Genomic DNA, 288358 nt, shown 5'->3' on the forward strand with positions numbered 1-288358 from the left:
ATGCAGTCATGTTCATACAGAGCGATGTGTGCATCCAAGTAAAGCATGAGCAAATCTGAAGAACTTTGGGCTTCAGAGGTTTGTCATTTTCTGGCCATCGGGAAGCCCTTTTGGGGGGCCTTTTCAAATGAAAATGTGAACAGTTGGAGGAAGGAGTCTAGACATGAGGAAAAGGACCCAGGTAGCTGGTCCACATGTTGGAACTATGTGCAAGACATTAATACCAAACAGCATTATCTGCATTCTTGACTAGACAGCCATAAAATATTTATGGATCCAGGAAACAGGTCCATTAACAGAAGTTGAATATGTGGTCGTGACAGGGCATTTGCTTAGATGCTTTCATAGTAGTTGTCTCTAAATCTGTCAACAATAACCTGGAAAGACACTGAGCACTCCTGCTGGGTACCTTCTTTTTCTTCAAAAGTATTAAGACATCATGCCTGAACAAGCCAGGATTGGACCTTAGATTTCTGTCTGTTGAGAATAGCTTGCACTGCCATCAATATTGTTGTGTGGTGAGAAACAGCCTGCAAGTATTCCAACTGAAACTAAAAAAAAAAAAAAAAATAAGGCTAGGTCCCTCAATATTATTTGGTGAAAGATTTTAAGACACAAATAGGGAAAAATCTACCAGTGCTGCGTCATAGCATTTTTACCAGAGCCCTTGTAAATCAAGCCTTGATTATTCTTTCATTTTATACTGAAGGGCGCTGCCACTTGGACATTAGCCATACTTTTCACTTCAACAACTTGTCTGTGGCTGAATTACTGTCAAAACCTTAAATGTGCCAAAGGACTTTTCTCCCCATCAGTTTTCTTTACGAGATCTTCCACAGTCTGTGTAGAAAGCCTTTGCCCAGCAGATGCAATGACAACCTTGAACCCAGCAACAAATAGTCAGTGTGGTGTTTTCACTTACAAACGTCCCAGAATATGTGTGGCCAGGATGATAGAAAAGGGCAGGATCATCCTAGCTTCCCCAAGCCCCAGAAGGAGGCAGAGTCCTGCTTATGGTGGAGAAAGAAAGGCTAGGGCCTACATTCCCAAATGGAAGGAACTGCAGCAAGCCCATGGCAGGCAGCACCTTTTCAGGACAAGAGAAGTCTTGCTAGATGTGCAAGTCCTGTCCATGGCCGGTGTACAGTCCTCAGTCACTTTGTTTGTGAGAGATCAGGGTGTGCTACTGTACCGACTCTCTCCCAGTAGCTCCAGGACCGTACTCCGTAGTGTTGTGACGGTGGTTCTTTTATTTGGGTGTTGATACCTTACAGGCAGGTCAGCGCACCTGAATTGACCTTCCCACGGTCAAAATATGGATTTTCTGGAGGGTATCAGTTTGAACTAGAAACAACTGTGAACTCAAGGGACACATAATGACTAAATGGTTGATATTCTGTCCGTTGGACCCTAGGAAAAAACCCAACAGCCTGGGCTGGAGCAGCACTGAAGATGATATGCCGGACACAAAGTGTGGTAATTGCGGCATTGTCAAGACAGCCTCCACTCCAGACTGGCTCCTGTGGAGCGACAGATCACTCATTAAAATGACTTGCATCTCTACTGAATTTTAATTAACAAAAGTGTGAGGAGCAGATGTTAACTTCTTTTACAGACTCATTATAGTCCCTCAGGACTCCCTAGGCACAGTTAGATATAGTTACCGAACGTTTAGAAGTTCCTGATTTTGACCCTTTTTGTCTCATTTACAGACTTGTATTTGTAGCAGGTATTTATTCATATTAATTTAAAGGATATTGCTTTGATGCCAGGCATTCAAACCCCAGGAGCTGCAGAACAAGTCCATCAACAGGACTTCAGTGGGGAAGGATGCTGTTTCTGTCTGCAGCTAACTTTTGGAGAGATTGATAGCTCCATCCCTCCTCCAGCTCAGCATTTGCCTTTCCCCTCTATGTCTTTAGGGATGCTACCATTCACCTACTGGCATAGCTGCTATCTAGCAGCTGCCCAACCCAAACCATCTGAAATTGCCCAGGTTAGTATACACACTTTAATTAACAGAGGTCTCTTCTAGCCTGTATTGTTTTGAATGAAATGATTTAGAGATCAAATACGTGAGCAGCTATAAACCACAAAGTAACAGGGCAGTAATGTCAGGGGCGGTTTTGTGTGCGTGATGCGTGGAGAGATGCTCAGAGCAGTAAATTCTTCATAGAGCCAAAATAGGGTATGTGACTGTATTGGGTCTGCCTGAGATGGAGTTAATACTCCCCACAGCAGCCCTCATAGCACTGTGCCCTGCATCAGTAGCTAGAAAGGTGTTGATAGCACACCAGTGTTTTGGCTACTGCTGAGCAGTGCTGGCACAGCATCAAGGCTGTCTCCCCAACATTTTTGCCCTCCCCTCAATGTCAGGCTGGGGCAGGGCAAGATCTTGGGAGGGGACACAATCAGGACAGCTGACCTAAACTAACCAAACAGATATTCCATACCATATGACGTCAGCTCAGATATAAAAGCTAAGTAAAGGGAGACCGGGGGGGGGGGGCATTTTGTCTTCCAGAGCAACCACTACGCGTACTGAAGCCCTGCTTCCCGAGAAGCGGCTAGACATCGCCTGCTGATGGGAAGTAGAGAATAACATCATTTGTTTTTTTTCTTTGCTTTTGCGCGCGCAACCTTTGCTATCACTGTATTAAACTGTCCTTATCTTGACCCACGAGCCTTTTGTTATATTTTCTCCCCCCCAGCTGAGGAGGGGGAGTGATAGAGCGGCTTTGGTGGGCACCTGGCATCCAACCAGGGTCAATCCACCACAGTGACCAAGGTGTTTGGCTCAGTTTTTTAACACTTATTCGATGCTTTCACTGCATAGTAAAGTTAGCAGCCCCTAAATTACTTAGGCTTGCCATCCACTTCTAGTACAGGCATAAGTGCTAGAAGCTGGCGCTCTCAGGTACCAGCCAGGTACCTATCTCTGATCTGGCTTCTAAACCTGAAAGAGAATCTCTATTATTTTCTAGAGTTAAGTGCCTGTCAGCTTGGCCTTTCTCACAGAAAGACAGACATTCACCTAGACCACTTGTAAAACCGTAAATGGAGGTTTGTTCTTCATTTTTCCAAAGGAAGGGTCTTGAACTGGCATATCCCGTACTACCATCACATGTTCTGGTCACCAGGTTACCTGCAGGGCTGACTTTCCTCTGACCCAGCGCACTGTTAAACAATCAAGGAGCTCCAGGAGCAGATGTTGAGAACGTACCACCCTAGGTCGTGCTGGGGAGCATGTCCTCGTGGTGGTGGTGGTGGTGGTGGTGGTGGGCTTGTGATCAAGTTCCTGGCCTAGATGGGCAGAGTGGGGATGTGAAAACATCTTCTACCTGCACAGTGAATCCCACAGCCACTCTTCTGTTGAGCTGACATTCATCTCTCAAAACTTTGGCACCTATCAGACGATTCTGAGAATTACTTCAGGTTCCATGTACACTAAGCAATATTGTAGATGTAATAGACACCTTTAGAGAATAATTCAGATCTTGGTCTTTCTGTGATGAGTACAAAGAAGCCTAGTGTGACCACACTCATAATTAAAATGCCTCAGTTAAATATCTAGTGTTAAGGAGAAATTCAGGTTCTGGTGCCTGAAAATAGATAGTCTCTAGAAGTTGTCATCCTTGACTTCCAGACTGAACTTGACCCAACAGGCATGTTTTGAGTAGGTCTGCAGGCTCTGTTGTATGCATTTCATAGCTGAAGGAGTACTATTTTGATAGCTCCATCAGGGCTTCAGTGCTGAACTGTTCTAGAGACCAGGGAGCCATGCAGACAGCCAGCATTACGGGGTTACTAGACCCGGACTCCTTGTTACTGCACAGAAATGACGCAATGTGGAATTTAGGGACCAGTAATGGGTGGAGCAGTAAGACCTGTTATGATTTAACCTTTTACCATGAGCAGTAAATCCCCTTGTATGTATGTATTTTATAATGACTGGGCAGGACACAGTGCACAAAAGATGTTGAAACAGGGTTTTACAGTAGCTAATAGATACCATTTGCTGTAAAGAGAGCTCAACAAAGGCCCTGAGATGAAAAAACCCACCCATCAATCCACACAAATCATGTTCAAATTGTAATCACTCCAGCAAAAACTTTAGTAGGAGACAACATCACATTATTATATATGAAGATATGACTGTGATTCTCTATTTTAAAGGAAGCCAGTTCTGGGCTAGACCATGCTGGGTGCTGCATTGTTTAATGACTTGCAAGGTCAAGTTTTCAGGTTTAAAGTGTGTTTTCCGTCCTATTAGGATAAATAGGGATCAGCAGGTTTCTTCGAATACATTGGAAGCATTAAATCTATTATAACTAAAGCCATTGACGATTAACTGTAAACATACAGAATCCTTGCAGCTGGCATGTAGAAGGAAAAAACCCTGCAGAAATAGTAAAACTTCTCTGATCTATAAGACAATTTGATTACCATCTGGGGAGGCTGCACAGTCATTATCAGGCAGAGCAGAAATATTACTTTAAGCTCCTTAATCCCAGAGAATCATAATGGAAATATGGAAGTTGATAATGACAAGTACAAAAGAAAAGATAAAAGCCGTTTTCAGAACATGGCAAGTGAGAAACTCTGCCAAGTACAGATCTGGCCTTCAAAACCTGGCAATATCGCACAAAATTTACTGACTTTAAAGGGCTCCTGATGACTTTAATTTTGCCCACTTGATCTGTAGTGAGCTCTTCAGAACTGCCCTGACTTTGCCAAAAGGTGTCTAAAGCCTTTTGATTCTTCACTCAAGGATTTTAGTTCTGCAGTCTTGTCTTCACCCAGAAGCCAGCAGCACTGGGGCAGGCGGTGCTGGCAGACACTGAGCCAGGCACTGGCTGTTTTAACTGCATTGCCTCTCACTGCTCAAGTCAGATAAAAAAAAAAATCACAATATTGAACACACCATCTGCCATAGAAATTTTGTCCCCATAATGAGGTATATGAAAGAAATGCCTACTGCAGTGACTGTGTGAATACAGTTCATTTCACTCTGTTAGGCGGGAGCATGCAGAGAAGATCCCTCCCTTTATTTCATGCAAGCAAGCAGTGGGGAAAAAGTTTGTCACAAGTTGAGAAAAACCCCCATTATCTGAGATTCAGATGAAAGGGACTGAATTCTGCTCCTCATTAGAGCAGTTCAATTCTAGAGGAAATCAAGGAGGTGCTGGGTAGGTGCTGTGTTTCACCAAGATCTCAGTTCAGATTTTATTTAAACATACACTTTCTCTTCAGTTCAGTGCTACTTAACAGGGTATACCGTGCCAAGGCTGTTGAACATGTTTGAGGGACTGCAAGAAGGGCTGCCCACAGCTGCTGAGGAGCTGGCCAAGCAGCCAGATGAAGGAACGTAGAAAAGGGAGAAGCCCATCACAGTAGAAACTGGTGCTGCCGGAGCCCCTGTTGTGACCCTGCGGGCCCATCTTGCCCATTCAAGTTAATGACTTGAGCAGTTTCCGAGGTCACTTGGTTCTAGGTCCTGGCCTAGGCTGACACATGTAACACCATTTCTAGTACCACCAAACCACAGGTGAGTAAGGCTAAAATGCATAGCATCTTTCTACTGTGTAGTCAGGTCTTTTTTGTTCCATAGATAGTGTGAAGGTACCAATAAATACTGCAGGATATGTACCAGCACCAATACATAGGTATGCCTGCATTATACACTGACTGTTCTGGTGTTTTGAAGATTTACACAGGCAAAGATGGCAGCGGAGTTTGAAAGATGGAGTTTGGCTCAGTAAAGGCAAGCTCCATGAAGAGCTAAGTGCTAGTGCACGCTAAGTACTTATCATAACATGGCTGTTTTAAATGCGTCAGAGAAAATCACTGCCCTAGAGAAGAGCCTTGCTCTACCCCTGCTGCAATCAGTAGATCTTTTGCTGTTGGAATTGACAAAAACATTAAGATAATAACATTGATATTTTGAAGATTCAGCCTGAATGTGGAACAAACATCTCTCACATTTCCAAAAGTTGCTTCTACGATGAAACAGAAACTTCTCAGGTCACCTGAAAGAAAGGCTGATGTGGAGTAGAGCAGGTACAGATAGTCATAACAGTGAGGTAAAACAACCCAGATGCAAGGCTAGCAGGCAAACAAAAAGGTAAGACTATATTTTTCATGTGAGTCTACAGAGGCTTGTTTAGCAGTTTGACTCGATGCCAAATAGCTCACTGCACCTCTAAAAAATTGCTTTACTCTAAAAAAGTAATCTGAAAGATCCCTGGACTGCAGTCAACTTAATATCACACATATCTGCATCTTCAAAGCATTCTCTTTGGCTCAGCATAGCAACAGAAGCATAACTGTTAGTGGTTATTTCAAACTTTAGGTAATTGGATGCCCCACTACCCCACCCACTAAGCAAATAAATTGACTTTGATGTCCCTTTAATATGTCACAGAAGAGAAAAATAAAGGCCTTATATTTAACCCTGTGAAAGATATTATTCTGAAGATTAACATTTTCAAATGAATACTAAGTGTAAAAATAGTATTCGTAGTCCATTCTTTCAGCTCCTTGCTATATTTGTAATATAGCATCTCTGATGACAAAGCTGATTTGTCAAGGCATTTCCCTACAAACAGGGAAATCTTTTTTATTATAGCCAATTATTCCAAAGATACTCACTGAGATGGACTTGATCATGGTGGCCATCTACCCTGCAAGGCTCAAACCTGAATCAGTGTTCAACATCTGTGGAGTTAGACGAGAGACGAGGAGTTATAACTCATTGGCCACTGGTACATCATACTGCAGCTTCACCTAAAGGTTAAAGGGATGCAATAATAGCTGACATTACTGCTCTGTATGTCAGAGTATTTATTTTTTTGCAGCACAGTTCCAGTCTCTCTACCTGTAGCTTAAAGTAGCTTAAAGTATACCCTGGCTCCACTCTAAACTCCATGTGCTGCTGGGCAGACTTGAGCAGGAAACAACACTTCTCGCTGTACTTGTTCCCCAGCCTGATTATTTCAATCCTACCACCAATTCCGGGGCCATTCATGTCTGTATTAGGAGGTGGAAGTCACCTCAACAATTAGGTCCTTTGCTATTTTAATGGTAAGTAATGGGACTAAAGTAAATATATGGGGGTAAAAAGTCCTACATTATGAATCAACCTTAATGTAGTAGGAACACTTCAATGCTTATTCAGGCAAAATGTCACAGCTGATGTGATAATTCTAGAGTAAACCATTGACTGCAACATGTGCTCTCACTGGAATTCAAACATGGTAATTCTTTTATTGTCATAATCTGTAAATGTTAATGTGTATAAGCAAGCGATGCTTCCATGTCAATCTCAACTCTCTTCTTTCACATACCTAGAGATGCTAGATATATCTTAAATAATGAAAAATGTACCTTGGTACCTGTTTTAGTCTGCATTCCCCTTGTTTTTTCCCAAGATTACATGGATTGTATATGGTGTTAGAAAAAACTTATTCAAATAACTCATTTAAATAAAGATCAATTTGCAAATTGTACCAATGACATTGTACAGACATATGTGTGTACATGAACATGTAAAAAGTAGAAAACACGCAAGAAAATTTCCACTCAATACATTTGAAAAATATTAAGATTTGGAAAACATTAAGACATCTGGGTGTACAGCACATGTAAACCATTTTGTGGTGAAACCAGAAGTGATGAATTGCACATTTGCTGGTATCAGTACAGTATAACAAAGTCAGCTCTTTCCTTTTCATCAATATAGCTGATGCTTCAGTAATAGGCTTTGATTAAAAAAAACCCCAAACATAAAAACCCAGTTCATGCCTTAAAAACATTTGTGTACAGAACAATAACAGTAACAGCATGTGGATTTAAATGAGCTACAAAAAAAATCTTAACAGAAGCAGAGTTGTAATACACCGATCATTGATCATCTTAATACCAAAGACATCTGGCTGCATTTTGCATCTACTAATATTAATGATGTGATTTAAAATCCTTCAGCTTTAAGGTTGTGCAGCCCTGGAATTCCAGACCCAAGATTATATATTATATCATTTACATACAATTATATTCCTTAGATAATAATTTTGCTCAAAACCAAATGCTGACATTTTCAGTATTTATGTACAGCTCCTGACCCGTCTTTCATGTAAAGCTCCATGCCAGGAAAAACCTTACACAGAAATTCAGGGACATTGACTGTAAGAACAGCAGCAGCATATTATACAGTAACAGATAATCACACTGTCTCACTAAATGTAATGTCATTGTCTAAATTAGGAGCTTTGCCAATATACTGAAAAGTCTCCTAAATTAGATACACCAGATCTTCTTTTTGAGGATCCTCTTACCATCTACAGAAGCCAAACTCCATACTGAGTGACAATTTCCCATCATACCTCTACATATCTTATCTGAAGGAGCAAGAATTCACAAAACTTTAGCTGGGGATACAGACTGTGTTGAGTTTAAAGATCTTTGGCAAATCCTAAATGTGGTGCCATGAATTTCTAGCCCTACTTCTTTATAGGGCAGCCCCTCTGTGTGCTACTAAAGCCAGTAAGATGGTGATTAGTTCTGTGCTATAATTCATTTACTCCCTGACATTCCTTGCATCTTCCTTTCCCAAAGGCAGTAGAAGCTAGTGGAGGATTATATGTAAAATTGTGAAGGGGGAAGCATGCCACAGAGCTCGGCGGATCCTTTGTTAGGCTCGTACTTACCTGGTTCTGACTCCCTTCTCTAGTGCGTGGTGGGAGAGAGTGGTGCCTTGCTTGCCTGCTCCATGACTGGATTTGTAAAAATCCTTATCTGGATAATTTGTAGGGAGAACAGTCTTATGGGGTGCCATCAACCCATTACCCAGCTGCTAAGCCTGGACCGTGCTTGGTTTCCCACCAAGGCACCGCAACTGTGAACGAGTGTGCTGCCAGCGCTGTGGCAGGGGATCAGCGGACTGTGGTGGTAAAGCCTCTCCCTGGGGTTCCGCCCAGAGTCGGTCTGCAAACATCGGTGATGTAGCTGGGCTACAGCATGAAACTGGCATTCAGAGAAGGTCTTGTCTCTGCCAAGCATGAGATGCAGGCAGTATATCCTGCTCCCATCACATCACATGCGCCCCATGACAAATTAAAAACCAGATCCCAAAGTTCTTATGCATGCTTGCAAAGGGGATTTTTCTTCTGTTTGTGGTACTGGCTTCACACATGGGAAAGTATTTTACAAAAAAATCATAAAAGAAATGGCACTTCCATGCAGGAAGAATACTTGTTTGGCTTACAGGTCAAGGTAGACACTGAAGTACATATCTAAGCAGTCTTCCTGCATATGGCCAGTCTCCTAAACTGGGACCATAAATAAGGTTATGTTAACATATTCACTATATTTACATGTTACATCAAGACAGTTATAATCAGTCTCAAGTCTAAGTAATCTATCCCTATATTAGCTTTAGAACATGCAAAAAATAGAGTAGACATCTGTTCCATCTAAGATACAAAGAAGGGGTGTGTTTTCACTAAAAACACTAGAGTTCAAAACTTGACATCATCAGTAAAATGCTAATAGACGTTTTCAAGTTGTATAAACCAAGTGTCTAAATAGAAAAGGTTTGACATTGAAGGGGAACCCATCCACATAAAATAAAACTCTTTAAAATGGAATGTAGCCAGTTTCTAAATACATTCAAATATTACAGTGTCTCTATAAATAGAAAACTAGATAGTGCTGAAGAGCTAAAGCAGTCCTTTCCAAATCATTCAAGTGTATATATTTCTCTCTCTTCACTATCATTAATACCCAGTTGCTTGAGCTACAGCTGTTCTACCCTTTGGCAACAGTTCAAGTAACTTCCCCTCTTCTCTCCTTTGCAACCCTACATCTTCCATTTTGACACCACAGAGTTGCCAAGGCATATCTTGATTTCATAAAGTTTTAGGAAAAATGCCACGTCCCAGACTCTGTTGGGGTGTGTGTAGCCAACCGAAGAAGCATGTCATAAATTCACCATGGTCCTTCAATTGTCACTCAGGTAGTGGCACATCTCTAGGCCCAGCATGATATCCAAGAGAGGCTATGTGCTGACAAGCTCCCTCTTACTTGCACAGAGCCTGCTGAGAAGGATTTCAGAATAAACTTGATTTATTGGGCCTCGGACATGATATGGGGACTGAGAATTTGTTGCATAGTCCTGCAGTTGTGATGGCTTGCTTTGACTGCCAAGATATTTCCCCAGTGTATAGTGCCTTGATAACGTCATTGTTATGTGCTGACTTTCTTCAGAGGGATTGGATTTCACCACCTGCAAAAGAAGTGACATATGTGAGTGCTTTCTGCCTGCACCTAGAAAGACACAGAGCTGTGTGTACAAAAATGCTGAGACACTTCTCCACAAAGCAGGTCCTGATACTCTTACGTTGAGCTGCAAGTTGCTCGCAAACAGTATTTTAGTGGGCCAACTTGCTATGTTACATACTAATTGAAATGCAAGATCTTATTCACTTAAGCCTTGAAATCTAAATGTACAGGCCCATTACACTCAGTTGGCTGATTCTGTAATGCCTTTGTATATTAGACTTTGTTATCTTCATTAAGGGCAATTTATCTGAATGACAAAATTCATACTTAACAGCTCGTCTGTATTTTTGCCATGGGAAAAAATAAACTCAGGACAGCCCTGACTTGCAGGAAGGTTTAAATCCTGCTCTGATCCCAAGCACTTGAGGAACATGATGTGTCTCAGCTGTGAGCCCTGCAAGAATGTCTCACTCTCAGGTCTTGATGCAAACCTGGCCCAGCTCCACACCGAGATGAAAACACTCATGTGTCATGTTTCTCCAAGAAGGGAATTAAGGTGCAATTTAGCATCTCTCTCCCTGGGGCATCACACTGACATAACCACAATGTGGTTCAGCAACTTAGTGCAGAAGAATGCTCTTCCTTGGCCCCCCAAATATGTCTAAAGCTCTGGGATTATCAGGTTTAATTTGTATGGAATAAACAAATACCCATGGACTAACGAGAGAGAAAGTGAAAGGTTGTCGGAGCCTAATGACTGGTGGGGTGGTCTCCTGTGAGATGCTGAAGGTCTCGTCTCAGTGAACACACAGTCACTGATGAATAATGAAGCAACTTCAAGAGAGACAAAACCTCAAAACCTTGTGCAGATGCAGGACAGAGGACCCCAACCCAGGTGCTGGCAAACCCAGACAAAGCAGAAAAGGGGCCAAGTGGTTAACTTATTTTTAAAAGAGTAAATACATGCTGACTTGATAGCTCTGATACCCATCACTTTTCCTGCTATATCAATCACAGCAGACACTTGAAAAAGCAGACTTCATTTATTAATGCTTATATTTATGCAGAAGCATATTAGCTTTTCAAAAATATAATGTATATTTACTGTCACTGAACAGCCAATCAGAAACAATGTTTATACATAGTGCAGCTCATAATGAAGCAGCTCATACAAAATTAAATGTAGAGTGAAGGAATAACATGTGCAAAGGCTTGAAAGACTGGGCAGAGAAGCTATGAGGGAGCTGGCTGAACTAAAAAAAGACCAGGAATTATCCATGTAGAAAATTAATATATCCTCTGATCAATTTGATACAGCTAAGCCAAGGGCTGTTATTTGTTTTCAGGCAATTACTGGAGGTTCATTTTTCTAAATTAGTGCCTTAGATCTTACAACTATTTCAAAACGATGCCACCTTGAACCAGTCACCCAAACTGCATTCCTGTTAGGCATAATCTCCCAGGAATGCAATCTAATGTTCATCCAGCAGCCAGCCACTGATTAAGATACCAAAATCCCAAGGTTGCTAGTTTTTATGTTGTGACCATGATTTCATTGCCATTAAACTAGGAAATAAATCTGAATTAAAAAATAGGTTCCATAAAGGTCTTTATAACTGCTGGCCAATCTACATCTCCATAAGCATTTGTGAAGAATGACATAATTGAAAAATCAAGTTCGCATGTGTGCATAGAACTAGAAGTATGTTTGGGCAGAAAGTGCCAGAGTTATGCAAGATTTTTTATCCCAGATCAATATATTCCCTTTGTGAGTCCAGATCCCCTGGCAATCTGACAGAAGATTGTAGGGTCTACAGAGCTGTGGACTTCTATGCTATCCGGGAGACCCGAGGCCCTCTGATGTGCATTGGTGGGAATTCAAATAATATATCAGAACAATCAGGGGAAATAGCTTTCTGTTTGGCCAGCTAGTGAGAACTAAATGCGAACTGCTGAATGTATTTCAGTTCTTGTTTTCTGACTGCACAGAATGGCCAGCCCTCTGTTCTCGCATGGCCGTGCTTTAGCTCAGGTGGCATTTACAGAGGGATGCTGTCTTCCTGGAGTTTAGGAGGTCATTTTTTAAGAGAAAGAAAGTGAAAGTACAAAGCAGTAGATTTAATCCATCTCATCTGTTTTCTTAAAACATGAAAAGCGCTGGGGTTTTACACAGTGTTCTTGGCTTCGACCTTGGAGGCAAAATGCCATTTTCCTAGCACAAACTGCTTCAGCACCTGATGAAACTCCATTTGCCAGGTTGCAGAAATAAACTGATGATGAAACTGTTAAAACTAACGAGGTATCAAAAGCATTCAAGGACTTTCTTTTTGCTTTCCTCAAGGATCAGGTCTGGTTTTTGGTGGCTGATAGATTGTCCTGGGCACATCTATGCCTCTTTCAGGTGCAACGACCTCTTAAGCCTCATTAACAAGAGCTTTGTGAGCCTCGTTCTCCCCTGATCCTCCCTAGAAACACATACTCTCTGTTGAGAGTCCTCTGGCAGAGAAACAAGGCCAAATCTGCACATGAGCTCATACAAAATGATGGAGGAGTGCATGAAAAATGCTGATGACCGATCGCACCCTGCTGTTTTCCACCCAATTCCATACCAAGCATCTGAAATATTTCACTTTGAAGCTCTCTGTTTCGCTCAAAAGCTCTGTGGAAATGGTGAGCATCAGCAATGACCCACGAAGACACCAACATCTGGGTTCTAGACAGAAAAGGGTCAATATAGCCGTTTGGGTGAAATGGGGGGAGGCATTTACTCCATGGGACTATTTATCCATCGCATAAATATCTGCTCTGTGACCTACTCCCTCTTTTCCAGCTCCATTTGGACTCAGCTGCGTTCGTGCCTCTCTCATGTACTGAGCAGAGTAGATTAAAGGATCGGTTAACTAACCACGCCTGCTGTGTTTGGTCCCAAAGCAGGACAGAGGCCATGGCAATGGGCCGAAAACATGTGAGCTGCTGAGGAGCCTGACGTGGAAACCAGCTGTGAGGTTGACACACAGCACGTGAGGTCAGACGGCTCTGACAATGCTCCCAAACCTCTGCTCAGTCCCAGTGAGCCTCATACTGGAGCAGAAGCCCAACCAGTGGCAGGTGATTGCCTCCCCACTCTCTCTTGGGAATGCATTTGTTGTCCGGCAGACTGTCTCTGATATTATATCTCTGTGATATTTAAGGAGAAAAATCAAAGCCTTACAGTTATTCTGGTTTTTATTCTGCTTTATGCAAAGGTGACTGCTGTGGCTGAAAGAATTAAATATAATCCACTGGCTACAAGAAAAAAGTTAGGCTTGCTATGCTAGTCCTTGGCCAGCAGACACTGCAAGGACATGCCAGAGCCTATGCTTGAATTCTACTGTCATCACCACTGAATTTCAGTTTGTTTGTTTTAAACTACTCCTAGGTTTAATTAGCCACAGTATATTTTGTTTTCCAGTGTATACTGTGGGTGTCTGATGAAGGAAACCTTATTTTTAGATCTTTGCTTCTTTCGGATCTTTAAGAAAAATATATCATAGCTATCCTGACATTTCTTCACAGCAAGAGTTAGTGCTTCCACTTTATTCCTGGTGTCATGGCCCACCTTTGCACCTGTGAAGCTCTATGGAGCTCCTGTGTTAACCCTGCACACGTCCAGGTCCTGGGAACAGGTCTGGCCAAGAGTGAGGCTTACAGAAAAATAGGCATGACTTGGCAAAACAAGCAAAGGGATTTTATCCTTCTCTTGAGAGGTTCAGAAAACATTTGGTGGTCTCTCTTATTTGAAGTAATTTGTTTTGGCAGAAAACATATTCCTAAGGGTGATAGTCTTTTTTAATATTCGTGCACTTTTGATAACGGCAAGAAAAAAGTTCTAGGGTTTTCGCCATAAGAATTAACTTGTGGAGTTGTGTCTTCTAAATGATACAAATTGCTTGTGTCGTTATTCTAGTCATTAACCAAACTCCTGAGATTTCTTCCAACTAGTAGCTTTTTACTGGCTCAAAGCCTCTAGCTGACTGTGAAACAGCATAAATTCATTAACTCTTGGTTTCAAAGAGACTTATTTCATTGCATCCTTTTTTTTCCTCCAGTTTTAACTTTTTGGTAACAATTTCTTCTCATTCTATATTACGTTCTGTGAAAGAACTTACATGTGTCCTCTCTCTTTTGATCACTCAGAGGAAATGCAATGTTCCTGAAAGATATGACAGTTCAAGTTTTATGGTCCTAAATAGATTTTAATGGAATAAATTGTGGTAGTTTCCTAGTCTTTTGTTAAACAGACAACCCAGATTCAGTTCATAAGAATGAAGATCCTTGTAGCATCACATGCAATTTCTTACTGTGCTAAACATGACTTTATCTATAGAGGTAGCAGAAGGCTTCTCTGCCCTTACATCCAGCAGTGAATTGAGGCATGGGGTTACTGATGATGTCTGAGTGCACGATTCCAGTTCTCACTGAAGAAATATTTTTTACTGGGAATCAGGAGCTAAGCACCTGGAAAGATAGGAGCCTACTTTATTCCTTAAAGCTTTTTCTGGTTTCCAAAGGGAGTAATGTAATATTCATGGGTCTTCTTTAGGGCAATGAATGACGCGTTTGGATTCTCAGCAGACTGACCACTCATAACAGGAACCTAGGAACTGGCCTTTTATACCAACAAGTTGGTGGCATGGGTATGAGGAAGGACTTGGTTGGAAGCTACAGGAATAGTCTGGTGGTGAGTGTTCTTTAACTTTCACATGCAAAATTACTGTCATCAGCCTTATGGCAGAGGGTACCTGCTTACTTGGCTACTCAGAAATTATACTCTGTTTTCATTCAGGGTTGCCTGCACCAAACCAGGGGTGCACTTCTTCATTTGCTATACATAAGGTACAAGAAATCCCAAACTAAAACAGATCCTTCCTTTGCTGATGGGGAATAGCACTCACTATAAAAAGACACACCACATACTCAAAATACATCTTAAAGGAAACCAGAAATACTTTAAATATCGTGTTTTTCAAACTCTTTACTTTCACTGGTTTGGCAGCATCTGGGCTGATTTTGTGCCTAGATATAATAATGTGTTTGCTTATTCGTTTTTTATTTAATCCATGGACTCCTCTCATTTGTAATATATTTTGAAGATTCCTTGCCAGAACTTTGAAAGAACAGAAGAATATGTTCTCAGCTGCCCTACTCACATATTTTACCATGTCCCCGTTTCACCAGTCCAGTAGTTAGAAAACAGAAGACAGAATTTCTATAGATTTCAGACAAAAAAGAAAGCAGAATTATGGGTGTGAGTGAGAACAAGAGACTTACACTTCTGTTTGTATAGTTGGTCACTGTAACTACCCCAGATAACTCTCTCTCAGACATGCAACAACATATACAGCAGTAAGGTTGGTCTTTAAATTTTAAGCTCCATTTTAAATGTACCTATGGTTCGATGGGATTCTGCTGAGCTGCTCAGTTAGGAATGCTTCACACAAAAACCTGTGAGACTGAGGTATGGCAAAAAGATAAACTGACTCCATGCGGAAGCAGTAGGGATATGTAACGCACAGCAAATAACATAAGAACCTGGAAACGGTGCAACATCCTTTTATAGGGGTTACCTTTGCAGAAGAGCATGCTTGTTTTTATTTCAAGGAATCACCACTACAGCAGTTCGGTCTGTCTTCGGGCAGCGTTGCACTCTGAGCGGCGAGGGAGAAGTGCCACCATACAAACTGCTGTCTCCATGGATTTTATTCAGGCCTAACTTTGAGTCACATATGTGAACCTTGTTGCATACCTTCTAAGCACCCGACAGTTAAAATCTCTCTTAAATACCTGGGAATGATACAAGTGTAAACTATTACCTCATGGAAATGGCAGCCACACTTCCCTTGCAGGAATTCTTTGTAACGTCCCATGGTGATGACAAAGGTGTCAACAACTTCATAGCCGAAATTTTTTGCTGTATCCAGAATAATCAAGTTTTCATTCCATAAGTTTTGCACTTCTGCCTGCATTCCAGATAAAATATTGCAATGTCTTGTCAGAAGGACTGTTTAAAGGTTATTGTATGGAAATGAATAGCAAAACTGCATTTTGAATAAAGCAATTATGTTACACTCCAGACATGAATTACTATAAATTCAATCTTGAAAATAGCTATTGCTCCAAGACTGTTGTAGACTTCTGCAGAACTTATAATTAATTTTCAGTAGTTGTGCAGCTTCCTTCATAGGAAGATTTCAGTGTTGTTTAAAATATAATTACTGGGTAACTTTTTAATATGTATTTAGCCTATATGAGGTGTAATTCAGAAAAAAAAAATCTATTATAAAGTTGTCTGCAACAAATGGTGAAATTGTTCCTGTAAAGAAAAATTCAGCTTCAAATCAAAGTCATTGAGACTGTTGATTAAAAAGGAGTATAGGGCTATGGGTATCTTAGAAATGGTTATACTGAAGAACAGATTATTATTTCTCAGGATACTGCAGGAAGGCCAGGAATAAAAAAAGGTTAGCCATAAATTTGGTAAGGCGGTGGATTTGATACTGCAGACAGAAGGGCTTTAAGAGTAGCTGGGGTAATCCAGAAGTCCAGAGCACCCAAACCACATGGGTAATTTGGCATATGATTCCAATATTGAAAGGGAAAAGAATGTCAGTTATGCACTGTAGTTGATTTCTGGAGTTTTATAAATTTACTGGATGAGAAACAGAAAAAAGTAGTCCTGGGAAGCCTTTAATACTCTTTCTATGCTTTCCCCACCTACCTTCGATCAAAGTTCTGCTGCTTCGTGCTAGGACTAAACTCTGCTGAAAGCTATGGCAGGAGCTACAACAACTCATACTGATGGCATCATATTGATGCCAACGATTTCCCTACTGTATCCTAATTTGGTCATCTGGATAAATTAAGGAAATGGTTGGAATCAGTAAGAAGACATTCAGTAGAGACAAAGCAGATAGTACTAACTTAGAAAAAATGGGCAAAATCTGACAGGGCAGCCTCCACAGTGAAAAGAAGGGTGCGAGCAGCAGTAAGTCACACACTGAATACAGCAGTGTATTATGGCTGCAAAAAGACGTTGGCGCCAGTCCCCAGTGTGATAGGAGTGCTGTACGTAAACTGTGAAAGCTAATAATTTTCTCTTTTCAACACCTGTGAATAGCTGGAGCGCTGGTAGGCATCATTTACTCCATTCTGCCCTCCGGTGCTTCCCAGCCCCGTCTCATCCGCGCATTTTATATGTGTTCAATAGAGAACTACCGCCCAAATTGTAAATAAAAATATTGAATTGAATGAGTTACAGAGCACATTGAAGTGAGCCCATCTGTTACTCTGAGAGTCTTGGATATGATTTAAAATGACTGTAACATCCGATTAATATACAAATAACAGGCTGGATTCACCGGTCCATTCCAGCTGCGCTGTAATGTTCTGGCTTCATCGGTTGGTTTAGACAGATTTATGGAGAGCCGTGCAACGCAGCCAGACCAGTGAATCTGATCCGGCAGTAACCATGGAGGAAGCCTGGGGAGGGCCTGTGCTCGACGTGGTACACGGAGCAATCTGCCTATCCCCAGCTCGATTTCTCAACTTTGGCAGCAGGCTTAATATTGGAGCTTCTTCTGGTTCTTGGGATGGCTGATTGAGCGCGGCGTCTTGAGCAGTGCTCTGATTGTAGTGGAATCCACAAAATAAGGCAAATTAGTTTGAATCCGTATTAGCAAGCAGTATGAGCAAAGGCAAACACTAATTTTTCTTTGATCCACCTAAAGCTTGCTCAGCAGAGGTTGTAACATATTTTGACCAGACAGCAAAATTATTGCTGAAATGACAAGTCTTCCGTGAAAATGCATTCTAAATGTACTGTAGCTTACCTGTGACAGAGAATGTATTCCGTCCACTGGGAGGTGAAAGCCCATCCCTATGGATTTGATAATTACCAGGATATTTGATAGATTTTCCCTGTTTAGTGAATGAAAAAAAAAAGGACACACATTTTACTTATCAGACACATCAAAAGACATCGCATTTTTATTTTTTCAAAGTCACTTAAGTGCACACCCATGAGAAAACAAATGAAATGTTTGTGTTTAAAAATTTTTGTCAAGTTGTTTCTCATAATTTATCATATCAAGATTTGGAATAACACCAAGTACATAACATTACCTGTTCAACACCTTTTGGATAATTTGCAGGTGATTGGAATTAAGCCACTGAACGCCACCTACAATTAATACGGTCTGGTCTGTGTTCTCCAGGGGACGTGATCTGAAACCCAGAAAGGAAAAACAACACATGTTGCCTTAAAACAGATGGCAAACATTTTAACTGCACTGCACTGCATTTCAGTGAACTGTATCTGGCATCCTGATCAGAGGCCTGATGTAATTTTCTACTATTTTTCAACCACACAATACGGTCTGCACACGTTATGTTTAATTGTTTATGGACTTTAATTGTAAAATGTGTTAAACACATTTGTGAATAGAATGAGAATACAAACAAGCCAGCAATAGAGTTTGTACGGTACCTCTGCAGCAGTTGTTCCAGTGCTTTTTCAAAAGTCGGTCTCTGGTTTGCGTTCATCCAAAACTGGGGATAGTAGGAGTAACTGATAAATGTTTTCCCCTCATTGATATTATGATAACATTTAACATCATGAGTCTTTTGCCATTCCTGAAGAGTCTTATTCACCCTTTCTATTAGATAGTACATCATCCCTCTGTTAGTTGAGTCACCTATAAAAAGAATCTTTGGATGGAAAAAAAGGTATGACTTAGAAGTTGTACATTCCAAAAACCAAAAGTGAGGAAAAGAATACAGCTACTTTGCAGGTTTTTAAACACTTCTTATAATGTTCAAGAAAGATCTCTGTGAGCTGCCAGTTCTCCAGCCCTGACATCTCAATACTAAAGTTCTGCTTCAGCAAAATCTGTGTGATCTGATTAACAAAAAGCTACATGTTTCAAAGACAAAAAGTACAGGTTACAGATGGCTATAGCTGCACAGTTAGCCCTGCATTTTCATCCTTGTTGATAATTTCTTTTGCTTATGTTTATATTTACTTCCAATTGCTAGTACAGAGCCTCTTGTGATTGCTTGCAGTTTCCTGCTTTCGTTCCTCCAGTTTTTCATGTGGCTTGCTCCTACACAGCACATCTTGGTTAATGTCTGTCTTCCATAAATGTGATTCATTAGAATTTACACCAAAGTAACACACACACACACACACACACACACACACACACACACATATCAATGGATGCAGCTGCTGCCTTATTTGTAGAGAGATGGTCTTTCTGCAGTTTCAGAGGGGAAAAAAAGGGGAGTTATTTTGGTGGAAGATAATCTGAATAGAGTCCTGGCATGTGTGATGTGACCACCAGGAAGCATTGTGGCCTGAAGGGAGTTAGAAGTGCTGCCAGGATGACAGAAGTACTTCAAATATCAGCAGTCTTTGCTGGGCTACTCTGAACTTGCAAATGAACAAAGAAGTAAGATTTGGGCTTGCTCCTACTTATTCTGTAGAATCCCCTGACAAATCAAGCATCTCTGTATGTGGAGACCACGAAACTTAACGTGGGTTTTTTTTAATGTAATTGCCCTATTTTTAGTGGATAGGACTAGCATTTCCTCCTGCAGAAGAGGACGTGTAAGCAATGACAAGAGTCCGAAGGGGAAGAGAACTCAGGTTCACTGTCATTTGCCAATGAAACTGTGTGCATAGTCGGTTATTACCACAGTCACCTCAGCCAGAAATCCACATAGAGGAGCATAAATGTAAAACTGGGAGTCAGAAACCCCATAGATCCATAACACAGTAACAGCCCAGTTCTCTGCACAGGGTTTCTCCTACCTCCTCTGGTACCCACCCTCTAAGTTGGGTTTTTGTTGTTTGCTTTCTTAATTTGATTTGGGGTTTGATGCTTTACCACTTCCACCTTGAATATTTGGTTATGCAAATAGAATTCAGACTGCACAAGATTACATGTTCAAGAATACATTTCCAAAGCTTCTCTTAGAGATTTTATGTGGCAAAAGCATCTTGGACTCCTCTCATCTATCACATCTCTATTTATCTGTTCCCTTCAGGAATGACACAGTTTTAGGAACTGATTCCAGTTCCCACTGTGAACCTACTGTGATTAAAAATAAGCCACACAACAGTGTACCAATGATGGTTCCCACAGAACAGAAGCAGTTTCAGGTGAACATAACCTATCTGGTGGCAGAGCCAAGAATAGGCATGACAATGACTTGAACTTCCCATGCCTTGCCCATCATGGACTGCAGAGAAGCCCTTGATAGATTATGAATAGTAGCAAAGAAATTAAAACAAGCACTGAGCACATAGAGGCTCTTTTACCTCCTGTCCTGGACCTCTCAAAGCTGCTTCATAGAGTAAATTCTTAAACAGCTGCTGTTCATGCTTGTACTGCACAAGCACTTCTCTCACATGCAAGGGGATTTCCAACTCTTTTTACATCATGTCAGAAGAAACCTCTTTAAACCAAGCATAACATGACTCACAGAAGTCAAGGATCCTTCGGTCCTTGGAAGGCCTGGTTGGATATTCTTTCTTTCCCTCTTCTGACAGACTCAAACATGCACAATTAGGAAGACAGTCCATGCTTACAATATGTCCTAATTTTAAAGTAGGTTAACTTGAGGTTTTAAACAATTCTTTTAACTTGCAAAATCTGTTAATCTCTCCAGTCTGTCTATATCCATGTATCTTTAATCTCCATTTCATAAGTCCATCACTGTAGTATCTAGATGTGTATCTATTTAAAAAGCAGTTCTCAGATATTAGCAGGCAAGGATATCATTAACTTGCAATGCGGGTGAGAACATTTCTGTAAAAATACAACATATCATTAGCAGAATAACAAACAGGCTCTACCAGGTTATACACATAGAGCAGTTGGTAGTACATGCTAGATTGTTTCTCTTCTAATAACATACAATACCATTTTGTTATCACTGCACATAGGGACTTCTAATTGCAAAGGAGCATATTCAGCTATTAATTACACTGATTTGGCAGATGTGGCATTTTTAATTCACTCTTCATTCTACTGTGACTAAGATTCAGATAATTATTTTCTCCTTCTAACTGTATTTGGTCTAATCTCATCTACCACTGATTTCAAACAGCAGAACAACACCCTTCATGGAAAAAAAGGAGAGAAGAACCATGGTGAAGGCCAATGAACATGATACACGAATGTCTTGCTTTGCCGACATTGTGTATTCTCTAGCAATTTAAGTGTGAAGTGTCATTCTAAATATTCCCAAAGTCTCAAACATTGCAGAGCATCAAAGACTGAGATTGACTCCTCAGTCTCCTTCCCATCTTTTTGTTATGTCAAAATTAGAGCAAATCATACACCACCACCACCCCACCCCAGCCCCCCACCCCCATTTACATGATTAAATACTTTAGCATTGTAGGGCTTTACCGTTTCTACACCTACACACACACACAGACACACAAGCGGTGGATCCATGAATGAGTTTTCAAGGCTGTGCTGGGGTACCTAGCTGGCCAGGTCTGCGGATGGGAGGGCACTATGTGCAGTCATTTAGAAAACCAGTACCAAGAGAGACAAGTTAGGGACGATCACCTCTTAAAAGTGGCAGTTCTAGTCTGTAAATGGCATGATGCTGGGCACCATAGGAAAATATCAGGTGGGCCTTAGAATAGTACTGTTGTTGTCCTGATGTTTTGAGAACATGAAGGGGGTGACAGGAGTCAGAGCAGATTCCTTTAGAGTAGTCAGTATAACTGTACGAAACAGATAACTGTTAGGGCCCAGACATACTTCTAAAAAAATTATCACAAGACTGATGAGACTGCACACAGCCCATCTCGGAAGGAGTGAGTTCTGCGCCTCAGAATATCTCCATTTTCACTCTTAAGTGAGCTTCTTATGAGGAGGTAAAGCAGAAGCTCAGGAGATCAGATCAGACAGCTAATGCTATTGAGTGTCTGAGTGTCCATGTAGGAATGTACACTCGTTCCTAGAAGAAGGTGTGGCTGAGCCGGATGAGTCAGGAGTGAGACAGATGGCAACATCACATTGGTGAGGAATACAAGTTGTTTCACTAGGGAAATTAACCTGAACACTCAGAAACAGGTCTGCTAAGAGGACAGTCAAGACTTGATGTAAGTGGGGAAGAGAGAAATGAGCCAAAGTAGACTTGTGGTTGTACGGAAAGCCAGACCAAAAGTGTAGGTCATCCTCAAAGATGTCAGTCAATTATAGCAAACCATGTTGGCTTTCAGTCAAGAAGCCTTTGACTGTTCAGGTAAGTATGAGCCATACCAGGACTGTATCTCTGGAATCAAGCAAATCTGTTTAACTCCAGCTACGTCTTTCACAGTGAAATCACAGCATTGTTGAAAGATATGTCATTAAAGCCAGGACTGCATTATGTGAAACCTATAGTCCCTGCCCTCCAGTCCTGATGGAGAGCTCTGAAGTCTGTTTGCAGTCTTCATGGGAAGGTATCAGCAGTCTGGGGATTTTGAAAGGAATGCTCTCCCGTAAGTCCAGAGAAGATGTCAGATAGAATGATATGCATCCCTTGTAATCCAGTGTATCCCAGACTGGTGGATGCACAGCACATTACCAGCAAATCTGCACACAAAGCATCCATTCATTAAGACCATGTCTGCATCCAACAATCTGCTTCTAACTATTGGATCAACCATGCTATGAGACACGTAAATCCTGGAAAAGTAAACAAACTCTTCTTTTTCTTTTCCCTAAAAAAAAAATTGAAGTTGAAGAAGAGGACATCCTACCTGCTTTTCAAACTGCCCTTGTGTGAGCGGGCCAAGCACATTTTGTTGGGGTATGCAGGCCATCAGAAAGCACCTTTCAAAGTCCACCTTTTGCAAGTCAGCTTCATTTTCAGCAAAGGCTTGGAAGATGCAAAGGCTAAAATAAGCAATGCTTAGCCCCAGCAAGCAAATTTATGTCCTTAACTAACCCAAGAGCTTCAATGAATTCCAATAATCACTTAGTGTAATTGAATGTGTGGTAGATATGGCCACATTTATTTCTATAGGGTTGCATGAACTTACTGTAGTTGTGTGTGTCATGTGGTATTTCATATAATTTGAACCAAGGGCTCTAGGGATGATTCTGTATTTAGCTCTATGACGATAATGAGCAAAATGATGGCTCAGGTGTGTAGAATATGCCATATCTCATTTTCCTTACAGTCTGGCACAAGGCTTAGTCATGTACTGTTCAGGTCAATGGGGCATTTGTCTACAGGATGACTAAAGGATCAGACATACATAAGGTTATAATTTTACCAGACAAAAACCAACGCTTTCACACAGACAGATGTTTTCAGTGTCTTCTGTTGCAAATGTTTTGTGTGAAAAATTCCATTATAGCTTAAAGGCTTTAAAAGATTGTGTAAGCATAGTGGAATTCACTTCTTAACCAGACCTATCATTATAAATTAACCACACTTAGGAAATTTAAACACCTGTAAGTCCAAAACACTACTTAACTCTAAAATATTATTAAGAAATTTTAAGTTAAAATTCCTGTTTTAACAGCTGAATTTTAAGTACTTCAGCAAATATTGCCTTTTCATATTTCCTGTTCTTAATTACACATGACTCAATGGTACTTTATTATAAGACTGAACTCTGAGTAGTATTTCTGAATGATAAACAAAATACATATCCCTTCTGCTATTGAGGCCAGCTTTCTATACGCTGCTAATTGGATAAATAATTACCTGTTAGAACCCCTTTTCCTTCACCCATTTTTTAAAGTTCTTGCACAAAAATCAAAGCATCATGTCTTAATAGAATTGTATAAATCTTACAGCAAAAACTCATTAACCACAGTTACAGAGGATTTTGTTGAGCCAATATAATACAGATATAATATTTTTATTATGATTGCTTATTTCTTTGATTCAGTTAGGACATACATGTGGACTTCCCTAAGAACAACACAGCCTGCATCTCGTTAGCCTTAGTAAGAGTTTAAAATGGAGGAGAAAAAAGACTGCAGATATTAAAAGTGGACTGAATGAAAATCTACTCAGCCAGAATCACCTTAGCCTCAACACTTCAAAATTTTCCTGTTTACTGTGTCTGAAATGCAAACATATGTCTGACTAGTCTTGCTAACACATCGTAAAGCAAAATAAGGCCTCATAAACTGTTTTTGTGGATGTATATCCTTTCTCATGTCTCAAACAATCTGAGTGTTATTGTTTCGCTACAGGTGGTCTTATGTTTTTATGAAACAGAGACAACTTAGCTCAAACACAGACAAAACCAAACTAATTTTGCACACAACTAATATGCACACAAACTAAAACAGCAGTTAATGATGATGTGAAATCAACTGGAAGTCATAGCCAGGGAAAATGGATTTCTGTCATAGAGAAAGGAGATGACAATTTTAGAGATAAGCTCTGAAAAGCAAATCAATTTTAACATAAGACATGAAAGCAGCCTGGAGTTAGAAAACAAATTAGAAAGCATTTTTTTAAGGCTTATTTATGATGCAGATAGGAAAGAAAGGCTCTGTTTGGGTGACCATAAACATATTTCAGAAACACTGAAAATTTCATAAAAGAAATAAATAAGCAAGAGACACATCTGAATGCTGCATTTTACTGTTGTTCTATGAAACATGAGAAAAACAGAATGATTGCACTTAAAGGTACATGTGCTGCATTTCAGCCAAAAAGAGCATTCCCTTTACATATTATTTCATCAGTTGCTGAAGCGCACCCAGATCATGGACACAGCACAGCAATGGTTAAGTCATTGCATGCTTCCCTTCACATTCATTAAAAGTAGAAAGACAAGTAGGATTTTTCTTTTTTTCATACAAAACTAATAGGGGAGCATAAGAAAACAGCCTGCAGTAATCATAGTTGGAATTTGACAGCGGCATAAAGATTAACACCTCCTTTTTAGAAGAAAAGACATAATCACAGACACTTATGTTGTTTATAATGTCTTGTCATGATGTTTTTAATTGTAAGAAGTAAAGCCAGTGGATCAGAATAGTGAAACTGAATTATATTTTTTCCAGGACAAAAATCAGAGACTTCAGCCTAGTGGATCACAGATGTCTTGCTTTACCTGTAATTCCTGGTGAAATCTTGCATGACTCGGAATTTTTTATGAAGGTATTCAGAAGTGAAATTCAGTCCCAGAGGACTGTTAGTGTTGTGATGGAAGGTATGATGTCATTTGACCCAAAGATGCTACAGATATACATGTCTCTGCTTTCCTGAGGAAGGATTGGTAATTATGTGGGGTGTATGGAGGTCTTACTGCCTTAGTTCAGAATAAACTTTGAGCAAGAATCCAGACGTAGATCATGATACATGACTCCTTTGTAAAGGATTTTAAACTCCAGAGACCAAAGTTACACAAGCTGAATATTCAAAGTGTGGTGGCATACTAAAAAAACCCAGAATACAGAGGCACATAGGTTAGTTGAGCCCATTTTGAGAAGTGGACACATGAGTGAGTTCTGTTGTTCTTAGCTAACTTCAACAAATGACAATATAAATCAAACAGCATTCTAGATCATCTCAGCGTCCTCACTTGGGTTGATGATTTTTGCCCTTACGTTTTGCACTCATGCTTTTTTTGCAGTCTGCTTACATTTCTAGTGTTGAAACCTTCCACTTATTTTATTATGGAAACTATGATGTCATTAGTTTGAGAAGTCAGTGATCTCTGTAGTGCTCAAAGACAAGGTATATAATGGTTTGAAACTAATAGCACACATTAGGAAATATAAATATTTATAGATGGTTACTGAAATCTCTTGTGTACTAAAAATGTATTTGTTAACAAGAATTGTATCTTGCTGGCTACTCAATAGCCCCCTTATAAAAGAACCAGGTTGCTTGAACATATATAATAGCATACAATGCAACTGACAGGCAAAAGCCTCTTTCACTGAGCACCTGAAAAAAAAATACTTCTTCTACTACATTGCTTAGACTATGTAAAGTAATTCTAAAGTTTGTCTTAATCACAGGCAGAATCAGGACCTTATCACCCAAGCAGAGGACAAGTTTTAGTCATCTGACTTAGGTATGAAGAAAGTCTTTCTTAGTCCTTAAGTTCTACTGACATGAGGGAGTTGGTCCAGGCTCTACATTTATTCTTTTGGTGAAGGAAACAAAAATGCTATTGCAAAATGCCACACAACACCACTGCAAAGTGATGACAAAAATAACATCAGAGGGAAAGATATAGGAGAAATATACCAAAAGGGGAACATGCACTAGAGTGATGACGTTAAAAGAATAAACCAGTTACATAGACATCTGTGCAAAGGTAACAGGAATGACTCAGCAGATTTCTACAGAGCAGTGAAGGTTATCAGACAATGACGGAAGACTTTTGCAGAAGGTGCAGAATGGGAAACAACTGCAATTAGTTTTACAGAGATTTTTCTTGCATGGCGTTAGTGTAGATCACATAGGATCTGGCTCTCATCTGACACTAGAATAGATCAGTGATCTCACAGAGTCAGAATATAGTGGAATTTGAATTAAGAAATCAAGCTCACAAACATTTCATATACTTGATTTTAACGGACCCTTAACAAACGCTGTCCTGTTTTTGACACTGGTGAATGGGAGTGGTCGGATTCAGGAGGCAGGAACCTCAGCATAATCCTCCCAGCAATACCCTGGCAATCCACTTCCTTAGCGGCATATTGTTCTTCTGCTATCCTTCAATTGTCTGACCAAAGGGTGTTTGCTTATTGAAACAGCCCGATGTCTATGGAAATTAAAGACCAAAGCAAAGCTATCAAATTCTTCTATATTTTTTGCTGTGGTCAATCCAGAAGTGCTTGTTTTGTACATGAGGAGCAAATCAGGCTTCTCCTCTGTCATATAAACCTATGTTTTTTTAGAAAAATATGTTAGGAGAAACCCACAGCCCTACAGTAATGGAGAAAACCACAGGCAGGAATAAAGCCAAATGGCAATGAAGGACTTTATGCAGGACAAGAAATTCCCAGAAAAGAAGGAGGAAATGTTAATTGAAAGACTATTATTTTTGTATTTGTCTATACAGAAATGCTCTTGGATTTTATCAAAATGCCACTTTTACTTACTACTTTCTTACCTGAACAATACACTATAAAAATCTTGATAACAATTAATTACTTACTTTCTGGATACTTGTATCCTCAGTAAGGTACCTGAGCCTCAGATCAGAGCTCTCTCTCAACAGTTTTACAGTCATAGCATGCTTATTAAGGAGACCTTGTATTTCCAAGCAATCACCTTAGAAGCTTCACTACAAGAAAAGAATGTGCAAGAAGACTTGGTAAGATTAGTGTGCACAAGCAATGCCATGCATTAGGTATGCAGCAGAAGAAACCCAACTTGCATGTCAAGTGTGAGACAAACTGTGACAACAGTGCAAATCCATCCTCCATTTACGGTCCTTATATACTCACTGCAGGTCTACCTGGTAACCACATACACCGTAGGTCTTGAAACTCCGCTGGTGAGACCTAAGCTCCTATGTGAAATGGCAGCAGACAACTGTGTCTGCATATGAGGCTAAATTATGGATAACGGTTGGTTTTCGTCCCTGTGGATTTTCCATCCGAATCTTTTTCCAGTTATAATAAAAAGGGATTTTTCTTACACATCAATCATAAAATTGTTTTTAAAGCTTCAGGACACTAAACCTCCAGGTAAAAAAAAATGAATTTAAATGTAAAATCTGTTACGTACCCTTCTGCCCTCCACACAGCGCTGGAGCTCGGGCTTGGCTAGCACCGAGTACCGGCAGCCGTGGGGCTGCCACGTTATTTCTCTCCAGTCGCAGGTCCTGTTGTCAGAGCAGCTGAGGCAAGGGACAATCCACTGCCCTGGAAAACAGCAACAGGATGTCAGTACCTCCCTGTATTTTTGTGAGTAGCTTTATTATACAGCAAGTGAGATATTTTTTGAGTATTTTGTCATGGGAGTTTTCCCTATGTTAAATGCCCCCCAACCCTTTGAAGAGACTATTTCTTCCTCTGTGTTACGCCCTTTTCATTTAGCTATGGTGGGAGTTTTTCCTTTCCCTGAAAGAGCTGCAAACACTCAAATTTGACAGTTGTTTGTGGGTTTGTTTCCCAGTTCCTGTTGCCTTTCTCATAGCAGCTTGTCCTTTGTCCACAGAAGGGATATGAGGAAGGGAAAGGGGGCGAGGAGGGTGAATGCAAAAAGAAAATATTTACATTCAGAAGGGTCTAAAGACAAGATTCATTCTTATCTACAACTAAACATCTAAAAGTTGGGTCGCTGGTTGAAGCTAGACTTTGAGAGCCCCTTGATAGAAAAATGAAGCAAGAGAGGCTGACTTCCCCTCAAAAATACTTATTTCTTTAACTTGTGAGAATTCAGAGGACTGTCCCAGGTTACACATATACATTTCGAAGGTGAAAGTAAGGTGAGATGAATAACCTATGTGATTTATTAGAGCCTGATCCCTATTTTCAAAAATGATTTTGCAGATCAGGAGCATAAAGTGGGATTACCAAAAGTCAGTGGGTTTTAGGCATTTCTTACCTAAGGTTGAATGGTTTTGTTAGTTTGGTTTTCTAAAGCTGTTCATTTCCAAAATCCTACAGGAAGTCTGAGGGATTTAACTTCTGAAGGAAGACAGAAAACTTTTCAGTTGCCTTTATATTCAGATCAATGCAAGAAACATTTTTTCTAGCCCACAAAGGTGTACCATCCTGACAATATTTCCCAATGTCTGTTTAGCTCTGCTAGCAAAACCTGCGTTTGCTCTGATTAAAGGCATTACACGAGGAACACCACAGAGGCCCCCAGGTCCTTGTGTCAATGCTATCAGGCCTTGCTAGCACAGCGGGGTTTCTCACCACAGCCCAGCAAACAGCTCCAAAAGCAAATGTTTGCAGAGTAGACCTGGCCTTAGAGTTCGTGACTGTCACTGCTACCAGACAGCAGCTCCGCAGCCAGCTGGGTGTGCTTCGCTCTGTGTGATAGATTGCTGCTGCACAAGAAGCCAGAGCAAAAAACCAAGGCTGCTGCCTATCGACTTTTATCAGGCTGGGGACCGAGTGGGAGGCTGACCGAAGCAATCCTGCAGATCCCAGCAGCCTTGGGAGAGTCAGCTGCTACCTCAGGAGCAAGGGAATTTCCAGGGAGGCAGCCTGCGCTCGCACTGAGCAAGTCCCAAGCGAGTATGTTTTGGCAAGTAGCAGGGTGAGTTGTTTTAGCAGATAAAGAAGTCCTAAATAAAAGCACCAAGAATTGTTTGTACGAGAGCCCGTGCTAGTACGTCTAAGGGCAGAATATATCCCACCGCAGCTCCATCTGCTGCGTAGCCTGCAGAGCTGCCGCTGCTTCTGCCCTGCGCAGAACACGCTCATCCCACCCTCAGCTCCCCTTGCAGATGATGTGCAGCAAATAATGGCAGACGGAACCTAAATAAAAGCTTGGACCCTGACTTTGCCACGCTGTGGGTCAGTAAGCATAACCCAGCTCCCCCGGTTCCCATGGGCACAGGTGCCTCCTGAAGGCTGCCGCTGGGCAAGCAGCCCGGTTCAGCGTGGAGGAAGGCGGGGAAGGAGGGATGCTCAGGACCATGGTGGTAGGGTGCAAGCAGGGAGACGGAGCTGCCCAGTGACCCTGGCTCAGAGGAATTTCAAACTTGCATTGTCTGTGTCCTAATCACCCAACTGTTTGTCCTTAAGGACAACGCTCCCCGCTCTTTTTATCAGCTGAGGACCACTTTAAAATTCAAAATTCATTAGGACAGGAAAACAGCGTGATTGTAGCCTGGTAATTTGGGGCGGGAGAAGAGAGACCTGAACTTTGGTCCCTGGGCAGGATCCTATGTAGACTTTTTATCTAGGGGTTAAAGTGAATCTTTATCTAAAGGTACACAGTGGATAACCAGGTTCTGGAGCAGGGAGTGCTTTTCCAGTTGAATATCCTGCTCAGCTGGGAAACTGAAGGCTGAATTTAGACAATTCCTCTTTCTTGCAGCCTCCAATGCTGGCCATTGTGAATCCCTTCCTCACACTGGCCCTCCCTTGCCTTTGAGGTCCCTTGCTCGAGGTTGTGGCCTCCTGGCCACCACTGGGGCCAGGCTTGCTTTGACCCCCCCAGATTTCTGTTGTCACTTGTGGATCTTGCCCTCAGCTCCCTCTGCACCTGCTTTGCAATCCATGGGTAAAGGACCATTCCCAGCTTCGTAGCAGTTGTACGAAGAGACAGAAAAGTGCAAGGTCTCAGATAACGCAGCAATGGGTGCCATGCAAATACCTTTTATTGCTTTGTGCCTTTTCAGTAACAGAGCAGGGACAGAATGGTTGGTTGGTTTGAGGTCTGGACTCTGAGACTACCACTACTGTAGCGTTCTTCATAAATGATCTGAAAGTTGGTTTGGGCAGTGGTTCACATTTAAAAATTATATGAAAACTGGGCAGGTTTTTTCCTGACGTTGTAATTTTTCTTTCAAACCAAATACATAAAAGTTCTGGCAATGTCTACAACATCTGAGATCCCTCATTTTATGGAATTTTCTTCTTAACATCCCACACATTTATGAGCTGATCTGGTTTTAGGTAATAAACGAGAAAAGTAGAACTATATAAAATGAATATTGAGAAGCTGAGACATCTGAACAATAAAAGTTTAAACTTTGGCAACAGAAAGTGATAAGTACCTTTTGAAAAGCTTCCTTCAAATAGTTTGTTTGATTTATATTCAATAGCTCTCTAGGTATATTAAGAAAAAAATAGATCCATTTTTGCCATATGCTAAAGGTTAGTGGCAAGTGTAAAAAAATTAGAGATTAAGGATATACGAAGATAAACTCATGTTTATAGGATGCACTGACATTTAATGCTAACAGAATAGTTGTAGTTTTTATATTTACATAGATTTTTTAAATGAGGCATGTAAATTTACACATTTTTAATCCAATTATTATGAACTTTTCCTATTGTAACTTCACAACAGTTAGTCAATGCATTCCTAACCTTCAAAAATAAGACTGTGTTAAAAGATAAAATGAATCTCATATGTAAAAGAATACAACAATTAACAGTGAAAAATTGCAAACAATCAATATTAGTTTGGAAATTAAGCTTATTTTCTATTGCAATTATAAGTTGCTTTTTCCCCATTTATATAAGGTAGCAGCACACAATGCAGCTTTCAACACCATTTCCATCAGCCTGCATTTTGTGGTGCTTCAGCTAAAAGAGTTATCATTGGCTCTACCAGGCAAGGGAAAGTTTACCTACAATTCAATGAAAGAGCAGGAAAGAGAGAGCTGCTGTTAGTTTATTCAGAAATTAAAAATTGGTAAGAACAAAGTTTTATGAAAGCCTGTAAGTAGGAGGTTTCCACAGGAAGAATGAAAGTAAACTGGATTTTTGGCTCATTAGAGCAATTTATCAGTCGCATACATAAATCTTCTGCTTAAGATATGAGATTAAACATTGCCAGTACTCCCAAAGACTGCTCTCCTAAAATGGCATGAAAAGAAATATACTTTTAAAATAATTTGTTAGGACTGTTTACTTTGTATTTAAAACATATTAGCCTAAGGTTAAAAGTTTTAACCAATAAAGGCTGTACACTTAATTTGATAGTTTTGTTTCTTCTTTCAGCCTCTTTTATTTTTATTCAACCCTTCCCATTGTCATAGCCACAAAACCACATATTTTGCTTTCAAGATCAAAATCAAAGTTTTTCTCTAGTGCTGAACAATTATCCATATAAAAAGAAAAGAATATTCTAAACTGACAGCTCAAAATTTAAATATTTAACCTAAACTGCTGCTAAAGATAGTTTGTTGATTTATGACTAGTTTACTTTTACATTTGGTATCTATTTGGCACCCTAACACTTTTAAAAAACTTCTTCTCCTTGAATAGGCTATAGAAATATTTTTTCTTTTTCTTTTAGCTGCATTTATGAAAAGTAAAACTAAAATTATTTTTAAAAGGACACAATTTTGATGCTACAGAATAAATAGCCTTAGACCTACAGACTTATATCCAAACTGAAATTTACTGTTTGTAACCAAAGGAGACACTCATTTGGTTGAACATCAGTTTATGTCTCTGCTGGACCCAAATCCAGATAGCTGTCGAATGCAAAGAGAGAGCTTGTACAGAATTATGTTAAACTGGATACAGTTGTAGAAAGTGTGGAAAGTGGGATACAACTAAAACGTGCATGTCACAGCCATGAGGCAGAACATTAGAAGTTAAGCTGTGATCTCTTACCCACCAGATTTTGTAACTGTCTGCAAACCAAATTTCCACAGACTGCAGTAGCCGATTCACCTGCAGGAATTTAGCACAACTTGGGGTCCTCATGGTCTCTATCAAATTCTCTCTCTCTCTGAAGAGCCAAACACATGGTTAATGCTTGCTGACTTCTGTATTATTGATAACACAGCCATACTGAAGAAAGACCTAATTTTCCTGTGATAGCCTCGTTCAAACACCATTGAATCAAAGGGGATTTTCTGAAGGGAAAAGGATTTTTGTTGCTATGAAAACTGTAATTTCATTCCACGATCTAAAAAAGATGGAAAGAGAGAAACTTCCCTGGTTGAATATTCCAATTTGCATTTATTGATTTTTAAAAAAAGAGAGAGAGAAAGAAATCGTGTAAATTAAGTGCATATTTGGTAAAATGCTGAGCTTTCTCCAAAGAGTAGTGCCATGGTGACTGGGACAGGAGGAGGCCAGTTCTGCCTTTTGGTTAGACCCTGAACTACTGTCTCTGCACTGCATCAAAGGACTAGAAGTGAGGCGTGAAATCTTGGTTGTACTGAACTGCAAAGCAGACTTCTAAGTTCTACCATTAATGTCAGAGGAACTAAGGTTTCATCTCTCTCTCTGCCGCTCTGCCTCAGCCTCTGCCTACATATGCACAAACACCAGCATCTGCCAGCACAGATCCATTTTGCTGTGATAGTACGTCAGTATCCCTGTACCACTAAGATGCTCCCTGGCGTAAGAACAGTGCATGACGCTGCCTTACTTCTGCAGAAGTTTTGAGTTTTCTTCTGAGAGGAAATGATGCTGCTTGGCTTCTCTGAAAATTTAACTTACTTAAGTAGAAATGTTGCTGCTTTAGCTGGGAATTTGCAATTGCTCCCATACGTGTTAGGAAAATGTTCACCGCCAGGATTGGGATATCATTCGGTTGTTACAAATTTGGAATGATTTTCCACAAAAAGCCACGCTTTCCAGTTCCAGTTGGAAGTTGTGACATACATTAAAACTATACAGCCACTTGTTGCCAGATACTGCAAACCCCAGTTCTAGGGTCATTAGACACCTCTTGGCAATCTTCACTTTATAAGCAGAATTTTTTCTTCCCTGTTTAATACATTCGTCCTTTGAGACTACATCTCCTGAAGTTTGTTTCCATTTTGATTGTGTATATTATTCACAATAAGGCTGTAAAAGATATTTTATATTCAGCTTCACTTAGCTAGATGCAGTATTCAGAGGAAGCATGTTATGTATCAGGAGAAACAGACTGTCTGCCCCAGAAGGACTCTTCTGCGGATTTGGTTTGGGCTTTTTAGTCAGGAACTTTATGTCCTGATATAGTAACATAGGATAGGTTGTGCTTCTTTATGATTCACAACTTGCTGTGTGATTAAAATACACTGCTAGGTACAACAGTGTCTCCTTTGTGTGTTCCCTTCATATAACACAAAATTAACATATGCCTCTGTTTCACATGAAGTGATGCATTCAGGCAGTTCCCACATTCCTTTTACTTTGTATTGATTATTCCATGAGTTTGTGCAAATTGTGCTGTGAGAAGCTGCTCCTATCTATGGCAAGATAAAAAATACAGTTCTGTTAGTAGACCATACAGGAGCGTGGGGTTTTTTTCATTTGTCTAATGAAGAATTGAACAAAATTACTTATTGTCTAATCCAGCAACAATTTAGGCTATGATTAAGACTGCATACCTGAGCAGTCCTGGGGATTACTCAGATTTGTTAAAGTACACTTGCATAAACCTCCATGCAGCTGTGACCTAAACATGAATACCTGTCCAACAATCTGTTGTAATCTGCGTTCTCAGTAAACCAGAGAGATGTCTTGATAGTATTAGTTATTGTATAATGTTTGATTTGTCCATCTTGTTTTTTAAGGTATCAAGATATGTAAAAACATACACTTTACTGTTTGTTTTTTCAATATGGAAGTGGAAATATAAAATTCAAATGGATGAAAATGTTGTGTTCTTTTTCTAAAGCTAATTTTCATTTTGAGTAGATAATCCCTTCCATTTAGAATAAAGCACTTCTATTTTAAATGGTTTTGATGGAAATATTTCAATGCATTTTAAAGCCTACATGACAATAACAGAAGCAGTGGTGGATCACTGATTAGAAACTTATTAAACAAAAAATTGTTACATAAACTAACTAACCTGATTTTAAAAATCTATTAATATTAAAAGTGATTAGTTAAATTTAGTGTGCGTAGGTTAGTGCATGTCCATAGAAAAGAGGAAACATTTCTAGTTTTACTTTGATGAGGTGCATGAGTTAATTCTCAGAAGAAAGAGGATTAAGTACAAACCTTTTGTGTCTCCAGCTTCACAGGTTTTAAACACCGTCTGTGAAATTGCTGAGAGGTATTCAGGAGACAGAGGCTGCAAGCCACAGGACTCCTCTGGACGAATTCGAGAACCACAGTCCTGAAAGAAAACGAAATCTGTGAAAAATGACAGCACTGCACCAATCCATATGACTTTGAAATCCTCTTCAAGGACATTTAAAGAGGAAAAAAGTTATTTGGGGTTGGTTCTGCAATTCATTCACCCTTTGCTCTTCAATATATATTTTTAACATGAAATTTAGAATCCTTTTTCCATTCAGACAATGGTTTTGTAATAAATTATCCCAATCCCCAGTAAATGTACAAGATACTACATTTGCTAAAGATATAAGAAAATTTATCAGGGCAAATATATATAACACCCATGTAACATCACATTGTCTCTACTTATTGTACAATCTCTACCTATTTGCCCTTAGCAATTTTGTATGCATATCTGCAGTCATATGGAATACATTTCTTTGATGACATGCCCCAAATTGGCTTCAGGAGATAGAGGTACATAAAGGAAAAGAAAGAAAAAAGAAAAATTTCAAGGGGAAAATGTTTGAGCTAGTAGAATGGTTACAAAAACTTATTAGGGGTACTGAAGGAAAGGATTTAATAGAACTATGAATATGATCTCCTTGTGGGTCTTCATGTGAGGTGTAATCCATAGTAAACCTCAGACACTACCATAAGGGTAACATAAACAATGGACATATATATGTTTAAAAACATTCACCTTTTAATTAATTTTCTTCATAGAAAAAAATCTGGCCTTTTTTCACGTTCTAGTTAAAGAAAGAGTTCACTAAGACCCACAATTAACACAGAAATATTTTATCTATATTTATGCTTGGATACAGAAATGTGGACTATTATTAAATCAACAGAATGTAGTAAAGAACTAGAGACCGCGAATGCAATGGCATACACTGTAAACACACTTCATAAGGAGCTGAGTTGCTCACATTTTGGTAATTTCTGATAAATTTTATAGGCATTAACAGAAACATACAGGAGAATTAATTAATGCCAGATGCCTACAAAATTAGCAGTAACAACCTGGAACACCAATCAATCAATTTGAAATAACTTTCTTAAAATTTGCAAGTGAAAAGTGTTATTGGCTTTTAGAAAACCTGATGGTTATTCTTTATGGAAGGCCAGAGGTGCCGTCAGCTCCCCAAAATTTCACACGCAATAACCAGATAAATAGTGATTCCTTCCCATAAGTTTTAGCACATGTGGGTTCTTATATTTTAAGTAATGGGTTATTTCAACTTTGTGCCTTATAGTTATAATGTTCAAGCATCCACTGACATGATATAAATGACATTGCAGCATTTGTGACATCTGGCAATTCTTTCGGTAATTTTAGGCATCTACAGCATCTATGGCTGCATGAGTTGCTCATTCTAGTTTTCCTTTATCATTTCTGCAGAGAAATTGCATTGCTAGGACACATCTTTAATCTGTTTTAGATGTGCACTTCAGGAAAAAATGAATCACATCCTAAAAATGCCTTTCTCCCTCAGCTGTAACAAGAGTTTAGAACAATTCAGAGGCATATATCTACATTAGTTCAGATGAATTTCTCTTCAAATTACTTTGTAAAAATACTCATCCTCCACACTGCATTGCCCAAACTGGTGCTATTGCCAGTTGTTCCATCAGAAGATAGGAGCATTCTGGGGTCAGTGTTAGCCTTAGAAGTAGTGTCTACTATCTCATATTTCGTTGTCTCACCCACACTTCTGCATTCTCATAAGCTTGCCAGAACACAATGAGGGTTCTTTTCACTAAAACCAAAAAGCTATAAAACTGGGACTTAAAATAGTGAAAAAGATCATTTTGTGACAAAGGAGAAAATATTATAAAAATTTAACCATGGCAATCATTATTTAATGTGCTTTTATTTTTAAATACTGTATGAAAAATGCAGTTGTGGCCCTTTCTGGCTAAATGGAATAATAGTCATGGTAATGTTCAATAATTCAGAATTTGCCTTTTTAAAGAATTGCATATGCTTAGTACTACTAATTAGTTACAAACAAACTACACAAATAGAAACACCTTTTTACTGGAGCGTCTTCATTTCCAGAAGGAGTATTCTTGAAACCAAAAAGAATAGTAAAATGTAATTTCTCCAAAAAGTAAAAAATATTTCATTGGTCTTTTCTTCACTGAAGTATGTGGATTTCTATTTTTATTTTCTAAAATGATATTAAAATTGGTTCAGCAGCTGTCATGCAAATACTTTCACTGTATCCATGAAATTATGCTACATCTAGGATGCTATGCCTAAATTGGACCAATGAGCAAATGACAATTATGTCCTAATATTGTCAAGGTGAAACTTGGTAGTTAGTAGGATATGTGCCACTGATACAGATGGACATAAGAATCCATGCTGGAATTTAGTAAATACAGGTGGCTTTTGATTATGCAATCAAAACCCAAAGTGAAATAGTTGTCTCACCATTATTCTGATCTCAATTATTCTGACCTCATTAAATTCCATGGTGGAAAAAAAAATTACTTCAAAGGTTTAAGGTCATTTTTGTCCACAAAAAGTCAGAGAAATGGTAGAAATGTGTGGGTTCTTTTGTACAGTTGTCCTGTTCTCTTCTTAATGCTCTATAACTAGCGAAAGCTGTTACGACAAAATGAATGGTACGCTATCTTCTAGTGTTAAACTGTGATGTTGTCTTGGAGCCTCTGGGTCTGGACACACTGTACAGCTATTTGACAGTACTACTTCAACTAACATTAACATCAGAAAGCTTCTACCTTGCAGTAAAACAATTTGCACAGGACTTCACAAGAAAGCCTGAAATTCCTGAATGTGCTGCCATTGCTCTCAACATAGTGCTGTAAAATAACTTAACAGGGATTTTCTTGTTCATACCTCTGCACAGGGTATGTGTTTAAATAAACAAAAATTTATTTTAATTGCATTCCTTGGACAATATCATTAACAACAGTTTCATGTGGCTGATTTATTACTAATCACCATCAATACGCAGGTCAAACTACATCACTGATTCCCTTTGACTTCATTGTGTTTTCAAAGTATGCAAACCATGAATTTTAAAGGACACCGCTTGTGTTTAATATGTAATTCACATCTAAAACTATACAGTTATGAGAGATTGTGAATCACTGAACAAGCCTTATTTGTTTCATCTTTACTTTTGTGGGACACCAATCCTTTATCATTATTGACATATTTAATATGATGTGCAAAATGAATCTGTGACAGCTTGAGATTTACCACAGCCCCACCAATGTACGGCACATTAAGGGCTTTTCTAACTGCATGCAGATTTCTTAATGTTTTCTTCAGGTACTGCAGTGACATGACATCCTTATTGCCTTGCCCAAAGATGAAACATCTTGTGATCTTAAGTATGTTTACAGAAGATCACTCATGGCAAAGATGAGAGCCAGACATGTAAACTTAAAAGATAGCTCTTGCTCTGGTCTGCTCTCCCTGCAAACCTTCATTTTTAGAAGGCAGACATAAAAAGGCCCTTGAAATGTCTGGACTAGAATCAAAAGAAAAATTCCCCTGCGTTACATACTTCAGTGCACAGTTAGAATCAACTCTTTATAAGACTGGTTTGGCGTTTTACTAATAAACTATCTTTTATCTTTACGGAAGATTTTCTGGACACTAGCAAATAAAAAAGGAATAAAGCTTTCCTCTGTACATCTAGATAGCTTTCAGTCAACATCAGTTGATACTTAGAGAGTGAAGATTTCTGGAGTCCATCTGCTGTGTGAAATGAGAATTGTTTCTGTTCAGACTACACTACAGTGAACTTGATTCTTCATAGTTTTAGCCTTTAAGAGATCACACAGATTTTTGACTCTGCTACTTTACACTTTTCTCTAATTATTAATTTGGAGCTATTAATGCATATGTTATTTCACTTATTTATAGTCTAGGTGTCTGATTTAATAAGAATTTTGTTTGTTTAGCTCAGCTTTCAATAACTGCACTATATTTCCTCTCAATTATATACTTATGCATATGCATATACATATACAAACATAGTTTCACTCAGGTGTACATAAATATTAAAAAAAAAATACCAGTTTTAAAATCATACAGATGTGTGAGAGAGAGAGAGAGACATAACCAAAGCAGCATAAAGATGATCCACACTGATGCAGCTAATATCACAGAATGAATGTCATATAGAAAATACCATTGTAGTTGCAGTTATGCTTTAGATTAAGAAATCTAACTTAACTATTAATGGATTTTTAATTGCTATTGTACCTTTTTCCCACCTCCACCCTAAGAATGATTACTCTGAAATTGCAGTAATTGCCTACAGATTAACCCAATAAGCTTCCACCAAACTGGAGGCAGTTAAAAAGAGAGAAGGTAAGAAGGCCATGATTTTCCTGGGAAAAGTCATATCGAGTAGGGATAAATTGTTCATCTGTGTTCGTCTGAATGGTCAGTGCTCCAGCAGTGACAGGGCACCACATTACAAAAATAAAGTTACTTTTAGCATCTACAGCTGCTGCTACCTGTCAGCTTAAAAAGGCATTTAACATAGGAAGGTAGGATTTTCAGAATTTTTCTGGAATAACCCAACTCTGTCCATTCAAAGCTGTTGCTACAACTATCATTTCCAGTGGAAGTAGACTTATGTTAATGAATTGAACGCTCTGGAAACTCCCACCCGGGGGGCCTGTATCTAGGCTTTACACTCAGCTTTCTCAGTAAAAGTCCTTCTTGCATTTGCATTAAACCCCATAGCGATCAATGGGAATCGTGGGCTCAACCCTTCGAGAAACAGGTAATTTCTGCTTCGGTACTCATGTCTGAAATTGCACCAGCCCAAATCATTGAAGACTACCCCCACCAGACTAATAAAGGATCAGCATATCAGAATGTTTTAAACTAAACAACAAGAGAAATATAACTAAGCTCACAGGAATTCATTACAGCATTGCATACAACCAACATGTAGCCAACATCCTGCATCTTTTTAACATCCAGAGCCCACACGTGTCTGGGAACACGTGTCTTGGCAAGGAAGGGAGGAGACCGCTCCATCCACCAAGCTCTGACCCTGCAGTCCTTCGGGCAGCGCTGCCCATGAGCCTGGCAGATCACCCAGCCACCTCCCCTGGGGCACCGCAGCCCTGCCTCATCTTATGATGCTGCCAGGGCCGCCTTATTTCTTTTGACTGTTTACATTTTAGACGTGACAGAACAAAGCTTCCTGCGAAAGAGGTAATTTTGAACGCTTTTCTATTGGCCTTTGTAGGCTCGCTGACTTAACTTTATTTGATCTGGTTCTATTTAAGCTGACCCGAGTTTCTCATGAAATCCTTTCATGTCTCTTTAGTCCATCTTTTTCTAGTATTTTACACATAACTAAAACTGGATGAAAAGTGATTAAAAATGATGCTATGGAAGGAATTCTAATAAAATTAGTCAAAGAGTGAGCTCATGAAATAGTGAAATTGTATCTTATTGCTAGGGAATAAATTGTGAGCAGATGGATTAGTTCCACTCTATCAACTTTATTAATATGGCAGTAATAAATGAAGGAACAGTTGGCATATTGACTACTATTCAACCGTCTCCCTCTGTTCGGCTGCATTATTCAGTGATAGATGAACCTCCAAAGATTCAGAGGTTCAGGCTGGTTCAGCTCAATACCCAAATTAACTAGATTGAACTGAAACTCCTGGGTGTACAAAACAGGTCTAGAAAGCTCTCACAAGGAGAGAGGCAGTCTCCCAAGAAATTCCAGTTCACTACTGCTTTTGGCTGGAAAACAATGACTATTATTATTCATCAAGCACTGTTTAAGACATAGATGAAGACATTGCCTACATCAAAAGACACACAAATCCATTAAGCAGAGAATATAGGATTAATGGGTTGAACTGATGCAGTAATACATCTGTGTGTTGCAACTATGTTTTAATGGAAAGAAACTGCCACCACTGTGTTTTTTAAGGAACCTAATGTGTTCCATCTGCAAAAATGGGATAATATTTCCCCAATGACCCCAAAGGCATTGTCACAAAAAACACATTAAAAGACTATGTGATGCTCAGCTCCACACGGATCTGGTAGGGGCCATAAAAAACACTTTAGAAAAGGAGCCTGGGCACTCCCAGGGCTGGAACATGCAGTGCACAGATATCAGTAGGAGACTGGGAACGATAGGAAAAACTGAGATACTGGCCATATTGTCAAGGCATGGTGGAGACATCAGAGAACAGTTTGAAATGTGGACGAAGTGCAGCCATCAGTCTAAATTGCTTTCAAGTTCTTACTAGTGCTATTCATGTTGTTGCTATAATTCTTATTACTTTGTCTTAAGAATACAAGCATACCATGAATTGCAGGATTTTTCTCTCTCAGTCACAAACTTCTGCATAGAATTTTTTTTTTGTGAATAATGTCACATGCTTTAACCAGTGACGGAAGAATGTCATATCTACACAGTATCTTTACTATCTGCTAAAGAGCTTTTGAAAATCCCAGTAGGTGCCTCTCTACAGAGATGACTGCCTCAAAGCACATACAGATTATATAGACAAATAAATTTCATCTTGACACTACAGCAGATGCAAAGTGGCTTCCTCTGCACTGAGAATGCTAACCTCACAGAAAGCTAAGAAACTGTTCTGAGAAATAAGCACTACTTAGAAAGAGAAAATATTGCAAGTTTCATATCACTATTTTAGTATCTTTTATGTGTGTGGAGAACATAAAAGAATTCTTTCAAGCTATGAGGGATTTTGATTCAAATTCATTTTACATCATGTTTAACACTGCACACGATGTCAGTTAGACTCCCTATCTGTCTTTCTGTTCCCAAATAGTCAATAGTTCAAAGTTCTGCATTTGTGAACCATAGAACAGAAATACTCACGAGGGCTAAAAAGCATGACTCTTAATCTAGCCGGGACTTGTGAATTATGATTCTGAACAGCTCAGAGATGCAGAAGAATTAGTTAAATTAACTAACTTTGATAGTGCAAGAAGCAAATATTTTGTGTGATAACAAAAGGAATTATTAGGTATTTATGGTTCTCTCTCAATAAAGTGTTGATATGGCCCTGACTGTTTTCCCTGCTAATTAGGTAAAAAATGTACTATATTAGCTGGGCTTGTGGCTATTTTTAAGGAGCATTCTCTTCTACCCTCCCATGTTCAGGGTATATGGCATTCACAGTTCACACTGCAGAGAGATCTATGCTCTACACCTTCCTATGTGCAAGAGGCACTTGAGCTCTAGCCTTGTCCCTTTGATTTTAGACTAAGACCTTTATACCACAGCCATGATGAACACAGCAGAACTTCTCAGACTGAACAGCTATCACTACGTTCAGAAAGTAAGGTATGAGAAAAAGAATGAGTTGAAAAGCATTACTCTTCATTCATGAATTCTGAAATTGAGATACTCTGACAATGAATGCAATGCATTGAAAAACATATGTTAGCCAAGGACTCAGTCCAGTAAGCTACACATCTGCTAAAGCTACTGTTAAAGCTGCTTTTCGCAGTAAGCAAGGCTTGTGGATTTGAACTCAGTGTTTCAGGGTGTACTGTACCAAAAGTACTTCTTTCATACTTCTGGCACAAAATCCTGTAGACCTTGCAAGAACATCTACTAACTGTACTTAGGGCTTGGGGCATACTTAGCTTAAGATTCCAAGGAGAGATTTCATAGAATCATAGAATAGTTTGTGTTGGAAGGGACCTTAAAGATCATCTAGTCCAACCGCCTTGCCATGGGCAGGGACACCTTCCACTAGACCAGGTTGCTCAAAGCCCCATCCAACCTGGCCTGAACACTTCCAGGGATGGGGCATCCACAACCTCTCTGGGGAACCTGCTCCAGTGCCTCACCGCCCTCACAGTAAAGAACTTCTTCCTTACATCTAATCTAAATCTACCCTCTTTCAGTTTAAAGCCATTACCCCTTGTCCTATCACTACATGCCCTTGTAAAAAAGTCTCTCTCTGGCTTTCTTATAAGCCCCCTTTAAGTACTGGAAGGCTGCTGTAAGATCTCCCCGGAGCCTTCTCTTCTCCAGGCTGAACAACCCCAACTCTCTCAGCCTGTCTTCATAGGAGAGGTGCTCCAGCCCCCTGATCATCTTAGTGGCCCTCCTCTGGACCCGCTCCAATGGGTCCATGTCCTTCTTATGTTGGGGGCCCCAGAGCTGAACACAGTACTCCAGGTGGGGTCTCATGAGAACAGAGTAGAGGGGGAGAATCACCTCCCTCGACCTACTGGCCACACTTCTTTTGATGCAGCCCAGGGTATGATTGGCTTTCTGGGCTGCAAACACACATTGAAAGATCATGCTGAGTTTCTTGTCAACCAACGCTCCTGTCCTTCTCCACAGGGCTGCTCTCAATCCACTCATCGCCCAGCCTGTATTTGTGCTTGGGATTGGCCTAACCCATGTGCAGGGCCTTGCACTTGGCCTTGTTGAACTTCATGAGGTTCACATGGGCCCACCTCTCAAGCCTGTCAAGGTCGCTCTGGATGACAACCCTTCCTTCTAGCATGCTGACCGCACCACACAGCTTGGTGTCATTGGCAAACTTGCTGAGGGTGCGCTCAATCCCACTGTCCATGTTGCCAACAAAGATGTTAAACAGCACTGGTCCCCATACCAACCTCTGAGGAACACCACTTGTCACTGGTCTCCACTTGGACATCAAGCTATTGACCACAACCCTCTGAGTGTAACCATCTAGCCAATTCCTTATGCACTGAGTGGTCCATCCATCAAATCTGTGTCTCTCCAATTTAGAGACAAGGATGTTGTGTGGGACAGTGTCAAACATTTAGGATGTTTGGGTCCAATTCACAACGCTGCCTCTCATTTTCTGTATCAGCTTGGGCAGATGACTTGGAGCTCCATCCAACGCCACTCCCACCTGTAATGTATCATCTCAAAACTCAGTTGCCACCATCCTCCTAAGTGCCTAAGTTTCTCCTAGTGGGCATAGGCAAAACCAGCAGAGCTATGTAAGTCAGCCCCTTTAGCCCTAACAGAGTTCAAAACCACCTTTGCCAACAGTGTTTGATTTGATAGGTGTCCTCAGGACATGCCACTGGGAGTGTGAGGTGCACAAAGCATTAACTGGTATTTCCCTGGTAGAACATTTCCCTGTGATACAGCAAACACAGTTTAAACTGCCTCTTCTAACTGATTTCTAGCAGAGATTTCAGTTCAAGCTCCCAATGTCTTTCTTCCAGTCAGTGGGCTATAGGCTTTTCTGGGCAGTTCTGTCTCAGTCTCTCCCAAGGAAGCTGTTTGCATTTGCTTTACACATACAATTAAATCTTGACTTGTAAGGAGCCTTGAACCTGCTTCACCCGCAGGCTAGATGTGTGTAAAAAATGTACGGTGAAACTGGACGGAGGGAGCACCACCAGGCTCCCTGCTAACTGTTATGTAAAAAAGGACCAACTGAAGTATGTACTTAGCTCCCTGAGAGAGCACGTGGCAATTCAAAGTGGAGGACAGGCTCTCCTGTAACCCAAGACTGGATGTGTAACTCCCAGAGAAAGCTACACTTAGGATGCATTCCTGTCTGTACGATTTTCTGCATGGCAATACATCTGACTCCCTAATCACTGTGCTGGCTCATGTAGAATCTTATTTCTACAAGCTGAAGTTTTCTATTTCAAATTTTAAAAATGGTTGTACTCAGACACTTTTCTGAGTGTGCTTTCTTCCCCCAGTTGTATCAGATATTCTACTACAAAAAAAAAATTAAACCTTTCTCTGCAAGCTTTACCTCACTAACACTCCCTACACAATGCATAAGGAGCCTAGTTACACTGCTTGGACATGGTGTTTATCCCTAGGCCTCAGGATGCTTAAATCTCTCCCTTCCCAACTGATTGCCCTGGATTCTCCTGCACATCCCCTGAACATGAGAAAGGGAATGTAATACTGCCTTTTTTTCAACAAAATATTCACGATGAATAGCAAGCTGGTGACTGCCAAACAGGATGCAAAAGAACTAAGTTCTGCAAGTCCAGTTCAATAGCAGTACTGATTTTGCTTGGTTTTTTGCCTTCTCATTTAAAAAAAAAAATAAATTGGAATATTGGGATTTCCTTTCTTAATCTAAATTGAGCTTAAATTGGCCTAAAGGATTGAAAAGGTAATAGTGAGCTGTGGATGGACTGACAGCAATATTTCAAGAACTGTGTTACATTGGGCAAGTAGACAAAAACAAAGCTAAGGAAATAATAAATAAATTGACTAAATACAATCATTAAAAAAGCCAGAAAAGCTTATTACTTTATTTATGTTATGTTGGCTGCAGGGTGAATTGAAATGGTTTTTGTTTAAGGAATTAGTGCACACGCTGTTTTATATAGAAATTGTTCTCCGTGGCATACTAGGTCTTGGAATACACATCAGAGCCATGCATGGACTGGGGAACATTGAGGAAGCCACTAATATAGGCTCAGAAACACCGAGTGGAAGACTTCTGAAACTGTTTTGCCAGACAATGCCAAAAACCCCAGCGAGTTCCTGCCTTTCATGTAAAGACAGAGTCTACATATGTGTGGAGGCTTCACTGTAATGGAAAGCACACTTGTATCTGGTGGACAACAGGAGGTATTTCCCTTTGCATATTTACAGTCTGCACTGACGCACATGTTTGAAGAGCCCGAGCACATGGCCAGCTTCGTGCAGCCATGCGCTTTGATGTTGGCTCTCTTTAATGGTGTCCCAAGGAACACACAGGGCCAGATCCTGCAGGCAGCTGTGTTGAACACCCGAGTCATTCAAGTCAACTCCCAAGAGTCGAACTCCCTCCTCTTCAAAAAGCAATACCCCTGGCAAAAGGACCTATGCTTGCTCTCCAGTGAGAGTGGTACAAATGGTTTGTCTGCTCAATACCCAATCTGCACTGAAAAATATCACCCAGGCATAGATGGTCAGAGGGACACAGGGGTGTGCCATGGGGCCAGACCTGAGCCTGGGGATGTCCATTTTGTGGACATCCATTTTGTTCCCCACCTGGGTGACTACTGCTCCTCACCTGAAAGGTGCCAGGAAGAAAAGAGGCATGTGAAAGAGAGGTGCGCTGGTTGCAATGCCCCCATTCTGGGCAGGGATGATCCCGAACACCTTGCGCTTTCCCAGCAGCTCCGTGGGAGGCAGGTCATAGCAGCTGGCAGCCCCACAAGCAGCAGCCTGACCCTTCTGTATTTGGCTCTGGTTTTAAAGTGGCCTTCGATGAAGGGCCCATCTCTGATGGAGGGTCCATCTCTGAGGCTTTTCTGCCAAATTTCAGACCCTTCTCTTATTAAGACATTAGGCTCTTTGTTTAAGTGAGTCAAGAGACAGGTTCAAAGATCGTGAGAGGGTATATTTTTAGAAAGAGAGCATTTACACAAATCTTTCTAACTGTAACCAGCAAATACTTTATGAAAAATCTATTACTGATGTAACGTTTAGAGCCTTGTTGCATACACAAAGAAATGTGAGGGCTAAAGCTAAGAATGTGTAAATGACACTGAAGAAAGTCTCTGTGCAAATGTCCAGGACAGATAGACAGTGCATGGATAGGTCTCCATTACACTACCCATAACTCAGATTGAAGCTACTTATATTCAGAAGGTGCTGTACAAACCTACAGTAGTGCAGAACAGGAGACTATGACTTTTACTCTCTATATATGAAAGAGAGTGAGAGAATGTGAAGATTTAAAAAACGGTGGGTTTTTTTCTCCTTTCTTCCTCTTCAGTTAAAAGCTTCAGTAAAAATACAATACTTAAAAGGAAATCAGTCAACATCAGTCGAGATTAAAGTTTCTTGGACAATGCACACAATGAAGACTGTATGAAAACAGAAAAGACAAATGTATTTATAGACGGTATCTGGTTATCATTTATACTTCCCTTTTACCACACTGTGGCTTACCATGAAAAGAATGAAGTAATGAAGGACTGATTTGCCTTTGAAAATAAATACATATTTCATTCAAAAGAACCTTTGAGTCAGAATATTTTCCTTGCTGTCTAATAGCTATGTCCAGCACTAAATTTTACATATCCCCAGATACTCATTTAATATACACAGCTGGGAGACAGGAGTAAGACAGGCAAATTTGTTTTCCTAGAACACCTACAAATCTGGCCATGTAGTAATTTATTTTCTAAACTATAATGGGGTCAAAATTGATTCTAATGAATTTGCAGCACACTTGCTGCTATAATCACAGAAGTGAATTTCACGGATTTTTATTAATCATGATCTTTTTCAAAAGACACTGATTAAAGGTTTGCCTTCTGGTGTATAGCAGACTGAAAATGCAGTCTCCTTACAGCCTGATGGCTTACCAAACAGCAGACTGCATGCAGGTAGCTTTCACACATGGACAGAAACAGATTGCATGCAGTTAGTGCCAAATGAGCAGACTGAAGTTAGAATTCTCCCCGCTTTCCCCAACAGCCTGCTTGCAGTAATTTACTACTGCATGTCCTTTTCATTCAGCTAAAGTAATCAAGCAGCCACTAGTTGAACAAGGCCCCCCTCACAAAAACCAACTAATTACTTCTGAAAACTGAATAATGTGCTTAGTGATGATGTTTATTACACTGCACAAGGCATGATAAGTGATGCTGAGCTGAAGCCTTGCTTTGGTCAATACTGAGATCACATTAGCACAGAGATGGAGCACAGTGGAAATAGAAAAAAACCTTAAAAATCAAAATTTAGTCGCCCTCAACAATGTATTAAGGCAGTTAATTACAGCTTATTCATCACCTAAGTTCCCCTGACCTACACAAATAGTTTTATACAGCAATTTACTCTCCCTAATAGACAGACATCCGGAAGATTTCTGTGATTCACTTCAGGTCTGGGGAGTAATGAGGAGGCAGAGAATGCAGCCAGGACGGCACTACAAACATGACTGAATCAAAGTGACTCAGGTTGCTCCTCCTGAAATATCAGAAACATGGTAACTACTGTTTTTCTTGCAAGGACAGAGGCTACACTTGGATCTGGACAACGTTGCAGGCCCAGGCAGTGACCCAACATACAGCACTTCAAAGAAATAACTCGGTATAGACCTAAGGACTCTGCCACCTTTCGTAGGTATTTTGAGTCAGCCAGCCTATGAGGTGTTTTGTGTTTAACTTTCTTGTGACCACTAGTAAAAATAATTGCTGTATATTCAGGCTTCTGGACATGTGGAACAAGTTTTTCCTTCAGCAAAGTAGGCATGGATACATTCATATCCCATGGCAAACCTTCCCGCATTATAACGCACATTGTTTTTCTCACTGATATTTGATTACAGGCAATGCCCCCTGAGAAGCTCTGGAACCATGGATTGAACATTATCTTATTGTTTCAATATTTTTGCCTAGACAGATGAACAGTCCAGCTGATGGACTGCTCTTAGCCTGCCCATACTCCTAGCCATTAACCAGCTCTTTTTCATCTTCCTACTCTTCCTCATTACAATATCGGATATCTTGCAACAGGAATTTTACTCAAGAGTGTTTGCCCAGTAGTAAGTCAGCAAAACCCCTACAACTCTTGAACCAAACACACAGCCCAGATTCACTCCAGTGTGCGCTCTCTTCCATGTGGCGAAGGGCTGCCAGAACTTACTGGGGACACGGAGACCCTGGCCTTGAAGCAGACTTGGCTGTTGCAGAAAACGAGAACATTTCCAGTTGGAATCAGAATTAGAGGATGTACTACAGACAAAAGGACTGAGATAACAGAAGGGATCTATTCCAGCAAATATTAGATTACAGTGTATTATGATATAGCATATATTAGATACCATTATATACTGTATACTGTAATCTGTATTAGATACATGGCAATAATTTAACAAAGGTTAAATTAAGTATTAGTGCAAGGATGTTGTAATCTTGCTTTTACTTCTTTTTAATTCCCTCCTTCCACATCCTTTTTACAGCCTTTTTATCATTTGACAACAGTAGAGATTGTATAAACTTTACAGTCTTTTTTTATAGAAATACACAGATGTGGAGTAATCTTGCGGTGCTGATTCTACCATACTGATCTTTACCCTTCAGCTGCTAATACCCCTTTCTCTCATAAAAATGGCAGTTCTGCATGACTGAATTGGGGGACGATACTTGTAGAAAAGTATTCATGTTTGATAACTTCTCATTTCTTTTCAATTATTTTTTCATATTGCCAACATGAGAAAGACAGTAAGAAAGCTTCAGGGAAGGTCAGAAAGGGGAAAGGGAAAAGAGAAGGATATGGGTTAAATGAACAGTAAATTGTTTTCTTAGGGCACACGGCTGTCTAGATGTGCCGTGTTACAACAACTGAATAGAATTGCTTAAATAATTGCTTGCAGTTGCTAAAAAATATTTGGAAATACTTTGAAATGCCTCTATTTTGCAATATTAAACCTGCCTTCTATTGTGTTGAAAGAATAACATAGAAGGAAACAACATTGGCTGCTAGTCTGAAAGCACTGCATTACTATTTTCATATAGAGTGAACTAAAAAGAAAACATGTAGTAGACAAACTCTAGCTTACCATTTTGCACTGCAAAACGTCCATACAAAGGCTGATCTTAATAGACCACCACACAGAGATGATGGTGATTAAAGAACCTTCTTCTAGGCTGATGAACTTCAGCGTCTAGGATACTGGGGAATGAAAAGGTACGCAGGTCCAACAAATGACCTCAATGCAGCTATGAAAACCCAGACACACAGAGGCTCCAAATGGCCTTCACACTGCCAAGTTCAATGGCTTGGGGATGACTCTGCTTTCTCCTGGTAAAACAGTATATAGCCCTTCACTGTATCAGAGTGCAAAATCAAAGCTTCATGTAAATGAGACTTCGATGTGCTGCAAGGCACTTCTTGTAAAGCAAAAAAGGTGTCTCAGTCCTCTTCTGCCTTTCTCGCCCTCCAGTAACTGACTGAAGTTGTGAAGTTAGTTCTGAGTTAAAGCCAGACGAAAGAGGTGCTATCATTATTTATGAGTGCTGGTGGTCCACTGGCAGTGTGCCGTTAATAACCAGTTTTTACAAGAAGTTGGACATTTCCCAAGATATTTTTCTCCTGTCTTCTGACTGACCTCAGTGGCAGCTGTTGAGTGCAATTATCTCAAAGGTCCACAAGGCTAACGAGTACCTCTCCACAGCAAATACAGTGAGTTCCAAAAGCAATCTCTATCCTTTCACAATGCTTAATAGTGAATACCTCAAATGCCAGGAGCTAACGCAAGGTGTAAGTTCTCTGAACACTCATTTTTGTACCCATCCAGATACAGTTCACATACATAAGTTTTTTTCCAACAGAACAACTCTTCACATCTGCTTGTCCTTCTTTTCTGAAGTACAAGCTCCTTATCCAAAGCTTTCCTCACACAGACAGTAATGGTATCAAAAAAAATACCATGTCAAATCATGATACATTGTCAGAAAAGTGACAAATGGAGTGAAAGCATGCTGATCATAACTTTATAGCGATTTTATCTGGAATAACTTTCTGCTTGCAACATCTACATGTGCAGTGTTTAAGGGGTTGTCTGACCACATGTTTTTGCTCCACATCTGTCAACTAAGGGCAGAGATCTGTTTGCACAGTGTAGCGCTCTGGAACATAAGGATACTCCCACAAGTATTTCTGGCTTATAAAGCAAGAAACGGGTTACCTTGAGGCTGTGGTATGTTCATCTGGGTTTTATATGTTACAGTTGTAACACTCTTCATATTTTGTAAATTATATTAGTTACTTCAGATGTCAGATGACAGAATTTCAAAATGAAAAGGCACTTCTAATCATTAATGTAAAATAACATATATAGATTTCAATCTTCCACATCATAACAATTTGCCACAGTCAAAGAGCACATATGATTTGTTTTATACCTTTTGAAAATGTGCTGCTTCTTCCATACAGTTCACAGAATCACTGCGTCACAAAATTATTCCAGTTGGAAAGAACCTCAGGGGGTGTCTAACCTAACCTCTTGCTCCACGCAGACTCAGCTATGAGATCAGACCAGGTCATTCAGGTTGCTTTGACTATTCTGGTCTTGAAAACCTCCAAGGATGGAGCCTGCACAACCCTCCTCTGCAGTCTGCACCACTTGACTGTCCTCAAAAGTGAGAAATGCTCTCTTACAGGTTCCCAGCCAGAAGCTGCTCTGTTTCAATTCGTGACCGTCGGCTTTTGTTCTGCTGTGCACCTCTTTCATAAAGAGCCTGGCTCCCTCTTCTTGGCAACCTCCTCTTAGATAGGAAGACCCCTATTAACTCGCCCTGGAACCTTCTGCGCTCCGGGTTAAAAAAGACCATTTCCCTCAGTCTCCTCAGAAGGAAAGTGCTGCAGGCCAATTGCACCCTAAGGGCTTTTTATGCTGTAGCTTGTCATGCACACAACCACCTAAAACCTAACAGTGTTGAGATTCAATTTTGTCAGCAGAGGCTGATTAGTAAATATTCTGGAAATTCATATGCCAGACTAAGCCCAGTGGAAAACACAGCTAAGAGATCTCTGTAATCTCTAAGAGCCTAATGAGTAGTGCTGAAATGTAGAAGATGCAAGTTCAAATCCTTTATGTACTGATTGATGGGAGTTCAGTTAGTGGTTTAAGTAAAAAATCTCCAGTGGAATAAGCAGAGACTAACTCTAAAGTAGGGGTTTGTCTGGTATGGGGATTCTGCTCCACTGTAGGCAACTGTTTCATAGATTTAAAAAACCCAGACAATAAAAATCTTTTTACTCTGAGCTGTAAATATAATTCCGAATTTAACCAGCTGCACTGTACTTGTTGTAATTAAGTTTTATTTGAATGACTGCAAGTTTGACAAGTCCTCTATTTGATGTTACTAGTATTTTAACTCCTACTTAGATAATCTGCAGCTTCAACTAAACAAGGCACTGTAATTCAGCACTTACTTGGAGTTTACTATTAAGTCTAGTTATCAGTCATAGTTCTAGTCTATAAAGACAAGATATTTTTAGCAATACAGAACTCAAAATATGTATTAAGTTACATCAGCTTCTCTCTGCTTCATTAGGAGAATGGACATGGTAGATCCATTTGCAGAAGAACCTTTACAAATATTTCATAGTAGTTTTCTGAGTTGTGTAGTATGACACCAAATGCAATTTATTGGAGACTAGCAATAGCACGAACCATTACAAAAACACGGATTAAGAAAAATCTATTGCAAACATATCTGCAGTTACAGCAAAGGGCTTAGCCATCAGTCACTACAACCAAAGTGTCCTAAATAATAAGAGTATCGAACAAAAATGTCTCTTCCCATCTTAAAACATGCCCCCGTAAATTAATCAATAGTCTGCGCACGGAAAGCTACATGTGGCAGCTGTGCAGATAACAGAGGGGTAGGCTCTTGGACTGTCTTTTTACTCCAAGAATTGCTTGCTCCAGATAATCGTCTCTTTCTTATAAGGAGTAACTGAATAACAGTATTTCTGTGGTTTAATAGATGTGATTCCCTTAGGAGGATGGAGAGATGAGATGTGACAAAAATTCCCAGTTCTGTGGCAGAAGATGGAGCAAGCTGGCAGGGTAACATCCTATTCTCACTAAGCACATGCATACTCCCCATTCACATCTTCCTGCTTTAGGTTTACATGTTTAAGGTTAAGCACTTGTATCAGTACTTTGCTGAGTCAAGAACAAAATACTCAGCATTGCACAGGAACAACCACTTCAATTCCTGCAACTGCTGGTGCTACAGGCACAGAGCCTTCTTTCTGTAGCATCTTTATTGTAAGAGCCCCCTTCCACAGCTAATAGCCAGGAAACTCACAGGTCTTTTCTGAAGCTGCAAGACAGCATGCAAAAATTGTGGAAAGGCAGAGTGCAAGCTCAACGAATGTCTTTTTTCTTACCATCACTTAAACTATACTTCTGGTTTTAAAAGTGATCATGATCTCTGAATTTGAGAAGGGAAAGAATAGAGTTGCTATCGACTTTGAGAAGAGCTGCCTTCTGTAATGTCTGGATGGCATGGGTTAGGCTCTCCAACTCACTCCCTGGAGGACTGCCTTTCTCCATTCACTTTACTGAGGACTCTGAGAGACTAATGCTCCAGCTTAGGCATCTGAGAGAGATGCTCAGATTTGGACAGGGATGAATGCCTCTCTCCATTTTGTTCAGGGGATCTTCAAACATACTACAGACATAGGGAATTAAGATAAATATGGATGTATTTAGGATGACTATGAAATCCAAAGTTGTCTTAAATTGTTTTAACTATAACATTTTATGACAGAGACTAGCTATTGACACAAGAGTATTGTATCATTTGTATCTTGGTATGTAAATTGATGCTTCGTCCCATATTCCTGTTTAAAGGTGTCCTGTAAGTTATGAGACAGCAGCTGAAGCAGTCTTTAGTCAAAGGATGGAGACCAGCAGCTCCAGAAGTTGATTTGGATCACACCAAAGTTAATAGCCTTCTGGAGAAACCAGAATGATTTCCCACAGAGGGAACTTACTGTAAGAATCCCCCTAACACAGATGCCCCCATTAAGTGTTAATGCAAAGTCAATGCTGTTATCAAGAGGAACGGAATTAATCCATGTCCTTATCACAAGAAATTAAGTTTCCAACCTTCTTAAAGTCCAGCACTTGCTCAGCAAATGAGAGGGTCAAATCCACATCCAAAATTAAGTGTATGATGTGCTCTTTCCATCTTGACAGACACCTACCCCTAAGACTTAGACACCATTCATTTCTTTCTTCTTTCCAGGAAGAAGATTTTTCCAGATGGTCCTTACTTCCTTTCAAGCTTGGTATTTCTGGGTTAAGGAACACTTCTGAAAGAGCCCAGAGTGGCAGGCTGGGAATTGAGAGCTCAAAAGAATGAAAAAAACCAAACCAAAGTGCATTTTTGAACCTCTATGCTGTATGTTAATTTGCTGTGCTGTTCATATTATTCTACTATAAAATAATAAAAGCAAATAATAATATTTGCAGGTCAGCTTTTATATTTCAACTGTTTTTGAACAAGTTATGATGTGTTTCACACCTAAAGATAGCGAACAGTCACAAAAATATGTGACTGGAGCAAAGCTTTATGACTTCATAAGGTGAGGGGTGAACACTTTGAATTTTTATTTCACAGAGACTAAAGACAGTCTTATCCCTCGTGGGTTTATTTCTCTATTGTTTATTTAAATTATAAATTGCATTCCTAACAGATGATAAAACCCTGGATGAAGGGTAAAGCCTCAAGGCATATAAAGAAAAAGTGAAAAAAACCCACAAATTTATACTTTCAAATAAAATTATTATGGGAAAAGTGGTTTTGCTGTTCGATTTCCTTCATCATCAGTCATCTTTTTTCCCCTTTTCTCCTCTTTCACTTCCTTTTCCAAAACAAACCTTTATGCAAAAATCACATTACCTCTATAATGACTTGACCCTGTATCGGTAAGAGTTTTAGGAATTTTCAGTGGGTAGAGGGTCAGATCTAACACAGGTCAAATCATTTAACATCATATGCTGAAATATATGTATACAGAATGTCCAGCACCCTACAAGTCTTTAACTTCTGAACATCATATCCATCTTCAGATACTCAGTAGTCACAAAGTGGCACCACAGTTAGGAGAGCAGGTTTGAACTACATGTATCTCGTGTGCCAGTGGATGCAATCAACATCCAGCTAAAGAAGTTTGCAACCACATTCCCTACCTTCTGTGATCACAAGACTCATGTAACTTTGCATGCATGATTGTCACACGTATTTTATCAGGATTGCTCAGGATGCAAGTTACACGAGATAGATTTCATCTGATCAAATATTAACAGCTGAAACACAGACACTACATCTTTATAGCTAAGCCATTCAGAGAACTAAAATAGATATTCAAAACAGATCAGCTGAACTGTGCCTTAAAACTGCCAGGTTTTCCCAGTTGATTGTAAAGGCATCCAATGGAACAAGCTCAGCTGTAGAGGTCTACGTTGTTGAAAACAAAAGTCAGGTAAGATGGATCCCATCCACAGTGTACAGACTGAGAAAACTAATCAGGTCACAGAAGGCTTCCCTTCCATCCCACCACCATATTTTCATTTTTGCAGAGAGTGGGGACCAAGCAAAATATTTGGGACAGAGGCTCAACATAAGCTGTCAATTACCAGAGCACCCTTTAGAAATGCACATGGTAGCTCTTCAAGTACCATGTCAGCTCTCTGGCAACTCATTGTCAAACGAATTTCTTCTAAGCCTGCTACAAAGCACAGAAGGAATCCACACTACTGTTCTACTGTCAAAAGAGTAGACAGCAGAAGATACTGTTAATATTTTTTCTACAACAAACCAAATATAAAACTTAACAGGCCATACTATACAGCAATTTCTTTCACAATCTGCAGCAGAAGCAAAGAACATATGAACTTCGAATGGGCTTTGGAAACAGTTAATTGTGGGGAATAAGCCACAATAATGAAAAACAGGGCTTTGAGGCTAAACTGAAAACTGTACTATTTTCAATATCTCGCTTTCAAAGGGAACAACAAAATGCATTCTGAAGAGATTATACTCTTTCACATTTCTTTTTTTTTGGGGGGGGATTTACATATTTTTCTGGGCTCCTGTCTAAAGCTGATGATTATTAATTTAATTTATTGTAAAACAGAAAAGAAATAATCAAATACCTATTGAGTGTGGTATACCTTTAATCCATGACACAGTTTTCTGTATGTTCTTTGCTGAAAACAGCCACAAAATACAGAATTAGTGAAGTAAAACAAAACAACTACAATGCTCCATTTTCTTTTTCTGAAACACTGTTCTTTCTAGCAGAGGTCTCTGTCTTTATTAATGAACCTTTCAGACAGAGCTTGGTCTATAATGCCTCACCTTAATTTGGCCTGTCAGGCATTCAAACTCAGTCAAACCTACAGAACAGGGAATAAAGAGTTTCTATCTCAACCTAAGCTCTGGTGGAAAGAATTATTAAAGAAGGTGTGGATGATGTATTGACTCTGCTTTTCTGGGTCTGTGCCTGGAAGAGGTCTCTGAAAATGTCCCTTGGCTAAGGACATCACAACTTCACCCATCTGGACGAAACACCAAAGTTGCATAATAAAGCCTACTGCTATTTTGGCCTTCCAACGCTTTTGCCAGCAGGATCTTCCCATACAGAAGGACCAAGTTGAAATTTTTAGATTTCTATGGTTATTTTTGAAGTCTTATCTAGGCTTAAAATATGATACACAATAATTTTGATCATTAAAATCAACATTTTTGATGGCTAGACCAAACATAGTCTCAATAATTGAGACTGTTTGATCTTCTACTTATTACAAATAAGGAAGCCTTGAGCCTTCTTTCACTGGATTAAAGCATCAGTAAGGCAGCATAGAGTGTGTGTAGGTAAAATCTGTAACACAGTGTTACAAGAGGAAAACGGGCAGCCTAACATACTCTTGCTTAATGATGCACAAGTGTGTATGCAACCACAGCCCAAATTTTATTTTCAGAAACAACCAGACAGACTCTGCTTCTAATAAATTAACAAGCATCTTGACAAGATATGTTCAGCTCTTCTGGTACCTATGTGTTAATACACATTCTGAGATGAGGAATGTAGCATCATTAAAATTGAAAAAAGTAATCATTTCAGTATTGGCATGTAATCACAGGTATTCTTTTTGCAGCTGCTGTTTTACTGTTTCCTTTCTGTCCTATTTCTGTTCTGTTGTTTCAAAAGAACAGAGCTTTACATACTCTGGCTTTGTTCAGCACACTAGAGCTTAGTATAACTTTAACATATGTGACATAGCTGATGTTAATAGATATAAATGTCCCCTAAAGTAGTTTTCCATATTTATTTTGGAACAGATGTTTTACCTCTTTTTGTGTCCTTGGACACTGGCCATTCCATAGGACTCTAACTGCGATACAATTGGAGCTGTGTGGCTAAAACATGTTTTGTTCAGCAAATGTATCTTCCTTTAAGTTGGAATTACAACCAATGTGAGAGGAAAGATTTTATCTAAACAGGAAAAATATTAATAACTTACTTTCATTGTGCACAATTGACCAGAAATGCAGAAAAAGTGTTAAATGCTTCCTATGACTATGCTGTAAAAAAGAAATTATATTAGAACTTTACCTTTTGTGCAATATATAGCTTCTCATACTTTTACACAGCAATTATCCTCAGATAGACAAGGGCACTTCAAATAAAATGCTTTTGTCTATCATCTCAATTTGGTGTTATGAACCTGATGTAGAAAAAGATTTCTAGAAAATTTATTGATTATTGATTAAGCTGAACTTCTGGAAAAGCATTAGAGCAGCAGTATATAGTTGGAGATCACTTTGCTAGCAAGTAAAATATGTTGTTTGAAAATGTCTTTGTTTTCTACTACATCACAATTCATTAATTTAAACTAGGTAGACATAATAGCTCGCTTTGAACAATGGATTAAAGTAATTGCTTTCTTTGTTTTTATACTTTTAGGTAGATCATAACACCACAGTTCTGTTGACCTCCAACAACCTCATAATTCTTCAGTAATCATAAATGAAGCCTTTATTCTTGAGCCCAGCTTCATTTTGAGTTAAAATCTGTATCACGAGTTTGTCTTCAATTCAGTGACTTCCTTTTTCAAATTCTGCCTTCATTTCCCTAATGTCCGTATGTATGGTTACATGGCTCCGTAACAGAATGTTTACTGGATCAAAAACAAGGGAAAAATCTCATTGTTCTAATGATGGCATCCATCCCAAACCGTATTAGCTACAAATAATTGCTTCCTAAATTGCTCAGCTGGCAAGGAACATCCTGGTTTAAAACCCTCTTGACCTTTATCTTTACAGAGCAAAGCATTTGTGAGCAAGATTTCTGGCAATAAGAAGTATTTAAATTATAATTCTCTTGTTTCACTGCTTAAAAACTGAATGGAAAGAAAAGAAGTTCTTAAGCTCAGATATGTGAAATAGAGATAGAGCAAATCATTACCAGTTCCATTTTATTTCTAGTTTAGGCTAAACTAAATGCAGCATGGCACAGCTTTTTACAAAAAGAGTCCAAGTTGTGAGAATCACAGACACGCAGAACAGGAAAGAAACCCATGAGTAAAGAAACCCTTGAGGTCATGTAGTTCCATACTGAGGCACGATCAAGTTTACCAGCAGTTTTACTAATCTCACTTAAAGTCTTCCATTGAAGGGCATTCCACAACATAGCTAAAATGTCGAGAGAAACCACATAATCTATTACTCATGAAATGCTAAGAAACAGTGATGGGTGAAAGGAACGAGCAATAATGTTCTTTGCCAAATATCTGTTTTCCATTTATTATTTCTTCTTTATAGGACCTTTCTTTGTTTCATAAATGGACCTATAACTAACCATTATTAGAAAGGAATTAATTCACAGGGCAAAAAGCAATTCTCTACAGATCTGCAACTATAAAGTTAATTAAAACCAGTGCAATAGAGAAGAGGCACTAGCATGAATGAGTTTTCCTCCAAGCACAAGAAGGATTCAGAAAAAATTGAATCCAGAATTTTTAACCAAAAAGGAAATTTAAACAGAAGACCTGATAACAGAAAAGTCCAGATTATTCATGCTCATTTCAATTAAAAACAATAAAAAATATAAATTCATATAAGATTCTGATTACTAATCCCAGTTACTTTTACATTAATATGACTGAGTCAAATTCTTCTGAGTGGAGTTTTTGATTAAATGTGATATGAAAGAGTATATGGTATCCTTTGGACCTTAATGAATTCTTTCCTTCAAAATGTCAGAGTAATGGTAGAGAAGCAAGAAGAGTTTTTTATTTGAATGTGATGGAAATAAACAGTAGTTTACAAAACTGTAAATAAGAATGTTAAAGAAATAAAATGTATAAGAATAGAAAAACAATATTACTGAATGTGCTCACTCTTCCCTGCTGAACTAACCTGTAAGAGAGTACTAGGATATATCTTGTCTCATATTTAGCTTCACATTAAGGCAAACTTGGCACAGCTTCTAGCTTGGTGAGTGGGGAGTTGCAGTCTGCCTCGGCAGACGATGCTCCTGCCTTACAGTGCCAAAGGTCTAGAGGTTGAAACCTAGCTGCAGTCATGTGTAGGATACATACACAGCAAGTCCAATCCCCAGCTAGAATTAGGGTCCCTACTAATTGGTTATATCCACTTGTGTGTCTGAGTGCCAGCTGGCAGGCACAAAGTATTATTTGTGGTATTAAACAAAGTGGAAGTGCTACAGTCAACTCAGATCTTCAAAGACAGGTGAAATTCTGCTAGACGCAGTGAAAGTACTCACTGCTCTGCACCGTGGGGCATACATACAAAGGAGGTGAGAAAAGCTGTGGTCACAGAAATGACAGAAAAACTAATATATTACAGGATGGATTCTGGCTTGAAAAGTGTCCAATGTCCTTCACTGAACTGTGGGGTGATCCACGTAGCTGAGGTATTCTCAACAGCCTTTGCACTTAACTAAGTTTCATGGACTCTAGACCTGTGGACTCAGAATAATTTAGGTTGGAATGCACTTTAGGAGTCTCCAAGCAGGCAGAGATGTGATAACTCACTTTTTGAGAGCTCCCAAGTAATTTAAATTCCAGATACTGCAGTCTAGAAAATTTGTTTAATTTTATTTTGAAATCATCTACATGCATTTATACAAGAAGAGACTGCACCTCTGCTGAAGAGCCAGTAGCAAACAGCTGACCAGCAGCAACTGAAACCAACATAGCTGGGAACTGGTGCATTCACTGTTTGGTTAACACACCTCTAGTCAAAGGTGTCCCAGTGAAAGGTTTGAACCTCTTCTGGAATGAACAAGCTGCAGAACCTTCTCAGTAATCCAGTTTTGTCTGATGTTCCTTCTTGAAGCCTCCATCTGCGATCAATGTCATAGAATCATAGAATCAAACATAGAATACCAGGTTGGAAGGAACTTCAAGGAGCATCTGATCCAACCTTTCTTGGCAAAAGCACAGTCTAGACAAAATGGCCCAGCACCCTGTCCAGCTGAATCTTAAAAAGTCCAATGTTGGGGAATCCACCACTTCCCTGAGGAGATTATTCCGATGGCCGATTGTTCTCATTGGGAAAAATTTTCCCCTTGTGTCCAATCGGAATCTCACCAAGAGTAACTTGTACCCATTACCCCTCGTATTTTCCATGTGACTCCTTGTAAAAAGGGAGTCTCCATCTTCTTTGTAGCCAGCCTTTAAATACTGGAACAGGGTGATAAGGTCTCCCATAAGCTTTTCTCAAGGCTGAACAAACCTGTCTCTCAGCCTTTCCTCATATGGCAGGCTTCCCAGTCTTTTGACCATCTTTGTGGCCCTCCTCTGGACCCTCTCCAGCCTGCCCACATCTTTTTTTATAGCGGGGATGAAAACTGAACACAGTATTCCAGGTGTGGCCTGACAAGTGCCGAGTGGGATAATGACTTCTTTATCTCTGCTGCTGATGCCCTTCTTGATGCAACCCAGCATCCTGTTGGCTTTCTTTGCACACTGCTTGCTCATATTGAGCTTGGTGTCCACCAGGACCCCCAGGTCCCTTTCCACACAGCTGCTCCCCAGCCGGGTAGAACCCAGCCTGTGCTGCACTCAGTAGTTTTATGTTTTATTATGTTTTCCCTGGTGCAAGACCTTACACTTGTCCTTGTTGAACTTCATAAGGTTTTTGTTAGCCCGTTCTTCCAGCCTATCCTGGTCTTCCTGCAGGGTGGATCTCCCTTCCAAAGTCTCCACCTCCCCACTCAGTTTGGTATCACTGGCAAACTTCATCAGGGTACACTTGATCCCATCATCCAGATCACTTACGAAGATATTGAACAGCGTTGGGCTCAGTATCAATCCCTGAGGGACCCCACTTGTGACAGGTTGCCAGTTTGAAAATGAGCTATATACCACCACCCTTCAAAAAAAGTCTCTTTGGACATCCAGTAGCCAAATTAGGGGTAGAAAAACTGAAAGCCTGAACAGAAAATGAATCAGTATTTCTGAACTTACTTTTCACATGCATCAACTAATTTCCAAAGGAATTATTCCAGTTTTATTGTAGAACTTGCCAAGGTGATAATAGAAGTGTTTTATGCCTTCCATTGAGCCCCTATTTTGCTTTAGTTCATGTTTGTTTTAATAGAATATTTAGTTATATACAATAATTCAAATGTGAAATTTGGTGGAGTATTTCTGCAAATCCAAGTACTAAAAAATACCTATCAAATAAAAATAAATGGTCCTGTCTTAGACCTAGGGTTAACACTGCAAACACTCAAAGCAGCAAATATCTGTTAAGTTTCTTTATACTCCTAAAGACAGCCAGAGGTATGAAAAAGTTATTCAACTTGTTTCATTCCATTTTTCTGGTGTGCTCATTTCAAATGGGAATTCTGAGGTTCCCAGGCAAATTATATTATTAAGGGGAGTATCTCAGTCTTTCAGTCAGTGAATGAATGGTTCAGTCCTTCATGATTTTTTCTGATTTGAGGTCAGGTGTGTTATGCCCTCAGTCCTGTTCTGGAAGTTGACTTGAATGCCTGAACTACTTATGTAATGTTCGTCATACTCAAGCACTACATTCAAAGTCTAACAAATACATTTTACCTGGTCTTCAATATAACACCCTTACCCCAGCTAGCAACAAACAAAAGTTAGAGACAGAAATATATTAGTTCCCAGAGGTTTGAATTTAAAAGACTGCTGCTAAGAAAATGGGATATTATATGTCATAAAATCATCACATAATCAAAGCAATAACAATGAATTATGGTTTTGGCTGTGATCCACCAAAGTTTCCAGATGCTTTGCAAAATGCACAAAACTACAGTCTGTACTCAGTTACAATAGCTTCAGTTACTTCAGTGGGGTTACACCAGACTGGCACAGCAATAGCTGAATGCAAGCTCAGTCCTCATTTGCAACAATAAAATATAAAAAAATATAAAACAGCTTAAAAAAATGCAAGTTTTTTCTGATTTTTACTGATTACAGTGAACTGCTTCATAATGTCAACATAAAATATGCAATATATCTGAAAAGAAATGCATGAATATAAGTAAAATAGAGACAATAAACTGTGCCAAGCCCTTCTTGTGTTGCCATCCTCCTAAAACTTTCCCCTCTTCGACATGCAACTTCTGTGTTGGAAGTTTCAAGGCCCCATGTCTCACAGTCTGAATTTGCCTTCATGTCATTTGGAATATGTGCTAGCCATCACACATATTTCTGAAAGACTTCTGGATGTTTATTACTGCTTTTGAAAATGCATCCTAGTCATGTGCCCAAATCTCCTTGAAATCTGTGGCCAAAGCTGAGTGCAGAATTGAAATCAGTACATGCAGAAGTGTATTTTTCAAAGGGACTGAAGAGGGTTCGGGTTTTGTAAGCCAAGCACCTTCTCATACCTCAGCACAAACTCTTTCCAAACTAAAAAAAACGGGGCATTTTATCGTGCCCACTGCAAGTTAAGAACTGCCAATAGCGATACATAATGCAAGTTTCTCCTGGTGTGATCTACAATGCTTTGCTTGCTGTTTAGCTGATGCCTTCAACATGGACGTCTTTCACATTTTCCTCTTAAAGGTTTTTTGGTGGGTAGCATTGCCTTGTAACACCAGCTGCTTTCTGTCTGTATGTGAGAGTAAGTAATACTGGGATCTGCCTATTTCTAAAAGCTTATGGTGCATTTTCTCTATCTTTATCAGGAGAGAGTGGGCGTGGGACAAAATGCCCAGTCTTAGCACCCTCATAAACAGTGGAGACTCCCTGGGCTCAGGTGCAAGGAGGCAGAACAGCTCCCTCTGTCCAAGTACTTTCTGCACCATCCAGCGAACTGGACAACTAATGCATCTGCCCAGCCAAGGACTCACAGACAACAGCCTTACATCCCAGCTCGCAAAGTCCTTGGTACGCACTTCACCAACAGCCCCTAAAGTGCTCAGTGATTTGCAGTATTTAAGAGGGCAGTAACCAGGGGAAAAGGACTTCAGTGCAGGTGTTCACTCTATTCTGGGTTTCACCACCTAGATGACCTTACAGTCTTTTGTACTCATCTTCCAGTTCTGCTTGGGACATACCCAATTTTTTTGCAAGTTTGAAAGTTTTCCTGACATCCACTTTCCTCTTACAACCGTGGAACTGGAAGGTTTGTGAGAGTGCAACCTGTGTGTGAACTTTCCCAGTGCCTGAGCTGATGAATGTTGTACTTGCTTCCTAAGGGGAGGTGGATGACTGGGAGCATCAGCTTGTTCAGTGCAAATTGCAACCTCATTCCCTCAACCTATATACAACCTCCTAACAAGATACAGCAGAATTCTCAAAGGAAATGAGAATAGCGAGAAAGTTGAAAGGAAAAAGGAAGGAGAAAGATAGAAAAAAAATTTAAGTACCATAAAACTTCAGGCAGGAGAAACGAAGTACCATAATCTTGTACTGTTATTAATTTTATTTTAGTTTTTCTCTGAACATGAGTTTTAGTTTCTCCAGCCCTCTGTAGCAGTCAAAATATTACAGTGGAAGACTGAATGCACAAATGAATAGGGAGCAGCAGTGGCAGAGGTTATCACAGACAAGAAGCTTTGAATACCAGAAATAAAATACTGAAATACCAGTATAAGTGCACCTGCCAGGGACTGAGATCTACTGCTGTAAATGTTGTTCTCGCATGGCTATTCTGTTCAGTGAATATGCTGCTTGTAGAGACAACTGTAGTACTTTCATTTGGTCACTGTAACCCATCTAGAGTATTTTCATCTCAAGGTTACTGAAACACAAATAAATTCTTGTCATATGTTCCTGCCATTTGTTTAGTGGAATACAGTATGCATACTGCAGGGACCTATCTTGTACATCCATAGGCAGGGACTCTGCTCATGACTGGCCCTGCCTATAGCTTTCATTTAGATTTTAAGTTTTCAGCCACAAGATTTGAATTTTAGCTTAAAAAAACCCCTCCTCTAAACCACTCCACACCCTTTAAAGAATGGAAAAGTCACATCCTAAGATTTTAATGCAAAGATTAAAAGACAGTCCTGCATCGTGTATCTGCACTTTTTTGATGCTCTCCTAAGATCAACTACAAATACAGAATTCTTGCTACATATTTTTTCTCAAATTATCTTGTGGGATTTCCAGATCCTCACGAAGACCTCAGTTTAGCCTCTGCTCTCATTGCACAATCAGCTAGAGGATTCCAGGTGTTGTGTTTACTCCTAGGCTAGGCTTATCAACTCATGCAGTGCAAAGAATACAAAGGTTTGGCAGAGGGAAAACTTAAAAGTATTTAATTGCAAACAAAAAGAAACAGTAAGAAGCATAGTTGATTTGCTAACAAAAATTAGTATCTTGCAGATTTCTGACAAACAGAAGATCTGTGTTGATCAATGAACTTAGGAAAGGAAGAACATAAAATCATATTTGCCAAAATACGTAATGTGCACCGTGTAATATTTTAAGGCATTTCACTATTAAAAATAAAAAAAAAATCTTCAGTTATCACTTGATCAGGTAAAGCTTTCATTGAATATACTTTTTTGTCTTGAGTAAAACAGCTACAAAACACTTGAAAGCATTTGATTTAATATTGCTGGTAAAGTATTTTTAGGGAGAAATTTTAAAGGTACATGCAAGGTAACTATAGCTAGTTTAGCACTTTGTTACTCTGTTCATACATGAGTGGAAAAGATATTCACAACCTGAGGTCTGAACAGTTACCCAGGTATGATGCTTACAAGGTAAAAGCTCAGTCATTCCAGCACAAAACATAAAAATTCAATTTTCTCTCTGTTCTTTGATTATTTGTCCTACCTACCAAGACTCTGGCCCAGTGGGAATTGAGGACACACACATTGTAAAGCCACTAGACGTACTTTCTGAAATTACATGTCTTTGACCTGTTTTCCCCAAAAACATTTGCTTAAACTTTATTACTTTACCAGCCAATGAAGACTAGCATTTTTTTCACTGTGAAATGGACATCAATGGTGGGCCTAACAGACATTTTCCACAAACATTTGCCCAAACAAAGCAACCAAAAGTTACTGATTGACATACAGACAGAAAGAAAGACAGAAAGACAAAAAGAAAGAAGGAAGAGGATATATTCTTTTGTTGTTAGTTCCAATTATTCTAGCAGATTATTATGTTCCATCAATTTGTAAAGACTTCAGGAAATCCCAGTGTAAAACTAGTTCAGAAGAGAGGATTCAGGCCCCATATATGTATAAGCAACTCCTTGATATTTATCAACAGCTCTGTGTAATCAACGAATCTGCTTCTCTGAATTACTAATGTAATAATTCACATAAAACTGAAATAGAGCATTTATTTTTTCCTATCTAAAGAACGGGGTCATTTTTCATAAATATCAAAGCATGTCATAATGAAAAAGAGCAAAAAGAATTAGAAGACAAAAGTCATGAGCATTGACAGGCACCACAAATATGTTTCTGTTTTAGGAATATATAAGTACTGACTGTCCTGTTTTAGCACTGGACAAATGTGAACATGGATACAATTATACACATCCCAGATTTAATAAATTCTGCTTAAGACTTTGGGCCTGCAAAGATGGAGACATATGGTATTATTCAGAACAAGTTATCCCACTGACTTCAGTGGAAATGTCCACAGTGTGTGAAGTTAAGCGTGCATACCTCTTTGCAGAAAAATGCACTAAATCTTCATGTTTTCCCTCTGAAACCTCATCAAGCCATGGGGATTAGAGCTATCCTCAAGTATTTTCTGTGTCTTTTTGCTGTCACCATATTGTTGTTCAGTTTCTGCATTCTATTAGCGTTCCCTTTTGCCTAGAATTTACTTGGCAGCTCTTAGAGATTTTGGTAACATCATAACCCATTTCCATCACATCCACCCTCTCTCACAATAAAATTCTGAAGTGTCAAACGTCTGTCTCAAAAAAAAAGCAGCAGCAACCACTAAACAAAAATTGTGCAACCTTTTTGTCAAGCATTGCATCTATTGATAATGCTATTATGGCAAACTACATAATAATTTACTTAGGAATGTTTTAATGAAAAGAAGATAAATCCTCAAGCAATTTTTTTCCTTTTCTTCATTTTCATCTGTAACTTAATACCATGAAAACCACTAGGCTGTTGGACCAGGAAAGGTATAGCACAATGGAGACAGATATCAGGAGTATTAGTAGGGTTTTTGAGTTGTGACAACATACTTCATAGAAGAAATTCATATAGCAACAACAGGTCATGGGAATTACCTTAACCTATCAGGTGACCAGCCAAAAACATTCAGGGTGTGGTACAGGTACTGAAACACAGGTAGTGCCACTTGGGTGCATTAAGGTGTAAAATGACATTCAGCATACTAAGCACTTACACAGAACTGGCATGTATGCACAGTCCTAGTCTCTCTGGGATCAGCAGCTTGGGGTGAAGATGTGATACTGAGTCTTCGATGCAACGAGAAGTGCATATCGAGGCAACTGATCCCTGTTCCCTTTCCCTTCGGCTCTGTACCACATGGCAGTTCCTAGTAGGTTCCTTGATCTTTTTCTAAAGTGATTTCATTGCTAAAGCAGCAATAGTCGGGAACTTCCCTGCTGAAGCATTTCCTTTCCTTGGAGGAACTTAGGCTAAGAGGTCTGAGTGACTGGAAGCAGTCCTAAACCCTTCTCCCAGCAGAGCATAATATAGCCAGGAAATGGCTTGTGCCTTTGTATCCCATTGAGGTCAATAAACAGAGAGCTGACTAAGGAGTAGGGCCCACCTTAAGATACCAGGATAGCCACTTCTTTAAAATTTTAACTCCTTTTGGGGTCCTTGTAAGATTTTTTTTTCTGTTATACTTGCCATTCACACTGAAAACATAGTCACATAGGAAATGTGTGAAGGAAGAAGAAAATAATGGGACAAAACTGAATAGAAAAAAATCCCGAAAACATGAGTGATAGTTCCATAGGAAAGCACAGGCACTATTTGTGTTCCAACCTATCACTGGTAAGAACTGCGGGATGTTGCAGCTGTCTCCAAGTATTTTATAAATCAGGGCATCCTGCAGGACATAGGAGGGGTAGGCATAAATAAAACAGATAATTCTAATGAAAAATAAGCCAGTTTCTCACACCCGGAACAGGGATACGCTGAAGGGTGTGATTTATTTTGAGATATTCTCAAAGTAAAAATGCTAGCCCGAATACTGGCCACAGGTTAAGTGAATTACACAGATTCACAGACCCTTTAAGACAAAAGGCCTAGAGAAGACAATCTATCTTCAGTGGGTACTTCAATGTGTGTAAGTGAAGGCTGTATTCTTCACTCTTTGAGAAGAAATTTCCCCCTTTTTCAGAGGGTTAGACAGAGGGGGCAATGCTCATTTAGAGGCAAAGGAATAACAGAATGACAGGGTGAGACATCAGCCCACCTGTACCACATATTATTCAAATTCTTTACTGAAGCCCAGAGGACTTCTGTGTATGGTGGCTCATTGTCATGGCTGTTTCACTTTTCATGCCACGGTCAGACATTAAGCCACTCACAACTGGTCCTTCTTAAATAAACTCCAGAAGCCTTTGATCTGTTTTCTACAAGGCTTCCCAGCAGATATTGGCATCTACTTTATTTTTCAGACAACACCAATGGAATGAGGTACATGAATAACTTCTGTCCTCTGAAGCAGTCCGGTTGTAAGCAGCTGAGCACATGCCACTCAATGGAAGACTCAGGATCAGCAATAGAAGTTTGTTTCCTTCCCAAAAATTTGGGGAAACTATATTTTTCAAGGTGAGAACCACTGCCAGTGTGGTCAACACATGAAGGCTAACAGTTTCAGACTAAAGTTCCCAGCTGTGGTTGACACTAATGTTGAATACTTTTAACCAGCTTAAGGTGCAAGGCAGCTTCAGTATGATGCTTACAGTGGAATTTTATTCCAAAGTACAGGCATCAGCTTCAACACAGAGAGTATCTGAGTTTCCAGTATCAGCCGCAAAAAAAATCACTAAAAAGCTTGGAAAAAAAAGTCTCAATTTCTAAAATTAATTGCCCCAGCACTGAATACTGTTCTATTTTGTCCCCACTAGCATATTGCTGTCTCTCTCATACAGAGTTGTGCATGTAAATGAAAGGAGTCTGAGATGTACAGAGACTCCACCTGGAAAATATGCTTGATTCAACACAATAAAATGAGAAACAGAACTATATTTAATCGTAACTATATCAACAAATATCACATAAATAAATAAATGTACCAAAAGTATTGCAAAGTAGACCACAATAATTCTTTATAAAGACATCTCATACTGCAAAACCTAGAGATCCAGACATAGCACTAGTGAAACGGATTTGTGTTCTTTGAAATGCAGTGAAATATGCCCCAACCAATGTTTTTCAGCAACTGAAAATGTTGATGGTGTCCTTAGCAAAAGGGCAAGGATTCATTCCAAAGGTGATAGTATATGCAAGAGTAGGTAAATGACCTTTAGACTCCACTTAAAGTTCAAGCTCATTTTCTTCCAGTAACTAGTCAGACCCCTGGGACACCCTTACTAAGGTACTTGTGTATTCCATTCTGGTTTCTGCAATGAATCCCACCTTTTCTCTACAAATTTAGTTTTATCCAGTCACCATTTTTATTGCAACACCCTGTGACTAATTTATGTAAACCATTATAAATGTTTATATTTATTTCAATTTGACTAACTAAAAAACAGATTCACTGGATAAGCTTTTCATTGATAATCTTTAAGTTCACAAGCACCTGTAATGGCTGGAGGTTCATACCCTAAAGGGAACAAGGCTGGCCTTGATTCTGACCTGACTGCGACTACTCTGATGTGACTGATTTAAATTAAGTGCTTCCTTGTTTATATCTACACACTGTAGCCCTGAGTGAAATCAGAAACATCATTCATCAGTCGTTGCATGCTCTTCTATATGTTGCATTATGTTCTGTAAACAACTAACTTGACAACATTTATCACACAGGTAGCACATTTTATTTGTGCAGCTAAACAAAATAGGTTGAAAGCACACACAAAAAGTATTAAATGGCCTGAATTCCAGATGGTTCACTTGCTCCATAAAGTAACAGTATCTGCTGAGATGACCGTGGTACTGTAGTTCTTTCTCCTCACCAAATACATGCAGTAGGAAGTTTTCCTCTGCTCTTTTGTCATCTTCTTTACTGCTCTCTTATTTCATGACCTCTGAGTTAATCCTTCTATTCTTCCTATTAGCAAGTTTAAGCAGGCAAACTTCAAACAGACTAGCAATGGGTCACAAGGTTTAATGGGCATGTAGATAATCATCTAAATTACATTTCTGGAGCTGATGGGCCAGACAGGCTTAGAGAGTAACTTTACCAGCTTTCACTGTTAATCAGCAAGGATTGTGTGTCTCAGTACGTATCTGCCTTTGCCTGCCTCCCCAAGGGGCTGGGTCATACTGACTGATTAGCAAAGGCAGCTGCATTAGCTTTCTTCTCCCACAAAGTGTGTCATGGAGGCCCAAATGACTTGAAAGGCAAATGTGACCACAGCTCAAACACCAAGCACTCTCTTCTCATCACTGTGGAATTGCTGGCTGTCCTCTTGCAGATTATGATACTCGGCACAACAGTTGTTGCCAATTTTCATGATCTGTTAACACTTAGGAAGTCTTATGCTGAAGGCTCTTCTTTCACATCTATTGTGGTATCATCAAGGGGGAAAATTCAACAGGCTATTTCACATTTTCTGATGAATTTGAGAACAGTGTACGAGGTAAAACTGAAAAGAATACAGTAATGGAACTATCAATAGTGAATGCCCTGGATTTCAGCTTTGAAACACAAACATAGGGGGCTAGGTAAAGAGAATAACAGTTCTCTGTAGGATACAGACAATTTTACAGCTACAGAAATAGCAATGGATAGGTATTGTGAACCTGAATTTCTCAGTGAAGGTACTTACAAAGCAAAGTGTATAAAATCTGAATCTTTTTTTGTTTTATATTGGTGGTTGTGTTTTATATCTACCTTGATTCCAAAAGGAACAGGAGCAGTGGAGTATTGGCTTCCTGTTGTCCTTTAGGTGTTGGGCTCATCTTGCACAGTAAATACTTCTCAATGATTCATTTTACTGCTCTTTATCAAGTTGTTAAATAAACACAAAATCAGACCAATTAAACTATCATTAGCCATGCAATAAGCTTTCACTGTCTTACTTAGGTGCAACATAGGCCAATACCAGCATTCTTTAAAACAGTAAAAACTGTTTCACATATTTGTAACTCTATACAGAAAAGAACCTGACTAACCAGCTAAGAAGTTAAACAACTTTCTATTTTGGATCTCAGTTAAAAACATTCTACAAGAAGAAACTACTGAGGAACAAAGTAAAATAATCAAGAACACTGATTTCCTAATTTGCCTCTCTTGAACTTTGAGAAAGGAAGTTGGGTTCTGACTTTCCACAAGTTTTCATACATGAAACTATGAAACATCAATGGCTTTGTGACTTAGGTACAACTACTTCTGATTGATGTTAGAGAGAGACATGAATTAGGCTAAATAGTTCTATAATTTTCCAATCCACGAAGCACACCATTTCTCAAGCTTCTAAACAAGGGTGACCAAATTTTCCACTTTATCTGGTACAGACGCAGAATACAAGGACGGCTCCATATTGTTATAAAACCTTCAGATCTCAGTTTTGTTTCAAGTACTCACTAAGATGTGGGCTTATCCCGTTTCCTGACTTTTGTGTGGCAGCCTAAGTTATCCACTCTTGGCGCCACAGCATCCTTGGCTCTTTCAATGAAAACAAAAATGGTCAAACCTCTATGCCAGATCATGAAATCCACAGCAGAATTTCAGTCATGTCACATCCCCTTTACCAACCTAATGCACAGGGAAAATGATCTGAATTTCAAATATGCATTGTGAGCATATAGCCAGAGGAGGTGGTAGCCTTTACACAGTGCAGCAATAAATCACTTCAATCTCCATTGTTCTGTTGTACCATATGGCTGACTTGCAGAACTATCCTTTTTGCTTTTATTTTACCAAATCAGAATTATAACATTACCATTAAAAAACTGAACAAATTACTATGAAGAGTTATGGAGTCATTACTATGACTCATTAGTCTTCCCCTTATATCATCTTCATAACAACCTGTACCCTCTACTTCACATTACGGCTTTCTAATGGCAAAATGTAACCAATAATTTCCACTAGCATCAAAAGCTGAGATGATCAAAGCACAGCTATTATTTCTGGAGATGTGATAGTAGGCATACTTTTTTTCCTGCAGACTCTTTTTTTGACCCCACAAGGCAGCAAAATAAGTTTAGTTAGGTCTGATCCAAAGTACATTGAAGCCAAAGGGAGCGTTTTCCCTGTTCAAGGGGCTTGGATTAAGGATATTTTTCTCTTCTTTTACTATTATACACATGACAAAAACGGGTACAGAAGCTGTTACTAGATCCAAATGACAGTCTGCTTGGAGAGTCTCAGAACTGGAAGAGCTGAGGTGTACTTGCACAACTGTGCATGAAGCAACATGCAACTTTTCTGTGCCTCAACTTGGCTCTAGACGGTTTTACCATGCACCTCTCATGATATGTCTATTATCATGACAGAAGGTCTTGCAGACAGAATAAGCTCAGGTACCAGAAACCATGCCACCACATTAACATGGAGCTGGACTGGCGTGGGTGCCATGCAGCAGTGGCACCTTGTTTGTTACCTCTACTTGCATCAGCTTACTCACAGCCAACACATGTAGCTCCACAGCACTCTACTGTCACGTTTGCAATTTAACAAATGCCACCATTCACAAAAAAATGTAACTGAGGCACCACTGAGCCCTGCTGTGTCACACAAAGCTACTGAAATTTAACCTTACAACATAACTTTTGATCCAGTACAAACTGCAATGACCATTTATTAAAAAAAACCACACAAAAAGCCCAAAACCCAGATGCATGCACAACATACATTTTGCAAATACTTTGCCCATATGCATGCACTGATTTGTCTGCAACTTATAAACTGGCAGTCTGATCATGGTTATAACACTTTGTGTGCTGTCATACAGTGCAAGTTAGTTCTAATTAATGAACTTTCTCTCCATGAATTAGAATTCATATTTGTATTGATAGAATGCAATCACTGACACAGCTATTTACCCAAAACATAAGCTAAATATTTCAGCAAGGCTTCAGAAACTTTGGATGACCTTTTCCTCCTCCCCACCCCCTTCTATTATTGTACTTTTAAACATGTCATTGCACTTCCTGGAGCTCATAAAGGAGAACTTGTACTTTGCAGTTCTCATACTTACACAGCTCATCCAAAGACTTGTAAGGCTTTACACTTTACTGGGGAGTTAATTCTTATATCCTGATACTGCAGTTAGAAATGGAAGCATGGAAAAATTATGGGCTACACTCTGACTCCCTAATTTAGCGCAGTTAATGTAGGCAATGCAAAGCCTGAAAGCAAGAGCTTGGCCCACCATGGTGATTGAGATGGCTAAGCTAGGTTCCCTGCGAATCAAGGAAAACCCACAGCTGTTAGAGGGTAACTAGTACATCATCTCTTCCTCTCCAGAGATCTCAGGTGCCTTGCCGAGGTGATATCATTAGCACAGTACACAGGGTACCTCTCAAGAGCAGCCGGCTCAGGGCCGCATGCCAGGAGTTGCCTCTACCTGCCCAGTGTCTGGCTCCAGTGGTGCCCTCCTGTAGGCAGGGGCTGCCAGAAGGAAGCAACTTTTCTGTGGTTAGTTAGGCTGGGGCAGGTTCCCCCCAGGCACTCAGCCTCTAGGCTGGCCTCAGGCTGAGGCGGTTCAAGCATGTGGCTCCCTCTTTTCCCTAAAGGGCTCTAACCATCAGTCCATCAAGCTGTACCTCTCCTGCCCAAGCTGGGCTACAATGCAGAAATGCATGGAGGAAATCACTGTGGAGGGCATGGAGAGGAAACAAGAATAAGCACAAAAAAGTCTGTGCTACCTGGAGCCTTCTGCAGAAGTTACGGCTACCAGTTCTTTAGCAAAATGGAATTGATTCCAGTGGTGTTACTGGGCCTGTTTTATATTGAAATAATCCAAAATAAGAGCAAAAAAGGATCATAAGCAAAAATCTATTCTAAGTAAGTGGGATGATTGCCTGATAACTAGAGCAAACAAAATCCCCATAGGTAACAAGAATTATATAAAAACAGCTTTTCTGATAAGCTTTTCCAGAGAACAGTGTTCTCTCAGGAGCTGAATTGCCTACCCAGCGTTTACTGTGGTCTGTCTCCTTTCACAGCCACCCACAATGGTTTACTGCTATTATTTAAAGACATTTCAGTCCTGTGGCTAAAGGCAAGGAATCAGAAAAAACTGGGTCTAGTCCAGTCTGTACTAGCAGTCTTTGATGGGCTCAGAGATAGCACTGTATCTACAGGATCTGCATCCGCAGCACTGTATCTGTCTCAGCATGTCCCCATCCTGCAGGACCCTACGGAGCAGGTATTAAGAGGCATCTGTCAGGCTGAAATGTCAAATCATGCACCCCACCAGCACTGGTGAGATCTTGTTCACCAGTTGCAATCATACGGGTTGTAATTTAACATTTTTAGTCATGCAATTATGAGTTTCTGCTTGGCTAGTTCCCAGGCAGATCTTCATCTTCTGTATCTTTAATGTGTCATGCACACCCATGGGACGACATCAGTAATTGTATGAAGGGGGATAATATCGTCAACAAACGAATGGAATTGCTCTGTCAGGTCATTGAGGTTTATCTTTTATGGTTTTGTTCCTCACATAATGATGTACTACTGACATTTTTCTATGGCAGCATAATAGCAAAATAACCTAACTGAGTGTCTAGGATGGTGGGATGTTCCTAGTAAGACTGTGCTAAATGCAAACACACAGATGAAGGAAGGAAGGGGAGGAGATACTACATTTTCCATTGCTGAGGTAGGAGGTGCTATAAACAACACTAACTGGTGTCAATAAATTCAGTGGTAATGAAGAGTGATATCACTCCTGATTTAAGAAGTCCTTAACTGCAAGAGTGCTGCCTGAGGAAAGGAAGCATAGGAAAAAGGAAGGCTGAAAGCCGCCTAAAAAATTCTGTCTCTTTAGGGGCTAATTATTATAGCAACCTAATACTTCCTCTGGCTAATGATCATAAACAAAATTAGTTCGTTGGTGTCATCTCAGTCATTATTGGCTTAAAATTGTTGAATCACTGAATCAGCATTCACATGGATTGTCTCAAAGCGCTGGTGGCAAGTTATCTGTCAGTGATCTCTGTAACACACCATTTCCAGTGTACAATGCATCATAATAATGACAAATGTAGCTGCTGCATGGAAACATCCGCTCTTTTCAGTCTCTGCCTGATAATTCTGGAGACGCTTCCTGGAGGGTATCTGGTATTAATCTTGCATCACATGTTAAACAGGAAACTTAGCTATATAGAGAAGACTAAGCATAACTAATATAAAATCAGGAGTAAAATGCAGTAAATTGGAAGACTATATGCTTTTCTCCAGGCAGCTGGACCAAACATGGACTTGAGCCTCAAAGTCTGGGCTCTGTAATGTGGCATCCCCAAAATGCTGGAGGGTATGATTGATGGTCCTAGTAAGGCACAGCCTACTGGAGATACAGGATAAAACTGTAAAGCAAATTTTTATTCCATGCTTAGAGAAAGAAACGCCTAAGTAGAAGCACAGCCAAACTCATTCTTTTGCTTGTTCTTTCCACCTCATGCCCTAGTTGTGCCCATTTTCTCTCTATGGCCTGTTCAGAGCCCAGAAGATGTCTGACAGTGAACAGTGATTATGAGAACCCGTATGATAGTGCAGACTATGTATGAAGTCAACTGTGTAGGTGAAAAAAGTGAGTGTTTGATTTCTAGAGAAAACCCAGAATGTTACATTAATTCCCCCACAGGACAGATCTATGCTCTGCTGAGCTTTTGAGACCTTTCCTTAAAGCAGCAGATACTGGCTGACCAAGATACTGGCCTAACAGCCACATCTCTGATACTGAGAGCCAAAAAGAGTTCAGCACAGAACAGCACAAAAGTAAAGAAGATCCATCACAATGGTTAATTGTTCCTCTGACTCATCTACAAAGCAATGCTTTAAATCATCACAAAAGTCTTTGTTATAATTAAGAAAACATGGCAAGCCTTCTCTCACCAATGGTATAGATGTTGACAAAGCCAGAATATGCTGACTCTACAAAACATTTTGTTCTGACATACACACAGAAATTAACCCTCTACTTGCAAATTAGCTCAGAGTATTTATTATTTACACCTCTACCTTCTGTATCTTCACAAATATACTTTTTAGAAGCACCAAGCTGTGTTATTAGATTTAGGTGCCTGTTCACTTTATACTTAGAGTGAATGGTGATTAAAGGTCCCTTGATCTTTAAATACTTTAAAATCCCTTCAAATACTTTAAAATCCCTTCAAATAGTTTTTATGTTTTCCTGAGCTGTTGTTTGACCATGAATATTTAGGAAAATTACTAACAATTTCAGCAGTTTTATGCAAGTGAATTGATTCACTAACATTACCTGGCATATATAATGGAAGAGAATTTAACCATATGTTTCTGTCAGGACAGGTACTCTATTACGGCAATTTGGAATTGCTCCCCTGAAATTAATTGAACCATGCTGACATACAGCAGTTGAAGATATAAACCCTCACCTTTCTTTTTACAGCAGTCTCTCTGTAGTAGCTCTCCAATCATTTTGTGGCTTTCATCTGAAATGCCTCCAATTTAACAATGTATTCAGTTTACTACCTATTTGCTCCTCAAGGTTATGGGAAGACTGCTTTGTCTTTCTCAGGGAGTGGGTTGCAGGCACATAAAACCCCAAACAATTTACGCTTTATTTAATAGATTAATAGCAATGCAAATGTACTTCTAGTGTTTTGTGTGTTTTCACCAATAAATCATTTCTACACTTGCTGAACATGAAGCTCCTGCTCATTTAAAACCAGGTCTCTGTTTTTTTCTACACAGCTGTAACTATTCACTCGCAAGAGCTTTAAACCCAATCTCGATGTGAATTTCTTTCATGAAGAAAGTAAAAGCTGCCTTAAGCAGCATACATTACCACTATTCTGTGCTCAGCTGCTTATTCCTGCCCCTGCACCTACCCCTTCCCTTGTGTTCACATAGAGAGATTAGGAACCTTATCCTAGAAACTAGTCCATTTAAAAAAAAGAGTTCTCCCATCTGGTTCATGAGTAGCTGCAGGCAGGGAAAGGGATGCTTAAGTTGGCATTGCTCCTGGAAAAAATGGCTGTCATACTATGCTCTCACCAGTGTTTCTGAAGAAAATTTACAGTATAGGTTTGAGTATTTCAGATCTAACAATGAGTGGGCTTTTTGCTTGTCCCAACCAGTCCCTCCTGGAAAACAGAGTTAGCATTCTGGACTGCACAATAGCTAAAATCTCTAATTTAACAGTTATGCCAATATAAATTTTGAATTTTAATCTATTTTAATCAAATAACCCTCTTTGAATCAAAACATTGTCTTTTGAAGAAAGCATATGCTTTTATTCTTTTTTCCATAAAGAGATAGCACTTATCAGAAAGCTTTAAAAAAACAGAAAGAGAAAAAAAAATGGACTCAAACTATTATGTTTTTTAGTTTGGGGCATTTTTTGTTGTTTTCTGAAAAATTCAAAGCCACTGAAAAAAATTCTCACCAGCTCTAGATCTGAGAAGACTAAAGAATGTGATGCCTGATTGCTCCTATAATTGATATTCTTTTATTCTCTGAAAGGGAAGTAAGCTAACTTTGCAAATAAGATAGATACTGTCTGGTTGCTGATATAATTAGGCTGTACATTCAGTTCCAGAAGTGCACTTTCTGTGTGTTTTCAAGCAAGACACTCAAACCCAGAACTGCCAAGAAGGTTAGCTGCTGCTACAACAAGCACTGCAAAACCTAGGAGCCTGCACATGGCATCTGCAATGTCCTAAGGACAGAAGAGATGGGTGGTTTGTAATGCGGGTCACACTGACTCTAACAGAGCTAACAGGAAATACAGAAGGCACTAATGTGCTTCAAGCCTGTCCTACTACAGGACAAGTTCTTTGTTTCTCTCCTAAGCTTTTTTTCTTTCTTTCTATTTTATGGACATTATTTAATATGTGCAAGGTTCTTCAAAATCTTTGCATGAAAGCAGTAGGCAAAAAATTAATTCATGTTTCTATAACTGACAGTTTTTACTTGTACTGTCTGGTATGAAAGGCATTGTAACTGTAATAGCACACAGTTTAAAATGAAGTAAAAGCATTTTATTTTCCATGGGAAATTTATAACTTGAGCTGAAAAAAATACAAGTATTGTCATATCTTGCATAACAAAAAAATGTAATTACTTTGATTTTTTTTTTAAAGGTTTCTTCCTTTCTAAAGGGTTTTCTCATCTCTACCCCTCAAAGACTACAATAAAGTTAAATATAGTTATTATATTAGGCTTAGGTCTTAATTGCTTTTTCATCAATGGAAGTTTAGTAGATAGAAAGAGAAATCAACATCTTGTTGCTGGCACCTTGTTGCCAGCTGCATTGCAGCCATTTGGTGTCACACTGTCAGCAATGCTATACCAGTATCTCATTATCAGCTCTGTTGGATTTCTTATGCTAGCTGGACTCTAGGAAATGAATATGATAAAAGGGTTTATAAAAACACAAGAGAAAATAGTACTTAAGAATAAGGTGTTCTATAAAAATGAGGAAAGGTTTTAAAACTGTTCTCCTGTAAGTCCATCCTCTCAGACCTGAGAAAGCTGTAGAACAGCCAGAGCAACAGCCCATTGCATTGCACTGATTCTGGAAAGTACTTCTTCATGTTTTGTGCAAATGCACAGACAAAGAGAATGATACACACTGTGGCTATAAAATATAATATTAGCTATCCCTTACTCACAATGCAAAAGCAAACCCGAATAAATAACTGTGTATTACTAAAATAAAAAATAAATTAAAAAAAACCAAACAAAACCCCCCAAACTTGTAGCAGCAGAACACTATAGGTACAAAAGTTCACAGTGTCAAACAAGGTTCCCTAAGCACATCACCAGTTACTTTCCATGACTGTGACTACTCAGAGATTAACAATCAAAGAGGTAGCATCCACACATTTCAAGTGAGGCATAGATAAATCTATTTGCATTTTAAGGATAATGGGCAGTGCAAGAATGAATAAAATATTTTGTCCTTTATGACAGTGTGTACATAGTCTGGGATCTTTCACTTGAGGGTAATGCTGATACCCCCGTCTCAAAAGCTCACTGAGTTTTGCTGCTTGCTTTGTATTCTGCCTATCTTGGTATCACAGCTTCCCAGGTGATAATGAAATGGCACAACTTCACTCAAGTACACTTAATTTGAATATTGTCGACAGTTGCACAAAATTAAGTTAAAGCACAAACCAATAACCTCTCCATTTGCAGTCCAAGCAATACTGTCAGAATGCAGAACACACAATGAAAGGCAACCAAAGCTGCTGAAGGTGCTGTGGTGATGCCACAGTTTATCCCCTACTAATTTGGTTTTAATGAGGATATTATAGCTGCTATCAAAAAGTAGAAAGGACAATATTTTTTTCCCCTTTTAGGGGCTGCAAGGCTTGGAACCACACACTTCTTAACTCAATAGCCTTGAAATTAATCCAGGATTATTCAACTGCATGAGAATTGTTAGAAGACTGGAAACAACATCCCACACTCTGTCTTTCTATTGTAACCTTCCTTATAGTATCATCTTGCAGTGAAACCTGAATATCCTAATGGGATTAAACATAAAAGAAAGTCAGGAAAAAAGTTGCTGGATTAGAATTTTAACTGAAGCCTTCTGTGAGAAAGACCACACCACTGTCAGTGACCTTTCTCTCCCCATGTGTGATCCCAGTTGTGTCTAGTCAAGTGTCCAAAGGAGACTCCATCAGTTCACGCTGTATTTATCCTTTTGCTCCTAAAACAGGTGTCTTGTTACTAAGAGAACAAGCATTCATGCCATTGATCAGGGTGTATTAACCCACTCTGCAAGAGCGCATAATGTTCTCTGGTATGAAAAGCAGAATGTAATGATGCTATTTAAGACCTGAGTTTTGTATTGATAAAAAACATCACTCTAAGCAAAAGGCAATAAATTCTGTTCTAGCAAATAGGGAAAAGGGAAAAAAATGCAGGCTTTTGAGTGTTTTAGAATGCCATTTCTATCTCCAGCTCCAAACTGTTTTTTAAATGCACTCTCTGGTAAGTTTGCCTTTAACATATTTTTTTTAAATGTTGTTTTAGAATCTCATACTGTATCTTCACAGCCCTCATTAGACACCACAAGAATGCTTTTCATCTCATTTTTATTCTGAACTCCTGAAGTCCTGCCTGGCTCTGAACAATTATATTAATTAGAGAGCAGTTATTCACAGATGAGCAGAAAACCAAGCTCAATCAAAAGAAACTTCTAAAACACTTTTCATTTTTATCATTCTAGATCTCTTTGCCTTCACAGTGCTTCAAAGATTCATACTCAGTCTCATAAATGCTATCATTAAACATTAACAACAGTGTAAACTCTAGTGTGGGAGGATGTGTATGAGGTTGAATTCCTGTTCCTACACCCAGATACATGCCCCAAATTGGGCAACTAGAGGAGCTTTCCTCACATCTTTCCAGCCATTGTGTTCTCCTAGTAATGTAACTCCAGCTCAACCTATTGTTGCTCTCCTTTTCATACTAATTCACATCTAAGGTGTCAGGCAAATCACTGTACAACTGAACTGAAATCTTAGGTATTATATGTGTTTATTCATATTTGTTTTACTCGTAGCAACTACTAGATCTAGTGCTGAGGCAGTACAAAGAGCAAGAAGATGGTCCTTGACCTTTTGAGCTTGTAAGATAAGTGTAAAAGAGACAAAGAATAGGTAAAGGGCCAGACAGCACCATAATCAGGTATTCAGATAGCAGTCAGTAGGCTATGACTACTGCATACATTTTCTCTGACAGTTCTGATTTGCAGATTGAGATAATTATTGTGAACATACAATTTGCTATCAACATTTATAATCTCTTCAGTTCCTGTTTTAAGCTCCAGTGCTCATTTTTCCACAAGAAAAAAAACATCCCTCTTGATCTGTCCCATCACATAAAATGGCCTGACTTCTCCCACCCTCTTCTGCAGTATATAGAAAGAAACCAGAAAAGGGCAACAGGTTTTGTGAAAAGGATATTTTGATATATAAAGATCTGCATAAAGAAGAGAAATAAAGATAGGATTAGACATGTGACATGAACATGGATGACAGTTTCAACACTATGGTTTTGAAAATCCTGCTTTCTGGTTGCAGAATTGTGACGAAATATATTCCTCCTGGATGCTCTAATATTTAGAATAAACCTACCAAACCTTTTAATCTGCCTAAAATCCCACAGACAAAAGCACTGCCCTTGATTATGATTTACCATGTCACGTCCCTCTTTGAATCGACTGGCTTATCTTTGCCCACCATATCAAGCACCAATGTTTAGCCCTCTAACTTTGGAATCCAAACAGCTCTACTTCAGCCTGTGTCCCAGGTTTTCTATCTTACGATGATTATTGCCATAGTTTCACTAACTGAAAGCTTCACTGTTCCTTTCTTTCATTATCTTTCTTCCAATTTTGTGTCTAATTCAGTCCAAGCTCCCCTTCCCCAGCCCCTTTTTAGCCCTGTCAGACAGACTCTTACCCTTCTTTTCCTTCAAGAGACCCACTGCTTCCTAAGGATTGTTATTTGTTAGAAGTAATTTATTTGCATTCCCAAACTTATATTTGGATAAATATGATGTAAGTGACAATCATCCCTTTCCTTGGAAACATCAGTGGGTTTTTTCCATTGTGTTTGTTGGTCTTCTAGAATAAACACTTTTCACTCATAAATTATCTAGCAGCATTTGTCTCAAACACTGATAAACAGACCATCATCATAAATAGCTTTCCTGGTAAAAGGATTTTCATGCATGAAAACTGCAGTCTGTCCACTGCGCGATACAGAGGGACTGTCTTCTCACAAGCAAACAACAGCTCTCTGATGGGTAAAGTTTTGGCTGACCAAAGTAAGGATTAATTAACCTGGAGCTCTCAAATACATGGTAACTGTAACACGTACTTATGCTAGACTTACTTTTTATATCCAAAACATTGTGTAATGCTGTATTTCATACAATTATAGCATTTAGAACTCAGATTCTAACCTCACCAAAACTGACTCTACACCAGCTTTGGCCCATGTATCCTAATTTATAGCACTGGATGAACAAAAAACAGTTAAATTCACTATTAATTTGTATAGCAAAAGAATATAGAGACAATACCTGCACAAACCCACATATCATATAGTCATCAAACAAAGGCAGACTAGGGCGGTCCTCTCGATAAATTGTGATTTTGTAGCTGCTCACAAGCTGAGGGCTGGGCTGTGAATCATCTGTTACCAGAATGATTACTTTGTTCAATCCAAGGCCAAGGGGGTAGTTAGCAATGCTGCAAGGCAAAACAGGAAAGCAGGGGAATAAATGCGAAAGCAACAAAGACTTATGCTGCTTTATCTATGGCAGCTAAACCTTACTTGCTCCTTGAGGCTTCTAACATTTTCTTTCTCTTACAAAATATATAAGATTTTAAATAAAAAACAGGGTAAAATAAGATTTACAATTCTTTCAGGAAGACAAAATACTTAATAGTGAAACTTAGTGAAAACTGCTCAGTGGCAGTGGCAAAGATTCTGAAATGAAATCTGTGAATGAAGCCACTAGGGACAATAATTCCTGGCAGGTCCAAGTTCATGGAAAAGTCAGCAGGGAGACAAACAAGATCAGAGTTGTCAGCTAGCTGCTGAAATCATCCACTAGCCAAATGTGATGGAGTCCCGGACAAAGTGCTCAGAGTGACAGATGAGCAAAGCTGGACTGTGCTCTTCTTCCCTTGGCTGGGAAATGAGAAATGTTGAAAGACACACAACCTGCACATCCAGGGCTTTTTCTTTTCACTGTAAAGGACATATTGCTATTCTTTTTTTCTTTTACAAGGAAGAAATCTCTTAAGTTTTTCGCATGTATCCATGTTGACTGCCAAGGTGCTTAACATTAAAACATTAAAAAGTTGGGTGGAAGAATTTTATGGGAGCTTCTTTTGAAATGATAAATCAAGACTAATTTCTTATTGAAAATATAGGAAGCATATTAGCCATTAGATCAGTAACAACTGTACAGACTGTCTGGTTATTAGCAGACATTCTAGGTCAGAGCATCTGCTTCACAGTCAGTCAAAAGATTGTGTATTTCATAGGGGCTTCATGCCATGAAGAAAAGCTAGCTCTGTAATGGTTGAGGATTCTTCCTCCCAAGTAAATCATTCTCCCTGCTCTCCCTTTTATCCACTCACTAATGGCCAGTATGTAAATAGTCCAGTTCTCTGGTGCTGAGGTACGTGACCCAGATAAATAAACACTTTTTGTCCCTCCCAACATCCAAAAACAGGTCATACCCAAAATGCCTATTGGGATTGTCCCTGGCACGTGCTGCTGTCTGTGAGAGAGCTGGTTGGGAAAGCCAATACTGTGCCAGGGATAATAGTAGTAATCAAACATCATGAATGATTGTGGGTCAATGCTCAAACCTGATGTTTAGTGATGACTTTGCTCTCTCCCTTATCCTCCAGCTTTATGCTTCTCTGTAAGATCAGATAAGCTGAGACTTTTGCTGATAACAAGACAACCCACTTAGTGGATGAGGGAAAGGCTGTAGATATTGTCTACCTAGGCTTTAGTAAAGCCTTTGACACCATTTCCCACAGCATTCTCCTGGAGAAACTGGCTGCTTATGACTTGGATGGGCATGTGCTTTGCTGGGTAAAAAAATGGCTGGATGGCCAGGCCCAAAGAGTGGTAGTGAATGGAGTTAATCCATTTGGCAGCCGGTCACAAGTGGTGTTCCCCAGGGCTCAGTATTGGGGCCAGTTTTGTTTAAGCTCTTTATCAATGATCTGGATGAGGGGATCAAGCAGAAATGTTGATCTGCTTGAGAGTAGGCTCTACAGAGGGATCTGGACAGGCTAGATTGATGGGCTGAGGCTAACTGTATGAGGTTCAACAAGGCTAAGTGCTGGGTCCTGCACTTGGGTCACAACAACCCCATGCAATGCTACAGGCTTGGGGAAGAGCGGCTGGAAAGCTGCCGGGTGGAAAAAAACCTGGAGGTGTTGGTCGACAGCCGGCTGCATATGAGCCAGCAGTGTGCCCAGGTGGCCAAGAAGGCCAATGGCATCCTGGCTTGTATTAGAAATAGTGTGGCCAGCAGGAGCAGGGAAGTGATCATCCCCCTGTACTCAGCACTGGTGAGACTGCACCTCAAGTACTGTGTTCAGTTTTCAGCCCCTCATTCCAAGAAAGGCACTGAGGTGCTGGAGTGTGTCCAGAGAAGGGCAACAAAGCTTGTGAAGAGTCTAGAGCACAAGTCTTATGAGAAGTGGCTGAGGGAACTGGGGCTGTTTAGCCTGGAGAAAAGGAGGCTGAGGGGAGAACTTATCGCTCTCTACAACTACCTGACAGGAGGCTGTAGTGAGGTGAGTGCCAGTCTCTTCTCCCAAGTATCAAGTGATAGGACAAGAGGAAATGGCCTCAAGTTGTGCCAGGGGAGGTTTAGACTGGATATTAGGAAAAATTTCTTTACCAAAAGGGTTGTCAAGCACTGGAACAGGCTGCCCAGGGAAGTGGTTGAGTCACCATCCCTGGAGGTATGTAAAAGACGTGTAGATGTGGTGCTTAGGGATGAGATTTAGTGGTGGGTTTGGCAGTGTTAGGTTAATGGTTGGACTCCATGATCTTAAGGGCCTTTTCCAACCTAAGTGATTCTATGATTCTATGACAATCCCTTATAACATAATTCTGACTAATATGGATCATTCTGAATGAGTAAACTTGAATTTATTTCTTTGTTTGTTCGCAGCTGCTCTACTCTGACCCATGTAAGCAGACTGCTGGCTGAGGGACCAAGCCCAGCGCGACATTAGCTTAGGCCATGGTGCAGAATCAAGGCCTGGATACGAAAGCTCAAATTCTTTGCTGTCTACTGTGTGCAGTGTAACAATGTTCTGTTCCCACCCAGCTTTGATGCTGTCAGTGACTGGAGAAGCTGGGGGAGATGCTAGCAACTGTGCATTCTGTAAAGCTAGGGTTAATTATGGCTTGAGAACATATTACCATTGCCTTCAGGACGCTGACAAATAAATACAAATTTCTGAGTGTTGGAACTCTCTCTGTCTTTCTTGTGACTAATATATAGGCATTCTGTGCTTTTGGAAACATAAAACAATTCTGTAATATTCTGACATATTTCCAAAGTTAAGGACACTTGTAGTTTTTATCTCATATTTTTTCACTCATACCTTGGCCCTTTCTTCTCATCAAGGTGTACTCGGCATTGACAGTTAGATGGTTCTGCTCCTATCTTCACTGTCACCATGTCGAATGGGACTTCTGCGTAGTATTCTTTGATCTTTGGGTTAAACTGAGGATTCAAGTCCAGCTGTGGACTGGTGAAGATCTGCCTGATATGAGATAGGGTATCTTTATCTGTTCCAAGAAGGCATCAAAGAAAAAACTGTGAAATGTATGAACATTTTTAAGTAACATGCAACTTCTGGCAGATTGATAACATGTACAGTGGCAAGATTTTTAATGCCTGGTCACTCTGAGACTGATAATCCTGCTACAAGGTCTTAATGGAGTTTGTATTGGCACTTGAGAGAAATTTTTAGACCCTGAAGGGATTTTAATCATTCAGTGCCCAATGACTCTAGTCAGAGTCACAAAATTCAAAGTCTGAGTAAGCCTTTGAAAATGCAAGGATTAGGTCTGGGAGATCCTGTCTCCAGTTAGTTAACTGAAACTTAAAGAAGAGTTAGGCCAAAATTCATAACCTACTTAGGTACCAGCCCGTGTACAGGGTTTATGTATATGTGTAATTGCCAATAAAAATCAAAATAAGTTAGACATACTCTTACTGTTCATAAGAACAAGTCACATGGAGATATCTAGACCCATAGGGTCATTTGCAGTACAGCTGGAAGAATGTTTTATTAAAATTCCTAAATCAACAAATTCCAGCTCCTTCCCTGTGTATGAAATCTCCACAACCAAATCCTATTTGCTCAAATGTATCCTTTATTTTGTAGTGTTTGCCAAATGACTCATGAGAATAATTATTTGCTGGCAACCCACTTATGACAAATATTTTAATCCAACCTATTGGATTCAGATTTACAGTATAATTACATATTCAAAACTTGCTTTCCACATATAATCTCTAGTATGTGTTTAAAACTAGGTACTTCAGAAAACACTCCAGCCAGGAAACTCTTTTAATATAATATCTGAAAAATCTTGTGGCTTAAAACATGGCTTAAAAGGCCCATAAAGGATGCAAGCAGTTCTATGTGGGCCTTTTCTACCTCAAAATATCTGCCTTGAGAAACAAACCAGGGCAATTTCAGCACTGTCTTGCATGGATTAAAATATAAAGAAGTTATTCCAGTGGAAGAGCAGAATTTGGGCTAGATTTGTAGGGGAGTAGAGGCTTATAAGTTGACACACACAGAAGGTATTTAAAAAAAATCCTACAGATGAGTATAAACAGCTCTCCAGATCCTGTATGCCTTACCTAGAAAGACTGTCTCATGACTAGCTTAAAAATGAGGAATAATTCAAAATAAAATTAATTGAGCTATTTTCAAAATCAAATATCACTTAGTCGGAATAGTGATGCCAGTCAGCCAACCCAGGATCACTTCTGATCTCTGACTGACACCGAGGAGTTCCTGGAGGGACCATGAGATCAGTAAGAGGGGAAATGAGACTCAATGGGTAGAAAAGCCTTTCCACCACAGAGCAATTGTTTCACATTTATAAAGCGACCCCTCAGATAACGTGTCAATGAGGAAGGCAGCAGAAAGCATTGCTCCCACCAAAATGAAATATACTTTAAACATTTGTACAAGCAGATATCTTAGAAAAACTCTTCATCTCTTAAGAAGCTATTTAAAACACCAGCATTGAGCTGAAGTCTGGCCTTGTACAAGGCTGATTAAACTCCATACAAGTTTAAAGGTTATTCCACAAGAACAAATGTATGCTAAAGTTCTTGGAAATAAGAGGCAAAAGTCTATTGAAGCGCTGCAAGGGATCAATGAGTGCTGGAATACTCATATTAATACGCATGCATAGCAATGTTTAACTTTGTGCTTGAGGCTTATTTAACATAATAGCCCAATTATTGAGTGATTCATAAACATTGTTGCTACTTAAAAATCCTTTTTTTTTCTTTTTACATAACAGCCCCTAGGCACTCCATTCACTGAAAGCTTATGCAGAAAAACCCAAGAAATTTGTTCAAGCAATCACTCTTCTTCCTCCTTAGTGGTCTAGAAAGACCTTGACTTACCATAACTGCATTGTCTTTCCTTAGTCTTACTGGAATAATGCAATGCTGAAAGATAAACAGAAACAATTAATAATTTTCTGCTCTAAGCCTGATTCACAATCCTATAGGAGAAGGAACTCTCATTGTTAATTATAAAAAATACAGTGTCTTTTCATTCTTTTCAGTATGAGACCTTTGCTTTAGGCTCGTGAACACTGCTCATGGGCTCAGCAGAATAACTTACATGGATAAGGAAGAAACTGGTCTTTTATATGTAGTAAGCTAAGACCTTCCAGCTGGAATGCAAAACAATGTAATCTAAATCATACATGTTATCAGAAGTAGTACAAATAGGAAAAACATAGCGTATATAAAAGATCTTACTCTGATCCCTTACCTTCATGATTCTTCCTGAAGCCAGAAGGAACATTCTGCTTAGGACTTGCATTTTCTTGAGAATTCCTGTCAATTCAATAGCAGACATATTTCTGTGTGAATGGAAGGAACAGAAACCATGGAACATTTTTCGAAAATTTCCATATGGCAACCCAGGGCACATGGTATTTTAATACTCTCCATGGAAAGATGAACCTTCTGGATTCTTGTTCCCAGCATTAGCAATATTACCTGAATGAACGTGACAGAAAACATGCATTCCACAACAAATGGTAGCATTTGGCATGAAAAAAGGAAACCAGAAATAAATTTCAAACCATGGTTGAATTGCTGGGAAAAGGAAGAGTGGATATAGCTAAGAATAAAATTACCTGAACCATATATCTTAACTGTTTGTATGATGCTTTTTTTGTATATATTTGAGGTTAAAGTTAGTCTTTCTCAAAAAGAATTAAATATAAATGAAGGCCTGTGTCAAGGGGAATATCTGTACCGAAGTTAGCAAGAACTCATACAGTGGAACATCTGTGTGTTTTGATTTGTTTGCTAATTTAAAACAAATCACATGATCAACATCCATAGTATATATATAAATCCTCAGTGAAAAAAGACAAGTCAATCGCAACAATTCATTAACATGTTAGTGGTGCCCATACTGCTAACTCCACAGATTTTTTTCTTTCATATAGCATTTTGGGACCATAATAGAAGAAAGGCAGTAGGCATCTCTCCAATCCATGTACTGGACCTCTGGCTGATAAGACATTTTCAGAAGTCCATTAGCGTTTCTTGAAGCTTTCACATGTTTTCCTCCCGGTGTTTTCTGTAGAAATTATCATAAAGCAGCTTCTTCCCAGATACTGCTACCCATTCAGTTTGGATTTTGAAAGACACAAAGTCACTGTCTGTGCCAAGGAAGGGAGGTGGCAATATTGTTCTGTGCAATCAGCCATCACTAATGTTTCAACAGGAGCTGCTGAAAGCAATATTGAGGTCAATCATAGTAAAAGGTAAACTGTCCAATAATAAAACAGAGATTTCTGCGTTATCTCAATGAGATAAGGAAAGAAGCAGCTGGCAGATCTGTGTGTCTCTGTGTGTTCATGAAAATGTAGTTCTGAGATTTCAGTGTCTAGACACCACCCTAATTTCATGCACATTCATAACTTACTTCAAAGGAAGTACTTAACAAACTATTAGAGTTTGTTTTCCAAGTTATAAGTCATTTTGCACCCCTCTTTCTGCTTGCCAAGGAGGTAATGGCTAACACCTGTCAAATACATTTTTTCTCTCCGCTGTTCTTTTTTCATTGCCCAGACCCAAACCCTATTGTAAGGTGAAAACAGGATGTCTTAACTCTACAAAATGCCAGACTTCGGTTTAACCAGAGGACACCTCAGGAGTGTGGCAGCCACAACCACTGCAAGGTGCCAGCTCCCAAAGGAAGGGCATGACCTGTACATGTCAATGTAAAGTGATTGTAATTATCATCAGACAACATTATGAGACATATAATAACTCTAATTACAGCAGGGTATCAAAATGTAACATTTAGTAATGATATTACAGAAAGATAATCAGATTACAGTGTGGCCAGCAGGACAAGGGAAGGGATCATCCCCCCTGTACTGGGCACTGGTGAGATTGCATCTCAAATACTGTGTTCAGTTTTGGGCCCTGCACTACAGGAAAGACATGGAGGTGCTGGAGCGTGTCCACAGAAGGGCAATGAAGCTGGTGAAGGGTCTGGAGCACAAGTCTTATGAGGAGCTGCTGAGGGAACTGGGGCTGTTTAGCCTGGAGAAAAGGAGGCTGAGGGGAGACCTTCTCGCTCTCTACAACTACCTGAAAGGAGGCTGTAGTGAGGCAAATAACAGTTTCTTCTCCCAAGTAACAAATGATAGGATAAGAAGAAACGGCCTCAAGCTGTGCCAGGGGAGGTTTAGACTGGATATTAGGACAAATTTCTTTACCAGAAGAGTTGTCAAGCATTGGAACAGGCTGCCCAGGGAAGTGGTTGAGTCACCATCCCTGGAGGTATTTAAAAGATGTGTAGATGTGGCACTTATGCACATGGTTTAGTGGTGGACTTGGCAGTGTTAGGTTAACGGTTGGACTCGATGATCTTAAAGGTCCTTTCCAACCTAAATGATTCTATGATTTATCTCTGCTGAAGACTGGGCTTTTTAATCATCAGCACCATTAAGTTTTCCTTTGTCCAATCTCCTTGCAGTCAGCAGACTGAGGAACGACGCAGTTATGAAGCTCTTCTTCAGGCAGGGAGCGGCTGAGATCCTGGACTCTGCAGAGTCCTTTCCTTCACACACTGTTACTCAAGAAGGGACCTTCATCTGTATGAGTGGCCTCTTATTTACTTAGTATCTTGGAGAAGGTATCAAGCACAGATGTGTGCCTTGTCTACACACTTTGCAATTAGTCTAATGAAACTAATGAAAGTATGTCAGGTACCCTAGGTGAGTGCATGCTTGTGAATGTACCTTCTGAAAGATCCCTGCTGTGTACATCACAAACTATTGACAGTGAACCTGTGCTTTAGGAACCTCTCTGATTCAGCAAACGAGAAAACTAAAGATTGACAGCAGCAATAGTAATGTAGGTCTGATGGTCTAAGCAATCAGAGATATAAGCAAAGAAGGATGTGTAGAAATAATAATACCTTTCATAAGATTAAAATATAAAAAGAAAAAGATCTAGTCACTTCTGGGGCCTCCAGTGAATGTGTTAGTTGTGGATGGTGCAATTTTTAATGGGTTATAAAGTAAAAATTGTGACCATATTTTAGTATTCAGTAGAGATGAATTTTATTTCTTTAGATGATGTTTTGTAGGTCTTTCTTGAAAATGAGGAGACACTGGAGGTAATTTTGTGAGACATGATCCCTAGCAATTCTTTTCTGTTTGATGAATCAGCAGCATGAGCTCTCTGTTTTGTAGTGTTTGCTTGGCTTCAGTCACAGAGTTTCTATGAGGGCATTTGGTTCACCAATGAAAGCATCTTGTGCTGATCTTCAAAAGAGAAACATAGAATTGCAGGCTCAAGAGTGGGATTGATTTCCTGGCACTTAATCCCAACTGCCTCTCTCCTTTCCTCCTTCCCTCTGTCTCTCATTCCTCCCATTGCAGATCAGTGATCTTATCCAGGCATCCTGGCTGTTGTCTTCTTCTGCCCTATAATCTGAAACATGTTTGTCTCTCAAACTGCCCAGGTGATGAACATGACCAAGTTAAACTCCAAGAAATTATTTTCAACACAAATTCGGTTTGAGGGCTGCTGCTTCTATTTTGACCTAAAAAAGGGCTTGCATATGGGAACCTAGTAACACTTTCCCAAATATATCAGTTGATTTCATAAAAGCATTTGCAACTTTATTGACCTGCTTAGGCTTTTGTCTTATGCAAATACAGAAGGATTAGCTTTTCTTACTAACCTGATTCTCCCATGCTACCCTGCTGTCTGATACAGCCAAACATACTTGCCATGATAGTTCATAGCCCCTATACTAAAAGACAGTAATGTTGTACATCTTAGTCATATCACAAGTTGAAACTGCTTAGAGTTGAAAAACAGTGCACAAACAATGCATAACATTTATTTCAGTGCACATATTAGGTAGCACCACTCCATCACTTTCAAAGAACTTTGTCATATGTTATACCAATACATCTGAGATGCTCATTCTCACCTAGGCTGTAACAATTTCATTATAGTTTGAGAAGAGTTTCTAGAGTTCTTCTTGCTTCTCCTGTGGAAGGAATTCATAGAGTTCACTAATACCATTTAAAGTTTTAATACTAGCCATGTAGATGAAATGGGTTAAGAAAAGTAGACGAGGAAACTTCTTTAAATCCTGTCTCCATCCTATGAATTCATGATCAGTGAACAGAGTAACTGCAGTAGACCTAAGTCAGAAGTCATTATTTTTCCCATAAGTATTATTGCCTTGTTGGACAGTCAGCTATGCAAATCACTGGATTTTGTAAATGGAAATACCAAGTTTGCATAGTCAGAGAAATAAGAACTGTTAAATAAATCATCTGAACAACGTGGCCTTAGCTGAAGAAATTCAGGGAAAGTGTTCTGATATACAAACTCATCAAAGCTGGGAATCTCGAAAAAGATTAATCAAAGCTCAAAGAGAATGCATACCTGAGTTATTTGGGGAGTAAGCTCTACTAAGCTCTTTCTTCCTTGCAATTAAGTATAATTACATGCATATCTGACACATGCATCACCATCACATGCATTTAGCTATAGGAGTGGAAGATTGCAATTTAGCAATGTCAAAACACATGGGTTTTTATACAGTGAATGAAAAGAATGGCATTATTAGCTTAGCCATTGCAGAAAAATACAGTGCAAAGAAGCAGACTGGCCTATGCCCTGGAGAAAGGTCATGGTACTTCTATGTATTTATACACATACATTAATGTTCAGCTTGAAGAAAAAAAAGAGGCCAAGGGGCTTGCTCAAAGTGAGTGAGTGGCACAGCTTAGATTAGAACAGAAAGCTGCTAAAGGTTGGTATGCTTTGATATGCAAACCTAAATATTTTGGCAAAAGGGCAAGGGCTTATACATGAATGCAAGCAGCTGCATCTTTCAGTTATTCATGGAGTGGCCGGCAGTAACAACAATAATACTTAGCACATTCATGGAACTGTGTATTTTCAAAACACTAATAAACAGTTACCTAGCATGGTGGTAAAGCATAAGCTCCACTTTATAGATAAGCAACCAAAGATACAGTTGACTATTGACTTGCTGAAAGCCACACCCAATTCAGTGAGGAACAAAATTAAAACTTAAGAAATCTTACACACGCCTTATATAGTCACTATGGCATTCTCCAAGTAACATGTACAAAATCATGTCATTCGCATATTAACTTGAGACTCAGTGGAATGGAGAACACACACTGTCTAATGTGCCTCTGCTCCCAAGCCCTTGTTTGCAAAATCATATATGCCTGTAGTTAGTAAAGAAGTATGGCATACATGTATATGAAATGTCATTAGCCAAGAGAGAATGAGCACAGAAAACACATTTTTACAAATCTTATACTAAACATATAGCATACCACAACTTTTCTCCTTCCCTCCATTCATTCCTTACTCTCTCTTTTTTCCCTCCCTTTCTCCCTCTCTCCCTCTTTCTTTCCTTCCTTTCTCCCTCCCTCCTTACGAAAGTGAAAATTTCTTGCCAGAAGCTCAGTGGATCTAACCTTGTCATGACCATATTTTTCCAGCTTTTCAAAAAGAGTTCAAATGAGGTTCTCAGAGTATTATGCTCTTTGACCTGTCTCTTGTTGGACAGAAAATCTAGAGCCACTCAAAATTATTAGTCGCTTTTGGAAAAATCTTCACCTGAAATTTTATATTTTCTTTACAGTTTTGCTTTTAATTGGTGAACAAATTAAAAGACAGCCTCAACCCTGGTAAGCACTCCTAATTTTGAGTTTACAGTTGTTCAGAAACGACATATCTAATTTACTTCATATTTCTTAGAAAAAAATTTACTGTAGCTCCAATTAATTTTTTAACCCAAAGTCCTCCATATTAGAAAGAGAAGCAAAGGGACAAAACTGTCCTATGTAGAAACCTAGCTACATCTCTAATGGCAGAATGGCTGACAATGCTCCATGATGGGATGATAGACCTTCATCTCAAGTGTTTTGAGTCCACCTACATCTACTGAAGGATTAAGTTTTATGATGCTCACCGGAGCTACTGCAATTAATATAATTTGAGAAACTACCCTCAACATATCTTATAATAAGTATCTTACCATTCTGAAAGATTTGTATGTGCCTCTTCAGTCATGAACTGGAATTGTTCAAGTAAACTGGAAAGCAACAAATGCACAGTCAGGACTGAACCAAGTCGCCTCACTGGGTCTACCATGTGATAAAGGTCACGCAGTAAAGTTTGAATCTTGGGTGCAGCAGAAGGGAAAAGCTGAAAAGAGAGACATTGATTAGAGACTACACATTAGAATATTTGTAAAATGCAAAGAAGTGAGAAATACTTAGAAGACAGTGTATATAGCACATGGATGGATATATATTAATGCTCTTTCCCACATGTGTAGAAAGTCACTGTCTTGCCCAGCCTTGCAAATCAGGATTACTAGTACTGACATGGAAGTTAACTCCTTTGCCTCTGATTTGACTTCCAGATCTATTCAACTCAATACCTCTTCAGAAAGGCGCATCAGTCTCCCATCCTGATACTCATCCAGAAGGTCTAGAAGAAATCCTGATATCATGCAGACTCTGAACAACAGATCCAGTTGCAGATCTTTTATTTCCCCAATACTCATAACTTCCCTCATTAACTGCCATGCCTATTCACAGACACTCTTATTTCTCCATCTCTATTCTTCTCCAAGAATGGACTCAGTTTAAGTGTGAAGAAGACATATTACATATTCCACCTGCTTTTTTTGCCACTTTTTCATCTATATCTATTCTCTGGTCATGATCTCAGTGTTGTACTGTCTGCAGTTCTTCCATTAAAACCTGCTTTGCTTCACTACGATTCTATTTTCTTACCAACTCAGTCATTTAAATAATTTTCCTCCTTTTCCTTTCACTCTGTTTTCTGGTCTCTGTTTCTGCTTTAACTGTTCTTTTCAACGAATCCTCAACTCAAATTCTCTGCTTTATTTTCTTAAGTTTTTTAATTTAAATTCCCCAAATCCTCCAAAATAAATCAGCCTAACCTCTACCTTCCTGCTTCCCTGTCCATCCAGCCTAATACATGTGCCAGAGACAGCAAAGAATGGTAATGAAGGAGAAATGTTAAGAGGTTTACATAAAATATACATCCAATGCAACAAAACCCTGTTTATTTTACCAGCTCAAATTGTCCAAGACTCTTCAACTCCTTTATGAAAGTAATCACTGAATTTATCTCTTCTAAAGACAAACATTGCTCATCTTCTCTGTGGTAAGTTCCATCCTATGAAGGAAAGGGCAGCATAGTCTGGTGAAATCACATGGAAAGCAGGGTGCTTTCATTAGACCCCAATCCCTTTGGTGATCAAAGGAACAAGTCACAGCAGCTCTCAACTTGCCCTAACCTCATCCAAAGTCATGTCAAGCCAGCTCCTTGATAGCTCTTCCCGTTTCTCAGTCTAGAATAAACTAGACTGTGCATTTGCTTTGTGTAGAAAAGTACCCATATAAACTACCATGGGAAGAGACTGCATGAAATATAGACAGTGAAGTGGACAGTTTGAAATGTGGTCTGGTCTCCTACAGAACACGGACTTAGGTAGTCGTATCATACGTGTGCGTATGTCTGCAGCTTCCTACTTTAGCGTGTCATAAATTTAGAACCCATGACCCTGTTTTAGTCACACCTATCTGAGGGGCAGAAGTCACATGGATAATTTAGTCCCTGTAAGCCTTGTAAGCAGGGGGGTCCTCAGAAATGCACCCTTAAAAGTGCCCAAACTGAGAGAAATACCGCTAAAGGAGATCCCAGCTTGTCAGAAATAGTTTTTACTAGTGATGCAAACTTTATACAGATCCTATAAATGCAAAAAAATTTAATTGGATCCTGCATTCAGAATAAGACACAAAGTTGTAGGAAACAAAATCTAATTCTGATCCTCATGAATCTACTTATCTGAGTTAATCAATTCTAGGTTTATGAAAACACACAAACCTGTATATTAAAAAAGACTATTTAAAAAATGGTAGGGAAATTATTTTAACTGTTAAAGTTTTAAATATATCTTTAAAGTCCTGTACTTTGGGAAATGACATAATTTGAGAGTGGAATTTTTATAAAAGAAAATTCAATTGTTTAATATAATTACAGTTTTATTCCCCAGAATTCAGTAACAGATAGTTTTGATTAAATAAATCCTTCATTCTATAATTTGGCACCTAAAATTTCAGAAAGGCATACAATTTAGAATGAAATATTTTCAGATAGTTAATAATAAGAAAAAGGTAGAATGAACTACCTTGTTCACAGCTGATCCATATATTTTTTGTAAAGCTTCTATGAAACTGGATGTTGAGGACACATTAGATAAGAGAAATTTAAAAGTATCTTCAAGAAGAAATTCTTTGAAAGTTTGGTCCTGAATGTTTGCTTCATCCTCATCTTGAAAATCAAAGTTTTCATGCACCTGTTGGAAAACAATATAAGAATTTATCATTTGAATATCAAGTTCAGTCTTCTTATAACCACATATACCAAACTGGAACTATTTATAAAAAAATAATAACAACACTAATAAAATAAACAGGATTATAATATAACAAATGCTGTACCACATTTTCTGTCAGAACTACACACCACAATGTTTGCTGACCTCCAGTGGATAGAGCACAATGTTGCATTCTCATGTGAGCTTTTTCTTCATGTGTTTGATGTGAAATTTGATTAAAAAAGTAAAATGTCAGCTTATATGTTAACATAACTCTTGCAAAACTCAGGTATTTAGGATTTACTACAGATGAAAGTGTAAGTTTTACAACATATAAACACAATGCATAAACTCATGTTTATAAAATATGAATAAATTAGTATTTTAGCATAAACACAAATATAACTTCAAGCTGCATGGGGTTTGTGCATACTACGGTTTCCAAGGGATGCTATTAGAAGTCAAATGTCATAGTAACTACCAAACGTTATTTTTTAGAGTAATTTGTATTTTCATAAGAAACTATTAAACCCCACTGATTTGCATGGATTATGGTTGATGGACGAGACTTCTATACAGGCAGGTAAACATTATGCTTTATGGTAAGTTTTTTAAGCAACTCCTGGGAGAATTTTTTACAGCTTGGTATACAGTTATTAAATTGTTAGGACAAGTCACATTTCTTATACTAGCTGAACAAGTCTTGTCAGACTAAAGAGGATATTGTCTTCATGGATTTTTTAAATTGTACAAACTTTCCTTCATATGTCCATTTTTCCTTTGTGTTTCAAGGATCTTTTTTTTGTGAAGGATGGAGAGATTGACTGCCCTGTTGTTACTAGAAATGAACAGATTTTAACTGAGGATGAATTTTAAAAGTGTTCTGTAATTTCCCAGGATATATTTACTAACTCTTTTTGCCTTTTGTGTGTCATAAATATGGACAAAGATTTTATATACCTAGGTATATACATATTCGTGTGTATATACTGAGGTAATGAGAAGCAGCTGGAAAGCAGTACAATTTTTGTTTCTGGCCAGGCTGTTCTGAGGCAGGAGTGGTACAACATTGGCACAGGGAGTTTATGCCACAAGTCACATTTCTCTGGTTTTGCGGTCCTTGAGAACCATTAAGGAAGAAGGCAGCACAGTAGAGATCAAAGCAGGTCATGGACTGAAGAAGTACGATAGAATTCATGGAGAACTTTAGTTTGTATTAAAAGCTGATTGTGGTATTTTAACTTCTTCCCTTCATCTTCGTGCTGGCACAGTAAATACCTACCTCTACTTTCACACAATGCTTCCTATGGATTTTGTTTCACTGATATTCAGTTGGGTTGATAGTTCTTTAGTGCTAAAACCGAAAGGTTTGCACACTTCAATGGTGTGGTGAATTTTATCACAGGAACTCTGTCCCTTAAAAACTGGTTTCTCCCACAGCAACTCTTCACTTCTAGGCAAAATTAATATTAATGTATTTGTACATTTCTCAGAGATCTGAGGGTACCTATCAAAGAGGGTTACTTGCTGTGTTCTTTTTGGTATAAGTTTTTTGGGTCAAGCAGTAATTTGTGTAATTTTCTCACCTCAAGAACTACTGGGTATATGGAGGTGCCGAATCCAATGTCAAAGGTTAGCATTTGAAAACATTGGCTGCATCTGAAATACAATATAACAGGAATCAATTCAGTGAGGTTAGGTACTGTTGTGAAATACAGAGTCATAGAATCATTCAGGTTGGAAAAGAGCTTTAAGATCATTGAGTCCAACCGTAAACCTAACACTATCAAGTCCACCACTAAACCATGTCCCTATATATGCTACAATGACATACACACAGGTCCAGAGAACACAGAAGAACATACACACACAAGTCAAGAGTCAGCATGCAATATAGACTAAATAAAATTTCTAAGAGCCAGCAGCATTAAACATAGGTGGAGTCAGATTGTGAGATGATGAAAACAGTGCTGTATTTAAGTGTATTTATATGGTTGACTTTTAAACCAGTGAGGGAGGTGAATGGAGGAGGAAATGCCTTTTTATGAGAATGAGGTCCTGCAAAAGCTTTGAAGACATTTGGAGGGCAATAGATGGCAAAACCACTGAAGCCAAAGAATTATGCTGCAGCTATGGGATGTTTCAAGGAATGGGCCAGGAGCTCTAAGCAAGTCTTGGGTTATGTAAACAAGAGATATCCATCCCATTGGTAAAAAATTGTTAGCGTTTGGACCACTGTCAAAACAGCTCTATCCCGTTACACTTCTCCCCTCCTCACTACCCTCTCCACTCACAATGTAAGTTTTATTCCCAACTTGTATAAGCCAAATAATGAGCTTTATATTACTGCTACTAAAACACCTGGGTTCTCACATAGCTTTATAAAACATATAAAAGTAATAAATAGTAACTTATTTAGTATTTGTCATAAAAATGTCAGGGATATGACATAACATATATAGAACAAATATTAATTTTAATTAATAAAAATATTACATAATAAAGGTTGATTTATGTGTAAGAACTGTAACACTCTAATAGAAGTGATTACAATGATTTAACACCCACAGAAATGTGACTGTTGCTGCCTAGGTATATTCCATAAGGTATATTTCATAAAGTATTCTACAGTGCCTCTTGTTCAGATTGCCTGCCACTGCCAGCTCTGAACCATCTGGGCTACTCTAACGTTAAATATTTGACATATGACAGAAGGCTCACTGAAGGGAAATACAGCTTTATATATGTTAGGACTAGCCCAGTTGTGAGTGATTTCTGTTCACTTGTGCTGCCTGAAACACTCCATCAGGACACAGCATCTGGTCCTAAGTATTCATCATAACCTTTTCACAAACCAGAAACACTGCGGATATTGAAGAGTCTTATTCTGTAAATGCAGCATGTCCTCACTTTATAAGGAAGTATGAAATAGAGGGGATTTTTTTAGTTTAGGAGTTGTGTATCCTCTACAATTTTTATTCTGTTCTAAGGAGCTATCTTGACAATAGCATAGCAATGACCACTGCAAGTCACTTACTGATTGAAAGAATTTGGTCCTGAGGCAGATGATTCACTGAAGACCTCAGTTATAAGCAGAAGTTTGCTTATAGCTTCCTTCATGTTGTTGAAGGCTTGCTGGGGAGAACTGCTTTTAAAGAATATCTCAAAAAACCTTTGCAGCTGTGAAAGAGATTACATACATTTTTGAACATTTACAGTAAATCAGTGCTTAAGATCATAAATTAAAAGGCTGGTAGAAGTAAAAAATGCCTTAGAATGCCAACTTAAGTTCTGATTCATTTGCACAGTAAAGTGGCATGAAAAGCTCCACACAGCATGCTAGTACAGAACGACTTTCTGTTTACAAACAAGTATATCAGAAGCAAATTCTGTATTAATGGTTTTAAAAAATATTGCTCACAGTCTAAGCTTACTTTGATAAAACCTTTTGCCATCAACTGGTTCTAGGCAATGGAAACCACAAACACTTATTTCTTCAGCCGTAAGTAATAGCACACTCAAAGTAAAAGCCTTTTCTCTTGTTGACATACCGTGCCAAGGGCTATCCCACTTGACCTTGACTATAAATCCTTACCCCAGGTTAACAAGCTTTAAATAGAATATAGAAGATGTTGAAAAAATTACCAGCCTCCGCAGCCTGTGTTTTGACTAAACTCTTGCATATCCTGAGGCTTTTAGATTTGTGGATCCTCCCAGTGGCATACTCACTGGCCTGCACAATGCTGTCCTCAGCTGCTTTCATCACTCATGTGAATTCACCCATCTCATCACTTCAGATAGAGATTCAGGGAAACAACTGAAGCAACACAGAGCCTCAGTGATGAGTGGAACACAGGCAGGTTTTGCTGCATTAGAGTCCTTTGTGCTAAGAAAAGGGCTGCTTTTGAACCATATTCCCATTAGAGTTATCACATGGCACAGAACCCGATTAATGTAAAACTATTAGATAATTTAGTAGTACTATATTACCAAAGAGATACATTTATATAGTAAAAACGTACTATCTTTAGAGATAAAGCACATAAAGTACACATAGAACATGTTTTGTATTGATATTCAAAAAAGAAAAATTTCTGATTATTTCCAGGAATTTCTCTACTACATTGTCTTAGAAATGCCATTATATCTTTTCTGTTATCACCCACTTATACATGTCCCACCAAGGTAACATGATGGAAGCATGCAGGCTTCTGTGGACAACCCCACTAGGGACTGATGTGGTTGGCATCTCTCTAGCTGCCTTTGACTACTACAGTCATGAACAAGTATCCACAGCAGATGGGTTAACCAAGCCTTGCCTTTAGCAGAAACCCATAACAAGGTTTAATGGGATATTTTGGCTCTTAAGCATGATCACAGAATCACAGAACCACAGAATGGTTGAGGTTGGAAGGGACCTCTGGAGGTCAACTGGCCCAAACGCCCTGCACAAGCAGGGTCATCTACAGCCCATTGCCCAGGACTGTGTCCAGGCAGCTTTTGAATACCTCCAAGGATAAAGACTCCACAAACTCTCTGGGCAACTTGTGCCAGTGCTCAGTCACCCTCAAAGTAAAAAAGTGTTTCCTGATGTTCAGAAGGAACCTGTTGTGTTCCAGTTTGTACTCATGGCCTCTTGTCCTGTCACCACTGAAAAGAGCCTGGCTTTGTCTTTTTTTACAGCCTCCCTTCAGGTATTCATACACATTGATGAGATCCCCCTGAGCTCCTGAGAAGCCTCTCCAGGCTAAACAGTCCCAGCTCACTCAGCCTTTCCTCATATAAGAAATGCTCCAGTCCCTTAACCATCTTAGTGGCCCTCCGCTGGACTCTCTCCACATACATCTTGCACTGGAGAGTCCAGAACTGGATGGACACAGTACTCCAGGTGTGCCACAAAGGCAGACTGCTGGCTGATGGTCAACTTGGTGTGCACCAGGACTCCTAGGTCCTTTACTGCAAAGCTGCTTTCCAGTCGGTTGGCCTCCAGCATGTACTGGTGCCTGGGGTTGTTCCTTCCCAGGTACAGGGCTTTGCACTTCCTCTTGTGGAACTTCATGAGGTTCCTGTCAGCCCATTTCTCCAGCCTGTGGAGGTCCCTCTGGATGGCAGCACAACCCTCTGCTGTATCATCCACTCCTCCTAGTTTTGTATCATTAGAGGGTACACTCTGTCCCATCATCCACACATTTAACAAAGATGTTGAAGAGGAATGGACCCAGTAGGGATCCCTGGGGTACTCCGCTAGTTACTGGTGATGTGTTATGAAATATTCACTGTGCTGACACCAGATCTTACAACATAGTCTGTGCACTCTAGTCCACAGAATTTTCTAGACAGTGTTGGAACCTCCCCTTGCCAAGTATGCTGGTCTGCATTGGCATGGATGAATGTCTTTCAATTTCTTCAGGCAGCATATTGCAGTTAAATGTAATAAGCGCTTTCCTTTTCAAAAAATACTGTATCGTTGCCTACAGCCAGCCATGGGAAATACTTGAGTATGCAGCTAACACTGATCCTCCTTTGCTTTTTGCTCTCTTCAGTCCCAGTAACTCCATTCTCTTGTGCTGGTAAATAACTGGTGGGCAGGAAGTTGGTCTGCCTGTCTTTCTGTTCTTATCACCTCTGGTTTTATTCTAATAAGTTGTTCCCTTCCCAAGCTTTACTAAGAGAAATATCCCCCATGCACAGATCAGCCCCTTCAGGGCTGAAGGTTTGCTGTGCCTGGGACTTTTTCTCCTCTTTCTGATAAACCTATTTGAAATGCCAGTAAGGAAAAAAATGACAACAGTATCTATGACTAAAATGATAAAATTAAACCTCTGACTGACAGGAAATTGCAAGGTAAAGGTTGCACATATAGCCTCAACTCTGCCCTTTGGATATTCGCATGATGTTGAAATCTTGAATTCATCACACTATTTTTATGCTGTAGAAAGTTTTCCATGTGTCCTGCAATTCCACGAGTCTCTAGGGCAAAAGAGCCCCAGAACTATTATTTAGAAAGAGATTATGCAAATACTCAGATCACACTCCATTTCATTGCCACAACAGGCTGACAGGGAGTTTGTGTTTCCCAAAGTCTAAGATCACCAAAGCTGTGTTTCTCCCACAGAGTAGTACAAAGATTAAGAACAAGAAGCTGCATATTTTTCAAATCCATTCTGATTTAGATTCATCTCTGAGTGAAATTGTCCCATTTCAGTTCCTTGCTGTGGTGGGTTTACCCTGGCCAGATGTCAGGTGCCCATCAAAGCTGTTCTATCACTCCCCCTCCTCAGCTGGACAGGGGAGAGAAAATATAACAAAGGGCTTGTGGGTTGAGATAAGGACAGGAGAGATCACTCATCAATTACCGTCACGGGCAAAACAGACTCAGCTTGGGGAAAATTAACTCAATTTATTACAAATCAACCAGAGTAGGGTAATGAGAAATAAAACCAAATCTCAAAACACCTTCCCTCCACCCCTCCCTTCTTCCCGGGCACAATTTCACTCCCTGATTCTCTACCAACCCCCCCAGCGGCACAGGGGGACAAGGAATGGGGTTTACGGTCAGTTCATCACACGTTATTTTCTGCCGCTTCATCCTCCTCAGGGGCCCGACTCATCACGCTCTTCCCCTGCTCCAGCGTGGGGTCCCTGCCACAGGAGACAGTCCTCCACAAACTTCTCCAATGTGGGTCCTTCCCACGGGCTGCAGTTCCTCATGAACTGCTCCAGCATGGGTCCTTTCCACGGTGTGCAGTCCTTCAGGTACAGACTGCTCCAGCGTGGGTCCCCCACGGGGTCACAAGTCCTGCCAGAAAACCTGCTCCGTGGGCTCCTCTCTCCACAGATCCACAGGTCCTGCCAGGAGCCTGCTCCAGCACAGGCTTCCCAAGGGGTCACAGCCTCCTTCGGGCATCCACCTGCTCCGGTGTGGGGTCCTCCCCGGGCTGCAGGTGGAGATGTGCTCCACTGTGGACCTCCCTGGGCTGCAGGGGGACAGCCTGCCTCAATATGGTCTTCATCACGGGCTGCAGGGGAATCTCTGCTCTGGTGCCTGGAGCACCTCCTCCCCTCCTTCTGCACTGACCTTGGTGTCTGCAAGGTTGCTTCTCTTACATGTTCTCACTCCTCTCTTCGGCTGCCGTTTTCCATCTGTCCCAACTTTTTTTCCCTTCTTAAAAATGTTACCACTATCACTGATTGGCTTGGCTTTGGCCAGCAGTGGGTCCGTCTTAGAGCCGGCTGGTATGGGCTCTGTCGGACACAGGGGAAGCTTCCAGCAGCTTCTTACAGAAGCCACCCCTGTAACCCCCCTCCTACCAAAACCTTGCCACACAAACCCAATACACTTGTTCAGGCCCAAACCAGTTAATTAAACTGTTCATGTGAAATAAAAAATTTAAAATGAAGACTCATCTCACCAAGGTATAACTACATGGTTGTTCTTCAGCTGACTTTGACACCTATTTCCAACACCTCTGCCAGATCCTGTACATCACTCACATTCCTGCTACACTGGCTTGCACCTTTTCTCTTATTTCCTAAATCTGCAGTGGTTATTGAGGGGCTAAGTGAGAAGCTGTGTTATTTTGCTGCACAGGGAACATAAAGACTTGCAGAATTTTATAAGGAGAGGTGGGGATTATTGGAAGGAAGGGCAAGAGGGACAGAAAAAGCCCCATTAGCTCATTTGCTCCTCACTGTAAATTAATTCCTAAGCACCTCAACACAAAGGGTACATAATGCACATATTTCTAGTAAGAACTGATGAAAGACAGGCTGATTTGCCCTATTTGCACTCAGAGCATGCTGTTGGCTATAACAGCCACTTGTTTCCAACACAACAGGCATTAAAATAAAACTGGCTTCTCCAAAGAACTGCATTTTAGTTACAGCCCTCCTTAGCCAGACTAGAAAAGAAACACTGCTCAACAGGTTCTCTCATTAGGGGATATCACGTTTTAGGACAATGTTTATTCTAAGCCAATGACTGAAGATAAATATTTAGTCAGGCTGGTTCAGGACCAACGGAGACAAGAGACGAATACTTCAGGTTAAATTCCAATTCATGAAAAAAATCCTATTTAAACAAGTTCAGGTTAGGTTTGACTCTTACAGATTCTACAGGATTCTCAGCAACTGATAGGGAAAATATGAACTGTATGGATTAGGGGTGATAAAGTATGAAAATCTGCAGCAACCTCAGGTTCTTCTGAGTGTGCCCAACAAAGAGAGAGAGAGAGAGAGAGAGAGAGATCTGTGTTCAACTGCAAAATATTAAAGTCATTGAGTTGAAGGTTTCTTCAGATGATCCCCAGTGATGCTGGTTCTCTCACCTTTAGAGGAAACAGACTACCTGACCAGCAAGATTCAATCTCATTATTGATTGAGCACGATTAAAATCAGCATTGAATAGTAAAAAGAGAACAGAATGGGAAAAACTGGTGGCAATCACAGCAATTTAGTCTGGGAGAAAGCCGACCTCTGGTTGGCAAATTTTTAAGCAGAGGAATAGGGATTAAATTTTAGTAGGCTGTAAAACTTAAGACAAATATGCACACATATTTTGCACAATGACACCATTGTACACAGAATTGCAAGACTTCTCAGGAGCCTGAAGATGTTCATCCACATGCTGGATGCATACAGTTGGAGGTATATTCCACATATTTATATAATGCCTTACAGAAGTGTGTAAATGCAGTCAAATTACATGGATCAAGACACATTTTCTGTAAAGGTCGAATGAACTAGAAATATTCTTAAGATTAATTTTAACTCATTGACCTTTTGCTCACTGATAACTACTTTTGCTTTAGGATAAGCCACTGGAAAAAAAAATTTGGCTAACTCAATATTACAATGCTTTTTCTCTACCCACTTTGACATCCACTTTTTAAAATCTGCAGTCACTAAAATAAGGTTTATGATCTCAGTGACACAGATCCCTTTGGCTCCTCAAAAATACAGTGAACCATCAGTTAAAGGCCTGACACACTGAAAAAATGCAATTTAATTGACAAAGGAATTCCAATTTGCAAGCGTCATGCACAGAGTCAGGGGGACTCAACGAGAGTGGAAGAGTGTGGCACCCGCAGGGCTGGATACTATAGTGACTGTAATAATTCCCTTGAGAGGATTTTCCTCTGGAAATTTTTCTGCAAATGAATTTCTTAGGAGAGATGCTGGGGCATCCTAGGGCAGCTAGCTGAATGGTCAGCTGAGGATTGCCCTGAGAAAGAGTATAAAACAAACTATAGAGATCTTTCTGAGATTGCCTTCTAGCTCAGTCCTAGCACAGACCGGGCTCCTGATGAGACAAACAAGAAATATTTTCCTTAACTAACCTTAAGAATGGCAATAAATGCAAACTTAAAGCATCTACCTTCACTGACTGCATTGATTACCTTTTTGTTGATTGTAATAGGCACTCAGAGGCACAGTTCATGTGAAGACAATTCACTCAGGTGTCAAAATCTGTAGAGGAATCCCACCCTACAAGACTACATGGCTTATGTGTATGTACGAGCTAAATGTCTAGTTCCTTTTATACCTCACTGCAGAACACAGACACTTGAAGAGCATGATTTATGCCATCCTAAGGTAGACGCCTCAAAATGGTGACATTAATTGCAACCTAAAACTGCTCTGTTCCTCCAGTGACTCTACAGGGAATCTAAATGAGACACTGAAGACAGGATTTACTGTGGGAGCGCTCACACAGCCCACCCACAGACAACAAAACCTGTGTGCTTGGAATATAAAGAACTGTCTGGGAGGATGTTTGTCCCAAACTTATCATAAAGAGGAAGGTGACCATCAGTGAGGTTAAACACTAACCAGGAAATTACAAAGTGACTTTTGAAACTAAGGAGGAGTCAGCTTGGGAAACAATATGAAAGCAGCATGACAATTTGCAGCGGCGGGGAGAGACTTTGGGGTGGAAACAGCAGCAGTCAAAACCTGGTCAGGCACCACCAGAAGTCATCCCACTGCCATAACAGCTTCTGCCTAGACTGCAGGGAATACTAGGATGTAAGGATGGGCATGGGTCCTATGTGGCTACATATGAAACGGGCACATGCAGAGCTGGAGCCCCCACTTCTCCAAGCAGAGGCGCATGCATGAAGGGAAGCTGCATCCCAGGAGAGTGGGGCTGTGTTTGTAACCCATGCTGCCTGTGAGATAGGGTCTGGGTAAACATGGATGAGTGGGTGGGTGGGAGTATAGCTTCAGAGGGTATTTATAGAAGGATGTTTAGAAATGGGTAACGTTTATTAACATTTTTGAAGTGTCTGGTATCACGGTTTACCTGTTCTGTTACTGAAATTGATAGTCAGTGTATTATTATTACTGGTTGCCAGTTAATTACATATCAAGTAGCCACTTCTATCCTGGTTTTGGTTAAACAATGTGAACTCATCATTTTCCTGCAAGAGTATGTCACCTTTGGAGGTGTAGCTGAGCTCTGAATTTAGCCAAGAGGCAAGGAAATAAAAGATAAGAGGCCATTGGGTCTACTGAGTAATGCAGTGTAATTTTGAGGTTTACATTTTGTGATTTGGTGCATCATACTTTACAGGATTTGTATGAACAGAATTTGAAAGGACCTTGCTGGTTCCTAGTTTTAGCCTTCAAAACTAGATGACAGGCAAAGTTATCCAGATCACAATCTGAAAGCAAGGTTTATTTCGGAGGTACCAAAGCATGACCTTTGGTTTCAAGAAATTACCCTTTTTGAAGTAATGAAGGGTGTCCTTTCCAGATTGTTCTGCTATGCATCTGAGCTGTTGCACTCTTTCTGATCAATTGGATCCACAGGGTCTCAAAAGACTTAAGGTAATCGCCTCTCCTTGAAAATTGCCAAGGATGTTTTCTCTTGAATCAATTCAATCAATATTTGATAACTTTCAGTATAGGCCCTGTACTCTCAGTTCATTTTTGTACATTCATTCTTCTTACTGGATCTATATTTGGTGAAATTTCTTTACCAAGTCCAAATACTTTTGGGTATAAGTAGTCATTCATAGATACAAAAATACTCTTTTACACACATACAAGAATCTCTTTGGCGATACGTATAGAGGTATCCAAATATCTAAGATATCTGCAAGAATACAGACTGATTCCACATAGAAGGCCAGAAAAAAAAATATTTTGCAATGAAGCTATTTCCTATATTGCCTGCTAGCACAGGCAGACCTCTCCGCTGATCACAGAATATAGAAAAAGCCATAAGACATATAATGGAAGAAAAATGTACCCATAATCAGAACAATGGCTCCAGAATACATCACAGAGAAAACAGTACAGTAATTTATCATGAGTTTATAGTGCTAGATTTAGGTAGGTCTGTTTATTCCACCCCTGATTTATTGTTATGATGTGCCATTTCTCTGCAGGTCTAACATGGCACTTGATAAAGGGGGAACCACAGTATTATTCAGCTACTTTATACAGTAAATTTCCCACTTACATATTTTTTTTCTTTACATAAGATTTTTTTAAAGAGATGTTATTTAATAGTTCAGGACCAAAAAACCCCTTGTCCCTTAATGCTTTTATAACTCATTTACATGGAGGAGAAAAGGCCATCTGAGAAAGGTTTCCTCTAAAGACCCTTGCTCTTAAGACTAAGTCCAAAGACAAAAAGTCACTCACTAGCTTCAGCAACCACTAAATTAGGTCCTTTGACTGAGACTGAACTAAAGAATGGTTTCCCAACCCAGCATCGACTTCTTAGTGGAAAAGTAAAGGTGATTTACTAACAGCATTTCCCAGCTCTCTCTGAGAAGCAAAAGTGGATCAGCTTGACCTAGGGAAGCTGGAAAGCAAAACAGGGAAGATGAGAAGAAGAATCAGGATAATGGGAGGTAGGTCTGGGAAAGTTGGGAGCCACAGAGGGGCATGCTTACAGAGCTGCCTGGATTGAACAGCGATAGCAATAGGATCTGTAGACCAGGAGAAAAGCAGAGAGCTAAGGGCCTGGATAACAGTGTAAAGACTTACTTATGACATATCCACATGTTATAAAGAATAATCAATCTACAGCTTTTAGTAGCTAAACTGGGATGTTCATAATGAGAAGAGCAGAAAAGAACTCCAGGAAGAATTTTAACTTTATTTATGCACTGCATGACAGATTGACACAGACGTGGAGAAGGTAAAGAAGGAAGGATTACTCGCTCTTTCTCTTAAGACAAGAATTAGGACTATGAAAATAAGTAATCAGGTAGAAGTTTTAAAGCAAACAAATATGCTTTCTCAGGCAACACATAAATAATCTATAGAGTCTCATTGCTGCAAGATCTTGGGAATACCAAAAGCATTAATGGATTAAAAAAATCTAGTAGAGAATTGCATGGCATAAAAGTCCACTGGAGCTTATTAAACATAAAGATATATATTCCACTTCCAGTTTTGTGTTTCTAACCTTGCAGGTTACCAGAAATAGTTATAGTCTGCCTAGGGATGAGTACCACTTTATGCTTGTCCTGTTACACAGTTTCATGATGCTTTCTTGCCTGGTTATTGCCAGAACAGAATGTCAGACTAAGCATCTCTTTGATCTCCCCCAGTCCAGACAGACTTTCATTCTTATATCAGTGAAAAGAGAAATGATAGGGCTCTAGAAACCATGAGGACAGAAAACAGAGATGGCATTTATGTTATGCTCAGTCTCCCAGGAAGAGGAGCATTACAGCATTTGATTCTCTACACAGGCTACTTGCAAGAACAGTGAAACACATATGCTAAGTTCTTACAGAACCTAATGAACAAATTTAATTTTATTCCCAAATAACCCTGAATCTAATTGATTAAGAGTCGATGGTCACTTTCTTTTACATTTGGTCTTGCTAGGTAACAGGGCAAGAATAAGGAATTAAAAAATAAAACAAAAAGAAAAAATCCTGAGCTTTTCTGCTGTTTCTAAGCATTTTGCGCTTTATCTACGTGAATGTTTGCAGTCTACCACACATTAAATATCTGTAGCTATTATTTGAGGTAGTATCAAAACTGGCCACTTGAGGGCAATACTGCAACGTAATTTAAACAGTGTTCGGCTCTAAGCCAGACCTCCACGTCGTATTAAAAGGTGTATTTCCTGGGTAGGTGAGAGTCCAGTTTTATTTGCATATATGTTAAGTAGAAAAAATACTTCTCTTTACTCAAGTTTCCAAATGCTTAATACACAGAGACAGAGTTTCAGGGATAGTTGTAGTGACTTACACCACAGCAATCTTAACAGCAAACTGCTCTAATAAATTATGTTTACTTCACTGCACAACTGGAAAATCACTTAAGAGCATAGTTTCAGCAGAGGGAGGGTATTAAGGCTTATGCAAGAACGCCAGTCAAGGAATTCAAATCCAGGAGGCACCCGACTGTCTATTTTGGATAAGCAAAGGGATGGTGAGCCAGAGCGCGGGCTGCGGGAAGCTGCCAACAGCACCGTAGAGCCTTTCCAGGTGATGCAGGACATAGCACCACTACAGTGTACAAAAGTGCATCCCTTCGTTAAGAACTGGGGCCAGGTTGGGAAAGGTTAATGGCAGGGCAAAGGAAGCACTTCACAGTGTGTTAAACCTTGAGATAATTAATCATAAATGACTTGTTTCGCACACCAGCCTCTATAAAACAGAAAATTATTCAGGGGTCAGCCTTCTGCTCAATACACATGCATAATGTCCATTAACACTAAGGGAATTATTGCATACATTGACAGAGACCCATCCCTTAATTGGTACCATATGCAAAATAGAAAGTTTCTATTTTATTATTAATTTTTCAATGCACAGATGGTCTAAATAAGGGGTTTCCAAATTTCCTCAGGGAAATAAGGCTATTACGCAAGTCTCATATCAAAATATTTGTGTGGCAGAAAGCCATTCTTTCCCCTGCATCTCCGCAACCAGGGCCCAAATCTAGCGTCGCAATTTTGCCCCCCCTTGACTACACACAAAATCCATGCCAGCTCAGGATTTACCTTCTTTTGCTTTCTGAACTGAGATACTAAAATATGTATAATCCAGAGAAAACCTGGCAGCTGGTGAGCAAAACACACTTGAACTCTTCCTGAACTGCCACTTGGCCAATGCTTATTCAAGGAGTCATTCTGAAGCCTTGCCACTGTGATTAGGATAAGTAAATATGAGTTTTAAAATAGTTTACTAACAAAGAAGCAGTGGGGAATGCAGTATTATTTAATTCATTAAACTCCTGGTTTTTCTTTACACAGTTTCTCTTAATCATTTGATATTACCTGGTATCACATCTCCAGCCTTTTTAAAAAGCTCTCCTTCATATAACCACATTCTGGTTACTTCTAGCAACCATAAAGTGTTGTTGTCCATAGGGGATCAAATTTTGAACTTAACATACTGAGTTTCTGATAGTAATGTTGCAACCAAGTTAACCACAATTGTGGATGAATTTCTCATCGATAATAGTTCAATTATACTGGTATGAGAAAATTTGCTGACCAGAGGCCTATATACACTGAAGAGGTCTCTAAATTACTGTGCAGCATTACTGAAAGCAGCACATCTATGATGGCAATGCAGGAGATTAAAATTATTCTCATCTGTTCATTTAAAAAAAAAATAATTCTGCTAGCTACTCTTGGGGAAAAACATTATCAAACACTAGCGTATTTTTCCAGACCTAAGTCTCCTCTACAGGCATGTTCAGTCCCCAGTGATGCTGACGGGTATTCTGTCAATCGGTGGAAGAACAGGTCTTAGACATCCTTTCTGTCTTTATTGACTATTGACAGGTTGGACCTTCACAATCTAACAACCAATTTTCCTTCCTACACAATAGACTTGGCAGAAACTGAAGGCTTAGGAGCCTTCTGGACCAGGTTCCTTGGCTGGTACAAACTCACATAGCTCCACTAGCTACCCTGGGAAAGGACATCACTCTGCTGGCATTGTACATCCCACTAGCAACAAAAGCGATGGCTCCATGTTTGCGAGAAACTTGATGTAATCTTATCCCAAAGGATACCAACAGTTGAATTCAAGCCTTCTCCCAAGTATTGTTTTCTGACTGATGATCTCCTGCCTGATGCCTCTGCATCAAGCACAGAAGCCTCTTTTTGATTTTCCCAGTAGTGCTTTCTGGCCACTCCATGAATTCCCAGTGTCTCACTTCTCCTGCAGACTCCCTGACTTCTCCCAGTTCTTTATAGGGCACACTGTTTATGCTGAGAGACAGTCTTATACACCCTACTTTCCATCATTCTCTTAATTTGCATTTCAATCTATACATCACTACGAATGTGCTTTCTGTGGTGCCTATTTTTTGTGTATTTCTTGCCATTTTGACAAGTCTGCCTAAAGCTGTGGAAGATATACCACCACAGCAACAGTAACCAGATTGGAACTACTGTAGATGTGCTGCTGCTTCTATCTATCATTTTTATTGCTTCTTCAGCTGCCAAAGTGCTCTGTAAATGGTGGCCAGCACCCTGTTCAGCAGACTTCCCTCAGTGGGAATTATTTTACAGAGCCATATCACAATTACTAATGACTACTAGCCTTTAAAGTAGTCCCTACTTCAGCTGCGATAGTGATGCTGCTAGGCATTGTGCTATTTTAATAAACATAAAACAATACTGAACCTCAAGGTTTGAAAGTGAGTGAACATTAGTCATCCTAAATGTAAACAGAGGAAAATAAATGTAAAAATAATATATCTCCATGGGCTTCCATAGCTTCCAAGGGGGAAAAGAAAGAGAAGTAGGTTCACCTCACCTAATTTTGGAAATCTAGAATTTGGCATGTTCTCTAAGAATGTCATAGCCCACGGAAGGAAGCAGACACTTTTAGCAGAAAACTCATTTCATTCCAAAATCAGTGTCTAAATTGGGTGGAATGATTTGTTCTCTAGAAGTGTCTGTTTCTCCAATAACTAGAATCAGATAAAGAGCTTAGACTAGGCACTTAACTTTGAGAGAGCTAAAACTGTAGAACATACCAATTGGTTGGCATCATCAACAGTCCTGACAGTGACACCACAACACTCAGACTGACCCAAAGCCAAGACCTGCTCCTACCCCAAGAGGGCTACATGGGCAAAGTGCACCAATCCTCAGATGGCTGCAGGAGCTGATCTATGTGACCTCAAGAAATTGCTGCTATTTTTTGACCTTATTCCTTCAAAAGGAAAGGAACAGCCACAGAACTGTAGTTCCTTCACAAAGAGCTGCCGCATTGCAAGCATAGTTCCTTGCTGAAAGAACAAAGGAATGGGAAGGCATGTTTGGAAATCCATAGGACTGCTGAGCAAACTAGAGGTGGAGAGAAGGGGAACTCTCCAGGCACTTGGAGATATCCACAGTTAATCCGATTAAAGCATCCTTCTTCATAACACCGAGACTATGGGAGGCCCACCCTCTGCATGGCATACTTCCTTCCGCTTGTTTAGAAGTGCCCTGACCCTCCTCCATTCTGTTTTACTGCACCTAAAAAAAGAAATCTGAACAAACTATTTTAAATATTTACCTTCCTTTTTTACAACATTGTCAATATCCAGGCAAAAGAGGTTACTGCATGACAGCACCCCTACTGCTGTGCTTTGGAGAAAACTCCAATCTCGCAACTGCTGTCAAATGTCACCAATAAAAATGGGCTCCGAGGTAAGCAAATCCCTTCATAACCCCCACTGCACAGGGCAACTCCTCCCTGCTTCATGAAGCAAACACCACTCATTCTGAGAAATGAAAGTCCTATATTAAGAGAATATTCACTGTCAGCTGTGGACTGCAAATAAAGAAGGGGTAAAAGAGAAGAAAGATATTATCTGGTTTTCTATCTCTGTACTTTGCCTGAAAGATGGAAAAATTAGGAAATGAAATGTTTTACCTTTACAGAAAAGTGCTTCTTCTTGGGTGGATGCCAGACAGTGGTAGTTGAATGAATGAATGCCCGCAGAGGTGTTAAGGATGTCACAAGCACATATGCTTTGATGATGACAGAAAGGTCTTGAGCTTTAAGGATGTCCTTGTGGTCTGGTGAAGCTGATGCTTGATTCCTGGAAAGTAATAAAAATACACAGCATTAATGAAGTGCTTTTGCAAAGGAGGCAAATGAGCTATAAGAAAATAGTGAAACAGTGAAATTAGCAGAAATAGGAAATTAGCCTTTTTACCCCTGAGTTAAGCAACAGAGTAGATGAAACCAAGCAGGCTGGAACAGAGCTTTACATCAAGTCTTTTTATTGCTTTCAGAATTTTTAAATCTTAATTTCCATACATAGAAAATAACTATGTTAGGAAGTAGTTATGTTTGAGAGTACATATGGGTAAATTGTGGGCATACTGTAATTGTTGCAAACCCAGGACATTCAGAGAGAAGGTAAAAATGTTAAAGAAATCCAAGCAACTTAAATAACAGAAGTGCATAGTCAAAGTATCCAGATTTAACACTGATTTGTAGTGAATTCAGAAAAAAAAACCCCACAACCCTATGGAAAGACTGCACTATTGTGTGCAATAGTTTCTTCAATGTAATGAAGAACACAAACATGTGGTACTGCATGCTTTCCCTAATGAAAGCCATAAACTGTAATTCCAAATATTATGAAAGCTTATGACACCTAGGAATAACCCACAATAAATCAGCTAAACATAAAAGAATTATGCAAGCTAACTTTGTCTTGGAAGTGACATGGCTCTCTAGATACTGGCCTACAGCTCCCATAGTCCACACAAAAAGAATCAGCCATAGAAACAGGACAGAAAAAAACAAACCCAAAGGAAAAATGTGTTATTTAAAAAGCTCATTAGTTGGGGAAATCTGAGCTATACTTGGGCATGTTCACAAATGTGGTTATTATTCTGCCTGTTAAAATCTCCAAGTATCAATCTACCTCATAGCAAATGCAATGTGAAGATGACTACACAAATTACAGGTCTCTATGACTGACTACTGGTAAAAAGCACAGGCCTCTCCTCCCATTTCTGGGTAATCTTTGGCAAAATGCGGCCTTTCCAGACCTCCGTTTTGCAATCTGTTAAGAGAGTCTAATAATACCTATCTTAAAGAGACCTTTTTCCCCCTTCTGCAGAATGGTAGGTCCTCCGAGCATAAAATTTGTGAGATACTGTAACAGAGGAAACAGCACTTGGACAGCCAGTTCTCAAGTACTCTTTGGTTCTTCACTCAAGGGAGGGTCTTTGTGCAAAGGACTACATATGTGCGCCTGTGGTAGGGGCGAGGCAGAGATGGGAGCAGGACATAGCTCAGCCACAGTGAGACCTAAATATTCAGGGGTGTCTCTGGGTCTGTATTTATCTGTCTAGGTGTTTCAATGCCCTCAACGTAAAGACTTAGCTGTTCACACACAAAATGTGCAAGCTTGGCTAGTACAGAAAAAAACATTATGCAAATATAATAGATGCAAAGCACCTAAGTGCTCCACCTGCTGTGGTCTCCTCTGTTGCTACATTTCTGCATCCCTGACTCTCAACTAACTGCATGCCAAAGCACTCGCAGTTTCTGAGGGTGGGGTATCATTAGCTTACAGCTGTGCGCTCGTGCTCTGCTTCCACCAGTACTGCAGATGGTCAGTATGTGTCTTGTCAGTGCTTTCGCTGCCCTGCGACACATTGCTTGAGACACTGGCCCTTGACAGCCCAGGCTGGCCGGAGCACTCTGGGGTGACAACTGGGAGCTGCAGGTCTGAAAAAGTACCAAGGGGATGAGAAAGAAAGTCAGCAGAGCATTGGAAACAGCAGTCAACTCCTGCTGTTAAGGATAAAATGTGTAAAACACAATAAAGGAGCTACCAGCATCAGCTGAAAATGTAAAATAACAAAAGCTGAGACTATAATCCTTTTTGGATCTGCTAGCAGAGAGTTTGACACCCACCAAGCACCCCCTTCCAGCTGCAAGCTCAGAGGCTTAGCTACAACTCCCACTTTATAGGTGAGCGCATGAGTGCTGCATACAAAATCACCACCTTCCCCCTTCTTCTAAATAGAAATCCTTTATTTCTAAATACAGAATAACAAAACTTTGTTTCTCACGTAACCCTAATTACAATTAATGGAGATAAGAAATTTTTTTAACTAAGGACCAAGGGACTTTGCCACTGTAATCACACAGCTCAGTAAATTACCACGTATCCTGGTTTCTAGGTTCACTGTTTAAGGCTACATTTTGTAGTTACTGAAACCTATGGGAGGCTTAATTCTCCACCAAACACAGTGGGAGCAGGACTGATATACCAGAGACTTCAAGATTACTGAGGCATGTAACTATTAACAGTATCAAAATATTGTGATGTGAGGTCAGTCAACAGGTGGTATGTATTTTTTGCTCTTACTGTGCTGATAAAAAGGCACAGAGCCCTTATGTTATGTCATTATTTCACATAGGGTGGTTTTCATTAACTCTAACACACCTCACATTTCAAGTTCTTAAGTAATAGTCAGGGAAAAGTCAAGCTGTTCACGTTATTACCAAACCTTATTACTTATCTTTTTAATGACATACTGCATTGTGCTAATGTTATGAATTTATTTGTATAGCTTCTCTTTTAAAGCATGCATTCTCAACTTTGGTACATGAAATGAAAAATAAAACTGAAGCTGTATTTCTAGAGATGAGCTGTGAGCAGCCATTCAAGGAAAAGAACTATTCATTTTCATAGAGATCCTGTTAAAATGACATTTGTGATTGTCTATGTTTATCAGCTGTTCAGCAGATCAGCTCAGTTCAGCCTTCCAAGCTCAACCGGGATCTAAAATTAATCTAGTCCTTTGCCTTACATGCACCACTTAGCAGGATTAAAGGCTTTACTAATCAAAACCAGGCACTTATTAATATAGCACCTGATGTTCAGATTATACTCTCACTGGCATCTTTGTGTTGTGTTATGCATTATAACTGATTTGGACTTTGTAAGTGACTACCTGTTTGTTGATGGTACAGAGACAAAACAGGCTGCTGTCTGCCTACTTGGCTGTGCAGTAGCAACAGGATTTATTGGGTTTGCACAGCAAGGTTTTGGTAGCAGAGGGGGTGGCTTCTGAGAAGCTGCTAGAAGCTTCCCTCATGTCCGACAGAGCCAATGCCAGCCAGCACCAAGTCAGACCTGCCGCTGGCCCAGGCCGAGCCCATCAGCAATGGTGGTAGCACCTCTGGGAGAACATATTTAAGAAGCATGAAAAAAACCTGCACAATACCAGCAGCAGCCAGAAGAGAGGAGTAAGAATATGTGAGAGAAACAGCCCCACAGACCCCCAGGTCAGTGCAGAAGGAGGGGATGAGATGCTCCAGGCGCCAGAGCAGAGATTCCCCTGCAGCCCGTAGGGAAGACCATGGTGAGGCAGGCTGTCCCTCTGCAGCCCATGGAGGTCCACGGTGGAGCAGATATCCACACTGCAACCCATGGAGGACGCCACACCGAAGCAGGTGGATGTGCCTGAAGGAGGCTGTGACCCCGTGGGAAGCCCATGCTGGAGCAGGTTTGCTGTCAGGACTTGTGGACCCTTGGGGGACAAATGCTGGAGCAGTCTGATCCTGAAGGACTGCAGCCCGCAGAGAGGACCCACGCTGGAGCAGTTCATGAAGAACTGTCTCTCATGGGAGGGACCCCATGCTGGAGCAGGGGAAGAGTGAGGAGTCCTCCCCCTGAGGAGGAACGAGCAGCAGAGACAGCGTGTGATAAACCAACCTCAACCCCCATTCCCCTGTGTCACTGCGGGGGAAGAGGTAGAGAAAATTGGGAGTAAAGTTAAGCCCAGAAGGAAGGGAGGGGTGGGCAGAAGGTCTTTCAAGATTTGGTTTCATTTCTCATTACTCTGATTTGATTGTCAATAAATTAAACTAATTTCCCCAAGTTGAGTCTGTTTTGCTGGTGATGGTAATTGGTAAGTGAACTCCCTGTGTTTATCTCAACCCACAAGCCTTTTCTTATAGTCTTTCTCCCAGGGTCAACCCACCACACAGGAATAAGCCAATAAACTCCCTTTAAATCATTTATTTAGCAGACTTGCTTCTGAATATGTACAAGGAACAGATCTGCTAAATTAAGTGCTATTTTTTCCATATCTTCCTTATAAAGGCACAACAGCATTTCATTATGGCAATTTCCACCCTATAAAGAGACTGGCATGTCACCATGGCAATTCACAATGGTCCCACAGCAACTACTCCTATGCATTGTTTCAGTTACCTAACTGAAGTACCTATATTAGCAAAATAGTATTCTTAGGCTTTGTCTTTAGGCAGTGGAGAGAGCGCGAGACCAGTCCTTGGAGCACTAAGAGAAATACTGGCTCTGAACTGCTCTTGGAAAGGGTCTGTTTTTTCACTGACTATGCAAGAAAACTAAGCTACTTACTTGCAGCTGCAAATAATTCCCAGAGTGTAAAGTTTGATCATACAGCTTTGGTGTTCAGGCAAAACCAGCATTATTAAAACACATAAAGGCTCTCCACAGTGCACAGATGACTGCAGAAATGTTTTTCTGATTTATCTCACATTGGTAAAAAGGCAAGACACAGTCCTCTGCTATTGCAACTATCTATGGAGTTATGGAGCCAAGCCCTGTGCCCCTGTATCTTGGTACTGTAAGCACATCCATCAGGAACAGCCCAGCACCGTCAGACTCTTGAGTTCAAATCTCATGGCCTAGGTCTTTAAACAGCAAGACACTGACCTGTTGACTGTGAGTGGGATCAAAGTCACACAAAACCCAATGAAGCCCATGACAGCAACCTAAGCTACCCCCTTGCCAATGCTGCCTAGGGTGGCAGACAAGAGAGAGACAAGCTGTCCTACCTTGATGTCTACAGCACACAGCTGAAAGGAGGCAGAACTGTACTTCCAGACCAAGCTCCCTACAGCATGTACACTTTTTACATTAGGCCATAGCTACGTGACAACACTAACAGAACCACGCAAAGGACAAGAATGACAGCTCTTCTCAGCTGATCATCTGAAAGCCAAATTATGTCAAAGGTGTGCATTTTGCAGCAATTGCTTTAGTTAAAATGACCATAACATTGAGAAAAGGGAAATGCACAAACCATAATTTTCTTATTTAAAAGAAAACAAATATTTCACTGAAAATAAGAACTAGGCAGCAGAAAATGGCTGTTGAGCTCATTACTCAAGAGAAAGTAGAGTGACTTTTCCTTTTTAAAATATGGTTTTAATTGTGTTGCTAAGCAACAAGTAACAAGTAAATATGGTATTAACTCACAAGATGGAGTTTGAAGAGAATGAGATGAGGTTTGTACCTACATTTACCCCCCCTCAAATGAGAGTTTTAGCTGTTTGGGGGAGATAGAAAAGATTACTTTGACATTAATTCATCCGTCACTACCCAGTGGACCATTTACTGGAGCTGGATATACCAAAAAAAATTTAAAAATGGGTAGGGACAGATAAAAAATGGAAGTGTCCTGAAATTCTCAAACTACTGGGTAGAAGATCCTTAGTATTGCCCTAAGTCATTGCAATATGCCTCAACATAAAAAAAATGGAAACCTGGCATCTCTTAAAGAAGAGAAAGTTAAACAAATTCAGGGTGCTGGTGATTAGCATCAAGAAATAAAAATGAGGAAATGCTCGTACATTATCCCTCATGCTATAGAGCATCCTGTTTGTACAGTGCCTTACATACCTCTGTTGGTTTTGTGTTAGCATCCACCTGGGAGTGAGCCCATCTCAGGGTGGCTGGAAGAACGAGAAGGGGAAGTGAGACTGTCACAAGGTGCTTGCTCCTTTGAGATGACACACAGCATGTAACCATCAGGCAGAGTTAACAGGGAGTGACAGTCCCTCACTTTGGAAAATCTACTCCTAGTAATCAATGAATACAATTATCATAATAATAGAGAGACATCAGTAGTGCTGAACTGCAGCACACTCAGCTGCATCAGTTCTCATGGCAACTCTTCACCTGCTCTTGCACTCAAAAGCAGCAACAGTGTTTATTAGAGCTGTAAATTTGTTAATCAACATTATCATCAATGAAAATTAGCCTGCAGTGCCTTTACTGTTTGCAGTAATTGCCATGTTTTTCCATCTTGAAATCACTCTACAAGCTGTTGTTAATTAACCAGTCCTTTTGAAGTATGTAAATAACATCAACATTTTATAACAGAAGAGGTGAGGCAGGCTCAGCAGTTGATGTGTCAGGCAGCTTAGGTAACCAAGTTAGAAAGAGTCCAAGCATCCTAGTGTCATACCCAGATTACATCCCCTCTTTCAAAAATTCAAATCTTAATATCACTAGTTTTTGTAGCAGACTCTAAAGATCAAAAGAAGAAAAAAAAAAACAAAACATGTAAACTAGAAAAGAACATTTTCCCTTTTAAAGTGGCTATGCAGTAACTGAAAGGCTACACAGACTGCTGCCTTTCCTGAGGAGCAGCTGCAGGCTTTGCCACAAGAACCTTTTGCTGGTGCCATTTGTGACAATGCAGTGTAAAGCAGAGGACCTAAGGCCAGATACCCGCTTTCACTTAAAAGAAATGCTTCACTTCCTCAAAATTCTGGCTTGAGGAAGATTTCTTATGCTGACATCTCTGAAATGGTACCATTGAAAACACTGACAAACAGCACAACTTTACCTCTGCCTAGGGTGGTCTCCCTGATGCCATTTTGATGGGTAAGGAAGCCACCACAAGTTCTCAGCTGAATTCACACATTAGCCCTCTAACCGCAGCAACAAGTAAAACATAGATCTGAGACATAGGAACAGCTGGGAGGCACATGCGAAAGGGAGGTATAAGATCCACCAAAGCAAGTCAACACCTCCAGATCAAAAAATGAAGTACCTCTTTGTCACATGAACTGGAGGTAGATATTGTTCTGTCAACTGCAATCTCTCAAAGTACCACAGAGTCAAACAGATCAGCTGACAGTGACAACTGGTATATCTAACATAGCAGCTACACTGACAGCTAATGAGGCCTTTCAAGTATTTTAACACAGCTATGACTTCTTGCTGCCTCTCTCCCCATCTCCAGCTCCCAAGTTATTTACTTGTCTTTGGCTCAGAGTTCTGAAGTGTAACATGAGATTCAATACGTACACAATAAAGAATAGCTGATTTAAGAGTTACAATGTGTGGCTGAGCAAAAGGTTTACCAACAGCTAGAAGTACATTTGGACAAATTAAGACTTCCTGGAGCAGAGCCAGGTCAGCGCTGACACGGCTGCAGCCATGTGGACTGGTGGTAAATGGAACACTTAGGTTAACGTGAACATCTGGTGATCTGCAAAGGTAAGGAATTTAGCAGGAGAAGACCCTGCTGGTTGAACTGAGTAACACTCAGTTGAAACAAAAGGAAACAGAAGATGAATGAGCATGTGTCCTCTTCTTTATCCTTCCTTTTATATTATCCTTTGATGTTACAAGGAGGGTTATGATATGGTTTTGTTACTTTTTTTTTTTTACTTTGTTCAAGATCAGATAGGCTATATTTTATACACTTCAAACATGGAACAAGGAACGATTGAGACTATTGTTTGTGAGAAGGAGGTCATTTTGCTTCTAAAGTGCCTATCAACTGTCAGATCCGTTAGAAACATTTCAAGAGCGCTTGAGTCACCTTGGGAGCTCCTGGTTGTTTAATGAAGCACAAAGCTAGAGATGGGACAAAACATAACTAAGGTGTTGTGCTTTGTTCTGAGCCCAGCACATTGTTCATTTCTTTCATAAAGGACATTGTAAGCTCAGTACATTTGTACTTGCAGAGTCTTCATCCAATTGCTTTTCTTTTTAGCAGGAAAAACATCACTTCAGAAAATAAAAGTACATTAATCCTGAATGTATACAGGAGACTTTCCATCTGCATAGAAGCCTTCCGAACTTCTTCCTGGATTTTCATAGTGATAGTCTGTCTCTAGCAGGAGCCTGAATTCTCTCGCACAGAAAAAAAAAGGAGAATTATAGTCACCTCACATTTCTCAGCAGTTTCTGCAGCACAATATTCAGGAATGACTGAAAACAGGTCCTCTCTGTAAGCCTTGCAGGTTTGCTCTCTGACAGGGCACCTCGGTGAGTTAGACAACTTCATATTACATCCTGTGTTGGAATTATCCATCTGCCTGACTGGTGTGGGCTGCTGGAGCTCAAAGAGTTTATTTCTGATACAGACCGGGCAAGTTGCATTGCTACAACCTGGTCCTCTTCTAGTATTTACAGCTGGGCAATTTTCCAGCCTTTGAAGGTTGAAAAGGTGTGTTAAACAGCTGCAAAGATTTCTTCACAGCAGGATATGTTTAAAAAGCTTTCAGAGAGTCTTAGGAAGACTTCCGAGCACCTCCAGGACTAGGGGATTTTTGATCAAAATAAAGCCTACTATCTTTATAGTACCTTTTGCTCAGTCATGTATACCAACCTGCTCTAAGCTGCATAACCATGAAAGTAATGAGCATTAAAAGTGCATTTTTTTCATTTTTCAGTGTTGATTTTGGAGGATGGATGATTTCAGTTGAACTACTGCCACTACATGCCTTGAGGTCATTGCAGGCTTGTCACAGAAAGCAGACCTATTCCATTTAATTGCCTCCTGTTATCCATTTGACCTATTGGATGAAAAGACTCTGAAACAAAGATTAGTACTCTCCTATGGCTTACACATTATGCCTTGGGGTTGCTAAAGAGAGAGAACCTTTAACACTCAGTTTTATAACCTATGCATTTAGAAAAGGGTGGCTGTGAAACCCAAAGCAGATACTGAGTTTTTGAAGGAAGCTACAAAGACTAGGGGCAGACATGGCCCCCAGTGAAGTCCTGGCAAAGTTTCCATTGATTCCACAGGAGTATGATTTCTTGCTTGATACTTAACTCTCCTGCAATGGTTTTGACATGTTATAAGCTTCATTTGCGATGTGCACATTGCTGCAGGTTCAATATCCCACCCACTACTGACTATTGATCTAGCTGTCCTTAAAAGGTTTTCATATTCAAAAAAAAAAATTGCAGTGATCCCTCCCTCTGTAATACAGTTAATCTCAAAGCAACCCACCCTGAGTATTCAGAATGGAGAAATTTCAAAGTACTAGTCATTCCTGGAAATTTAAACTATCTAAAATACGTTTAGTATAAAAAAAGTTTCTAGTAAAGCAGATGTAGAGGGAAAGGAATTTAAACTGTGGGTTGGAATGCACTGAAATTCATGCTAGAAAACACCTGTGAAGTTTCAGAGCTAAAAAGACAAAATGATGACAGTGCATCATTTTAAAATGTATGTGTTATTTATTCTCCCCTTTAAAAACATCAGTAAATACAGCTTCAGTTTAGAGTAATCATTTACCATTTTTTTTTGCTTCTCTGTTTCAGCAGGTGCTTGGAGAACACTACTTACTAAATACAGTGTTAGCTTCTTCATTCGTAAAGCATCCTCACAATTAAAAGATAAGGGGGGTTTTTTTCAATATTTTCCAGAACAGCTGCTGCTTCTCTGTGTACCCTTCATACTAGAACATAAATTTACAGATAAGCTATAAAAGTCTGGAAAAAGCAACTCAGTGGAAATGCTGGCTTTTACATGACTAGAGCCACAGCTACAACTCTGTACTAGTAACAGGGTAGAATATAGAATACTATAGACCAAGTAATTAAATTTCATCTAGCTGCTTTACTTCTTTTCAGTCTCCTTGTATTTGCTGTTATTACAGAAGAACGTTTTTTGTCCTAGCTGAGATCTGACCCTGTTGTAAAACAAAGAAAACCCTGCCCCATGTAGTTCATAATAAAAATTAACTCAAAAGAATTGGATGCTGATTTTATTAGCCATTCTTGAGGCTCTTAGACACTTCAGTAGCAGAAAGGTAATAGGCACAAAACCGATCACAACTTGCATGCAGACATTTATAAGGGCCAGATGGCAAAAGATCCCCCTATAAAGAAGCATGTTCCTGTCACAGACATGTTGAATTATTACAACAGAAAATACATTTAATCCATAATTTCTCTCTTATATAGGTGGTCCCACTGGGCCTTGCTTCCTCATCACCCTTCCTGCTGACTCTAGAGTAACCCAGGGATGCTAGGCAGGGGGAGAAGAAACCTGGTGCAGGGTTAGCACCAGACAGTAAACATGTCACATAGTGAGAGCACAGTCACACAGCTGGACTGTTGGCTCTCCCACCCAATCTCATAGGGTCACGTCTATCCCAAGACCTTCTGAGTGATTACCACTGTTGGCCAGCCCTGCAGGTGACCAGGTGAGCACGCAAGGCTGGTAGACACTCAAAGTCTCTACACTAGTGACATTAATGAAAAGAAACACAGAAGGAAGGCATACAGCAAAAGTATTACTTTGAAAAGAATCAGTGATCTGGATGGAGAGAAAACAGCTATGCATGGCACAGGCTGGGCCATGGAAGAGATGAAGGAAGACAAATGCTTATGTGAAAAGACAGACTAGTCTGGATTGCTTAGTGTGGTGGTTTAAACCCAACGGGTAACAACGCACCACACAGCCACTCGCTCCCTCATTCCCCCCGCCGGCCACGGTGGGATAAGGACAAAATACAAAGAAACACTTGTGGGTCGAGACAAGGACTGTGAGGGATCACTCACCACTTATGGTCACGGGCAAAAGACAGGCTCAACTTGGGGAAGAAACAAAATCAATTTAACTTACCACCGATCAAATCGGAGTAGGATAACGAGAAGCAACCCCAAACCTTAGAAGACCTTCCCCCCCTCCCTCCTCCCCGCCCCAGCCCCACTCCCGGTTCTCTCTCTCCCTCCTCCTCCCCCCGGCGGCGGCGGCGCAGGGGAAGAGGGGCTGGGGTCGGTTCCTCACCCCTTGTCTCTGCCGCTCCTTCCTCCTCGGGGGGAGGACTCCTCACCCGGCCCCGGCTCCACCGGGGGGTCCCTCCCTCCCTCCCGCGGGAGACCGTCCTCCACCGACTTCTCCAAGGGGAGTCCTTCCCGCGGGCTGCAGGCGGGCACCTGCTCCCCCGCTCCGCTCCCCTCCTCTCCGTGGGCTGGGGGGGGACAGCCTGCCATCTTGCCTCCTCCTGCCCTTCCTCCCTGCCCTGGTGTCTGCAGAGGGGTTCCTCTCCCATCCCGACCCCCTCTCTGCTGCAGGTTCCCCCTCTTCCCTCTGTTGTCGCTGGCGGGCTCGGCCTGGGCCAGAGGCGGGGCCCACTCCCAGCCGGGGAAGAAGCTTCTGGCGGCTTCTCACAGGAGCCCGCCCTGCCGCCTCTCCCCGCTGCCAAAAAAACCCACCACACAAACCCGAAACACTTAGGGTACAGGAAAATCAGGGAGGCAACGCTGTAAGCATTTCCACTGCTTTCCCAGGCAAAACCTGTCAAAGAGAGTGTTTGCTGTGCATACATCAGGAGCCTTTCTTGTGCCCAAAACTGGAGCTGGGCAATCCTGCTCACATTATGGACCTTAGTCCTCTCCATCTCTCAGCTGAGAGTAGTTCCAGGAGGCAGCCAAGCCCAGTTCTCAGCCCACCTGGGCGGGGATACAAAGTATGAACACCTGAAATCTCTTTGCCAGTCATTCTTCAACCTCAGAGAGCTAGGCAACAGCTGCAGCTTTTGCTGACCTGAGCAATAAATGCCAGGAGCCTTCCTTGGTCATTCAATAGCTATACCAGAACCTCTTCATGGCCCAAGTCTCATATAGTGAGCAGACATCAGGCACCTGATTAAAAACTGAGCCAAATGCCCTGCAAAAGCAGGAGTGAAACTGAGTAATATTCTCAGGCTGAAGCACTTATTGGTGTCTTCCATGCTGAATTTTAAGGTCCATTACCACTCTTACGCCTCATCGCAAACCCACTGCCACATGTGCCCATCCTCCAGCAACATCTTCTCTTACTCAATCCAGTTTATTTGCACACATCATGTATTTTTTACCTTTTTGCTCCTCTAAACTCTTCTTCTGGTCTGATTTTCCTAACTTTTTTTCTTTTCCCAGCCTCTCTCCTGTCTCCAAAAAAGCAGTCATCACTGGTATGTGCATAATTTTTGCCCCCATACAGACAGAACCAATCTGAGTTTTCAGAATGACAGAAAGATTATCCACTAAAGAGACAAAGCAAAGAAACAAGCACTGACCTGATATTTTCTACAACTAATTTTCTTTCCTATATTGATACAACAGAGGTGTGAGAAAAGGCATGCTCTCTTAAATACAAAACATAGCAGCTTTAGAGTTGCACGACAAGAGAACAACAATTTTTAAAAAAATATTGTATCTTCACCCTTGTACCCACTGCTTATCAGTATCAACACTGTCATACCCACAGTAAATTCAGTGATCCCATCCTCTCAGCCTTGCTGCCTGATGCTTCTTTCTACAACTTAGTGTGTCTTTAATTAGATCACATAATTCTTAGAGCAGCAACTTTGTATTTTCACTTTTACAGGAAATTGCTTTGCTCCTTGGGGGCTGACTAAATGACAAACACAGTAATAACAAACCAACTGATCCTCTTCAACAGGAATTGCAGAGAAGCCCTGTTGACTCAAACACACAAGAGTGAAATTACATGACTGGTTTGAAAGGAAACAAACTCTTCTGTGGAGGAAATACTGAAGAAAACCATTCTTCCCCTGAATAATTTTAAAATTGAGGATCAAACAAATCCTAATAATTGACAACTTTGCTGTTGTTGGAAAGAAAGGCCTGTCAGAAGATGCAAGCAAAAGAAAGATGTGGAAAGAGCCAGCTTTGTCAGATGAATGGAAGGGGAGGAGAGTATCTGAAATCTTGGCTCTAGAAGTTTGCTTTAACTTATGCCTTTTTGTCTTCTTAACCTGAAATCAAATAATTTACCCTTCTGATTCTAATTTCACCTTCTATTGGTGAATTTCACTCATAGTAAATTAGATGTCACATATTCAGTGATACTGAATGGGATTCATTTCTAGGTTGAGACACTTTGAGGTCTGGTCTATACAAAGATGACCCCCTGTGTGCCACAGTCTAAGTTCCCTTTCCTGTCAGGGGATGTCAGTGTAGTCTATACAGTCAGCATGGAGCAAGTCAGCTAACCCTATATTATACTGAAAGTAGATGCTCTTTTGGGCTTGCTTACTCTAAACTGTACTTCTGTTAATTTTGGGAGCTTAGATACCAAGTGTTAAATTCAGGTATCCACACGTAGACATCTATTGCCATCTAGGACACCATAGGATGTCCCTCTGAGCCTCCAGCTGCTGGACCTAAAAGGTTCTGTGCCAAATCTGCCCATCCTACTGGGCATCCTGGACTGTCCATGGTGTCTCAAGTGGCATGAGACCCTTGTGTTGAAACAGCTACCTCAGCCCTTAGGACACATGCTGATGTGGAGAAACCTAGATTTAAGAGATGGATTTTTTTATTTTTTTTTTACTTTAAAACACTGCAGCTAATTCAGGTGCAGTATCTTTATTACTAGTAAACTGAAAGGTGAGAGGTGGGCCTTCTTCCATCTGAAAGTCCTTCAGCAGACTGCTAGAATAATCCTCCATTACTGGGTGGGTAGGACCCAGACCCCTGCACACATACTACCTTGATTTCAGTGGGATTTCAGCATCAGTCAGAAGGGCTTTTCACTTTGTCAGGAAAGCACTAATAATATAAGTATGGAATAAGATATTTACAAATGGCCCTTCCCTAAAGAGGCGATGTGGTGGATACCAGGTGCTCACCAAAGCCACTCGATCACTCCCCTCCTCAGCTGGGTGGGGAGACAAAATATAACAAAAGGCTTGTGGGTTGAGATAAACACAGGGAGATCACTCACCAATTACCATCACCAGCAAAACAGACTCAACTTGGGGAAATTAATGTAATTTATTGCCAATCAAATTAGAGTAGGATAATGAGAAAAAAACCCAAATCTTAAAACACCTTCTGCCCACCCCTCCCTTCCTTCTGGGCTTAACTTTACTCCCAAATCTCTCTACTTCTTCCCCCTCAGTGACACAGGGGAATGGGGGTTGAGGTTGGTTTATCACACGCTGTCTCTGCTACTTGTTCCTCCTCAGGGGGAGGACTCCTCACTCTTCCCCTGCTCCAGCATGGGGTCCCTCCCACAGGAGATAGTTCTTCATGAACTGCTCCAGTGTGGTCCTTTCCGCGGGCTGCAGTCCTTCAGGATCAGACTGCTCCAGCGTGGGCTCCTCTCTCCACGGGGCCACAGGTCCTGCCAGGAGCCTGCTCCAGCATGAGCTTCCCATGGGGTCACAGCTTCCTGTGGGTATCCACCTTCTCCAGTGTGGGGTCCTCTCCGGGCTGCAGGTGGAGATCTGCTCCACCGTGGACCTCCATGGGCTGCAGAGGGACAGCCTGCCTCACCATGGTCTTCCCCACGGGCTGCAGGGGAATCTCTGCTCCGGTGCCTGGAGCACCTCCTCCCCTCCTTCTTCATTGACTTTGGTGTCTGCAGGGTTGCTGCTCTCTCATATTCTCACTCCTCTCTCCAGCTGCTCTTGCACAGGGTTTTTTTTTTCCCCTTCTTAAATATGTTCTCCCAGAAGCACTGCCATCATTGCTGATGGGCTCAGCCTTGGCCAGCGGCAGGTCCAACTTGGAGCCAGCTGGCATTGGCTCTATTGGACATGGGGGAAGCTTCTAGGAGCTTCTCACAGAAGCCACCCCTGTAGCCCCGCCACTACCAAAACCTTGCTATGCAAACCCAATACACCAAAACAGCTTAACAGACCACATACACAAAGTGGCTTGTACCACAGTTTATGGACAACAGTGAAAATGTGCATATTTTAAGGAGGAATCTCTGTGTGTGGTGAGCACCTCTTGTGTTTGTGGCTTTGCGGTACCAAAATAATAAAACCACTGCAATTGGCCTTTCTCCAAGTAGCAGGGCAAGCCAATGTTTTTTAAAGGTACTCTGTTACAATATGAGTAGGACATACCAATTCCTGAAGTCCTTGAAATTTTTAGAAATCTGCTCAGTTTTTTTCTGAAGCTGGTACTATATCTAATATAGTATTATTCTATTTCATTCTATTCTATTCTATGAATACTCGAATTCACTTTTCAGTGCAAGGGAACCAAGGCATTAGGCATCACTGAAGACATACTTAAAACTCAGCCAAAAGAGAATATATCCCTTACCTGGTGTAATATGACTTCATGATAAAGGACTCCCATGGGACCTTGATAGATGTTCATTATACTGCATGTTCATTATGATCAGTTTTTACAATGTACTGCACCAGGAAAATGTAAATGTCCAGTTTAAACTGACACTCAACATACAGTTCTTTAAGGGAAACACTTCACATCATAGGTTTTAAATATTGATCAATCTTTAAACGAAACAGTACAAAAATTAAAAGGGAAAATACTGTATGCTTAGGTTAGGAACCACCTAACCTCAACTTTAGTCAAGCATCCAAATGTCAGGTATTTAATCTAAGCTACTTGTCTAGGCTCCATTTACAGTCAGTGGTGAAAAATAATTGGGTAGTAAGTACCTGCAGAGGCTAATTCAACACACCTATTTTAAACACATATTTTAGGTTAAAATGAAGTAGTGTTTATAGGTGGCCCTCTCTCTCCACTGACTTGAGGGGAATACTGCTGCAGAAGACACCTAACATCTAAATGAAAAGAGTTGTAATGAATCCTTTCCTTATGTGCTAAATATAGCACATATATAAAAGGCAAAAAGGGAGAGGAGAGGAGAGGAGAGGAGAGGAGAGGAGAGGAGAGGAGAGGGGGGGGGAAGGGGAAGGGGAAGGGGAAGGGGAAGGGGAAGGGGAAGGGGAAGGGGAAGGGGAAGGGGAAGGGGAAGGGAAAGGAAAGGAAAGGAAAGGAAAGGAAAGGAAAGGAAAGGAAAGGAAAGGAAAGGAAAGGAAAGGAAAGGAAAGGAAAGGAAAGGAAAGGAAAGGAAAGGAAAGGAAAGGAAAGGAAAGGAAAGGAAAGGAAAGGAAAGGAAAGGAAAGGAAAGATCAGACTGATCAATCTTGTGTATTTGTCTGTAAACAAGGCTAAACACTAATGGAATAAATGTGGGGTTGGTTGTTACTGGATTACAAAAAAAAAAAAAAGACAAAATTTCTTATCAGCAAAGTTTATGTAGTGAAGATAGATCATAAATCCGAAATAGCATTGATGCTGGATATTTAGTAGTGTAACTGAGATCATAATGTGTCCCTCTGTAGTTTAAATAGACCTAATATGGTGCACAACAGTATTTTCCAGTTTCTATTCAAAGCTGAATTTCACCCATAGTAAAGTAGAATTCTCTGGCAACTTGCCCATAACCTTTAAACTCTTCTGGTTGATGATCTTAATACACAAAGGCTTTTTATCAGTAAACTATGTCTGGACGGGAACCAAACTCTGACTCCTACTCCTTCTCCATGCCACAACATTTTTGTAAAGCTGAACAAACTTATTACACCGAACCCAGGGCTTTGAAGTGTAAACACCAATACACTATATTAACACAAAACAGTCCAAAAATAAGACACTTAGAGCCAAATTATTTCTGCAGTATGCAATAGCTAAACAATGCAATATCTTTACCTGAAAAGATACTGCATAACTGTAATCCGTATTTAAGTGGTGTCTGAGATGGATTATCATTCTTGTTTCATTCCCCCCCCCCCATGCATTCATGACTAAAAATAAAAAGGAATTGTAAGCCTGACAGTCTCATTTCAGAGACTTCCTGTGACACCTATTAAAAGACCATCATCACATATGCAGATTTTAAGAAATTAGGTTACCTGAAAAGGCTTTTTTTATCTGGCATAATCCCTCTTTTCTGCAAAGGAAATGCTGGATTTCTGGAAGTAGGTTTACCTGTATATAAAAAGAGAAGTTTTAATGATTTCATTCAGAAAAGTGCTTTTTTTCCTGGACCCTTCAATTGGTTTGTGTTTAATTTATCAGAGACACCTCATGTGCAAAGCTGCCAGTGTCAAAAGGGAATGACAACTTTGCCATCCCTGCAACGTGGGATAATGAAGTTAAAGTGTGCGGTCGTCCTCCATGGCCATCACAAACCAAAATTTTAGACTTATGGCTCTCCTCCTGCCTGCTGAGTTTTCACCCCTTCCCTGCCCCCTTTTCAGTTTCTGCAGCTTCTCTGTTCTCTGCCAGTTATCAATCACTGTCTCTCCCTGCATGGAATTAGCCTATGCCTCTTGAATTGCTGTGCTCGAGAACAGTGGTAACCTAATGTAGCTAAACCACATCCAGGCTCTGCAACAAAGAACTGTGTTGCACCATGGTATGGACATGCCAGCAGCGAGTAATGTTAGTCCAATATTTAAAGTTATCCGGCGGTATGGGCCATCTGGTTTAAGTCCCTGCTGTGCTGCAGACTTCCTGAGAGAACTTGGACAATTCCTTTGATCACCTTGTGTCTCAGTTATTCATGTGTGAAACTTCTGGACATTGCAGATGCTCTAAGGATTATTATATTGCACAGTGTTAGAGGCTTAGATATGATAATATGGGTAAAATAAGCAAAAAGCAGTTTGCAGAAGCCTGGGGTGTTTTATGACCTGAGAGCTGAACCCAAAGCATGTATACTTCTAGCAAAGTGGAACTGCTATAAAAGTTTCACTTTGGATACACCTAGATAAGGCATCCTGTCCCAGGGAACCCCAGTGTACATGCTCCTAGCTCTGATTTTTGTGGACAGGCAGTCATTTTTTGTATCCTCATGAACTTCACACCTGAACCATATAACAGTATCTCTACCATTTAACAGTAGCTCTATTTCTCCCAGTCTGTCAAGTAGGAGTCTGTACCTTTGGGTACTGCCATTATTATGTATGTCATTTTACTTGAAATACAAGCCAAACTGTATCCATAGTTTGGTCACATTTTTGCAAAGAACGACCTCAGTTTAAGTAAGTCGCTTACATATTTTTACCAACAGGTCAGGTGCTTATTTAGACATTTGTATATCTAAGTAACCTAAACTGTGCCCACAACATGCTCAAGTGAAAAAAAAAAAAGCAGTCCTGAAAATACCAAGAAATATTGGCACCACTGATGCTTTGGACTGTGAGTAAGCAGAATGCAGTGAGAGCAAGGAACTCCCATGAAGGCCCTGAAGGAGGACACTGGTTCAGCTTGCACATTATCAATTGTAGGAGCACTGTCACTGTTTGGAAAGGTGCGTAAATTATGTTTACAAAGGAGCAATTACATCAGATGAAACTCAATAGTGATATGTGAAGGCTAAATTAGTCCAGCTTTATCTTCTGCCTATGCTATTATTCTGAAATATTGCATGCATTTGCTAGTTGTTTCTCCGCATTTCTAAATTCTGTTTTCTAATGGGGTAAATTGCTTAAATTTCCCTTGACTTCTGTAGATGCCTTTGCTGCCTGACATGCTGGTTGAGAGTGGCCAAGAACAGAAAAGTTTAAGCTAAAGAAGATGAAAAGAAAACTTGACACTCAGTTGTAACAATTTTCGGTATTTACACTGAAATACTTACCTCCAAAATAACATACTATGTCCAAATGAAAAATTGCTTTTGATCACTGGGTGTCATATAAAGAAGAATGAAATGCTGGTATCTGACAAGTATTCCTCAGTAGATAGGATACTTGAAAAAACTTTTTTTATTGCTGTTAAACCATGCTGCTGCAGTATAAAATAAGCATTAGATGCTTTTTTTTTTTAATGAGTGAGTGCTGAAAATTTGGGCTAGCTGTGTCCTCTCATTCCCACGAAGGATAACACAATAATCTCTTACCTTCTGGAATAACTCTAGATGATGCAAGTCTTCTATTTGAATGCAGCCAGTACCATCATTTTTTCTGGAAGATAAGCAGATCAGAAGATCCCAAGGGCTTGTACCACCTATCAGGAATGAAAAGAAGCATACTGAAAAAGAATGCAATTCCTATTTGAACAAAAAATACTTAGAGCCAAATCCTGAGGAACAGCAAACGGTTGGAGTGCTAAGTACCTGAACAGCTACAGGTGGCAGAAGGGAAAAAGACATATTCACTACCACAGTTCAACCTTTGGAACTATATTTAGGTATTTCACAATTGGCACCTCCTGTTGTACCTGCCTACTGATGTCCAGTCCCCTGGTGTTTGACCTGTTTAGCATTCAGAAATGAAAAAGCTCAATAACATGGTGCTGCTTTAATTTGTTGTTTGTTTTTTATTTCTGAACTCCTCAGCATACACACTTATAACACACATCCACTATATGCAGTGTGATCTTCCGAGGTCTTTCATTATGGGGAAGTAAATTTTACAGAAAGTAATACTGGTCATGCTATTGCAAACAGTGGGAATTTCTAGCCTGAATTTTGGTGTAGCGGCTTCCTAAATATTAGACACCGGATTGCCAACACGTAGAACTGGTGTACAAGTGGGAACTAAGCTGGCTGAGCAAGTAGGTAGCTTCTGAGTTAGCTCTGATGCTTCCTTTCTGGGGTGAAGCTGACCTGTGGGACCATGGGGTTCTATTACCAGGAAACAACACCAGAGTAAGAGATGGCTGCTTTAAGAAGAGACAAAACTAAATTGCACCAACTAAAACACCATTATGGATTAGAAGGTACAAATAGGTCTTGGAGTTTGCCCATATCACAGCACGTGATGTGGTGTAGAAATGCCAATGTAGCTTCAAACAAGCTTGGTCAACTCCCTCAAGTGGTTATTTGCTTTCTTCTGTATACAGCCTTCGTAATCTGGAGTAGTTAGAGATAGTGGCATCTCTCAAAAGATTAACAGAATCACTACATCTGTTGAGGACACTGTGAATATGTTTAATAAAGGGTAAACCATTTCAGTGACAGTATGACAATTAGAAATAAAGAACTTCCAAACAGAAAGGGCAGCGAGGGAAGCTGTACACCATCCAAGGCAGGATATAGCATCAGGCCAAAACTCTCTGCAGGACAGCTATTTCAGTGACTGGGTAGTTGGTTCTTTTTCCCAAGGTTGGGGAGATTACATGCATTTTATTCTATTTTGTGGTCTCCATCTGTGAGATACCTTCCTAATTTTATTAGATTATCCCCTAAATTTTGTCCCACTGATGGCCCACAGAGAGAGTTATTTTGGCCGATTTCCCTCTCCAAAATGTAATTTTTTCCTATCACAACCACAATCACAAATGCCAAGGAGAGTGAAGATTTCACTTAAGGGGATTTAACACTCAATTTACGTTAAGTACAGTAATGAACTCATTGTGCAGAATGGGTCCAGGAGTATGAAAGTAACTATCACCTTTTTTTATGTTTATAAGCAGTGTGACAAAAATAAAGAGATTAATTTTTCAGTTACCCTGCATGCATTACTGTAAAGAATTCTTCGATTTCACATTATGAGAACCAGTATTATGGTATAAAAATAATTAAGGCATGTGAGATTCAGGCAAGACAGATTCACTACATGATCCTTTGTGAAAGAAAGAAACAAAAAACTACAGGTAGATAAAAATGGCACTGATATAGTAAATAAATGAAACATTAAAGAAACGTACAAGCAAATACCTCATTTTAGTGTAAAAGATTGACAGTGTTAACAACCTACTTGATGACCTCACCAGCTATGTAATTATCAGATAAGCAAGATGTTAGGCCTTTGCCTAGTAAACACCTTTGAATAAATCATTGTAATTACATATAAAGCACAATGCCTAGCTGTGTGCAAATTGAAAGGGAGCTGGAGAGAACTCCATTTCTCAGAAGCAGTTCATTTCCTTCCCTTGTTTATTGTTACACATCCTGGCCAGGGATGAATTTGAACCCTGACTCCAAAGGATACACTGCACTGTGTATCATTTGCCTTTAGGACACAGCAGAGTGATCAATATGAATGTACCAAAGAGATGAAAAGGGAAAAGGGCCCTCAGACCTAGCGTGTTTCTGAGCCAGTGCCCAGGAAGTAGAACAGTTAACTGCTAGGAACAATTTTTTGGGAGGGTTTGAATGCCTGCCATTATCTGTGTTTTCTGTTTAGAGTAATTAGACATCTAGCCAATTATTTCAGTACAGAACAATCAGAACTGAAACATGTCTATTTATAGAGAACAGGAGACTTCCTACTAGAAAAACAGTGTACACCTAGTGCTGTCTCTCAGATTCAGGCTGGCAGAGCAGTACGACTTCTATTTAAATGGATCAATACATTCCTCATCAACTACACCTGAAAAAAATGTTCTTGGAAAACAAAAATGAAATAGGCATGTATTACAACAGTTACTTAGTTCTGGAACAGACTCCTCTGTGAATAGATATAGCCTAGAAATTGCCCGTGACATTCCTCTCACAGCTTAACTTTTGTGGAAAATGAACATCTATGATCATGAGACCATGAGTCTGTCTCCCTTCTGCAAATGTAATAATTATAAAACCGTATCTAAGCGAAAAAGTGCTAGTGTTGTTAATATTCCAGTAACACCAAATGGTCCAGGCAAAGGTTCCCAAGCTGTCAGGCACTGTATTTTAACACAGAAGAAGATCCCTTTCACAGAAATGATTTCTAAGGTAAAGCAAGATAACAACGTGAGCTAAAACATTCTACAATACAAGAGAAAGGAAGAACAAAAGTGACAGTAATAACACGAGTCATCTGCACGGAAAAACTTGTGTTTCAAAATGTTTTTAGAGATGGTTAATGAAGAAGCATTAATAATGCCCATATTATTCCATCTTCAATATAACCACACTGTTTTGCTGGTTTCCTGCAGACCACGCCAGAAGCAGTCTTTGACAGGACATTTGAAGTGGAAAGTTAAAATGGATACTTCATATCTGAACAATTAAACTGCTAGCAATTTGCATGAGGCTTTTTCCAGCAAACCAGTGGAGCTCAGCATGCAGGAGCAGTAAACCAGCTGAACAGTATGAAATCCCACCTCAGGCAGATAGTCTCTACTGCTTTGTCTTTGCATTTGGACAAGCAGAAGAGTGGTAACTTAAGATGAGAATATGCAATTGTATGTTCATCCCCTCTCTGAGCATCTTTTCAAACCAAGATTTTTTAGTTCAGCCAGTTAATTAAGGCCTTGCCTACACAAGGAATGTTCACCTGCAGAATTACATCTCATTATGCAGGCAAAGTGAGCTTAATGTGGATACAGTTTATGCTGGCAGCATGATGCTTTCATTTATCTATCTTTTTTGCCATCTCCTTCCCTCTCCTCTCCTCCAGTCTTTGCAGCTCCATCTTGCAGTCCCATCTTAAAAGGTGTTTGTGTATCTGAGATGTGCATCATCTTGTGCTTACCTCAGAATATCAACCTGAGTTGCAATCCAAGAATCAGTAGTACAGCGCACTTTGATTCCAATCTGCTGTGACCACCTGTAATTACTCTTATTCTGAATGAGTCAAAGTACATGCTATTCAATTCAGAGAGCAACAGGTTTCAAGTGAAAATTGATATAATGTACAAATTAAAATCTTCAACAAGATACCACTGTTTTCGTTGGCTTTGACTCTGACTTGTCACTTGGAATAATTAAAATGGTTCATGTGGAAAAATAATTTAAAAGATAATTATCTGGGGAGAAAAACAAGCATGTTTTTTAGCGGCAGTGGAAACAGCAATGCAGAGACCAATAAAAACATTTAACTTTTTCTATAAAAATATTCTGCAGAGAGTTTTTGTATTCTGATATCATAGATCAAAATGAACAGAAACAAAATGAGAACTGTAGGATTTAGTGGGGTTTTAAGCTTACAACATATATATTTTATAGATGAACTTCAAGAATTTCTGAAGGTGATTTCTAAAATGAAGTGATCTGATTCCAGTCTTTGAAATTATCATGTTGTCCCCATAAACTATGACATTGGGGGCTGGATTTTGCAGGAAAATTCTTAGATGCATGCAGCTCCGTGGAGTTTTTAAACTCTTATGCTTATACACAGAAAAATATTCTGTGATTTAATGAAATGAGTAAATTTCATCTCAATACCATAGCTTGAAATTTCATTTTTCAGTGTTAAGGTCCCCACCCTGATATTTTGAAATGAAATAACTTTGAAAATCAAATATGCTTTTCATCTTTTATGCTCATCTTCCTGTACTTCATTCATTCTGGGAAATGAAAAGGCTGGTCAGCTTTATTGTTATTTTGATTTCTAGTCAATTTGCAGTTTTGCACTTGCTCTCCCCATCACCCTAAAATTAATCCATTTACAAGCACTAGATGATAAGATGACAAGAAACAGCCAATATTTGTTTGTCAAGAATGTATCATGTAAAACTAGCCTAATTTCTTCTGACAGAGTAACTGATTCAGTGAACAAATGAAATAGTAGCAATGAAACAGCTTGACTTTAGTAAGTCTTTAGACACTGTTTCCACATAACATACCTACAAGGTGAGTGCACAGCTGTTTGAAAAAATGAAGTCTACATTATCAAAGTGGATTTTTTTTGGAGCAGAACCTCAAAGGATACCTTACTGTATACTCAGTTCTGCTCAAATTTTTCAGTAACAAATTGAGTGATGGAACAGCAAGTGCATTTAGAAACAGCAAATGACACCAAGTTGAGAGGAAGTATAAGTACTTTGGAAGACATGAGCAGAATTCAAAATAATTTTGATAAACAGTCCAAATTCAACCTGAGGAAATTAAAAACAAGTTAAAGGTGCCATAATTCAGAAGGAGAAATCAGAAGGACAGATACAATTGGCCAGAGAGCACTACTGAAGAAACAGACCAGATTCATAAACTGTGTATGAATTAACAACATAATACTGTTGCAACACCCCCCTCCCCAAATATAAATAACTTTTGAGTTGTTGGCAAGGATTTATTGGTGCTGAAAGAGTTGAATCCTGCCCTTTAGAATTGCAGTTTGAATTTATTCTATGCCAGTTCCCACAGAATTCTACATAATAGGGTCTATTTCATGATAATCATAACCCCGCAGACATTAAGAATTGTAACCAAACCTGTTTATGAGTGTTATGTAGAAGGAACAGGGGGTATCCTTCTGCTGCAATTGGTGTTGGTCACACCTCACCATTAATGCTGTTTCCCAGTTTTGGAAAACACAGTTTCAGTGGAGGGTTACAGGAAGGAGGTAGGTTTTGGAAGACCTTGTACTGGGTCTGACTGGGATGGAGTTAATCCTCTTCCTAGCAGCCCGCACAGTGCTGTGTTTTCGATTTGTTACTAAACCAGTGTTCATAATGCACCAATGTTTTAGCTATTGCTGAACAGTGCTTGCACAGTGTCAGCACCCTCTCTGTGTCTCAGTCTGACCTGCAGCAAGGAGGCTGGGGGGGCACAAGGAGTTGGGAGGGGACACAGCCGGGACAGCTGACCCCAACTGACCCAAGGGATATCCCAGACCATAGGACGTCATGCTCAGCATGTAAAGCTGGGGGAAGAAGAAGGAAGGGGGGACGTTCGGAGTGATGGCGTTTGTCTTCCCAAGTCCCCGTTAGGCGTGCTGGAGCCCTGCTGTCCTGGAGATGGCTGAACACCTGCCTGCCCATGGGAAGTGAGGAATGAATTCCTGGTTTTGCGTTGCTTGTGCGCACGGCTTTTGCTTTACCTATTAAACTGTCTTTATCTCAACGCACAAGTTTTCTCACTTTTACCCTGCTGATTCTCTCCCCTATCGTGCTGTGGGGGGAATGAGCAGGCGGCTGGGTGGGACGTAGCTGCTGGCTGGGGTTAAACCACAACACCATAGAATAAATTTTTACCCATCCAGAATCAATCATCCTCTTTAATCACTGGAGGCAGGATACATTTAATTTGCAGCAAAGATTATATAAAGAAAAGTTTCTAACCACAAGGATGAAGTACTATAATACGTTACTTTAATGAGGCTACAGAACCCCTGCCAAGGTTGATCCTGAGTTTTGTACGTGATGGTTTTTTTAAAAGAAATTCTCCTCAGCTCTACATGAAACATATTTTCAGGCACCTCTGAGCTGCATGGATGTGAAGAGAAGATTTTCAGGAAAAGGTATTGTTTAGGTACTGACACATTAAACTGTATTCAAATGTACTGTTGGCATGTTGTAATCCTGATCTGTAAAAAAACCCATATGACGAACGTAAGTTTTAGCTTCATGAATCATGAGTCCTCATAGTCTACAGGGGATAAAAAAGTCAAACTCCTCTGCTCCTGCAGGGTAATGGAGTGAGCACAGATTGGACTGAGTTTGGTGAGGAGGCACGTATTTATGGAAATAGCTGCTTGTGCATAAATCCAACTTTAAACAAGACAGAGGAATATGTTTTACAAAGCAGGCTTCATTCCTGCAATGTGGTCAATTTATAGAGCCAATAGTTTGCTAGTCAAGAGTTTAAAGTGGAAGGACTACCAGACGTCTGAAAGACAGAACTACTGCCTCACTACCTCGCTCTAGACTCTGGGCTGGATTTTATGCCCCTCAGCATCTCAGAGGGCAGCAGCATCAGGCAGGCTGTGTGATGGGGTTTGGGGACATGGGAATTCTACACCTCTGAAGATCTGAGCTTCACTGATAAAGCTCCAGGGAAAAATATCCTTTGAAGCCTATTTCTGGTTACAGCAGCTTGGCTGTCTCACATGTGCAAAGCTCAGAATGCCGCTTGTTGGACTGAATGCTTTCTTGTTGTTAATGACATGGCCTTTTATAACTTTTTGATATCACTGTTTCATTTGTAGAGCTTTCCCTAAGGGAATGTCTCATACCTAGGTTTGCAAGAATTTTCCCCTTAAAGAAGTAGTTATTGGAAATATGTTAATTTTTCTTTTGGTGTGGCTCTCGATAGTCATGAGCTATCACCAATTTGAACTCACTACAACAGTGAAGAAATGATCACTCTGCTGAGTGAAGATAGTGTAGGAAAAGGCAGCGAAGTTTCTGATATTTTCTGAACTATTCTGGAAAGCAGCTGTTCTCCTGTCCACGTGCAAACCTTTCGCTATTTCACACGGTGTGCTCCATGCTACTTGTTAAGACTGACTGTACTCTGCCATAAAGCACAGTCCAGTCCAGTAACCACCTGATTAACTAGACAAATTAGGCTGAACTCTTCTGGCACATTAATTGCAGTGTAGTATTATAAGTGTAAAAAAATCCCCACCCTATGTATGAGGCTGAGATTGTTGGACGCCATCAATTCATTCACAAAATACCTCATACAGTTGCTGTATGGCTGCCAGCAAAAGGCTCCAGGAATCCCGAGGACAGTCACTATTCACTCCCCTTGAGGATGATCAGGGTTTTATGTTGGCTCAGCTACCCCCTAACTAAGAGGATCTGAAGTGCCAAGGGAAACATTCTTTGTGGAGGAGAGGCTGGCATGAACTAAGTGGAACCAGTCTTAATTCCAAGGACAGTTCATCCATCCCTCAACAGCTTAGCACAAAACATTGACCTGTGCTCAAGAATTAATGCACAGTCAGATCTGAGTTCAGAATTTGGGGAGTGAAATAGCCATTTGAAGTCCTGTTGCAGTGCCTCACCCATAAAAACAGTGTAATGCTTGACTATTCTGTATCTCTTCTGCAAATACTGCGGAGAGATGTTAGGTCTAACTACAAATGGGAAGGCATAATGCTTCCACTCTAGTCTGAAGAAAAAAGAGATTTATTTTCTTACTGTTTCCTTGTATCAGGAAGGGCCACGCTGCAAGCCTGCTTTTCTTGTCAATCCAAAGCAGAATTTTAAAAGTACAAAAATAAATGACTGTAACAAGACAAGGGCTACGTGTTTCTCCCGAAACTCTTCTCAAATTTGGCAAGATGTTTTCCTGTTTCCAGCTGGTCTCAGACTCTAAAACTGCCTTGGACCTACCCACTAAGTCAACCAGTTACCATTTTCCTTACTGGAGTAATTGATAATACAAGGCAGATGACTTTCTCTCAAAGAAGCAAAAGAAATCTATTGCAGGCATACGTACAAAAATGGAGAAGAGACAGGACAATCCCTTCTCCATTTATACTGCATTCAGTCATGCAATAGATTAGCAATCCTTTCTTCAAACAACAAACTACTCTACTATAAGAGACAACCATGAAAGAATTTGCAAATCTAAAGCAAATCATTTAAAGTGGTGTTTTGCAATTTGCAGATAACTGTCTTACAGTACATTACAAAGGTAGTGCACAAAAAATATGCAGTATTATTAAACTATATCCATATACTTTTCTGTGCAGCTGAAGAATGACCAGAATACTGGAAATAAAAGTAGCTAAAGTACATTCAAAAATTATATTTGTCTGACATGGGGAGAAGAGTACTGCAGTATGTAAGACAGGTGCATTAGATGGTTCTTAGTTTATTGCAGAGAGACCATGTCAGGCTAAGAATAATTCTCCACTGAGTTGTATTACAGATTGTAACTCTAACAATCTATAGTTTTTATCATGGTATAATCTGACAACTCAAGCTATGAAAATATGCCATCAAAATACTTTCTGAGCTACAGTAGAGTTCAACAGCAAACAAAAGGAAAATATGTAGTCCTGACTCAATGGCAAACACATCAGGGCAGTTCAAACACTCAAGCCTGTTATTCCACTTCTGTGCTTACACATTGTGCTTTGGATGAATATTCAGATTACTCTGGTATGCTCTCCACACGTACTTTCTGCATAGCAAGCCTCAGTGAAACAAAAAGCATCTGGTAATCCAATATGGTATGCTCTACTTGTATGCAAGCTAAAAACATTTACATCCCTAGTTGCTCCCAAATTCTGGAATTTTTACTCTCTACGTATTTGATACACAAGGTAGGCTACCACAGTCAAAGCTGCTAGATATGTTTCTCACTTGCACAAGAAAGCATTGTGGGACTGAGACCTAACCTTCTCTGGGATGGAAGTACTTGGTACCTAGTTAAAGCACATAGCTGTCACAGATCTGCCAAAGCTCAGCTCATCCATCTGTGTAGGTGCTTCCTTACCTGCTGTGAAGATGGAGAAGGAAGCTATCTGACAGAAAAGCCGGATTGAGAGATATTAGAGACAGGCTACTGACTGGACTGGGATGAAGAACCAGGTGAAAACTGGAAAGAGACGATGTGCATGTGGGGACAAGGAGGGTCATGCACTTGAGACATGTTGAGATCAGACTGGGGTAAAGAAGCTCATGGGGAGGGCAACTCTATAGTTAAGGAAGCTATTTTCCATTTGCTCCATCTGTCATAGGCATTGCAAAAGTTGCAATGACATCCCTGTCCTGGTAGCAGGGTTAGGGGCTGAGCATGAGAGGCAGCAGTGCGCCATGCATGGATCAAAGAAAATAAACCAAAATATTACCAGATTTTCACATGTGCATCCCCCTGCTTCATGTGATGAGGAAGAGGGCACTCGGGTCTCCACGCCTCAGTGGAAAGGGAAGAATAGCTCCACCCTGCTCTGTGCCAAGGAAGAAGATTCTGCCTGACACAATTGCCTTTGGATAACCCTCACTGCTACGTGATCCAAGTTATTCTAACTGATAACTCTTGGGACTATATCCAGGAAAGAACTTAGTATCCCTGTTCTGTGCACCCTGAGTCAAAGTCATGTGAAAAAGCAGCATGCAGTCATGAAGTGGAAGGATGTATCATGTGCGAGTGAGGCAAATCAAAGTTGAAAAGAATGCATGTCACAGCTTTTGAGTACCTAACTGCGCACTGCTTGTGTGCATATATGTTCGCCCTGGTCTGATATTCACAAGATTCTTCAAGATCTCCCACTGTTTATTATAAAGTTATTTTGTTTAAGCTTCAGATAACATAAAGAAAAATAGCAGTTTAAATATGTGAGGTAAATACCTCCGTCACTCACAGAGCAGAGTAGCAAAAGAAGGGAAACAAACACATGAGGCAATGAAGAACACACTGGGGACAGGAAAAACTCCTCATGGCTGGATACAGAGATCTAAGATGAAAAACCAACAGAGTCAATTGACTCAAAACCACCAGGATTCAAAAATTCTATTACAAAAACCTTTACTAAAACTCCAATTATTTTGGGGGGTGGGGAGAGGGGGAAGTTTAGGCCTGAAGCTCTGTTATTTTACTGTGAGAAACTCAGGGGAACATGGGTTATGCTTTTCAGACCCCCAACTTTCTTGCTGAAAAGCAGAGTAGGTGTGCTTGTGATTGCTGGTTCTGTGATAAAAAGCTCATCTACAGATGTGCCCACCGGAGCGCAGAGGAACTGCAGCAGGTGGGGGAACACAAATAGCACCCTGCTCCGGCTGCTCCCAGGGACATTGCAGGAGAGGCATCTCCCACAGAACATTCTTCTCTCTTATGCACGTGCACACACACACCCGTACGCACGCACACCCGAAGGAGCACAGAGGCGTGATGCTGGGTGGGGGAACCTCAGTAACCCTGTCAGAGAGACACAAGCCCCTGCCCTGGTCCCCCCCAAGCTGTCCCAGGGGAGACTCAGCCCCAGTGCCCGTCACGATGGGTGAACGGGAGCCCCAAAGCACCTTGTGCACCTGGGGAGGGGGAGAGGCGCATTGTCTAAGGGTTTGGGATCCATTATGAGGTGCATGGTAAGAGCATTTCCCAATTGCTTATTACGGGCTAGTTTAGTGGAGCAAAAGGAGGTGTCAAGGTGATTTGAAGAGGAACAAGCATGGAAATAGAGGAATAATGGGATGAAAATGGCTTTCCACCTCTAAGCAGTGGGCTGATTGCTACTCCTGGCTGGCCATGGCCTGTACCTGGTCAGGGCGGTCTGTCCTGTCTTCTCACTAAACTCCATTGCCAACTCTTTCCTGGCAGCAAGACTCTCTTGTGTGTGTGTGTGTCTGGGGCTCTAAGTGCAGCCCCTGGAGTGGGACCAGGGCTCAGAGGTCTGTGTGTCCATGATGGCAGCAGCTGGAGCGGGTGTACAAGTGCATGTGTGAGTGCTGGCAAGTGGATGAGGCCGTGGGTGCTGTTTGTGTGAGTGCTGAGTGTGTTGATCTGTGTGGCTGCCTGTGTGTGTGTACATACCTGGTGTATAGGTGTGTGTGTGCCGGCTGGGAGCACACGCTCAGCTTCGCAGCTGGTTGGACGCAGGGGCATGGATCTGCACCAGCCTCACCTCTGTCAGGCTGTCGGATTTGGCAATCTGTAACTTGGATAAGTATGTTCAACAGGAGCTGCAACAAACCCGAGACGTACTCAGGCATCTTCCCCACTAGACTATTACCAAGCCTGCTGATCCTGCTACTCTTACAAGGAAGAGTCTGGGTGTTTAGAGAAGCGCATGCAACAGATGGAAAGAGCTGGAGGCTGGAAAGAAGATTCAATGGGTGATTCAATGGGAAGGTAGCACCTGGGGAGGAGGATTTCTGCCCAAGGAAACCAAACTGCCAGCTTGAGTATACTTTGCATCCTGCCCTTCACCCCAACCTTTCTACCACTCCCACTCTGAAACAGGACATGAGGAACCTGAGCTGAGAAGCCCTCTGAATTATGGCACTAATGAGAATTCATCATTGACTTTAAAGGGCAGAAATTGTGCCAGGGCTGCGAAAAGAGCCTCTTCCCTTCTATGGATATAGAGGAGCCTCAGGATAAACAGTTAAGGAGTAGATGGGTCTTAACGTCCTGTCTCATTCTAATTACAATGAATTAGGATAACAATTACAATGTTAAAAGTATGGTGTTTGATCACCTATGCAAGAAACAAAGACACATATTTTAAAGTCCGAATGGCAGCCCTTGATCACTGCATTTACAGCACTCGAGCATCCTATGCCAACCCTAATTAATGTGTCAGATTCCTTAATACCCAAGAGGCAGGAAACAGTCAGAATACTGAAAAAGAGAAGCTTGGGAATAGAGGCAATGGCTAAACTAAACAGTGTCAGGACACAGGCTCAACCGCTGGCCTGCAATCATCTGCTGTGTTTGTTTTCTTCTCCCTGGGTGGCCATGCAATGCCCCAGGAGACAGCTCAAGCCAGTGGCAGTTCCTAAAACTCAGTGAAGAGCAGGCCACCCTCAGCCAGGGGAAGAGTTTAGATACATGGACATGAGCCACACTGCATCACTTGTCCTCAGGACTAGCAAACTGACCCATTTTATTTATGAGTTGGACAAAACCACAGAAGACAGCGATGCAATAATTAAGTCATGGCTAATGTAAGGGAGATTTCCAACTATTCCCCACAGATACTGTTTTCTATGCAGCAACCTACGCTGCCTTTCAACTCTACTCACCTGGCATGCCATGGGCTACTGAAAGTCAGTGATATGGACATCATCATGACTATCATGTACAGCTTCCATGGACCATGGACTCTAAAGTAGACATTAAAAATACCTCTCCAAACATTTTAAAGAAATGTAGGGTCAGACCTCTCACTTTTGAAGGTCAACAGACACCCCCACATTGTTAGATTTGCAAAAAATGTGTACTGTAACGTCTGGGATGTAAATCAGATGTGTCATGGAGCTGGGTAGAGAAGAAAAAAACCTGCTGCTTTCTCCTACCTCACACATCATCCTGTCACGAAGAGGGCAACCTAACTAGTCTACAGTTACATTCTGTGCTAGTACTTTCTTGAATACTTCTTTCTTTCTATCCTTAGAGCTTTCTCCAAAGGTCCTCTAACCTTTTTTCTAAAGCCATAGCACTTCATTCCAAGTGAAAATGGGGTTAACATGTGCCAAACTCTATGTATTTAAAGTCCTTCTCTTCAGCCTACTCTTTACAGAAAATTACCTCAATTATTTTTTATTGAAGACTGACTTCCAGACAGGCTCCAGTGATACTTAGCCTCACTGTGGTTGTGGAAACTGGAGTGAAGGCTTTTCTTTTTTTGAGAGAGTGTTGCTGAAGCCAGATGGAAAAAAAAATTTTAAATGCCTAATTCCCATTTAGACAGACAAATACTTCTTGATTTGGTCCAAAATAGCTAGGTCTTGTTTTTATTTTGTTTATCAGCCTGTTTAACAAAGTACTTCAGTATGCTGATAGGTTTTCTATTTTCTCTCTTGTAAAAAAAAAATAAATAATGAATTGTAGCAAACAGTGGTTTTCTTCCAAATAAAGAAAAAATGGTTTTGTCTTCTTTTACACTAAAAGTTCCTTTTTCAAATAACTGATCAATTGAGCTGTATTCTGTCAGATCTAAAATAACTGTGATTCTGTCAGATTCATCTTGCATTTACACAATGCAGAAGAAAAGTATATTCTATGTATATACACACTTATAGTAGTTGCTATAAATTAAAAATGAAACTCCTTTTTATAGCTAAATATTTATTTTGGAAAGCATTACCAAAAATGTCAGAAACAAAGTAATTACAACAATGAGCTTGTTATAGAAACAACTTCTGCCTTGAATAATTTGTTTCAAACTTTCCAAAATGCATATCACTCAGCTCTTCTGTCCTTCCCTCTATCAAAGTCTGAATATATTTTACTTATGCAAGGCACCATTGAGGAAATATGTTAAGACTATATTTTTGTAATCTTGCTACCAGTTACAAATTAGTCAAATCCTATTCCTTTGTTACTTTTTAATCCAAATCCCTTCTATATTTTGCCCTTCTGTTGTCAAAAATGGACATTGTTTTGTAAGTAAACGCATCTGCCAAAAAATGATACAAATTAATTATATGTGGGTTTTTCTCTTTCTAATCAATGAGTAGGTGTCACTTTTAGTAATACTTTTCTGTATGAAATTTTTTTTTTCAGAAATCTGAAAGCTCTCGTAGCCAACTTGAAACTGAGGGATAGTTAGTTTTGATTTCTGAGTATGTCAGAGAAGCTTCCTTTCTCTTCAACATCTGTGCAAACTAGAATTACCTCCAAACCTGACAACTTCAGGGGCCGCATAAAAGAATATTCAATATTACACTGAAAAATCAACTTTGAGGGAGTATAATGAATATCAGAAGGGTAGAATAATCATTCCCCTCATGAAGGAAAGGTTCCCATCTGATGTAAAATAAGTCAGTGTAAAAACAATATGGTGCGTGACATTTTCAGAAACATGTTCTAACCCATGGGTGGCTACTGCACTTTTGATGTCTGGGGCATTTTGGGGATGCAGCATTCAAAAGACCTGTCAGCTGAAAGCGGATGCAGCTGGAGAAAGTTGGAATCTGAACCTAGGAATGGAGTGGGCTGGCTGCAAATTACAATGAAGGCACACACAGTGTATAAGCTTTTTGCTATCTGAACCAACAAAAGTCATGGTAGCTAAAGTAAAAAAAAAATAAAAATGTTTTGGTTTTGGTGGTATATAATGCCTCTACCTAAAATGGGAGCACAATGAGGAAAGACACCACACTTCTCACAGCTGACCAGGGCTCAGAAGCAGTGAGTCTGTCAAAAAGGGGCACAGCTTCCAGCAGCCAAAACACTGGTCAACACTCATGCAACAATCCCTTAGAGAGAGTGCTCTGGCAGGACTGCTACAGGCTTCTGGCTAGACTTACTGTCATTCTCCTAGCACCTATATTAGTAGACAATCATCTGACATTTAGGAACAGACATATATATTTATAAACCAGAGTCTCTGCTTGAACCCTACCAGAGCCAGGATTCATTTTTTAAAGGGAAGCATTTTAAAAATACTTGAATAAACAACTATCTGCTGCTACTTTCTTATCCCATAGGCTACAGTTACAAAACATTGCCTCAAACTCTTTTACAGAATTTGCATGTTACTAGCATATTATAAAGCTTGTATACTTACACCTTAATCCCTTGTATTTATTTAATTTCAGTGGACTTGCACATTGTTGCTTTCCTTTGGCCAATGTGTGTATCTGTCTGGACACTGGTGTTTTTCAGAGTCTATTAACATGACATAATTTATTCCAGCAAAATTTTAATTTTAGCTCACTGTGTAATCAGTGTGTAATATTTTAATTATTGTAAGATCCAAGTCAGCCCAATAAATACCACTCTCCACTGGCCTGTATGTTCTGTTTATATGACTAAAAAGAACATTCAAAGAAAGGTATGTTTGGTAACTTTATGACTAAATGCTATATTTTGGTTTTAACTTGACAAAGTTCAATGTCCTTATCTTCTGTTATGAACAAATAAAGAATTTCCCTTTCTCAAGGAAAAGAGTGCGTTTGAAACAGAGGTTTTAGTACAATTCTGTAGAGGGTTTATTTTAGTGATACAAAAAATAGCTTGTGTGCTCTTCTGCTAGAAAACATGAATAAGTTCTGCTAATAATTAGGAAGGAGAATACATATTGTTCAGAAAAATATACTATGCATTTAGATTTTCTAGCAAGAAACCACAGCATCACATTACAGAACAGCATTTATTTGAGTATGTCAGAAACTGATTTGTTTTGTACTGAAACTAATGATGTCTGTGGCATGAGATTGGGCATCCACTTTCAACTAGTTGGCAAATAGCCAGGCTTAATTGCTAAAAGCAAAATTAAAAAGTGATCAAGACCATGTATGTTTCTGGCATACCTTTTTTTTCCTAAAACTATATTAACTTTCATTTCAAGGAAGCAGAACAAACTTAACAAACATTAAGTATGCTTGTAACTCAGTATGCTCTGAGGATCACATTTCTACCTATTTAGTTTGTTTAGGAAGCTCCTCGCTCAACAACATGCAAAAAGAATACTTCTGAAATTTTACTTGTCAAAACTTTGCCGTAAGTTTTGACAAGTAAGTTTTACTTGTTTGCCAAGGACTCACATGGCATGTATTTGCATTAGGAAACCAACCAGTTTTGTATACCATGAGCTATAAATTTGTACCAACAGTTAACCAAAATGATTTTTGGAAGAGAAGTTACATCTGCTAGATTTGAAGATATACATGTATTTTTATGGTAACCCACAAAATACTTCTGTGACTAGCCTCACCATTATTATTTTGCACCATATTTTAAATGACTTACTTATGATAGAATGATCTTGTGCTTTTGCTGGCATGCTAGGATCTCCAGTCCTGCTTATTTAACCTTACCTCCACAGGGTTGTTTACACTTTCAGAACCTGATTTCAATTTACTTTAATTTTCTCAGAGACTTTTGTATTTATAAAAGCTGAGCATCTAGTGACCTCTCTATTCCTGACATTTCCTTTACTCTCCACTATGAAAAAGAACAAAAACCCCAGTGTCCCATTTCTGTTCCAAAAAAACTAAACTGCTTCCTTCAGTGGGTTGGTCCTTGTAATTGAAAATGGCAACCAGATGTTTACAGAACACACCAGCAATTTTCCTTGAGGCCTTTAGTCTTTATAATTGTTTGCTAAAGTTAGTTGGATTTCATGGAAACTTGTCCGAGGCTGTAACAAACAGCAAGTAGGGTCTCCTCCTAACTGCACTCTGAACAATTAAAAATAAAAAAAATGAAATAAAAGTAAAGTTAGAACTAATGCTATCTACTCCTGTTAATGTATTTCAAACTCCACAGAAAACCACTTAGTAGGGGAGGAGATTTGGTTCTCTTACTACTGATTTTTACATGCCATCCCATGAAAACCAGCCCTATTTCAGAGTATGTTATTTGCTTCCTACCTTCTCAAACTTCAGTTGGCTATACTCTAAGCACCACTGATTTTGTCCTCCTTTCCCTTCTCCCCACTCCTTTCAGCAATTTACTCATAAATTTGGGTTTTTTTGAGAATATTTTGCATTTTAAGAAGTTGCTGTAAACTACACATTGCTTGTTCCTCAGAGTCCTGAGTCACCACAGCTGATTCATATCTGAAATCTCTCTATCTCACTGTTTTCCCTCTTCAGTTTCTTGTCTGCCTCATTCTCTCAAGGCTAGTCATAGACTTCAAGAGGTCTGTGAGTCCATCTTGTTACCCCACAAGGGGACACACTACACCCAATAAAATCTCTTTATCTAATATTTCAAGACCTCTAAGATTGAATGCTCCACAGCTCCAGGGGATCCATTTGATAAATTCACTAGCCTTACCCTCAAAACAGCTTTCCTAATATCTAACATAACTTTTTCATTGTTGTAGTACTTCATATCCTATTTACTATAGGCATGAAGAATTGTTCTTTTTTTCCTTGGCAGCAGACTTTTTGAATATTTTACACTAACAAGTACCTCTGTTCCCCCAGTCATACCAGTCTTCACAGTCATTGAAGAAAGAGCATCACTCTGTCCTCCTGTCTCTACCACCTCCTCTTTCTCACTACTTCTGCTGATATAGTACATCTTGGAAAATGAAAAGCAAATGTCTGACAGTCACCAGACATGGCCCTGGGGGCCTCCGAATCCCACGGCAGTGGTTTATTCTCTAGACTAATTAGCAGCCCTGAGGAAACTATTACTGGCTGCACTTATGAAGAAGCACTTCTGTAAGTTTCTACCTTGCTGCTGGCCAGATGTCAGCAATTAAGCTGATTCTTTTGCTGATTTAGCCTCTGGTCAAAAGTATGAATAGTGAGGAGTACCAGAGGTGATACAATATGCTAAAGGAATAACATAAAGATATACAGCAAGGAGCATGCATTTCATCCTAGTTCTGACAGTGACTCATATGGTTTTTATCCTAGTTTCTCCATCTCTAACTCTGGTGTGGCAACATTTCTGTGCCTCTTAGTCCTACTGTGAATAGAAGTGAACAGACACAGGCATTTTTTTCCCATGGAAAATGTAGATTTTCTTTAAAGAGCAGATTTTCCAAAGGATACCCCAAAAAAAACAAAAATGAAAAATTGACAAAGATTGACTTGGAAAATTGCTTTTGGGGAGAATCAAAGCAGAATTTTCTTTCATCTGTCCCCAACTGCTTCTTCAGTCATGCACCATCCAGAGAGAGACAGAAACCTGCAGCTAGCATCACTCCACATCTGCTGAACACCTGTGATTGCTCCTGCAGGCTCACGCTTCCTGACATTCCCCAAGCAGCAGCTTTTACAGGGAGCAACCACTGGGTACAAGGAAGCAACAGCACTCCACAGAGAGCCAAGGAGGGAGGCAGCTGAGGCCATATCTGCCATAACAATACAACAATTCTCAAATCAGCATTTTACAGCAAAATAAGTTATGTCTGCGTATATTCAGGTTCTTTAACAATGAGGGGTTATTCACTCCTTGCGGTAATACGTAAGTAATGCCATGAGATGCCACCTTAAATGCCAGACAGATCTCTTGCCACCAGTACATAAAGAGAAAGGCCAAGATTTGCTCGGATTTGCTCCCATGGGTCTGTTGCCTCACTCATCCCTTCCTGTTCTTGGAGCAGCTCCACCCAAGCACCGCTCCCACATCTGCAAAAAGCCAGATCATCCTCATAGTTAGCTGCTGGAACCAGGACTTAATTTACAGAGCCAAGTACTTAAACACAGTGTGCTCTTAAAATGGCAGAAAACAGAACAGAATTCGGTGCATATTGATAAGGTCAGCAAAGAGGAAATAACTTCAGATCTAATATACTTTGCAATATATGTAGATTTAAGGATATATATAGTATATGATCTCCACTTAACAATCTCAGGTGAGAAATAGGACATGAAGCTGGTATTGATTCCAGTGGAAATAAATATCAAGACTTATTGACCCAAGAGATAAATATCAACCAAAGCTAAGTTGGGTTCAATACTTGTCTTACGGAACAATAAATCACAAAAAAAAACCCAAGTCAATATATGTACTGTAACGATCTTTCTAATGGCATGGCTAAAATTTCATCTTTAGTGGATGTCACTCAAACTGCAAACAGAAGCCATAGTAAAGTTTAAATACTTAACTGTAGTATTCTAAAAATAGGAAATGATCCTGTAAAATCAATACTATGAAAATGGTTTATGATTCTTTTTTTAAAGTCACCCATTGCGATTGCACAAACTTCCACCGAATTATTAAAATTAACGTTCTAAGGCAGCAGGGAGCATATAATGTTACACTGCACTCAGTTTGCCAGCGGCCTGAATAGATGTGCTTTTTTCCATGGCCAAACTGACTGGCTATCATTAAGGTTATGCACAATCTTTTCCACTCCAAAAGCTAGCAGTAACAGCAGAATTTTGCACGTTATTGCAGAATGAATTAAAACTGGCTGGTTAGGTTTGTAGCATACAACTGCACATGTTTTTCAGAGCCTGCAGTTTTCTGAGATTTGTGTAACTATTAGTAAAGAATTGAGAAATTTAGAAATTGCCTATAAAAGGCAGGTCACCATTGACTAATGAGGCAGGCATATTGAGCAAAGGACAGAAAAACTGATGGCTCCAGAAAGAAAGATATAAGCAGATTATCTTAGAAGATGTCATCTGGGGAAAGTGTGGAATTCAGGAAAGGTTCAGGCAGCAGACAGTAACTAGGGAATGTTATTTCTGGAGGGCAGAAAAGCATTTTAATGCAACACATTTCTGAGATAAAACTTTCCTCTTAAAGTTGTGAAAATGTTGGCAGGGCATTACAGAGCCATAGGGACCCACAGATCCTGTTAATCTTTGCCATGGCCCCAGAGATGAGAGCTTCTCGGACTGGAAGGACAGGGAAGAAGGCAGAAGACTCTGGAAAATATTTGGCAAGTTCTTCTCCAGCGTTTGCCACTCTGGGAGGACCTACGGGTGCTCTGAAGCCAGGCGGCTCATCCCACTCATCCCTGATAGAGCAGCACAGCTCTGTGCTGGGCTGAGGGAAGGAAGGTCTGCGGCTTGTGCAGCTCAGCACAGAAAACCTCCCAGGAGAAAGCCTGGATGTGTGGGGCTTTCTCACTCCTCCTTCTGACCCTTTTATTATTTTCCATGAAGCTGTGTGACATCGGTTTCAAACCTGCTCCCAGGCTGCAGCAAAGGCAGAACGTGTCCCAGAGGCTATGTCTCTATGAGCAGATTCTCACTTTTAAAAAAAGGAGGAGGAAGGAAGGAACAACACACCAAGCACACCTTCTTCTGCCTAGCTGGCAAACAAAACAAGTGTACCATTTATAGATGTGCTGGCCAATACAACCTGATACCTTTCTCATCAGGTGTTATCCTACTCCATTTGCACTGCTTGCTTCATGATGGACTTACCACAGATACTGGAGATACTGACCATGCTAAAACAGATCTATCCCAGCAGCAGCTGCATGCCCAAGGTGGCAATCCCAGCTCTCTGCAAAACTTGACTACCCTGTCATCTGCTACTAACACAGTACTGCCTCTCTATCTCCATCCCAGAAGCAGACTAAGAGATGTGTTAAACCTTACAGAAAAACTGGATCATTTAGGGCTGCCGCAAAAGGAAGACTCAAAGAGCTTAGAGCAGGCATAGATATCATCAGTCCATGGGCTTTTCCCTCCATGTGTGTTTAATTGCTAAGGAATGGTGAAAGCACAGCTACTTTTTGTTCAACCAAAGCTGCTTGAGAATTTACTGACAGAGCTATTTTTCAGTGAAAAATTAGGGGTTTGAATAATTTATATTTTACTGCAGAAAGCATCTGTACAGATTTTTCATAGGAAACCCATAAACCGCAGTCTCTTTGCCTGAAAAAAAAAGGTATCCTTTTCCTTTTTAGCCAACCATTTCCCAGTTACCAAAACTCAAAATGTTTTGGTTGGTCTGTAAGAAGTGAAAAATTTCCGCGGAAGAAAACTATTCTCTTGATGTTTCTCTCTGACAGCAATGAACTTGACACAGTGCTGCAGCCCAGGTGTGGAGGATCTCCCTGGAAGATCAGTGTGCAGAGCTGTCACATTTCAGTTTCAAACAGGAGCAGAACTGGTCCCAAAATGAATAGCGGGCCAGCACAAAAAAGTTAGGAATGTTTTGTGGTGAATTTTTTTCCATATATGACTTCAGCTAGACTCTTGGCTCTCAGCCATTCTAAACAAAAAATCCTTTCAAAATTAGAGTGAACTTTGAAAGATACACGAGTAAGACAGACTGCTCAAAAATAAAAGCACTGGATAGAGCTGCTAAATAATACCAAGTAAGAAGGAATTACTCTTTTTATAGATTTTCCACAACATTCATGAGCTATGGTTCTCAGTCCATTATCTGTATCTTTTTAATAGAGGCTTCAAGGAACGTATTTTTTAATAATTTATAACACTCCTATTAGGAAAATATTATGATAAAGCATAGCTCAAAATATCCTTCTCCAAAATAAGGAGTACTATCCCATCCAGAACAGTAAACCCCATCATCTACTGGCAAAGAAAAATAACTTTGAGCATAACTTGTTTAGTTCTAAGAAAAGATTACTGATTTGGCATGCAGACATGCTCTTTTACTTACTTCTTGTTTTTAAAACAAAACTTGAAAGCTAGGCACTTACATAACACAGGGACTAGTTGAAGGCAGACTTATGTTGCCATGAAATGGAATTAGTAGAGTCTTACACTTTACCTTAAATTGGCAAGCATTTGACTTTTTAACATACTCCAACATCTGCTGGAAGCTGTAGCATGTTCCTGGAAAATACCTAAAACTTTTTTTTTTTTCATTACTGGAAAAATACTGCAGGAAGTACTGGTGCTAGCCTGTAAAATGTAAATATCCACAGTTAAGTTGATTTCTGCAGAGGCAGTGTTTGGAGGGTAAAAACTTGCACTGGAGAACCTGAACCTGGGTTGATCACTGTAGCAAAATCTAGTACAGTGATTTGTTCTAAGTCATAACTGAATTTCGCCTCCCCACTTCCTTGGCCATTTGAAACAAAAGTATTTCACAGAGATGGTGCACATCGTCCCCAGAAATGCTATCTTTTCTCTGTGGCACATCTGACATGAGAAAAACCTGTGGACACACTGTATCTTGTCACTTTCTGATGGAAAGTACTCAAGGCAAGGAGTAGCTGAAAGGTGCATCTGAAACCAGATTAAAATAAAAGACCGAGGTGAAGACAATTTACTATTTCTCAGTACAGCCTTCCAAGAAAACTGCATGTACCTTATTTCCAACAAAATTTCTTAAAGAAACTTGAAATTAGTGGTTGAATTTTGAGCAGCCTCATCCATGTGAAATACTTCCGTTTTTCATCTATGAAACTACTCTGATTGGTTAAAGCACAAAGCAAAACTGAGCTCTCTGGTAACCCCAGGAATGTATTGCAAGCCTGAATGATGCAAGCAGCACTCCCCTTAGCACGAGAAATAACCAACCACACTGTTTTTCTCCTGACAGAATGGTGGCCTGTGCATTTTTTTCAAAGCTTTCCAGTTCCAAAACTGACTTCCAACAAAAGACCAAACTGAGATCACAGTTTCAGTTCATACCTCTAAGGTATCCAAGAGCACTTAAACATGGTCAGCATATATATAACTGGTGCCCAAAGCTCCTCTGTCAGTATAACTCCACACCACAAAGCTACAGTCCCTTGTGCAAGAGACCAAGCTTCTTCAGTAGCCTGTTTTAACTGTGATCAAATTTCAACAGGAACTAAGAACCAGCAGTAATTTACCCCAGCATCTGCAGCAAGTGCGAAATATACTTCCTCTGTATCGTGTTCTTTAGCAAGCTTAGTGTGAACATTACAGAACAATCAAAACTTTACCAGAGGAAAAAGCGTACCTTCATGCATACAGCTTTTTCCTAAGAGAGAAAATGAGAAAGACCCAAATGTAGCAGGTATTTGTTTTGCTATGAAATGCTCTACTGAAAATCACTCCACAATTATATTGGTATGAGAAGTCATCGGGAACCAAACTGATCTGATTTGGTTGTCAAGACTATGATGAATCACTCTGCTGCATTTTTTAACAGAAGGAAGCATCTAATGGAAGAATCATCTAATTGTGGAAAATTAGCTGCATAACTGGGAAGCACTAGAATTTGGCTTGTATCCTTACTCGCATGTAGAGTTTATAAGCTTTACCTCTGTGGAAGAATGATGGATCAATAGCTGACATTTAGTAATTAATGAATTAACTAAGTCCAATTATTCTTACTGTGATAAGGGCCCTCAAGCCTGGGATCTTCCATCAGCCTCCTGTTTTCAAGGACTGTGACTGTATATCCATGTTTTGCCAGGATGCGCTGACAGAGTTGACGGTCGGTTTCACGGTGGGCAGGAGGTGCGTACAGAACTGCTCTTCTCGTACGGCTTCCAAAGTACTGGAGAATGGAGTCATTGATCTACAGGAAACAATGAAAATACAATGGCTGTAAGATAGGACATTCCTCAGCAGTATAATATATAGCTGTTATTTTTCACAAAAAGAAACTAGCAACTTACTGTGACAATTTGGGAAATATTTCTGGTATAATTAAGAATTCTCTTTATATCAGGGACTTCTGACCACAAATTCCATTTTGTCTGCCTCCCTGTTTTTTCTACCTTCATTTTGGACTGATATTGCAAGGGTTCAAAAGTTCAGAGCAGAAACGGAGGATCTTTAAACCATGGTCTTCCCTTCATGGAAACACCTTTGGCTGAAATTTGGGTAACAGTATTTGCCAGCTGACTTTGACTGTGGCCTCAGGCTGATCTGTCGGTCACCTAGCAGAGAAGACTTGGTTGGTCCCATGTAAACTGTTCCAAGGAACATGGGGCCTACACAGATGGTAAGTGCAGGGGTCTGAGTTCTGTTATGCAGCGTGACTAAGAAAAGTAAGAAGAGTTCTGAGGTAAAAGCATGCAGAGGAATCCTAAACAGCACTGCAGATGCTGTGCTTCCAGAAAATTAAATGTAACTTTGTCAGTACCTTATTGCTTTATTAGTCCAACAAGATACAGCCCAGAGGACGACTGGCAGAGACACTTGTATATAGGAGCAAGTGGAAAGGTGTATGATGTCTCCAATGAATCCCAGGGTACTCTTAGGTTGTCTACCAAGCACTGTCTTCCCACATAGTGCCTAGGGACAATAGCATCTAGAGAAAACCCTTCCTCCATGTAATAGCCTGGGATATGAGCTCTTTGCAAGGAAAAATGGAAAAGAGCCACCCCAAACACACAGAGAGAGTGTGAGCTTGACATTAAGATCTGAAAAGAGCAAATTACTGGGCCAATGTCATTGGGTCTTTGGGAGAGGTGGATATCTTATGTCTTACATAAGTATGGTGGGTTGACCCTGGCTGGATGCCAGGTGCCCATCGAGGTGCTCTATCAATCCCTTCCTCAGTTGGACAGGGGAGAGAAAATACAACAAAAGACTTGTGCATTGAGATAAGGACAGGGAGAGATCACTCACCAATTACTGTCACCGGCAAAACAGCCTTGACTTGGAGAAATTAATTTAATTAATTACCAATCAAATCAGAGTAGGATAATGAGAAATAAAAAGTAAATATTAAAACACCTCCCCCCCGCCTCCTTCCTGGGCTCAACTCCACTCCCTATTTTCTCTACCTCCTCCCAGCCAGCAGCGCAGGGGGACAGGGAATGGGGTTGGGGTCAGTTCATCACATGCTGTCTCTGCTGCTCCTTCCTCCTCAGGGGGAGGACTCCTCACTTGTCCCCTGCTCCAGCATCAGATCCCTCTCATGGGAGATATGAACTTCTCCAACATGAATCCTTCCTATGGGCTACAGTTGTTCATGAACTGCTCCAGCGTGAGTCCTTTCCTCGGGCTGCAGTCCTTCAGGCACAGACTGCTCCACCGTGGGTCCCCCAAGGGTCCACAGGTCCTGCCAGGAGCCTGCTCCAATGCAGGCTTCCCACGGGGTCACAGCCTCCTTCAGGCACATCCACCTGCTCCAGCATGGCATCCTCCACGGGCTGCAGGTGGAGATCTGCTCCACCGTTAATCTCCATGGGCCACAAGGGGACAGCCTGCCTCACCATGGTCTTCACCACGGGCTGCAGGGGAATCTCTGCTCCAGTGCCTGGAGCATCTCCTCCCCCTCGTTCTTCACTGACCTGGGGGTCTGCAGGGTTGTTGCTCGCATATTCTCACTCGTCTCTCCTGGGTGCTGCTGGTGTTGCGCAGGGCTTTTTTTTCCCCCTTCTCAAATACATTATCCCAGAGGTGCTACCACTGTCACTGACTGGCTCAGCTTTGGCCAGCAGTGGGTCCGTCTTGGAGCCAGCTGGCATTGGCTCTGTCGGACATAGGGGAAGCTTCTAGGAGCTTCTCACAGAAGACACCCCTGTAGCCCCTCCACTACCAAAACCTTGCCACAGAAAACCCAATACAGCATAAAAATAGGATGCTCCATGTGGGAAAGAGGTCGCTAATATCTGGAATTGTCTAACTGTTCTTTTACAATTAAAGTATCATTAACAGACAAGATTTTCTTTTGGTGAAAAGTATTTGTCTTTAGGATGAAACATACCAGCATTTAAGGGATTAAATTCATTACATGAAATTAGTTCTTGGCAAGTTCATGAATTTCAACCTAGCAGTAGTTAGCAGTATATCTTTTAAAAACTATGTTACTCCATAACTTCTAATTTTAGTAAGCTTATCACTGGAGATACAAAGCGCTACACAAACAAAGCACCACCATTTTGTGCACCACACTGAAAGGAGACAGACACTTTGAAATGAACGAATGCCATTCAAGATCTGTTCGGTTTTATAGGACCAGGACCCAGTGATAAAGTCACTCTTCTCAGCAGTCTGTTCCCCAATTACAGGATGCAGTTTTACATTACGCTTGGCTGAAGTGTAAGCTTCTCTGAGGCAGTGAGGACCATGAACTATTTCTGAGCCCTGAGCCTCTAACGCCACATCTGCTTTTGCTCCAGAGCAGACTTTCCTGATGGCAAGGGTTAGCATCATCAGTGAGGGGACCCTGAAAAATATCTCGATACAACACTGCCCCTCCCTCCTCTCCTCTTATCTTCTCTCCTTCCTCCTCTCCTGCAGCGCCAGCAGCCGCTGGCAGTCCTTCCTCTCTGTTTCCCTCCCTCCCTCCCTGCCCCTAAATCCAGCCCTTGCCCTGGCCCTCCTCCTGTGCTCCCTCTCCCTCCTCCTCCTCCGGGCAGCCCAGCCGGACACTTCCCACTTTCCATTTCACTTGCATTGCTGAAGAAAATCAGGAGAGAGACACCTCTCGCTTTATCCTGCGAGCAAATCCAATTTTCCATCCCACGTGTGCTGCGCGGGCCAGTGTTGCGGGGTGAACTAAGGACACGTGAGGAGCGCGGAGGGGCTGCAGCCTGGGACGCATCTTTATCGGGTTTTACCGGGCGATTATGGCTTGTCCCGCTCCGGTCCCTCCTCTGCGGCTGAGGGTGCTCGCTGCCTGCTGCGAGGGTCCTGCCTTGGGCCTGGCGGCGCTTTGTGCGCAGCCCTCCTCGCTAACGGTCATTGCACTTTTTCACGCTAAGAGAGAACACCTTCCTTCGCAAAAGCAAAGCCTCCTGCGCTCCTTCAGCATGTTTCTTCAAACAAACTTTAAGAGCTTCTACCTCAAGCACCCAGCAACGCCTGTATTTTCCCCTGCGGGCAATGCTCCAGGGGCAGCTCTTGCAGGGCTCGCCCCAGCCCGGCCGCCGCCTCAGAGACCACACCTGGTGCGACAGGCCGCGTCAGCCTGGGGTGCCGCCTGGGCCCGGGGGCCGAGCTGAGCCCCCCACCGCACCGCTGCCTCCGCCTGGCCGGCGAGGCGCAGGGGGACAGGAACCAACGGGCCTCCGGGCGTCCTGAGGGCCACCGGGACCCCACGGTCCCTGGGGACAGAGGCCTCGGCCCGTGCCAGCTGGGCCGCAGCAGGACCTTCCAGGGGAAGGGAGCTCTCCCTCCCGCCTCCAGGCGAGCGCCGGTGCAGGCGGCGTTCTCCCCGGTTCCCCGGGGATTAGCAGAAATGTTGACAACGCTCTAGTTCGGCGATGGCAAATATTCAAGAGAACACTGATAACGGCATAAAAAGGAGAAAGGAAGTTCACGCAATGGCGGTAACCTCGGTCACTTCCACAACACACAAAGGCAAATGGCCCTGAGCAGCTCTGCGGGGCCCACGCAGCAGCCGGCTCCCACCAGGCGCCTTGCAGGGGCGGCCGGAGGGCTCACCACGGCCCTGGCCCACGGAGCACACCACCAGCCGCTCCAGAGGGTTTTCCTTGGGACACGCAGAGCTGAGACACCTAAAAACCCTTCAGGCTGCCGGTGTCTAAAGCCTGCTGGCGCGGGGCTGGGAGGGACCCAGCAGGCCTGGCTGGGCCCCCAGCCACCCCCCCCCCGCCGCCCAGGCGCTAGACACCCGGCGCTTGTCTCCACAAGCTTCCCAAAAAGCCACGACGGCATCTTTGGGACACCGAGACAATTCAGGGTCCTAAATTTAACAGCTTGACCTGATGTCTAATCTGGTACTATTAAATAATATGAAGCAGCTCAACACCTTTTAGGGTGCCTGCTTGAGAACCATGAGTAGTACTGCCAAATTTACTTCCTCTGCCCTTTTGGAGCTATTCGCAGTCCAGGTTACAAGATGCAACGTGTCCTCTCCACTTTCTTGCCAAGCCAGTGCAATGTAGGGTGGGGTTTTTGTTTGGTTTGAAACTACCCGTTAGCTACCCAAAATTTAAAAAAATTCTGGCCAACTGCACGCTTGTAGCAAGTGATTCCATAATTTTTTCCAAAGCTCTATATAAAATGCCTTACATCACTGGCCATGCTGATCTAGTTACTACTGGATGTTTTTCAGAATTTCCAATATTAATAGCAATAGCAGTCATGTTTGTACACTTAAAGAGTCTGCTGGTTTTTATAAAATGTTTCTCAATCATAAAAATGCAGTCTGGGCAGAGAGCTGGTATAAAAGAAGCAGAGTGCAATAGATGAAAATAAGCTGTTCGCATATTGTGACGTTTTATGGTTCTGATGTTTTTGGTATTCCTATAACTTTAATGTGTAGCAGGCTTAAGCCAAAAAAAACGGATCCACAACATTTTGAATACGTGAGACTAATTGTTAAATGGTCAAACATTTTCATGTCCCAACCATTTTTTAGCTCTTCCCCAGTTTGAAGTCTCGGGCTATTTGTTAGCAGGTTAGTTTATTACAGATTCAATACACCTTATGTGAAAAGGATTGGTAAAGAACATCTGTGGCCCATGTCTTACCTAGAGAATAGTGTGGCTGTCTCCACAGAAATTAATGAGGCTTTACAGCAAAGCTGAGATTTCCCATATGATTTAGGATGAGGCCTATGTGAGCTTTGACATGATATACCTGCTCTTACAGCTTGCAAACCATTGCACTTAGCTGAGTCACTGACCTCATTTTAGTGCAATAGGGTGTTACACAGATGATCCACAGCCTTAACAACTGGTCTAAACAAACCACAATGGGCTGTAAAGTGAATAAAAATGCATAAAAATGAATTTTGTAATTTTGTTTTCAGTTTATAGAATAACATGAAAAACACAGAAGAAAACAAATTGAGCTCCATAAAATTTATTATGGATTTTTAAAAAATTATCACATCAAATGTATATTCCTCTGAGGGCTCAACGAATGAAATAAACAGCCCAGTTTATATAATATGAAAGCTCAAGAATTATGTAACCATCCTTGTCCGACTGAAAATAGACATCTATTATCTGAGTTGCAATTCTTAGTTCTGTCTGCAAATTCCACATAGCTGTGAAATTCTCTGTTAAACAGAAAATGTTTTGACATTTTCCTTGAAACCAGTTTATCTAATTCTAGGTTATGAATGTATAAAGATGTAATTGATTGTATTAGTCTCTGAAGCTTTCCACTGTTGTACAGAATTCTGGGTTGTTCCAAAAAAACAAAATTTGGTCAGTAACAGAACCTTATAATATATAATTACTGTCATTATTTTGGCCAAGAAGAAAATAGCAAAGATATTTCCAGTTGAGGAGAGAAAAACAGTTCCTTGGCGTTTTTTCAGATTCCAAGAAGATTGCATAATTCCATAAATATTGATGCATTGTCTCTGCCTGGCAAGGAAGCAAATACACAGTTTGAACTGTTGCCATAGAATTTCATTGACCATCACTTCAACTGCAGAAACAAAATTCTTCTTCCTAACATAATGACCCAACTCATGTCTGCCTAAGCTTCTCTCAAGAAGGAACTCAAAAACTGTGAATCATCTTTTCAGCTACCCAGTTCTGGTGGCGTTAGTCCCTGTGTTGATTACAGGCAGCCACTCTTCTACACCAAGCTAGCCACGACTGTCAGAGTCTTGTCGAATAGCTTCAAATAACTGGATTGCAGCTTTCTTTAACCCCACTGCTTTCTGCAGGTACCGGGCTGCTGCAAAAGAGATATATGAGCCACTGTGTAAACCAAAAGGCCTTTCCATGAAAGGGGAATGCAACAGAAATATCACGAAACAGAACCAGCCTTATATGAACAACACTGGCACTACTAGCAATATTTACAGGCAGCGACCTGCCTAAATTCCCATTTAGCCAGCAAAAGGAAGTGGATCTGCCTTTGCTGCTAAATACCACCTAGCACAACAACATTACAAAAAATCCATGAGTGGGACTCCTAGAAACTACCGCACTAATATTAAACAGCATTAATAAGAAGAGCAATAATAAAAACTTAGCATGTGGTTGTAATGCCCAAAGTTGTTCAATTACAGGACTGTGCAGACCTTTATTAATTCCAAATGTGACTTTTAAATTCTTTTTCATGTTTGCATAAAAGCTCATAGAAACAGTATTTTGTTCATATTACCGTTATATTTGAAGTGCACATAGCTCCTGTATCAAGAAGTAACAGAGAAGTTAATTTCCTGTTTCACTTTCTGGAGGATATTTAAATGTGTTGGCTCTATGTTCTGTTAGATTTCCTAATCAGAAAGGACTGGGTTGTAGAATGAAATGGTTGGAATGTAATTCTGCTTCCAATTGTTCGCTGAATAAATACAGAACAAGCAACTAGATTATTGGCACTACTTTGACGGCTGGTTTCTGATGACTTCATAAATCCAAGAGCAAAACTGGAGTTATTTGCATAGTCATCACCAGCACTCTGAGCTGGAAGTACAGAGTTATTTTATCAAAATGCCTTTGCTTTATGATTACATGTAGTTCACGGTACCAACTGCCTTGTCTCGAGAACAGACGATGAGCCAATTCTACCATCTTATCAAAACAGCTACTATTGAGGAAAGGGCTCCAATGAAGTGCATGAGTGAGATTCTGCCTCCATTTCCCATTTGCTGCTGGTGCATCCTTCTCAACGTTCCCTTCCTGCAAAAAGCCTCCACCCTGCCCCTCTTTCCTGACTGCTACCACAATAGCTTTGCCCTTTATCACCAAAATATCTCTAGCTATCTGCGCTGTAAAAATAGCTGTTTCCTCAGTGCCTTTTGCATTTTACATTGAAAAGGGGGAATAAAATGTCCTTCTTTTGCAGGGTACAATCTGAATGTGGTATCATTCCAAGGAAACCAGTTGCTGATACCATACCATCTGTCAATTGCTTTCTATTAACAGAGGTGTCATACTAGCAAAGTTCTTTGTTCTTTTGTAAGGAGAAAAGAGTTCTCATCCCCCTACTGTATTCTAGAAAATAAATATCCTTTTTAAGATTAAGTTTACTTTAAAAATGTATCAAACCTTATTATGCGTAATGTAATCCTTTCTATCCAGAGCTCTCACCACACTCCATTTCTGCATAATAGCAAAAATCGCTGCTTCTCATTCTATCATCCAGCTTCATTCCTCCTTTTTCACATATTTACATTTCAAAAGTTCCCACTAGCTTTGTCTTCTTTTCTTTCCATTTCCATTCCCATCTCCCTTTCTCTTCCCCTGCACAAATTCAGCCCCCTCTGTGCACAATCTCTTCTGTGCCTTCTGAGGATACTATTACCTTGCAGCCATAGTTCCTTACTCTGCTTCCCACACCTGTCTCCTTTCCCCATGCCTTCTTCCATGACACTCCTTCCCCCTTTGTTCCTTGCTTATTCTGACCAAAGCAAGTATATTCCATCCAAAAAATCAGTAGAAAAAACCCCAGACATACGCCTTTAGAGGGTGAAGTTAATCAGATTTGTTTTAAATGTCTGCATTAAGTGATGATGAATTTTGCATTAGAGGCAGTTATTTCCACTGACTATGGAGTTCAGCTTTCTGTCTCTGACAAGATGGAGTACTCAAGTAAAGAGAGAGGATAATTCCACTCTGGTTGTCTAGAGTTCTAAAGTTCTAGTAGCAAATTCTCAGCTTTTCAGTAATTTCACTCCCAATTTTCAAATATAGGCACCTGGGCCTGTAACCTGTGCAAGATGTTCAACTGGATCTTCCTCTAGACCTTGGTTAGGACTAAAACATGATATTTCTCTTTGTCTTTTTTCTTTTTTTTTTTTCTACAGAGTATCTCTGAGACATGGCCACATCAAGCTGTTATTATCTTGCACCTTTCATACTGTCCACTCCCAGTAACTGATATCCAATCCTGTTTGTTCAGAATAAAGCCATAAAAAACCTTTTTTCATTCTTTCTGATTGCTGACCCCATTATAGCTCCTCTCGGAGATACCTCTTTTACACCAAACATAAGTAGCAGGTTGAGGGCCTTGAAAGAGAAGACATCTTTTTTCACCATACCTGTTATATTTCATTTATTAAGATGCCAGCCTCACCTACTCATTAAATACTCATATAACCAGCTGCATCTCTTGTTTGTTTGGGGGGGGGGTTTCTCAGCTGGCCTTAAATGGCCAGGGGATGTGAAACAAGGCTTTTGTGAGTACCCATGAAGTAATCTCCTTCATGACCCATCTTAAAATTTTAAAATCTAAGTTTTTTAATCTAGGCCATGGTCAGAGAGCTACTATGCCAAAACAGTGCCTACCACATGAGCAATACTGTCTCACTGCTTCATCCCAACAGCAGAGGCATGATGTCTACCTGGGCAAAACACACTGCTCTGCAGAGACACCTAAGTTGGCTCTGGCTGAATTAATTCAGAGAGTGGAAACACAGCGTAACCACGTAATTAGCTCTTCTCAGAACTGGCTGAGAAGCAAAGCTATATTACTTAAGATGAGCATAACGGTTTTACATCTGGCTGGTACCAAAGGTATTTCTGGCACAATACCATGCCAGGCAAACCTACACATAGGGTTTGTATGGGCTTTTTTGTTGATACTTATTTCAGTTTTGATGCTACAGCACCAACTCTTCTCCTTGCTATACATATTTGCAAATACTTCATCACACAGGAGGTAAGAGTGCCTGGCTGAACCTGAAGATAGCCTGCTGCTGAATGTGATATGTCCCTCTATTGCCTTTAAGGTTGGAGATTCAGAAATAAGCCTTCTATTTTTCATGCTACACATATTAACATTTAATTTTATACTAGAAAATGTTGACCTCTCTTCATGTGAAAATAAGGTTACAGGGCCAGCTCTCCAGGAGCTTTTAAAACTCCTGTAATGTGTGATACCTGAGAGAGAAGTACTATAAGCTCTGTCAGGATTTCCAAGCTATGAATGAAATCTGCATTTTTGCAATTTAAAAAAAGAGAGCTTGCACTATGTGCCTGACAGTAATGGCTCCATCCCAGGGCATCTTGGATGTAGTTAAAGACACATTCACAGATCAAATTGGCAATTTCCAGCCCCATGCTTTTTCTGCATTTGTCTGGAACTTTCACTTCCAAAATGAGATTAATTTTGAGATCAGAGATGCAGTGGCAAAGCTGCACTCTTCCTCAGATCTCTCCCTCTGCTTCCCCCGCTGGATCATAAAAAGTGCCAGCTTTTTTTTTTTTTTTTTTTTTTTTTTTTTTTTAGGCACTTAGTGCTACACATACTCTGAATGGAGAAATTATCAGACTTTGGAAGGGGATTTTGCTCATGCAATAAAAATCATAACCAAATTCTCACAGCAGGCTCGACACAATACTGATTGCGTCTCTGAAGGAAGCAAGAATTAAACCTGCCCCTACCCAGACAGAAGAGATTCTGCAGTGTGATAGATGCTATGGCTCAAACCCCAGAAACACTGGGTGTTATCTAAAGAATATTATCTCCAGCAGGGTCTTCTTTTCCTTAAAATTTATTCATGAACTTTGATTTCATAAGACATATTGCAGTGTTTGCTTTGAGTCACTGTCCTGGTTTCAGCTGGGATAGAATTAACTGTCTTCCTAGTAGCTGGTACAGTGCTATGTTTTGAGTTCAGTATGTGAAGAATGCTGATAACACACTGATGTTTTCAGTTGTTGCTCAGTAGTGTTTAGACTATAGTCAAGGATTTTTCAGCTTCTCATGCCCAGCCAGGGCACCTGACCCAAACTGGCCAACAGTGTATTCCATACCATGGGACGTCCCATCTAGTTTAGGAACTGGGAAGGGGGGGGCAGGGATTCGCCGCTCGGGGACTGGCTGGGTGTCGGTCGGCGGGTGGTGAGCAATTGCCCTGCGCATCATTTGTACGTTTCAATCCTTTTATTACTACTGCTGTCATTTTGTTAGTGTTATCATTATCATTATTAGTTTCTTCTTTTCTGTTCTATTAAACTGTTCTTATCTCAACCCAGGAGTTTTACTTCTTTTCCTGATTTTCTCCCCCATCCCACTGGGTGGGGGGGAGTGAGTGAGCAGCTGCGTGGTGCTTAGTTGCTGGCTGGGGTTAAACCACGACAGTCACTTTTCAACGGCACAACAGATTCTTTTTAAAAATTCGCTTGCTGGACTCTTTATAGAATAAGAATACATGGGTAGTTAATTAAAAATGTGAATAATTTGGACTATATTTTAAAGTATTTTTCCATATTCATACATGAAGATTTCAACCAGAGCTTTAATGAAAACTTGTTTCCAAACTATCTACTGTGGGTGGGCACATAATTGTAAAATAAAACAGTGTAAAGTTTCAACCATGACATCTGTCTTAGATGTTACTGGGTACCCAATAAAATCAAGCAAGATAACAGTTCAGCTATCTGAATAAGCAGTGGGCGAAAACACACAGTTCAAGAACACACTTTCAAAGCAAAGTGGTAGAGATTTTTGGAGATGTTTGTCTTTTCTGTTCCCAGAGATTATTATTCAGCCCACACATCCAGCTGAGTATTCTCTGGAAACAGAGAGCAACTCAGAGTAACATCCCAACATGTGCAAGACATTTTATTCATCATGCTCTAGAGGAAACTTTCAAGACGAATAGCGAGCCAGCTATGGGTGGTCTTTAGAACTTGAAGAGGAATGTGTTAGAGTAGCACAGCCCTGGAAAACATACCTATAAGGGTTAACACATGCGTTTACATCTGTACTATAGGTTCAGCATGTGAGTGTGATAGTCACATCCAACCATGTATGCTGGAGGGCAGTAAGTACAGGATGTTGAAAAAACATAAGCTTTCTTCTCATTTCAAACAGCCAGCACATCAATTCAATGTCAATCTGCATTTTTCTCAGGCAAATTGGGAAAGAAGAAATTACAGATATGTTCAGCCAAAGAGCATACTAGCAAAACTTCACCATTGTTTCACCAGTTCTTACTGACTTTAGGTAGCCCAAGGTAAGATATGGAATGTTCTTTGCCATTACAATAGCGATGAGTAAAAAGAAATGGACTGTAAGTGTCAAAAGCTGTAACACAATGTGACCCGCATCTGTCAGCTGTGCTTATTTCCCTTTAAATTGTAATTCTTCATGTCACGTTATTGAACAAATCCAAATCTGGGTATCTAGTGTACTAAAAGGTCATTAAAACATAAAATTATGACAAATGCAGCATGGACTACATTTCTGCAACTCATAAGATAAATCTCTCTGACCTTCACAAGAAAAAAAATCCATTTTTTAAGACTTAAGGTTAAAGAGTTCATGCCAAAGTTATTTCACATATCTGTTTTTGATTGTCGCAGAAGATGCACTTTACATCTGCTCTCCTAAAATCAATACAGCTGACCTTTCAGGCTGTGAACGCTGTCTAATCAAAGAAGCAGCCTTCTAATTTATTTTTTTTTTTAAATTTGAACTGCTTTATGTGGATGCTGTCCATAATCTGCGAGGTCACATGTTTATAGTCCTGATGCAGTTGTATATAAAACGCCAGCATAATGATAATTTCACAGTGCAGTATCTGCTGCACTATTAGCAGCCTTCTATAGGATTGAAGAAAACCTGAAACATTTGTGCTAGTGCTGATCACAGATTCCAGAGTAAAAATAACTACCTCAGTCTGGACCATTTAACAAACCACATTTTCCAACTAAAATAACAGTGTCTACATTTGTAAGGTTTTAACACCCATTCTAGGAAGCCTATACAAAATAAACATGAGGTCAGGTAACCTAAGGACAAAGTAAAATTTGTGGAACAAAGATTCCAAAGTAAATAGTGTGACTTGAAAGTGTGAAAAGCGCTTTTTTTATTTCTTGAATGCAGTTAAGTTCAGCTTTTCAGCAGAATCCCAGTAAAGTTCAAAACTGACCAGCAGATAACTTTAACACAGGGCAGCTGCAGTCCCGGTGCTAATTAACAGCCTCGGTCACTTTCATGAAACCCCACTGGCTCCTGATTTACGTGCCTGTACTGCAGAGCCTCTGAACCGATTCCTAAAGCCAAAATAAAATATGGTCTGTGCAGCGAACTGAAATCTCCCTGGAGTCACAGAGCAATGCCATGTTTCAGTCAAAGATTTCAGGATTCCTATGTTAATAATGCTACACTGAGGAGCTGGTAACGGAGATGTGCTTGCACATATGCCGCTGTCATTAGATCACCCATTTGTTTGTATACAGATCTGACTTCCAAGCTTATGCTAATTTTAGTTGGACTCAGATGATCCTGCCAGACTCGCTTTGCTAATTATTGCTCAGCACTCTGCTCCAGCTGACTTACCTTTTTCACTGTCTGTGAATTGCTGCCAGGGAGGAAGCAGTGAGTGTGGCTTGGGGAGACCTCCTTGTATCGTCCTTGCTGTCTTTTAGTCAGTTTGCTGGGCGCAATCCCGTTGACGACTGCCGAAAGGATGCTGCTGCTCATGAGAGGAGTCAGGGTCTGGCAGAACAGACAGACGGCCACCACTAAGGCCAGGAGGAAGGGACGAGGGCGACAAAGCCTGCGGCACCTGGGCACTTGCCCACAAACCATGGCCTCTTTGCCGTCCTCACTTCGCCCTTTGCCACATTGCAGATGCCGTCCAAGTAGCCACGTCTTGCCAGGGTAAGAAAAGTCAAAGGCACACTTTACCCAATACTAGCAAGAGTTTTCACCACTTCTGCTGCTGAGCACTTTCCTGGTGCCTGGCAAGAAGTCCCGGGTTCCAGAGAAGCAGAGGCTTGGGAAGCACCCTCCCATGGGGGTACGGCAGCAACCTGTGAAGAAACAAGAAGTGAGCAGCGGCAACCAGCAGCATGCCAAGGGGCGTTCTGTAAGGAGCCGCACCGTGCTCTCGGGAGAACAGACCTGCCAGCAGACAGGTGAGGAGCAGAAGTCCTCACCCTCTTCGCAGAAGGAACTCCTCAGCCAGGCAACAGTATCCAAGAAAGCGAGAGGTTAAAGCTTAACACGTCCTGTCCACAGCTGAAAAGAGTAAGAGAATGTACCAACTTTGTGAACGATCCTTCTGCTGTTTTTTTCTCTCTTGCATTCTCAGTTCCCACTTTGTTTTTACAGTTTCCTTCATTCCAGTCCTTTTAAATTGCCTCCTTCCTGTCAGCATGCACAGCTTTCTCTCTAAAAGTGACCATCTATCTGAAAACTGACAGACTATGAAGATTTTCCTTTGCATTTGTTTTGTCCAGATTGCGAGTTCAAAGTTAGGTTTACTTACTCGGTTCTTATCCTGTTAGAAGTTTTCCGTTCTCCTCTAATGGGCTGCTGATTAAAACCACTTGGAACAACCCTGGCTCATGATCCCAGCTCGTCTCACACACTCAGAAGGCAGGCACACGCACATACACACGCCATCTGAAGCCAGTTGGACCACAGACTTCATATAAATAAAGGCTGGACTGCTCAGAGGGTGGGGCTAAACGAGCTCCGCTCCGAGCAGGCACGGGGTTTGGAGACGTAGCCTGGGATCTGGATGGGGAACAAGAGGTGTCCTTGCTCTCACTGCATGCCTCGAAGCCACCATCACTGCAATTTTTAGAAAACTGCTGTTACAGCAGTCAGCCTAACTGAAACAATATTAATATCTTGCAGGCAGTAGAAATCTGAGCAGCACCTGCAGTATTTTAATCCAGATTAACAAAAATGTTGTAAAAGGAAGCAGATTTACTTGGACGTAAGCGTCACTGGCAAAGCAGTTGTCAGTAATTTTCCATAGTAGATATAATACCTCATAGCAGTGTATAAATAAAACTTCTTACTGATGTCAAAGAGGGAAAGAAAGGAGGGTGGACAAAAATACTCCAATGAAAGCACTTACTATCTAAGCCACAGAAGGTCTTAGTTACTACTTCCCCCTGCTGACACAGGACAAGGACCAGACAGATGGGAACAGTTGAGGAACTCTGTTATCTTTATAGACCCAAACTTCTCATATAATCAAGTTGGTTTAGCTAAAAATATCTGTATACAAGTCATCTATTTTATCCCCCATCCTTAGCTATTTTTTAAAAGAAAGAGTTCTTCCTACACTGACTCACATATAAGAAATGAGCATTGTTATGATAACTTTGAGCCAGTCTACACAATTCAACAGCAGCATTAGCAAGTTAAGGCCTATATACAGCAATGAAGAGTAGAGCATATATTTGTTTGAAGCATTGGTGTTTACTCAGCTTTCAAATCCTTTTTTTTTCCCATACTAAAACCATCAATTTGTACTTACAGAAAAATGCCATAGAAGTGATTCAACACCTCATGCAGAACCTCAGCTGTCACATGCACTGCATTTTAGTTTTCTGGCTGGGGCTGTAGTTGTCTAAATTAGACTCCTGGGTTATCCTGAGCAGGAAAGGAGTACAAAACTTGCCCATACCCTCCCGTGATAGGTGCTGGCCGTCCACACAGAAACTCCCATCTCTGCCCTCTGGAGACATGTTGCTCGTGCTCCCTCCTTCCCAGCACACCAGCTCCCACCCTTGGGCCCTGCTCCAGCCAGCCTGTGCTGCAAACCCTCTGGCAAGCCAACAAATCTGGCTAGCGGACGTTGGAAAACCACGGGTTCCCTGCGGCTGCCCTTGGGGTAGGTCTCTGCCATACAATGGAGAAGGGTACCCAGGGAGCTGGTACATTCAGAGGAGGATTGCAGAGACACTCCAGCCAGCCTGGGAGCCACAGTAACCCCAGCAGCAGAGGAGAGCATAGCAGAGTTGCTTTATAGTTTTAAGGGATTGTCCTGTGGTTTTTGGCATGCCCTGATTTCTGGGCCCACAACCACCAGCTGTGTGGGTGGTATTTGCGTGGTTGTCAACTTCTCCCAAATTCTTAGTGAGGGGATTTTAGTCAGAGCTTTACGTGCTATTGCTAGAAGACTTGATTAAAACCAGTTTATAAAGATTTGTATTAATGATTGCTTCATGATGTGGAGATCCTATCCCCTTGCTAGATTCTGACACTAGAACAAAGTAATCCTTTCTGTCCTCACCCACTGCTCCCTCAGTTACCTTCAGCACAGCAAGGAACCATGCTCTCCCTCCAGCCCGACATCATTTTCCAGCTCAGAAGTGGGGTCTTTGTCCTTTCATTTTCCCCAATGTCTCAGAGCCAATTCCTCCTTCCCGCAGCCCCAAGATCACTCATGGGCCTCAAGTCTTCAGGACAAGCTGACAACATTTACTCATTTACTGTACCAAGGTTGATAACGGCAAAAACAGAGATGAAGGGTATCAACAGAGGGCAGGCAAATCACTGCCTCCTGTACGCTCCTTGGGATCAGCCTTCTGTTCATCTGCTTTTCCCAGATGTTCCAAGGAGTGAGCTGGCTTTTTCCTTATGTTTTGTGGTTTCTTTTCATGACAATAGCATGTAATGCACATTTCTTAAGCTGTAAATACTTTTCTCAGTCACAGTTAGAGTGCAATGAACATGATTCCTGTCATCTTTTGAATCAGGATTCCACCACATCTCTGGGCTTACATGCCTACTGACTTATCTGGTCACATTCTGACACTTCAGAAAATAAGCCAGGACTATTCCAAATTGGGACTAATTCCCCTTGCGTTAACTAGTCACTTAGGAAAAGGATATAAGCGGATAAAGAGTCAGGCCTCCTGGGTTCTGAACTCACAAGAAAGATTCTTCAGTGCATAATATTCAAATAACTGCAGAACACAATTATCTGTAAGATTAGAAATATCCAGCTAAGTATTTATTCTCACAGGTATATGTACATATTTCAGGATTCTTAGCAGAAATCTGCAAAACTCCTCTTTCTGACATACAAAACAATTTTAGTATTCATTTCCTATTCGGGATTCCCAGACCTGTTCCTTCCAGTGGCTGCTCCCACTGCATGGATTAAGGGCTCTCTAGCCAGTTTACCTCTCCCTACTCCTCCCACTCACTCAGGACTGCTTGCTTGGATGCTCCCTACAGCAGCCAGCTGCTGCCCTGGTCTGCGTGAGGCAAGGTCCTGCAGGGACCGCTTCTGCCAAAACCAACCAGCCATGTGCGTCAAGCATGATCTCCAGTGCTTGCAGCCAGAATCCCAGTTCCATCTGCATCATCTGGAACAGACTGTAAGTGTTTAAAGATACCCTGACACAGAAAAGGTGAGAGGAAAGTCAGAAGACTTGCTAATAATTGCCAGGGACTAGGATTTGAAAGGACTTAGCCAATATGCCATGCAGGCATGTAACATGCACCATTAATCATCTCACTGGAGTATTAAGCAATCCAGCTCATATTCACACAGCTTCCATTTTGCACAAGTCTCTGTGTTTGTTCAGTGGTGAAAGCTAGTGACCACTGAAGAACGATTTCCATGGTCTAAGTAGTAACCTGGACAGGTATTTGCAAGGAGAAAACCAAGAAGAAAATATCAGACACGGAAAGCTAGCAGGAATTTAAGGCTAGCTGAATAGATCCATTTTATGCATACTTAACTTCACTCAGAGATCTAACATGAATCATTCTGCAATTCTGAATAAAGTTAAGTCCAGATACAAGTGCTTGTAAGATCAGGACTTGATATAATAAAAACCATTTTGCATCAATAATTTCACTATATCGAGGCTGCCAAGAAGAAAATATGTTTAAAAACCTATTCACAATTGCTCTTTTCTACAGCAAGTTTCAAATTACAAAGTATAGCATCCTAGCAACCATTTCAGTGATAAATGAGCTTACATGAAAAATAAGCCCAAACAGATCATTTCTAAATGAACTGATAGTCAAGTCCTTGTAATCATGTCTGTCATCTTCACAGTACAAACCTATATGCAATATTCATTGTTTATAGCCAACTCCTTAATTTCTTTTTTATTTTGTAGCACACTAAAAACTATGCCAAGGGCCATAAATTCTCACTAACTTCAATACTGGATAAAAGCTTTATGAACAATAGGCATTAATAGCACTGTAAATATTCAAGCAAAACATCTAGCTAAACTGTGCTGGAGAAAGCCTGCTCAGCCGCACCCTCCACGATTTTTTACTTCACCCTGAATTCAATCCAGATTGCAGTTAGATTTGCAGTGTCTTCAGTCCCGTGTGTGGTCCATTATAAGTAGTGAATGGTGAAGACTGGCACACAGTGAAGAAAATAGGAGAAATACATTTCATTACTGCTCTGCACATTGGAAGATTTGGTACTACTGAAGTTTAAATTAATCCCAGCATAGTAAAAACCCAGACTCTCTCCCCTTTTCCCATTCATAGAACACTGTAAACCTTAATGATATTGTGATTTTATTCCACAGAGCACTCCAGAGAACAAAGATTCACGTCTTAATCCCGCTTTGGCTCAGCTCTCTGATCTTGGCTCGCAGTGAAGGCAGGCTAGCAGAAAAGATTCTGCAAATCCTTGGAAAGAAAAACAGTTGATGTTAAGAGGAGAAGAGTTTTAGGGGAGACTCCCCTTTTAGTTTTGCTTCTCATTATTGTTTGATTTATTTAATATTTTGTCATTATGTAAGAGGCAATAAATGATCTGGATTATACAAGCTGTGTGTTTACTTCTCTTATCATAGGATTTACAGTCCATATATATGTATAGTCGATATATAGTCCATTTTAGATCCTTAATCTGTAAATTCTACCCGTGTGTTAAGAGCTGTGATTGCTGGATGTTTTGCCTGAAGAAAGATGCTGTTAGGCCTGCAGTTCTGTGGGCCGATTGGCCAGTCTAGTAATTCCCATTTCCAGCAATGGAAAGGGGAAGGTCTTCTTTGATCCCCTCTCCCCTGCCTTTAGTGTCTCCTCCTTACCTCTGCTCCTGCTCTTTCCCTTCCTCTCTTCCTACCTTGTGGTGGTGCTCATTACATCTTTTTATGTGAAAAAACCTGCGCAGCTGGGTTGGTTTTCTGCCAACTGAGTCAGTTAAATCAACTCTTGGAGAGATCCAATGGGCCTTAGTGCTGGTACAAGTTAAACAGCGGGAGAACACAAGTGAACGAGATGTAAACAGAGGAAGGGAATGGGACCTTTTAGGTAGTGGCAAAGCTTGATACTCAGCTCACCAGATTACTGAATTTACCCCAGCTTCCCTAAAGTTTTAGATGGGATCTGGGCCAACTGAGTTATTTGTCCAGAGGCACTTCTTTGTATCTCAGCCGTGTTCTTCACTACTATCTTTTGGCAGAAGGGTGACAATGAAGCGCAGGTATCTTTTTATTTATATATGTTAATACTACAGAAAGTTGCTTGACATGAGGGTAAGGGAAAGCAGCTGAAAACCAAAGTCTTATGAAAATATCGGGCCCTGCTTAAAAAGCAAATTTGCATGTCAGGAGGAAGAAATAGATCAGCAAATTCTTTGCTTCTTCCTATCTACAGTTACTCACTGACTTTTGACAGAATCCTCTTTCAGCAGTTATTCTGAGATTACACACAGATTTATGGACTCTGTAGCCAGTTTGGTTGCTCAAACTCATTGGTTACTGCTGAAAGCTGAATAAGAATCGGTGATAATCAAAAAATGCCCAGATAGGCTGCAAGAACATGGACATTTATCTTCGGGTACACAGAACAGGAACAAAGTGAAATATCTCATGACCTCTGACAGCATTTGTGTTCCTTTTTTTTTTAAGTAAATATTTTATTTTGTCATAGTCCACATCTCTTCTCTGGCATGTTGCTGGTCCCCCTCTTCTTCACACCTCAGGTGAGAACATTTGAACTCCCATTCTCAGGTCTTCCTCTTTCATCTTACAGACTTTTTCTAATAACAGCCCTGTCTTCTCTAACAATCATTCTATTCTTTTAACACAGTGAATAATCTCTTCTTTTAGGTGATCTAGGTCCTTCTTATTGTATCTTTTTCAGTTACATTCTATGGGCTACTTATATGAAAGGTATTTGCACAAATACTTTTCTACTTTCTCATGCACTTCTGCTGCAAGCAGAGCTGTTCCCTGCCTTGTACCTGCAGAAGGGCTCTGAATGCACTTTATGTGCTGCACAGTAGTATTTTCCTTGCAGTTCAAATTCAGGTGAAAGTGTACTGAAATGACCAATAGGAGCGGGGAGAAACTGAGAATACCGGCGTCATTGACTCCATCCTAGCCACTCCGTACCTGCTCAGATGATGTTTGCAATGGAGCCTCTCCGTATCGCTCACCAACTGCTCCAGGGACCGGGACATGCTCCCCACGCCGGGCCCTTCCCCTCCACACCCAGCACCAGGTCAGAAAAGCTTCCACGAGAAGGAGACAGGGTGCAGAGGGATAGCAAGTGGTAAGCATACCAGTTTTGAGGCTACCGCAAAGAGGAAGGAGCGATCGCTCAGCCAGGCCTCCAGGGTGACGGTAGGATGTATCCTAAATAGCTTCCTATAACAGCGGGAACGTGTGATGCTTGCGAGCCAGTCACGGAGCTGCTGGAACGAGAGCAACAAATGCGAAGGAAAGGACCAGTCTGTAAGGGCATTTAGCAGGGGGAAGAGAGGGATTTAAAAACCCTTCTATTTCTAACATTTAGCATTTTGCATTTCCTCTGGGTTTTTTTGTTTTGTTTTGGGGGGTTTTTTTAAAGTTAATTGTTCTAGTTTCTGTTCCAGTAAACCCCAAATGTAGAATTGAAATGTCATAGTCCTCCAGGTCCTGTCACAAGGTCTTTCCTCTTCTTTTGTGTAAAATGAATTATTTCATTGCCATGTTCCCTTTTCGCTTTAGCCTGTCCTCATCATGTAGGTAGCCAAGACTAGTAGAGTGCTTACTTTTTTCTCCTGTTCTACACAAGTGGACCCAAAACAGTCCAAAAAATGAGAAAAGCCAATGTAACCAGAAAATTCATGACAGTCATCCCCAAGCACCATTTTTTATACAGTTGCCCTCAAGTTCAGAAGCAAGACCTGTTTCAAATAAATCAACTTTTAGAAGCTGAAGGAGAAAAATACAACTAGACTCCTCATTCCATAAACACTCATTTTCCACTTCACCCCCTAAATTCCTTAAACTGTATTTTCTTCTATCCCATTACCTTTGGCTGCCTTTCTTCCTCTTCACCGCTTTTATGATCAGGAACATCCTCTTTCTTTAGCAGAGTGGTTGCTTTGCTGAGACTACTCACAGACCTTTGAATGACTATCCCAATGTCTCCTAGGTTCAGCAGTCCCCAGATGCTCTTTGGCAGCAGGGAAACAAATGGAAGTCTCCTACAAACAAGAAAATATTGTCACGTCTCTTGTATGCACATGAAACAAGGGTGCAATGCCCTCAGGTACCTACAGCTGCCTCTGTGTTGTCCTCTAGATGATTAGTCTGTGCTGCTGCAGATCATGTGCCTGCCACAACTGGCAAACAAGCTCTTTAATTTTGGACCAAGTTTTCCAGGTGCCAATCATTTCAGACATTTGGGACATTAAATTTGGTTACTCCCAGTACAGTAAATATCGTACAACTTAAACCACATTATGGCCTCCACTGACTTCAGAGGATGAGTTCATACATGTGGGTGTTTTAGGCACAACGGAACAAGAACTTGATTATCTTTTCCTATCGAAAGGCTTTGCACTGATGGGTATTTGTTTGACAGAGCTCCTTTGTTAGCAAGGAGACTTTTAAGACAAGCACATCGCACAGAAATGTAGAGGAAATGCTCACCTGTGCCTCTCAAGGCACCCATACATTTAAACAGTCCCATCAAGAGCAGCCATTATTATATATACTAGAGCATATAACAGTTTATTCCAGTTTGTTGCATTCTCATGGTGCTGCCAGAATATACAATAAGCCAGCACAGAAATGAGTGACCTGGGGCACTTCACATATTGTGCACGTATATGAGAAATTGTTGTACAGGCAAATAGAATATGTGGAGATGCAAGACATGCTATTTTGTTGTTCGTATGGACAAGCAGAAAAAGATAATGGTACACTTCTGAACTTATTGATCTGATTATAACTATACAGTTTCTCTCATGAGTCCAGCTGCCGCGGCATGATTGCTGCAGAACAAGATAACAGCAAGCACTGTGGCACAGAAGTTACTTTAGAAATACCCTTAAGTACATTACATCTTTTAAGCTCTGACTTTTGACAATGTACTCCACACGGTATTTCTAACAGTAAAGTTGAAAATGAAGTTTAACCATTTTTACAGCTAGCAAAAGCAAGGTGCCCGGAATAACTACAGTGGAGGAGGCCATACAGAAGGTCCCCACTGCAGCTGGCGTGAGGGCTGACGAGTTCTTTGTGTCCTGCCCCACGCAGGGTCACCACACTGCCTCTCAGCTCCGGTCTGTCCGACGGCACAGCTTGCTCAAAACACGCCTGACGGCTGTTGCAGGGCGCTGGGAGGAAGGGGCACAGAAGCTGAAACTGGGGGAGGGACGTCACGCGGAATCGCTGCGGTACGGCCGGGAGGAAGCTGAACATCATACTGACAGTGCGCGATCTTCACCACTTTGATTAAACGGGTTGTGTGAAACTGGCAGTCCAGGCAAGGGGCTGTTGAAAAAGGAAGGTTTAAGGAAGATATTTCTCAGATCGGAGAGATCTAAAATGTTTTGCTGTAATTTTCTACACTTCACACCTGATTAAAATGGTCCAGAGGGGCTGAAAAGTGAATAGGAGCATTTTTGTTCATTGTCTGATTACTGGGTTGTTGGGGTTTGTCCCTTTTGTGGGTTGCTTTGTTACATTTTTTAATTATGGAGGTATGTTCTATGACTAGAGGCAGATGTATATGTTCTTAGGATTTGATTTTGCAAAAAAATAAAATACAACCAAAATATAACAAAATCAGAATCCATCTAAAATACAGTATGAAGTGCCTGAACAAGCTCTTATTAAAATTTTTAAATCAATCACTATTTCCATATAACTATGTTTTGATGCACTTTTAAAACTAAAGCATATTGAAGAGACTATTTGTCTTGGAAGATAATGTAAAACGAGGTAGTGCCAACACAAAGAATTAATAAAACGTATATAGGGCCGATAGCTAATTTGCTTGTTTTAAAACAGACTTTAGAAGGAGAATTACAGACAATATTTGGGGTTGATTTAAAATCATGCCATCATTAGCCAAATACGAAATCAGGTTAGAGTTTTATCATGTGCTGATGTAGTTACAAACAATATATTTAGATGATTCCTTCCTCCATGAGTTTAAAAATTACTGCTTAAGATTCAAACAATGGCGAAAAGGAAAACTTCAGGATTTTTCTATTAAAAGGCTTGTCAGCCTCCATAGAGAGACATTCCCAGTACATTCCTTTCACCCTCTTAACAGAAGTCTTTAAGTAAATAGGGGTAGGTGAGTGTTTAGAAAGCACTTTCAAAATGAAAAATGCTTTAGAGTTGGTAAATCTTGAATATTAATGGAGATACTAACCAAAACACCTTAAAGTTGGATTTTTTTTCTCTTCTTTGTTTTTGAGAATCATCTTTAGTTTTCCTATGCTGGGCTTAAACTTCACTGAGATGTTTTCCCAGTGCATATTTTAGATTGTATTTATGTCTTACAAGAGCAACCAACAGTGTTATAGAAGAGGCGGGCAGACCAGTTCTGATGTAAGTGACTCTTTCAAAGGTAATCATTACTTCTGAAATCAGCATTTCTGTGTGCAAAACCATGCTTTAAGTCAGTGTCTAAGAAAATTTCTACCCTGGATTAAAATGATTAACAAATAATTTTACTTTTTGAGGGTAATTTTAAAATAACTCCTAGCTTAACTTCTGTTTATTCCTCAGTTCCTTAGCCATTCCAAGTATATTAGGGCATCAGGAAGATCCCTGGGAAATGTATGGTATACCTTCCTAAATTAAAGGGGTTGGTCAATACTACCGACTGTAGAACCATTTCATTTTCCAGACCTGACTAAGGAACACGTTTTTATTGTCAGTTCATTCAACTATTGACTAATCCGTCCACCTATAGAATGTGCTTTCTTTAAAAGCCTGAGATTAATTTAGCCCCAAACAACACAACACAGAAATTAAACACATTTTAAAATAATTTAAGTCAAGAATACCATATCCAGATGAATTCGTCACAGCAGAAAGACTCCAACTTGTCACCTTTTCAAGCAAACTATGTAATTGAACATTTATTAAAACATTTTTTAAATATGATGAGCATTTATTTTTGCCTCCACACAGTAACAATGTAATTTTAGTCTCAGGAAAATAAAACAGAGCTGTAAAAAACATTTCCTTTATCAACACAGGGAAAAATATTCCTGTACTTCTGACAAGAAAGGATTCCCTATTTCCATAGCACTTACCTGACTGACGCCTTCCAGCACTTAACTACACTCATGCTTGCAAACTTCATCCAAACATCTATCCCACGTCTTTTTCTGAAAAGAAATAGTAAAAGCTGCTTTGAAATCAGAAGGCCACAATTCTGCAGGTGGAAGGAATGCAAAATTATCTTTGCATTGCTCCCCTATTTCTGTTTCACCAATTCTCATGTGCACAAATACAGTGTAACTATTATTTATTCTTCTAGAAAGAAAGGCTTAGTATAACCCTAATTAAGAAAACCAACTGTCAACCTAATAAATAAATCTGTGTTCAGCAACAAAAGTATACTTAGGATTCCCCCAAATTTTTATATTTTTATGAAAAATACAGAAATTGTAGCTGAACAACTGCATCTACTTTATTTGGTTTAAGAACCCCCTCACTGTACTCTTAAACTTCAGTAAAACTTCCTTAATCGGCAGTAGCCAGTTTCATAAATGTGGGCATACACATTTGATTCAATGTATACGGCACTGCTGAATAAATATTCAGAAAGGATCAGAGCAGTCACAACACTCAGAAGTTTTCATAATATAAAGTACAAGGTACAAATAAGTATTAGAGCTTTAAAAATGTTAAAACAGCTGTGTATCCTAACATTGTTCATCATTTTCTACTGCGTTATGTAGATTTCTTGTACAGTCATGAGGCAAGTATTTCTCTACTCTAGTTGTAATATGCTAGGGGTTTTTTTCAGGAATTATTTTTTTTTTCAGTAGACAAAGGGAATACAGTTAGCAAACAGTTAAAGTCATGTTTGTAATAAAGACTTTAAATCTGTTATGAACTAATGTAGGAAACTCGGTTTTTCTAAAATACAAGATGTGACGTATGCAAGCACAAGTCTGTAAGTAAGCATGCAACTTGCTGACAACTCTTGCATGCTCAAATAGCTCCTAAATACAAGATTTATCTAGAGGAAAAAGCTGCTGTTTGTCTCTATAGAAAATCATATGAGTATAAAAGCAAGATATGGATTTGAAAGTGCCAGAGGAATATTACTGTAGATTTGATAAATATACTGAAATGTGGCATTTTTCTTCTTTTAGTTACATTATTCTCAGAGCGTTTTAGGCAATTCTGGGAAGAGTAGCAAAACTGTAGAGACTGTGTTCATATAGTGTGGCCTGACTTCAGTTATTCCTGTATACCCCTAAGAGAATGTAAATGGTCAGACCCTTGTCCCTTTTGCAGTTCTGCTTCTCAGAGATTTTTAGTGTAAGTGCAAAACCAAACCCTCCGCTGTCAAGGGGAAAGCCACCTGGGTCCTCCTTCTGTCACTTGTCACTTCTATTGAACAAGAAAGTGCACGGTCCAGACATTCCAGCAGGATGAGGTGGGAGATGAAAAAACTTGCCAAGAAAAGCCAGCTTGCAGTGGAAAGTCCTCCCTGGTGAGGGGGAACAGAAAGGGGAAAACAAACCTCAGAATTTCTAATCTTTACTGTGCGCGGTTGATCAGTAAAGAAGACAAGAATGCAAATTACTCTGTGCTATTCAGAGAGACAACCTAGATGCGTTTTCAGAGCGGGAAGCATAAATGTATTTCCTCTTTCTTCTTCATTTCAGACCTAGAATAAATGAAACCTACAGCTGAGGAAAAAAAGGTTACTTCTTTACAATGCAAACAGACAACACAGTTTACAAGGCATAGACCACTTTTTATTCTATTACAGTGCTTAGCACATGGGTTCTCAGCTTGTGGTACTACAAATACCTCCTCATCCTAAAAGTTCACCCAAATGCTGGAGCACTGAGATGAAACTAAAAGCAGCTGCACTGCATAATGCCGAAGGGTCGGTCACCTAACCTAGTGTCTTGTATCAAACGGTGTTCAGTGGTGCATGCCAGTGGGCTGTGGGACCGTCACAGGCACCCAGGAACACTCCCCTGGCTACAAACTCTTAATTTCTAGTCATCAGTCTTCAGTGAGTTTTTGATCCAGATGTGTTACTTCTGCATTTTATGCCTCCATAGACTTTGCTTCCATTAGTTTCTCAGTCACTTTTTACATCCATGTAAGCTATATGGCCAGTTTTACAATTTAAGCATGCTCTTTTTTCATTTTGGACTGGCTACCTCCCTACTACTTCTTCTATCAAAAGCCACACCTTTTCCACAGCACTCCTGAGTTTACAGATCCCCATTACATTCTTACTGAGCCACCTCTTTCCCAGCCGGAAGAGTCCCAGACCATTCAGCTGCTTCTCAGATGTGTTGTCATCACACAGCTTTGACTACTTTGATCCTCCTGTTGAAGCCTTCCCTTAGTTTTGCTACGTTTTTGCAGCAGAGCCAACCAGAATTTTACACTACATTGAGACCTAACTGCACCATCAGTTTACACAGTGTAAAACTGTATTCTGTTTTATTCTTTCTCTCCTACTGAGTCATTCTTAGCACTTGTCCAACCTGCTGCTGAGCAATGAGCTGGTGTTTCCATAGAATTACCTAGATAACTCCCAAAATCACTTTCCTACAGGGCAATAGCTACTTCAGAGGCCCCAGCTGCAGGTAAATTGAGAATTAGGTATTATTTTATATATTATTTTATATTTACATTCTTTTAGCAAATGTTGAATTACATCTTCCATTTTACCAGACACTCAGTATCATGAGATTTTTCTGCTACTTTTAACACTTTCCATTTTGTTACTTTTGAGAACCCAACCTAAGTGCAAACATTACGTTACTATTTACCCCTCCTAACTGATCTGTTAATGTCTGTAGAGCAGCAGAGTCCTGCTTTAGCAGCCTCTTCATGTTGGGAATATTGGCAATTTATTCCTTTACTCTTATTCTATTTTGCAAATAGCATATAACGTTACGGGACCTCCACTCCAACCAGCGCATCACTGTTTTTTAAAGAAACTTTAATGAGACACCCTTGCGCCTTGATGTAGCCTGCATCAACCTGGCCTTGTCTATCTCAGTGAAGCTTCCAAGAACTCCAATGACCATGAGGCAAGGACTCTGCCAACGTGTAACTACTCACGTACTCAGGGCTTTTACACTATCATCACCTGCTGACCCGTAAGCTTCTCTCACAGGTGTTCTGTTTAGAAGAAAACAAAACAAAAGCACATACAGGGTTTATTGTTCTACACCTTTGACTTACATAATGCATTTTTCCACACTTTTCACATTTGTCCATTTCTATTTTCTGAACTTTGACACAAAATACTAATGTACTAATGAGGACAAAGGTTAAGTTTTTTCTTCTTGTGAGTTCTCTAACTAGCTCCCTCCATGAAAAAAAAAATTATATCATCCAATGAAACAGCAAACCAATGCTCACACTAAAAATTGGAATTTTTATTTGAATTTGCAGTCTCTGCACCATCTTAGGTATGGTTACCACCAGAATGAGGGATTTCGCTATATATAGTGTTAATTCTCAATGGACTTGCTTCTTAGCCCTAAGGACTTAGGCATTCAGTCCAAGGGGAGTCCAGATTACCTGTTGCTTATTTAACTTCAATTCATAGCATGGCACCAGTTTCCAACAGAACAAATTGTTTGTTATCTCTATTGTCTCCACAGCCTCACTTAAAACCAGATATTCTAGTCCTCAAATGTTTAGACTGAGGTTTCCACAGAAATACATAGGCAGTGGGCTCAGTTCCAGTTTTAATGGAACCTTAGTTACGCTGCTCTTCACTGTTTATTTTCACCAACTTCTACCCTATTCTTCTACCAAAGTCTATTTATCATCCATAATCACATTTCCCTTCTTAAACATCTACTTTTCCCTAGTTCATGGATTTAAAATGCCTACTTTTTTTATTTTTAAATAAATGTTGTGACAGAAGTCTGGTTTCATTTTGGTTTAGTTAAAGCCTGCATTTTCTGCACATACTCCTATTACTAATGAGCCTAACCCTTTTTGTTTCCTTGACACTATTTGCACAGTCACGCACTGAAACACTGCTTCTTTCCCTCTCTTCTCTCCCTCGGCATGGCTTCAGAAAGCTACCACGTGAAGGCCATGATCCTCCACCCTGACAGCCCAAAGAGCAACCCAGTGCTAAAGTAAAATCTTTATTCCAAAAGGAAAGTGTATTTTTTTTTAGTAGTGGAAGGAAGGAGGAAGGAGAAAAAAGGAGTAATAATCTTGTTTTTGTTCAGTGCTGCTGCATGAAAGACCCATACAAAAACAACAAAAGGAAATTGTCAGTGAAAGGAAATCTACAAACTATGTCCAAAATAAGCAAGTCAGGGCAAAAATACAGAAAATCTTTCCATTATATTCTTGTCAAGGGTCTAATGTAAAGACCAGTTTTCTGATCCTGTACTACAACATGTACAACTCACAGATCCAGACACTTATGTTCCTGCATTTAGGCTTCCTAACATGATCCTCCCTGTTGCTCTAGGGATTCTACAAGCAGGATGAACTATTTCTCTCTTTTTTCTTTCCTAAACCGCGTGTTGGTTTTCACATGAAAACCACTGTTCAGGAATATGGCAGCTGCAAGACTCACTCGCCGTGGTTTTCTTCTCCCCTTCCTATTTCCATCTGTGCCATGGAAATAGGAAGGCAACCCTGCCTGTGGATATCTCTTGACAGAGTAGGGATTTCTTTTTTTTAACCACATGGAAAACAGACCTTTCGTGCTCATTTAAGCAGGTGCCACTGATCGCCTGGAGACAGAGGCATTGAAGCAAACGGTATTTCAGTGTTTGCCTAGATATGTACAAGTTACCCACCCACCGGAGAAACATCCTGTGCAACAATCCTTCACATGGGTCACGTGTAGCAATTTCTTATGCAAACTTGGCTATATTCTCCTGAAACCATTTCAGGGACAAACCTTTTTTTGACAAATGTACAGAAAACATTAATTTGAGGAGCTGAGGTTGTTTTATTTTAACACCTAATACAATTCAAATTTAAAGGATTACTTACACAAAAAAATAAACACATTTGGTATAAAAATTTATCATCACTTTAACACCTTTTTTTCCTCTTATGGCCTGCGCCTTCTCTGGAGCAGAAACATATAAAGACTAATGGCACAAGTTTGTTTTATTCTACAGCTTTTTTTTTTTTTGCTTTTACGTACTCAAGTACCCTAGAGGACAACAGCCCGCTGTATACAAGAACCATTTTCTTCAGCCTGCTGAATTAAGTTTCATAAAGAACCAAAGCTATAAAGGCATTTTAAAAACCATTGTCTCTTTTTTTTTTCCCGAAGCACTGACTTTTTGCACCATTTATATACATAGTGTTACATAACAGCTCTTGAGTACAGTACATGCAGCAGAATATATCTGTTGAATATAAAACATACATTTAAAATCTTGACTTATCGGAATTTTTTGAAGATTGAATAATTGTAGAATGCCCACTGCTTAGAGAAAATGGTTTGATAGTACAAATGTCTGCATATGTTGGCCACTGGAACAGTCCAAGGCTCACTGGAATAGTATCTGTAGCACATCAATGTGCATAAATAATTTACTTACAATAATAAAACACAACTAGCAAAATCAATAGTTCAAGATCTTATGACTGCTATGTTAACCCTCAAGTGGTGGCAAGGAAGTGTGGTGGGGGTTCCTCCCCCTCCCAAGTCCTCTACAAAACCTTTAGTATGTAATTGGTTTTCCAGCTGAAGAAACTTATTTATGTCTACTGCCTCTTCTCTTCATTGCAGCTGTACACTGTGGACAGTACCATTTCCCTTTCGGTGCTTCTGTCAGTCCAACACATCCATAGTGGAACCACTCAATAGGGCACTATAAAAAACAGAGTTAAAGAGAGGGTTTGGGATTTGGGTTTTTTTCAAAACAGCTATCACAAATACAATTCTATGAAAATTAAGCACGAGTAAAAAGCATAGATTCTGCTTTTCACACAAAGTCACAGGACAAAAGGAGGAGAGAAGAGGATCTCAGTCCTTAATATACATTCAATAGACTAAGGAAAGCAACAAAATTCTAGGGAGTCATATAGGGACTCGCATAACAGAGCAAAAGAAGTATGTTGTGCTTCGAAATACTTGGTTTGACAACACTAAGTGACACAACAGTAATTTTATCACTCACTTCTGTTTAAATATAGCATCTCAGTAAATACACGATTACATTCAACTGTTCTTTTAAAACCTTTTATTTTAAGGGGACAACTGATATTAGTAGCAACACAGCTAAAGGTTCCCAGAAATAAAGGGCGTTTTAAAGACATCAAACATTCCCAGAAAAGGGGGAAGCCTTCTAAAAGAACCTGTACTGTGGGGACAGGTGAAGAGAAGTTTCCTGAAGAATGATTCAACTCACACGCACATTACTCTAAAAAAACCCTCTACTCTAAAACCAACTCTAAAGAAAAGTAACTCCTGCAAGCAACAGTTACATGCACATGCCTCTCATGAACCTTTTGAACTTTGTTACTTACATCTTGGTTATCACAGCCTACCATTTCACCATATGACACCTAGTAAATAAGAAAAAAAAACTTATTATATATTACTATTTAAAAGCAATCAGCATTTTCAAAGGGCCAAAGTTCAACCTTCTTCCTTTGAGGAGTTCTTCCATTAACAGCAGCAACAATATCTTGATTTTTCTTTTTGTTACACAACCCAAAGAACATCATGTTCACAGCAAATTGATTTTCAAAAATTTTTTATGCAAAAAAAAGATACTTCTGCATATTTCAGGTTGTATTAAAAAGGTCAGCATTCAAAACCTGAACAAATCACATTTTGGTCTAAACAACAGTGTTCAGTACATTATCAGCCCAGTATTCAAGATTATATTTATGACTGGCATCTCCCTTGCACACATGACAATTTCAAGCACTTTATTTGAAACAATCAAACACTTTCAAGAGAATTACAGAATTCTATAAACTCTAGAAAAAAGCTGACACTCTTAAAAGTGTTTAAAATAAGAACAGGCATTTTTAAATAAACGTTTCTCATGTTGTCATTCACTCTCTCAAGATTCCCAACAGCCTTCATAAAACTAGTTTTTTGTTTGGTTACTGGGGGGTTTGTTTGTTTGTTTGTGGGGGTTTTTGGGTTTTGGGGTTTTCTTTCAAGGAAAGTAGAAGAGACCAGGCAAATTCCTTACTAACTTAAAATTTTAACTAAATTCACTGTGAACCTGTTCAATTTCTATTTTAATTATTCCTGAAGTCTTCACTAAAAGATTTAAAACTCTCCAGGTATGTCACATTACTGGAAAATGTGCTTGTTTTCAGCTTCAACAGTTGAGTTCATTATTAGTATCACCAGTAAGTAAATAAAAACAGATCAGAATTTCAAGACTGCAAATAGAATGTTTTTAAATTAGCAATCAGAGAAGGAATTTCAACTACAGCAAAATAGCAGGTGTAGTTGTATTTCAGGTTGGAAGCCATCCTTACCTGATTACAAATGCAGTAACGTGGCTCATTTGGATCATAGGTCCAGTCAACCTGGCTATTAGAATCAGACTCTGGTATTACTGCTGTTTGCTGAGACAGTTCTTGTGCCAGTGCAGATGAAGAAGAACATGATGATAGAGAGGAAGACGAGGAAGATGATGAGGACTGCTGACTTGAAGATTTGTTGTTGTTTCTGGGTGGGAGGGAAGAAAAAAATAGCATGCATAATTTAAATTCATTTCCTGCCAAGTGAAAGAATCACTGAACAAGTACTTTGTTGGCTCTGAAATACTGCAGTATGTAAATACCAAAGCATCATTCTCTAACAGATTTCATTCAACAATCGCAAGAACTGAAATGGACACACCGAATGCTCTTCGGAGAAGGAAACAAGTCATACCACCTTACAAGTACAAGACACTATTCTAATCAATGGAATTTAACAGCTTTAAACTGCCAAATGGCTTTAATGAATGTCTTCCTTCACAAAATTTTCCATCAACAGCCCTGGTGTCAAGTTCCCATAAAAATTATGTTACCAATAAAACAGGAATTTACATATAAATAATATCATATGTCATGTTCAATAGATTACTGTTTTGAAGATGACTGATTCTATGTTAATCTCCACTCAAGCATCACCAATCACTCCATAGGAACAGTGCCAGAATACAAATTCTATGCTTTTGCTTATAGGTCAGATCTGACACCCAAGATATCCATAGATGAAAAATGCTTCTAAGACAAAATTATTAACTGAGCTGTGAATACACACAAATTTGTATGAAGAAAAAAAACTCAAGTCAGTTTAAAAGGATGGGCATTTTGAGACAAACTCTTTCAAGTACAACCTGTGACTGTTGTCACAATGTGTTGTGACACTGTATTGTTTAAAATGTTTTTAAACTTCATTTTAATCAGAAATAAAATGCATTCTGTTTCCTGCCCTAGATAGGCAGCCATCGGAAAGCATTGTGATTATTTGTGAAGTGGCATGAAGCAGATCTCCAGATTATTTTAAAACCACCTACAAACCATTGCATGGTAATTCCCAACATTTTCCGTTAGGCCAAATCTTCTCTCCAAAACACAGAAAAATGAGGGAAGAAAATAAACTATATCACAGATGGAAAAGCAAATCAGGACATTTAGTTAAAACCTTGGAATGAGTTTGCTTAAAAGTGAGAGGGCAAAAGAAGAAAGCCCTGAACAAAAAAAGGCCAGCAGGCAGTAACTACCTTCTGCTGATCGCTCCCCGATATTAAATACGAAGTATTTCTAATATGGCCCATGACCTTTAAAAGAAAGTTTAGCTGCCTTGAAAGCTATAATTGTGGTCAACAAGTAAGAAAACCTACTTGCTTTTTCTGCCACTTCGTGAATCTGTGGTTGATGAACTTAATGTCTGTGTTAATGTAGATGCCAGAGCTGATGAGGAATATCCAGTTGAATCTCTGGATAAAGAAAATTCTCTTCCAAGCTGAAAATCATTGTTCTTAAACGCTTCATAGCTGGCTTTTAGACTGGATGTTCGTCTTCCTTCCTTCATCTAAAAGGAATACTGACATTGTATCAGATTACACAGTAGAGCTCTTACAGAAGACATACTAGGCTGCTAACTGCTAATTATTTGCACATACATTTGCACAGGTCCATTAGTTACCCTGTATAACAAAATGATGTATAGCAAGATGTAAAAAGGTGTAAAAATATCCAACAAGCAAAGCTAGAAAACAAGCTGTCCCTTTATGCAAGTTTTACAGGATGAAACTAGCATATAAACAAAAATGATATTATGAGAACTGAATCACATCAGCTGAAAGTGATCATGGGAATTCAGAAAAAATAAAAAATCATTAGTCTTTCTTCTTAATCAATAGCGGATGGCAGAATGACAAGAACGTTTTGACATTACCTGCGCCGTGGCTTGCACTGCTTGAGCTGCTGCCATGGTAATTGCACCGGCCCCGGATCCTGAAGATAATGAGCCCAGGTTATATGATGCCAATGGTTGAGAAGAGTTTGTATTGTATGCATTGTTTGAAGAGGATGATGAATTATTGTTTCGACACCCTTGATGAACAGAACACATTTATGAAATTCAAAATGAAACTAAATTCCTTTGCATTTTAAGAAGAGTTATATATGACAACCAGTGAAAGAGTAGGAACTCCGTTTATGCATCAGAGCAGTCTGATCATTTGGAAAAAAGTTCAAAAAGTCATTTGACACAGCCAGTATTGGCTTATGAAAAAAAGAATTTTGTTCCCCACCTATCCTCATGTGCAAGGAGTCCTCTTAGAAAGACAGTCCTCACTATCATATTCAACTATCAAAGAACAGATGCAGCTGCTACGTCTGTCTATATAGACCCAATCTCCACCGAAATAATGCTGACTACTGTAACCATCAGGAAGAGAGTAGGAATGTGACTGTACACCTATACTGCTTCTGAAGTAAAACTTCTAAAAATCTTAACTCTAAACACTATCAATCACAGTTTTAATGCAACGCAGATTTCCATGGCCATCTACAGACTGACAGCTGCTGAAAACTTAGTTAATTTTATTTGCCATCTCACGTGAAGTTCCTTCAAAACAAAAGTAAAATGGATATGAGGGAGACTACTTAAAACTGATAAACAGCACTAAATTCCAAAACTTAAGGTAGTTTACTTACTATAACCTCTCACAATCTTTTATTTTCAGAAAAGAAACTATGAAACACCCTAATTTTGAAAATGGGCAGAAGGTTGAGATGTTTTTTTTTTATTCACTACTCAAAAAGACTTCTCACCTCTTTTCAAAGAGGCAACACATGAAAGAATTTTATCGCAGTCGAATGCCACGTCAGACCAACCCTTAAAAAAAAAGTGTGAAAATTCTTCTCCCTTACTTTGGAAATTGTTGCATGCGTTTCTTTTCCCCAAAGTAATAATGCATTGATCTCTTATATTTCTACTACTGGCTGAATGAAACTCCTGTTACCTTCTTCCAAGCAGTGTAAATAACAAGAAACAGCCAACATGCAGCTGTTAAATGACAACAAAACTGATGCACTTCATGGACAACACAGATGAGAAACAATGCCTGCGATTTCCCATGTTTCAAATGATTGAAAATCCCAGTGGAAAGGGTATGAGCCTCTGATTTCAAAAGACAGTAACTCACAAATATAATTGGGTTTCTCTTCTTCCAATTAAAAAAGCAATAAAATGCAAGACAATGAAGATTACCTGGTGTATTTTCTTTAGAAGCATCTGAAGTCAGGGTAGATAGAAGAGCTTCAGATTTAAACTTCTTTTCAGGAACATGATCTGTTGTACTATGGTGTGAAGATGGATTGTGTTTCCTTTCTAAGTGAAATAAATGGAGGGAACTTAAATGTAAAACCTTTTCAGCATGAAAGTCAAACTATAACTGGACATAATAAACCAGCACTTTCGACTCATTCCCACCAGCAAAATCTTGTTTCAATCTTGCACTTCTTCTGAATAGATATTATTATCACTGCATTATGCCTTTCCCCCCCACCCCCCCACCACCAATGTTTGGAGAAAAAAGAAGTTCTGAACTTTTTTTTTTCTAATACTACTCAACAAAAAATAAGGAAACATAAAATGTAGATGTATTCTTAAGTCTCAAAGACTTACTCTCTACTGGAGTGTGAGAATGGGCGTGATGGTTATTCACAGGCTGTGATGGTGTATCCAGCTCCAGAGACCCTAAGAGGGAGGTAAAAAGGATAGGAAAATTTCAGTCATCATTGCCATGGTTTTGATTTTTAGATACTACATGAATCTTTATAATATTAACCAAATCACTATGCAGTTATATTTATTTTAATCAGAAGGATTTTTGCTAGAGTTGAAACCCTTCCTGTACTACAACCAGGAGCCACTGAGGAGAACAGTTTTAAAATAAAAACTGGTGACTGCTGCTGTTCAACTGTTGAAATTAAGAAGTTAAAATCAAGGCCAATAAGGAGAACAAACAACAATGTTGCCGTCAACATGCCACTTATTCAAATGAGTTGCACACAAGCCGGTGACGTTTGGAGAATGCTGTACCAAATGTACTGACAATCTACAACAATATGAATTGAAAAGAAGATTGTACCAGGTAAACTGTGTTAACAAGGCATCTTGTCACACTGAGTCAAAACACACAAGCGCTAGCAAGGCCTTTCGAGATGATCTAACATTCAACAGGAAGGGCTTCAGATCATTATCTGAATTTTCTTAACGTTCAAAATACAGAGCAACAATCCAAAGGGGGGGGGGGGGGGGGGGGGGAGAAAAAAAAGGCAGGAGGGGCACAAATGCAAGTCTATGTCTAAGAATAACATTTCTTGTAATATGAGGCTAAACGATTGCAGCATAGGAGAGACTTTGACCATAAATTTCCATTAGAACAATATACAACAGTTTATGTATCAATCTTTGGCAAAAAGATTTTGAACTAGCTGCAATACCTACCAACTTACGTTTATACAGAAGACAATCCAAGAAAGTAATTCACATTCATTTTGCAAAATCTGTAGCTTCAACGTTTCTTTACCCCTTTGTTTTTCAGTGCTTTCAAAAAGTACATGAGTGTATTACAAAAGTTTAAAGAAAATTATTCTAGATGAGGTTCAAAGCATAAGGAGATATTTTGGCCGAGCTAACATTAATCATGCTACGAACTAGTCCAAAGGCTGCCCTCTGGCGGAACCTCAACAATATGTATTTACTCTGGAAGTTAAAAATATTAAGTGGCTTCTACTTTTCACTTTATTAAAAAATAAAATAAATACCTTAAGGGTGCAAGGTGCAGTCTCGTACATTTCTATCTTGAGTTCTTGAAATTCTACCTACCTACCTCACCTTGCCAAACATAGCTCAACTGAAGGTAGTATCACATCTTAAAACTGCAGCTGAGATACCAACTAAGATAAACTAGTCCTTTTCTGTAGTTCCTAGTTCATTAAAAGCATGCACTTTGCAGGTTTGTTTTTGTGCCTGTTATCTGTAATAGCAATTACAAATAAAAAATCCAAAACCTCCCAGCTTTTATGACAAAGCCACACAAAGTTCAAAGAAAGAATATTTATTTCTAATCTCCTCGAGTGATTTAAGTTACTTTTCACTGTCCTTGGGTATGAGAACAGTCACTGCCTCTTAGCTCCATAATCACAATAGTTAAATCAACTTTGAAATTTATCATAATCACATTTGAACTTGATGTCTAAATTCCAATGCGTACAGAAAGGCCGATTCTTCCACACTAAGCTGGCCAAAAAGCTGGCATATTACATTTTTGTTCACATTCTGAATACCAGCACTGCTATATTTGTTAAGCGTGCAGGTTTCTTACTCAAATGTTTCTCCCTCACTACCCCATTACAAAACAACCCACTCTCTCCCCTTTAAAAAAAGAAAACCACTAAGTACCTAACTTTACTTGACATTCCACACCTATAACTAAAATAATGACCTTCCTCAATTTGGTGGCAATCAATTCAAGTAAGAAATGGTACGCTTTTAACTGGGTAGGTGGCAAGCTTAGGCTGAAGTACTTGTCTGAACACCTACAGTTATTAAAAACAGGTTTAAAGAATTCTGTACCTTACTGTAGCAACTAACAAGTGCAACAGTCATGCGAAAAAAACATTATTCTAATTACTCACTTGTACTTTGACTTCATTGGTAAAAACTGAGGTTGAAACTAAAATTTGAGAATCACTGACTGATGAAAAGCATGCAGGTTAAAACACAATTTTGAAACAAGTGGAAATACTGCCAGCCACTAACAAGTGTATGATATTTTAATTTTGCAAATTGACAGAAAATCTGTCAAGTTCTTGAAGAAAATCATGCATACTTACGTCTCTCTAGTATTTCTGTAATTCCAGCATTATCTGCTTCAAGTTCCATTTTAAATTTAGCAAGTTCCTGGTCCAATTTTCTCAAATGACGGTCTACCTGTTTTTGAGACAAAGCAACAATAAATAGCATCCAGTTCTAGAACACGAATATCGACATACTTAATCTCTGGCTTGCTAAATATTTCCCTTCCAGCAATTCTCTGCCATGCAGCACTAAGCACGTATAAAAGCACGCAGAAGCATAACTTCTCAGTCACCTACATTTCCCTAACTCAGCAGAGATGCTACAGTTAACACCAAAATAGCGCTGTTGCTCCTAAGCTGTATGCTGGGATTGACTGCACAATAAGGCTGTGTATTGGCTCAGCAGCTAGAAGCGCTCCTCTTACTGTAGGCTATGTTCCAAGACACAGCGTTAAGTGTTTTGTTTGAGAAAAAAGATTAAGAGGACTTGGGGGCGTTGTGGGTGCACGTATAGAAAGGAGAAAGAACAGTACCTGACGTGCACTTTAGAAGAAATTGGGCTGCATTGGGGAAACTGCAAGTTTACTGAATTGCAGTTTGTATGCCACTACACACATCACTAAACTTAAGTATTCAGTAAAAGGGTCTCTAAACTGAAAGTGTAAAGACCCCTGTGCATTGAGTAAACTATGACATGCTCTTGGGTACTGTAAATTACCAAAAAACCACAAACACACAGGCCCCCAAACTTAATATAATGGAAAGAAACACTATGTTCCAAACGCTTTCTTCATCTGTAGTCATACAGCAGAATTCTAAACTATTAAAAACTGAACATGTTTTTGCAGTTACCAGCTAACCAAAAGAGAGGAGTAAGTTCCAACTTTTGGAACTAACTTTTAGTTAGCTGAAGTGAAACTGAAGCAGGCAAGACATATTTGTTTTATGTCTACTATATTTTAGTGCAGTCTGACTTGCAGGTTCTGTTCTCTGAGAAAATGTAAAATAAATATGCCTAAAATTAAAAAAAACACATGCTATAAGGAAAAGTAACTTGCTAGTGGTCTCTTTTCAGAAAAAAATAAATAGAACAACATCAACATGCATGAAAACCTTGTGATTTCTAAAATTATTTCTGTATGTTTTGTATTTAAGTGACACTACCCAAAGCAACAAAATTCTCAAAAGTCAGTAAAATATTCAGTATTTCTTTCACCAGCAAAAATATCTCTATGTAGCTGACATAACAGTACAGGTAGCACAGTTGTTGTGCTTATCAAAACGTTTAGAACTGCTCGGGGCATAAATTTAGGTAATTCGCCACAAGCCTTCTGTCCACTTACCAAATCATATATTTGATTAGCCAGCTGCACTTTTTCATCTGCATCTTCCAAGGCCTTATAATAATCCTGTTATAAAGAGAATTTTTTTTAAATTATGAAAGTACCTGAATTACTTTCATCAATTTAAGCTACTGTTATCCAGCACAAAATGTTAAGTTTAAAGGAGAAATCCAAGTTGGTTTTCAGAAAGACTGTGAAACTCTACTGTAAACAACAATTAGCTAAATTTTAGATGAGAGATATTAAACACCAATTTATCGTTTGTGCCTTAGAAAAAGCCAAACTGCAAGATGTGGACACTTCCTCCTACAGTGGTATTTACATTTCTGCAAGAAATGCTACAAGAAAGGAAACAGTCTTGGATTTATTTTATATTACACAGCATAATGTTATGGACTCAAAATGAGATGATGTCTTTTACTTTGTATGGATCTTTAGGACCACTGCAGATACTACTGCCCTTCAAAATGATGCTAAACAGTACTGTGAGGGGAGGCCTTTCTAGCACTGTAGTTAAATAGAGATAATTATGTATATAGTTTAACTTATTTTAAAATACATTTCTATTAACTCATAAGTGTATTCTAAAGCTATCCCATTTTAAAGTCTGCTCTAACTAACGAAAAACCACAGACAAAACTTTTTTTATTTTATAAAGTATGTTTACACATGTTTTTACTCTAGTTTTAAACAGGTTTAAGTGCATTTTTAGTCTCCATTTCCACTGAACAGTATCCTGCTTAGGCGAAAACTACTTGTAATTTTGGTTCAACTAAAGTCAAAAGCAAATTTTTCATTTTCTCCAGTAAAGTAAGAGCTTTGACTTCTTCTTTTTTTAAATACAGAAATCTATTTGTATTAATTAAGGAAAAAAAGCCCTTGGACAAGTAAGTGGCTGAAGTAGCAAGTGTAGGAGACTACAAAGGAGTTTCTCCTGACAAAATGATGGACCACCTTGCTAACAATACCACCACCAATGCCCGAGTGTTGAAGGATAAAACAAAACACATCCATCTTACTCCTCCCTCCCTAAAGCTACATATACCATAGGTATAACACATACAAGGACATAGGCAGAATCACAGGAAATGCTGAAGCTAAGCTTGAAAAACATCCTCTAAAAGAAAGCCAATTAACATGCAACTTCGTGTCACACGAGCAGAAACAAAAAGTCTGAGCTCAGAATTTAGTACCTGGTTTCCTCACCATTTCAGGATCATAATTTTTAAAATGCCAGCAAATACTAGGTAAAACTTGAGAGAAATGCTTGATCAAAGAAACCTTTCAGTCATTTTTCTCCTCCTAGGTAGTTCTATCCATCTCTGTGAAAGCCCAAGGGAAGTCACAGTTCTGAACGCTTAAGTCTCCATCAATCATGAGCTATTTTTTCTTAAGGTTATCTTCATTTGCAAAAGAAAAATGCAACCCACTCTTGTGATATCCTTACTTTTTTGATTGATGTCATTTGTTCTTCTCTCCATTCAGGTTTGTTTTTCTTTGCGTTCATAAAAAATTCATTTACCCTCTGCTCAAGCTGATCCATTGCATCTGTAGCACAGGAAAAGATTAAGAAAAATGTTATCTTCTCATGTACATAAACATTATGAAATAAGGCGGAATTTTTTTCTTAAACAAAGTCGACAGGACTGAGGTGCAAACTATCAGAGAGGAAAAAACCAAAACAACCAAAACAACCAAGTGACAGTGGACAGAGGAGGGAAATATTTACCTTAATTTCCAAGAAGGAGAATTGCATTCTGGTAGGATTCTCATCAGGGTTCTTGTGCTCTCCAGCATGGGACAGGCAGGACTCCAAGTTCTAAAGGTTTTTTGTCCCTAAGAGCAGTGGTAGTGACTTAAAGCACGACCCAAACTCCTCACCCAGGGCTCTAGACTGCTGACTTTGGAACATTCTAGCCAGTTACAAACTGAGCAGGAAACAAAATGTTCTCCTAAGAGAAACAGTCAAATACAAAACCAAATAATTGAAAAAATTAGTGCCTCAAAAAGGTAGAGCAACTGAAGAGTCAAGTCACCGTCTAAGTCAAGGCCCTCTCCATTGTATGCTAGGAAGGATGAGGGCAAATTGAAAGCACTCACAAAGTCACTCCCCCCACCCCCACACAGCAGCACTAAGGGGTAAATGCACTGATGAAATACTATCTGGACAGGATTCTCACTTACATGAAGTTGAGAAATATCCTAAGGGAAAAAATAAAGCCACCAATTCTCTAACATTAACTATCATAAGGAAGGAAAATGTCAACTACAAGTTGCTTCGTTTCATTGTTTATTGAGTCAGAAACAGGGATTCCCTTCCCTTTCTCTCCACCCTCCTTCAAAAAAAAAAAAAAAAAAAAAAAAGGCACTGAGTTTACTATTTCAACAGCTGGACACTTGTGCATGCAACAGCTTGCCTATTTCCAAAAACACACAGCTGCCTTAGCCAAACTAGCTTGGACAGCCTTGCTAGTCTCAGGATAGATGATAGTACCGAAAATTTTTTCACAGCACTCTCAGCAATACTGTACAGATAGCAGTTTCAAATTAAACGTGACAATGCACCGACTACCTACAGACTTCAGGCTCTGGATGTAAAACTCTTAAGATACTTTCCAGAAACCACCATTAAAACTGGATCACATGATGGCCATCAACTCTTACAAAAACAAACAAACAAACAAAACCCCAAACCCCCCAAAACAAACAGAAAAACAAGACAAACAAAAAAACCCAGACCAAACCCAGTGATTTAACTAGTTCAAGAAACTCATGAATCCCCAAGTATTATTAACTCTTCAAATCCAATGAAGTCCAAAGGTTTTCTCACTCTGAAAATTCACAACTAGAACTAACTGTTCACATAAATAACCAAAATCATTCACACTAAATGATCAAAAACATCCATCGATTTTCCCTATGCTAGGAATATCCAGCATCAAAACCAACAGTAACCCAACAACTGATGGGACAGAGCACAATTAATCCCAAGCCAGAACAGGTGTGACATAGGGTCACATCAACTTTACTTAGACCCAAACAAAGTAGTCAAACAGTTTTGGTGTAAAACACTTTAAAGATGGGAGAATCTGTACAATGAGCATTTTCCACTTGCACTGTGTTATTCAGGGGGAAGATGAAGAAGCCTGAGCACCAAGCAAGCAGCACATACTTCATGCGGAGGCTTCTAAAAGCTTTGTTCCTTGACCAAAAGACTATAATTTGGTCCATAAAGCCAACAGACAAAATGTTCTATCTCCTGCTCCCAGAGTGCAGACAGCTAGGTGATAATTATTCTAATGGCTCCATAGACATGAAAAAAAAAATATTCTTTCCTTTTTACTTTTTATTGAGGACAAATATCAGTCTGTGTGAAACTGCGTAAGGGAAAACTTTCACAGAAACCTCATCTCTCCCGAAAGGGCAGAAATGGCAAAGGGGAATGCAGGTCAGATCTATTAAATTATATGAAAAGTTCTCTCTGGTACACTCAAGTTCCTTCACCTTTTCTTCCCCCTCTACCTTTTCAATCCAACTGTGATACTATATTCTGAGATACTAATTTCTTAGATGAGATTTCCCAAGAGAGTTGCCAGAAATGCTATTAGAAGACAAGCCTTCTTCCAGAGCTTGACATTTTACCACGGAGGCCTGATAATCTGTGATTTGAACTTAAATAGAGAAACACATTTTATACTCCACGTGGAGCTCAGCTAAAGGTCAAGATTCAAGTCACAACCCAGATGGTCTTCACTCCTCCCGCAGCAGCCTTACCAGGATATACAGTAGGTACGGCTGGTTTATTATTTCTTCCAACAACAAACAGCAGCACCCGACCCATTAGAAGTCCATGTGGCCCAAACAGGACAGAATATAAAGTCAACATTGACTCTGAAACACAGCAGCACAGTTATCTCTGAATTACAACTCATGTAGGTTTCTGGGGCAGCATCGCTCACCGAAGTACTGTTTTCAAGTACTTCAGAGAATCTTCACAGTAAGTCACTACGTCACAGCATGAGAACAACCTCCAGGTTTGCACGTAGCATTCAGTGAGCAGTCTGGCAACTGATGTTGAAGAGATGCTAGTCCAGAAGTTTCGTAAATGTCTTTGGATGCTTTGTCACTCATTGTGCAAGAATTACAGAAGTACCAAGGTCTGAAATAATTTTTCTCTGGGCCTAAGGTTGGCTTTAGTATACAATATTCAGTGTTATTTGCTACTTCCAGTAATACAATATGGAGTGTTATTCGCCACTTCCAGTTAAAGCAGAGGAAATTACACTACTGCAACCTTGGCAGTGCTAGTTGGCTCAGTTCTGAAAAACACTTCAGAAAAACTACTAGCTTCTTTGCGTCCCTACTGAATAGAAGTAAAATCTGTGAGCTTACTCAGAACTACCTAAGTCAGTGAGTTGCTCACTCCCTCTCCTGGTGCTCCCTAGTGACAGCTACTTCAGAGGTGTCATCTCCCATAAGGAGCCATTGCTCTGTTCCCACAACTTTAAGAAACTGAACCCAAGACAGCACTTAGGCCATAGTATACAAAAAAAAAAAAAAAAAAAAAAAAAAAAAGATCTTACAGACAGTTCAACATGTGTCAATGAAGCCTGTTAAACAACCTGCCGGGTCCACTAACGCAAATGTCCAAGGGAAAGCCTGAGACCGCGCTTCAAAGTATTACAGGTTAAACCATTGTTTTCAAGAACTGTGCTCCCACGGTGTTGCATTTTGTACTCCTGTATGGCATTCACTTCTTATTTCAACCCTTGCTCTTTCTCTTATTCTTCTTTACAATAGTCTGACCCTTCTGTATTCACGACTCATCTTTTGTGCACTAAGTTTCATTAACAAAGACCTTTGCATCACAGTTACAGGTATTAATACAAATATTAATTGTGTGTTAAATGGCAGCAACACCTAACTGGGTTTTACGGGACACCCAAGTCCCAGGTGAGAGACTACATTAGAAAAGATGAAAAGGCAATGCTCCCTGAAAACAGCATAATGCAGGGTGTTATATCAGGATATAAGCAGAAATATACGAAGCGACCTACAAAGGAACCTAAAGCAGACTGCACCTTTGGCTGCGCGTCTGCTAGGGCACAAGAGGCTAAGCAAGCAGCACCGTCACATATGCTAGTATGAGGGGAGCTGGCTGGAAAGTTTCAGAGACAGCACGCCGCTACCTGCTGATGGAGCGGGACATAACTCACGTTCCAAACCACCATCACTGCTCTTAGGGATCAAAAATCTGAAGAGTTTGGGACGTGCCACGGAAAATGCCTTTGGGAGCAGCACAAGCCCAGGAGCGAAACTCCTGCGACATCCTACTTGCGCCGAGACCGGCCGGCGGGCGGCGGCCGGGGCGGGGAGGCCGGGAGGCCGGGGCGGGGTCGGTAGGGGACCCGGGGCGGTAGGTGCCCCGTGGCGGCAGGGGACCGGGGGCGGGCGGCCCGGCGGCGCCGGCTGACACGGCGCCAGGCGAGCGCGCCCCGCCCCTCGCTGCGTCCCGGCGGCTCCCCGCGCGGCGCCGGGCCTCCGCAGCGCCGCCTCCCGCAGCCGCACCAGCGCCCGCCGCCGCCCCGCAGGAGACGACGCCAGGCGCCCGGTGCCGACGAGACGCGCCCGGTGCCGACGAGAGGCGCCCGGCCCCGCGGCGCTGCCGGAGAGCCGGGGCGCGGGGCGGGGAACCGGGGCGCCGACGCCCGGGGCCAGCGTGCGGGGCGGCGGGGAGCAGAGCGGAGCGGAGCTGCCCACCCAGGTCGGAGCGCCCCGGCGGCGGCGCCGCTCAGCCCCCTCCTACCCTCCTCTGCCTTCCCCCTCCCGCCTCCCCGGGGCCGCCGGCCGGCGCCCTGCGGCGGCGGGGCGCGGCGGTGGAGCCGGTGCCCGCGGCCGCCCCCCGCTGGCGGGGCGGGGCGGGCGCGGGAGCGCGGGGAGGGGAGGGGGCGGGCAGAGGCGGAGGGGGCGGGACTCACGTACTCTGCACCTGCAGGTCCATCTCGCGCATCTCGGTGAACCTGTCGCGCAGATCCATGGGAAGCTGCTCGATCACTGCGGGCACACGGAGGGGCGGGGGAGCGGGGAGAGAAGGGAGGGAGGGAGGAAGTCAGTCAGTCAGTCACTCGCTCGCTCGCCGCCGTGGGGGAGGGGGGCGCCGCCTCTTCGCCGCGGCTTCCCCCCCCGGCTCCCCTCCACCGGCCGTGCCCGGCCGCCCGGCTCCCCCGTCCCGCACACACTCACTCTCCAGATAGTCCTCCAGATACAGCATGGCGGCGGCCGGGCCAGCGCCAAGGGGCTTCTCGCTAACGGGGGCTCGTCCCTTCCAATATGGCGCCGCCGCCAACAACACCAGCGACTCGACTCAGCGAAAACAACATTGGCGGCTGACGGCGCTCGCTCCGGCCGCGCCGCAATTGGCTGTCCGCGCCGCTGACGCGCGCCGCGGCTGGCGCCCTCCCGCGCGGCCTCACGGGAAATGTAGTCTGTGCGCGGGGAGGCGGCGGGAAACTACGAGTACCGCCATGCACTGCGGCGGCGGCGGCGGCTCCGGCGGCTCCGGCTCCGGCTCTGCCCCTGCCCCGCTGCTCGTCCCCGGCCCTCGTCGGTTCGGCCGGTCCCGGCTCCTGGAGGCCTGCCCGCCTCGCGGGATCCCGCTCGCAGCCCCCAGTCCCCCGCCGCCCCCGCTTCGCCAGGCAGAGTGCGGCCGTGCGGCTCCCGGCCCTTCTGAGGGACCCCGGCGGCCGAGGGCAGGTCTGGCGAAGAGAAGGGGGAAAAACTTGCGGATTCTTGACCAGGCTTCACGCTTTTGCTTGCTTGTCCGTTATTTTAAATGCTCGCAGCTGGTAATGGCGCATAAAAAGCGCAAAAAATGACAGAACTAATGAAATCACTCTAGTTCCTCTGTCTTCTCACGAGTGACCCGAGGTGAAACAAGCTGCTCTGTTCGGCATGCATCAGTAACGTGACAGGCAAACCAGAGCATCAACTTCTGTGGGCTCTAGAACTGCTGCTCGGAGTAGAAAACAATAATTAGCAGATAGGAGTGATTGCCATCCAGTTACAGCACTTCTTACTGTAACTTATTTTTAAATATTTGGGGCTGAGGTTTTTCACACAGTATCAATCCCCCAAATAGTTTATTCCATCACTGTTCTATCACTATCAAATATTTATTGCTCTAATCATGGACAGATGCTTTTATCCAGATTTGCTTTTTGACTGGGGGAAGGAATTTTTAGGGCTCGCGTGATGTCAGGTGTAGGTACAGGAGCATAAGAATTGCAGTAGCAGAACAGGCAAGCTTTCTGCCATGCCTTTTATCTCCCTTTTCATGTTCTCATCTGTGCCATATGCATCCAAGCAAGGAAAGGAAGTATATGCTTAAGCCAAGTCTGAGTAAAAACCTGCATGGGATGTTTTTGAGTGTCAGGACCAATGGAAAATGGCATTCTTTTCTCATGTTTTAAGTTCATATATTGTGAGTAGTTAGCTAAGGATGACTGAATTTTGGGAAGTGAAGCATAAATTTTGTGTGTAGCCTTTATGAAGACTGATGTTAGCTATGTCTCAAATAGATCAGGTATAGCAAAGCATTTTTTTTTTTAATTCCCGTGTCATTACACATGGAAAAAAAAGGTATAACAATAAGTATCAACCTTGCGAAAAAAGTGCGGTGCCAAAGCAGACACTTTCCATACTCGCTCCATCATTAGCCATGTAGTCTGTACTGCCAAAACAAGAAATATCAACTAGTTTCATACATTCCAATGAACAGTTTTCAGATGGTTATTAAGCTCAGTTAGCCTTAGTTGAAAGAATCTGCATATTATTGGTCATACAGATCACTCTTTAATGTACGACTTCTGACACACTGGTGTAGGAATGATAATATTTTTGAAGTTTTCTGTGAGAAATGACTTGGACCTGTTTTGTTATGCAGAAGACAGGATTGACCCTCCCTGGGAAGATAAATGCCTGCACTTTTATTGAAGTGAAAGAGTTTGATGCAGCCAGAGAACTTAGCCCATGCAAAAGCACCACAAAGTAATGACATCCTATATTCGTTAGGAGAAATGCTAGGTGAATTTAGGGAAATCTGAATTGACGGGGTCACTTTCTTTTATGCTCAGTGGTGGCTTTAATGCTTTTTAAAGAAAAAAATTTCATCGTAGACATGTTTGGGAGCAGATTTCATGCAGCGGAAGTTTAAGAGAACAACATTGCACACAAATACCATACAAAGACTGCACTGTTAGAACCACAGCTGAAACACAGTCATACAATAAGTTCTTACCACTTGCTTCATGACCAAAATCCTAGGACAACCAGGACATTGGGACCTTGTGCATTCTCCTATGCTCCAGTTTTCATGCCTGAGTTTGCCACATTCCCATCTTTGCAAGCTTGGGAATAGCCAGCAAAATCATCACTGAGAGCTATTGTGCAAGGGCATTGTCATAGAATTATAGAATGGTTTTGGCTGGAGGGGACCTTAAAGCATCTAGTTCCAACCCCCCTGCCATGGGCAGGGAGACCTTCCACTAGACCAGGTTGCTCCAAGCCCCATCCAACCTGGCCTGAACACTTCCAGGGATGGGGCATCCATAGCCTCTCTGGGCAACCTGCTCCAGTGCCTCACCAGCCTCACGGTGAAGAATTTCCTGTATGCTTTGGTGCCCAGATCAAGCAAACCAAGAAACACAGCTCTTGGGGCTGCGTCTCAATCATTTCCTTTAGTAATAGCATGTGCACTGTCTGTGTTAGTGGAAAGGGAAAATGAAACTCAGGCATGCCAACAGAATGACAAAGAAAAATAGTAGTGGGGCTGGCTGCTGTCTTCAAGGTCTGAGTGACCCCCTTTATGTTTCATGGTTTATTGGAACATGTGAGAGGCTTTTATAAAAATAGGAACCTGCTTCAAAAATTGTTCATTGTAGTGCTTTACAGCAGGGGATGCATGGGAATTATGTAGTAGAATACAAATGAAAATACAATTCAACTTTGTTCAGTATCTATTGAAAAGCAAACAGGAACTTATTTATCTACCTGTAGTCTTCTTCAGTACTTTTTTTTTTTTAGGCAGGTGGAGAAACTGTCACATTTTTCATTTCTGTCAATGTTAATTCATATTGTATAGTCAAATGAGTAGCCACATCAACTTCAGTGGGATTGTGTGTATAAGTGCTGCTTATCATGACATACTGATGGAACTGACTTTCAACTGACGTTTAAGAAGTAATTATCCACTCAGGCCATAAAAGAGAAACTATTTTTAAAATGGAAAACTTTTTGTTGTGTATAAACATAAAGAATTAACTCTATTGATTAACCCAACTTTTAGAACAGCCTAATTAGAAAAGCTCCTGGTAAGGAAACATGGATTAATGACTGTGTTTATTGGGATGCAAATACAGTGAAAAAGAAATAAACACCAACTGTGAATTCAAGGTAAAAAGAAATTTGGTTTGTGAATTACAATCAACATTGTACAGCAACAGAACTGCTTAGCACAGAGAAAGGAAGGGAGGCCACAGGAGCTGCTGTTTTCTCCTGTTGATATAACATTATTAATGTTGATGGCATTTCTCCAGCAAATATTTCACATAAATCATGTATCATCACTTGTGACAGCATGATGGCATAAAAGAATATTACTGTTGTCTGTGATCTACCTAAAGCTAACTGCTTGCATAGGTTTCATTAGTTTTCAACTGACAGGAGAAAAACTGATTAAAAATGTGGATTTATGTTCTGATGTACACTTCTCAGATGGGGTTAAGACTTCTAAATCTTCTCCTTCTCTTCTGTCCTCACCCATTCCAGATCACTGTAATGTCCTTTTTCTATTATTCTAATTTCTTCTATCTCTTCCCACATGTAGGGTTGTTTGACACATCTCTAACTCCATCCTTTCTATCTTTGTATTCCACCTGCTATGGATCCGTTGGTCTTTCCCTTTCCTTGTTGCTTCCAGATCTACTCTGTCTTCAAAGCTATATGATTTCAGGGGCTTTCTGTACCTGTTTAGGACTCTCACTATTGCATAGTTTCTTCAGTACTCTGATTTTTAACTCTTGTCTAATCCAGTGTTTCCAGACCTGTAGTCCTCATGTTTTGTTTCCTTGTTTTCAAGGACAGGTTTCTAATGCTTTGATTTGAAAAAATCAGGAATGATCTACCTAGCTCATCCCTAGATTGATGCTCCAGGTGTCAGCTACTGCTGGTAGGTTCCTGTGCTTCGATTTCTCATAACGGAGCCTCACTGCCCATTGCACGCAAAGATTGCTGACGTATGGAGTGCAGAAAGCAAAACCTGTCTGTTACTGAGGGCTAGCCTGCCCTCAGAAGAACTTTTAAGACACAGTGACAGCTAAGCAGCACCAGGCAGCGGTGCAACAGAGCCTACGTACAACTACACGCCTGGGTGGCTCTCAAACTACTAGAAATGAGCATTTTGCTTTTCTTTGGCACCTGTCACTGCTGCACTACAGCAGTCCTGTCTGGCGGGCCAGAATCCATTCACCACGGTACGCTGCTGCGAGCATGTGTTGTCGATCGCAGCATTCCTAGCAGTTTTGTCTGCCAGTGTCAGCATCAGGCCTGCTGGTCTCCTCACAGGCTTTCAACTATTTTATTATAATTCCTCCTCACTTCCTGTTTGTTGCCTGCTATTTTTCTGCTGTTGCTGCTGTTTTTCCATTCTTTCCAGTCCTCCCAGTCTCACAGTCCAGCTGTCCCTCCCAGCTGCCATGGACCCTACCATCTCCCATATTCCACCCCTTCTGCTGCTGCAGGGGCATCACCCACAGCCTCATTCTCCCTCTGCAGGAAATAACTATCATTCCTGCTGTACTAGACACCATGGCTATTGGAGGACATTAGTTAAATAACTAAATTATCTTGAGACTGAGCACCATGTAAGGGTTACAGCATGATCGTATTTGTTCTGGGCAATCAACTTTATGTAATGGGAAACTCCATCCAAAGCCGGATCCTAGGAAAATGCTGGGTGAGACTATCAAATACATAATGTTACCCTTGTCTAGTGCAGCACTATGCAGAAATTTCACACGTCCATGAAATGATCCTCAAAAGGGCAAGTTTGGCCCAGAAGTACTGTGGCTGGATGGTAATCTATCTGAGAAATCACTTTCCTTTTCTACTTATTACAAACTCTTTCAAATTCTCGGATTCACATTCTTATTTCTGGAAACAAATCCATGACCCCAGATAATTAACTTGCTTTAACAGTCAACAGGAAAATGGAACTGCCATTTATTTTTCAGCTTGACTTTGTGTACAGACTCGGGCAATTACATCTTCATCTTTTAGTTAATTTTATCTGCTACAGACTCGGTTAAATTTACTTGCAGATTTCAGTTATTTCCTGAAAGTCTGCAGGATATGAGCAATTGCTGTTTATATATTAATCACTGAAATGTTTTATCCTGACTTCCTAAGGAAATAAAGCTTATATGAGCAAACCGTATGTGTGCACACTTCTTTATCTGTCCTTTCACTCTGCCCTGTCTCTGTTGCATTAATTGACTAATTTCAGCCTGTCTGAAAGTTGTTATTTTAGAGATGAATTGTGTACTCCTTAAGTGCTGTGTTGTCCCTAATAGTTTTGGGTTTTCTTCTTCCTTTCACTGAGGAAAAGGTTGCAGTATGAACCTGCCACCTATTAGACTCAAGAAAATCCACACACAAGAGCAATAAGTTCCCCAACCATGGAAAAAGCTTCACTTGATGAACATAACTTATTAGGCACTGTTGTAAGCCACAAATACACAAGGAACCGACTTAGGTGGTTTTGCTGCTCACAGACTGTCTGATTTTGTTCACTTGATTTTCTTAAAATCCTGAATGCTGGGTCACATGGCATGCATGGGAATAAAGTTTGCAATTATTTTAATGATTATTTAAACACTCCTACTAAAAGTTTAAGTTTCAAATGCCTTTAGCTGATTATCTGTAATAAAAGATATTTCTTGCCTTTTTATAATTGCCAGATTTACAATCATGCTATTTTCCACGAGGTCAGCACATTCTTGTGGCTGGAAGAGGTCCATATCTGCTAGCTTTCCAGCAAGAAACGCTATAAATGGCTGCTACAACATCAGTGGCACAGAATAATGTGGGATATGACACCATCTATCCCCTGTGCTGCTTAGAAGATGTGTCCTCTGAGAGTTGAGGTCTGCAGATGGAGCAGGTAAAAAAAAAGAAAAAAAAGCTGTAAGTTAGGAGATGACAATGCAGTTGTATTATCCTCCACCTAAATTCATGCCCTTGTAGCCTCCTTTGTCCCTGGAGCAAATTCAAAGAAGCTGAAAGCAGCAGCAGGGGAAGGAAATACTCTGAGAAATTTGCCAAAATAGTGACATTATGATTGACTGAAGGAGCACAGCTGCCACAGGAGAGGATGCAGACTTCGAGGGCGGGCATGAATCTTCACTGCTACAGGGCATACACTGTCAGATATGTGAGGATAACCCAGAAATCACCTTCTCCTTCATGATCATTAAGCAAAAGCTGTGCAGAGATTACGGCACCCGAGAATCCAGAGTTTAGACTCGGAGGAGCTGCAGGAGAGGACAAATCCTTGTGAGAGAATGCAAATACTGTCACTTCTTATGAAGGGAGAGAAGATCTACTGGAATTTAGTACAAGACAGAGGTCTACCTCTTTGCTGTGATAATATTAGGCAAAACTTGGGGAAAAAAGGGAAGAACAACTGACTTTCTTGAGATTTTACTACTGGATGTATTGGAGATGGTGATCACATTGTAGCTGTCATGATCCAAAGATATAATCAAGTGATCTTTCTGGGGAAGCTAACTTACATGAAAATTATTTTATTAGAGATGTATACAATTGATGAAAATACAGACAATTTGGAGAGCACATAAGCTCTTCTCCAACTGTCCTATTGACATTTTCTTGTGTGATGTTTTTAACTTTTACAAATATTTCAAAAGATCTAAACATACCTGTTTTATAAATCCTTGGTCAAATTTGCAACCCAATTAAAAATATACCTGCTTAGCTTACAAATAAACTAATGTTATTCCCTACTGACTTGCATCAGCTTACTTTAAGGTTATTATTGTTTATAATTTTTGTTCTGAAATGCAAATTCATGGTCCCACATGTGGTGCACCCTGTCATGTTAATTGCTACAGAAATAAAGAATAAAATGTGGCCACAGGCTAAGTTAATACCCGATATGTTTTTCATCTCGTGCATTGGTGGAGTAACCTTACCGTATTTTTAGATGACTTCTAGTTTGTGATCAGCACATACCATAATGATGTAACAAATTGCCTAATGTTTGCATAAATGCAAAAATCCTTAATGTAAGCATGGCCAAGGTTATTTGAAATTCCATTGCTAAAACAGAACAGGCAGTAAGTGCCACAGCAGACCATTTTAGAAGGACTGATCTTGTTTCAAGTTTTCAGACATGTCCACAATTCTCCTGTATTTCAAGGCCAATACTTTCCAAAAAAGAAATCTAAATTTTAAGTGTGCAATATTCTTTTATTTTAGTGCATGTGGAGAGTTTGCCTCCTAGACATCCACCTTAAATCAGTATTGTACTTCCACAAAATACGAAGAGAATTTCATAGTTGCTTTGGACTTAACTGGCATAATATTAGTTGGCATTAATTGCAATGAACAGCATATTTCCAGTGTAGCAAGTGCTAGGAATGCCACTTCAAAAGCAGCTTTTCTACTGTGAGGAAGAGACCTCATTCACAAAAGAGTTAATTTTAGTGAAGAGGTTCTAATTGAGAGATTTTCCAGCTCTCATTTTCATGCATGTTGGTTGCAGAGCTGTCTGGTCTTTTATATTTGCATATGTTTTGACCATTAAATTTGTTGGTATCACAGAAGTTGTAAGAATTAAAGGCTTTACCAGAAAAGAGAGCTACCTCATGGGAGGCCACAAGTTCAATTTACAGCATGTCAGCAACTCTAAGGGGAGTTGTACAGGGGCAGGGGAACATTTTTGTTAAGAAAAAAACCTCCTTATTGTTTATTAACCATCAATAATTTATAAGGAAAGTAATAAAATTACTGCATTTTTTACCCCAATTCAATTTGAAAACAAAAAGTAAATATTTTTTCCTCATCAGTGAGAAATCCTGTATTCCACTTAGTTATATTCTCAGATCTTCTCTGCTCTTCTCTGTGTTTCTGCCCTTAAAGATTAATGCAAAACACTCGGAAATGCGGCTGACTTGGAATTCTTCAATGAAACAATTTTTTAGCTGGAAAATACTCATTCACTGTATACTAAGGCACTTGCAAGAACCGAGGTGCTTCAACAGGACTTTTACTGAAATGCAAAACTCAAAGAGAGTGAGAGGTATAATAGGTAATAGGTAATAGCCTTATGATCATGAAACTCTCTTGGGAGACAAGCAGCAAATTCAGGAATCTCTTCTGCCTTATTTAGGTGTTTTTTCTTCTTGATCTTAACTTAGTCCCCTGACTACAAAATGTGAGAGAAACCACTATAGAACTAGTCCAACAAGTATTCTGTCTGTCTGGGATGTTGGGTACTCAGCTTCACGTCTTTGTTGCAAAGAATTTAAACAAAATGTACAAATACAAAAAGTCGTAATCCATCTCTAGTTTAGTGTTGTGGTTTAACCCCAGCCGGCAGCTCAGCCCCACGCAGCCGCTCACTCACCTCCCTCACAGTGGGATGAGGGAGAGAATCAGAAGGGTAGAAGGGAGAAAACTCATGGGTTGAGATAAAGACAGTTGAATAGGTAAAGCAGAAGCCACATGCGCAAGCAAAGCAAACCAAGGGATTCCCTCCCCACTCCCCATGGGCAGGCAGGTGTTCAGCCATCTCCAGGACAGCAGGGCTCCAGCACGCCTAACGGGGACTTGGGAAGACAAACACCATCACTCCAAACATCCCCCCTTCCTTCTCCTTCCCCCAGCTTTACATGCTGAGCATGATGTCCTATGGTCTGGGATATCCCTTGGGTCAGTTGGGGTCAGCTGTCCTGGCTGTGTCCCCCCCAACTCCTTGTGCCCCCCCAGCCTCCTGCTGGTGGGGTGGGGTGAGGAGCAGAAAAGCCCTTGGCTCTGGGTAAGCACTGCTCAGCAGTAAGGAAAACATCCCTGTGTTATCAACACTGTTTTCAGCACAAATCCAAACCACAGCCCCATACAAGCCACTATGAAGAAAATGAACTCTATCACAGCCAAAACCAGTACACTTAGGAAAACCACTGCAGAGTTGATTCCTGGTGGCTGGAGCAGATTTCTGGGACAGGGAGGAATGGCAGACCTGCAGACTGAACCTGAACCTTTCACATCCTAGGTAAATTCCTCACACTGCCAGACTATGATGTGTGCATCCATAAAATTGAAAGGGTTTAGTGTCATTTAATAAAGAAAAAGAACATTAAAAAACCTTAAAGAGTTTTACAGAATCAAAGAAACATTTCCTGGTCTAACCTGATATTGAACATCTTTCATCAATAGGGGATGGGTTTAATAAAAAATATTTATGATTATATTTGATTAGAAACACATACTATTTCAGTTTGACTGTGATTATATTTGTATCCTGATTTCATTAACATTAAAAATGACTTTTCTTAGCAGTGAAATCTGGTACTCTATGATTGACAATGTGCTGTATATAGAAAGGGAGAATCTCACTTGAAAAATTTGACAGAGAACCTGAAGAACTTTATATACCTTCCAAGACAGTGTTTTATAAATTTTTGAGAAAAATCCAATGACCCCTAAATTCTTTGCATAAGGTATAATCTTAAAACTATCAGGTAACACAATGTTGCAATTTTATAACAACATTTAGCTGGTAATTAACATAGTAACAGATAAGTATTTGGTAAAAACAGAAACAGGTCTTAATTCTTTTTTATCACAGATGTCAACTTTCTTTGCTGTGGTTACATCTGGGCCATTTTTCCATTTTGAGGCTAAACATAAATTCAGATTACAAATGTTTGCTGAATATTTACTGGAGGTAGAAAAGCCTAAAATAGTATGTCTTAGTGGGTCTCTTCTTTTGTAAACAGGATTAACACAAACGGTGCTGCCAGAAGATGATGATTAATGGTTCTAAACACTATAGATCTGCATTATGTAATGCATCTCGTATCCTTGAAATGAGGACTGTAATTTGTCATTGTTGTCTAGAGCTAAAATTACAACAGCTAATGTACAAGAATAGATTGTAGTGTTTTATAATTGCATTTTTTTAATTCATATGGTCTTATATTTGAATAAATGTTAGATCTCAGAGCAATGCATTAATTTTCTGTGTAGTGCTGTGCAATGGCTGGATAATCAATTATACATTTGTTTAGCTAAAATGACCTCTATCATATTTCTCATACAGTGTGGTACCCTATAAGTAGCACCACAGAATAAAAACACACTCTTCCCACCAAGAAGCACTAATTTTCTACTTTTATTTCCTCATCCCTACTCAACCCACGTGACTGGCAGAGTACACAGCTAACCCTTGGGACTGGAGCACGTTCTGCCTGCTCATGGGAATTACCTGCTGGTCTCGTCAGCATGCCCTTACAGGGGGTTGCTTTCTCATGGGCCCTCCCTGGCACCTCTCCTTGCCCCTGCTGTCCCCCCCTGTTTTAGACAATGAATAAATTCTCTGACTGGCCTTGGCTCATACCAGGTACATGGCTCATTGTAGGCTGCAGAGTTTATTAAAAGGCACACAATATTTCATATTCAAAGAATTTCTCTCTTTGAACCTCTCTGTACTCTTTCACAGAATTCAAAAAAAGAAAAATTATGTAAGGGATGCCAGACAGAAAAACCTGATTCATGGCATTTTTAATTTTTTTTTTTTTTTTTTGTGGGAATGCACTAAGAATCCAACATTTTGGCTTGTGATATGGTCTAATGTGCCCTAATCATTTGAATGGGAAATTCCATTAAATCGCTGACTTACGGTTCTGGAATTGCTCAGTGACCTCAAGTGCTGGAGGACAGATGTAGCTTGCCTTCTTTATTTACTGATGCTGGCTCATAAATGTATCTTGCTCCAGATAGAGACAGCTCCCTTGTGGGCCACTTAGTTGAACTTGACTAAAGAACGTCTGCCCCTGGAAAGAAAAATATTTGGTTTCCAACAGAGAACTGGAAGTTTCTGTGCCAAATGGGACAGTGATTGGAACAAGCTAGAACAGAATGAAAAGATTAAATTATCACACTAGGACTGAATATTATTATACAGATAACTAAAACCAAAATACACCTGTGCGGGCATCCGTCCACTGTGAATGTTCTTCCTTTTCTATTTTTAGTCAGTGTTAACTGCATAAAGCTAATGTATAATCATTTCTTGGCACTTCCTTTCAAAAACATAGGCACATTTTGTTAAATGTATAACTTAGGCAGCAAGCAATATGGTCACATCGAGCTGTTTAAAAGAAGACAAGTGCAGGTCAGATCAGTCTTCAAAGACTTTACAGGGCTCTGCAAAATTCATAGTAGCCAGAGCTAAATGCCTTTGTATCTAGCATCACATACAATTAAAGTATAGTCTGGAGGTGGTCTGTGTCTGCTGCCTGTCTCAGAGATGTGAGAATTTATTCACTATTAAGAATCAATATATTATACAGATTTTTAATTCCGAACCAGGATATCTGAATCAAGGACAAATATTGTCATCTGGTGAAGACTTGAGCTTTAATCACCCACTCAGATTTGACTTTTAATCACCCCCTTCCAAACACACAGCCACTCCATATATGTACATGTGTATGTGTGTGAATGCATATGTATACATACATGTGTTATTCTGGCAATGGTACGCAGATCTTGTTCATAACACTATTTTCCGTTATCTGTCCCTGCATATCTCATTTCAGTTGACACAATATATACTTATAGATTCGGAATTTGAAAGTGATAGGAAAAGAATGCGTATTTTCAGTGAAGGCATCTGTGTGGTTTTATGTGAGATTTTTATAAGACTGGAATGAAAAAGGGCAAAGAGAACATCATAAAGGTAAACCTATAGAATTTAATGGAATGTTATAACATTGTTATATTTTTATTTATCTTTCTGACAGATTTCATTAGGAAGTAATAGTCACATTATAGAATTTTGTAAGATAACGTAAAAAAATTAAAAGGACACATACTCGGATAAATTCTGTAAGTTTTAAAGTAATTTCTGTAGAATCCTGCCAGCTTCCACCTCTACTGAGTTCTGAAGGATTTTCTGTAGAGACTCTATTCTTCAGTCTATTCACAGGAAGGCTGAAGGCATGGACGCAGCTGGACAATACACGTGCCTTATTCAGTGAATTACTAGTAGCTATCATTTGCTGCCTTGCCACAGCAGTAACAAAATAGCAACAGAGAGCAGAACTCCCATATCGGGTAACACACACGCACCAGCTGTCCCTTTAACCCACTGCTCTCCTCCTTCCTCATACCCCCCCCCTTTTTTTTTTCATCTTTAGATAGTACATGTTTTTCACTTATGAATAATACTTTGCTTATCATATCACATCTTAAGTACCCAGTGAATTATGGAAAATCCTGTGTTTGTAATTGATATAAAATACTCACTGTACACTGACAAAAGAAACACAAAAGTTTGCCCTTCCTGATAGTATTTGTGTAACTTTAAGAAATGCCTTTGCATCATGTACACAGGTGCCATGTGATGCAGGAGTTACCATGGAAACAACACTATTGAATGGCAAAATCAGGCTTCAGAATAGCTTTATCTTAATCACCTTCAATTTTTCCATATGTTCCAAGTATTTTTCTCTGTTCAACATGGAGTGAACATGAAACATTACAAATCTGTGGGCTAAAGGATGATACATTTCACTTGCACAACTTTTCAGGCATTGCCATCTTGTTTTAGTGATAAATTCCTTTTGTTCCTACTATTACTTGTATAAAAAAGACAAGTAATGGACAAAGCATATATGTACTTTACCTACTTATCTTCAGAAGATATTGTAAGGCAGACATCTCCCAGTGGAGACTTTAATACTTTAAGCACTGCATAACTAATGGTGATCCCATAAAAGGTCCATCACTGGTGCCACGCAGGGTTTTATGGAATGAAGGAGAACGGTTAGTTTGAGAGGGGACCCAAGATACCACAGAACCTGTGGATACTTGTCAATTGAGCACAGCCACTATTTTGTCACATTAAGACCTCTATCAAACAATGCTTCCTTCTTGGAATATAAATTTCATAGTATGAAAGAGCTTTTATTTGATTCTTTGTATTACAAGATGTTCTTGAAGGAAACAGAAAATGTACATGGTATAATGCTGTACATGAAAAAGAACTCTTTTCTAGCAATAGTGATGACTGGGCAAATGTGTCAAATGTACTTATATAACACAATTCAGATCAATACTTTTTTTATTGTATCATTTAAGCTTATTGACTATCTAACAGAACATTCTTAAACCTTTATGCTCTCATATTTAGAAAAGAATAACAATAGTGAAAAAATATGTCAATATTTAAGAGTACAACATATAGTTGCTAAGTGTGTATGTTATACTTAAGACTGACAGTAGCATGAAAAAACACCAACACATATATACAGATACATATTTAAACTATGATCATGTCACACATAACTCCATCTTTGTTGTTCCGCCACCTAAACTTTTGTTTTCTTACTTGGGCAGGGGGGGAGGTTTCTTTTTTCTTGCGTAGCTAAGTAAAGTATGTTCTTAACACATCATATGTGATGATATGCAAAATCCTGCTCGGTCCCAGCTGCAAATGAATCATCCCATGATTTCAGAGAAGGAAGGAACTAGTGTGGGCTGCGAATGGGCAGATACAGAAAGGGAGGAATTTCGAAGAGATGGATTTCACTTACATCAGCTGGTAGAAGCAAAGTTTTACTGAGGAATGCTTACAAGACAATGAAAGAATTAGCTGACCTGCTGAAAAAGTAAAGACAGAGCACAAGAGAAATGTCAATATGAGAAATAAAGGACGAATGGAAAAGCTTACAGTGAGGACCGTAGCCATAAGATTTGTCTAGCAGAATTCAAGAAACACAAAGTGAAAGGCAATTGCTGTTGATGATGTTGGGGGGAAGAACAAAAAATATTTATGGGTAAGAAACAGAAGAAACAGCAGATGAATAACGCAAGAAGTAGAAATAAGAGAAGACTGTCAAGGAGTGTACTGCAAAGTCATGGTCACTCAAGAAAGGCCAACATATAGCCAGTAAGCATATAGGAAACAATGATGGCTGGTCAAAAATAGTTTGGATGGCGATCTCCTAGATGGATCAGCTTTTAATGAAGAGAAATCTAAACTGAATGGACATTTTGGTAAGAAGAGCAATCACTTCACAAAAGAAAATCAGAAAAAACATGTCAAAGCTAGGAGGAGGGAAGAGGCCAAATGAGTGGTCAAAATCAGAAATGCAGTTTCTTTCATACTTAAGAAATTAAAAATTCTAGTGTTGTAATTGTACTTCCTTCTAGTCACTTCCCTTTACCTCTGGTCTTCTCAAAATTTGTTGCCAGTGCAGCTTTCCCCTCTCAAGGAAACGTTCTGTGCTTCTCTTGGCTTCTTTAAAAGTCAAACATAACATCTGGCATTAGATTTTGACACGGGTGTGGACTCATTAGTTCATATGGCTGTATAAATAGAAAGAATGAAGTGCACAAAAATTTCATTGCCATTGTAGTTAGTTATTAGTTAGGACAGGGATTTTATAGGCTATAGAGAATCTTTTATGAAATCACAGTTGAACATTCTGCAATGAAAACTGCCACCCGAAGTACCAGAAACTGGTGGAGAAGGAAAGCATGCCCTTGCTGCTCAGCAGCTGTGCGTAGTGTGTGGCTGTGGCTAGCCCTAATCATTTTAGCATCTGTACCAAGAAGTTGTTGTCATGATGCGACACAGAAGAAAGTTGTTTTTGCTCATCTCCCCAATCCAGTAGTTCATTACAAATGTAAGATGACCTCAGAATTGTCCCCAGAAGAAGGTTTATTAGTATTTTAGTCTAATCAGTTTTGTGTGTAAAATACTGCTGTGTGTATAATTTGTTCTGCTTCCATTTTTAAGGTCTTACTGGATCTAATTAAATATTTTTCAATAATTATGAAGCATGAATACCAGTCTGGGTATTCAGCTGCTGATAAACCTGAAAATGAATTCTAACTTGGAAAATGGATTGACTAAAAAAAAAGGAAATCACAGGCTAAAAAGGTTACCCAAGGCAGGTCTCATTTGCAAAAGTAGCAGCAACATAGACATATATTACATAAAAACCAAAGCAATTACTATCTGTACAACAAAGTGCATAGGAAATAGTTCATACACAATGAGAACTATGGCTATTAAACTAGCCTATTAATCTATAAAGCAAACTTTGTAATCAGTCCAGCAATTTTTCAGTCTCAAATAAGCCACTTGATGGGAATCTAATTAGATTTGTGTTTCAGCTCTGGAAATACCATTGCGTGCACTTTTTCTACTGCTTTATAGGCCATAACAAGTTGTTCCCAGGATGCTTAACAGACAAGTCACATTTTCATCATTCACTGGAGCTTTGAGTACATTTAGGACACATCCTGCAGAGCTGTTCACTGTAGTGGTTCAAGGACACCTGGTGCTGTGAAACAAATGCTTTATTTACAAATATAGGTTTAATGAGTTTCTGACGTGCAGTAAGATATCCTTTGATCCTGAAAAAGAAGAGGTGATACATACTAGTGTGATGCAAACAGAGAAGACAATTTAAACTAAGGCATGTCATAGCTATCAAAAGCATCCTAATGCAGTAGTACTGAAGTAAGAGTTCTTTGATAAACAACCCACTGGGATTGTAATGTCATTTTAAAACCTTCCATGGAAAATCATGGATAAATGACAGTGGGTAAGTGTCCAAGTCACTGATGTGATAGCTCAGAGCAGATGATTCTCTTTAATAATGGTGTTTTAGTGTCAGACAAAATTGAGCTTTATGGCATTTGGGTTCCTACTGTTTTTCAGAATCGTTTACAAAGTCTATTAATAATCACTCTGGCATTGCTAGGATGTTATACTAAAGCTGTACAGCATTTCTGTACCCCTGTTTGTGCCCAGTTTATCTTATGTGGTTGCTCATGTAGCCGTGTTCAGCCACGTCAGTGCCAATGGGTAGTGATACAAGAGCTGATGATCTTCAGCACCACTGAGTGGCAGTCCAGTTCTGCGTCCTTATGTCTGCATCGCAAAACCAGCACCATCCCTTACCAGGGTGTTCGGTCCATGGGAGTAATGCATCAACATTTCAATAACACATTGTTTACATGACAAGCAGCTAATTCACCCACTTGAAAAACGTCCTACATTCAGGAAAGGTATTATAAAGAGACCCTTTATGGTGGAATTTTTGCAAATAAATGCCATACATTCTCATCTGCCAACTTAAATTCAAAATACTTAAGAATTACATTATTGTGAAAATAATGATGTTTTTTGTTTAGAGGAAGCTGTACAATGATTCTGCCATATATATTTATGAAGTATTGCTGTTTGTCTTGCAGCAAGCATATAGAGGCTCCAAGTAAAAATCAGGGCCTATGCAGAGTACCAGCTACAAGAAACTAGCACAGAGATGGCTCAGATTTAGGGCACAAGCAACCTGCTTCAGATAGTATACAGGAAGTAGAAGAAAATTGTTGAAGAAGTCACAGTCATGCTCTGTCCCATGAAAGATAATTTCTGATGCCGACTTTAACGAAAGCTAGTTACTTGCTGACTCTCGTGATATTAGCCTATATTCTCACACGAAGAATCCTCCATATTGCAGAGATGTGAGACTGATTACAATGTGAAGGAAAAATATGGTAGTAACCCTGGTCTCACACATCATTCTGGGGAGAAAAACAGTTTTGGCTTAGATACTTAAATATGTTCACTTCTTCCGCACATAAGTTCAAAGCAATTAAAACCTGCCACTTGACAATTCAAGATATTCAGTAAAATAAATGATGCTTTGAGAGGCATCCTTCTCATAAAGACTTTCCATGCCTTTTATATTTTTTCTGCTTAGACAAGTATCTTGGCAGGCACGTAGCTTTCTCCAATACTGATCTAATTATCACATGTCAGACTTAAAAAGTCATGATAAAATCTGTGCCTTTTAACACGGAAAAAGAACTTTATTAGAATGAAGAAAACTGCAGCCAATTTACTTTTCTTTCCTTCTCTGAAGAGCTTCAGTCTAAAGCACTTCATGACACGCTTCCTGCCAGGCTTTGTAATAATAGCAAAGTAACATATAGTTCAGATGTCTTCATATCCCTTGTTTTCTTTTTCAAGCCTCAGCATCCCCCCATCATTCTCCAGATTTTTACATTTTCTTTCATCTTACCTGTTCTTAATGTCTTTGAATTTCCACACATCTCTCTCATTTCTGTGTCCTGCTTTCTCCTACATCTCACTCAAGACTCCAATGACAGTTTCAGCAGCAGTTTTCATGGGAACTGTGAGCCAGCCGGGAGGCTTTCAGATCCAAGGAGAAGGGAAAACCATTTATGTTAAGGCATCTCATGCATTGTAGTTCCAGGCTTTGTCATCAGAAGACTGGTGTAAGAGGTCCAGACACAGCCATCACCTCAGACACTTCTTTATCTGGCTCCTATATGACAATCTCAACACAGAGAAGAATCTGGACAAGGGACTGAAACTTAGGAGGAAAAACAGGTTCAGCAGCAGAGGATATTTAGAAAAGGAGAAAGGAAAAAGCGGAGATAAAAAGAAGGTTAAGGAGAAAAGGAAGAAGGTGAAACAAATGGGAAGAAGGGGAAGACTTCTCCCATCCCTGTAAGGCCACAAGGAAATTGATGAGTACTTAAGTAACACCAGATTTTGCTTCATCACCTCTAGTAAATTCTCTTCTAACTCTTAATCAGAGTTGAGCTCTGATTCTCACACATTTCAGACCTGGGACCTCTATTACAGAAGATAATCCCATAAGGGTGTGTATAATTAGATGGAACAACAGGGTGTGACAGCAACTCTGTAGCACAGAGCAACTAAGTGCAGAGCAGCACATTAACCTTAGCTAGCAAGAGAATCCTTTCTGAAAACCTATTTCATATTCACCCTGACCTCCCCAAAGAAAAATATGCCCTAAGGGATAATTTATCAAACACTGAAAAATAAGGAAGTGTCAGAGTTAAAAATGTCTGTGAATCTTTAATCCCATATTAAATTATGATGCCGGCTTTAGTTATACCATCATACACATTTTTCTCCTTGACCCCTGCTTCATTATGTGCAAAGAATGAGTTTTTTAGTATATTCTTTTAGCGTCATTCAGCATGTGGTATATTTACTTTCTACTATGCAGTCTCAGCTGTGAGGACAGCCACACATTTCCTGATGGCCTGTTCTGTGGCTCTCATAGCACATACATGTTTCACAAACATTCCTCTCCGCAACACTTCCCTGAAAGAACAGTTTTATCACCTCCACCCTACAGCTGGGAAACTCAGGCTGTATGATATGAGCATCTGAGAATTCAGGCTGATCCATCTGAGTAGTTCACAATGAGTAACATTTCATATTTTCAAAGGGCAGTACCCAGTAGCTTCAGATACAGTTGTGAATGTTTAAACATTTCTGCAAATCAGCCTGTGAGATCTCAAGCTGGACAATGAAAACAGAGTACAAAATAACCACCTGGGAAAAATGTGATTAAAGGAACTTGCCACACAGGGACTCTGCAGTGGAGACCGACTCCAGTTCTCCAAGCGGCTACTGTCTAGTGATGAGATCTCCCTTGTATTTCCCTACGCCACCAGGACTTCATGATAAGAAGCGTCACGCAACCTTGATAACTAGCAGTGCTACTGGCACATCACAGATACTAAAATGTGCTCTTTGCTCATGTAAAATCCCCTGCTGGGCCTGAAAAGGAAGTGCAGACTATAATAAACAGGACTCTGAAGATCACTGTGCCTTTCCTCATTTCTGGAGCAGTTACAAATGCTGAACGCCTCCTTATGGGATTTAACTAGAAAAGAATGTCTAGCAAAAACTCTGTGACTCCCATTATAACATCAGGCACCATGTATTGAAGAAAAGCCACCCAAAACCAACAGAGCAGGTTTTTCAAACTGTGTCTTTTAGTGCAGGCACGATCTTCCTGTTGAACTGAAATCCATGCTCTTGGAGAGGGGAATAAGACAAGGAAGAACAGGCACTGGGAAGTGCCCTAGGATAAACAACAAAGAAATTCATTGTATGGCAGGGAGAAAACAATCAGGTCCTCTAGCTGGACTCACCTTGGGAGTCACTTTAAAGAGCACTGCTCTTTTAAATCCATAAAGCATTCTTCTTCCCGAGTTCTATGACACATGGTTCACTGACCACACATTTTCTTGCTTGCTCCTAAGAAATTCACAGTTATACTGTCTGCTTGAATACTTTTAGTGATTAGCTCTGGTAGCAGCCTTCCATCTCTCACTGGCTGTGCATATTTTCTGGAATGGATGGGATTTCCAGACTGTCCTAACAGGGAGTTAACTCCTAATGAGTTGATGTACACCCCTAGTAAGGATTCTCACCTCCTGGCTTGTGTAGCACATCTCAAGACAGCTGACTTAGAAATCACAGAGCCACATTCATCTGTTTCTTATTATCGATTGTATCATTTTTGTTATTCCTAACATCTTAATTTTGATATCAAGCACATATTTTTCCAGATTCTCACATCATTTGTTTGACATGCAGATTTTTATGCATTTTTATGCTCTTTTTAAAAAAATTAAGAACTTGCCTGCCCAGGCAATACCTGGCAGGGGCTTGCAATTAGAAAGCTATATATAAAAAGGATTGACTTAAGTATCCTCAAAACTTAACACAAAAATGAGAGGGATCACAGAATTTTCACATCTAACAGACAGTGTAGCTGGAACAAATATATTAAAAGAATTGCCCCGGTGCTATCAAAGACATTTCTAGCTTAGACTGAAATCCTGTATATAAATTTGTTCATGACCAATTTACTCATCAGAATAGATCAAGCTGAGTAGATACCACACAGTATTGAAACGAATATGTGCCAAAGCACATCCACATGTATGTTCCTCTGTTCATTACTCATATGAGTAATTTTAAATGTTAAGGCAGCATATAAAAGGACATTACTTTAACTCATTGCTTTTTCAGTGATAAAGTTTCCTGCCATCTAGTATCAGGCAATTATCACCTATAAATTTACACCCATGCCTAATGCTATTCCACTTGATCAGGCTACTCATGTAATTTAAATTAAAGACAGTTGCAGCTATGTGCTGGATGGGTGTCTTTAATATCCACTCCTCTTTTAGTCGGGTTTCCCGATGAAGAAGAGCTCATGAGATCATACTGTAGTATTCATGCAGACATATGTCTGCCAATCCACACTCTTCTAATAGCTTTTGAACCTGTTGGCCAATTTCAAGCATGTGTGACAAAGAGGAGCTAGCTTACAGATACCAAGTTTCCATACATCAAATTAAAATAGGCAGTTAAGCTGAGGAAAGAGAGATATTTGGAGTTATTGGTATTTCCATCCCCCTCCTCTGCCATTGATGGAAAGGCTGTATCATGAACAATTTAAGTCTACAGAATTCATATTAGAAAGTTACTGTGGATGCCCTGTCACAGAAAAAAGCTTCACAATTTGTAGTTTATTACACATTGGAGAATCCAAGCAGACAATACCAATCCACAAGGCTTCAATAGTTCCCATGCTTACAAGTCTCTGTGCTGCACATTAAAGAAGCATTACTTGCTAACAGCTAACTCTTATTTCAAAAAATTATAAATATGAAGAGCTTCCCCATTAGGCTCCTGTTTGTAAAAAAGTATTCTTTTGTCTTGGCCTAAATAAAATCTGGATTATTTAGTTTAAAGGAAAACAAAAAAGCATGTACTGAAGCAGCATAGTAGCTTCCCTGGGTTTTTTTGGGTGCTAATACTTCCTGTTTTGAATGCATGGGAACTTTCTGTGCATTTCTTTCCCAGTGTTGACATCATGGAAATTTCACAAAGTTTGACAGCCGGGTAGAAAGCAGTATTCCAGAGGGACTGTCCTCTGGGCCCTATAGTGTTTGGCAGACATTCATAAATAGGACCTGTTTTCTTTAGGTTTTGAGCAAAATCTCTTCTGGACAAATAATGGCTTAGTGAACAGCAAAATGACAGAAAAATTCTCTAACCAACTAGGGGATCCTCTTTATGTTTGTGATGGAGCCGTTGTAACAGAATTTTAAAAAATTAGCCTGAGAGCATCTTGTAACTAAAAACCTCAAAGAATAGAATCTCAGAGACATAAAATCTTGAAATGTCATTTTTAGTAGGATTTTTAACAAGAAGTCTAAGAGACTGGTTTTCTTTCTCTTTTCCTCAAATTACTCATGTACTAGGAATAGTTGAGCTCTAAGCCAAAAAATACCTGAAACAAGTAAAAGAACTTCTCATTTGCTATTTTAGGCATGTTTAAAGAAAAATCACTGGGTGTAAGATAATTGAATATTTTTGTAGTGCATTTTTTATAAAGCCTTGCTCAGGTAATTTGTTCTCTCCCAAGGAACAATCAAGAACACAAACACAACCTCAATTTTTTTTTTAAATTTGGTTTATAACAGACTGTATTGTCCTCAGGCAAGCCTGGAGCTCAGTTGTAAACTGACACTATTTTTGTAAACTGGCACGGGTTCACTGAAAATACCGTACCTGTTCAAGATCTGTCTCGCTGTGCTCATGTGAAGTCTTCAGTAATAAGGGGAATGAATGGTATGTAAACAGCACAATGAATGTACAATGTCACCTTTTAACAGTATCTGTCTTAGCTCAGTTTGCCTTATTTAGGTATGGAATTAGCAATATTCACTGAAGATTAGAAATGTGGCATAGTACACTTCCCGGTGGGGCTCTTGGTTTCAGAAAAAAGGATCAAAATAGCAGTTAAAGCTTAGCAAATTTCAGCGTAGAAAAATCTTCACACACCACATTTCTGCAACATTGAGTACTTTCAACTTTACTACCTTTTTCACTTTTATAAATTTGGCATAAAATCCCTGTTGCATGGGATTTTATGTCCATCCGCATCCATTTTACTTTCTTTTTAGGGAGGGATAAATACACCTGCAGAGTCTGTCTGCCCTGATTCATTACTAATAGCATGAAATCATGTAAGGGAGATCCCACCAGAAGCCTCACTGATAAGCATTTGAGTATCTGGAGTTTGGGTGTTTTTTTCAAGTCATTGTTTCTAGCGCTTCAAGAAACAGATTTTTCTTTGGCCTGGCAAGAGCTAGATTTCATCCGTTACGTCCTTCTTCCTCTTTCTCAGCTTTCGCGAGCAGTTGTTAAAACAGTCGTTATATAACATGTACCTAAGGCCATTTTCCTCTTCTAGTTAAGAAACATTTTTCAGTGTATTTTCTTCTAGTTTTTGTGACAGCGGCACTACAACACCTTTATATGCATTCATGGAAAATTCTTTGCTGATCTGCACAGAAGACTGTGTTTTAAACTATAATTCTTCCTTTTGAAATATGGGTTATGTACACATTGAAACAACACAGACACCAGCAGGAAATTACCGCCCTTATCACCAGAGGCACGCACGCTTTCACGGATTTCAGAGACAGGATGACTTTTTCAGCTCAGCTGTGGCCTCTCTAAGTACTACGCACAGTATGGGGCAAATCATTGGCCGTTCTGCCCAAATAATAACTGCAGATTTTGCCCCTTTCTGGCATAATTTGTCTCCAATATGGTTGCTCTTCTCAATTTGCTGCTGGGCCGCGGGGAGCAGGCGCCGGGCTGTTAATGCCCAGATTTGGGCTTGACGTCAGCAGGGTTTAATTTCCGACGCCACGGCGCTGAAGCCTTGTGAAACGCCCGTGAAATCTCGCGAACGCCCCCCGTGTTTTGTGAGGTATTCCCCACTCGGGGCCAAGGTGCTGCAAGTCGCGGGTTTCGCCTCCTTCAGCTTGTCTGAGCCCATCGCCCAAGGTCTCCCCTGAAGGAAAAAAGCAGACCAGCCCCCAAGCCCCGCCATAACGGGGGTTTTGAGGACGAGAGTCTGTCAGCGGGCAACGCGCTTCTGGGCTTGGCCCCTCCGGGCTCTGCCCCAGAGGCCGAGCGCCGAACCCACCCAGGCAGGCGCAGCTCCCGTGGCGGAAACCCGCGGTCTCTCCCAGCGAAACTCCCCTCGCGCCCCCAGCTGCCATTCCCAATCTGCCCCGCGGGCACGTTTCCACAGTCGGCGAGACCGCCGCTTCCCAAATCCCCGCCGCCAGCGGCTCGGGCCCCCCTGGGCCCTGACGGGGCGGGAAGCGGCGGCGGCGGCGCTAGGGCCCGGCAGGCGGCGAGCGCGGGCGGCGGCGCATGCGCGGCGCCGTCGGTGCAGCTGGCCGCCGCCGCCGCCGGGCTCGGCGGAGCGCTGCGGGCGGGGGCGGAGGGGGCCGGGGGCAGCTGCCGGGACCTTCCCCTCAGCGCCCCGCCGGGCATGGGTGCCGCGGCTCCGCGCCGCGCTGCCTCGCCCCGTCCCGATGAGTCCTCGCCGGAGCAAGTGAGTGAGGGGGCCGCCCGGGCGGTAAAGTGGCCGCTGTCCCCCGGCCGCCCTCCCCGGGGCAGCGCGTCCCATCCCGGGCGGGAAGGGAGCCGGCGCCCGCGGGCCGTGCCTCCGCTGCCCTCGGCCCCGCTCCGCTGCCGGGGCAGCGCTCGGCCTCTCCCCTTGGGGCGGTTTTACTATCTTGTATTGAAAACGCTCTCGCCCGTCAGTGTCTGCGGGCGGGGCGGGAGGAGAGGGGAGGCGAGGCTGCCGGCGGCGGGCGATCGGTGGGCGCCGCGGCGGTCCCCGGTGGGCAACGCGGGGGTCCCCGCGGGGCTCGGGCGCTGCCGCCCGGGCGCGGTCGGTCGAGGGCCGCCCCGCGGATCGGCCCGGCTCGGCCGGCTCCACCTGCGCGCTGGTTCCTCGATAAGGAGGAGTCGCCCGGCCCCTCTCCTCCGCCTCTTCCCCTGCAGGGCGCTGGCGGCCCGGCCTCGGGAGGGAGGATGTGGTGAGAGGATGGGGCTGTCTCCCGCGGGGGCTCACCATGGCCAGGGAGGACTCGGTGAAGTGCCTGCGCTGCCTGCTCTACGCCCTCAACCTCCTCTTCTGGGTGAGTCCAGCGACGCGGAGCGGGCCGGGCCGGGGCTGCCGCCGCCGCCGCCCGAGCAGGTGGCGGCGACCTGGCGGCGCGGGTGGCGGGGAGCGGGGCTGGCACGGCCGGCTCGGCCGGGGGGGCTCCCCGCGCTGGGTGGAGGGGTGGCAGTTGCCCGCCGTGGTGCAGGGCCCATGCCCGGCAGTTCCTATAGGGGAATGCTGAACGCTGCGCGGGGGTGGGGAGGGGAAAAAAAAAAAAAACTTTGGAAACTAGTTGGAAGTAAAATTAGATTTGGTATTAACCTAGTGTTATAAATACACGTGTGATATGGAGAGAGGGAAATATTCACGGGTGCTGTGGCTTCCCGACTGGATGAGTTTCAGAGCATCCCGTGACCCGAGCTGAACTCCAGGCTCTCGCAGGTATCTGAGCAGTCAGCCGCTCTGCGAAGGCCTTGCCCAGAGCCTTTCTTGTGCTTCCCGTGGCCAGATCCTAACTGGCAGGCAAGGCCTGGAGTGATTTCTTTCTTTTGTTTTCAGCACTTCAGTCAAAGCTGTATTTATAGCAGCAGGGTTTCTACCTCTCCAGCCTAAGTGGGTGTGATCAGCACTTGCTCCTGCACTTTCACAGCTCTGGACAAACAGCATGATGGAGATTGCTCACAGTCCACGCTCACTCGCACCAAATGAAACTGCTTCACCTGTACAGCTGAGATTTATGCTGGATAAGTGTAAGAGAACGAAAGGGCAAAAGGCGTGACATGCCACAACTGCTTGCAGTGGCTGAGTCCTGAGGTGCTGTAGACTTGAATGATGCGGGGATAATACACGGGCTGGGACTGAGCTTAGTTTGTAATGGAATTGAGATGAAGGCCCATGATTACTGAAAATTGAGTGGAGATCAGAATATGAATGAGAGAGAAAACTGTTAAACAGCATTTGGTACAGAATGGTACTTTTTATATAATGCAAGTGATCTGAAAATCTGTTGAAAGTATGTAGCTTTGTATATTGTGTTTAATAGACGTAAAAAGTTATTTCTGTAGTGCATGTAGGAATAAAGCCCTTTAATAGGAGATGAGGAAATCTTTCTTTTTTTTAAAAAAAAAGGATGTGTAGTAGTTTCTCACATCATACGTACATAGTTTTCATTGGATACTGTACGAAATCTAAAAACCTATATTTTCTTTTAAGATGAAGGTTGCCTGGGTTCAGCTGACGTGAGTTCAACTTTGGATTTTTACGTGTGTGCTGTTAGAGTTGAGTGAATGGACATCCACATGGTTGAAAACATCCTGTCCTGCCGTTCACCTGTTTGTTGCTTTCCTCTGGTTTCCATGATTCCTGCCTTGAGTTGTCCTTATCAGTTCCCATTCACACCTTAACTCGCCGCTGTCTTTGTCCCCTTAAACTTACTCTGCTCTTTTCCCTTGCCCTCCATGCTTGTTGCCTGCTGTGTTCCATCAGATTTACTATTCAACGACAGCTTTTTATAGTTGAAGTAGCCCTTTAGATGGTACCCAGGTTATACATGAGTTTATACCCTCAGGCTGTGTCAGTTGATCTGTTGCGTGGTGATGGGGCCCTTGATGCTGGAGCCAAGTGCTTCATTTCTCAGTCCTGGGATGCTTTGTGTAGGAAAGCCTGCCCTTACCTTTGGAGGGGACTGGTGTGTTGTGTTGCCCTTTTCTCTATGGAGATCAAGGTCTCACCTGGGAGATTTAAATGTGTCTGCCCTCTTTGCTCAAATTTTAAGTTCCTTTCCATGTCATGTTCCTCCTTCTTGCTTTTCATTGTTTTGTTCATGTGTTTTTCTGTTGTGGACCTCAGGCATGGAGCTACACAGCACCTTTGAGCTTGCCAGTGGAACAGCGCTAACTACACCTGTAATGCTGTGCTGCTGTTAACTTTGTCCATTCGTAATTCATGTCTAGATTTGGTTTAGAGCATTCAGGGCTAGAAATAATATCTCATTCTTTAGATGTTGCTGCCCTTTAAATAATGATGTCTCAGTTCACCCTTAATTAGAAAGTGTGATTTTTTTTTTTTAATTATTATTTTGTTTTCCTAGTCATACAAGAAAAAGGATCTTTTGAATCTATTGTGGTATGACAAGTCCTAGGGAAGAAAATGCTGACTTCTCATGCTTGTCTCCAAAATATAAAAAAATGCCTGTAATTCATCTTCCTAGCTGAGGCCAGGACACTGGAAATTACACCCAAGCAGCTAAGTGAAATTTGTATAGTGCTGAAGCATGTGAATATGTAATTAAATAATAAACACCAACATAGCAGATGACTTGCACCACAGATGTTGCAGGGAATTAAAGCTGTCTTCCGTAATGTATATAAAATGAAAGGTGTAGAAACTCAAATGAAAAATTGGCCATTCCATTTGGAGTTCTCTGCATTTTACAAAGCAAACGAATGCAGCAGTTTGATTCCAACCAAATAAACAAATAAGCAAAAAAACCCGAGGCTGCCAGAATTGTGTGGTAAAAAATAGGATGTGTAGTGGGTGGGTAGTTAAATGTATTGCAGTTACATCAGACTTCTTCAGAGGAATGTGTGTGTAAAAAAACCTCTTTCTGCTTCCTATCTGGTCCTGTTCAGACGTGTATTTAACAGCTAGATACAAATCTGCTACTAGCTGCTTGTTGTAGTGCAATCTGCTCTATCTCCTCTGTCAGAGCTTGAATTTTCTCCTGTTGGGCTCAGTGGGATTTTTGCCATTGCCTTTTCCGAGTGTCAGAGCATGACCCATGGGACGGTGTTTTCTTGTGAAAAGTTCCCCTGGCAGCAGGTGCTTACCCACTGGTGTGGGCACGGGGGTAACGATTTCCCCTTGCCGCTGCTCTTCCCTCCATTTGGAAAGCTTCAGCTTGCCTGTTGCTTATATTAGTGCTTACTTGGATAAATACTAGCCCAGGTTATGGGCTGGATGTCAGGAAGTTTAGATTAGATCAGCCCCTTGAAAATGTGCAGCCATGTTCCTCCTGAGCATCGTGGGCTCTGTCCCAGTGGGTAAAGACAAGTCGTGCCGTGATTCCAGGGTATGTACAGACCTCCCGATTTGGGACGCATGCACGTGATTCTCTTCAAGCCTGATCTTGGAGGGTTTTACACTTTCTCTTGCTTGCTTCCTTCCCAAGGGCCATTGCCTCCAAATGACTTCAAGCCTGTTGATAGCGTGCCCAGTGGCTGTGTCAGTTATGAGTGCTTGGCTGAAAACAGTAAAGATATGCAAACAGTGTGTGTTGACTTCTTAAAATCATGGTTTGATTGAGGGTCCTGGCTGGAATAGGTTGACATTCTCTCTTTGTTTCACTGTGGTGGTCTCCAGCACCTGTAAAAAAAGGAATGCTTTCTCCTCCAAGCTGTGGGCTTGAAGCTTTTGAAGGCCTGACAAAAACTGTGCAAGACTGGTAGTCATTGTCTGGTATGGTGTGATTGTCAACGTCTCATAAGGTAAGATTTAAAGTAAGCTTCAAGTGTCTCCTGTGTGCAAGTGTCCCAGCGTGTGTATGATGGGGCTCCAGCATTTGTCATTGCCAACGTGGTGAGGGCAGACTAGTGCACGTGAAGCTCCTTAAGCTGATGTTACGTGTAACAGAACTGGCTAATCTGACCATGAATATTGCTGAAAAACTTAAGATGTGGATGCTTGCTGCAATACACTGGTGTCTTCTTAATTTGGTTGCTGTCAGAGCCTACAGAAGCAGAGAAGTGAGAGAACTTTATCAGTCATTCTGTTGCCATCCTTGTAGCTTCTCCAGAGCATTGCTTGTAAGTGTACAGCTGGGTGCTGTCTATTTGGAAAGAAAGAAACTTTTTTTACTGGGCTCAGCTGATGAGCCGTGATGTGGAATGGTAGACAGGGTGATGTACCTGTGTGTGCATGAGAGGAAGGCAGGCGATGGTGTTTGTTATACTTTTTGTAATTTTTGGCCTGAAGGCTGCTTAGGTAATTCATAAGCGATCAACTAGAAGCCCAAGGCTCAGTTTTAGTGGTTCATCCTGTTTTGATAATGGACCAATAAATGTACTGCCTTTACTGCTCCAGAAAAACACTGGTATTGTGGATGTGAATGGATCGGTATTTCTGGAGCTGCAACTTGCAGTGGATCTTGAAAGGTGTTTTCTTCTGAGATGGGAATAAACCTGTTGTCAGTGCTCTAATTGTTGTTGATTAAGTGACTGACTGTGGTAATAGACCTGATGATACCCTTCTGGAAGCTGTTTCCAAGGTCAGTTGAATCATGCATCTGACTGCAAGATGTCTCTTTCAAAGCAACAGGAGTTGCAGTTTCAGGACCTCCTTGGTCTTCTAATTTCATAAGGGGTTTTTTTGACAGTGCCCTGGACAAGGAATATCCTTCAGACTAAATCCTGCTGTTAACATTTGGTTTCATTCTTCTACCATCCTCATATATAAATACGCATCACTTCTTAAAGTAATGTAGGAGACTGAGACACCCAACTTGATTTCTGCAGGTTTCTCATCTTAACACACTGTAACACTGCTATTTCCAGCATATTACATTCTGGACAGCCTAATAAAAAGAGGGGACATCCAAAAATGCGTGATTGGTGTTTTGTAGTCAAGACTTAGTGCTTAACTAAGCACATGATATTAGTGGTGCTTCAGAGAAGACATGCTCCTACCACTTCCTAATTTTCTGTTCTTAGTGGCAGTACTGGTCTTTATTGTCTGTAGATAGCATGTGTCAGGATGTGGAGAAATTTAGTTTTGATATCTCTACAATCATAATTTATGTGGTTTGAGACTACAGGGTCTCTTCTGGCTTTTCTGTATCAGCAAGCTCCTGACACTGTTCCAGCTCAGCAGCAGTTATGGATGTAACATGAGCATCTTCATTCATCTTGAGCACTGTATAACTTGTCCTCACAGAAATACTCCTCACCACGTTTTGTGATGTTGCCATTGTTCTTCTGTACTTTGCTGTGGTCCCCTTCCCAAATAAACCACCTTTGCAAGAGTTTATGCTGGGGAGACCTTCAGTTGCAGAACGTGGCCAACCTGTAATAATGGCACAGGCATAACACAGGAGGTTATCCAAGGGCAGTGGCCCCTAGGGGTTGTGATAGTGTGTGCAAGTAGAAGCAGCACAACTTTTTGTCAATTTTCCCATTTAAGAAAAAAAAAAGGCAAAATTATAGCTAACATGCAGGAAAAAGCCTGTATAGACTTTCTGTCTTGAGAAAACTGCCAGCTTTTTTTTTTTTTTTTTTTTTTTTTTATGGTGAGCATGTGAGATGGAAAGGAGGAGCAGCTGTTGTTGCGTTGCTTGTAATTGAGGATGACTGTACTATAGTGGCTTGGGCAAATCAAGGTTGTAAGTTGCAGATGACTGTGTCATAGGTGGTAAGGATCTCTTAACCGATGATTAGTAGTGTCACTGGATGTTTGAGCCAAGCCGGTGATGTTGCCACATCCTTCACCTTGTGAGGTTTTTCTGCTTGGGGATACACTGTTTCTGCTGAGCAGTGCATAAGCTTTCCTTCGCATACATAGCAGTACCATCTAATTTAGACTGTGTGGTTGCAGCTAATAAACCCTCCTGGCAGGTAGTAGAAATTCTGCCTTGAATTTGCACTTGTGAACAAAAAAATCATGTAAAATGAAAGAGGAGCAAGCTTCCAGTTAGTTTTCCTTTTATTTTGAATACTTTGCACATTGAAATCTTCTAGTTTTGGCTACGTGTACCACCTGAGAATTTAGAGCAAGGGGATATTAATGTTGTGCAAGGAGGCACTAAGGGTGGTTGGAAGCAGTGGTATTGTGTTTCCTTCTTTTTCCAACCTCAAATGTATGTATTGTATCTTGTAATTTTTTTTTGCCCCATTTTTTCAAATCTGCTGTGACATGGGAAAGAAATCAGTCCATCCTCTCTTCCCTGGAACCACATTCTGCATAGAGGTTGTGTTTCTGCTGCTTTCCAACTTCCACTCACATCGGTGGGATTTGTAGATATTTGGAATGAACAGATTTAGGGTCAATTTTTTTAAGGAATTTAAGTGACTAATAATATCCACTGAAATGAATGCTGCCTGGCTTGGTACCTATAGCAGTGTAAGCATAGGGTTCCTTCTAGGCTAATATACTCTGATTTTAGAGATGGCAGTGTAGATGTGCATAATTGAAATCTGATTTTCTTAGCATTCTTGTATAAAGAAAACACCTAAAAGCTATGCAAGAATTAGTCCAGCTTCTGTGGGAATATGGTGTCTTTTAAAGGAATGTGTTCAGAAGAGCAAGCTACAGGAGGAGTTTTAAAGGACCAGAAACACTTTTTATTCTGGTCTTTGAGAAATCTTTTACTTTTTGGTGTCTTTAGGCTGCATCATTTATGCAGAATCATTACATTATTAGACCATGTCCTAACAAAGTAGAGTTCAGCCTTAAGTCAACTTTATATGTACTTCTATATAACCCTTTATTCCATATATATCTTTGTAGGTGACATGGCTCACCCTGCATGGCATGTCAACAGTGAATTGGTAGACAAGTCTCTGCAAAATAGTCCTGAAAAAGAGAGTGGTTTGATGTGATGATGGAAAGGAAAAAATAAACCCGACCCTAATGTTAGAAATTACATTAATACGGTTCTTAATAGGCATTCAGAAATCATTGAAACCACGGACAGTTTTGGGGTAATCCTTGTGATTAATTGTGTGGAGCTCACTGCATCTACCTTGAGGATGAAGGCACAAACCCGTACTGACTAGATTTGAGCCAGTAGCTGAAGGGGAACTACTCATACCAGTAAGCCATGATCTCTAGCAGAACTGGAAAGGCCAATCTAGCCTGTAGGCACTTGCATTTTTTTTTTCTTTAAATTTGCATCTCTTTCTGTAGAAGATAGGTACCTAATTATTCACGAATCCTCAGGAAGTGCTTCTGTACCTTGAAAGAGTCTGTGGCAGACACTAGGCAAGGATCATAGGAAAAATACTAATTTTTTAATCTCTTGTAGCTGTTTCCCAAGGTGTAGGGGACAGTTTAATTTCATGCACTTTTCTAGGAACATGTGATTTAATTAAAAACGCAGGCTTATTTTAGTAATCTTCATGTGCTCATGGGTAGTCATGTGTAAAACAGGAAGGTTGAGTGTTGTACCCACAACCAGCTGGTATATAAGTCCTGTGGATCATAGGAAATACATACCCTTTTCTCATATCAGTCTTCTAGTTATATACCCCGAGTTTAAAAATAATTTGTCTGCCACCTGTGAGGTTGACTACTATCTGTGAACAGAAACAAGCTCTTACAGAAACAAGAGTATATTGTGTATATGTGAAGGCATATTGTCTTGGTGGTGGTGTGTGGCTCGTGATGTGGATCTGGACACTTGAGCTCTTGAGCATTCCTGCAAATTACCCATGATCAACAGCACATGCCTCTGCCTCCCTAAAGGCAAAAGGTCTCTTGACAGTGAGATGCTTACTTTTGAGGGAAGAGTGGCACAAATCATGTCCTAACAAGAAATGCAGTGTCTAGGTAGTCACAGAGAGGATGGATGCAGAAATATATGGACTTTCTTATCCCTCTTTGCTTTTAATGTACCCTTGTGTTACACAGTCCAGAAGTTGGTATGTGGGTCTGACACTTGGTAGAACCAGCTGATAGATGAACTGTATCTCAACCTGTTTGCTTGTTTGGGTTCTTACTAGTTCTTTATGCTGTGCGGCTGTGGGAGCCTTGCACAGCCAACTGCTGGAAAACTTGCTTGCCTCCCCCAGGAGGGTGACCTGTTAGCAGCCTGTCAGTGGTCCAGCAGTTGCCTTATTGCAAAGCGTGTGAGTTCTAGCCCGTGCCAAACGCGGAGCAGGTTGTTAACTCACTGTTGCAGCTGTGCAAGCAAACCTGGATTCGGAGTGCAAATAAGTACATGCTTCAGCTGTTTGCGAGTGGGAGGGGACCAAGGCATAATCCTGTGTAGAAAGCTCAGCTAAAACTAAATGTGGGCATGTCTGTAGAATAAAAGATGTGTTAGTGGGGAATAGAGGAATTTCCTTTTTTATAGGCCACCCTTCTTTCTCTAAACATTTAAATGCTTTTGCCAGGTAATACAGAAAAACAAGACCTCTTGTCCTGCTCTCCCCCGCCCTTACGCCCCTCCCTCCCAAAAAAATGTAGTCGTCTGTTTATCCAGGGATCTGAGTCATCTGTGTTTGTTCAGTGATCTGAATATTGAACCTAATTGTGAAAATCCTGTGAAAGCATTGCAACATGCTCTGTTCATGACCTTGTAGTGATTTGCCCCCGGCCCTCCCCCTTTGGTAAGTCACAGCTCAGGTTACCCAAATCAATTTTAACTGGAAAATTTTCTCAAGGTTTATTTCTTTACTAAAATTAAAGGATGTATGCTGGTGAATGTTGTCATATCTTGGAAATAATTTCCTTGGAGCTGGAAACCTTTTTCTGCAAAGCAAATTTCTCTGTAGTGCTGCTAGTCAGCATTTTGTACGGGTACCAGAGCGTGGTCTGAAGTTGTTTACCCCATCTGTTAGGAAAAAAAAAAAAGGTGTGTGATTTTTCATATGGAAGATACTTTTAATCTTTCCTCTGATTTAATAATGAAGAAAACCCCTTCTCTCAAATTTGAGCACAGCAACTTTCATTGTCAAAAATTAAGGCATTAGAGTGTTTGAATGAAAAAAATGACAAAAGAATGAGAACAGGTGTGCAAATAGTGACAGCAATTGGTATTGCTCCCTCAAAGACAGAAATCCATGTTCATTTATTAATTGAAAATGCAGATTTATTTTCCAGTTTAGGTATGGCTTAAAAGACATTGTGAGTAGGACTCTTACAATAAGGGCTTAAAATATATACTTAATGAATAAAAGATTATTTTATATTTTCATGTTGATGCATATTTTATGTAAAAGAGTTTCAGAGACAATATAAACTATGCTTGGGAATGACCACTCCTAGCAGTTTGAGTCCATTGTTGGATATTGTAATTCAGTTGTCTGAGAAAGCTCTAGTACCTTTATAAACTTTATGTTATAAATCAGTTTGGAAATTTAATATATTACTGTGTGATCAGCATATTGCTCATATATAAAAATATAATTTATTACTTTTGTTTAATGAGTGTGAAAATATATTTAAAATAGAGTATGACAGCAGGCAGTTTTGTAAACTCTTCAGTGTCATGTTGATGGCTATATAACATACTGTGACAGTTCAGAATGAAACCCATAGTGACTTGTGCAGCCAGCTGCAACAAATAAACATGTTTTACTGCCTACTATCATATTATGTTTACAGCACAGCAGACTGGCTGTTGTCAGAGAAGCTTGGATGAAAACTTTTTGGTGAAATGATGTAACTGCTAATGTGGTGAGAATTATCTTGGTAGTTTTATTTCTCATAAACTTCTGTCCTTTCATCTGATGGCTTGATACGGATTTCTAACTGTATTTTACATCTAAATTAGTTACAAAACAATAGCTGAAGTAGGGGCTGGCAGTTTTCTAAGGCTGCCTTTTTTTCCATCCTCAAATGAACCAGCACAAACTTTAATCAGGACCTTGCCCTTGCCCATGACTCCTTGAAAATCGCGTGGCAGTGAATTGCAGCGATATGACTGCTGTTCTTTGCTGGTGGGTTTGGATGCACACCAAGGCTGTTGGGGAGGTTGTTGTTGTTCCTGCCTACTGAGCACATGGGCTGAGTTGTGCTGCTGTTGTAAATGCTGTGCTGCTGGCTGCAGATCTGCCTCTGCCATAAGTTGTGTGAAGTGCTGGGTGCCTGGAGCCTCCTTGATGTCAGCTGGCACTTGAGGATGCTTAGCGCTTAAACAGGGCAGCACATACACATGCCAAGTCATAAGCAGGAGGCTGTGGACATTTGGCGCGTGTGTCATGTTCTCGTTGTGATTCCCCTGTGGCTATGGAGCAGGTGAGCAAGTCCACTGATGGGTGTGAGTTAGTGCTTCATAGTCTTTTGTCACTAAACTAAACATCAGTCATTATTACGCAGGACAGCCTGGTGCTGCAAGCGCATCTTTCATCCTGCAGGGTGTTCCTGCCCAGAGGCTCACTTCTGCTGATCAGAAGGGATACGACTTTTTTCCCAGCACTTCCCTTTGGTAATGAAAAGCTACCAAGCACTTGCCAGGTTATGTGCTGTAAAATGTACCTTTTGTAATTAATCTGTTGCTGAATTGCTTTTTCGAGTTGGCACGGTTTGCTCTTTCATGGGCCTCTCTGTTCAAGAGGAGCTTCTTGAGTAGTTGCCTATTCTCTTTCTGAGCCATGTTTTTATGCCACCCCAGTTTGACAGTGTTCCTGACTTTCATGGACGTGAATCTAGTGTGTCACAGCATGCTGGCTTTCAGGTCATTCCGAGTAATAATTCACTTTGGCCTTTCTTCAAAATAAGGTGCCAAAGGTGCCTCCCAAGGAATTTGTTTGGTTGGCAGGAGGGTGTTGCACAGGTAATCTGTGTGTAGCATCTGTGTAGCAGCATGTCAGTAACACCTGAAGGAGTTAATGATAGTGAGATCATTCAGGGCACATGGTAGGTGAGCAGGTGAGCTGTAGCCTGGCTCTCACAGGGGTTACAGAGGGAATTTTCTGGTGTGTAATTTACGTCCAGTAAGAAGCAGTAGTAATTGGCTGTTAGTTATTTACACTGAAGGAGAACAGCCAGGGGGACCTAAATGGCTAAAAGCTTTTTGAATGAAGTGAGAGGCCTTTCATAGAGAGCTTGTTCTTGTGAACTAAAATAGTGTTCATGCAGTTACATTATTGGTGAAGGTTATGTTTCCTAGGTGAAGGGAAGCAGTCCTTTTCTTCCAGTTGCTGTTCATGATAAGTGAAAACTGAGTCATGTTCTATGATACCATCATTAAGCATTTCTGTAGAAGTCACGTGGCCATGCATTGGCCGTGGCTTGGAGATGCATCTGCCTAGACTTTCCCCTCACTGATTTTGTGTGGGCAAAAATACATATCTAGGTAGAGAAAACTCAACTTAGGCAGACAGAGCAGAAATAAAAGTTGTCCTCCTTCCTGATTTGCCTTTGTAGACAAGTCCTTTCTTCTAGCAAACCAAATGATTCTCTCAGTGGCAGGACTCTGCTCATTTCTTTTGGCCTCTAGGAAGTCCTTTCTGTCCCCTCTGCCTTTTAGCTGGTTGCCGCATGATCTCCGTCTTATCTCGGAATAATCTGCAGGTTCCAGTATCCATGTGGTGACCTTCTGCCTCCCAAATCTTACCTCTGCTGAAGAAGTGATCTCTTGCCTTCTTCCAAGGAGTTCACCTCCTCTCGTTGCTGTACGGGAATGTATTGCCGCATGCTGAAGGCTGAAAGAAAACAAGTGCAGCCTGCGAGTTCCTGATGGAGAGCAGGGACTAGGCTGTTAGGCCACCAGTCTGGCATGGGAGGGAGAATATTATTTAGCAAGTGAACATTTTTTAAGTTTTTGCAGCAGGATCATTTGGCTCTTATTAAAAGTTGCTGAGTAGTGTGGTTTTGATGGACTTCTCGCTTCTGAGCACCACTGCTGTAAAGCAAAGTAACCAAATTTATCTTAAGTATTTTACTATAAACAGAGTGGAAGTGCAAGCTAATACTTTCTCTGTGTTTATCAGCAGTCCTTGCAGAGAGATGCAGAGGGTTAAAAAAGTTTTCTGTTGCTTTTTGACCATAAGAAGGTAAGCTGTTTCCTGTAGTCCTCTTTACCTCTCTTTGTGTTAGAAACATGTTTTTTATTGCTTGTGTGGTATATTTGCCTGATGCTTTCTTCCAAGGAGGTAGGCATTGTTGAGGAGTTTATCTAGGAAGAGATTCTAGTCATCATCTTTTCCTTGCTCCTGCAGCTTCCTGCAAATAACAGAAAACGCTCTTTACTCCTACTGTTCCACAAGGCAAAATAGATCCCACAGAGCATGAAGGACACACGCGTATGTAGTAGACTTGTAGCATGCACTAGCTTTCAGGAGTGTGCTTGCAGCGTGCCAAGCACCTAGGGCTCTCGCTGGCACCACCCAGAACCGAGGCAGTGCCTGTAGTTTGTGCATCAGTTTTGAGAAGCAGGAGGAAGCCGTGGGGTAGCCACTGGGACTTCTCATGAAATTTTAAAGGCAGAAGTAGCCTGCTGTGGGTGTGCTGCAGGCAAAGGAGCCAATAAGGACATGGAGCGACTTTTCTTATGTGTTAGGTTTGAACCAATTAATTTGTTATTCACAACAGCTTTAGGGAAATGTGAGGGCATGTGGGAAGCTAGCTTTTGAAGGCAGCCGGGGAGATTAGCAATTCCCACTGATCTAAGAAGCTGTTGGTATAATGCTGAGGTTTCCTGGCATCCACCTATACAATGCATGAAAACAGTAGTATTCAGGAGAGCCAGCACGCTTAGGTCCCTGTCCCTCAGCTAGACAGTGGTGCTTCTGAAGTCCTGTTAGTTCAGCCCTTGAGCGGTGGTTCAGGCTTAGGTGCCCATGTGAGGCTGATATTCCTAAATTCTCCTTTGCGTGTAGTAAACCAGCTGAATTCCCTGAAATGGTTTGAGAAATACGCAGTGGCATTCGTAACCTCAACTGTGCTCCATTTTGTAGAAAGTTAACGGTTCCCTCCTCTCCTTGAAGGAGTTCATAGCTGCATCTCACACCTTCTGTTTGGGGAGCAGTGCTCCGTCTGTCCTGTGCGTGCAGGAGGAGATGTGGTGCTCTTGGGGCCGGAGAGCACGCACGAAGGGGACGATGCAGCTGCTACGTGAGCCCTCCTCCAGGAGGAAGGGCATACTGACTGACGTAGCCCTGTGCAAAATACATGAACAAGTGCCATGAAGAGTGTTTTCTCCTCTAGTGGTACCTCTGCTGCAGCGGCAGAAGAGCTGGTGCTGTCACGGTGTGTCAGGTGTGTCCTGACCTCCTTGTTCAGGTTTGGCTTCTCAAGGAAATCGGAGGCCAGAGCTTCTGCTGGTAGGTCTCAGGTATCCCGGAGTGCACAATGGCATCAGGTGACAAGAAACCCGGGTCTGTTGAGGTGGTGGCAATTCTAGGTGGGTTCAGTCTCAGGGATTTATTTGCCGTAGGAGCAGTCCTGGTGAAAGTGTAGTGGCTTTATGCCTCCCAAGTGCCTGGCAGGTTAGGCACCCAAACGCTTTGATGATCTGGGGGTTATAATTGAAGTACAGTGAGTTTTATTGTCATTTTACGGTTCAGGAAACTGAGGTATAGTGTTCGTGGTGTGACTTTATCTGAATGAGCGAGAGAATCAGATTCTTCTAAATTTAACCCCAAGATAAATCTCCTCTCCTCTGTATCAGTGTATCAGTAATGTTATATCCTGTATGGGGCTTCAGATTATTCTTCACTGGCTGTGTACCTGAGTGTGGCTTCATGGTTTCATACAGACTGGTGGGTATCACCTCTGAGCCCTGAGAGTCGCTGGTTTTAGCAGCATTAACCCTTCCTGTTGTTTCTGTGGTATGTTGTGCAGCGGTGGGACTTGAGCCGGCAGTGGCATCACCAGGTGGAAGAGAAGGTATTCCAGGCATTTATTATGCATACTGGAAGAGAAGATTATTGTCATGGCTCCCTAAATACTTGGGCAACAAACCAACTCTAAGCATATAGAAGTACAATTTTGGGGACAGTATGCTCTTTGGATAAATGAATGCATGAAAGATGCTACTAATGACTGATCCTCAAATTATGAATGATCTTGCAATTTTTTTTAAATGTATGATAAATAAATTAATCTTTTCTTTTTAGTTGATGTCCATCAGCATATTAGGTGTTTCGGCTTGGATGAGAGACTACCTGAATAATGTTCTCACTTTAACCGCAGAAACAAGGTAAAGCTTTCCTTAAACCTATTAATCTGTGTGGGTGATTGATTGTGGTATGTGTCATTCATTCTGTATGGCAAGTTTCCTAATGAGGATTTCTAGAATTAAGAAGCCTTCACTTGGGCTAATTATTGTTTTGTTGAAAGGTGTATTTTTACCACCATTTCTGGCATCAGTTGAAATTAGAGAAGGGGGAAAGATATGAATTCAGTCTTGTTTTATTCCTGTGCCTTTCTCTTCTGACAGGGATCAATTTTTGGCCCTTTGCCAACATGTAACCATATTATATTACTGTTTAGTTTTGAATACTTTATTCAGTCCAGAGATTTAGGAATGCTGTTAGTTTTATGACAGCAGTGCTTATGAGCCCTAGTGATGGAACAAGGCCTCATTGTGCTACAAACTGTGCAAGTGCAGGATAGGAAGATCGCCTTCACTCCAAAGAGATTTTGTATGATGCGTTACTTTCTGGTACCTGAATAAAACCATGTAGAAGATATTTCTGTGAAATCTGTAAGGTGCTGGAAAGAATGCATCTGCTAATCCACCGTTTTTGTTTTAATGGCTATATTAGTTTTTCTTCTGTATCATTTTTGTGTGATTATGGGTTTTTTTTGATTATGGTTCTGATTGGTTTTAGGGTGGAGGAGGCTGTCATTTTGACTTACTTTCCTGTGGTCCACCCGGTCATGATTGCAGTCTGCTGTTTCCTCATCATAGTTGGAATGCTGGGCTACTGTGGAACAGTGAAAAGAAATCTGTTGCTCCTTGTCTGGGTATGTTTCATAACCTCTAAAAGCAGCTAACTTCTGCTTTGCTTCAACAGTGTAAGAAAAGTTTTAATCCACAGGCACTAGATAAATACTGATTATTTTTTATTACCATGTTGAATTATGATATCGGTGAGGAATTGTAATTGCAAAGCACACAGTAGGAAAGAATTTATTGCCTAGACTGCATTATGCTGTGACTGAAAGACAAGCAGTGTCTCATTTGCAAAAATCCACTTCATTTAGTAGAGGAGTTGCTGAAGGGAAAAATAACTCAAACTCTTAAGTACTAATAATTACAGGAACATGAGTCTGAGTGCTCTGAAACAAACCCTTATGCTACCCTTTTGACTCTTGGCTGTGCAATAGCTAAATAGCCTAGACTTTGCTTTATTCCCAGAGTTGATTGTGTGTATAAAGTAACAGCATTTGTAGCTGATGAAGGTTAATTCTGAGTGTATTCAGAAGCTTTGCCTTCTCTTACGTGGATGTGGGATTTTGCAGTTGCATTTGGTTGTGAGCAAGTTCAGAAATAAATTCCAAGTACCCAGCTTTTTCCTTTGTTCAGAGGCTACATAACTGAGCCAACAGCAGCTGAAAAGCAATAGTCTCTCCTGCACAAGACTCTGTGTACAATTTAGCTGTGATGAGGCCTCGACTGTCAAGGGACCCAAATGTCTCTTTCTTCGTCTGGAAGTCAGTGAGTTGAAGACAATAAAAAAAAACCAAAAAAAACCCAAAAAAACCCCAAAGCCACAAGAAAAAACAAACCCCAAACCAAAAAGCCCATAAAACTTGCACAAATGCTAAAGGTTTGGAGTTTAAAAATATTTAGACCATTGGCAACACTGAGATCAAGGAGCATCATACCTGTCTGCTGTTAGAAGTTTAGCTGGTAGCCCTTTGCAGAGTTGGGCTTTGTCTTTTAACATGAGGATAAGCAGGATTCCAGGCAGTCTGTAAGCCCTAGAGAGTGGGAGCCGTGGGTGTGAAAGAGGTGTCAGACTTGGCTATCGTAATTGGAGTAGGAAGAAGTGGACAGGTAAAATCTTTCAGCTCTTGAGAATATCCAGGAGTCTTACACAAGTAGAGTTGGGCTCCTGCTGTTTTTTCACTGCAGTCTGTGTTGGGTTCTCGCAAACTGTATATGGTTGCATTTTTCATGTGGATCTTTGCAGGCTTAAGTACACGATAGCTGGACCTCACAAATCTTGCACAAAACGACAAAAAAAAAAAAGTGAGAAGTTGGCTGACAGTTATGCAACCTTTGCTTTGTTTAATAGGAAATATTCTAACTACAGCTAAAACAGTTGGGAAACTGTACTGGGGTTTTGTATTAAAATGTCTTTTTTATTTGAGAGGGTTGGAGTAAGCTTTATTTGAGACTTCCAGCTGAAGGTCTGCAGCAGAAGTGTTCCTCAATTGCAAGAAGGGCAAATGCTGTTTCCCCTTTTGGATATTTGTTAAGTCAACAGTATAAAGATTATTGTTTCAAAGCTATATAGTTAGGAAGAATTCTCATTTAAATCTGAATACTTTATAGTAATATAATAGTCATGCATTTTTTACCTCTAGATCTTAACATTGCAATGTTAAAGTCAATGGGAATAAGTTCTAAGGCAGATATTACTTAGTTATAAGCGCTTGCATAAAAATAATGGATTAACGTAATTTCACACCATGCAATTATTTATCTAGTAATCTTTCTTACATACCTTAAAAGGGCTTTGTACATATTTTTGTTTTATATAAATAGTGGAAGTAATAAAAGATGGTAAACTTATAAACCCTTAGTTTTTATGGTAAGGTTATAAGATTATTTTCATAAAGTGTTTTTTATTTTATAGTCATGATAGTTTTTAATGTGAATTAAAATCAATTAAAAGGCAAAAGCAACTATGTGACATAGATCAATGCTACGTAGTATCTGGAAAAAAGTTACTGTTTTTTGGTCTAAGCCTTGAAAAATAATCCTAACTGATTAAAAAGAAAATGAAGTTCAAACTGGTTTTGGCCTTCAGTTTATTTAAACTGCCAGTGAAAAGAAGAAATCATTTGTAGCTTTTAATGCCATCTGGAAATAAATTATTTAAAGTGTGTTTAGGCAGTCAAATTATACTAAATCAAAACAAGACATTTCTATCATTTTATGTTGCAATATTTCATTTTCAGGAGCCTGAGAATTTGCTCTTGCTAGCAAACTGATAAGCAAAACTAAATGATATCTTCCTAAGCATGTCATTGTCTTTGATTAATTGTTAAATGAATGCAGTCGCGTTATAGCACAGAAGTATGCAGACGTTGTCAATGCTTCATTCATCAGACTAATCAGAAAAGTGATGGATCAACAAAATGAGCTTTTTTACAACCAGATGAACTAAAAGAAAAGAACCTTCATGTAAAACATTAACAATCTCTTCAATCGTGCTTTTAATCTTCTTTTTGAAGTACATGAACAGCCATAATGATGGCATGCAGAGATATTTGGACACAAATCTTGACGTTCCTGGCAGCATGCTAATTGCTAGTGCTAATGTCGTTAATTGAATTGGATTTTTGGAAAATCTAATAAAGCATAAGGACCACAAAATATATATATTATGATTTTAGATATTTTTAATACATCTGAATACCTAATTATTTTAATTTGGTTTTGAAATTTTATCTTAGCAATTAAATGCTTGAAACCTTCCCATCTTCACATGGGGCATAAATATAAATTGAACTAATGTTTACTCAGCTTAGTAGTAAGAAAAAATAACACCTCAGTCTTCTGAGGTGCATGCTCTGGATTATTTATAGAACCAGCATTTTAAAGCTATGATCATTTAATTTTAATTGCTTCAGGAATGCATAGTCCTGAAGGCTAGTTGGTATAAAGAGCCCATGTGTCCCTTAAGTGTCTATAATATAATTTTGTTGTGTGTTGTGAATGACCAGCGTCCTCAATGTAGAAGTGACTGTGATGCCAGCCTAAACTGGAAAATCTGGACTCTTCCAAGTCATTGACTTGAATGTATGAAAAGTCAAAGGATGAGAAACTAGAGTCTGGGTTTTATGATGCTTGTTACAGTTTTTCAAACCAGATTCTTTAAATTATTTTTTTTAAATCTAGATCCATCATTTGCCTCTTCTGTTCTGAGGCTCTGTACGTTTTGGATTGTTTTTGAAGTCTGTTGTGCACATAGCCTAACTAAAAAAAAAACCCCACCCCCCCATGGCATATGTTCTTTAAGAATAATAACCTTAAGGGTATGTGAATTTTTTTGTAGTTCTTTTTTTATTAAAGCAAGAGTAAACTCTTGCTTGACAAGAAGAGCTTCATGAAAATCCCACTGGAAAAATATTTTCCTGGCTGGAGTTTTCATTGCAAATTTCTGGCATTTGTAACTATGAGTTTTCTTTAATTACAGCATTCAAACAGCACAGGATTCAAATTTGTCTGCATATGTTTTAACAAAGGGAAAAACTGTTAGAAATATTTGATAGTCAATAGGGCAAATCCTTTTACTGATTTTTATCATAAAGTTGGAAGAGAAATAAATATTCCTTAGAGCTAAACATTGTTAGACCCTGTTGGTGTATGGTCAAACAGCTTGTTAATTCAGTTGTGGCAGAACCTGATTATAAATTGGAACTTGGCAGACTAAATTGTCTGTTAATTGAGCTGAAAGACAACCAGACTAACCATCATTAAACTAAACCGATCTTTTCTTTAAAAGCAGGCAAATATTTCATAAAGAGAAAAAATGAAATTATACTATGTTTTGGTTGAAAAGGTAAACCGGACACGTGACAAACCTAAGATGAATGTGGCTGTTCCGTGTCAGTAGTTCTCAGCCGGCTAAATGCAGTGTTGGTGAAAGTGGTGAAGTCCACCTGAAGAATGGCAGGGAGCCGCTGCCTGCATCACCACTTGGGGCAGATTGTTCTTTACCTATACGCCCATTTCCATCCAGGTGGATGCAGAGGTATTAGGAGGCCATTGAATTTGGACATCTGCTGTGTTGCAAGATATCAATAACTGCTAATGTCTTTCTAGAAGGCACTGTTACTCTGTGTGAAATGTTAACTGCTCTATGGTACCGCAGCACCAACTATTCTGCAGTACTTGTGGCTACAGTTGGCATCAATTAGTATGCGATTTTTGTGATCATTAATTTTTCTGTCTTTTTTTTTTGTGGCAGCATGTATTTCTGCAATAATGCATAATATAGGTTATTTGTTCTGTAATAATAAATGATATTTGTTCTGACCCATGTGGACTCTTACCACAGTCACAGCTGCTTCAGTACCCTGTACTAACATTTGGCACTGGCATTGTTATTTACCAACCAGAAGTATTTCTTCATTATTTAACTACCAAGCACTGAGAGGGAAGCAATAACTGACAAACATAATTGGTGTAAACCTGTGCAGTTTAGAATTAGACAGGACAGAGACTGAGTTAATTTTCCTATTCTGTGCCTTTTATCAGCAGTTTATTTATGAATGTGATGTGAACAGGAGGAAAACAAAGATTCAGAAGACAGCTTGGCCTGCCTTGTTGAAAGACTGGTTTAAGTGGGTTTTTAATACTGTAGTATAAGTTTGATGAGAAGCCAGTACTGTGCTAAAAGTCAAGTTCAGATAGTCAGTAGGTAAGTAAGAGGCTGGACATTTAGCTTGCATTTTGAAGTGCTGCTTGTTTGATGTTCCACTTGTAAGAGAAAGTATGCTTAAGGTTCACCAATTTTTATTATATCCCAGTAGTTTCAGATATAAGCAACTTTCTCAAGAAAATAAATAGCTTCCCCCCCCCCCTATTTTTAACTTTCAATTCGAAGGTGAACTGCTTGAGGAGATGCTGGTACTAATCATTGTTAGACATCTTTTTGCCTCGAAAGGGGGTAGAGGGTAAGCTTCTTTCCTGTTCAGATCAGGATTTTTAAGGTTCAGATTGTTATATCTTGAGATTGGTGTTTGATGCCACAGTGTCACCACAGAGCAAAGCTGGGCTTTGCAGGAGCTGATGCACTCTGCAGGGCTCCCAGCGCGGTGGAGTGGACTACGCTGGTTCTGGGCTCCAGTGCCAATCGCTCTGTCTGGGCACGAGGTGTGTTTTGTTGACCTAGTGTTCTCCAATGCAGATGTACAGCGCTGTGTATGTACTTAAAAGACTTTGAAAAAGGGAAGTGCTTTGAAACAGTGCCTAATTTTCTAGGAGAGGGAACTTAGAGATGAGAGGTGCAAGTTGGCTTGCCCAGCATTATACGGGTTATTGGGAGGCATTTAGAGAAGAAGGGTGCTGCCTGCTGAATGAACTGCAAGCAAGAGCAGCTGTGTATTTGAGCAGCATGGAGCAAAGAGGGTTGGGGTGGAGGAGCATGACAGGAATTGAGCTGGTGGGAGTGTCCAGCTCTTCTTGCAAATGCTTGGCTTAAATCCAAATATTTGCTGTGCTCACGGTGATGATCTGCTTCCTTCAGCCCAGCACTTAGCAGCTGCCTTGAACGCACAGCCGTGTTGTAACGGAGCAGAGGCAGCGAGGTGCTATTTGGCGCAGTTATCCAGCAGCTCAAAGTAACAAGAACTGTCCAGCCCCTTGAGGGTTATTCAGGGAAATGCCTTTGACTTATGACAGCAAGGCTGGACAGTACAGTTACGATGCTGTCAATTGAAAATTTTTTTTTTGCGTACTTCTGCAATAGTGAAGAGCCACTTGCTCATCCTTATGGAAAAAGGTACAGTGCTAAATTAAAAGGTAAATACCTGTTGACAGGTACAGTCATTTTATGGTTCCAGTATGTTTTCAGCATGAAACATGCTGCCTGGAATTCAGTGACACACTTTGCACTGCACAATGTACTTTTAGGCTCACCTGATGGGGGTGGCTCTTTGCTTGTTCTTGGGGATGTGTGTCCTGAGTATTCGTTTTACTAGGTGTCACCACGTCTGGCCACATGATCCAAAACTTTTGGAGCAAGACTTGTTCCTTTTGTCTTCCTTGTCCCTGTTTTCCCCCATTCCCACTTGTTACGCTGTTCATATTGCTTCCTCCCTCCAAGTTCTCGAAAGTCATTCATAACTACAGCAATAGAAGAGACCAAAAGGGTACCAGAGCTGAAAAGGGCTCTGGAGTGGTACTCCCTGGTGAACAGAGGGGGGGAAGATAGTAATAGAAAGGTTGGTGAAGTGGAATGATAGAAGTGGGTACCAGGAAGCTATTGAAAAGACAGGGACTGGTATGACAGTAGGTTCAAGGGGCTGGGGTTGTTGAGGCTAGAGAGCTGGGAGTGATGCCAGGATGGGAATAAGGGATGCTGCATCTTCACTGAGAAAAGAAGATGGGAAGCTGCTGATATAATATGTGGTCTTGCTGCCATGGTGCTTTTTTTCCCTCTGTCCTTCCCAGCTCCTCTTTTCTCATTGCTTGTTTGCCCAGCTTTTTTTCCTCTGCTGAAAGGAATAGGGAATGGGAGAGTCCCTGACAGCAAGGAAGGAGTAAATGAGTGAACAGATCCACAAAGCCCAGCCAAACCTCCATGTCTTCTCTGAAACACAGCCCAGACTCACTGGTGGGGCATGCCTTGACACTGTGGTTCAACTGTGTTCTTGTTGTGACAAACTGAGTATAGAGTGGATGTCCTGTCAGGTAAATGAATCTGTTTTTCTTGCCTAATCTTGCCCTTTTGACTAATTAACCACAGAGACACTTTGCTCTGTGCACAGGGGCTGTGGTGTGGGTTTTATATGTAAGAGCACTCCTTCACTCAAAATGGTGAATTGTTTGAAGTGTTTTGGGGAATGCTGAGGCAGAGTTATTGTGTGTATCAGCCCCGAATTGGTCTATTTTACAAGGAAAAAGGATTTTCTTGACTAAAGAAGCATTTTTATGGTGTTTAATTTCCTTGGTAGAAAATAAAGAGGGGGTAGAGAGATGAAGGGAGCTGTTTCAAAAATCTGTGTGGAACAGGAAACTTTAGTTTTAGTATAAATCCTATGAAATAAGGGGAGAAGAAGGGGGAAGGGAAAATTGTGAGCCATGAGGAAATTATGGTCTAATGGCTATCTTTACCTATGTCCTGTTCAGTACTTTACCATGACCTTGCAATGACCCTTATTCCTTGGAGTTCATTGACTTGAGATAATTAAGCCTTGAGCAAATAAATCCTAATAATTGTCTGAAGTGTGCATTTGCTTATTTCCAAAGTAATACCTGTTTCCTTCTATAAGCAAAGATTAACCGTTAAAGTAAAAATTTAAAACAGGTCATTAATATCTTACAGAAGAATCGAGGCTGTAAGTAAAGTTCTAATTATACATTAAAAAAATTATACATAAAAAAATTTGTTTAGTTTTTAAAAAAGCAAAGGGGTCAGTCAAAAGAACTTGGTCACATACCTTAGAAAAATAAAATGTTCATTGCCATCAATTTTTTTTTTTATTAGGAAAATTAGTTATAAAGTTTTTGGAAAAAGTGGTAGCTTTTATATAAAACTTGGACTTTGCAAAAGCCCCAGGCTTCAAGACGTTTTGATAAAATTTTGTGATCTGGGAAAACAAATCTAAAATTGTAGAGATATTTGATCATTTTGCTGTGGAATGCATTTATTTTAAAGAACTGGATGGCATTCAGTAGCTAATGTAAGTTGGTGGTTTCAGCCCATTTCCTTGTTGACTTGTGACTGTGTCTCACAAATTTCTGTGTTGTCAAGCAAGTAAACCAAATTTTAAATTGGAATGACAAATGAACTGTTAATCCCTTCAGGGCAGGGCTGAGGGAGCTGGAGAGGGAGGGAGGAAAGGGGGGCAGGGGAAAGTTTGTGCTGCCGGAGTGGATAAACAGAGGATTTCAGTTTTCCATGCAGCTTGTCTGACTCTATTTAATGAGTGCTTGCTCCATTTTTAAAAAGTAGAGCTGGATTAATCATTAAAATAACCTTGTTAGTTTGTAAACTGTAACAAAAATAAAGGGAACCATAGCTTGTAACTTACTGAGGGAGGAAGGGCTTCCTGTTAGGCTTTGCACAGAAAGAGTCTTGTTCCTGTTGGTGATCCAGCGGTGGTGGTCATCTGATGTTTCTCAGGGTGCAGACAGATGTCTGGATGGCTTGCGTCTCAGAAGAACAGGGCTGACGCGCTCAGGCTGTTAGCCATTGGGAAATGCTATGCATAACCCTCTTAAAATCTTCTGGCATTTGTTTTACATACCATATACTCCAGGCTTTTAGAGATTCCTGTAAGGTTTCACTCTGCAGCTGCCTTCCCCTTGGAATCTCCTTCAGCCCCTGCCCTTCCCTCCCAGAGCTTTCCTTGCCTCTCTTGCCATATGGACCACGTTGCCCAAGAAAGTGGTGTGAGCACCAGACAGCAAGTCTGAGGAGGCTGGACTTGCTGATCAGATACTCTTCATTTGCCCTGACATAAGGGTTGTGGTTTTTCTTGTGTCTGAGGGGAAAAAAAAAAAAAAAAAAGTTTTATATCTTCTGTCAGAAAAGAAAAATGCTTGGGAAGAGAGTGGTACAGCTTGAAAAAAGGTGTTTATTAAATGAAATACTGAGCATGTGAATGATGATTCATTAATAAATACACTGATCCTTCAAAGACAGGCACACTTGCTCAAAAATGGAAGGATTTCTGCAGTCTTGTAGACCAGATTCTCCAAAAGCTGCAACGCCTCCCCAAGCTCTCGCTTTTCTTCACCATGTTGCAACTTCTGCCTCCAGCCATTAGCTACTGCCTACCATTGCCGTTTGCTTTCATATACAGAATGCTGTCTTGCTTTCTCACGGACTGGAAGTGGGCTTCAGAAGTCAGTATTTTGAGTATGTTGTGTTATGGGATATATTTGTTCTCTAGGGATGAATTAGTAGACTGTGAAGTCTTCTAGGATGGCAGTAGTTAACTAGGAAGCTGTCAGAAGAGATGAAACAGGGTCCTAATCCCAGTAACAGGAGCATCATGCAACATGCAAACTGAAAGGTTTGAGGGAGAAAAAAGATGGATTAAGCCACTCTTGTGCCTTTCTACTTCTGATGAAATTTGGGTTGCTGCAGAGCCCTGTCTCGGTTCATGTTTTCACGGATTGCCTAGACTCTTGCTTCCAAATCACACTTTCAGCCTGCAAACAAAATGATCGTACCGTGTTTGGTATGAGCAGGATCAAGAGAGCATGACTGGGAATGTGTTCAGGTCTTCGATCCTCCTTGTGTGGGGGCTAACAGCCCACTGATTTTACAGGTTATAGTAGCTGAATGCTGATGAGGCATTCCATAGGTCATTGGCAAAAAATTACCAAACCCAGCTGTGGCAGAGCAGAGAAAACCCCCATATGGTATCACTTCAGGAACATACTTGGGTATGCACAGCGTTGTAGTATGGCTACCCTTACCTGCCTGGGCTGCTCAGCACCAGAGGGCCATAGTGACTTGTTGGTCACCAAGTACCCTAAGTCATCAAATTTCTATGAGGGCTCCTGCTCTTAGCTTCATTTCTGGCATAATGCTTTACACCCGAGTTTGGAAGGGCATCCTCAGAGGACAGTCATGTGGGTTTTGTGTCTGTGCCAGTGGGATTATCACAGTGGCTGATAATAGGGCACTGGGTATTCACGTTGCCCTGGCTATTGCACTGAAGGAGACTACTGCAGGACCCTAGAGTTTTAACTCTAGTTTTCCTTTGCTAAATGTAATTAGAATTTAGTATTTCCACTGTCAAAAAATCTCTGAAAAATTCTGTGTTCTTGGAATTACTTTGGAGAAGGGCGCTTAAAATGGGGACTGGGGTGGGAAGAGAAGCAAAATTTTTACAAAATCCCTCCGTGTACTGTGTTTTCTGAAGTCCCAGTCTTTCCATCCTCCTGTTGCCATGTTAGTAACAAAAATAGAAGGTTATTTTTCACCAATTCTTTTCATCTGTTGCCTGAAAAGCATAGGCAAATTATATTAAGTGATTAATTGCAGGAATTGTGTGGCATATTCAAGACAAAAAAAAAGTGTCTAGAACTATAGTAAGAGTTTTGTATTGCAATTCGCAATAATCAAAGACAGGGAGAAAAGAAACCAAAAATGGGGACTAGCATTGAAGTAATAGGTTTTGTGCCAATTCAGATGGCCATTCAGATAGCTATCTGCATAAAGACTATCAAAACCTGATAAAGCACTAGAAAGGTATGTGGTATTTTCAAATATGCATTAAAAAAAATCAAAATAATTCAAAACAATTTTTAGAAAGATCTGTATGGACTGTCTAAATAGGATCAAAAGTTTTAGTCTGAATAAGATTTCTGCACACTACAGTGGCATCCCATAAGAGGGTACAAGCTCCGTATATGCCAGTGCTTCACACATGGAGCACATATGCTCTGGCATATGCCCAAAATGTCTTCCTATCTCTCCATCTAAGGCTAAAAACTGAACTACAAATTAATTTATCCTAATTAAATTATGAAATTTTTTGCTATTCTCTTTGTTCTACCAAACTGAGCAAATGACCACCACCACTCAATACATTACAGGAACACATTTCTTTCTTGATCATCTCAACCATTTAGATACAAACACAAATAAAAATAGCAAGTGCAAGCACAAAACCACTATTACTGAATCTAAGATACTCTGCATTTATTTAAAAGGTGTTTGTTCCAACAACTCCGTTCTCTTCAGAGAGTAATGGCGAAGAGCACACACATGACGTGCCTCCCCATAAAATCTCTCCCTCATGGCTTTCTATCCTGAAGAGTACAGGATTTTTTTGTTGCAATCATGGGCAATTGCAGGGAAGAATATAAAGCCTGAAGCACAATGTGTTAAGATTGGATTTCCATTCAATATGTCCCGCTGTCCTTTCTGTCTTACATATGAATTCCCCATAGAATTGGACTTATGGTTGTCTGACTTGCCCAAGAACAAGACCTTTCTGGAGGCTGTTAGAAGCTGTAGTGGCCGAGTATGATCTGGTAGTGTCTCTGCACTAGCAGGTAGTATTCATTGTGGTGGGTTTCTGTCCTGTTGATGTGTAGTTTCTGCATTGGAGGCTTCAGGGCAGGATGAGGATGTCGTCTGTGGTTACTTTTACGCCTGTAGCACATGAAGAGTGTTCCAGCAGAAGAGGATCTGGTGATTACATAGGGAGTATCTTTAATATCTTTCCTTGGCCCTTCATCTCTCTGTCTTTACATCTCTCTGAAAGTGGTTTTCACAGTAATGACTTTGTTTCTGTTCCCACTTCTTTCCTGTCTGCTCTCTTGTACAAGAAAGGACAGGGAACAGCATTCTTCTGGAGTCCCCAGTTCCTTCACCTCTGTTTCAGGACTGATGTGCTGGAAAAGTACAGTTGTGTAAGCCTCCGCAGGCTGTCAGTACTGCAGCTGTGTACTCTGGCAATGGAGCCACACACACGTACCCATACATCGCTGCAGAAAAAAAATCCAGGTGCTTGTGCAACATTCCAGGTATTAGAGGAGATGCTGCTGTTGGAAAGCTACTGCTTTACAGAGCTGCTGCCTGTCTTTCTGCCTGCCTTCCTCCCCTGTGGCCAGTGGTGGTGAGCAAGCTTAATGAAGAGGTTGCAGGACAACCAGCTCCTGCTGACTGGCAACATCCATTTCACACTGCAAGGATGCTGAAGTTTGGGATCTTGGCCACATGCATGCCCATGGCTTAGTGAGGAGCAGTAAATGGCTAGTGCATTTCAGTGAAACTGACTCCACTGGGTTTCTAGCAGGATGAAGGCACTGCTTCAATTTTCTGATGACTTTGCATAGACTGACTAGGGAGAGAATGATACTGATTACCAATTGCCTACAAAAGAGAAATGTTAAGTCTGTAGTATTTGCCATGTAAAAGGTCTCTAGTTCTTGAAGTGATTGTGGCTTTGCATTAATTGCTTGTAGTTCTATTTTATTTTATGATAACCTGTAGATATCTTTGCAAAACCACTCACTCGCTTCTGTGCCTTCCCCTATCCCCTATCCCCTATCCCCTCTCCCTGCCAAAAAAAAAAAAAAAAAAAAGAAAAAAAAAAGAGAAGTGAAAAAACAGTAGACTATCTCAGCAATGGCCAAGAGTGCTCCGAGGGAGGCGTGCTGTAGAAGGTAATATAAGTGATCTGCTGGTGCAGTTTTGAGCTTAATGTACAATAGTGCTCCTCAGTGAGTTAATCTCCTGGACAAAGCGTAGCCACTCAGCCCATAGGAAGAAATATTAAGCCTTGCTTCAAAACCAAGTCCCTGCGTCTGGCAAAAAGCAGAAGTGTGTAAATGCAGGAAGATGCATTTAACATTCAGACTCCTGTGGGAATTTAATTGGGGACAAGGAATAAGCATTGAAGCCAGTAATAATTTCTGTATTTGGAAGATGGAAATTAGGGGTAATAAATTTAAATAATGGCTAGAGGTTTTTTTTCCCCCCACAACTTACATAAGAATTATTTGTTTTGCAAACCATTGCATTTAGAGAGAGGTATAATATTCCCCTTCCATAGCAAAGTGAAACTGAAGCTCCTGTGTGCGAGTTTGGTGTGCCTGCAGTTGTTCAGTTCCTAGCATGTGCTTTCATGTGTGTAAATTCTTTGGGTCTTTTCTTGTCTTTTGCCTTATGGACAGAAGATGTGCTTTCTAAGGACAGAAGGCTTGATTCCGCAGTGCCCTGATGTGTTCAGATGTAGCTAGTCAGGAGTGCTGAATTCCTGGCAGACCCAGAAGTGGTTTATGAGTGAATTGGGCTAAATAGTTTTCTATCCCAGACTATATTCAGTCTGGGATAGAAAAGTTGGCTCTTCTGTCTCCAACTGCTACCACAAACTTCCTTAACTATACACTGACAAAAATGAGGAAGTTTCAAATGTTAAGGTTGGTGAATGAATGAAATGTTACAAGGAACTGCGAATTTAGAGTTTTCCAGAGAATGCCATACATACACCACCAGATGTATTGTGTTCACCATGATCAGGGAGTTTGTATATGATTTGGGGATAGCAGACAGTCCCAGCCTTGTTATTCAATTAGAGGATAAAACCACTGAAATTGACAGCTGGAACTCAAATTCACTTTTCACCAAAATGTTGTTCTCCCTCTCAAAAATGTCGGTATCAGACATAGTGTCCCTAAACATTTTTTTTTTGGTAAGAATTAAAAGAGCTAAATCTTGTGGCATTCATTCCTCCTTTCAAAATGAATACTTTGCAAAGTAAATTTCCATGTTTTTTTAAAGAACCCTTTGCATAACTTGCAGGCACTACAGTGACAGCAGATACATTGTCTAGAAGCTCATGAATTTATTTTTTAGCGAAAGCATCATTGTTCTTACAAAGTACGACTCATTTTTTCCTCTTTTGGGCCTTTGGAGGATGAATGTATTGGTTATTGAAGGCCTATACTGGACCTCTGTGTGTGCTTACAATGTTGATTTGTAAGGATATGCAATGTGTTGTCCAGCTGTAATGACTATGAAGATGCAAGTCACATGGTGAAGACTAGTAAAACAGGACCTCTTCTTTCAACACCATTGAACAGACCTTTGCAGGAGGAGGGCATGAGTACAGGTTTCTCTTGAAAATTCACATGAATATTTTTACATGCACATTTTTAATTTGGTTATTTGCATCTACAAACTTAATTTGGGGAGTTAGAGTTGATCAGCAAGTAGAAGTTAAGGCAAGGCAGTGTTCAGTAGCTGCTAAGGTATCTGTGAATTCCACAGTTCCAGACTTGGTGAATGAAAAAGGTGCTGTGTAGTTGACTGCTAAATCCTAACACTTGTGGATTTATATTCTCTATTTTAAATAATATGGCTTATTGACCCTTTAATAGAAAAAAAAAATTCACACTTCATCCCTCAGGATGTGTTTTGTGTCTTTTATACCTGTCCTAAATAGATTCCAGAATGAAATGACTAAGTTAGAAGCCTTTTGGCATGTATCCTACTAATGGAATTATGTATTTATTCTATTCTATTTTATATTGTGATGGTGCTTCTTTGATTTCCAAATAAAATTAAAATCCATGAAGACTGTAACTTTAAGTCTTGTGTGCTGAGAACAAGCGGGAGCTCAGTCCATTGACATGGAAGGAAGTTTGGAGTCGCCAATGAATGGAACTATACTTCTGCTTTAAATAAAATATAAATGGGTTACTTTTAATAGAGAACACCAGTTAAAGCAGTCTTAATTTCCATGCAGCTTTATCCTGCAGTTCAGAAAGGGTTTGTTGACACTATACAGAAGATAGTCCTACTCTTTTTAATTGCAGCAACCAGTTTTTTCTTAACCAAGACCTGTACAGCTTCTTCGTTTATACAAGTATTTTCTATTTTTAAATAGTTAAAGGGTTAGATCTTGTAATAGACAAAGATATTTCAATCCATCTCAATAAATATTGGTACATTTATGCCTGACCTCAAATATCTACTTTGATAAGAAGATAGCTTTCAAGAACCTTATTTGCTTCCGTCTTGTCAATTTTCTCTTTTTTATTCTTTTTCTTTTTTTCTTCCCCCTTTTCACTCTTAGCATGATTTGGATATGTTGCTTAAATGGATAGCACGGGAAAAAGATCCCCCCCCACCCCCATGTATATGAGGGAAAAAAAGATTGTCCTCTTTGCAACTGTTTTAGCATAATGTGTCATGAGAGCCTTGTACTCTTGGGCAACAAGGAAATGAATTTATTTTCCCAATGTAATGTTCATATGCGTTGTGTTACGTTAGTAAGAAATGTCACATTATGTAAACTTTTAGAAAGTTTGCTGCATGAATCTTTCATATTTTGGTTACAGAAATGTATTTCAGATTCCATGTCTTAAATCACGTGAAATGTTAATAATGTTTTGAGATGTCCTTTAATATTGTTAAGTCTTTTTTTCAAAGTTAACCTGAATATCAAAAATAATTAAGACCATTCTGTTTTCTGCAGTACTTTGGAAGTTTGCTTGTAATATTCTGTGTTGAACTGGCCTGTGGTGTTTGGACCTATGAGCAGGAAATAACGGTGAGTCAGAAAAGGAGGCTGCATTTTTTCAACAGAAGAAAGCAAAGATTTCCATTAGCTAGCTGTTTTCTAATTGCTGTAGTGTTTATCTTTGTTCATTATTCCGACAGTCTGATTTCAAGTGATTGCCTTTTTTTTTTAAACAGAATTCTTCTGGGAAAGCTTGTCTGTCTGGAAGGTTGTATCTGGGTTTCTCCCACCCCCTCCATATTTGAGAGCCAAATCCTGCAGCCCCTGATTTAAGGACTTCATTTTTTGTGAATTCTTGCTTAGGCAGGTTCTCACTGAAGTCAGTGGAAGTTTTGAGGATAAAGTATGAACTTCAGGCTTAAGATAGGCTATTTTAAGAGAGGGGATGTGAGAATTTGAAGGGGTTTTGCCCCAAAAGCTCCTCATGTTTTAAAGAGCTATAGCTGAGTGTACCTCATTGTAAACAGACAGTGTGTTCTTTCAATAGAGGACTTGCTGTCTGGCAGAATCTGCACGCTGCCTCCATGAGCTATAAATGCCAGTTTTAAGCAAATCATGTCTTAGCTATAAAACACTCATGTGTAAACTTGTGAAGAGGTTTTATCTTTGTCTAGTTTTTATCGCTGTACCAACCTTTAATTTTCAAACTGAAGACTTGTAACCATCATGCAAGATAATGAGTAAGTGTTGAGCAGAAATGAAACTGAAACGTTACTCTGCTGGCTGCTCCATCCTTATGTCTCGTACTCAGTCTGGTACATTTTTATGAATAGAGGGACAAATATTTTCCCTGAGCTGCCAAGATATGCCCAATATACTGGTCTTTCCAACAGTGAGTAGCAATTACATTTCTATAAGATGGGAGGGAGCCTTCTTGATATTTACATGGTACTGGGACCAAAGGAATATCTGGCAGATTTGAAGCCTGAAGTTATGTGGCAGCACTTTGCATCAGCATTCATTCCCTCGTGGTGCAGATTCCAGAGGGGTCTTCTAATATAACAGCCATTAAGGCTATCCCTTTACTTTAAATGTCATCTTACGTTGATGCATTTTAAAATGGGGAACACAGACAAGAGGCATGCTTCATCCTATGGGCACAGCTTCCCTTTGCAGGGGTTTTGCCAAGGATGACAGTCATAACTATCATCCGCCTTTCCACAGAAGTCTCGTCAGTGGAAGCTGCCTGGAATAACATAGCCTTCAGTGCACTGGTACATGCCTTTTTCAGCCTTCACTATTCAGTTAGAGAACCTGAAGTGATGGTGTGTTTTAGTGTGACCCCAAAACTTTGTTAGCTGCTATGCTACTGAGACCTAAACCTGGGACACTTTGATAAAAGCTGACATAGGCCTACCATATGTCAAGGCACTGGTGATGCTGCTTCCCTCCAGAAAAAAAAAAAAGACTGTCCCTGCACCCCTTTGCCAGAAGAAGCAGCACTGAGCTCCATGTCAGCACCTTCTGCAGTGGGTCACAGTAAACTCAAATACTCCACGCTCCTCTGGTTCTTTGTCTTTCTCCCAGGAGTTTGATTGTATGAACATGAGCATGCAAACAGTACAGAAGAAAAATCTCTTCAGCAACTGCTTTTCTTTTTTTGTCTTCTGTCTTCTTCTCTCCCTTTATACATTTTTTTTTTATTTGTCATCCCCTGAAATACTGGGTTTTTTGTTTTCCCTTTCCATCCGATTTCCTCTTCTTATTCCCTTTGTCCTAACACTACCGCTCTTCGTGTGATGAGGTTGGCCAGACTCACGTTTCTTGCTGCTGAGACCCTGAGGGAATGGGGAAGTCTGAAACAGCACAGTTGTTTTTCAGCAGTTCTTCATATCTGTGCAGGTCACTTCCCTAGAGCATGCTTTCTCCTACTCTACTTGATAAAGACAAGACGACTCCCTCTTATACCCATGGGGGTGACTTGATGTCATGTTGGTTTCAGCGCAGCATGAAATCACACAAGCCCCTGGTGGGTTTCAGAGAATCGGCTGGCATTAGTGTATGTGGGTGGGTGATGTTGTCAAAAATGTCACTGAGGCGTAACTGCCTCTGCTGATCCAATATGGGCTCTCCTTGGCGTGTGGACAAGTGGCTCTAAGCGTCCTTGTATAAACAATTTTCCTTCCAGCTCATGATAGCTCTCAGCATGAAGTGTGCCTCATGACTAATTTATTCCACCCACAAGATTGAAAAGCCAGTGTGGGTTCTCTGCTTACTTGGGCATTGGTCAAGCCTTGATACTCATTAGAAAAATAATAATAAGTAGATCTCAACAGCAAACTGAGCTTTACAGAACTTATGCTTAAATCAAACCAGCATCTTTAGTTTTTATTTGTCTACACACTACAGAGAAGTGTGGGTGTATAGTGCATATAGACATATGCATCTCAATGTGCACTACTATGTGCATGAGCTGATGGGAAGCTATTTCATAGTCCTTAGTTTGACATGTTGGCATTTTCGGAGCAGTCAAACACACAGATTCTGATATCCCTCCTTAGCTCCAGAATTCAAATTGCCTTCCTACATTGGGGTTTAGGTTGTTTTGCCTTGCTCTTAATTTCCTTCTCTCACGTCGTGATTTTTTTTTTTTTAACTCTGCTTTCCATTGTTTTCATAAAGAAGTTGGATGCCTTGTGTTACGTGCCTAACCCTGGACTGTATTCAACTCAAATAAGATAATAAAAAATAGTCTAGCAAATATGAGCTTAATTGCAGCGATATCAAGTATTATCCAAAGAAAGCAGAGTGCTAACTCCCAACACAGTAGAAAGAGAAATGCATTGAGTACGAAACCACATTTTTTTATTATAGTGAGCAGTGTAAATGTTTGAAATATTCTGTGATATTGTTTTTAAGTATTTTTAGTACTCTGCTGCTAACATATTTTTCACGTGGACAATTGTGAGTTCAGTGCTTTATAGCTTAAGTAAAAATTCTGCTAAGTGAAAGGTGTGTTAAAGTTCTGGGATATTATTAATATATTCATGATATATGAAGCTTTACCATGGCATCAAAAATGTAGTATAACTTGGTAGTAATGAAACACTATCAAATGTTCTTGTGTAGATTACAGGGTCAGTCAGGCAGTGATTGTCGCTATATTTTTGTAGAGCATCTAGCACAACAAAGACCAGGCTCCTTGGGAAGTATTGTGATCATTTTTTTTCTTAAATAACATTTACTGCTATTTGCAGAATACCCTTAATGTTCACTCCAAATTGAACAGGATAGCAAAGTCATAGCAGCTAGAGGAGCTGGGCTCCCCCGCCCTCCAAATGAAAGCTGATACTGCAATTGTGACTTCTTTCACCATGACTATTAAGGCTAATGGGAATAAGGCGAAACCCAGCATGAGTGGTATGTGTGCCTAGAAGGGCAACTGTGAAGTGTTCAGCTCCTTGTTTTAGTTTGGCACACTGAAATTTGTGCTGAACAGAAATTAGTTTCTTATCTTGACTCTTAACTGCATTGTATGCCAGGTGCCATAGCACTTGCTTCTATTGTTTCTAACAAATTATTAACTAGGGGTCTAAGTCTGACAATGGAGAGCACCAGCACCTCACTTCTGAGTAGTCAAATTTGAATGAAAAATACTTCGACAATCCTTCTTTCAGAAGAAAAGATTTACAAGGCCATGAGTGTGTGTGAAGAGAAAACTTCACAGGGCCTCATTGTCTATGCTTCCTTGTTACTGTTCTTGAGCAAGATACTGAAAGTGAGTACATTCAGGATACCTGCATGCAGGATTCCAGGCAAAGCCAGAAAGCCACTGAAAAGACTCTCGGGGTAGAATTCATCTCAATTAATTTTATATACTTGGATGTTTAAGTTTGTCACCTTGGACAGTGAAGTAGATTTGAGACTTCAAAGGAATCATATACATCTGTTCTGTTTAAAATACTTATCTTGAGATTAATTGCCCCATACGGCTGCCCGTTTCTTCTTATTGACTAAGACGATGCCAGGGAGATACCTAAACTGGGGCAGACAAATGCCATCCCTGATGACATGGTTGGGACTCAGTTCAAGTTTTACTCCAGGTAAGAAATCTGGTAATGGTATAATCAGATTGTACCTAACTATCTCTGAATCTCTCTGAAATGCAGCTTCTTTTCCAGTGTGCGTTAATTTGTAAGCAAAGGATACAAATAACTTTTTTTCCTTATATTGTAATAAAGGCTCATAAAGTTTCAATATCATAAAAATTAAAGCACTTTTTTTCCTCTTTTATTTGCGTACAAAGTTATTTTGGTCATTGCACTGGAAAGATCTCAGAACAGATGGAAGTTGGAGCCACAAGCCAACTGATTTGTTGTGTGAATCACTTCTCTTTCCTTGCTCCAGGTTCCAGTGCAGTGGTCCGATATGATCACGCTGAAAACCAGGATGACCAATTATGGCCTACCTAGGTACCAGTGGCTGACCCATGCTTGGAATTTCTTCCAGCGGGAGGTAAGACGACAGTTAATTCATCAGCTGAAGTAATATGTGCTTGGTAAATGTTATCTGCTAAAAGAAAAGGTTTGGTTTTAAGTGAATGGGTAAATAAATGCAAGTTCATTTAATGTGAAACCCTGTGCAGTGATGATATCATTTAACATCACTTGATATCCAACTCTTGAGCTTTTGTAGGCCCTAAAGATGCTAAAACACCAAAAAAAGGATATTACTAAATTCAGTTAAGTTGCTACACTGTCTTCTCCTTTGCCAGTGGGGTTAGGACACCAACACCTTTTAGGATTATTACAACATATAAGAATATGATGTATATAAAATTAAAAATCTGCAGGTAAAATAAAGTGAACATTTCTATATGCTGCTTTAATATTAAACTGTGCTCTCCTTCCTGTAGGCTGTTAGTTTCCTTTCACGGACATACGTGTTTAGCTGGAAATGAGTGGGAAAGAAAGTTTCCAAAAAGATGCCAACATTGTCTCTTTGGCTGAGGTTTGAGAAAGTGATCAGGGTTTTTATTTCCTTTGACAGGGGGTGGGGAGCGGGAAACGAACCAAAAAGCTTCCTTGTGTATTCACAGCTTTGCCCTCTAGCCTACTAAAATTCAGAACTGTTTTTAAAGAATGAAGTATTATGTTACAAAAACATGGAATTGCCCAAGGTAAAACCCATTAACTCCAAATATAACTCATGTGCAGGAAAAGAACTCTTTAAATGCCTGTCATTGTGCTGCCCTTGTTGAAATGTTGAAATCTATCATTGTTGCACAGATTTCCTGTTTATTTAAACATTTCCTGGCAGCACTTGGTTAGTCTGTATTTATACTAAAACCTGAAAGAAAGAGTGAGGACCACGTGAGGTTACTCCCCCCCCCCCCCCCCCAGTCCCCTGCACTGGCTGTGCAAGTGCTCTGTGAAACCGAGTAATTCTTCATACACAGGCAGAGTGTTTGTGTCTGTTCTGTATCTGAGGTAATATAATCAAATGATCTTGATTTCCTTGAACAGAGCTGTTACTGTATTTTGGTTTAAATGTATAGGTTGATTAAATTAAAAGCTGCCTCTTATCCTCCTGGTTGTTGTAGTGTTGTCATAATGGCTGGGTTTAATATGAATATTAGTAATAAAACTTCAACTATGCCTTAACTCTTCCGGGGGAGAAAAAGTTCCTTTTAGAAGGTAGATTTCCTATATTCCATCTCTGACCAGAGGAATGATTTGGGGAGAGTTTGAAGTGAACTGAGAAGGCTCTTTTACAGCTCCTACCTATTGGTGGGCTCTCATTTTTATTCCATCTAGTCATAACTCAGATGGTGGATGTGTGAGCCTTCTATGTTCTTTATGCCTGAATGAGCATTATGCTTGGGGCCCTTCTTCAGTCAGCATTACAGTTTCTTTCCTAAAGAAAAAATTCGTAACTAAAATTTTATTCCCAAAGATTCAGCCTGATCAGCTTTGTGCTCGCTCTTCTGTATCTTTTAACATCTGAGAGAGATGGGAAATGTGTTTTCCCCCCAGTGCCCTTGCTGGTCTAATATCAGAGTTGTGACTATGCTAAGGAAGATGGGAAGGGTCAATTGAAGTCAGGAAGAACTGAGTGGGGGGAAGAAAAGGTTTGAGAGTGTTTAACGAGGTGGTCTTTGCAATTACAACGAGAAGCCAAAGCTTGAGCTTTCCATGCATAGAAAGTCCCGCGTTGGGAGGATTTTGACTGACTAACAAACTGATAAAAACAGAGACATTAAAGCTGTGGTGAAAAAGGAAGAAGTGAGATTTGGAACAGGATGGCTGAAGTCAAGGCATCGTGTGTGCCAACGTGGTGTGTGAGCACTGATCTGCTCGATTGTGACCGAGTAGTGGTGTGGTATACAGGACTGTGGCTCTGAAGCGTGTAAGGGGGGCAAATGTTCCCAAGCCCGTGGGTCAAAGGAACCAGGCAATGACTTACAAACACTCAGGCTGGTACTGGAGAACATCCAGACAGAATAAAGCACCATCTTATTCCTGCAGCAAGGCTTTTTTTCAGTCATATCAAGTCCCCATCCAATGCCAAAGAAAATCTAATGTAGCTGCTTCAGCCCTTTTTTATGTGAAAGCAGCTAGGAATGTAGTAGGCTGGTCGTTTGGCTTTAAATCTCTCAGTGTGCTTTGCAGAAGAGAAGACAGGTTGTTAGTCCTGGTGGTTTTTATAGCCAATTATGGCTCATCTGCTTTGCAGCCAGACTTCCTGCTTTTATGGTTGATTCTATTGCAGTGTTTATTTTAGTGTGGTACCCCTTCGTTCCATTTTCCTTTTTCCTTTCAGTGTTTGTGATTTCTATACGTTTTTTCTCACTTTTAAAATCTTATCTTCTTTTTTCTGTATTCAGATGAATCTATGCTTTTTCTCATCTAGTTTTCAGTAGATGTGTCCACAGTTGTAGCCTTGCAGGAATAGTCCTCACTAGTAAGACCTTAATCATAATTTCCTACTACTTCCTTCAGCCACAGGTATACTTACTCATTAGCCACCCTTTTGACATGAAATTATCATGTGTTAGTTCCTTGTAGTAAGGATAGCAGAATTACAGGGTAGGACAATTTCTGTGAAGCATCCTTTGAAGGAGCAGTTGGGATTTAAATGACAGAGCAGTATCATTGGCTGTTTCTGAGGTGTTCACTGGTCACTACATTAGATTTTTCACCTTGCTTTTGTGTCAAAGTACAGCAAAAGAAGATATGTGGAAGCTCTTGTAGATTTTTTTAGTCCTACATAAATATTTTGAAAGTTGTTAATAGGAATTTATTTAGCTTTTTTGATGACCTACTTTTTCATAAAAGTAGCATCATTATTGCTGATCTTGGCTAATCCTTCCTTTGCAGTTTAAATGTTGTGGGGTGGTGTACTTCACAGACTGGCTGGAAATGACAGAGATGGACTGGCCGCCTGACTCCTGTTGTGTCAGAGAGTTCCCAGGATGCTCTAAGCAGGCACATCATGAGGATCTCAGTGACCTTTATCAGGAGGTAAGAAGAAAAATGTGGATATTTTGGAAGGCTTTGTAAAGTCTTCCCGATCCAGTCATTTTCCAAACTCAACACTTGCAGTGTGGCAGAAAGGTTTGTAGAGTAATTGTGTTTATGGAAAGTGTTTATTGTGTTTGTTTATGTTTATTTTTTATTAATGCTGAAGTGGGGGGAGGAAGGAAGAAGGGAAAGAACCCACCCAGCCACCCTTACCTTGGAAGTGAGATAAGTTAGTAGCAATGCAGTTAACATCTGAGATATGCTTAAACATTGAGGTATTTGTTTTATATTGGTTAGGTTGGAGATTAATTTTTTTATTTTTTGATTGGAGCAAATTTTGTTTTGGTGTAATGTCCTGTCTCCAGCTTGCCAAACTAAGAGAAATTCTATTTACCCTATGGTAATAAGGACTCTAGTGGTCTGTACAGTGAAGGATGCTTTTGAGAAGTCCTTTAGAAGATGAGAGCTCTCTCACTAACAGGGCTCACGCAAGGAGGCAGGTAATTCAGTTGCTCAACTGTGAGCCTGTATAGAAACTTTGCGTGAAAATGCTCTTTTTCTCTAACTCTTCTACATTACAGTATGATTATTATTTTAAAAGAATTTAAAAAACCCCAAACTTAAAAGTAGGATGGGCTTATTTGAACTCAAAGTAGGTAAGGGAGGTGATCATGGTAGCAAGTCATTACTGTTCTTAGGGTGAAAATTACAAAAACAAGTAAATATGTTCTCTACTAAAACTCTTTTAACTGTTCTTACAAAAACGTTGTCTAAAGTTACCTTTATCTGGAGACTGCTTTGCTACTTGCTATTTTTTTATGCTAACAGACCTCTGAAGACCTCTAATTGTACATTCAGTAATGTCAGAATGACCAACAGTCCAGGCAGTCCAATAGCGACAAAAAGCATGTCTTGGTCAAGTAGTTACGAGGATCCGAGAAGAGGTGCATTCTTCATTTGCTTGCTTTCAGAGTAATACAGGGTACATAGGAAGGAGGGTGGGTCTGAGAAGCGTGCTTTCGGATGCTGCAGCATGAACATTTCTCCAGTGGACAGTGCAACTCCTGCATTATGGAAGAGCACCCAAAGAACTGTTTTATCTTGTCCGAGTCTCTTACTGCTCTTCAAGACTCCTACAAGTGTCTACTATGCGGCTCTTGTTCCAGAGTTACGGAGAAATACCTCTGAAGCAGGGGAGATTCAGTATATAAACAAGCCAAGATGAATATTAGCTATTGCCAGGAAACAATCAAGTTTTGGGGAAGTGGCATCACTGACATGGAGTGATTTGCTAGGTTTGTATGGCATTGATGCTCTGAGCAGAAATTATGTAATCTATTCTGGGCTTTCAGACATGCATCCTAGGCCTTGTGTACTTCCCCGAGGAAGAGAGAAGATGGAGCTGCCAAAAGGCAGGTGCCTCAGAAGGCTGGTCTGTGCTAGGGAACCTTAAAGACAGCAGCAGAGGCTGTTTTCTTTCCACCAGCTACTTGTAGAGCCTCTCCTGCCTTATGGCAAGGCTTGCAGCACTGGTTACACTTAAGAAGTGTCAGTCTCTGAATGGGAAAGCCATTTGGGCTTCTTCTGGGGTCTGCCAGTCTCTCTCACATTCTTGGAGGAGAAAGAACTGTGACTCACTCTGCAATAATGCTTGCTTTTTGTAATACTGTGCCAGTATTGATACCGTACAGACCAACTCTGCCGTAGAGAGCCCTCAAGGAGCGCAAATGTACAGAAGCTGCAGAATGTTCATTTGCCCCGAGCATCCTTCCTGTTTATGTGAAACAGCAAGAGCATGTAAACAGTGTCACTCAATGAAAAACTAATTTTTGAGCTCAGGACGCTGAAAAATTTCTGAAAAGGACTACTAGTCACTGCAGTGTCTTGACAAAACTGCAAGGTTTTCTCATGTCATCTCTTCTGCTAACACTTCATTCCCACAACCGTATTCCAGGAAAGTGATTCTCTGCGCACTTCGTATGCTCAGGTTCTTTTGGTTCTACTTGGAGGAAATTAATAGCCAAAGATGATGATGGTGTAGAACATAAGGGCTGTATTAAGACCAACTTGGTAAAGACAAAGGCTGCCTGGCTTTTTTCCTGGAAGAAACCTAAAGGGCACATTTATGGTTCTTCCCCTACCATAACCCAGAGCATTTTGGATGGATTCAGCTCTTAGCAAATTTATTTTTCATTCTCGACTGCAGAATCCATTCCAAAAAGGGACAGGCTGTGTTCTGTTTTACCAGCCACAAAAATACTCTGTTGCTCTTTGAGATATGTAAAATATTCGATTGGCAAAACATTTTTTTTTTCCATGGTGCTTGCCTGTGGGTTTTCTCACAGGCTTGTACAGTATACTTGCTAATATGTTTATCAATATTGTGCAAAACCAACTTACACTTGCAAGGCTAATCTGTCTGAGTTCTGCTTTGGAGAGTTGAAGGAGAAAAGCTTTTTTAGAAAGTGATTCAAAACAAACTCACATAGTCTGGTGGTTTGAGAGGGAGACTGATGAGATTAGCTTCACTAGCCTAAAATTGGCTTGTGTAAATGCTTCGCAAGTCCATTCTGGTACTTCAGAAAAATTCTTTGTAGTACTTCAGAAAACTGAAGTTCGGTTTGGGTAGGATTAATAAAATTGTTTTGTTGTAGCTGTGCTGTAATTTTCTGCTGGGATCTCAAGCTTTCTGTAGTCGAAATTGGAATCCTTCACAATACAATTTTGGTAGAAATAAAGGTGGCTTGCTTACAGTTCTGCTTGAGAATATTTTGGCAGGAATCATGTTTCCCCTGCTGGATTTTGAAAGCTGTTTTTCAAATCTGTTAGTCTTCTTGGACTGCTTTTATTCTGATGAGCTTCACCTTTGGTGCAGTTCATGGAACAGACTAACCTTAGAAAGAACGTGGTTGTGAGGGAAGTGTGTCAGATGACGATGTGGCCTCGGAGGTTTGTTGTGGTCTGAGGACAAGGGGGGGGAGCTCTGCCCATCTTGTGATCGGGAACTGTAGCCTAAATAAAATGATTGGTAGGAGTTGATATCTTCAGAAAAATTAAAATCTCATGTTCAATATTTTTTCTTCTGTTTTCTAGCATAATTTTGAGTATACCCAAAATTGGAGTATACAGGAGATCTGTTGAATGTACTGATGGTTTATCTTTTCTACTCTGAGAAGTGCCTTATTTAAGATCTGGTCCTTATTCTATGATGTTGCAGTAAATCAGAAATATATGCTTTGTTTCCATTTTAAGACTGAAAATATAAAATGGCCTTTGTAGTAAATATGGATCAGGCCTTTAATCCATAGCTCTGCAGGAGTTTCAAGCTAATTCTTCTGAATGATAGCTGCGAAGTTTTATACTATTTCTGAGTTGTCAACAAGAGCTCCCTGTTTAGTGACAAACTTTTACTTTTGCCGAGGAAAGTATATTTATGTACTCTTTAATTGCACACTACCAACTATGAATGTGTTGCATAAGCAGAAATAAAATGCATGAATGTGAGGATAACAGGGGTGGTTGGATATTTCTCAATTTTGAAACTGATTTTGAACGTGTATTAGAGCAGAACTGTAAGAACATCATTAAATGGAGGGAGGCAGTCTATCTAGATTGGGCATAATTTGTCTCAGTTATGTGTCTGTACTGCAGGAGATGTAGGCATTAATGTTATTGCTCTCTGTTAATGGATGTTTCCTCTAGGCAGTGAATGAACTGAATTTGAATACCGCTGTGGTTGAGCATTTTTAAATTGTGACCAGCATGTACCTTCATCCCTTGAAGTTATCAAAAGTATTAAAATGCAGCCAGTTTCTCTGTAATTAAAAACAAATTTGGAAAGTAGTATAATTACAACACTGTCTTCTAGTTGAAGAAAAAGAGACACCAAAGTGACAATTTTTGTTCCTCATCAAGTTCAATTACATTGCTTTTGCTACAGTGTTGGTTTTTTTTCTTTTCAAATTTCAAAGAATCCACATTTATTCCTTGTTCTGTGTCTAAACTGTGTTAGTGTTTAGAAAATGACACAGTGAAATGATGAATGGAGCAAAGACGTTGAGATCCTTTAACTTACTCTGGTACAATTATCATATAGTACATTAATTTTATTTAGATCCTAGACAAAAATCTGTTGACTGCAGTGTAAATTTTGTGTGTGAGGCAGGAATCGGGCCTTTCATCAAATATATTCAGGACTGTAACATTTTAAATTGTTGGCTTTGGGGAATTTCAGTGTGATTGAAAAGTGTTATTTATCATGTCCTATCTTCAGATTCTGTCACTTGGATCAATTGCTTTTTTTTCATAGAAAAACTGTAAGAAATATGTAGTAAGGTTATAAATGCAAAAATGACATTTTGAAGACAGTGCCCATTTTGATGGGTTCCTGATGTTGTCTTCTGGGACCACTGCCTGTTAGTATTCGTGGTGTTATCCCATTCAGTTTGTTACTATGAATTTGCCCTTGCTGGCTGTATTCCTTTGATTTTCGTACTGTGAAGCCCTGCAAAGTTTAGAATAGAGAATAAGCATTGGCCAGAGTAGCTAGGGGCCCTCTCTTCAAGGTTTTATCCTTTCTGTGACTGGGCATCACCTTTCCTGAGCAACAAGCTTGTGTTTGCACTGGATCCTTGCTGCCTTACAAGGGCTTGGGAGCTTTCCTGAAGCCTTGTACAGTAATTAGTTGGCCACATAAGGAAACTGTGGAGCATGCACTAATGGTTTGGAAAAAGCTAAATTTCCATTTCTGGGAAACCTCAGCTTGTGGTGTTTTAACAAAGTTTTCATCAGACTTTTTCTGCGTAGGTAATAATTACTGTTATTCTGTAAATAATTGCAGAGGTGGTGTATGTGACCATCTTTCTAATACAGCGTGTGGACGGTCAGCTCTTTGGAGGAGGGTGAGCTGCCTGCCTGGGTTTGTGCAGAGCCTGATGCAGGGCGGGTTGTTACAGCTACTCTCACAGCAGTTCGGGACATTACTGTGCTTTAAGTAGCAACAGCCCAGTACAAGATAGGAGGCAAAACTGGCTCTTGGTATAATACCATCATAATAATTGACAGGGAAGTTTCTACATTCAGATCAGAAATTAAGCCAGTTAAATTTAAAATACAGTCTATGGATGGGGTTGGTAGGCGGAGTGTAACTAGCACAAGTGAATATGCTTTTTGCAATGAGGAGATTCTTCTAGTTCAAGAATAAAAAGCAAGAGTAATGGCACATGTATGTGGTATTATTACCACTAAGTACTAAAGAAAGTCTGTTTCTACCTCCTGTGTTCTGGAAATTTGTCAGAAGTCCTCTGTTACAGGTTTTTCTGTTCAATGCTCCTTACTCAAGCAGTATCTGGAATTTAATGATTTTTCTACTCCCTAGGGATTTTCTGCAGAACTATTAAACTGGCATACGAGTCCAGATAAAACACTAAAAGAGAAAAGGTGGGAAAAAACACTGACGAGGTTATGCAGGGCTGTAGATCTTTCCTAGAATAGTGTTTTAACTTCAGATCATGGTATTATTTGTAGAAAAAAAATCTAAAGAGTTTAAAATAATTGACAACCTTGAAGGTCTGCAATTTAAGGAGAGAGACAAGATGATTAAGAGGATTTAATGGCTTTTAAACCTTTGCAAAACCAGTTGAGCTTCTTTAAAAATCAGTGATAGTTGATAGGAACTCAGATCAACTTTGAGTGATTTCTGAATTGAAGAGTAGCAGAGATCTCTTGGAGCTTGTTACATGCAGTGAACTCTCAGTGTATGAGAAAACTTAAAAGATGGCATTATGGAAGCCATTAAAAAGTAGGCAAAATAATTTTCAAAGTATTGTTTGAAGGAGGTGAGAGAGAAATTTTGGGGAGCCAGAAAAGCCAGTACTAGGTAGGATGAGCTAAAGCTTGGGAACCGCAAGCCAATTAATACTGACTAACTTTTTAAAATCTATTTTTGTTTCATAGGGATGCGGTAAAAAAATGTACACTTTTTTGAGGGGGACGAAGCAATTGCAAGTGCTGAGATTTCTAGGAATCTCTATTGGAGTAACGCAGATCCTGGCTATGATCCTCACTATTACTTTGCTGTGGGCTCTGTACTATGACAGAAGGGATCCTGGGGCGGATCAGATCATGGCCCTGAAGAGCGATACCTCGCAGCAGCTGTCATGTCATTCCGTGGAGCTACTGAAACCAAGCCTGACAAGGATCTTTGAACATACATCCATGGCAAACAGCTTTAATACACACTTTGAAATGGAAGAGCTGTAGTAGGTGATGCAATGAATCTGAGAAGTCACAAAGAGTTTTAATAGGTTTTTGTTGTTATTTTTATTCTGTTCCATCAAGTATGCCAAATATACCAGTCTTTGTATGCTTCAGAAGACAGCTAATGAATGGAAGTGAAGGAGGCCAGCATAGAAAGAAGGATAAGCCTGTCAGCCTCTTAGCCATGGCTTCAGCCATGAAACAGAGTTGATTTTGTTTGTTTGTTTTTTTAAAAGGCACTCATTCGCTGGGCACAGTAGTATTTAACTTATTGTCACAAGCTGTGTGATGTGTAAAATACTGATTCATTCACAGGTAGACAAACAGAACCTCTAAGGAAGCATCACGGGAAAGGAAGAGAAATATTCGTCTTCTGAAGAAATGAGTGTGCTTTGGACAAACAAAATGTGACTTCAGTTGAAATTGACTTTTACATTTTTAATAAGCCATTTGGAAAATGTCTTAATCAGGGATCTATGTATATATAATTGTGTGTCTTTGTGTGTGCATGGAAAGCAGAACTACAATTCAAGTCAATACTTGGATTTAAAAATTTGCAAGAGTTGTAAAAAGGGCAAGATTTTCTTTTTTCTAACAAAACCTTTAGCCTAGCTGTTGTTGTTAAAGATGTTCTAAAACTTCTATTTTTATCTAACATAACTGTTTAATTTTTAATTTTAAATATAATAAACAGGGATTGAAAACAAAACTACAACTCTGGACAATAGACTTTAATTTTCTGAGTAATTCTGGAGAATTCTTTTTTGAAACAGTTTGTTCTATGGACTATTTCTTAGTGAAAAGAAAGAAAACCTTAAAAATTATTTCCAAAGTGGGAATCGATACGGGAGTAGCACATTTTTATAGATAAATCTTTTCTCCTGTCTGTGACTCCCCTGAAGGTAGAAAGAAAAGACTACAAGGAAAATGCTTACAGTTCTGGATGCTATTGCAATAATTGTAAAAGTACATAAGGAGAAATTATACTTTGATGGTTTCTTCATTAAGAGCTCTCTAGTGGCTTAAAATGCCAACTAGAAACAGCGTTAAAGTGTATTTATTGAGGTGGGAGAAGTGCATTTTACTGTATTTTTATGAGCAATGTTTATATCATAGGATTATTTTTACAATTGGCCACGCTCCTGAAATATATATTTGTTCCACTGAGTACAGTAGTTTGTGGCAAATGGGTTTTTACATAATATTACATTTTAAAAATTCTTTCATTTGTTTTGGAATATGTAACAGAAAAAAAAAAGCAAGGTGTGATTTGGTAGACAATAAAATTACTTTTGTCTTAAATTCCATAATGGCTTTCTTATTTTGAAGTCCTAGAGTGTGAATGCTTTGGGTGGGACTTGGGAGGGTCCTCCTGCTTGTGTGAGTTAATTTGACATGTCTTTACCTATTCCACTTGCTCTGTTGTAGAGAAACTGCATTATAAATTTCATTTTCTTTTTTTATTGCTTCTGAGAGAGCTTCTTAAGGGCTCATGAAATTAAACTCTTCAGGTGCGTGGGCTGTTTGTTTTTCAGCAGTCTATATGCGGGTGTAATTATTTCACAGGTAGTATTGCAAGCAAGATTACCTTTCTGCTTTTGTACCTCTCCTACAGATGCTAATACTTACTTCGGGAGGTAAGAAAAAGGCTAAAGGATAGACCCCCCCCAAGTTTTGCTTGGAGTGTCTTTGTCAGAAATACTTTCTCGTGCACCATGCGGGAAGCCTTGTTGCCCAGCGTTACTGCAGCCTTCCACCCTTCCCACTGCTCAGCCTGGGCAGCGTTGCTGCACCTAAGGGTGAGGTTCCTGTGCAGAAAAAGAGTAGGTGCGTGAGAAAGCCTGGATGTAGACCAGCTCTAGACTTCAGACTGCTACAGAGACCTGTGATGCTACATAGTGGATTGAGCCATTTTTGGGTTTTTTCCCCTGTTTAAAGAAAACAAACAAACAAACAAAACCCCACAACCAAACAAACCACAAATTGTGGAATCTTTTGATTGTGGATTGCATGGATTTACATGTACACAGCTACACTCAGCTGTGGATTACAGCTGAGTGTAGGGAATTCCACCATAAGTAATGTAAAGAAGAGCCGCGAGAAGTCCTGCACTTTGTCCAGGAAACCCTGACGCTTAAACTTTTCCCCAAGGAGTGTCTGTGGAAGCTCCCTTAGCCATGCTTCAGCTCCCCAAGTCCTCCCATGGGAGGAGGACTCCCCACGCTACCAGTGAGCGTTGCCTCTGTATCCTCTCGTGTTGGGGTTAGAGCTCATGAAGGAGCAAACACAGCAAGCTGGGCTGGGGAGGTTCATTGGAGAAGCCCACAGCTAGAATTAGAGATACTGCCAGCCCGGGTCATTTGGCTGTAGGCTTCCCAGGTGGTGAGGAAGCACTGCTGTTGGGTGTAGGCAGGTTATTTTAAGAGCAGAGGGAACGTTTGGGGTAGGGCTCCTTTGATACAGGACCAGCCTCCCAGGAGAGTGTTTGTGGACCCCCGTGACAGTTGGGGTCACTTGGGCTTGGCTACCCAAATCCTGAGCCAGACAGTGTTCAGTGTGGGGCTGGTGTCGTTAGGGGAAAGACCCACACGCCAGGAATGCTGGAAGTACTCCCTTCCCTAGTAAGGACTACTGAGAAGTGTTCTGGGAAGGAATCCTTCTATTTTGAGTATCGAACCACACTTGCTGAAATAGGTCTCAACTGTAAATTGGAACGCTTTCAAACTTTTTTCTTTCACTGTGCTCAGGCTATGAGGGGTCTCTGTTTTTCTGGGGCTTGTTCAAAGAGCCTTAAAGTTGATTGACTGGGCTGCTGCGAGCCTGTTCTTTTCATGTACAGCTCTAGGATATACGTAGGAGAGAGGCTGCTTGGCAAGAGGGGAACATTTAGAGATACTTGCAGCAGTGAAAACCACTTCATCCTTTTATTTCCTTTTTCCCTCAGTTTTGCAGGAGTACCTGGAGGAGAAGAGTGCTGTGTTTTCCTCTGCAGCATAAACTGTAATGAACCAAATCTTTCTTGATGCAACAAGCAACTATGGAGCTGCTGCTTAAAATTTTTCACAGATCACTTAACATTGAGGAGAGCAACAAAAGGGGTCACCCCTGCCCGCATCAGGTGTTTCTGTTCAGCCCAGTGAGTCATACGTACCAAGTCCGTGGGACTGTGCCTGTAGCTGTGGGGCTGAGTAAGGCCTGACCACCCAGTCATGACTCGGGACTATAGGGATGCTTTTAGGAGGCACAATTCACTATTTTTTTTTTTGGACAAGGTATTGCCTCGTCTGCCAGCTGGTCATATGACAAGGCTTTCTGAAGGCACCATAATTATGTTTTCTGTTCTTTATAACAGTTCATTTTGTAAAAGCAACCCATAAATATAAGGCAATATATAAAGAATAAATAGTAAAAAGAGAGGCTGTTGGTCACAGCGACTATACAGTTAAATGTGATGGAGACAGCGATTTTCAAATAGTTTTTGAAGTTTTTACCACAAAAGCATTATGTTTAATTCATATGAATTGCTATTATTAAAGTGAGATTGTATCTAAAACTTTAAAACTCGTGTATGGTTGACTACATTTCTTTAAAAGAAAATTGGGGCGTCCCAAATACTTCAGAATTTTTATGCATTTACTTGCTTTTTATTCAGCACTCCCCCACCTTCAGTTGTTTCTTGTGCATAGATACTATGAAAATGGGTACCTTAAAAGGAGATAAATAGATAATGCAGGCAGGTAAGAAACTAAGCTGTCCAAGTAATTATGTATATCCTGCAGACTTTGTTAATCTAAGTATGTTGTTCACTCCTGACTGCTCTGTTAGCTGCACAGTTACATATCCGTCAGCTGATTGCTGTTCCAGAATACCTCAAAGTCTTCGGCTGTTTCCATGGTCAATGGGAAAATAAAGTCCTGGTGGGCCCCAGATGCAGGAAAGAGAGCATATGACCTCCTAAGCACCCTCCCTGCCCAAAACGATATGATCCTGTGATTTCACTAATTTATCCTTCTCCAGACCATTTTCCTGTCCGAAAGCCGCCCTTCTCCCTGGAGCGGCCAAGGTGGCATCGTGCTCTCCACTGCAAGCGCCTTCTCTCGGCTACGAGCGCGATTCCACCGCGAGTATATCCAAAACCTCCAAATGTAAAGCACGCACTCTCTGTTTGTCTCTGGTAGCCGTTTTATGGAAGGACGGTCGTTCTCCCTAAAAACACTCTGGGGTGGTTCAGAGGCAGGTATTACTTCTACCTCTTCCCCCCCGTCCCCAGAGCAGTGGGCTCCCAGCAGGGGCAGCCACCGTGCGTGCCGGTGCTACGACGTGCACAGCTGATGGATCAGCAGCATCTGCGCTGCCGGTTGCCCTTTGCAAGTGATGCGCAGTGTGTCGTTACCTGCTGTTCTGCTACAAAAGGAGTTTGATCTCATCTGCGCACTAACATTTTATCAAGGGAATTTGATATCAGGGTTAAGGAGGCTTTGTAGCCCGGGAGGTTCAGCAGAGCGGTCGGCGTCTGAAATATTGAAAACATAGCGAAAACTTTTTTAAAGGTACAGAGAGGTGGAATTTAGATTGCTGGAAATAATTTAATGCCCCAATTTTCTCTGCTGCTGCAGGCTGGGAAGGGAAGGGTGATGGCCACTGACACATGAGAAGGGCATCCTTACGGAGCTGCAGCATCCCTGGGGACTTGGTGGCTCTGGTATAGTTTAGATGCACCCATGGCTTGCCTGGAATTAGTGTTGGGGACATTCCTTGCCCTCAAATTTAGTGTCCCTTCAATCTTACTAGGAAAACAAAAAGTTCCATGAATAAGTTATTGCAAAACCAGGTTTACCCATTCAAGCATGCAGATGTTTTATTTAAATATTCCTCAAATGTCTATTTATTCAGCATAATGCAAGTATTATGCTGCCTTCTGAAATACACTATATGACTCAAACAAAATTGTCAAAACAACAACCTTGGTTTCTTTGTATGATACACAGAAATAATTACATTTCATGTACAGTACAGATGCATTTTACACAGTCATCAACAGTCATTCACTACCAAAACAGCATTTAAATCACCTAAAACACAAAAAAAATGTGTATTTCCCAAATTCAGAATAAATTAATGATTTTGCATGTGACATAGGAAATAGGAGACAGGACTTGGAATTCTGCAAAATCATACTAAATTATTCCTTAAGCTGCATTTTAAAAACGAAACTACAAGTTGCTTCAGGGGTATAACTGTTAATGCGAGTGTATTGCTGTAGTGCGTTCTTTTTAGTCCGTATGAAAAGGAGAATAAAGAGATTTTAAAAGACACTTGACCTGACAGAGCCTGTAAGTTTCCTGGGTTGCATGTAGTCTGTCCCGAAGTGTGTTTAATAACTGCCTTTTTGCATTATTTACTTGATACAACTAGTCAAGAAGTACCATGTGGCATAAAGAAGTTGTTGCTGCAGATTGCTAATATTAAGGCAGTTTTTAGATCAATAACTGTTTGGCAAAAGGTGGGGACCAAGCCATTTTTTGGATGAGTAACCATGGGTAGGAGTAGGATGCAACTGAGAACTCTGGGTCCATTCTGCCTCTTTTTTAAACCCCATTAAAACTTACGTAACCCACCAGCCTCAGCAGAACTGCAGTTTTCCAACAGGGTAAAAGAGAGGAGAGCAACTTCAGGCTGCAGAGTTCCTCGGAAGGAGCGCTCCTCTGGCTCACAGGACAGCCTGTGTTTCTGCTCTCTGTTAAGGTTTGAAAGAAATGTAGAAGCTCAGTTTACGATGAGTAAGTTATTCTGATTTGCAGAAAAAGTGGGAAGTTAACTGCAAATTAACCAAGCTTCTGAATAAGTAAACAATAAGAAAAGAGAGTAATGCATGACATTATATACTTCTTTTAATTGCAGTTTAATTCTAAAATGTGACATTATTGTATTTTGGTGTATGTACTGTAGCATGATAGTTCATCATCTACTTTTCAATCTCTATTGACAGGTAGAAAGACCAGTATTTGTGTGCAGTAAAAAGTGTATCATCAGCAAGTTTCAGTTTTTAGTGGGTGTTTTAATGTAAATTTTCAGGTCAGTAGAATGCTAGCAAATACTGTACTGAAACATACACTAGTCAAACTATTAAGTAATGGTGTTAATCGTTTATTGTAATGGTATCTAATGCACTGAGCCTTTTGATTTATATGCATATTTTATTTTGCAGACATGCAATTATTTCTGATCCAGTGTTTTTGATGTATATATGTATGTATTGTTATGCACATATTCCGTGTATATTTGATGTATACGATGTATGGTATGTCATGTATATAGGAAGCATTATGGTACATCTCCTAATGCACTCTCATGAAAAAAAAAAGACACTTTTTTATCAGAAAGATTTCTGGTAACATCAGTGTCTTTTAAAAATGAAGCAAAAAAGCCGTAAGTAGTAGAGCCTTCATATTAGCTTTTAGGCCTGCCCATGTGGGTAAATTCCAATTGAAATGAATTACATTTTTATAGCTTTGGGACCCAATCCATTATTCTATCAGTGTTCTTAGGTAATTAAATGTCTTCACACAATATAAATTCTCAACAAAATTTTAGGATGCAAGTTTACAGATAATTACGAAAAGAATTTAGCCATCTTTTTTACCGAATATCTTTCAGTGTTTTCCAGCGTAGCCAATACTCTGGATGCTGCAGAATGTCAACAAGGAAGGACATTCCTAACACATGGAGATAAGTGTTAGTCGATCCCCAAAACACCTACGTTGTAATTTTAATTCAAACAGGATTGATCCTGCAGGAATACACTCAGATGAGAGGTTTGTTCTGAAAATACAGAAGTAGACAAGATGTCTACAGAAGAAAGGACTGTGTCGATTCATTGGTAGCCTTGAAATCCCAAATAGTATGGTAATGTTGGAGCGGACAACAAACTGTTGTAGAAATAGAGGACAGTGGACAAAAAGAACAATGACTGAATAGCACATTCGCGGTGCACGGTTTGGCTGTAAGATTATTTAAATGTTTGCCATTAGATGTTTATAGTGTAGATGAAGTTGTGTCAAATAGTTTAAAAAAAAGAAATCCTGATTCCTGATACAACAGGTGTACAGTGACTTATTGCAGTTGTAACAGTACCTAGGAAGCAAGATAAAACAATAGTAAATATTGAACTAACTGAACACCTTTAGTTCACTAATGAGTGTTTGAATAAGAAATACTGCATTTTTCAAAGGGAAGTTATTAGTACAACTACCATGGAACATTAACAATCAGCTTGCTGTAAGTGCACGGAAATGCCCCTTTCTACAGTAATATTTTATCATGCCTAATCTGAAAAACAACAAAAGTAAACTGAGATCACAGCTCCAAATAATTTCAGCATGCATTATGGTTGTAGTTCTTTCAGTCGGTACAAACATATTTCACGTGAGCATTTTTTCTTTCATTTTTTGATAGTTTCTCAACAAGTTTGTGGTTTATTAACAGGAAAAAAAAGACACGTTATCAAAATGTTTCTCGTTGTTTTGCATTCGGCAGGAACACAGGTTTGTTTCTATTTTTTGTTTTGCATTTTTCTTTTTTTTTTTTTTTTTCTAAAAAGAGCTCTCATGATAAGAAGAAGCATCAATGGGGACATTTCATTGTGCTCATATAGTAAGTCAGGATGGTCACAGAAGATTCCGCTGCGCGTCAGTTCGGGCAAGGGGTAAGCAACTCCTTTTGGTTCGCACGCCACGACACCGAAACCCTACAAAGTGGTTTTTTTTTTTTCTCCTGAACCTCTCGCTCCGCGGCCGCTGGCGTGCGGGTCAAGGGACCTTGTCTTCGTCAGCTCTCTCACTCCTCGCCACTCACTTCTCACTGCTCGAGCTCAGCCTACAAGTGGTCCTTATGCTAATTTATAAATAATTCCTTATTCTATAAAGCAGATACTCTGACAATGTTTCCCCCTGAATACTCGGGAGACTCTGGCCTATCGTCTCCTTCGGGTGTGGTGACCAGAGGTGTCGGGGTGCTAATTATTGCTGTAGTGACATAAGGCTGCTCACAGTTTAGTTTAACGCACTCTTCCACTTTGGCATTTAAGCTGGAACGGCTGGAGGAAGAAACAAAAACCCGTGAAGAAAGGAAGGCCGCGTTACTGCAAACCTCTCGCGCACCCGGTTGCGCCCCCTGAGCTGGCCGTCTCCGTCCTGCCCCAGCAGAGAGCTCGGGGGTGCAAAGCGGCACGTCACCCCCCCACCAGCAACCCTGCGCCCCCAGCTACGTCCGTGGACGGGCCCCCTTTCTCCCTTCCTTCCCACCGTTTCGGCACTTCTAAAGCTCCTGGGCTCACCGCCTAAGAGTTTCAGAGCAGGGGAGGCATGAGAGCTGCTCCCGGGAGCAAACTTCCCGTAGCCAAGTGACTTGCTACGCAGGGAAGTGGCAACTGAGGTGTAGTCCCCGTCTCCTACCAGTTCCTCCATGCCACGCTTATTTAAGAACTTGTTGTGTATGGTGTATCCTCAAGGGTAAGACACAGCGATACACGCACTAATAAAGGGTAACGTGTTCACGCAGTTCTGCAGCACCTCAGCGTCATAAGAAGCTTGTAAAACTCAGACCGTTTTGAGGCGAGGCTGGCATTTTGCACTTGTGTTTTTAGCTTGCTTTTTTTAGCACAAAGCTGGTGCTTTGTGGTTTTACATACTCTGTGACTGGAAGCATGGTGCGGGAAAGTCTTCTAGCAGAGAAAGGATGGATCCAGGCAGGAGATTTCCCGAAAAGCTAAGATGGATCAGAGCTTTGTGCTGGCCAGGAGGTCTCATTGCATGACAGCTGAAAAATTTCAGCAGCTACCAGCTGCTGGATTGTTCATGGAAGTGAAAGCCAAACGTAGTAACTATACAAAGCAAGCTACTCAAAATGTAACTTAACAAGACAATCTCTATAGCAACTAGTGCTGAAAATACCTCTTTTAAAATGGTGGCGTGTTTGAGTTCAATAGCAAACACTTCTGAGTCTCCCAAGACCTTTGCTGTGTTTTCAGAGGTAGTGAGTGTTTGGATATACCTGGAAGCCACACGGTTTACTTGTGAGACTACAGAGATGCTCAGTAAATTACAGACTCTTAAACTGCACTTGCCTCACTTTTGTAACAACTCCTCAAACTAGGAAATATATTTTCCTTATCCATTTCATATTTTTTATTTAGAAGAGGCATTCTTATGTCTGTTACACTTAGGACTCTGGGAATTGGTTTGACTTCTGCTCTGCGGAAATGTGAGGACGTCTCATTTGTCCTGCGCTTCTGAACCAAACCAGTAGGAACAGACCTGTCTTTCTCTTCCCGCTCACTCGTCTCATATATCCGAATTGCACATTTTTCTATGCTAAATTTTTCTTGGTACATGTTTGTCCACGGCATATAATATTTGGTGCTGTAATTTGGGGTCCCTGGGTGCTATTCGCTGCAAATAGTACACGGTAGCTTGGGGGTGGGGGACACAAGAGGGCAGAAATGGATGTAGAGCACCTATTTTGTTATCTCGATTAAGCTTGGGGCAAACCGAGTGCAGGATGTTCCAGTACTAGTGGCCATTTTTGGATGACTATTTGACTTTCACCTTTAGGCTCACAGCCTCCCCGCAGAGGCCGCGACACCTCTACCTCCCTTCTCGAACTCGGGCAGGGGCTTCGGCTCTCGCCGTGCTGCCGCGCGCCAAGTACCTGTTAGACAGAGGCGTCCTCTCCACGCATCTGATCTGGATGGTGCTGAGCTCCTGTACGCTACCTGGGCGGCTGCCGGTGATGGTGGTGTTTGGGATGCGGTAAGTCTTTTTATGCCGTCGTGAGCAGCAAGTGCCGGTAACGCCTTGTTGAGATGAGAGAGAGGGGCTGTGGCTCGGGGGTCTGTTGACGGTGGAAACCTCCATGCAGCTCTCTTCATAGACTTGCTCATCCACAAACTCGTGATTCTAGCCCAGAGGCATCCAACGAAGGGACAAAGCACACACAGAAAGATCATTAAAGTGAACATATTAATCGTGATTGTTTAAAGACTTAAATTGACACAACTGAATAAACTGGGGAAGTTAGACAGCTTATTCTTGATTATGGTGTTTAGCCCGTATTAGCCTGGGCTGAATACCAATACAAATGTAAATGCTGGAACAAAACGTGAAGAGCTCTAAATAAGAAAAAGTTAATCCAAATTATTTTGTAAAATAGCACATGATTGTAGTGTAGTTTGCATTATAAATATCCATATAATCTATCAAGTGCCACAAAATAGGGGATTATGTTTATTAATAAAAACGCAAGTGGTGCTTATGTAAATGCTCTAAATGTCATTTGGAAATAAATAAGATTTATTGTATTGAACTATAATAAAATAAAAATCATAAATATTTTCCAGATGAGTTTATAAAGCCTTCTGTTTAATTACATGTTAGAAATCAGGATCTGAAACAGTGTGTTTTGAGGTATGCATCTATGTAAAAGAAAAAAATTCAAATAGAAGTTTTGATTAGAGGAAATGAGGCAGTTATTTAAAAGCATCCAAAAAGTTCCTAATTACTTTAGATAGATGTATTAAAAGCAGTTTAGAAGACTGAGCATTTAGTTAAATGCAGTAGTCTTTATTCATGTAATCTTTGCTTAATCCCAGCATAAACTGTAGCCTTATAGGGTTGTCTTAGAGCTGACTCCAAATTCAAGCAAATGGCTGGTTTATGTTAACTCCGTAGGTGATTAGGGAGCATTTCACGCATAGCCATGATTTCCACATTATCTCTGTGTGCAAAGGAGTGTGAAATAGTGGTGTTGCTTATGGGGGGTGGGGTGGAATTTTTACAGTCATTAAAGTCGCAGCCCAAACTAAGCAGAGATTAAGGTATGTTCACGAGCAGTTTGAGAAAGCCTCCTTTAAAAAAAAAAAAAATCTTTCCAGTTACTGCTGGAATCAGTCTGCATATCCTGAGGATGGTTTAGGGAGCATTTTCTGCGTTGTTTTATGCTTTGCTTGGTCTAGTTCACTTAAAGTTTGTTAGCTTGCTGCATCTTTGTGTATTAGAATGAAAAACATTATTCTTTGCCCCTAAAGAATAATGTCCTAATTGGAAAGGTGCTGATGTTTTCCAGGAGAATTACAGTACAGTGCTAATATAAAATATGCGAGCAAAGTAAATAGAGTAACAACTGTAGCTAAGTGTTCACAACCAATGGAAATACCTTTATAGGCATATTATTTTTATTTCCATTTTTTCTCTTCTTCTTCACTCAGATGTAACTTTGTGTGGAAATGAGTGGTGTTGAAGAATGCCAATTTCAAGTGATACGGAAAGAAATAACTTGCTTGAAAATTGACTTCTATAAGGCATATGTCAGTCACAATTGAGATTTTGAATGTGATCACACAGTGGATATATAATTCAGAGAGAAAAATTACCTAATTGCCATTTTTAGATTACATTCAGTGGCTTACAGTATGTTTGCCAAGAACTCTGCTAGTTTTCCAATTAAAAGTAATTTTGTGCTTCCTAAAACTTTTATGGAACAACCAACTCAATTCAATTCAACTCAATTCAATTTGTAGGGTCCATTAAAGAGGGTTATTGAGTGAACTTTTAATATAGACTGGAAACATTTTGAAACAATATAATGGCTCAAGTTAATATATTTCATTATACTTATTAATTAACTGTTCTTAAATCAGCTAAAAGTAGCCTGTAAAATATAACTTTCAGTGCAGTTATTTTCATTATTAATGTAATTTTCACAGAATTCCCACATAACATTGCCCACACTACATTTTTTAGAGTGGAAGACATCTTATCCTATTGACTTTAAAGTACTGGAAAAGAGAAAATATGCCTTTGCTTAGTATCATCTGGGCTGATGCTTATCCCAAATGATATTTCAAAGGATGAAGCAAGGCTAAGAAGGCACCTCACTCTTGCTGTTAGACCATGAACCAGCAACTTGCCAGATTCTTCCAAGTTGCCACTAAAATTTTGGTAACGCATGATCTGACCAGGCAGTTGCAGAATGCAGCTTGGAACCCCTGCATGTTTGTGTTCATGTGTCGTGTGAACATCAGTGCCAGTAGCAGGACCCAACAAACAAGGAAAAAAAGTAGGTTCTATTCAAATTTAGAAAACAAGATAATATTTGCTTTACAGATTTATTCTCTTTTTTTTTTTTTTTTTTAAAAAAGCTGTTTAAAAAAAGAAAAGAAGAATAGGCTTACATATTCTACGTTTATGGTTAGAGGAAATGTGAAACTTTGGGAGCTGAATCCAACTCCCACCAAATGAACAGAAATTTTTTTCCATGATTTCTATGAGAGTTTGACAAGACCTGTGGCTACTACTAGGTTTTTTTAAATATGTTTGTAATGTTCAACTATGGAACAATTTTTAACGCGGATCGCTATTATCAGGTTCTAGTACAAAAGGTCTCAAAAATGTTCCAAAAGGACCCAGCCTGAATCTTGGCAAAGAAACCACATTATACTCTGAGTAGGAAGCGAGACATTTTGTCCTACAGCACATTATATAAAAATGAATACTCCAAAAATAAGGATGGAGAAGACATAAGCACCTGTGGGATGACATACTACTAAGTAAGTGCTATAACAACTGGGCCATTCTATTTACAAAGAAATGCTCTTGAAAGGAGAACATTAAATTATACATACCCATACATCATATTATAATTTAGCAATGTCTGTTGTGGGAAAACCTTTTAATCTTTTTTTTTTTTTTTTTTTTTTTTGAGAAAGATCAGAAAGACTTTCACATTGATCTCCCTCAAATATAGCAGAAGCATTACTAGGTCTTTTAATGAAAATCTAAAACTAGACTATAAAGATAAGACAAAATAGCATAAAGTTCCACTCTATGTACAAAACATAAAAAGAAATCATATAATCTTTTACATGCAGCTAGAACTTATACAACTAGATGTAAATTTGTAAATGGTAGTTTAATGGATGTTGACCAACTTACCTATAATATAAGGTAAATTCTACATGACAACGTAACCCCCACAAAAATATGAAAGTACAAGGAGATAGTTTTAGCATGCCCTATGTGAAATTCCTAAATCTACAAAGATTAAATTTAATATAACTAATATTTATGTTCTTAGTTTCTTTAGGAAATGATAAAAGAGGAAACTGTAAATTTAGGGATGACTAGAGTTATTGCTGTGATGTTATCTGTCCAGAAATATACTATTAGTAAACATGGCACTTAGTTATTACTGAATCATAACTCTGTAGTTTATTACCCTTTATAGCTATATAATTATTCAGATATTGACCAGGGAAAAATATAGAGAGCACGTAATAAGTAGTCCTTTTGATTTATAGGGAGTTTCAAATCCAGATGAACATATTTAGGCTGTTATGAATGACATCAGTGAATTCTACAGAGATCTCAATGTCTAAACTAAAGCAAAAAGACTTTGAAGCAAGTCCAGCCTCCTCAGACTTGCTATCTGGTGCTCACACCAAATTCTTAGGCAATGTGGTCCATATGGCAAGAGACCATAGGTTAAAACTAACTTAATACAAACTCTACCCCTAATTCCTAACCCTAAACTAAACCTAACTCTTACCCTAACCCGAACAGTAGCCCTAACCCTAACCTTAACCATAAACCTAACCCTAATCCAAACATAAACCTAAGACTAATCTTAGCCCTTAAAACTAACCTAATACAAATCCTAACGCTACCTCCTAACCCTAACTCTTACCGTAATGCTAACCCTAACCCCCAACAGCAACCCTAACCCCTAACCCCTAAACCTAACCATAACCCTAAACCCTAACCCTAAGTTGTACCATAACCCTAATCCTAACCCTAACCCTAAAGTTAGCCCTTAAAACTAACCAAATACAAACCCTAAATCCTAACCCTAAACCTAACCAAAACCTAACCATAACCCTAAATCTTACCCTAACCCTAACCTTAGCCCTAACCCCTAACCCTAATGGTACTAACCCTAACCCCTAACCCTAATGACTAACCCTAACCCCAACCCCCTAACCCTAACACCCCAACCCCTAACCCTAATAACTAACCCCTAACCCTACCACAACCCCTAACCCTAACAACTAACCCCTAACCTAACCCTAACCCCTAACCCTAATAACTAACCCCTAACCCTACCACAACCCCTAACCCTAATGACTAACCCCTAACCTAACCCTAAACCCTAGCCCCAACTCCTAACCCTAACAACTAATCCCTAACCTAACCCTAACAACCCTGATCCTAACTCTAACCATGACTAACCCTAACCCCCTAACCCAACCCTAACCTAACCCGAATGGCTACGCACACACACGCACACCCCTAACCCGAATGGCTACGCACGCACGTGACCCTAACCCAAATGGCTACACGCGCGCGCGACCCTAACCCAAATGGCTACACGCGCGCGCGACCCTGACAGCCCTAACCTGCTACCCTAACCCCTAACCCAACCCTAACAGCTACGCACGCGCGACCCTAACCCTAATGGCTACACACACGCGTGCGCAACCCTAACAGCCCTAACCTGCTACCCTAACCCAATACTAACCCTAACCCCAACCTAACCCTAATGGCTACACACACGCGCGACCCTGACCCTAATGGCTACGCGTGCGCGTGACCCTAATGGCCCTAACCTGCTGCCCTAACCTAACCCTAATGGCTACACACACACGCGACCCTAACCCTAACGGCTACGCACACGCAACCCTAATGGCTACGCACGCGCAACCCTAACCCTAATGGCAACACACGCGCATGACCCTAACAGCTACACGCACACGCAACCCTAACCCGCTGCCCTAACCCCCCTAACGGCCCTAACCCTCCCTCCCAACCCTAACCCCTACCCCAACGCTAATGGCTACACACACAACCCTAACCCTAATGGCCCTAACCCTAACCCCCCCAACCCTAACCCCCTATCCCTAACCTAAACCTAATGGCCACACACACGCGCGGCCCTAAACCTAACCCGCTGCCCTAACCCTAACCCCAAACCCTAATGGCTCCCTAACCCTAACGGCCACGCCCGCACAACCCTAACCCGCTGCCCTAACCCTAACCACCCTAACCCTAATGACCCTCAACCTAACCTAACCCTCACCCCCTAACCCTAACGGTGTGACTGACATTAATCCTAATGCTGTAACGAAGCATACCCCTAACCCTAACCCCCTAACCCTAATGGTGTGACTAACTCTAACCCTAACCCAACACCCTAACCAGACACGCTAACCCTAACACGGCATGGTAACCCTAACCGGACACCCTAACGCTAATGCAACACCCTAAACCTAACGTGACACACTAACCCAACAACCTAACACTAAACCCTTAACAGTAACCATAACCTGACAGCCTAACCCTAAGCTCACAACCTAACCTGACACCCTAACCCTAAACCGACACCCTAAGCCTAACCCTAACACCTAACCCAACACCCTAAGCCTAACCCTAACCTGACACCCTAACCCGACACCCTGAGCCTAACCCTAAACTGACAACCTAACCATAACCCGATACCCTAACCCAACACCCTAAGCCTAACCCTAAAGACTAACCCCTAACACTAACCCCTAATGCTAAGCATAACCCCTAACTCTAATCCCTAACCCTAAACCTAACCCAACACCCAAACCCTAACCCCTAACCATAACCTGATGCCCTAAGCCTACCCTAACCTGACACTCTAACCCCTAACACGCCACCCTAACCCAACATCGTAACCCTAAGATGAAACCCTAACCCAACACCCTAACCCTAACATGACATGGTAACCCTAACCCCCTAACCGGACACCCTAACACTAACCCAACACCCTAACGCGACACACTAGCCCAACAACCTGACACTAAACTCTTACCAGTAAGCCTAACCCTAATCCGACACCCTAACCCTATCACCCTAAACCTAAACTCACTACCTAACCTGGCACCCTAACCCAACACCCTAAGCCTAACCCTAACCTGACACCATAACCCTAACCCCTAAACCCAAACTGACAACCTAATCCTAAACCTTTGACCCCAAGCGCCATTAATTTTGCCCTCAGCACTGCGACCTTTGACCCTGTGACCTTTGACCTTGACACATAAGCTTTGATCCATGACCCTGGTGACATTTGACCTTGGCCCCGAAGCCAACACCCTAACCTGACACCCTAACCCCAAACCTAAACACTAACAGCCCTAAACCTAGTCCCTAACTCCTAATCCCAAACCCACATCCAGCCACCAGAGGGCGCTGTCCCACCACTCATACCGCTCTCTGGTGAGGCCCTGCCCACTGGGTGTAACCCGTATTAGGGTTCCTCTACAGTAGGGTTTCCAGGGAGTAGGGGCAGTGGAGCCTGGGGTTCTGCAATGCTAGCGTTATGGGTGTTCTGGGCTGTGGTTAGGGATCCGCGGGGTAGGGTTAGGGCAGTCTAGGGTTAGGGGTCCCTAGGGTCTAGAGTGCCTGCGAACGCAGGGACCCCTGACTCCAGGGACCCCTAGCCCCCCTAACCATAGCCCTGCAGAACCCTAACCACAACCCTACAGATTAGGGGGGCCTAATTGGGGGTTCCCCATTGGGGTTAGGGTGGGGTTCTATATCTAAGAGGTCCCCTAAGCATAGAGCACTAGGGGGTGTAATGTGGGGGTACCCCCTCAGTAGGGTTAGGGTGGGGTTCTGGGTCCCAATGGTACCCTAACCCTACCTTGAGCTAACTAAAACTGGAGGGGTGGGGCACGGGGCAGCTATTACCCTAATTGATTACTACGGGGAGACTTCTAGCTTACTCTAATTATTGCATTGGGGGGTGTGTAGAGGTGTGCAAAGGAGGGGGTGGGGCTCAGGGAGGGAGTAGGTAGTGGGGGCAGGGCTCCTAATTAGGGGGTGGGGGGTTGGGGAAGGATTACCTACAGGGGGGGCTGCTAATTAGGGGGCTGGTGCTTGGGGCAGGGCCTGCTAATCCCAGGGCAGGTGCTGGGGGGAAGCCCACTAACACCAGGGGTGGGTGCTTGGGGGTGAACTTACCTCAGGAAGTGGGAGGTGGGTGGGGAAGGTGTAGATAATCTATTAAAAAAAAAAATTAAGAATATGTAAGTTTAGTGCAGCAGTAGAAATTGGCTTCCTGCCCAGGAGCAAGTGGTGTCTGGTTTGCTTTTTATTAACTCTTTGCTCCCAGAAAGTCTACCAATTTCTACTGCTTTTTTTTAAAAATGTTTACTTTTGAACTTAAAATTAAGTTTAAGCACAGCAGTACTGTCACTTTCCCAGTTAAACGCAGCAGTACTGCAAAATCTAAACTTAAGCACTACAGTACTGCAAAATCTGAAGTGAAGCGCAGCAGTACTGCAAAGTTGCAGTAGGAAAGGGCTTCTGCCCTGGAAGTAAATTTTTTACCTTTATTTTATAACTCTTTACTCCCAGAACCTGAGCCATCTGCTACTGATCTTTTGTTTTAAATTTCACAGTAGCAACTTCCAGGTGTCACAGTAGCAACTTCCAGGTGTCACAGTAGCAACTTCCAGGTGTCACAGTAGCAACTTCCAGGTGTCACAGTAGCAACTTCCAGGTGTCACAGTAGCAACTTCCAGGTGTCACAGTAGCAACTTCCAGGTGTCACAGTAGCAACTTCCAGGTGTCACAGTAGCAACTTCCAGGTGTCACAGTAGTGTGAGAAACTAGAGACTAAAGTATTGTTTATTAAGATTTATGCTAAGCCAATATAAAGATTAAATAAGCCATTGCTTACATAAGCCTAGTCAGATACCGCTTGTATAAGTTGAAACTATTTTGTGAGATTACTAAGATAAGGACTGCTTAAAGAAACCGCAAGGCGGGAAATAGTTATTGCTTTGCTTGGAAGTAGAGCTTGCAAAACAGTTCTCAGAATTACTACACAGCAAGTTGAAAACCATATATGGAAAAAGGTTATCTAAAGGTAACCGAGGAAGACTTCAGCCTTCAGCCTCAACGACCACCAGGAGGCAGAAAAAGACCCCCTAACAACAACCGAGACATGCGCAGATTACTCCACGAAAGCGGAACTGAAGGACTGATAAAAAGAGGGTGTTTCAAATGAGAGGCGCGGCAGTTGGCGGAACATAGACTCCCCTGCCGCCCAGCGCTGTCTTTGCTCATATTCTACTTGCTACAATTAATAAATTTTTTTATTGGATTATGATCCATTGTGGTCTCAATTTATAACAATTCTTGGTGCCGTGACTCGGATAAGGAACGGTAGACTTTGGTCCTCCGGGGAGGCGCGCCCCGCGACAATTCGCGGCCCCGCGACCAACAGCCTACTTCAACCTTACCGACGAACCTAAATTCTAGAATAGTGAGCAAAGGAAAACCGGTAAAATCCCATAAAATTTCTGTGCACGGGAGTCCGGACGAAGACGCAGGACGCGTAAGTATATTGCGATGTTTGGTCGCGGGTTTGCCGTCCGGGCGGGATTGGGTTTTCCTGGACTATAACGAATGAGAGGTTCGATATACTGAACCAAGCGAGTGTGGACCCTTTAGTACTGCGGTTCCCACCTCCCGCGAGGGACTGGGCCAGGAATAAGGGGAGTGAGTGAGTGTGTATACGGATAGTCCAGAAGATGGGGGCGAAGGGCAGCAAGCCTTCGACTTCCATGGGAAGGGTACCTACTGTACCTAGGATTACCCCTCTGGCATATATCTTAGACAATTGGAGATATTTCCCTGGAACTCAAGGGAAAGATAAACAGAAGATGATAGAATATTGTACTAAGATATGGGGAGGGAAGAAGATTTCTAAAAATGTCTTCTGGCCAGTCTATGGGTCAGAAGAAGATTGGATAAAACAACAATTAAACCTCTGGGTTGATAATAAAAAAACCTCTTAACCCAGAGGAGAGTCAATATGCGGAAGTTTGGCTGGAAAGACCAGAAGCTAGACTTTATCCATTGAATGAACAAAAAACTAAACAAAAGAAAAAGAAGGAAGAATTGGACGAAATCCTTCTGACTCCCCCTCCTTACGTTCCTCCCCACAGCTCCTCCAGAAGTCCCTAGAGCGCCCACTCCCCCATCAGGGTCGGAACAGGGGTCTCCCCCTCCTCCGAGACGTGTGACTAGAAGTCAAACAGGGGCAGCTCAGATGTATCCCCTAAGGGAAATACCCATGGGGGGACCTCAACCTGCGATTGGATACATTTCCGTACCCCTAAATTCGGCTGACCTGCGGGATTTTAAAAGTACCGAGATGGGAAACTTAATTGAGGACCCACTCGGAGTGGCAGAAAGATTAGATCAATTTTTGGGACCAAGTCTTTATACTTGGGATGAGATGCAATCTATCCTTGGTCATTTATTTACTACCGAGGAAAGAAAGATAATTAGACGAACAGGACTGAGACTGTGGGATGCTCAAAATGTCCAGGGACCCCAAACAGAGATTAACTGGCCACTTCAAAGACCTAATTGGGATTATCAGGATCCGGTGCATAGAACTCATATGCAGGACCTGAGAAATATAGTAATTCAAGGAATTAGAGAAGCAGTACCCCGTGGCCAGATTATCATTAAGGCATTTAATGAAATGCAAAAGAAAGACGAAAGCCCTACTGAGTGACTAGAACGATTAAGAAAAGCCCTTCAACTGAACTCTGGGGTAAACCCAGACGAGCCTTTAGGGCAAATACTCCTCAAGACTCAGTTTGTGGCCAAATCATGGGAAGACATCAGAAGGAAAATTGAAAAGTTAGAGGACTGGCAGAATAGAGGCAGTCAGAGAGGATCGCAAAGGGCGGACTAATGAACACCTTTCGGCTGGAATGAAACAAGGGAACGTAGTAGTAAAGAAGGAACAGAGATGTTGTTTTTACTGTGGAAAGAAGGGACATATAAAGAAGAATTGCAGAGAAAGGATCAAGGATGAAGAAATATTAAAAACGGAATAGGAGAGTCAGGGGCTCTATATATTAGGGGACCGGAGTCATCACGAGCCCTTGATAAAATTAAAAATAGGTCCCCATAAACAAGAGTTCACCTTTTTAGTAGACACTGGAGCTGAGAAATCAACTATTAAACAAATACCTGAGGGATGTAAAGTTTCTCCTGAAAAAGTACAAGTAATCAGGGCAAAAGGAGAACCCTTTAAAGTCAGCAAAATCAAAAATATGCTATTCGAAACTGAAAATAAATTTGGAATGGGTGAACTCTTGCTCGTCCCTGAAGCAGAATTTAATCTACTGGGACGAGATTTAATTGTCGAATTACAATTAGAAATTAAAGTAAAAAAATCAAGAACTAACAGTGTCTACTTATCCTTTGATTGTAGAAGATCAAAAACAAATCAACCCCGATGTCTGGTACTCTCCGGACACAATTAGTAAACTAAAAATCCCACCAATTAAAATCCAAACTTCTGAACCCCACATACCTGTGAGGGTAAAACAATATCCCATATCTCTAGAAGGACGGAGAGGATTAAAACCAGAAATTGATCGATTGGTAACGCAAGGCATCTTAGAGCCGTGTATGTCACCCTTTAATACCCCCATTTTGCCTGTAAAGAAACCAAATGGGAAATATCGGCTCGTACATGATTTAAGAGAAATAAATAAAAGACCTATCACCCGGTTCCCTGTAGTAGTAAATCCATATACACTTCTGAGTAAGTTAGGACCGCATAACTCCTGGTATAGTGTGGTTGATCTAAAAGATGCCTTTTGGGCCTGTCCACTGGCAGAAGAATGCCGTGATTATTTTGTCTTTGAATGGGAAGATATAGAGACAGGCCGCAGACAGCAATTAAGATGGACCGTGCTCCCCCAGGGGTTCACTGAGTCCCCTAATTTATTTGGACAGGCCCTGGAAGAAGTCTTAAAAGAATACCAGGTACAAGAGGGAAATGTACTTTTACCATACGTGGATGATCTGCTTATAGTAGGAAATAATCAGGAGATTTTAAGAAAAGAAACCATTCGACTTCTAAATTTTTTTGCCCAAAAAGGACTATGGGTATCACAAGAAAAGTTACAATTTGTGGAAGAAAAAGTGAAATACTTGGGACATTATTTGTTTAACGGCAAGAAGATATTAGATCCAGAGCGCATTAAAGCAATTCAGGAATTACCTATGCCTGTCACTAAAAAACAAATTCGGCAGGTATTAGGGCTATTTGGGTATTGTAGGCAATGGATAGAAAACTATAGTTTTAAAGTTAAATTTTTATATGAACAACTGTCTAAAGACAAAATACCCAAATGGACCTCGCAAGATCGAGAGCAATTTGTCAGTCTCAAAAAAGAGCTAAGCCAAGCACCGGTTTTAAGCCTACCAGATTTAAAGCGACCATTCCATTTATTTGTTAATATACATGAAGGAACGGCATTCGGAGTATTAACTCAGGAATGGGCCGGACAAAAGAAACCGGTAGCACATTTATCAAAGCTGTTGGACCCTGTAAGCAGAGGTTGGCCAAGTTGTTTACAAATAATCGTTGCTGCAGCCTTATTACTCGAGGAAACAAATCGCATTATTTTTAATGGAGACGTTGTCTTATATGCACCTCATAATATCAGGGGAGTGTTACAACAAAAAGCAGAAAAATGGCTTTTTTATAGAATCCCCTAAATTATCTTTAAAAACTATTGGAGCAATTAACCCAGCTGAATTTTTGTACCCAGGAGAAGGTACTGAACTATTCACACATACTAGTGGATTTTACTGACCTACCCAGGGTAGGGCGTCACAAATATTTATTAGTGATGGTGGATCATTTAACACATTATGTTGAGGCTTTTCCTACCTCCAAGGCAACGGCTAACCAAGTTACTAAAGTGTTGCTTGAAATCATTATACCTCGATATGGAGTACCTGAAGTAATTGACTCGGACAGAGGAAAACACTTTGTGTCAAAATTGTTAAAGATCTAACAGGATACTTAGGAATTAAGTGGGAATACCAAACACCAAGGCATCCACAGAGTTCGGGAAACTAAACCCCGAACGGATGTGGGAATTTCAGCATTCGAAATGGTGTATGAAATGCCCTATCGGATTGAAAGCCCACAAACAAACATTTTAATTCGGGACCGTGCGATTAATGACTATGTTTTACAATTAGCAGAACATCGTAACAAGCTTTGGTAACGTGGACTGATTGTACAACGACTGCCGTTGGACTTAAAAATTCATAATCTTAAACCTGGGGATTGGGTATTAATTAAAACGTGGAAAGAAGAAACCCTAAAACCCAACTGGGAGGGACCCTATCTTGTTTTACTTACAACAGAAACAGCTGTCCGGACTGCTGAGCGTGGATGGACTCATGCCAGTCGCATTAAAGGCCCAGTAACAGGACCCCACTGGAAGGTGGTCAGTGCACCCGGTGACACCAAGATTATATTAATGATACACGCTTGGTTTGATTATTTTGAAGCCTTGCCCTTTGGTGTAAAGTGTGTGATTTGTTTTGTAATTGCATTCATAGGATCTCTAGTGGTGTATTATAGAATATAGGGATCCTACGGAAATAAGGAACAATTATATACAAAACCTACGATTAAGGTGTAGCAACCCACCGTGTGATTGTTATCCATATGTATGTTTTAAATGTAAGGTATGCCAGGACAAATGGTGGGTGCACTGTTATGAGGGGTACCCTCCGAACGGAGTCTGTGAACAGTGCTATAAATTTGAAAGATCATTAACTGATTGAAAATTAAAACAATTTGAACGAAGACGAGAAATCGTAAAAGGATCCCCCAATGGTGGGATATTTTTGTTAAGGGAATACACCCCCAATATTATTGTTACCACCCAAGTCAACCAGTCCCCTTGGTGACTGAGATCATAACTGTCCGGTGTCGGAGGGAAGTACTAACCGTGCCTTGCCTGACCCCATTAGTTAAAGCTGCGAAGTGGGAGGCCTATGTACACAGGCAGA

General features: G+C 40.5%; 3 protein-coding genes and 1 long non-coding RNA gene across 15 annotated transcripts; 1 reads left to right on the top strand and 3 right to left on the bottom strand.

Annotated features, from left to right (window-relative positions):
* Positions 1-7476: 7476 nt before the first annotated feature.
* On the bottom strand, positions 7477-177486 carry CPED1 (cadherin like and PC-esterase domain containing 1). Its single transcript, XM_075025008.1, has 30 exons — positions 177413-177486; positions 175333-175631; positions 174163-174337; positions 171415-173557; positions 171185-171267; positions 168410-169861; positions 167405-167712; positions 167038-167154; positions 166471-166946; positions 153682-153868; positions 130667-130773; positions 128676-128751; positions 113516-113672; positions 111855-112023; positions 98033-98175; positions 96582-96654; positions 94807-94974; positions 93687-93791; positions 92617-92786; positions 86815-86879; positions 86439-86483; positions 84385-84571; positions 81315-81483; positions 34905-35022; positions 28045-28181; positions 18803-19023; positions 18439-18540; positions 18147-18234; positions 16131-16277; positions 7477-10282 (listed from the first exon to the last, which is right to left on the bottom strand). The coding sequence occupies exons 9-30, from the start codon at positions 166720-166722 to the stop codon at positions 10055-10057; spliced, it is 3114 nt and encodes a 1037-aa protein (XP_074881109.1). The 5' UTR covers positions 166723-166946; positions 167038-167154; positions 167405-167712; positions 168410-169861; positions 171185-171267; positions 171415-173557; positions 174163-174337; positions 175333-175631; positions 177413-177486; the 3' UTR covers positions 7477-10054.
* On the bottom strand, positions 64221-78429 carry LOC142029858 (uncharacterized). The gene is made up of 2 exons (XR_012650043.1): positions 69948-78429; positions 64221-69699 (listed from the first exon to the last, which is right to left on the bottom strand). It is a non-coding gene; the product is annotated as an uncharacterized LOC142029858 (long non-coding RNA).
* Positions 177487-178695: 1209 nt separating the features above from the next.
* On the bottom strand, positions 178696-198413 carry ING3 (inhibitor of growth family member 3). 6 transcript variants are annotated; one of them, XM_075025014.1, is made up of 13 exons: positions 198227-198413; positions 197966-198037; positions 193431-193531; positions 191984-192049; positions 190677-190773; positions 188461-188532; positions 188044-188163; positions 186724-186881; positions 186167-186357; positions 184809-185001; positions 183834-183872; positions 183114-183175; positions 178696-178824 (listed from the first exon to the last, which is right to left on the bottom strand). In XM_075025014.1, the coding sequence occupies exons 1-13, from the start codon at positions 198252-198254 to the stop codon at positions 178725-178727; spliced, it is 1299 nt and encodes a 432-aa protein (XP_074881115.1). In that variant the 5' UTR covers positions 198255-198413; the 3' UTR covers positions 178696-178724. The 6 variants fall into 6 exon arrangements, with proteins under 6 accessions (XP_074881115.1, XP_074881112.1, XP_074881113.1 ...); XM_075025011.1 differs by lacking the exon at positions 178696-178824 and adding an exon at positions 193713-193935 and having other exon boundaries at positions 182279-183175; positions 198227-198371; XM_075025012.1 differs by lacking the exon at positions 178696-178824 and adding an exon at positions 193713-193819 and having other exon boundaries at positions 182279-183175; positions 198227-198355.
* A 22998-nt stretch (positions 198414-221411) lies between these two features.
* Positions 221412-266721, top strand: TSPAN12 (tetraspanin 12). Of its 7 annotated transcripts, none has more exons than XR_012650044.1 (10): positions 221412-221586; positions 222042-222178; positions 222794-222893; positions 223357-223382; positions 235920-236002; positions 236637-236772; positions 251659-251733; positions 256051-256158; positions 259054-259166; positions 265122-265358. XR_012650044.1 is itself a non-coding variant. In XM_075025016.1 (10 exons), exons 2-10 carry the CDS (start codon positions 222113-222115, stop codon positions 265425-265427), a joined length of 1044 nt encoding a protein of 347 aa, XP_074881117.1. In that variant the 5' UTR covers positions 221412-221586; positions 222042-222112; the 3' UTR covers positions 265428-266721. The 7 variants fall into 7 exon arrangements, 6 of the variants coding, with proteins under 6 accessions (XP_074881117.1, XP_074881120.1, XP_074881118.1 ...); XM_075025016.1 differs by having other exon boundaries at positions 259023-259166; positions 265122-266721; XM_075025017.1 differs by lacking the exon at positions 221412-221586 and having other exon boundaries at positions 222043-222178; positions 222703-222893; positions 259023-259166; positions 265122-266721.
* Positions 266722-288358: the final 21637 nt, after the last annotated feature.

The sequence above is a fragment of the Buteo buteo genome, chromosome 4, assembly GCF_964188355.1.
Source record: "Buteo buteo chromosome 4, bButBut1.hap1.1, whole genome shotgun sequence".
In the NCBI taxonomy this organism is placed as follows: Eukaryota; Metazoa; Chordata; class Aves; order Accipitriformes; family Accipitridae; genus Buteo; species Buteo buteo.

Bases quoted from the DNA above. Each gene is read 5' to 3' on its own strand.
- CPED1 (XM_075025008.1), bottom strand. From the start codon at position 166,722: ATGGTTTGTGGGCAAGTGCCCAGGTGCCGCAGGCTTTGTCGCCCTCGT. The intron at 28,182-34,904 runs GTTTGTACTTAA...GCTGTTTTCCAG, and splicing joins TGAAGCTGGAGACACAAAAG to GGCAGTGGATTGTCCCTTGC. The intron at 18,235-18,438 runs GTAATGTTATGT...TTCACTAAACAG, and splicing joins ATCCAAAAGGTGTTGAACAG to GGAAAATCTATCAAATATCC.
- ING3 (XM_075025014.1), bottom strand. From the start codon at position 198,254: ATGCTGTATCTGGAGGACTATCTGGAGA. The intron at 186,882-188,043 runs GTAATCTTCATT...CTGTTCATCAAG, and splicing joins TTCTAAAGAAAATACACCAG to GGTGTCGAAACAATAATTCA. The intron at 183,176-183,833 runs GTAAGTAACAAA...TGTTTTTTATAG, and splicing joins TAGGCTGTGATAACCAAGAT to TGCCCTATTGAGTGGTTCCA.
- TSPAN12 (XM_075025016.1), top strand. From the start codon at position 222,113: ATGGCCAGGGAGGACTCGGTGAAGTGCCTGCGCTGCCTGCTCTACGCC. The intron at 251,734-256,050 runs GTGAGTCAGAAA...TCCTTGCTCCAG, and splicing joins CCTATGAGCAGGAAATAACG to GTTCCAGTGCAGTGGTCCGA. The intron at 256,159-259,022 runs GTAAGACGACAG...CTTCCTTTGCAG, and splicing joins GGAATTTCTTCCAGCGGGAG to TTTAAATGTTGTGGGGTGGT.